The sequence below is a fragment of the Labrus mixtus genome, chromosome 13 (assembly GCF_963584025.1).
Source record: "Labrus mixtus chromosome 13, fLabMix1.1, whole genome shotgun sequence".
In the NCBI taxonomy this organism is placed as follows: Eukaryota; Metazoa; Chordata; class Actinopteri; order Labriformes; family Labridae; genus Labrus; species Labrus mixtus.
The window spans coordinates 26728817-26984210 of NC_083624.1; the positions used below are offsets into that span (position 1 = coordinate 26728817).

General features: G+C 39.6%; 12 protein-coding genes across 22 annotated transcripts; 5 read left to right on the top strand and 7 right to left on the bottom strand.

Annotated features, from left to right (window-relative positions):
• Positions 1 to 52740: 52740 nt before the first annotated feature.
• On the top strand, positions 52741 to 59228 carry hnrnpa3 (heterogeneous nuclear ribonucleoprotein A3). Of its 2 annotated transcripts, none has more exons than XM_061054502.1 (11): positions 52741 to 52888; positions 53910 to 54032; positions 54235 to 54381; positions 54463 to 54673; positions 54768 to 54857; positions 54977 to 55048; positions 55534 to 55581; positions 55777 to 55917; positions 56037 to 56153; positions 56266 to 56333; positions 57779 to 59228. In XM_061054502.1, exons 1-10 carry the CDS (start codon positions 52883 to 52885, stop codon positions 56316 to 56318), a joined length of 1008 nt encoding a protein of 335 aa, XP_060910485.1. In that variant the 5' UTR covers positions 52741 to 52882; the 3' UTR covers positions 56319 to 56333; positions 57779 to 59228. The 2 variants fall into 2 exon arrangements, with proteins under 2 accessions (XP_060910485.1, XP_060910484.1); XM_061054501.1 differs by lacking the exon at positions 57779 to 59228 and adding an exon at positions 56435 to 57110 and having other exon boundaries at positions 52742 to 52888.
• Positions 59229 to 60534: 1306 nt separating this feature from the next.
• Positions 60535 to 67500, bottom strand: nfe2l2a (nfe2 like bZIP transcription factor 2a). The gene is made up of 5 exons (XM_061054500.1): positions 67302 to 67500; positions 63907 to 64173; positions 63552 to 63644; positions 63276 to 63446; positions 60535 to 62200 (listed from the first exon to the last, which is right to left on the bottom strand). The coding sequence occupies exons 1-5, from the start codon at positions 67335 to 67337 to the stop codon at positions 60938 to 60940; spliced, it is 1830 nt and encodes a 609-aa protein (XP_060910483.1). The 5' UTR covers positions 67338 to 67500; the 3' UTR covers positions 60535 to 60937.
• Positions 67501 to 72402: 4902 nt separating this feature from the next.
• On the top strand, positions 72403 to 101506 carry agps (alkylglycerone phosphate synthase). Its single transcript, XM_061054503.1, has 20 exons — positions 72403 to 72632; positions 75866 to 75955; positions 77239 to 77329; positions 77432 to 77552; positions 77721 to 77795; positions 78829 to 78900; positions 79268 to 79347; positions 80652 to 80732; positions 81939 to 82064; positions 82313 to 82421; positions 86600 to 86727; positions 87540 to 87591; positions 89152 to 89228; positions 89318 to 89430; positions 91039 to 91108; positions 92280 to 92341; positions 93168 to 93257; positions 94506 to 94605; positions 96008 to 96065; positions 99955 to 101506. The coding sequence occupies exons 1-20, from the start codon at positions 72457 to 72459 to the stop codon at positions 100074 to 100076; spliced, it is 1893 nt and encodes a 630-aa protein (XP_060910486.1). The 5' UTR covers positions 72403 to 72456; the 3' UTR covers positions 100077 to 101506.
• Positions 101507 to 102371: 865 nt separating this feature from the next.
• On the bottom strand, positions 102372 to 152487 carry pde11a (phosphodiesterase 11a). Its single transcript, XM_061054505.1, has 20 exons — positions 151353 to 152487; positions 150517 to 150675; positions 141340 to 141429; positions 140560 to 140700; positions 140324 to 140388; positions 138598 to 138730; positions 137380 to 137455; positions 124114 to 124181; positions 123862 to 123954; positions 122858 to 122908; positions 120506 to 120652; positions 120250 to 120357; positions 118274 to 118383; positions 115306 to 115396; positions 112538 to 112638; positions 112253 to 112330; positions 111997 to 112060; positions 111575 to 111649; positions 109281 to 109364; positions 102372 to 104563 (listed from the first exon to the last, which is right to left on the bottom strand). Exons 1-20 carry the CDS (start codon positions 152139 to 152141, stop codon positions 104351 to 104353), a joined length of 2736 nt encoding a protein of 911 aa, XP_060910488.1. The 5' UTR covers positions 152142 to 152487; the 3' UTR covers positions 102372 to 104350.
• A 1140-nt stretch (positions 152488 to 153627) lies between these two features.
• On the bottom strand, positions 153628 to 155234 carry LOC132987440 (cytochrome c-b). Its single transcript, XM_061054506.1, has 3 exons — positions 155109 to 155234; positions 154289 to 154464; positions 153628 to 154195 (listed from the first exon to the last, which is right to left on the bottom strand). The coding sequence occupies exons 2-3, from the start codon at positions 154458 to 154460 to the stop codon at positions 154050 to 154052; spliced, it is 318 nt and encodes a 105-aa protein (XP_060910489.1). The 5' UTR covers positions 154461 to 154464; positions 155109 to 155234; the 3' UTR covers positions 153628 to 154049.
• Positions 155235 to 157655: 2421 nt separating this feature from the next.
• Positions 157656 to 199741, top strand: osbpl6 (oxysterol binding protein-like 6). Of its 2 annotated transcripts, XM_061054507.1 has the most exons (23): positions 157656 to 157939; positions 166107 to 166342; positions 176945 to 177067; positions 177442 to 177495; positions 179163 to 179276; positions 179372 to 179539; positions 181588 to 181738; positions 181886 to 181989; positions 182833 to 182925; positions 183829 to 183997; positions 185262 to 185392; positions 187389 to 187496; positions 187900 to 188031; positions 188884 to 188971; positions 192250 to 192503; positions 193035 to 193172; positions 194112 to 194175; positions 194366 to 194444; positions 194769 to 194913; positions 195022 to 195166; positions 196157 to 196283; positions 196454 to 196576; positions 196827 to 199741. In XM_061054507.1, exons 2-23 carry the CDS (start codon positions 166196 to 166198, stop codon positions 196936 to 196938), a joined length of 2769 nt encoding a protein of 922 aa, XP_060910490.1. In that variant the 5' UTR covers positions 157656 to 157939; positions 166107 to 166195; the 3' UTR covers positions 196939 to 199741. The 2 variants fall into 2 exon arrangements, with proteins under 2 accessions (XP_060910490.1, XP_060910491.1); XM_061054508.1 differs by lacking the exon at positions 182833 to 182925.
• A 1096-nt stretch (positions 199742 to 200837) lies between these two features.
• Positions 200838 to 205786, bottom strand: prkra (protein kinase, interferon-inducible double stranded RNA dependent activator). The gene is made up of 8 exons (XM_061054509.1): positions 205555 to 205786; positions 205072 to 205247; positions 204050 to 204131; positions 203623 to 203701; positions 203306 to 203423; positions 203123 to 203217; positions 202856 to 203018; positions 200838 to 201931 (listed from the first exon to the last, which is right to left on the bottom strand). Exons 1-8 carry the CDS (start codon positions 205605 to 205607, stop codon positions 201774 to 201776), a joined length of 924 nt encoding a protein of 307 aa, XP_060910492.1. The 5' UTR covers positions 205608 to 205786; the 3' UTR covers positions 200838 to 201773.
• Positions 205787 to 206302: 516 nt separating this feature from the next.
• Positions 206303 to 211831, bottom strand: casp10 (caspase 10, apoptosis-related cysteine peptidase). Its single transcript, XM_061054510.1, has 13 exons — positions 211625 to 211831; positions 210856 to 211150; positions 210282 to 210387; positions 209917 to 210052; positions 209462 to 209544; positions 209303 to 209351; positions 208763 to 208782; positions 208636 to 208666; positions 208457 to 208543; positions 208247 to 208338; positions 207968 to 208088; positions 207399 to 207864; positions 206303 to 206964 (listed from the first exon to the last, which is right to left on the bottom strand). The coding sequence occupies exons 2-13, from the start codon at positions 211128 to 211130 to the stop codon at positions 206781 to 206783; spliced, it is 1650 nt and encodes a 549-aa protein (XP_060910493.1). The 5' UTR covers positions 211131 to 211150; positions 211625 to 211831; the 3' UTR covers positions 206303 to 206780.
• Positions 211832 to 213030: 1199 nt separating this feature from the next.
• LOC132986551 (protein FAM237A-like) lies at positions 213031 to 215321 on the bottom strand. The gene is made up of 2 exons (XM_061053000.1): positions 214458 to 215321; positions 213031 to 213316 (listed from the first exon to the last, which is right to left on the bottom strand). The coding sequence occupies exons 1-2, from the start codon at positions 214831 to 214833 to the stop codon at positions 213192 to 213194; spliced, it is 501 nt and encodes a 166-aa protein (XP_060908983.1). The 5' UTR covers positions 214834 to 215321; the 3' UTR covers positions 213031 to 213191.
• A 2811-nt stretch (positions 215322 to 218132) lies between these two features.
• Positions 218133 to 242821, bottom strand: LOC132987444 (disintegrin and metalloproteinase domain-containing protein 23). Of its 5 annotated transcripts, XR_009675615.1 has the most exons (27): positions 242582 to 242821; positions 241751 to 241968; positions 241115 to 241191; positions 235496 to 235559; positions 234362 to 234444; positions 234124 to 234187; positions 232277 to 232349; positions 231394 to 231461; positions 231179 to 231244; positions 230903 to 230971; positions 229989 to 230155; positions 229362 to 229446; positions 229184 to 229271; positions 227996 to 228047; positions 226857 to 226956; positions 226682 to 226753; positions 226512 to 226598; positions 226008 to 226088; positions 225843 to 225893; positions 225692 to 225755; positions 225463 to 225568; positions 224920 to 225039; positions 224634 to 224802; positions 223189 to 223300; positions 222696 to 222786; positions 221835 to 221925; positions 219864 to 219923 (listed from the first exon to the last, which is right to left on the bottom strand). XR_009675615.1 is itself a non-coding variant. In XM_061054512.1 (26 exons), exons 1-26 carry the CDS (start codon positions 242655 to 242657, stop codon positions 219878 to 219880), a joined length of 2349 nt encoding a protein of 782 aa, XP_060910495.1. In that variant the 5' UTR covers positions 242658 to 242821; the 3' UTR covers positions 218133 to 219877. The 5 variants fall into 5 exon arrangements, 4 of the variants coding, with proteins under 4 accessions (XP_060910495.1, XP_060910494.1, XP_060910497.1 ...); XM_061054512.1 differs by lacking the exon at positions 221835 to 221925 and having other exon boundaries at positions 218133 to 219923; XM_061054511.1 differs by lacking the exon at positions 222696 to 222786 and having other exon boundaries at positions 218133 to 219923; positions 242582 to 242819.
• Positions 242822 to 245856: 3035 nt separating this feature from the next.
• On the top strand, positions 245857 to 249159 carry cmklr2 (chemerin chemokine-like receptor 2). 4 transcript variants are annotated; one of them, XM_061054520.1, is made up of 3 exons: positions 245857 to 246192; positions 247093 to 247244; positions 247309 to 249159. In XM_061054520.1, the coding sequence occupies exon 3, from the start codon at positions 247337 to 247339 to the stop codon at positions 248414 to 248416; it is 1080 nt and encodes a 359-aa protein (XP_060910503.1). In that variant the 5' UTR covers positions 245857 to 246192; positions 247093 to 247244; positions 247309 to 247336; the 3' UTR covers positions 248417 to 249159. The 4 variants fall into 4 exon arrangements, with proteins under 4 accessions (XP_060910503.1, XP_060910504.1, XP_060910501.1 ...); XM_061054521.1 differs by having other exon boundaries at positions 247323 to 249159; XM_061054518.1 differs by having other exon boundaries at positions 247146 to 247244.
• Positions 249160 to 249618: 459 nt separating this feature from the next.
• On the top strand, positions 249619 to 254813 carry LOC132987446 (NADH-ubiquinone oxidoreductase 75 kDa subunit, mitochondrial-like). 2 transcript variants are annotated; one of them, XM_061054515.1, is made up of 18 exons: positions 249619 to 249896; positions 250493 to 250572; positions 250942 to 251042; positions 251143 to 251250; positions 251384 to 251460; positions 251604 to 251685; positions 251773 to 251903; positions 252019 to 252204; positions 252293 to 252427; positions 252523 to 252637; positions 252724 to 252869; positions 252957 to 253085; positions 253178 to 253307; positions 253397 to 253557; positions 253655 to 253809; positions 254091 to 254266; positions 254339 to 254473; positions 254607 to 254813. In XM_061054515.1, exons 2-18 carry the CDS (start codon positions 250494 to 250496, stop codon positions 254796 to 254798), a joined length of 2238 nt encoding a protein of 745 aa, XP_060910498.1. In that variant the 5' UTR covers positions 249619 to 249896; position 250493; the 3' UTR covers positions 254799 to 254813. The 2 variants fall into 2 exon arrangements, with proteins under 2 accessions (XP_060910498.1, XP_060910500.1); XM_061054517.1 differs by lacking the exon at positions 249619 to 249896 and adding an exon at positions 249918 to 250013.
• Positions 254814 to 255394: the final 581 nt, after the last annotated feature.

Genomic DNA, 255394 nt, shown 5'->3' on the forward strand with positions numbered 1-255394 from the left:
TCATTGTTTCATTGTTCCACCTTGCAGCTTTCAGAAAGTGCTAGTGGCTCAAGTGTAAACTACAGTACATCACAGGAAGGAAGAGGGACCTGGTGGTGGTGCTGGTGGGGGTTGGTAGCAGGATCCCAGACCATAAAACCTGGCAGCCGCCCTCTTGCATTGTTCACCCACCACCACCCTAGCCCCGTTTCTGTGTTTTCTCCCTCTGCTCTGGGTATCCTGTGCTTTCAGAGGCAGTAAATGTTGTTGTTGTTCAACAGACAAACATGGATCCTGAGTCCCAGGCTGCTCGTCTACCTTTGTTCTTAACGTGAAGGCTCTCGACGGCAGGAAGGAATGTTGTACTCGGAAAGCAAATAAATAACCTGCTTATAAAGTTTAAGTGTTTTAGCATCATAAGGGTCCAATCAGACGCATATCAGGTCACATGTGGCATCCATTACTGTAAAAAGAGCACAATAAATACATGAATATAATTCCAGCCTTTCAGCAGGATCCTAACACATCCAAATCTCCTCTTATAGCACCACCCTGTGGCCAGATTGAGCTGCCTTATTTGAAGTCTTGACCTGGTGCAGCAGCAACTGTTAATGAGTAATATAGCATGTTAAAATTCACACAGCATATATAAGATAATCTTCTCGTGTAATTTTTAATTAAACATTTTATAAAAATAAATGAAATCTCATGCAGCTGCAGGCTTCTTTTGCACATTCAAAATCACAACCTACTTTTTAAAAAACCTTTAATTCTCTATCAAATGATTTCCCTGTTCTCATGCGTGCTGTAAAATGTTCAACATGAACACAGCAGGAGAGTACAACTTCTCTGGAATGCAGATGCTTCTCTCTCTCTCAGTCTATGTCTGTGATTTAAGGCTGTCAGAGAAGCTGAGCAGCAGGGAGGGAGGGCCCAGACAGGAGGCTGGACATGACAATGAAGCTGAGGTCCTGCAGAAAACTGCTCCCCCTGCTGGCTGGGCAGCTGACAACACTGCTAAACATTTTTCTTGTAGTCTTTTTGCAGGAAGGAGTGTGGTCACTGAAACTCTAAATCTGTCTTTTTAAAGTGTGTTTCTATTCTGATACTATTTGAAGATGGTATTAACATTATAAGTCGGACCTATTGGGATAGGAGGAAGATAGAATAATAAATGATGTAACATTTTGTTTTACCTCAAATGGTAAGTTGTTTTTTTAGCATCAGTTGTCACATTTTTCTTTAAGAAATCAATCATACGAGCAAAAGTTACTCCTGTCCTTCCAACAAAAACACATGTGTATTCAGTTCATCTGATAACCACACTACTTTCTCATCAATACCTCTGCCTGTCTGTCTCTTGGCTTAACCAGAACTGTAAATACTTGGCAGAAAAACATCTGTGTGATCCTAGCAGCAAATAGAAAACTGCAGGCACGGGAACACTTTTTTTTTTTTAGAAAACCACTGTGCACTGCGCTCTAAATGCAGCCTTTCTGTGAGATCAGAAGGACTGATGAAGCCTGTCATAATCATTTCTATGCTACATTAACACAGGCAACAGTGTAGTTTGACTTGGCGCGGGCGAGTGTTGTCGCACAGCCTCAAGCATTTACAAACTGCAACATACTCTCCCGCTGAAGTGAAGGGTCGATGTCTGTCTGAGTTTGAGAAGTTTTAAATCAGGAGCACTTAGGGATGCTTTAAAAAAAAAAAGCTTTTCCTGTTTTTCCTCAGTGAGAAAAGCAAATATTGATGTTTTAATTTTAAAGTCCAGTGTTTTTTCCCATGGGTTTGCAAAGAAATATCACAAACAACTGCAAGACTTACAAAATCTCATGATATTTATTGAGTCTAAAAATCAAAGATATTTTGTTATAACTACATGTTGTCCTCCTTTATCAGATCAGAGAGCTCCTGGGAAACATCTTTGTGTTTTTATCAAAATCAATTTTTGTCTCACACATGGTTGCAGTGCCACTGAAGTCATCAGGGTCACACACCTCCTTCCACTATAGTTTGCCAGCCCGCCTGCAGCTGAAAAATTGAGCTTTCCGGATTGGAAGGGTATATGAACAGAGATAGCTTGACACAACCATTTGTTTGGCTCAGGTGAATACAGGCAGACAGCAACAAGAGTCCCTGCTCTGCAGCAGGGCTCGCACTCGCACAGGGCTCGCTCACTACTGGACACTCATTGCTCAGAGATGCTTTGAAGCTCTGCTTAGGTTCTGTGCTACTGTACTGGATTGTGTGTAAGAAGCACAGCTGGTATTTGCTCTCCATATTTTACAGACAGTCAAGAGTTTAACAGAAAGTCTTTGCAAGGAGGGAATACAAAGCACAGCAAAGCAAAGCAAAGTGCTTTATATATATATATATATATATACATATACTTACTATATTTTGCTTTTGTTTCTGCAAAGTACCTACTAGGGTCAAAATAAAATAGAGTAAAAGTGCAACATTTGACTACTTTTAAAGCTCCTGTGAGGAACTTAGAGTTTGCATCAAAACTGGCATCAGGTTTCATCACAAGCAATAACTCCTCACTGCAGCTTTAAGTAAAGTACAGGTACCTTAAAATGCTTCTTAAAATTCTTAAACATTTTCCAACATGGTAAAAGTACTGTAATTCTGAATGCTAACAAGCTACGACCCATTGGAGCCATTAATGCATGGAAAAAAAAAACAGTGAAGAAACTTTCTGGGATGACATTAATCTTGTCTTCTTGTATTTTGAGTCCAGTCTGTACCTCTATCATTCAAATCACCTCATCATAAAGGTTACACTTTTGACTAACATTGAGCAGGTGTATGAAGTAAGGAGACACAAATATTGCAGTCATAAAAACAATCAGTTATAAATAATGTCACCAAAGCCAGACTGTTGACAGTGATTTTATCACACTCTTTCCTCCGCTCTTTATTGACTGTGCCTCATACCCTCATAAAATGCTGGGACTCTTGTGTTGACTGTCTCACCTTCTCAAAAATATTCACGGCTGCATGAATATGGGTATGAACAGAAAACAGCCCGGCACCTTGACTGTAATGAATTTGAATGTGTGGCTGATGCAGTATTAGTCTGGGTTAGTGCTCAGCCCTGCAGGAAATGAATTGCCCTTTATTTAACATTACAAATTACAGGTGACCCACAGTGAGGAGAGCTGTGAATTTGAAAGGTGCGACAAATAGATTTAGAGGGGCAATGATTCTCTGCTTGATTCCTGTTGTGCAAATGCAAGAGATTAAATGACAGAGGACATTAGGAAATAATTTGTGATTCCCACTGTGATAAACGTAATGTGGTTAGGAGGCAATGAATATGTCTGTTTTCCTCACCATTAAATTAAATTAGGTATTAGATTGCATTACATTGATTTGTTGTATTGCAAACTATCATGTTGACGGCGCTAGCAGAAGGCAAATGAGCATATAAGGTTAGCATTGCTGCAGGGGTGGATGTGTTTAAGGGTATGATGTGCTGGTGGAAGGGTTTCAGTTCTTCTTAGACATCCTGGATCCTTTTCTGAGGACAAAATCCTCACACTTTAATCCGTCTTTTCCACCGCTGATGCTAGCTCGTAATAAGAGCTAAGAGCTGTACATTGAAATCCTGTTGTCAGCATTGCGGCTGAGTCATGCAGGGGCCCCTTTTAACTTTGTTCTCTCTTTCAGAGCCAGAGTTAACCACATCTCTTGAATGTTAAGATCATATTCCGTCTGAGATAAATCCATCAGTTCCCTCACCGACGTATCGAAACAAATGTGTACTAACCGCGCTTTACACCATTTCAGGCTCCCTCTCCAGCCAGTGACTCGGCCCGTTGAGTAATGAAGTGTTGGAGTTCAGTAATGAGACTGTTTACAGGGCGTGCTTGTTTCACATGAATCAAGCCCAGTGTGTGGTTAGATAAATACCAGCTTGGCCCTGCACGAAGCTAGTCAAACCTTCTCCTCCGCGCAGGAAATGGCAGCCAAATTCCTGTGGAATGAATGAAGAGGAAATCTGCGAGTGGCAGCCTGCACCACCAGATCGCTTGTGAAAGGAGAAGGATGGAAAAGCCGAGGCCCTTTTCCTCTGGCGTGGAGCCGGGCCAGGGCTCACTAGGTGAGACTGATGGAATAATAATACACATCCTGAGTGTTCTTTTCATTAGCAGCACGGTTTCATGTTTTTCATCATCCTGCTGAGAGAAATGGAGAGACCCTTATTTTTGAGCTGGACAAATTACCTTTTCCCCTCTGGGAGATGCAGCTGCATTCAATATCGTGTGTGTGTGTGTGTGTGTGTGTGTGTGTGTGTGTGTGTGTGTGTGTGTGTTTCTGTGTCTGTGTCTGTGTGTTCTGTGTCTGTGTCTGTGTGTTTAAGGTGGGGGTCGCGGCTGGATGCAGGGATTTCCTGTGGAAATAATAATTAACCACAACATGCACACAGGGCCTTGGCTCTCCCCCTAAATATTGTCTTTTACAAGCGAGCAGGTAAGTGGATTCTTCTCATTTCCTCAATGAGATTTAGATGTGAAGTAAATGTCCATTAGGATATAAAGAGTATTGGTTTAAAGGCACGACCTCAATCTGTCAGTTGTGTAAACCCATCAGTCCAAGCACTTTGAACTGAAGTGGCAGCATGGCCGCCTGTATTTAGCCCACATTATCAGTGATTCATATTAGCCCTTAGCATAAGCCTCTCCATTAACTCCACCTGCAAACACCTCATATCCCAGGTGACCTATTTTCCCCAATTACTAATGCCATCACTCTACACTCAGCTGCCACATCAGACATCAGCAGACCCAGATTAGAGCAGATTTCATACAAACTCCTCTCACTGCTACACAAGAGTACATTTTTCTGCACTCTTATTACAGAGCGCACAGAGGAAGAGTTACAGCACCTCTCAAATGAAACAGGCTTGAGTGATAAATCTCCGACGCTAATGCACACGCTTAAGAGTTTTTGACTGTAAATAAAGTCATGGGAGACATGCTGTACTTACATGGGAAAAGCCTGGAGGAAATAGCTCCCCCCCTTGAAAGAACACATGGGAGTGTAAGTCTGCAGCCAATCAGAATGCACGATGAAACATTTTTTTTTTCCATCTTTGAGTCCTGCTGAAGGCCTCAGCTTTTGTTGTGGTATTATATATATTTCACAAACAAAGTTGTCTCATATTGATTAAAAAAACAGCTCCGTCAAATGTTGTTTACTTCCATTTTCCCTCCAAAAAAACAAATTCAATCATCATCTTTTCAATCATTTAAACAGCAGAGCAATAGGCTTTGTCTATATTAGTAAGATAACTGGGATGACTTTATGTTGGGCTCAATATATTGCTTTTCACCATGATAATCAAAGTGTCATCCATCTCTCTGCACAAACACAAGGGACACTTTAATTGCCACTAATAATACATTCATCTTGTCAAAACCAGGTGATAATAACGTCATTTCTATAGCAGCCTTTGATATCTGCATCAAATTAGCGTTCATGCACCGTTAGAAGATGTGAAAGTTAGACACCTCTGAGGAAAACCAGATAAGGAAACAGTTAATTCATTGTTGCTGCTGGGTGTCTGATCACACTGCTGAGGTCTTGAACAACATCATACACTTTATGATTAAAAATGTTACATGTACAAAGATACTGATTCTCTGTGTTAGGTAAAAAGAAACAGATATGTTGTGTTTTCTGTAATGATGTGTTCACATTCTTTTATTCTCTCATTGAAAAATGAAATATCAAAGAATATGAAAACTGAAACAGGTTTTGTTTGTTTGTTTTATTTCATGTTTGATGGGTCATTTAGAGATATTTTTTCCCCTGATGTGAGAAGTAGGAATACACCTTTAATCTTTGTTCTGTGCTAAACTATATCTCTGAATTCTTTGTGTGAGAAAGAAGAAGTTTTATCTCTGTTAGTGTTGTAAATAATGGTTAGTAAGGCCAAATGAACAAAGAAAATCATGCCTGAGTACAGTACAACTGCAAACTAGATGAAGGCAAACTGTAAAAAAGAGAAAAAACAGTAAAAGCAGTTATGACTTATAGCTAAAGGTACAAATGATTTTGATAGTCTTAAAGTAAACACTTGAAATCATAAAAGGGGAGTTCATACTGGACTGGCTGTATCCTTTGAAGATATCCACCAGAGTTGATCGACACTGTGTAGGTTCTCAGACATCCAGGTTAAAGTCAGTTTGAAGCTTGATCCAAAAGCGACTGGTAACTTCAACCAAATCTAGTTGTCTTTGGATCAAGCTTTAAACTGACTTCTGAAGCGTTGTGTTACCTTTAGACTGGGAAAACAGTCGATTGGTATAAGCACAATATTTAAATTTATTTTTTCTAAAGTGATTTTGATGTGTTAATATTTGTTGTACATGATTTGCCCAATATATTCAGTAACTTAAATATTGCAAAGAAAGTAAGAAGAACAAATGTACATAGGGATCAAAATGGTCAATTATCGCTGGTTAATGGTTAATTTATGAAGATTACACAATCAACAACTCATATTACAACTGCTGCTTGTGTTGGAGTTTTACTGAACTTCTTGAACTTCAACACAAAGATGAGCTGGCTGGAAATATATTGGCTATTTAGATGAACTCTCACTGAAGTGGAAACCACCCTCATGCAGACCATCAAGTGCTAATTGGTTTGGAATGGAGCAAAGGTATCAAGGAACAGATTCCAGATGACACAGCGCTGATGGGAACGTCCTTTAAGTAAATGTAGCAGTCGGCTCCAGCGCACCACACCATGCTTCATCTGCTCGGGACGTCTGATTACACAAGCAGCATGTGCCAGCCGAAGCGCGGGGCTCCTCTGAAGTGTAATCTTTGCTTTAATGAAGTGCACTGCTGCAGTTTGCAGTTCTGCTCTGGATCTGTGTGAAACTTATCCGCCTGTATGTGGGAAAGTATCTGAGGCAGCAGAGCCCCGATGGGATGCAGTACAGATGGAGCAATTAAAAGCAAGCCAAAACAATTGTCTTTTTGGAGCCAGACATATTGGAGAGTGAGTTGGAACAATGCATCCCGTTTAGAATATTTTACAGAAGTTTAGAGAAAACAATATAACTAGCCACAGGAGAGTGGAGAATGTGATTCTGAAACTAATATAGCCGGCAAGTCTGTGTTGTTCAGGGAATCTATATTTGGCTGTTGAGTAGATTATGAAAGTGAGTGTGTGTTAGGAGCATTATGTGTGAACATTATATCAGACCTGTTCTGTCAAAACATACCATTATAATTACATTTCTTCTCTTATGCAGGGTTTTTATCTGTAGACCCTTCAGGTGGCAGTCAATTCCATTGCATGTTATGCTCAGGGTGGGAAGCTAATATACTGTAATTGCGTCATACTGCTGTGTTCCTTGTAAGACGTATGAAAACACGGTTTCTCTATTCAGCAAGAGAAAAGGAAATCAACAGTGGAACCTAAAGGAACATCGGGCCCAGTAAAAACATGTTTCATAATCTATTAGCTACAGTCAGACCACATAGAACATTAGCATTCAGTCACTTATTCAGTGTGCTAAATTAAGCTAGGAGGTGGCTCAATCCTTATTACCGCTTATTGGTGTTTAAAGAAGTAAGATTAATCCCGAGCTAATGTTATGTCAGCTAGAAATGTACCTCCTAGCAATGATAGAGAGGAACTAAGGTACACTTTCTAGCAAATATTTCGCTAGCTAGAAAGTGGTTGAACGTTAGCATTAACTGTTGTCAAATCAAAGCTAATAAAATATGTTGTTTCATGTTGAAATATTGCTCGCTTTCCCTCTCTCTTTTACCACCCATTGTCTGTTTAACAGGAAGCAGTTTAATGATAATCTTTGTAAGCATGGAAATTGGAACTTGTTGCTGGAGAGCTGCCGGTTAACTTCCAAAGCACGGCCGAGGTGCTCATTGGCAAGGGACTACACCACCAACTGCTTGGGCCCCTCGACGTTGGTGTGCAGCCCCCTCACTCTGACATTTCTCCATTAATGTATCTCCATAGGGTCCAGTTTGTGCATGTGAGTGTGTGTGTGTGTGTGTGTGTGTGTGTGTGTGTGTGTGTGTGTGTGTGTGTGTGTGTGTTTTGGGCCTTCGTGAGTGTGTGTAGCATGTTCAGTATTAGCAGTTTGAAAAAAATGTAAGTTCTCCTTGTGGATAAATAATATATATTAGATACCCTGAATTAGTTTGACCTACAATCAAGAACAATATGAGATTATATTAGCATGAGAGAATCGCACCCTGTGTGTGACATCAGAGGAAAATAGCCACCTTGTAAATATACTGAATGGTTCCCCCGTTAAAAACCACAACATCCCAAATCTAGTCCTGGTTGCAGCTGTTCAAGATGACTTTTGCGCTGCAAAAAAAGATCTCCTTGCGCCAACGTCTTTCAGAGAGGATTTTTTTACAGTCTGTCCTGGCACATCGACCTCTAATAGTCTGTCTCCTCCGCCCAGCGGGAGAAGGACAGCAGCAGGAGGGAGTAGTTGGGAATTGTATTTTCTTTCTCATCATGGGGTGGTCTCACAGCTCTGGAGGGGGGGCTAAGGTTGATGATATCAGGTTATAATTAATACAGAAATCTAATTACACCCACTTTTCATCCGCTCTGATGTGATTATTTTTGTGTGAAATAACATATTATAGCACCATCTTCTCCATATGTAATATAATAGACTGTTTACTGTCTGTGCTTCCCCTGCTAAAAGTATATATTTAGCTAAAGGATACAAAATTACATCCTTTATAAAATCATCGGTACAAGAGCTCACCTTTGATTTATAACACCATTTTCTTAAATGTGATATGTGAAAAGATATTGATAACTCTGTTTCTGTAACAAACATGATCTATGTTGGTTTATATTTGTTGATTTTTACAAAAGTGTTCGTTCCCTTGCAGATGTTTGTACTGAAGGTGTGTTGCTGCAGCAGGAACACAGATGGCTCAACCAAATACTCTCTGCACATCATTCTATGACAGCAGTTCAAAAGAGAGGACCTGGTGAGCAGAGATGAAAACTATCCTGCTTTTCCATACAGGGGCTGAAGGTCATTCAGAAATCAACTCCAGGTTGTAAGTGAACATTTCCTTCTGTTTTACCACTATACTACGAACAGCGTTCCCAAACCTAAGAATAAAACTGAATGGCAATTTCTAACCTGTTGTGCTGGAGAAGTGAATCTAAACTTCTTTTTTTTTTTTATGCTCTCACAGATGTACGTTTTTTTCTGCCAGAAAAGATCAAATACTTTTACAGAGAAGGCTTCGAGTAGTATTGCTTTGTTTTTAGGAAAATACGCTCTTTCTTAAAGAGACAATCATTGTTACGTCTGTATGAGAAATTAAAAGCTACAGTGGGCAAACAGTTAGCTTAGCATAGCATAAAGACTGGAAAAAGTAGGAAACAGCTAGCGTAGCTTTAAGTAATAATAAAAAAACATCCACGAAACAGCAACTCTAAATCTAATTAATAACCAACCTTTCAAGTAAAATAAAGAAAGGAAAACAACTCCAAAAAGAACACTTGTTGTAGAAGTTACTGTCCTAAGCTAACCACTGCTAGAAGCTTCATATTTAATCTACTGACTTGACAATCTTCTTCTAATTGTTCACAACAAAAGGGGATAGGTGCGTTTTCAAGTCTTACTGTCATCATTCAACAAAGCGGATGAGCATAACAGTGCAGAGAAGTCTATGGAAATGTTGGAATGAGTGGACACATTTAAAAACACAAAAATGTCAAAATGCCCCTTCAAAAAAAGTTTAGACTTTCCCTACTTTTGATTATGGTAGGCTATATGACGATCCAAGAGGTTGACATTATAGATGGGATGGATTTCAAACATACGGAAATCTCCTGAAAAACTCTGGAGATTTGGCTACCCGGAGGTTCTTTAGGCTATATGTGAACGCAAACAGACGCATTTTTCGCGCAGACTTTACCCGGAGTTTATCCGGCCAGACCCCTAGTATTTTATCCGCAGAATATGTATTATATATATAATACCTGATGTCTGAACGCGGCCGAATATACTCCGGAGATTTTCAATTCGAGCCAATGGGACCCGAGTTACGTTTATATACAGTGACCGGCTAAAGTGTCTGCACGCGACCACTACGATCTCCGTGGACGTAATTAAACGTCTGCATTCTGTTTTCTGTTCGTCAGTATGTTGTTCTCCTCTCTCTTGTGGATGTTGTCATTCCATTGGATTACATATAGCATTGATATAAAGACAAATATTCTCATTATAACGTCGTGTAGCGGACTCTGTTGCTACAGCCGCTACTTCCGCGTTGTTTATTTACGTCACGTCTTACGTCGGGAAATCCTCCGACCCCCCTCCCCCCTCTGACAGGGAAAGTCCCCCGCTGTGAGGAGCATATGTGAATGTCTAGGTCGGGAGAATCTCCGGAGAAGTCCTCCTGTAAATTATCTAGATATTATCCAGAGTGCATATGTGAATTCAGCTATAATGCAGGTTAACAGTTCTCATGAGTTGCATAATGTAACGTTATCTTAACTTAATTTTTGTTTGTCAATGCTGCGTACAGTTCCTGATTAAATCCTAAAAGAATGTTGACCGTTTCCTACAAAATGCAAACCACAACTGAACTATATTAAATATGCATTTCATGACCAGACAGATTCTGCTGCTGTTTATGGATGACAAAGTTGGAATTTCATAAAATGCAATGATCAAAGAGGGTATTAATAGTAAGGCAAAGTTAGTTATGTTTCTGCTTTGGTTGGACTGTAATAAGTGCAGTAGCAGAGACTCAATAAACAGAAGTCTTTAAGGAGACCCAGACAGAGAAAATAATCTAAAGTCCTGAAACAATGAGTCTTCATTGCAGCAGATATCTGAGTTGTAGGGACGATACAGATCAGGGTTTGACAAATGATTATGATGATTTTGATATTTCCTGCAGACAATTCAACTTTTTCATTTCCTGCTAAATTGTCTCTCGGCTTCAGTCCCGTCGTGGTGGGCTTCCCTCTTGGTTCCGTTGTTCCTCTGTGGTTTTATTAAAGCTAACATTTGTCAGCAGGAAGATGGTTGATATGCAAAACATGGAGCAGCTCACACCTCGGGCTTTAAGCTTAGTCCCACTGATTGAGAAATGCGATATGAGCAACGGCCTGCTACCACACAACAGATAAGAGACATGAGTAATGTTCAGAAGATTTTGGTGTTATTACTCTTTATAATATTTCTTTTATTTGTACCTGGCTGTAGTTTGAGGAATGAAGTCAGGGGAGAGAAAACATTGTGCTCTTTTTGTGAAAGTAATTCAAAGTGATTCTTTGATCTAAAGCGGATTTATATAAGATCTAACTTTTCTCAAGGAAAGCTTTGAGTAATCCTTTAGGTACTTGATAATACACTACATGGTTCTGCTTTATTTTGGTCATAGAAAAGCATAAATCCACAAACAGCCTGCAAAAGATCCCCAAAAAGTGATTCTATGGATCATATTTACTGCATTGCTTACCTGGTTGTGAATTCATTTGTAGCATTTGGCCCAAATATATATAAAAAAAAACAATCACCAATGTACACCATTCATACTTTTGTTGCCTCACACACAATGTCTATAACGTCCTCAACATCAATATTCTCTATTGCCACGATTACACAGAAATTAAATTGATCTAACGCACTCATGCCCAGGACAAGATGGATTCCAAACAGACCCTTTGTTTTCAAAGATTTAAATAGCTATTAGTTTCAACATTTGTTCAGATATATTATAATTAATACATTCAGGCTTTTGCAACTAAATGTGTAATACAATAAAGTACCAAAAAAGTATTATTTCAAAGCAAAGGCATTTTCTCTGAATATAATTTCTGCTATGGCAACATGAAGCAAAAGGAGCATGCTGTGTGGGGAAATTGTTCTGCTAAGTGACTCTTTGCCTCACATTGCCAGGCAGCATCTCCCCATATAAATGGCCGTCCGGGCTATTTGTCAGGAGCACACATCAATCTTGTTGCGTATCGCCACAGAGCCGGGAGGCGAGTCGTGTAGGCTGCTGTTACCCGTCAGAAATGTGTTGAGCTTGTCTCCTCGGGGCCGTCCTCGCTCTGTACAGGAGAGGAGCCGAGCTGCAGCCAGCGTTCTGAAGACTGCTCACTTTCATTAGAGAAGTCATTACAGGGATTACAGGAGCCTCGGCAATGATTTTTTTAAACTTGGATTATTGTATTTGGATTTAGTTCAATTCATCAAGCATGTAACTGAAACGCTGCAGTGACTGAAAAAGAGATTGTGTGAATGTGTCAAAAGAGGGAGAAAGAGAACTTAGTGTATGTAGGTCTGTTTCTTATAGTTTTTTTTTGCATCTCTTACTGCGTCTGACTTTCTGTTGCTACATAGCCTGCTTAATTTCACCAATCTAAACTCAGGGAAAAAAAGATCCCAGTGCCAATACAGCGAAGAGAAAACTGACAAATTAATTGTAACATCAGTCTGCATGTCATTCATTCGTGAACAACTTAATAACTCACAGAAAAGATCAAGAAGGTACTTCATACTGTTTTCAGAGATACTTCATATTCTCTCCATTCATTTTATTTCCAATCCTTGACAGAAGTGACATCAGCCTAACATGTTTCACATTTTCTTAGTGTTACAGGAACAAAACCAAAGAAAGCAACATGTAACTCTTTCTTTGGTTTTTGTAAAGGTTTAGTAGTCTGATAATAATTAGTTCTCATAGAAGAGCCATATCTTTCTGTGGATTACCACCAGTTTCCTCCCTCCACTCATTTCTCATGCTTACATTGTCATGACCTAGAAGAAAAGTGTGTGTTCAGGGGGATGTTTCTGATCTCGTGTCCTGAGCGCTGGAATAATGTAAAAGCGCTGGTGTGTTGCTGCTGCGGCTAGGGGAGCGTGTTGCCATAAAATATTAATGACTTGGAAGCCGGGCCACATGACAAGATGAATGTAATTGGCCCTCGCAGCTCTATCTGTGCATGTTAATGAGATGGGATGGTATTTAAATCAGATGCGCCCCAGACGCTGTGGCTGCAGCGTGGAAAAGCACAAACAAAGATGCAGTGAGAGAGCACAAATGCAGCCAGATAGATATATAGAAAATGTCACTTATTATTCTGTGTTGTCTTCATGCTGCTTGCATCTCTTTGTGATTGTTTTTTTGTTTGTTTGTTTGAGCAGAGAGTATTTGTAGTTCAGTTTTTTAGTGACTGTTGATCAAAATAATACAAACTAATGCTGAGATTTCCTTTTTTTTTTTTTTCTTCAGGAAACTTGAATCTCACAGCAAAGTGGAGACGCCCTTTGGATGAAATCCAGACGTAAAGCTGAGGAAAAGGTGTGCACCTGCACAACACCTGCCCTGGCAGAGTGCTGAGGTCAAGCCCTGTGTGTCACCAGCAGTCTGGAGCAAAGCTGTAGTCTCTGAAACCAAATGTGACCACCTCAGGAGAAAACACTGGGCTGTGGTAACTGCAGACAACAGCTTGAGTCTGCTCCCCCGGGGGGGGGGGGGGGGGGGGGGGGGGCACGGCTTGGGAAATTGTAGAAGGTAGCAATAAGACCTGAATCTTAAAGGGAAAGAAGGCCATTTTAAGTGTGTTTCAGATACTATGTAGGTGTGTGTTTATATGGGTGATGTGTCTTAGATCTTAGAGAAGTGGAAGAATAAAAAAGAGTCAGCAGATGGAGAAACTGTGTGACTTTACTTTCATTATCCAGACACCTTTGATGATGCTGTGGTCATCCTCTGCAGCACCTCATGAAAACACACACTCATCCTGATCTGCAGACATGTGACTCTGTCTGGACAAAGGTGTGATGTATCAAAGCCCTGGTGTCTCTGTGTGTGTGTGTGTGTGTGTGTGTGTGTGTGTGTGTGTGTGTGTGTGTGTGTGTGTGTGTGTGTGTGTGTGTGTGTGTGTGTGTGTGTGTGTGTGTGTGTGTGTGTGTGTGTGTGTGTGTCTGTGTGTGTGTGTTTTTTTCATGCAGACTGGGAGAGACCTGACGCCAAAGGGGTGGGGGAGGTGCAGGCAGGAGGACAGATGGTCTCCCTCATGGTGGCTGAAATAAAAGAGGGAATTAGAGGACTCCAAGGTGTACACTCTGACGGCAATTACAGCAAATAGATTGGAAGTGGACCTGCAGGCACCCGGGGAGGCAGCTCCGTGGGGGAGAGCTCCACCTCACTGCATCTGGTTCACACACACACACACACACCTAGTCTAGTCTGACCATTAACATACCAGAGAATAAGTGTCAAAACATAACATAAGTGAAAATAAACTTCATGTGCGCTGTAGAGTTTGAAATGGATTTCTACATTACCATTTTTCTCAGTTTGGATCCGTGTGTGTGAAGGATTTGCAAAACCAATTTCAGACATCCCTGCGAGCTGTTTTGGTTAGTTATTCCGCTGCCTGCAGGAGTTTGAAAACAGTCAATTATTTTTGTCTTGCTCGCTTCCGCACATTGATTCTCAAACGATTTTCACTGCCCCTCCAAGTAAGGATATGCAGCAATTGAATTAAATAAGCCCGCCCAATCAATATAAAACACGTAACACAGCCACGCTCCTCTCTCATCGCCTGTGGAAACAACAGGATTCATTGGAGATGAAAATGCAGACAAACTCAAAGATACTTTTATAGATCCGCGGAGGTGGTTATGAAGTTTATGGATAGTCATCAAATATTTTGAAGATAAAATATTTAGTGCATTACTTCTGGCAATATTTGTGCGAGGAATTTCTGAAATATTTTGGCATCTGTCGTTCTCTTTTTGAAGATATTCAGAGAAGTAAGGATCAGCAGATGCTATTAGCTTTTCCCCTGTGGCTGGATGAGTGAAATACCATTTAGAGAATGTGTCTCTAACCCCAAAACCTTTAGTTCCCATCAATGCGTAAATGATAAAGATGCAGACTAATGAAAAAGAAGGATCCCGGCCAAAGTCGCCCATAAAAACAACATTTGGATGAGAGAGACCTTAAGCTTATCCATTAACCTCTGAGAAATGTCTTTACTGCTACTCCCACACTGTAGAGTCTGTGTCGCCAAATACACACAAGACAACGTTGAGACAAACTAAAGAGATTCCTTTACTTTTTCCTGTACTTTGGAGAGTCATTTTGATAAGATAAGATAACCCTTCATTGATCCCACAATGGGGAAATTGGCTAAAAAGCAACAAAGAAACAAAAAAGTAACACACTATGCACACTGTACACAGAGAATCCAACAGTTAGAGAGAAGTAACATGATTCCAATTTAGAATTAAACATTCAAAGAAAAAACACTGTTGAACACAGTATTGTAGTATTGGAGTTTCTGATAATATTGCACATCAGTATCAAGAAGTGTTTTTAATATGTTTGCAAATGATTTTTTTTTTTTTTCATATGTAAAATAGAGATGCACCGATCCACTTTTTTCAGGTTTTTTTTCAGATGCCGATTCAGATTTTCGGATCATTTTTTAACCCAAGCAAATAGTGTTATTGTTGGTTTTATGTGTAAGGTTACACAAAGCTGTAGTAAACATTTCTTGCTCTTGCAGTTCAGTATTAATGTCTTCAAAGCAAAACTGAGCGAGCTGAGAATGTTTAAAATGCCCAACGATCGTTGTTGATCAGTGGTGTGGATCGGCGCCATAAGTCTGATATCCGATCCGTGAATTATGTCAATATCTGACCCGATACCCATATTGGATGACTGTCCCATCTCTAATGTAAAATATAAAGCAGATGCCTTGCATACAGGTTACTAGCTGTGGCTCATTTGCGACCGGTGTCCCTGGCGAGGCTTGCTGCCCATGCAGGGGGTGAGAACCGTCCTCCTTGTCTTCCACCACCACCACTGAGACTCTTAAGAGCGATACAGTGGTCAAACCTAACCAAAAGAACTAAGACTTGAGGTGATCTTGAAAATCACAAATAGATGTGGAAACATAATATATACAGTAGAGGTTCCCTGTTGGCTACTACAGAGTAAACTTGCGCACTGTTATCAGCCTCATATATTCCCATGAAGATTTACACACCAGGCTTAAAACTAAATGAGGACTCAGGTTTGTATTGTATACAATGTAAATAAGGCCGACTTTTGGCCTATGAGTTATGGCCTCCAGAACTGGCTGCTTTCCTTATGTTGCATATATTCATGAACAGTAAATCACTGGCTTCTGGAAAAACACAAAAAAAGGGGGAAAAAAAGGGAAACGAAGCCAATGCATAAAAGATAATTAGGCAGTGAACATGTGTAACCAATCAAAAAGTTTGTCTGAGTTTACTTATTTTTACCCACATTAGAAGAAGGAAAAAAACTCAGAGCAACAAATCAAACATGTTTGGTGCCTTTGCTCGCAAAAATAAATTATTTTATTGCTGCTCGGGTGAATAAAAAACACATGAATAACAATTAACAAATTAAAAGAATGTCTTTATTCTAACATGCAGAGTTGATGTTAAAATGTTTCAAGCTCTGACCCTGACAGAAAGTTTAGTGCTCACTGGAATAACAAAACAATATCTAACAGACTGAAGACCCAGAGAAAGCTTATCCTGAAGTACAGTTAGTGTTATGGAGAATAATCAAGGACTAAACTAAAGAAGAAAGCAGAATAACACAAACTCACATCAAGGTTACTGCACACAGAGTCCGGGTCATCTACAGGTCCAGGTCATGTTCTGCCATTTAAAGTCCCTTATGTTGATGCTGCTCTTCTGTTCAGAGATGTTGATCCTATGAACACCTCATGTTTGACTCGTATACTGTATGTATCATGTAGGACAGGGACACTGAAATCAAGTGGTAAGGAATTTCATTTTGTATATCTTTGGAGGTTTAGAAGTTGTCTAAACTTGAAGATGAGAATGCAGAGTCAGTGTGAGTCTGAGGTATCTGGTTAAACACATCCCTAAAAGGCCATGTAGCTGGTAGTCTTATTTTATCTTTATCTTTATCTTTATCTTTATCTTTATCTTTATCTTTATTTTATCTTTATCTTTATCTTTATCTTTATCTTTATTTTATTTTTATCTTAGTTTATATTGTTGAAGGATGAAAATGTCTCCCTGAAAGCTTTTCATCTGTCCTATATGATCTCACATCACTGGGTAGGTAGTCCTCATTTCTCTCTTTTTTTCACTTTCACCCTCAGTGCAAGCATTTGGAGAAGAAATCAGCTGAAAGTACTGCAGACCTGAACAGTATGTCATGACGTTATAGCCCCTCTTGTGTTTTGTGAAGCTCTTCCTTAATGCATAAAATATAAAGCCTTTCCAAAGCAAGCTAGCTAAGGTTGGATAAACGTAATCTGTCCTCTGTATTTACTATCTATCAATCTGAAGTTTCTAGTTTTAGTAGTCTTAAGAAAAAAAAATATTGCAGAAGCCTCTACTCAGAGAAACTGAAAACATCTGACCTTCATTGTGCTCGACATGTGTGTTTTTGTTGGATTGAAAAGTCTGAAATCCAAGTTTGTTGAACTCACATGCGATCATAAATCATGGCCAATATTCTCAAAACAAACAAATCCATCGACAATGAATGATAAAATCCATCACAATAGAGCATGAAAATCACAAAACTTTAACTTAACCCTCATTTTCAATCTTGCGTGGCTGTTTATTTTTTCTTTTGGCTTCTTATGTGGTATTCCAAAATAAACCTCACATTTTTTCAACAAGAGGTGCAAATACTTTTAAGGACGTGCCGAAAATAACCCTAGATTAAAGTTTAAAGCATTGATCTCGCTTCAAGAACAACATGAGATGTTGCACTTTTTTTTCTCCACACTGTCAGTGCTTTGATTTGTCGAGGTGTTTCAGACCTTTTCCCCACAGATTTGGATGTCTATAGTTTCTCCTTGTCAAATAGGATTCCTCTGCTGCTGGACAAACAGCAGCTGCAGGAAACTTGCAGCCTGACAGGGCAAACACGCTCTGCTCGTTAGGATACTGAAACAAAAACATCATGTAGCCATGAAGCACACAACCTCATTTATCTAACTTCATTGTATTTCTTAAATTAGCTTGTGCAAACTTATACGGCTGATTCTATTTTAGTTACCGATATATAAAGTAATACAAAGCTCATGAACCACCAACTTTTGAATTTGTACGACCAAGAGTGGCAGTAAATCTCATTGTACTGATAATGTGCCAAAAGTATCGACCAATGATGATATTTCTGTTTTAATTCCATGTGATCACAGAAAGAGATTTATGTTTGGCCACCAACAAACACACAAGACACAAGTTCATATTTAACCACAGCGTAGTCCGCTCCATCTGTCTTCAATGTAATCGTCATCATAAAAACAGGAAATGAAGTGAAAGTAAATCGTATCGGATATTTGAAGTCTTTAAAGAACTATTCAATATCCTCCGTGAATGATTTTAATAGAGTGAGTCATATTTCAGGTGGCCTGCTTTTTCAGATTGTATCACCGCTCAACATTTGTCACCTGTCAAATTATTTTCCCCCTGCATGTCATGTTCATTTGTCAAAAACAGCGGCGTTCAAAGTTGCCCACCGCTTCCCCGTCCAACTAAATCAGATTTGGGGGAAAGGGGGTTTATTTGGATGTCATATTCATGGTAATGTTGGAATAATAAAATCGTGCATGATTCTAAATGCCATTTATCTAAGTCTCTATGCATTTAAGTAAATATGAGGACTAATGGCTGGACTATGAAGAGAGCTCGGGCCATTGAATTGTTCAGAGAGAGCACGTTTTGCCAGTGTTCGGAGTAGATGCAAGAATTCTGCAGAAACAGATGATGCCCCTATCAGATAACAACGAGTCTGTCGCCCCAAAAAGAGACACAAAGCCCTCATTTACAATGACATCGAGAGTACAATTAAAACGAATAAGAGACAAAAAAGACGAAAAAACAACAAAGACAAAATACATAGATTATAAGACCTGAAGAATAAACAGTAAACAGTTAATAACATTTACACTCATGAGTACAGTGAACTGTGATCAGGTTTTTAAATTGACCCATGTTAACCATTGTATTGAGTTTGAATGTGTTTTGTACTGTGTTCCAGGTGTGTGCAGCACAATGGGTAAAATGTATCTTTTGTAAGATAAAAGCAAAACAAAACCATTTCTAATAATAATAATAATTATATTAAAACCTGCTTAAGCTGAAGTTCTTTTCTTGAATGAAATGAATCAGAGCAAGACTCGACCAAAGAAGAGACCACCAGAGGCAAAGGTGGAGACTTACTGCTGCCTCCTTTCAGGGTTTTAACACTTTAATATTTCTGCAGCTTCTGATCAATGCCAGAGAAAAACCATTTCTTATCATTCTTCCAGCTACTTAGAGCCACGTCTGAGTTACGGTCGGTGTATCCGATGCACATTCATTCTTCCCTCCTGACAGCTTTATGGAACTCATTATCCGCTTTGTGGCCATGGCTGTGAATGGAGAACCTGTGGGGGTTTTATGTGTAGCCAGTAGCTCCTCCACTGACCACATTTAATGTCCTCTCAGAAACAAAAAAACAGGCGGGTCAAGTTGGGGAGGGGGACGAGGCGAATCCAGGCTCTTCTCGCACACAGAGTGCCCAGTGTTGGATGTGTTGATGTGAGGGCGAGGGAGCACAGTTTTATTTACCTCAGGTGCAGCAGCTCATTATAATGGTGTTAATGAGGAGCAGATGTAGCTGAGTGATGAAGAAGGAGGAGGAGGGTGTCTGGAGGAGTGTGGTGTAGCCTGTCCAGGGCAAACCTACATGGAGGTCCTGTCCAGGGATTCCCAAATCCCCCCTTTCCCTACAACAAATACAGCCGCGCTTCATGTGTTAATATCTACTCAGCAAGTGCTATTAGCAAACAGTGAAAACTGCAGAGCACAGTGATTTAGTGAGCCCTGCTCGCTGTTGGCTGAGCTAAAAGGTTACTGGGATATTACTGTAGTCATGAATGATTTAGACCTGAGAGGAACCTTCTTGTTTAGGTTCTTTCAATTGGGTTTTTGAGGCAATTTTCTTCGTTTTTTAAGTCTGCCTATTCTTTATCAGGTTCTATTGAACAAATCTTAATCCTCATTTACAATAATTTCAGCATAGAAAATCATCTGTTTTAACGAACAAAAAAACTTCATGCTGAGCTAATGGATTAAAAAATAAATAGGTAAATATTTTGTAACATGAAGGGCTGAGAAAAGTTTGGGTTTAAGATTTCCATTTGGTTAAGGCAAGTATGCTCAAAGACAGCTCTGCATCTAGCGTTTAGGGAAAGTTAAGATAGGCTAACGTTACTTTCTGCATAACATTGAGTCCTGGTTAGCTAAGACTTAAGGTAAACATTTGTTTTAATGGTGACACACTGATTTAATAACCAGTTTCTGATGTTTAATAGTTTGACAGCAGGTCAGTTGATGTTGGTAATGCTATAGGACTGAAGGTTGTGTTTAAGTTTAACACAGGTGAGAAGTTTCAGTCCATCAAAGATGTTAGCAAACATAGTAGGATATAATGAATAAACACCGAGAGCAACAGAAACTAGTTATAATATTAGAATCATATCAAAGAGCCACATGATGCACTTAGAGACATGTTCCTTCATAACATTAAACCTGAGCTTTAGTTTTTTATAAAAAACAACACTTACATAATCTGCTGTATCTAATCACTAAAGCATCACATTTGTATGAATCCGCAACTGAAAATAGTCCCCAATAAATCAACTATTTATTATCTGCACATCTCATTTAAAGACAGAAACAAACACTGCACTTTGCTCCAATCCAAGTCATTGCTAAAAGATCTTTAAGGTTTAAATAAACATTCAGGTCTGTAAGTCAGTCCCACAAACAGCAAACTGTTGTTTTTCTCAAACTTCACTCAAACAGGAATAAATACTTAATTTATTGTAGACTTTTTTTCAGCTGCAGATTCATACACATTTGACCAAACCTTTCATTCAATGTATTTCTGCTCATGTTGGCCCTCAGCTTCACTTTATAGTTTGTGTTTAATCGTAAAGCTATTACATGAAAGGCATGGGCATGACTTGGTGTCGAATTTGGAAACTGTTAATGCCACCAATAAAAGAAGAATGTGAACATAGACAAAAAATACAAAACTTGAAAGTCTATTTTAGCACCAGAAAAACTTGTTTCATAAATCTGTGATATTGCTGTTCACTCGCTGTTTATTTGTCCCTGAACGCCTCGTCTGAATCCTCCTGCAAAGAGAAACACATCCCTCTGTTGGAGACCAGCCCCTTTCTGCTGCTGACAATGGAATGGCTTCAGCTTTGAGTTTGCCATTGTGACTTTCTCCTCTGACTGAGCCGTGGCAGTAATGATCTCTGTGAGCCCTCTGTGCATGCCAATGGTGGGCCATAACAGTCTTTATTCACCATGAAACCTCCACTGGGAGCATCTTGCTGTCCCCGGGACAACAATGCTGGAAGCCGAGCCCTCAGTCTGCCGGCTCGTCTTTTTACGTTTTTATGGGCTTGGCCTTCCCCCTGCTATTGAGGAAAATGTAGACCATCAAACAAAACAATTTATGACCCAGTCTAGATTTGACCTTGGGCCTCCTGAAATGCCATTGCCCTCAGAAAATACAGACACCTATATGAGGGGAAATATGTTGTTTTCCTGCTGTTTTTGTTTGTGTTGGTTTATTTTTCAGTGTGATTGAAATTGAAAACATTTCAGTCAGAAAACATTCACTTTTGGATATTTGTTCCAAGTTGCTGCACATGAAGGATCCTGCACGACATGCTGATGTCAAATAGAGAATTTTATGATCAACACACATTTCAGATAATAGTGTTGTCCTTCATGCCTGGAGCAGAGAAAGACTGTCTTTTTACTGCCTGACCTCAAATATTTCTCAGCTCTTCCTTTTATTAGTTACTGATGCAACACAGTGACCTGGTCGACTTTTTGCCTTCTGGTTTGTGAGCAGAGCCGCGGGAAATTCCTTATTTACTGCAGGGGTGTGCCTCGCCTTGTCTTCATTCACTAGCACATGTTAGATATCTGTCTCTCGGCCAAGCGCAAAGCTTCTGTTGTTTATGGCTTCGGTTGTTTATGGCTCATCCTTTCTAGGAAAATCCCGAGCTGCTGATTGTGTTGCTCTGAATTTTCCACATTTCTGTCCCTCTACAAGCTTCCACAGACATAAAACATCCCATACATTACAACAATGTCAACATTACAAATATGTTTTAAAAAAAAACACAACATGGACACATTCAGACACATTGGAAGGAACATATATTCATGTAAAAAATGTACATTGGAAAACATTTGATTTTGGGATTTTTATTTTTTATTTTTTTTATGGTGACAAAATATGTTACCAACAATAATAATAAAAATTGCACCTTCAAGCCACAACAAGAAAAAAACAACCAAACAGTAGGTGCTAGACAATGAGAAAAATACAAAACATGGGGTTTGAAGGATCTTAAATCAAACAAGAAAACAAGCCAACACGAGAAAAAAATAAGAGAAAGAAAAGAAGTTGAGTTCAATAACTGCCGTTTTAAATGCGACCAATTGTCCTCGCTGTGTGTACACATGTTTGCCTTTCTTTACATTTGCTGTAGAGGGTGAAGAAGCATGACTGATACTAGATGAAAGAAGGGCTCTCCATCTCTGTATGTTATATGGATTCTTCTCACGCATTTCCCTCTGAGACAAGGGCTTCAGTAATCTGTATCCTTTAGTGAGAGAACCCCATGGAGATGCATTAAAGAGATAAATTGGTATCATCCCCAGTGTGACAGACTCCTCATCTGTCTCTGCTCGCCTCCATTGATCACAATTTATTTTATTTGTGTTGTTTCATTATTAGGCGGAAGAAAAGCATTACATTAATAAAGGCCTGATTATAAAGTTAAACAGAAAGGCTATACTGTTACACAGGAAGCTGAGGTTAAAGCACGAGGCTGCGGCATGCTGCCCTTGCATCTTCTTACACAATAAACTGAGATCACAGGCAGCACTGATCAGTCACTGTAAGTCTAAGTCATTTCCTAACGATTATTGGCTCTCTTGAACTGGCCACACTTTTCTAAATAGATCTCTGGATTCCTGCATTTCCCAGAAGTCCTGCCATATCTCAGACAAAGTATTGACACTAACTCCTGACCAATGATTTTACTGAGAGACATGACAAGAAGGACTTGATTGGATTTGATGTAGTGATATTTGTATTGTCAGGTGTGTGAGGGATGGTGTCCTGGCAGTGCGGATTGTATAACAAAATTGATGAGTAACTGGGATTTTATTGTGCTAATTATTAAGTAAGATTTAGAAATAAACTCTTTAATATGAGGAACTGTGGGTTTGTTTCAGATTTGGCGCCCCCTGTGGTCAAAGTGTTACATCTTATGTCTTACTGATCTCATCCATCGTCATGGGCAAGTAGTATGCCTTCATTATTGTAAAGACAGGACAGTGGACAGAGTCGGAAATGAGGGACAGAGATTGGGGAATGACATTAGAGAATCAACCACAGGTCAGATTCCCTGAGGACTACTTGGGGCCCGCGCTATAAACACTAGGTCACTGGTGCCCTAACTTAATTTTTTAACTGAATGATCAGTTCAGATGAAATACAATGTTTCACTTCAAATGTAACTCATTTGATAAAAAAAACGAATTTAAGGATAATTCATCTTTCTTATTGTCTTAAAGTCTTAATATGTGATTTTTCACACTTAAATGTAATAGAAATCAAGTATATCCTCTGAAAATAACTCTGTGAGTCATGACTGTCTACAATGGGTGTAACACCCGAGTCGAACTGTCTGTGATGTTTTCAGAGTCCTATCTTCACTTTGTTTACATCGCCGGGACGGCCGGCTGACTCCTCCCCTCGTGTATAAAAGTTGTTTAATTGAGGGACTAGAGGAAAGAAGAATAACATACTGTACTCACTGCTTAACTGTGTTTCTAGATCACGCTCATTTCAGGTAAATCTACATGCAGTGTGAAGATACGAGCATAATAAAGATCACTAGCATTAGCATGCTAACACAACAATGCACCGCGAGTTGTTTTGGTTTCATGCTGGTGCTCAAGGGCGACATCTGCTGGATCAAAAAAATCACATATAAAGCTGTTACAAATGTAACAGTTACTAAGCACAGCTGTTTTTGTACAAAATAAAACAATCTACAATCTAGTCATGAGTAAGGACTAGATCAAGTGGTTTAAAAAAAACATACACCTATTTCATATTACTTAGATTTACTTAGTTGTCATGTTCACAAAGCAGTTGAGACTTGTGTTTATCCATTCTGTGAAACATAGAAAATTATAATTTAATATTTGATCACTCAATCAATCAATCACGTCCTCCTCTGTGACAGAAATGTAAATGTCAAAGGTGGGAAAGGCTTAACAGTGAGGGAAGGTGCACTTTAAAAATACTCAACTACAAGTGGAGTTGAGTGGAATCCAGGGGTCATAACTAAGCTGGTGGCTGTTTCCTTATGACTGATTTGTCAAATAGATAGATGAATGTATGATGGATTGATTGATCAACACTAATAAAGCATGTCTTTAGTAGTCATCTTGCATAATAACTGCAGTTAATAATAATAGTAATTGCATTAAGGTTGGACCCTCACACGTCTGGCTCAGGTCACAGGGAGGGGAGCAGCCAGTACAAACACTGTGGTGGAGGGCGGGGCCTTGAGCTCTGTGCCCTGACTGTATGTCATGAGGTGATGTGGTAATGTGCTGACAGCACAATATTTCAACACCATTTAAGAGTGACCTAACTTAATAATATGCCTTATGAGCCCATACGATTCACCATAAACACACTCAGGCACAGAAACTCAGATGTGTATTAATTTCTGCTCGGTTTGACTGCTGCTCTGGGATCAGATGTCAGGTTGCAATGACCTTCATTTATAAAATATTCTGTGAATTAAAGTCAAACAACCACATGCTGTATTTTAAATCATGTTAAACTAAATAAACAATAATACATTACTGTAAAATAAATTAAAAACCATTTAGGCTATAAAACCAATAGTTCAGGTTTACACAGTAACAGTCACTTAGTGTGCAGGAGATACCAGATATTACTCTAGGTAATCAGCAGTTTAGAAAAATAGTGTGGATTAATACACATCCAAAAAAAGCCTTGACCTTCATTCACAAAATAGTTTTGGGTGTGAAAATTATTTCTAAAACAACCTCATCCATGTTTAATGATCATGTCCGCAGAGGTTTTCAGTTACCACTTTTCTCGCATAGAAACACTTGAAATCTTACTTGTGTAGTGGCTCACTTTAATTATTAAAAATATAAAGATGAAAAAGTTAAGAGGGGAAAAGACAATAATGTCACACTTTACAGGTATTAGTCCTTAATATGTATTAACAACCCAGATTGAGTGTTCTTTCTTTCTTTCCTCTCACTGTGAGTCAAAGAGCTGGTTTAAAAAAAATCCACATTCTCAGATCTCAAGGCACAAGCTAGTCAGAGTCATTTGAACCAAATAGGATAAGCAATGGGACATGAAATAATGGTAACATGCCCTGTGAGGTTTAGCCATGACTGTGTGACAGAACTAGACTGAGCTGCTCTGGTGACCCACACGTGATGTTCGGGGCTACACGCCCTCTTTACAGCAGCAGCTCCTGTTGGGGTTATTTTTATTTGGGCACCTGGAGGTGTTTCAGAACCTGCTCCGGCCTGCACATTTCTTCTCCCTCAGCACAATCAGGTGTGAGAGCGAGTGATCTTCATTCCCTCCAATTAAGATTCTGCCTTCATCTTCTCCTGGTACACAATTACTGCTCGGCTGCTGTTTGCTCTAATTGCTCTTTCTGCAGGGATTGGTGGGGAGCCAGTGATGGTGATGGGTAGGGGATTATCTCCTTTCCTTTACTCCTGCCCCTTAAAAAAATCATTTGTAAACTCCCCGGTGTAATTACCGAGCCTCATGATTAATTGTCTATTGAAATTAGTGCAGGCCTTGCTTTCATTTTTACTGCAACGAATATTAATTAATGTTAACTCCCCTTTTCTTTCTTCGCCCCTTTTTCTACAACACATCTTTCGAATATTCATCGTGGTCTTGAAAAATGTACCTCCAAGTCAAAGAACAGACACTTAGCTATCACAACAAAAAAAAACATATCTGGAATTAAAAGATGTGTTTGAGGCCATAAATAATCTTCACAGAAGGTGGACAGGTGAAGAAAGCGAGCTCTTATTTAAATCACGTCTCATCTGTTAGTCCAGAGGTGTCAGGGAATATGCAAAGCAGTGTCTCTGCTTTTGTTTTCCTTCTGAGCACACAGAATAGTCACATTTAATTCAGTTTGTATTTGTTTAACCCTTGTGAAGAAATGACAAGTTGAATAAGTGCCATGTAATCACATTCAGCATATTGTCATACAATAATGTATAGAAGGCAATGTCACCTTGAATAAAGCATTCAGCAGGAGAATACATTTGGGTAATAATATGGAAATTCACTATAAGGCCAGAATCAGATTCACATTAGAATATCTCCATATTCTATCAGGAAGAAAGGCTCTCATTGGCTGAAACTGACAGCTGAACATTCACAAACCACCAGTTCACATGTGTGAAATAAATATATATGACATTATGGTAGATCTACAGTTATAGGTATGGTTAAACTCACGTCATTAAAATGTAATGTAATATCACATATTTTGCAGAGTTTAAATGTTCTGATATATTTTTCTTTGAACCAAAACCCAATTTCAATAATTATTTTATTTGTACAGCTTTTTCCTGAACTAGTAACTTCTCAAGTTAGAAAAAGTGTTTTGCACTCAAACATATGAATGAACAAGTTTCAAAGTGATGATTTTGATTATCTTGAATGACCTTAAGTTGAAACAGTAGCTTATTCCTCACAAAGTTAGCTGATAAATTCACAATTTAACTAATTTTAACAAACCCAATATTGTTTGGAAAAGTCACTTGAGGGATGAATGTGGAAGCTTTGGGATTTAGCTCGAAGAAATTAACACAGTCCATTGATGATGTGATTTGGATATTTCAATCCATTTATTTTTAAATACTTCTAATCAAAATAAGGAAAATATGACAAACCACTGTCTATAAATAAAACAAACATATGTTTGTTGTTGGATGCGTTTAACTCCATTCAATCACCTGTCCCACTTCACCTGGAGCCTTGCTTTAACCACAGCATCCGCCCAGGCTACACATAGTGCCCAGTAGAGGGCCAACACACACAACCATAAGGAAAATAGAAAAGAAAATAGCATGACACAAAACAAACACATCATTTGGCTCCAACTGACATCATCAAAGACTCAGGAGGCCATCAGTCTAGAGTGAATGTTATCACATATCCAACAAAGATGTGGTCAACAGACCCATTTGAAAGAGCCAAACCAATTTATCCTACAGCAAGTGTTCCTCTGTGCTCAATAAGTCTGATATAGATTCAATAACACACATCACACATTCTTACATACAATCAACATGACTTTTGTTTTATAACCCTAGTGGTGTATAAACTGACCAAATGTAAGTCCCCAGTTGAGAATCGTACCCAACATCTCTTGTGTTTGTTTCCTCCATATAGTACAGTTAGTCAAAAACGTCCTTTTTCGGGTTACTTCCGATCCCAAGGATTGCCATGTGTGAGCTTTCTCATTCTTCACCTGCTGACTTTTAGAGCGGGACACAAACAAAAAGGGTTGAGTTGTTTCCCAGATTTCTTGTTAACTGTCGCATTGTTCTCTGTCATCGTAAAAGTGTGTAAGTTTAGTAAACAGTTTAAAATGCATCTGGATTTCTGTTATGTGTTTGGGAACCACAGCTGCCTTTTCATTCACAGGAGGAGCAACAATTCATTTTGAGTAACATTTCTCTGACGGTGTTATGCGGAGGTTGAGTGTTTACTCGAATTTGGGCAGATTCGAATATATCCAGAGTCAATTGGATAAAACACAGAAACTCAGAGGTGGCTACCATAGAACAACATAGCAGTGTCGGGGGAAAAAGTAAATAAGCTGCGCAACCAATGTCTGCAAGTACTGGACGCACTACAAAAACCAGACTCCTCGAGTGAGGAAAAGGAGAAATTGTGGTACAACACAGTCCACAACATCATCGACCGCCTTAAACCTAACACAGAGCCAACGGTTCAGCTTCTCTGTTGGACAGTGGACCAGGACCTCTACTGAGTGGTGAGTAACATTACTAGCCTATGCTAGCTTCTGCTCATGTAGAATTGTAGAATTGTAGCTGTGCCGCAGGGCTGCAAACAGGTCACCTTTCGGGGAAAATTGTTGTTTTCACTGCAGAATTGGCCATTTGTGTGGTTCATGTTTTGCATTTGTATTATTTTTGACAAGTCTTGTCGGAAGCAGCATTCTAGCTTAACAGCTACTGTACTACTATTTTCAGGAGTGTGCCTATGTTCACACAGCCCTATATTCCCACATTTCTATGTTCCCACATTTCTACGATTTTTTTCCAAAATTAGGCACATTTCCTTTTTCATAAATTTGTATCAGATTTTATCCCCCTTTCTTCCAATTTGGTAGCCAATAACACCCAACCTATTATCCAGTAGCAATGGACTACAGATGGAATGTAGCTTTTAGCTAAATCTGGTACGCCCAAACATTTAATGTAAGTGCACATTGTCCTTTTAAATAAACTAACTAAACTAAGTAGCACAGAGGCCTCGCATTAACTAGCTTCAGGTCAGATCAGTCGAATGAAGCGCAGCAACTGGACGCAAACCATAGTTTGCAGTGCATCAATACCTCTGGAAAGCCGGGTTGGCATAGAGAAGGGGAGCTCCTGGGATGCTTGGAGTCACTTTCCAGAAAAAACTTAGAAATGTGGGAACATAGGGCTGACCCCTACTTTCTATATGCCTCATTAGCCTGTGTAGAAAATGTGAACAAAGTTAATATAAATGAACTTTAAACTACAGAGACCAGCTGAAGGCATTTGTAAAAAGAGATAAATGATTTGTTCTTTTAACTTGGAGCTCTATAGGAAGGTTTAGTCTCATGATTTGTCGAGAAATAAGTATGTGAAATAACTCCCACCTTCTTGGTTAATTTGGAGGAGGTTGCAGAATTTTGAAGAGCATTTTATCAATTCAATTCAAACAACTTTATTAATCCCTCTTGGGGCAATTGATTTGAAGCAGCTTGTACAGAAAAACACAAATAAAGACACAGTGACATACAGACAACAAACTGTACGGCAGTAGGGCGGCAGTAGCTCAATCTGTAGGGACTTGGGTTGGGAATTGGAGGGCCGCCGGTTCAAGTCCGGAAATTGGCCTGGTAGCTCAGTCCACTTCCTGAGAACTGCTGAGGTGCCCTTGAGCAAGGCACCCAACCCCCCCACCAGCCCAGGAGCGCCCACCGTGGGTAGCCCCCTCACTCTGAGACCTCTCTATTAGTGCATGTCCATAGGATCCTGTTTGTGCATGTGTGTGTATTTCAGCCTATGTGTGTGTAGCATGTTCATTAAACAGAGTGTAAAAAACGAATTTCCCCTCGCGGGATTAATAAAGTATAAATTATTATTATTATAATACAAAAGAGCTCAAATATAGAACAGGACCTAAAAGGAGATACCATCATCATGTTAAATATATCATCAACTTAGTTCCTATGTCTCTATTCTTTCTAATTACTTTCCCTCCTGTCCTCTTTTTCTATATGCAGTCGACCTTCCTCTAGCTTTACTGAGTCCACATTCAGATAAAGGGCTCAAACCCAGTCGATGTCTTCACCCCTCAGCGTCTCTGAACGGACACTGAATAAAAACTGCAGTTGCTGCGAAACGCCTGTGACATAACCTGATCCACGCAGTGACGGCGCACACCACCGCCTGCGCCCTGTAATACATCAGTGCCAGGAAACAGTGGACGTGGAGACACACTGATTGAATCAGGGGCCAGGGAGCCTCGTGGGAGAGTTCATCTATAGCAAACACAAGAATCACTCCAACTGTGTGTGCTGTAACTGTGTTTCAAGACTTAGAGGTCATTCATTCAACTTCATCCTGACTTAGCACACAAAAGTGAGTAAAAGCTTTTTATAAAACATTAAACTGCTTTAAAAAGCGTTTCCAGGAGAGCCTAGCAGTTATGTCTTATACACAGTTCGAGACCACTTTAACTGAGGGGGCCAAACTGGGGCCAGTTGTTTTGTCAGAGGGGAACATTAAACCCAGGTGAAAAATAGACAAAGATGATCGCTTTAAAATATATATATTATGCCAAATAATAGCACACATCATAAAATACCATGATTTATATTTGTTTCAGTATTTAATACTAGATTGTGAGTCAAATACTGTGTATGTGTTATGAGGGGGGGGCCACAGAGGGGACCAAGCTCAATGTTACAGGGGCACTGGCCCCTGTTGGCCCCTGCCTAGAACCCCCATGCTTGTACAGAGGCTATAGTCCACTAGCTATGGGTTCAAATCCGACCTCAGCCCTTTGAGGCATGTCACCCCCCCCCCCCCCTTTCCTGTCACTCCTCCGCTGTCCTATCCAATGAAGGCAAAAATGGCCCTAAAAACTTAACTTGGGAACCAAATCACAGTCATGTTTTGGTCAATTTTAGCAACTGATCTTGTGTAAATAATTCTTACAGTATACAATAAGTATTCAATCTTTATGCTGAATTGGTTTGCATGTCTTTAAATTTTTAAATGAAGCACATAAAACTCAGTAAATGTGTAACTTTGGCCATGGCTGAAGCAGTGCAGATATTACTGCCCACCTTATTGTTTTAAAATGCTCATTTGAATTACGGCTAAAAGACCCACAATTTATGTTAGAAGCATAAACAGTAAAGCATTTATGACCATCACTCTGTGCTTCCTTCTTTATGTCTTTACGACTTACCAACTATTATACATCTCACTGCACTGAGACATATTATGGTTCTTCCCTTACAAATGACCAATAACTTTGACGAATGACAATCAAATTAGATCTGAGTGAGATAACAGAAATGTGAATTTCATATATGACACTTTATGTGATGAGCTTTGGCATCGTCAACATGAAGATTACATTCATCTGCAATAAAAGTGTGTGACTGTAAGGTTGACAAAAGATCATTTATAAAACTATTCAGAGTCAAATTTTATTGAAAAGGCAGTTATTAAAGGCAGAAAGTTTCACCAGGGAACTTATAGAGGATATACGATCATTGTGTTCCCATAGAAAACACAAAACATACACAGGATCTATATATCATTGTTAAAAGTTGAGTATATGACTGCAGAGAAGTCTCGTTCTAAAGGAAACATTTACTTATTTATTCAGTGAGACAAAGGACAGAAAATTGTGTGTTTTTGTTCAGCATAGAAAGAATTCAAACATATTAAGGATAATATGAAACAGAGAATCCTTCCATATGAGTAATTTATTCTTTTTGCCTAGAAAAGACGATGGGCTTTAAAAATATAATGTTTAGGAAAACTTGATATTGATGCTCTCATAGGATTGATCCTCTTGTATCTGTGATTTGTGATTGATGTAGAAGAGAGAGAGAGAGGAATGAATGCCTAAGGGATTTATATTTGTTTGGACAATAATCCTGACAGCTACTTAAAGAAATGAAAGATGCTATGGAAGGTTTTACACCACATTTTATATTAGCTGTAATTGCTGCATACGTGTGCTCCAATAATATGTGTCTCAATCCTTGTTACCACCAAAACCCCCTCCTATCCTATCTGGATAGCTTCTGAAAGAAAGCATGCACATGTATTAAATCATTTCATATATCGTATGATTTTGAATAATGCAATCCTCTTAAATAAGTTGTAGAAATTCTGTTTTATTGTCCAGGTGGATGTGACATCCTTTGTGCTGTAATGCATTTCGTCTCCCCTGAAATTATGATTAGTAATTAAACTGTTCCCTGATATGCTAATTTGTTAAATTAATCTGTCTTGGCTCGGCAGAAATAATAAAGCAAACTGATTTAAAAGAAGTCCGTTCCTGGAGATATTGCAGTTTGATAGTGAGTGAACATCCGTCATGTTTCTGTACCTGTGTGAACGAGCACTAGTGACTCATTTTCCTCACAAGTGTTAGACTTCACCCCCTACCCAAAATGAAATAGGGCTTCATCCCCTCTCCAGCACCGCCATGACCCTGATCCTCTCCAGAGTTGCACTGCTTTCAAGTAACCTGAGTTGCCATAGTAACCTCCTCCCGGCTACTTTGTAAGGTCACCTGCTCCGCTGAGCTCTTCCCTCAGAGAACAGGCATAACTAATGTCCTGCAGGTTCAGGCTTGATGTAAATAGTCTCAGCTGACAGCCTACTGTACAAATACTCAATTACGTCTTCTTAAAGGAAATGATTTGTTGCAACAGAGAGCACTCAACTTGTGTGACATCAGCGTTGCCTGGGTAACGGAGGCTGATTGCACAGGCTGGAATTAGGTATTGATCAGAGGAGTCGGGGGGGGGGGGGGGGGTCTCTGGCGCCAGAGAGGGACTGGAAGCGATTCACTGCTACGATTTACAGAGGATGGGGGTTGGGGGTGAACCTGCACACTTCGCCCCGGCTCAGAGAGCTGAAAAGCCCTCAGGAACCAATTTACACACAGCTACAGTGCAATATCTGCAGCAGTCAATAATGGAAATCTGATGCCCCCTCTGCCATCAATGTGACCGCTCCTCTGCCTCTCGTTAGAGCACCTTGAAAGTTCTAGGCCAATCCATAGACGCCATGGATTTCCAATGGTGCGGGGATATTCTGACTTTGGTATTCTCCGTGTAATTACACCTCTGAGTAAGGATGCTGCCTCAAACAGGATCTGTCCTTTGTACTTCTATTAACACAAATCATTATTTCATTTAATAATCATCTCATCACATTCATCCTGCACTTATATTATTTCAATGTGTTCACTCCCATTTACTAGTCCACAGTCGATGCTTATCCTCCTGCTGACACGTGATTTAAAATGACACTCAAACAGCATCTTCACTTACTGAAACAAAGGCCTTCAGCGTACATCCTTTCAGGTCTTAAATCACTGCATCCCTCTGCTTTGTGCACAGTGTCCATGCTTGCACTGGTTGGGTGTCAGCTTTCACTTGCAGGGACTGGTTTTGGAAATACATATTTTTAAGCCTTGTGTTGTTGTGTGCCTGAACAATCAATCAATCAATCATTATTTGTATAGCACTTTTCATACACAAATGTATCACAAAGTGCTTTACATCAACATTTAATCAAACAGCACCAACATGACTCCCTCCCCCACCCCTATCCCACAATCCAAAAACTAAGGTAAAAATAACTAGATAAGAACAGGTACTGAGGAAACGCTATCATTTATTCTAAATGAGGAAACACAGGAGGTTCAAAATGTAATAAAACTAGATGAAATGAGATTCAGTTAAAAGCTTTACTAAAAAGGTAGGTCTTGAGTTTGCTTTTAAAAATATTTACATTGTGTTCTGCCCTCAGGTCTCCTGTAAACTGTTCCACAGACAGGGGCCATTGTAATAAAAAGATGCCTCACCGTCATCTGTAACAAAGATATTCACATATAGTAAAAAGATGTGAAAGAAAAGAGAAACATGCAGCCAAAACAAATGACTACATGCTTACATGCAATATTTCATAATATATAATATATATACTTCCTTTATTTCCTCAATTTTTAATGCTTTCATTTTCTTTATGTCCTTTGTGTTTTGTTTTTTATTGCCTTTTTTCCCTTTTCTCTCTTGTATTTCTTTTGATTGCTCCGATTGCTTTTCCTCCTTTTTCTCTCGATCTTGCTTCTGCGTCTGACCCATGTTTTTTTTTTTATATCTATACGTTGTTTTGGTTCTTCGTTGCCAACTGAGTTTTGTCATTTACTTCTTTGTCAAAGCATTTCGTAAACTTGTATTTGTTAGGTGCTATAAAAAGAAAGTTATTATTAAAATACAAAGAGTGAGAGAAATTCAACAGATTTGCTATGAAAGTGGTAAACAAAAGTGTTAAGTAATGTAAAAGTCAAAGAATTAGAGCACTTGTATTGGAATGTGAAATTCTGAATTTCGCTTGGCATAATATATCCTCGTATTAGCATTAGCACAATCATTATTATTTCATTATTCCTGGTTAGTTTTGGAAGTAGTGTTTCAGTAAAGTCAAATTCATTTTAAATATCTGATGTAACATATGGTGCAGGTTTGAAACATGTAGAAAAATATCAAGCAAGAAATACAATTCTTTTACAATCTCTACCATTACATAAAATGAAATGGAAGTGGCTCTGTGGTAAGAACTGGGTTTAAATGTTTTCACATTCTTCTCATGTTCATGGGGTTTTCTCTGCGGTTTCCTCTCACAGAAAAAGACATGCATGTCAAGTATCCAAGGGCAAGACACTGACCTCAAAACACAGCAGAACTGCACGGAGGTGGCTTTGTTACTTTTCAACAGATGATGTGTGAAAGCGTTGGATATCACTCATGTGACAGTAAGGCATTTATATCTGTAACAACAGAAATCAGTCACGCACAACATACATCTCCCACACACAGTATTGTGTAACAGATTGTGGTGAAACAGAATGTTTCTTTTTTGCTGAGCTGAATCCGAGGCCAGCTGTTGAACCCTGAATGTTGAAGCCTCTTTCTGCCTCAGATGCTTCATGCAAATGCTGTCTGAATATTTCCTGCATAGACATGAAGTCACTGAAAGGCGATGCGGTGGTTGCCTTAATCAAGCCAATCAAATTCCTGACAAGAAACACTCCCTCTCCTGGCAGCGCTCCTGCAGTGCACCGCAGCGTGTAAAAGAAAGCGCCTGGTGACATCTGAGGATGTTTAACCCTGCGGGGCTCATCGTTGCCAAATTTGCTTCATCTTTATAGGGCTCCAAAAAGATAGAGCTGTCTCTTTCACATTACGCAGACCTCGCAGATGTCAGTCGCTTGTCTCATCACAGGAATCGATTATAGAATACGTTTGCCATAATGTGATATATGCATATTAAAGTACAGCCTCAAAGGCAATAGAGGGGCTGGCTCTTTAATAGAAACCAGCTATCATCAAGAGTGAATTCCAGGACCTGGATGTAATGGAAAACTGCTTGTGTGATGTTCACAAACCCCTCTCATGTGGAGTCTGAAAGGCTGCTGTAGGCTGCATTCACAGGGGTGTTATGGGTAGTCAACCTCAACACCCTTACCCCCTCTCTCTGCCGGGTTGGTGTCACCAAATACACATATCGCTCCAAAGTTATGGCACCCATCATCAGGAAAGCAATGACAGCTTCATAAAGTTTGATTTAATCAGACAGGAGAAATTGAACCATTATATGACATAATCTACAACTCTGTGATGATATATCTGGAATGGGATGTGCAACGACGCTGATTAGAATTCACCCCTTTGCGTGCAATCCTCCAGAATCTAATTTAGAAAGCAGCTTGAAACGGAAAAATCTTTATACCACAACCACCTGCCTGTGTGTGTGTGTGTGTGTGTGTGTGTGTGTGTGTGTGTGTGTGTGTGTGTGTGTGTGTGTGTGTTCATGTGCTGTGCATGTGAGTCTGTCTGCCTGTTGAGGTATCTATTAATTTTCTTCTGTTTTCTCTGTTTCTATTACACATTGGCTGGCGCTGCAAGTTTAATATGTTGTACATCTTTTTGTATCATTCCCTGCAGTAGGTTCAATGTCATCTCTTTGTTGTCTCAAAATGCAATCAATGAAGGTCTTCCTACCCCATCCACTGAAAGTCAAACCCAACCTATCTGGAGCCACTCTGAGCCGTTCTGTCAAATCCAAGAATCAAGCCCATATTTCTTGGAGTCATGTTGTGCTAGTCCTCACTCCAGTTTGTGTGTGCCCTCGCACCTAATATACAAAATATCTATTGAAATATGCATGAGGCCCATGATGCCTGCACTAAAAATACACTCAAATAGGGAATACATTGACAGCTCTGTTATTGAGCTCTCCTTGAGATTCCTCTGTCACGGCAGCCACGGATCGCTCTCAAGACTCATGTATTATCAAAAGCACGCAACAGCTCTCTCTATCTCTATCTATCTCTCTCTCTTTCTTTCTCTCTCTCTCTCTCTCTATCTCTATCTATCTCTCTCTTTCTTTCTCTATCTCTCTCTTTCTTTCTCTCTCTCTCTCTCTCTCTCTCTCTCTCTTTCTCTCTCTCTCTCTCTCTCTCTCTGACAAACACACAATCTTTGTTTGCCTCTCACACTCAGTACAAGTCTGTCCTCTTTTCTTTTTTTCACTCTCTGCACACTCCAAAAATGTGTCTTATTCTGTGACAGCAGATATCAAAAACAGGTTGCAAAAGCTGTTCTTAAGCTAAGACGTGGCCTTGTTATAAATGTTAGCTTAAAAAAATCAAATCATTTCAAACTGGGATGCACAACATTTAATAGTTTGTGCATAGATGATAGTAATAAGTCTAGTGTTAGCTTGCTAATATGTAATCATTTTAGATATGAGAGTAAGAATGTAAGCTAACACTTTTAGCTCTCAGTAAATACTCACAAGGTAAGCTAGCTAATGCTAAAGTTTACTGACACACTCTTAGCCAGATATCTAAAAAAGCTATGGAGCACCGTCATTTACCAAAAAATGTCTGCTTTAATCCTTTTTATTTTTTGGCTGAATGAAACTGCAAAAGATTCCCGATACAAATCATTCGCTGAGCCTGAGGTCGGGCCAAGCAATGCAACAAAAGAAACTTCTGAAATCTGAAAAAATATGTCAAACATTGTATTAACCAAAAAGATGATCATCTCTTCATAACTTGCACAAACACATTGTCAAGTGACTTTAGTAGTCTTTGTACAGTGGCACAACTCACCCTCTGTCTTTCCCACTGATCACAAAAAGTGCAACTTCCCCGTCAATATACAGTACCTATATTTGACCCACTACCTCCTCCATCAACATGACTACGAATAAATGATATTATAAACAAAACCAACACCATTTAAACATATTAACCATCACACAATTGTATCTTAAAAATAATCACAAAATACCTTTTCAATACACTTGTGCCTCCTACAGAAAGGTCACAGTTAAATGTTTGACAATGTCCCTGTTGTCATATTTGTTACTGAATGGACGACACAAAAGATGTTTTTTTGTAGCAACTGAGTCATACATTATAAAAGCTTTACTATCCTAAAATGTATAATGTGTTAATGAGATAGAACTTTACATGCAAACTTAACAATCCATTAAGCAAATGAAAGCCAATCCTGAGGTGTGTCTTTGAGACACACCACAAGGCACTGTGTGTATAAATGTAAAGAGCAGTTAAACCATCCACCTTCAAAGTCATTTCAACAATTATTCCTATAACACAGCCAAGGCCCCTTTTTTTACTCTCATGATCTAGAGGGCAGAGTTTTATGCCACATTAGCTGCTCCTGTACCATAAAGAACAAGGGGGGATATTGGTCTTGAGCATACATGTAGACCCTTTTTATTTGACTTAGTCTGATTTATATTCTGTGAACCCCATAGTGTTACTAGTTCTGTAAAAGCATTTTTATTCCAACAGTATCGCTGTAAACTGCTATTGTTCTGTCCATTATGATAAAAGTGGAGGTGCTTTACAGTTTAGACTTAAGGACTGAATTGGAGGGTATCAGTACCAGCTACACCTCTGTAATTGGGCACATTTTACAGAGGTGCTATGAAATACTGCCCTGCAACTTTAATAAGTTCCAGAGTCCAGGGCTCCAGGTTGCTGCTCCCAAGGTGCTGGTCTGAGTTAGCTAACATTTATCACATAAACATCTAACACCACTCCTGCTAAAGCAGACAAATGCCTTCCTGCTCTGTAAGCCTTTCCATAGCCATCAGAATCAGGGCAACCAATCCCGCTTTAATAGTTATCTATGGAGTCCCTCGCATGCAATGAACACCCACATTTATTTCTCTGCTTTCTCCCAATGATGGTAAGTGGATCAATTAGTGAAGACTACGAGTTCAGCATCTTTACACATAGTATCAATTGTTAAGTTGAGCAACAGCAGGTCCCCAGATTATCTCAGATCTGTACCTCCCCTTGCTTCTTCTCTCCCTTCCTCTAGATCCAAAGCTAGCCTCATTACAAATGATTCTCTGATACACACAACCTTGGCACACACCTTCGCGCTAATGGCCCACAGATTGATTTTTAATTAGCAACACTTTTGGATGGTGGCCAACTCAAATGGACTTTTATGAAAAAGTAATCACCTTTTAGCTTAAGTGTTAAAAGGAGTAAGTGGATAGTTAAAAAGCCTTAACTCTGTCTGAATATTCACAATAAACCAAACATACTTAAACCTTCAGATTATTCTGACATTTGAAGACTAACCCTAGTCGGACATATTCAAGAGGAAAAACTGAATTCACACAGCACAAAGATGGCCGTACAGTTCCTAAAGTTCTGTGCTGAGAGACCCGCAGAGGACTCCATGAAAAGTGGGTCAGGTCAGATTTAGTCTCAGGGTTGCTGAAAATTTTGGGGCCAATGAAATGTCAGTTCACATTAAACAAGCAGGTCAGCTGAGACCAAAACTGTGGACCCCGTGAGCGCATCTGGCACAAGTTCACTATCAAAGTGTACCCAGCTTTGATAAACTAGGCCAGTATTTATGATGGCAGAAAAGAGACACGAACATCTGCAACCTTTGAGGCCCAGATGTGCACGCTTCGATTCATCTGGTACATGAAGTACTGCAAAGGAATATGGAGTGTTTGTGTTATTTTCAACCGCCAAGTGTCATCTTATTGATATGTTACTACTGCTACAAATTCAGTTCATTTTGGGTTGAAAATTCCCCAAAGGTTTTTGACTAAATGCAAGCATGTTTGTAAAATATTTTTGGGAATCCTGAATGCAACAAGATTATCTACAGACACTCTGAATGTACAGGGATGTAGCTCAATATCATATCAGGTCCACATTCTTTATCTGTGTAAGCACTTTTTTGTTACTGACTTTCTATTTCTCTATTTTGTAATTTTAATATTTTAGTTTTAGTCTAGTGTACATATAAAAACTGCTCATGCCTGTCAGTTGTGTAACAGTGATCCTTTCTCTGTATCTCCTGGTTTTCTTCCAAGTTAAAAAAAAGAGTATTCCCCTTATATTCACCCAAGTATTCCTTATTCCAATTTAGGACCTAAAGATCGAGGGATATCAGAATGTGTGGCTTGATATGTTTTTTTAACGGTCAGCGTTTAGCGTGTTAAAACATTTTTTGAGGAAAAATACTGCAGAGTGTGATACTGTTATATTTATTATTTATTGAACCTTCACCTTTAAACACTCTTTTTTATGTGAAAAAACCCATAACAGACTAAAGAACAGACTATCAGCACATTCATCAAACTATAGATTAGCAGCAACCAGACATCTGCATTCACTTTTCAACTACTTGATAAATTGTTTTTATCATACATGTTGTGTGCAACATTTAGAGTTACACTTTTGGTTTTACTATTAAGATATTTGCCATTGTTGGCATCTTGACATAACAACAAATAAGTCACCAAACTGGAACATATTTTTGTTCAAATGATAAGGACAGCTTGGTTGCATGGACATTACATGTTTATGTCTGCTTAAATGAATATAAAAGCCTAACTCTGACAATAAATACATAATGACTTTAAGATTTAAGTGCTTATTCTAGTATAAAAAAGTGAATTTCCCCTCGCAGGATTAATAAAGGATAAATTATTATTATTATTATTATTATTCAACTGAAGTTTGCTGTGTCTAAAGTCCCTGTTAAAACTGCTTATTTCAAAGCATGCATGCAATATGTTTGTATTTGTGTGCTTCATTTGCCTACATGTGTGTTTACCTTGCTCCGGGGGGTAGTCATACTTTCCTGGGTGTTCAGGGCTATCACACATTTGCTGCAACTCCCACACACACTCACACATCTGACCTAACAATCCACTCAACAGTAATTTATCGGTGTGATCCATCATTATCATGTTTTATTATGGCCACCATTGGAGATATAATTCACAAACAGGCACGCTCTGTAGAGATGACAGTGAGGGAGAGGGATGTCCTTTACCCTCGTCCTCTGCTAGGAGCCTTCAGGATTCTCTGCAGCCAGGCCTGCAGGAGACTGGACCCTGAATGGTTTGGGAGGCTGGGGGTCTCTGGAGCAGGAGCCTATACCCTGTAAGCCTGCTGCATTGTGGGCCAGCAGGACTCCCATTAAGTGCCAAAGAGAGAGAGAGAGAGAGAGAGAGAGAGAGAGAGAGAGAGAGAGAGAGAGAGAGAGAAAGAGAGAGAGAGAGAGAGTAAACCACAGCAGAGCGGTGTAGGTGCCATATCACATGACTGCGTTTGTATTCAGCAGCCATAACTCACTGCCCGTGCGTGGGGATTGATCCCAGGCTGGACACTCCCCGGAGGAGCCCTGGCACTCAGCGGAGTTTGATCCCGTAGATTAATGCAATAGGGATTCCCGGTCCAGGCCTTTGTCTCCAGCCAAACACTTCCAACCCCAGAATTTGTATCCAGCAAAGGTTGAGTCCCATGTTTATTTGGGTAATGAATTGCTGTAATTAATGCACCTATTGATTCCCCCTCAGTGTCTCCTACAAAGGCCAGTCCGATTTCTAATTTAAAGGGAGTGGGAGTGTTAGCAAGAGGATGAGGGGGGAAAAGGGGAGGAGAGCCTGGTATAGGCAAAACAATTGCACTTTGTGCCGGCAGAATGAGGGTGTAATTGTTCAATGAATCACATTTGAATACATTCAATTAAATCTTTCAAGTGTAGGCAATCGTTCTGTGCATGTGCTTTTATATCACTTTGGTTTTCTCCCCTCTCTCATGTTGTAATAAAAATGTAAATCCTTGGAGGGCATCTCGGAGCCGCTGAGGACGTTTGCCAGGTAGCATCTCGGAGCTGTGGTGTCACACTAATAACCACAATGCAATTTTCTCACACAAACAGGCAAGAGTGCATTAGCATATAATCCTCGAATTATGACTATTCTAATTTCCTTCACTTTGCACAAAAATGCAAAGAAAATACTGCATGTAGAGCAATTTTAGGTTTGGAGGTTTGTGCTATGAATAAAATGTAATGTTAGTTTCGGTAAGGGATAAAAGGTGTGTGTGGTATGGCTTTTGTGTCTTCTTATCTGATCTGTGACCTTTGCAGGGCTTCTTTAAATGCTGTTTACATCCTTCCCTCTGCTGTGATGCCCTGTGTAAACACCTGGTCACCTCTGCTGTGCTCTGTCTGACCGCAGAACAATGAACAGCCAGCTGCTCCATCTATTATTGTTTATCCAGGGTTCACCTCAAGAATTGCATCCCCCCCCGCCCCCTCCCATGTGAGTAATTACAAGAAAAGGAGCCTTTGACCTTTGATGTATATCGGAAAAAACTTTAAGTGTAATATTGTGGACGTGTGCGTATTGATCACCACTGTAATGACTTCTAAATACCTCCAGAGGTGGGGTGCTTTTACTGTTTTAAAGATGTCTGCTGCTATCTAATAAATTACAACGCCGAGCACAGATAACTCTTGTCATGAAGTAGTCCATTAGATTTGTTCTTTCTTAACACTAAGTGTGATATTTAACTTGGTTTGATATTCAAAGAGAGCCCCGGTTGTGTGAGCAACAACAGTGAAACAGGGTTAGTTAGCTAACTCATTAATAATACACTTAAACTAAATCATAGCCAGCCAGTTGATTCTATTCCTCGGGTTTTCACCACTCTAACAACAGTGATGATGAATAATGATTCCTTTCAGCCGCTTAGATTTTCTAAGAACCTATGGCATGCCTTATTAAAGACAAAATAGGTGGAAGACTAATTAAGCCGACCAAATAGGAATGACGGCATGCACCAACTGCCAGAGCCAAGTAAGGGCTTGAAAAATGGCTCCTCTGCTATTTCAATTAATCAGTTGTATTTTGCTTAATTTTGTTTGACGTTGGCACAGGAAATGTCCTCTGGGAGTATCTGTCCTTTGACCACTAACGCTTTAGTAATTCTTCCATCAGTAGGACCTGTGATTGAAACAATCAAGTGTGTGTCTGGGTGTGTGTGTGTGTGTGTGCATTCATTTGGATCCATTTCTTGTGTGTACATGTGCATTCCACTACATGCAGTGAATATATGCACATGTACAGTAGGTGAAGAGAAGAGAAGTGAGCGTCAGTATTTCAGTTCACTTGTTGTACATTCCTCTTTTTTTCCCTCTCTGGAGGTTGATTGCAAAGCCCACACAGCCAAGAGTGGAACCTGATTAACCTTACAGTGACTCCAGAAGCATGTGACCACCACTGCTTCCCCCAACACCCAGGAAGGAGATGTTGAACTTAACCTGTGCTACAGTGATGAATTAACAATAGAACAATTCAATGGCCCAGTAATTACCAAACACTTTGGACACAGGAACATTTTTCAGTTCTGCCACACAGGTTTTTTTTTTGTCAGTATTGGTGGCTTTCACCTGGAATCCTGGGGCTCTTTGCTCTTCCTAACTTTGTTTGCTGTGACACAGATTAGATCTGCCACCCCATTACAGATTCATTTTCCTAATTTTTCATGTCTGCGCCGCACCCCATCTGCACAGGCCTGATAATTGTGGGGACCAGCCCTGGTGATTAACATCAGCAGAATTAATTACGCCCGCCATTAAGGCTCCAGGTTGCACACAATGATCAAGAGAAATTAACTTTCTCCCAGGCCCCTAAATCATCTCACCTTCAAGTGGAGTGATGGCAAAGAGACAGGCCGGGGAGTCCTGGACCCTGCTCGGCACCTTTCTAAACCAAACACGAGGTGCACTCCTCACACCTGCACTGGTTCCCACAGAGAAGATTAGAACCGGGGCTGATGGGTATCAATTACGCTACCTTATGTGGTGGGATGAGCGAGAGGTGTCCGGGGTCTGGTGACTAATGGAGCTGGGTCTGAGCCACCCTGCAGCAGGAGACCCGAGGAGTTGACTGTTTCTCTGGCCAGGGAGCAGCCGCCAGATGCTGAGGGGGGCTCGGTTCAGCGGCCTGACACACACAGGTAGATATCTGCACAGCACATTTGACGGTGCACTCTCAGGTGGGGTGGTCAAGTGATTGGGCCAGTAACTAATGCAGAAAAGACTAAGTCATGAAAAGTGTTTGCTCTCTTGTCAGGTTTTAAACTCTTTTCAGAAAACATGAAGCTGAAATAAAAGGTGAAGAATTTAAATTAATGCCACATTTTTACATTTTAAGATTTTATATTGTATTTTTTTTTTTTTTACATTTTTCAGCTTAGACGGTAGCATGCATGGATGATTGTGGCCCCTCAGAGAGAGAGCGATGTGTTTGAGATCTATGCTAATGGAGCAGGCCCCATGCCCCCGCAGCAGGGAGAACAGTGGTAATGTCAGGAGGAGATAAGCAAATTGCATCTGCATCATATTGACTCGTCAAGGTTAAGCAGCGAGAGCAGGGGGAGGAGGAAGAGCTCTAAAAACTCTCCATCCTTCCCTCTCCTTCTTTCTTTTACTTCTCAAAAGATGTGTAAGACGCCAGGAGAGGGACTGAAAAAGTGGAGAAGAGGTTGCTTATTTAACCTCCAAAGACAGTCACTTTTGAGATAGTGATCACACAGAGCAAACAGCAGACACGGGCTAGTGCAGGGGAGGGTTTGGCTCTCTGCTCTCGTTCACACTGATTTGATTTAGCTCCACAGGATCTAATTAAGCTCAGAGTCAAACCTCTTTGGAGTTTCAGCCGCCATATTGTGAATGCCAGGCTTTGAGAAATAGCCAAGAGCGATCAAAACCTGTGTATGAGTGTTTTTATGAAGACACATCATAGAAGTAGAATAATGGCTGTCAACGGAAAATGGTCATAAAAGTGTGACAACTGTTAGGCACGGGAGGTCGTAAAAAAATAATAATAAGACGGCAAATACAATAAACAAAAATAACTATAAGGGCTGTTCCAAGTTAACTTGCACAAAAAAGGTTAAAAAAAAAAAAAAGCTGTGGAAAAAAAAAAATCCACCAGCACTACCTGAAGTTCATCCCATGGTGATTGTCACAGAGCTCTAATTAGCTGGAGCAGTTTTGCTTGAATTCGTTGTATAATCCCCTGGATGAAGTGCAGTCAGCATCTTTTCTCTTTTCCTAAAAGCACAAGAGGTGCAGTATCATCAACTCCGTCTTCACTCCAACACTGCCTCTGGATGATTTAATAAGGTTAAAAGACTAGTCAGCAATTACCCCCTGCTCAGAGGAGGAAAACTCTGAAACACAATCGCATTACAGCTGTAGACAAATGCCAGACAGTACAAACACAAAGAGGGTTGCCAACTTTCCCATTACTTTTTTTTTGTTACAAATTTTACTGATGCTTTTTCTGAAAAAAAGTGTTTTTATTTGTATTTCTTTGTTTGTATATTTTCTATTCCAGAGCCTTGCAGAGGTCGGGTTGAGACAGTCCAGAGAGTGTCATAGAGTGACATTTACTGCCTCTACTGTTGGGAAACAGGTAAGCAGAGCACACCATCTACAAAGTAGTCCCCTTTGACACCAGCACACTACAAATCAGGGCTGAAGGGCAGGCCAGGACGGAGAGGGGAGGGGGGCACTGACACAGAGGTTCTTTAGAGTTCCAGTGTGGCCCAGGAATGTGGCAGAACAAGCAGACTTCTGGGATTTGTCGGACACCATGTTTGATTTTTTTTTACAAACCTCAACATGAGACAAAACAAGGGGAAAGAAGTGTATGGTCATGGCCTATCCCATTAAACTTACCCCATTACACTTACCCCATACTTGCTTAAAAAAAAAAGTCTAACTGTGTTATGGAGTAATCTGCTGGTGGGTGGTATCAGGTCTATTGAAATTAGTCGTCCTATTGCACTTATTAGATAATACTTCCTGTATTAGTGATAGGCAGCAGATTTACAGCTCTCTGTGGTGGGCAGCTCACTCTAACATGTGCCGTGTTAACTCTGCTCATTAAACAGAGGATGTCATCACTCCACGCCACCGCTGAATGTTACATGTCACACATATCCTCCATAGGCCAGCCTCTGTCCACCCTCCATCCACAACATCCTCTAAATCTGTCAATGCGGCTTGAACCAGAGTCCCACAGTTTGACCACACCGCCCATGCACGCAGCTTCATACTGGTGTGCATGTGGTGGGCACATGTACAGGGAGACACACAGGTGTTTGTGTGGACGGACATGTGGGACAGCAGTCGGCCCGTCAACATGGGGAGAGGTGTAGGCGTGACGCTCATTACAGACCCCGGCTCTCTGTGTGTACAACAGGCCAGATAAGCAGAACAGGACAAGATAAGAGAGCGAGGCCGGCTGCAGCGAAGTGCAGCCTGATATTCTGATTCTACTCCCAGATGAAACGCCATGCAGCCTCTCTCTCATCTTCTACTCTAATATTCCCTCTAATATTACTTTTTAAATAAATAGTTCGATTTAAATCAATCTGTGCAAAAACGTTGATGTTTGCTGGATCGGTATGCATTATTTGAAATTAATCACCGTGAGAAAGGAATGGAAATAGAACTCAAGAATTTCTAAATCAACACAGAAATTATTATTATTCAGTGCTTTATCTGTAATATCCCATTAAATGCTAAATATTTCTATTGTAGAAAATACAGTGCAATATATAAAATATTGTGCACATCAAAGTTATAATGAGGAGAAGCTCTACAGTTTCTTGGGTCTTAGTCTTATAGTTGCCTATTAAGAAAGAAGGGGGCTTTCAGTTCGGGTTCAACCTTATGCTCAAGGCTCCCTCCAAAGTCGTGTCTGAGCATTGCATGCATTACATTTTCTATTAAGTGTCCATAAACCTTTTAATGAAAAGCACTCAACGGACAGGACTGTGCAATATAAAGGGTTTAGATTTGTGAAAATAAATTGCTGTAATAATATTCTCACTTGATACTACAAGAATCTTTAACTTAACAATGAATGTCAAGATCACTTAAATCAAGTGTTACTTCACAATTTACTAAAAGTGATCACAATATTTGTGATTGTTTATTCATTTCCTAATTAGCCTTCTGGAGGTATTTCTGAAATACTTAAAGCACCTTTTTATACATTTATATACCTTGATTTAATCTTTTTTCAGATCTGTGTTTATTGTGGGTATTGTGTATTGAAAATAGATCTCTACAAAGTCTTACATTAGTGTTGAAATGCACATATAGTGATCATTTCTCTAACAGTATAAAAGGCCATTTAGGATTTGTTTTGGTTTTGTTGCAAAATGACCCATGCCAGCACCGCCTATTATAACACATTAGTCATTGGCTCTTGGGACCTTGCAGGCCTTGTGCTTATTCTTCTTTAAATGGAGTATCATCTAATTAAAAACATAACAGAGATGTCTTTATCTGACTGCTCGTGCACAAATTCTGTATAGGTTTTGTAACTATTTGAGGTTTTATGGAAGTGTGCTTATGTGTTTATTCGTCCATGCGTGGGTTTTGAGTGTGTGTTTTGTGTCTGTGTGTCTTTAAACCAATATTGGATCACCAGGTGGGAAGGTCATAATTCAGCCGCCTCATAGTGATGCAGATAGTGTTTACAGTATCCAAGCGGTGCCATTAGACATCATGTCTGCAGTAATTTAGCTGTTGCCTCACCTCCCATAGATTGCTCCTCTCATCATCAACAGTGGAATCGTTCTCAGTGAACGTAACGCACAGGGGAGAGCAGAGGAGCCGGCCTGCCAAGATGGATGTGTGTTATTGTTTGTGGGATGACAGTGTGTTTCAATCAGGTCCTCTGTGCTCTAATCCCAGGTAGAGCTCTTGAAGTGCTGAGTCAGTTACTGCCTCATCGATCCATCACAGTGGGTTAGTAGTGGGCAGGTGTACTCCCCGGCTCCCAGGAGAGCGAGGAAACACCTGCCCCGCACTGCTCGGGACTTCATCATCCCGCCATTCCCTTTGTCTTGTTCTGCCGGGAGCTCAACGTCGGGGCCACAGAAAAACTGTGAAAGCAGCACTTTTGTGGTCGTTTGTTGCCCGTACACAAAAATTAGAGGAAGGGGAGAGATGGTTTCCCCCTCCCCTCGCACACCTGCCCCCTCCCTCCTTTGGTTTTCTCACCCAGGAAGAGGGGACATACTCTGAATGGACCGCACACAATACAACAGCCACCACAAGGCTCGCAGCACTTAAACAGAGGGAAGGCCAAAGCACCAAAATGCAGTCCCCAAATCTTCATTTTATTAGACAATACAAAATGAATACTGCTTCACATTAGCTGCAGAGGAGGGTGACTTTGTTAGTGCGTTGAGGGAAAGCATAGTGTTTGTTATTACATTTGAGAGCGAGGGGTGAGAGTCTATGTTTCTCCTGCTGCAGGCAGTCAATTAGTGCCAGAGGGAAACACAGCACTCCTCTGTTGCTCTCTGCTGAGGAGCTGTAAATAAAGGTTTTTATTACACCACACTATCTGCGGCTCTTCTCTGGACATCAATAGGCCAATGCATTAAACTGTTTCCCAGCATAATCGCCCCTCCTTTTTCTATTTCACCAAAAAAAAGCAAGAAGGCTGGCAGTGATTGGCTTAAAAATAGAAAAAATACGCTTTTTGGATTGATATGTGTTCCTGTACTGACATTAGCACCTGTTTTTACATTCATGCATTGAATCCTATCAATGCATTTTTCATCTGGAAAAAGATTGATACAATTGGTTTATTTAACCAGAACATAAGCAAAACACCTTTAACTCTGTATCCATGTATACAACAAGAAGACAAATACTAAGAGACCAGCCTGACCTGTGGCTTATTTCAAAGATTTTACCTTTTTCTTTTTTTTTGTGTCTGATTATAATAATTACACTGATTATACAGACAGTCAAGTATTAGAAATATTTTACTTTTCATCACAAATACCACAGGATATTTGATTAATTTGAACTCTCACACACACACACACACACACACACACACACACACACACACACACACACACACACACACACACACTTTAATGTATGCTTTCCTTAGTGAATAGAAAACTAACTTATTATTAAGTGGATTTTTAATTCAGTCTTTATTTTACCCCCTTATCCTAACCAATCTTAGAACCATTTAAATCAACCAATTAAAATCTTTGTTCACTAAAATAATTCAAATACCACTGAACTGTACTTAACTGATAGATTGTTTTATTTCAGAGGCATAAAGGCTAACTATAATGGACTCTTTAACTCTCTCTTTAATCTTTGTAATATGAACTATTTAGTTATATTCTGTAGTTCTACTTCTATATGACATACAGTACTAAATATGACATATAGTACTAGTACTGTATGTCATATAGTTCTTGACTTTATGTCATATTGTACTAGTTCATAGTACTATTCTTTTCTGCAGTTTACAGACAGCATATGTTATTCTTGAACTCTTCCTGCAGATTCAGATACATTTTAGTGAGCAACAAAACTCAAGGACACTGTACCCAACTTTAGCTCCTGTAAATTGAATGCTGATTCTATTTATATTTGGTGTGATTTACACCCAATTTCCTCCATGCAAGTGAACAGGAAACAGATGTGGGGAATTGTTCTTACCCTTAACTCCTCTGAGAGAGATTCTCGTCAACACCAACGTGTGAGATTGGCTTTGTACTTGCATGCGAAAAGGTAGTAGACAGTGACTAAATTGACTCCCTGGTTTCCCTGCTCTGAATCTCCATTTCCTCCTCACAGTTTCCACTTGCGTATGTCCGTCTGCACAAAAAAAAAACAGGTTAATGCAGGGAGGCTTCCCTAATGGAGGCAGGGAGCCAAGTCTATACTTTCTCAGGACAAGGTTAACCTTAACGGCACAAAAGCACAGTCAGGGTTATGAGAGTTCATGGAAATATCAAATTGAGAAATGATAAGACAAGGAAATAAAAGAGGGCATAAAACCAGTCACAATATATACAAATATCTCTTCAAGTAATCTTAAGGTAGTCCACAGTAATACCTTCCAGCAGGTGATACTCTAAATAAATCAACCACTTTGCATCACTCCTCCTAATAAAGTTTCCCTTTGCTTTGCCAAATCTAATAGCCAAATAATAAAAATGTGTTCCACATAATTGCATTAATTAAGCAAAACAAATATGATTACTGTTTCGAGATGATTGCAGATAATCAAGTAGTGAGACATGTGACACAAGGGGAAATAATAATTTAGTGCTGAGGAATATTGTTTGACATTTGCAAGGTGATGAGATTTAAAAAAAACAAAATGTCCATCTTTTCATGGACCATGGTGCCATCTAGAGGAGGGTTAAAAACTCAGGAAGAATCAGCAACAACTTTCACAGATGATTCTGTGTTGCTATTGGCCATATGCAAACAAGTCTTATGTTTGGTTGTGTGTCTAAGGTCGTTGTACGGTCATCTTTATATCAGGAAAGGTGGATTAAGTGGAGAATAAACCATGCAGGTTAAGGAGTGTGTAGTGTGGTTTGTTACCACCGGCTTCTCTCTGTGTAGCATTATTATACAGTGCCACCTACTGTTGGATTTCCTCCTCTGTAGCTGTGCTGAAAAACACAACCAGAACCACAATTCCACTGATAAAATCAAATTAAAGTGATTCAAAGGTCAAAAGACTTCAGTGTGAAGCGAGTGTATATGTATGTGCATGTGCTTCCACACCGCCTGATAAGAATAAAAAAGGGGGGAAAGGTTACATTCATGTCATCCCTCACCTCACACATGATTTGCAGCCTCCCGGCTCCACCCTTACAAAGATTTACTGTACATGAAATTTTTGCTGACATGGTCTTCTCTGGCTGCTGCGTCTCAAATATATGGCCAACCATAATTTGGAGGTGTTAAAATGGGTATAAAAGCTGTATTAATTATTTAATCATGGTTTTAAGTGCTGCCTCTTAGTCCACACTAGGATGTCATCCCCCTCTATTTCAGGGGGTCGTTAGATCACTCATTTGTCAATGAAAAATTACAATCAAGAACAGGCTTGTATAGTTGAATGGTAAATCAGAGCAAACTGAGACTTTTTTTATGGGCGCCAATTATTTATATTTTACCTCATTTGATGTGTATGAGCTGCTAATTGCGTAAAAATTTCAGTTCTCTAAAGCTGGACCTAGTTGAAGGCACACATAGCAGCAAGGATTAAAACAGAAGCTGATACTTTATTTAGATAAGCAGACACACGCAGGTGCACAGAATAGAAATGTTGGCAGCGGGCAGCAGTGTGTGGGACCTGTGATATATCTCTGTGTCAGGGGGCAGTTAGGTACAAAGACTGAGGGGTGTGATCAACAAGCAAACAAACATGTTGTCCTAGTGCCTGGGTGAGGAGGTGTACACAGAGCATCCATCAAAGCGCAGCTGTGAGAGGCTGATACTGTATGCTTCACACTCCCTGCAAATCTCAGATGTAGACTTCAATTATGAGATTATTTATCAGGCCTGCAGCACTGATTGCTGGGTATTTGTTCATTGTGGGCAAAGGTCAGTGTGGGATATGATAATGCCCAACATGGAACACAAAACTAGGTACAGCCTCAGTATCTGCTTAATTCAGTTATTTCTTGATTCAAATCAATGCCCCGATACAAAATGTAGATGGATAACTTAAAAGTGGTTCCCAATATTACACATGCTTTAAAGGGGTTTCATATACAACCATGCATTTCTGCTAATAACAGTGATTCTTAAGCTCTACCTGTGACACACAAACTGTGATTTTTATGATACCTACCATCATGACAAAGCCAGCTTCAAGTAGTTTATGGATAAGGGGGGAAAGCTTAACATGGTTGTTCTTGTTCTCAGCATATGAAATGTAAAGCATTTAGTGTTGAGAAATGACAAGTACTGAGACTACGTCAGCGCATTCAAACTGATGAGAAGAAAAAAAATTTCAATATTGTGTTTCAGAGCTTTTCATTAAAGGGGAACTGCAGCTAGTGTTTCAATGTGTGCAACATTGTGACAATAAAGAAAGTGAACTTCAGACGTGATATTAAGTTCATTTTAACAAACTAGTAATTAAAAGAACAATTAGAAGGATGTTTTTCAAATAAAGATAATCCCATAATCTCGTTAACAAATTTATGATCATCATCATCAGCATCTTGTTGACAGACTCAGGAGTCCATTAAAAAAAAGATAGAAAGAAAAACAAACAAAAAACCCACCAATATTAGATCAGTTTCACAACGCACAAATGTTCAGAAACTGAAGATGTATGTTGATATAATTGCTTTTTAGTGAATTCCATTCCTTGCTTGGATTATAACTTCTGCTTGTTTCAGTACAGATATGTTAAATTCAAAAATCTGTATCATGCAAACTGCACATTTTCCCCACACCATGTAACAACAGAGGCTCACATGTAGCTTTAGCTGCTGTGCATTGTCTTGGTGAACAAGCATCCACTACTAAGCCAAAGGAAATGTATCAGCCTTTATTGTTAGCAACTATATAACCATCATCATGGATAAATGAGCACATTTTAAAGAGAAGATAGTTTTCATATAATTCATCAGAAATCACCTTACTTATCTAATGTTTTTTTAAGAAAAGATTTCTGTATATGTAAAGGTATATGATCTAAAGTAGAAATATGATCAATTCCTAGCACTCATTAGCAGTCTGATAAAGGAAATGAAGAGTAAAAACATCCTTATGGCCGTGACATCCTCGTTTTGTACAACTTTTAAACATTAAAGAAACAAGCAGTTCAGACCAAATACAGTAACTGCAGCGGCAGAATAAAAAAGCCAAACACTGACTGTCAGAGGAATTTGAACTATGGACTAATCATAAATACTCATCATTAATAGTGCCAGAAAAACATTACCCTTTTTATTGGGGCTGTATTTTCCTCACACACTACTATAAAGTTAATGACAGACATTGTCTGAACCATAAAACAGTCATATATTTGGAGATGCTGGTCAGATTCAACAAGGCTCAGTAGCATCTGGCTCATAGATCATTCTCCCCCAATCAAGTATTCCTGTCAACAGATCTGTCTTGTTACATTTTTATTCATACTTTGAAGCCCTATCCACTGAAAAACTGCTGCTTCATCAGTAACATTATATCAGTAAATACTGTTCAGAATGGGTATGTTGAATTACATTTTAAAAATATGAAAGTGCAGCTTTGGATGCTGCTTTGACATAAGTAAACAAAGAGTGCCTTACAGTAACATGTAATGACACTTCGTTTAATATTACGTTCTGTGGATTTTGATTCAAACGATCTGAGAGGGTCATTCCACTCCATGGTCACTTTAAGGCCTCAATGTTGTTTTCTTCTTTCTTCTTCTTCTGTAAAAACTCTACCTCATGTAAATTAATCATTTGTTACATAATTACATATTTATTATCATGTTCAGCTCAGCATTTTTAAACTACTTCCCACTGCACTATTATCTTATTAAGGCTTGTATTAGTGTTTTTGCTTATATTATGTTTATATTAAATGCTATGCTTTTTGTACATTGAGAGCACAGTTACTAAAGACAAATTCCTTGTGTGTGTAACACAGACTGTAAGCATACATGGTCAATAAAGCTGATTCTGATTGTTCTATCCGGATGATTTCCTGTTCTACCAGCAGGTGGCGCAAACTGCCTAATGCGAAAAAAACACTACGTGCTCTAACAAAACTCAACGTTTGGATAAATAAAAAATATTTTGTAGTATCATTTCAGGGACCCCAGTGGCACTTACTTATAGCCTAACAATAACAATGATATGTTGATGGACTGAAGCACACAGGGACACACAGGGACACCCCCAAACCGGCGATATCCTGGTCACATGACTCACCCACTTCTACGCCCGTGGACATCTGCAAAATGGAGGTGAGGTCTCTCAAATGTAGCAAATTTAATACGGTTATTATCAAAGTACACCATAGTTACGGTCGCTCTTTAACAATGATGTAGCATCGGTGAGGGAATGCACGGTGTTGTGTTGTAATGTGTTGTTTATATGCAGATAGATGTCCAGCGCTGTTTGCTATGTGCTAATGCTGCAGCCTGGTTAATGATAGTCCATATAAAAAATAGGCTAACTAGGTGTTGTTACAATTAGAGAGCTCATTTTAAGGGCTTTCTCTTTCGAATTAATAATATTTACTTTACTCACCATGAAAGCACACATATAAATAGAGGCTTTACTTTTGTTACGCTGGAAAAAAAGTCTTCAACCTGCGACATTTCTTCTTCATGTTAAAGCTAGCTGCTGACGTTAGCATTAGGCCGCTCTACAAGGACTGCAGGCCTCAGCCTTCAATATATCAATTACGATTTATTATGTAAAATCAAGCTGTCTTTTTTGTGATGTGTAGACTCTGTACATCAGTCTAATAATGCACAGTTGTGCAGTTAACTGTCTGCTTGTTTATTTTTATTGCCACAACAGAGCTTACGTTTAGTCCTATTCAAAAGTACACTCAGTTTACTGCACATTGCACATTTCAAGTTTACTTTTTCTTTAAATTTAATTGTATTTACCATTTTGTTTTGTACCTTTTGCACTATTTAGAATGTATTACTGTAAATATTATTCATCTTATTTTACCTTATTTTATTTTATCTATTTTACCTTATTTTGGTTGTATTGCACCGTGGGACGGAGACAAACGCAATTTCGATTCCACTGTATGTCTGGCATATTTTGAAATTGACAATAAAGTTGACTTTGACACAAAGCCTGTCAATACGGGTTGGTTGCAGATAATGGTGTTTGTGTGTGTACACATTTTATTTCATGCAGGAGCACAGCAGCGTTATGTAACAATGCGGAGTCTTTCTACTAACTTACTCTCAGGTAATTCTTTCACAGCTGTAGTGATGTTTGGTTTTCTGCTGTGCTTCACAGGACCATGATGCTAAAGAGCCCGAGCAGCTCAGAAAGCTGTTCATTGGAGGTCTTAGCTTTGAAACTACGGAGGAGAGTTTACGGGCCCACTTTGAACAGTGGGGTTCCCTCACGGATTGTGTGGTACGTGTTTTTCTTGTAGTCCCTGGCAAGATTGCCTCAGACAATAATGATACTGAAAGTTTTAGAATCAGTATTTTCTAGTACTAAATAAATCCATCATACACATTTATCCATGTTTAAAAAAGTATATTTGAAAACTGGCTAACCTAACAGTCCAATTAAAACTTTCTCATTACCATTATGTTTCATTTTGTGTTTCTAGGTGATGAGGGACCCCAACAGCAAGCGATCAAGAGGGTTTGGCTTTGTAACGTATTCCTCTACAGAGGAAGTAGACGATGCCATGAAAGCGAGGCCCCACAAAGTAGACGGGCGAGTTGTTGAGCCCAAGAGGGCGGTGTCCAGAGAGGTAAACTAATCCCAGACCAGAATGCTGATTCTTCAGAAGGGTTCATGTTCAGAGTAAGCACATTGATATACTCTGTTTCAGGACTCCAATAAACCAGGGGCCCACCTGACAGTGAAGAAGATCTTTGTTGGTGGAATCAAGGAGGACACTGAGGAGTACCACATCAGGGAGTATTTTGAAAAATATGGAAAGATTGAATGCATCGACATCATGGAGGAGCGCTCCACGGGAAAGAAGAGAGGATTCTGCTTTGTGTCCTTTGATGACCATGACACTGTAGACAAAATTGTTGGTATGTGGTATCTTTAACATAGAGTCAAACAGATTGTAATTAAACATCAGACAGTGGTATATTAAATCTGAGTTTCTGTCCTGTTTCTTTCTAGCCCAGAAATACCATACAATCAACTTCCATAATTGCGAGGTCAGGAAAGCTCTCTCAAAACAGGAAATGAGTTCCATGTCCACCAGCAGGGGTAAGCACTATCCAATGTAAAATAAAACATTACTAACTGACCATAGTTGTTTACTGTTTGCAATTACAGTTGTTTTTTTGTCCTTGCCATTTGTGTAATGGCATGTCTTTTCACATCAGGCAGGAGTGGAGGATCTGGAAACTTCATGGGGAGAGGTAGTAATTTTGGAGGTGGTGGCAACTACAGCCGAGGTGAGTAGTTTTGCATTGCAAATGAATGTGCCTCTGGCCTCAACCACACAAATGTAGGCTCATTCAGTTTATAAGACAATATTTCACATCCACTTGAAACACCAGAATAAAACGGTATTCTTCTAAAGATTAACAACAATATGATGCATGATTCTAATGATTTAGTGTAGGCATGTTGAGTTCAATCAGATTCTTAAGTTACTTGATTCAAGAGGTTCCTAAGGTAACTTCTGGATCTCAAATTTGACTCTTGGGCTTTTGTAAGACAACAGGCATATTCACATCTCAGTAACTGAACCTGTGAGGGGATCCAAAGTTGTGAAAATAAGTACAGTAGCTACAGAAAGTCAGAGGCAACAAAAATGTCATTAGCTTGTTTGAAAAATCCAGATGTATCTTGATCTGTCTGGACATGACCCTGTTTGTTTTAGGTTCCAATGAATCAGTCAGTTTGAATGCTTAATACATGTGACTTTTGTTTTCAGGTGGCTATGGTGGAGGACGAGGAGGTTACGGCGATGATTTTGACAATGGTGAGCTGTTCTGAAATATCTTTAAAAAAAAACAAATTGCTACAATAAGTCACATGTACTAGTCCTGAGGTCATTATCTGGATCTCTGCTGGCTCAGACAACAACTGTGTTGTGTCTTAGAAAAGTGCTTTACAACAGTGTTATTTAGTTACAAATAAGGTTATGTAAGTTTGCCCCATTTTTCCCCTTTTACAGGTCCTGGAGGTAATTATGGTGGAGGACCAGGTTATGGAGGAGGCAGAGGGGGCTATGGAGGTGGTGGTGGTCCAGGGTATGGTAACCAGGGTGGTGGATTTGGTGGTAGCTGCGATGGAGGATACGGGGGTAATGAAGGAGGTAAAAAATTTAAATGACTGCAGAAATAAAAACTCAAGTGCAATATATCGATGATTGTACAGTGAGTACCAGACACCTTAAATCAAGGCTTGGCTTAAAACAGACTGCTTTATCTTCAGGATATGGAGGGGGAGGAAATTATAACGACTTTGGAAATTATGGTGGACAGCAGTCCAACTACGGGCCCATGAAGGGAAACAACTATGGTGGCAGAAACTCAGGGGGACCCTATGGTGGTGAGTCGTAGCCTCAACCAGACTTTAAAAAGCCAAATCCAGTGACATATGATCATCGCTCCTCCTGAAAAGTATCTAACATGTTTTCATCATGGCACATCTTTAACCACAGGTGGCTACAACTCTGGGGGCGGCGGAGGTGGCTACGGCTCCCGGCGATATTAATAACGTCTTGTTTTGGTAAGTAGCTTTCCGTTTCACACCACCCTCGGAGCACAGTACAGAGTGAGCCTATGCAAGTGCAGAATAACTATTTGTTCTATCCTGTATCCATTCAACAGGCTTCAGTTCTTAGCAGCAGAGGCGAGGAGGTGAGCAAAAGGAGTTGTCAGGAAAGCTGCAGGTTACTTTGAGGCAGTCATCTGAAAGCATTAGAGGAACACACAAGTCAGACTTTTACTGCAGCTAAATGGAAGAAGGACTGTATACACAAGACATGAGTGCAGATGAATCCCTTCCCTAATTGTGATAGATGTTTTCCCTATTAAGCATTTTTTCCTTTTGTGCGTCTGAAGTGTATGTATTGTGCCTATGGTATCAGGGGTAAAGAGTAAATTGTTTTGTTTTTTAAAATCTAAAGTCAGCTCTTAATATTGTTTTTCTTTTTTTTATATGGGTTAGTTTTCTTCTGGTCAACTAATATTTTGTCTTTTAACCTGGTTGTGTCATAAAGTAAAGTAATATCAGGACATCGGATGAACTAGAATTACACAATCTTTTCTTTCTGACCTTTATTATGATTGCTCAATTTGCAAGTGTGAAGTGTACTATGATTTTGTATGTGAAGCACAGTATGTAAATCCTTCATAGTACCAGTGTGAACAGCTACAAGCAGCCTGGATTAGAGATAAGGGAATCCCCTCACTTTTCTTGTTCCCAGAAAAACCGAATCCTAGATTCTGTTCCGAATATTTTGAGTGGTAGAAAAAGACCGAATAAAATTGTGTAGTAAAGTGACATGAAGTTCAGTGCATCATTGGTTCAGAAAGAGATCAAATGAGTTATTTATGTATTTGTTGCCTGCTCAGTGTGACTGTGAAGTGGAGCAAATCACCCTGTCAAGACCTTTTTACTCATTTTGAAGTATTAAATAAGACTTCTGTGGGTGAAAATAGTGTAAATATGTTTCTATTTGTACAAGGGAGTTTGATGTAGTCCTAGGGCAGGGGCCCATACACCACATATGCCAGTGTTGAGCCATTAGGATTATTTCAGCCACAACCTCCTGCAGTTGGGCCCTCAGCAACACTAGTGTGGAGGATTGCAGATGACTGTCAGACAGGACGTCTTCAGCCCCAGCACAGTGGACCAGTCAGCATTTTGAGAGAGAAGGGAGAAGGCAGCATCGAGCACAACCGGCCATGGAAGGAAGCTTGCAGTGTCGGTCCTGATAGTGAGCATCTATCTCTCATGTTCAAGGCTAGCTAAACCCTCCAGCAGCTGGTGCTAGCGAAGAAAGACTAGTTCCTGGACACAATGGGAAATCCTGTTGAGTCAGAGATACTGCAGTTTTACCCGCAGATGCTAGATTTCAGACATTAACGAGGAAAGGGAGTGAGTATTTCACAAAAAGCTGACTTAAGAAGATGGAGCAGGTAAGAGTAACCACTTTGCTTGATTTGCAGATGTGGAAAGAGGAATTCTCTTCTTGCTGAAAATCTGTAAAGACCTGATAACATGGAGGGTTCTGGATGGGTAAGACTTTTTTCAAAATATTATACAAGGCTGCTCTTATTGTAAATCTAAAAGTACACATCACGATGACAAAAGATGGAGGGGTTGTTTTGAAGGTAAATCCAGCAGGATGACGTCAAGTATTACTCCCCTTTGACCAGAACCTCTTGAGACCACCTGAGTTGTTTGGTATGTGTTGAGGTAAAATAAATCTCTTACTAAGTATTATAAAGGCAAGGAATCCAAACGATGTGTTTAAATTCACTGACATGTTGATCACTGAGGTCAAAGTGAGGATGTTGTTCTGAACTGTATTTTGAAGGCGTGTATATTTCGCCTTCGTTTTGACAAGTGAGTAATAATTTAGAATATTTTAAATATAATGCAGACCACTATGATAATATCCAACTCTTATTATGACAGCAACATAGAGACATAGTTATGAGCGTAAACCTCTAAAACTGTCAAAAAAGAAGCAACATTGAAGGCATCATGAAAGTACATTTTACAGCAGGACGGCTTCATCTACAACTGCCACTAAGAAAGTGACATATGCTTATGCTAAGCTAATCTCTTAACCAAAGTAGGCCCAAAATGTATTTAATTTGATTATTGTAAGACATCCCTACCAGTCCTTATTAATAAGCAACTTAATTACACTACAGAATTCATTTAAATAATTTGATTATGACTGGAAATCGTGGTCATTGTAAGTTCATGCAATACATTGTGTAATTTATTGAAAGAACCTGTAATCTTCACTTTTGATAAGCCGTAATAGGCTTATACCCTGCATTTATTATAAGGACTCATCATCACCACCACCCCAAATTAAAAATATTTTTAAATCATTCCATGACAGTCAGCCAAATGGACATATGGAATATGTGTGTACTGTAATAAAGAGAGGTCACAAGTTGAGACTAACTGACCCGCAGCATAGGCAGTGTGTCATACAGTATTTACAAGTACCAGCACTATATTTGGCTTGCAATGCCTTCAAGGGATTGTACGCATGGATTGTTTTTCACAGGAAACCCAAAAGCTGTCTAAAAAAAACGAGATCACTGTTCCTCTTTTAGTGAACTTGAAACTTTTAAATACTGTTCTTGTGAACGTGTGATAACCGACTAAACCTGGTAAGTTTAAAAAATGCATTTTAATGACACATCTTCACTAAGTGTAATGAGTCAAAGGAGCGAGGCCTACTGTTATTCTTCCCTGAATCAGTTGCAGGATAGTGTTTCTTCACAGGAATGTAGACCAACCAACGGCAGCACTAAGAGAAAAAAGAAAGTGCTTGGTGAAAGCACTGCAGTATTACTGAAATATGTTTGGAGGTACATTAACGTGTAAATGTAAAGTGTAACTTGTGCTCTTCAATAAAAACATTTTCCATGACTTCAGTGGTCTATTTCTGAAAAGCTCTTGAGAGAGACATCCTTTGTAAACAGAGCTTGTTGTGAAAAAGGTTTCATAAGTCTGTCATGAGAGTAGAAACAGGGCTTGGTGATCAAAGGTGGTGTTTGTGTGTGAAAGTGCGTAGGGCCTTACCTTTTTGTATGTGCTTGCTGGGTGGATCATTGTGGAGTCGACATGCATGGTTTATACTGAGCATACTCCACAATTGTGTTCTTTGTTGTGTAACATAATGAACACAGTGGGTGGGGTTTCTTTTTTTTGCGACAGGAGGTTTACAGCATTAAAAGATTTAGGTTACAATACAAACAAGCGTGGTCCAATAAAAGGCAAGCAGATTATAAAATGGTTTAAGCCAATAACACTCTTGTTTGGGTACAGTATTCCTTTCATTTGCTGCTTTCTAAGCCTGTCGGTAGAGCTCTCACATCAAAAACTGACTTGAGCATGTGGTAAGTTACGTAACCGCTCCTCGGACTATACATCCATCTGGCATCAATCTGCTGCAGACCATAATACACCACACAATGTTCTGTTCCCAGAAAACTGGAGGCAATGTGTCTATAGACTAAATACATTGAAATAAGTCTGCCTTGTACTATTCCATACCTGAAAAAGATGCATGCTTTATCTTTTAGTTAGCAATACCTGTGGCATTTGGCTACCAAAGTTGTTCCACCTCAAATGTATTCACAGATTAAAAAAAAAAAAAAAGTTATAATCTTTATGGATAAGTGATTGAGATACATTTAAACCTACAGTTGCATCTAAAGCCTGATCTGTGGCAAACTTTGATGGTGACAAATGATACCCATATAGCACACTTTTAAAAGGCTCTTTATCCTGATTACAGAACCTGAATATTAAAATCTGGTGCAAATAGACTGAAACAAGTCTGCCTTGTACTATTCCATACCTGAAAAAGATGCATGCTTTATCTTAGCAAATTCTTTTAGTTAGCAATACCTATGGCATTTGGCTACCAAAGTTGTTCCACCTGTATTCACAGATTTAAAAAAAAGTTAAATATGCGGACAAAGAAGCCTCCTGTTTCTTTAAATAAATAGATTTCCAATTGTTGAAAAAGCTCAAAAGTCATGAATGCCAAACTCTTAGCTAATGCTAAAGCTTGCTAATGCTGTAAACGTAATCATCACTTTGCATCTTACAAGAACACAGTTCCACACTATCCCGGTCCTCTACGATGTTAACTTGTTTGAAGTTATGCAGCGCTGCTGAATGGTAACCTGTACAGTTATGTTCTGTTCCCAGTAAACAGGAGGCCGTGTGTCTATACTATGAATATTTTATTTAAAAGCAGTGAAGTCGAGATTTAAAAAAAAAAGATCTTGGGCAGCAAATCATACAGGGACAGTTAAAAAATACAAGTAATGATTGAAACGATCAGAATACAGAAATATGATATATACAATTTATATATATATATATATATATTTACACACAGTAACAGTTTTATCAATCTCAATAGCAAGTGATGTTTATATTTACAAACAATATTTGTTAAAGAATCTTTGACGATATCAGAGTACAAAAGTAAAATATCAAAAATATTACATTCAAGAGAAGTGCGCAAAAACTATACAATAGTTCTGCTAAGCAAGTAATGCTTCAAAGCTGAGCGACTACAAAGTTATTGCATAGTATTACTAGAATAATGCAGTACCATACTATTAAGGAGATGAGTGTTTGTCTTCACTCTTTATAAAAGTCTTTTTCACACGAGGAACCAGGAAGATGCTGCCGTTGGTGGACTGCTGGAGGGAGTATTCAGACGGCGAGTATGAATGTCCCTTCTCGTCTCTCAGCTGGCTGAAGACCTCCAGGTACAAGCTGTTGAGTTGCTGCTTCATTTCCTTCAGGTCTGCGGCATTCTGGCTCTTCTCGTCTAGCAGACGCTCCTTCTCTTCCTTCAGTGAGTCCAGGTCGCTCTCCAGACCCACTATGCTCTCCATCTTGCGTTTGCGGCAGTTCTGGGCAGCCACTTTGTTCTTGCCGCGGCGCCGTATGTCTCGGACCAGGGCCAGCTGAGCCTCGTTCAGTTGGTGCTTTGACATCAGCTCGTTGAAATCGTCAACGGGCAGGTTGATAATCATCGATACAGTGAAGGGGATTTTGAGGGCCTTAGCCCTCTGCTCGTCTCTGGAGAGACGCACATCAGAGCGTTTCTTCAGCTTGTCTTTGGTGAAGGGAGCATTGTTGTGACCGCTCTCCTCTGCTGGGTCGGTCTTAAGGTGTTTGGGTTTCTTTTCCAGCTGATCAGACTGCCCTGTTATAGAATAAACAGAAAGTGCAGGCAGAAGATCATCAGGTTGGAAATTAATGGAGAACATCTCAGAGTAATCAGATTCTGCACTGCCAGGGTTCTGGTCCATCTCCTCCATGTCTGAATCACTGTAAATAAAGGAGCCATCTCCATACACAGACTTCCCGGGGGAACTCGAATTCGGACTTGTGTTTGAAGAGATTCCTGAATCTGAGTCCGGCAATTCTGCTATCACATTTGGTTTGCCTTTTTCAAATGCGTCACCAGGCGAGAGGCTGTAAAGGTCCAGTGGAGTGAAAGAAGGCTTGTTTTGGGTGTCGGAGATGGTTTTCATTTCATTTCCTTCAAGGCCATGCTGCCCACTGTTCTCTTCCACAATAGCATTGGGGTAAAAAATGTCACAGAAATGTTCTGCACTGAAGTTAGTATTTAACACTGGATCCTTTGCTGCTTTCATCTGGGAGATGGTGTCTGCTGGAGCCACACTGGTAACAGAGCCATTAAGAGTATTCATAAACTCTGCCGGACAAACGTTGACATTGTTTGTTTCCCCCTCTGTGAGGTCGGCCATGGGGTAAAAAGTGTAGTTTGGATTCTGGATGTCCGAGCTGTTTGGAAGAGGATAAGTCGTGGTCTCCAGTGTATCCTCCATTTGCATGCTCAGGCATTGCTAGAAGAAAAGGAAAAAAAAAACATTAGATAACATTGAATACACAGCTTTGCTTTGATGTATCAGAAGTCTAAGAAGAGATTAAAACAAAAAAGTTATAATCTTTATGGATAAGTGATTGAGATACAATTAAACCTACAGCTGCATCTAAAGCCTGATCTGTGGCAAACTTTGATGGTGACAAATGATAAAAGGCTCTTTATCCTGATTACAGAACCTGAATATTGAAATCTGGTGCAAATAGATTGAAATAAGTCTTCCTTGTACTATTCCATACCTGAAAGAGATGCATGCTTTATCTTTGCAAATTTTTGTAGTTAGCAATACCTATGGCATTTGGCTACCAAAGTTGTTCCACCTCAAATGTATTCACAGATAAAAAAAAAGAAGTGTTAAATATGCGGACAAAGAAGCCTCCTGTTTCTTTAAAAAAATAGATTTCCAATTGTTGAAAAAGCTCAAAAGTCATAAATGCCAAACTCTTAGCTAATGCTAAAGCTTGCTAATGCTGTAAACGTAATCATCACTTTGCATCTTACAAGAACACAGTTCCACACTATCCCGGTCCTCTACGATGTTAACTTGTTTGAAGTTATGCAGCACTGCTGAATGGTAACCAGTCCAGTCACCCCTAATACATCCCATCAAAGAATGCAAATACGAGCTGCCTTGACACAAAACTGATAAGGAAAAAACAACAACACTGAGTACATATGCTGATATTGCTGCCATAAGCAAAGGATTTTCGATAGCCACTCCCTCGCTAAACAAGGTTTCTTCTTAATCTCTCGGATTAAGCTGGAGACTACTATTCATAAAAAAAAAAACGGCATCACATCTTGAATAACAAGCTCCTTGACTCTGAAAAAGTCTCGTCAATGAAACCTAATCTTGGAGGAATGAGACCGGTAAACCGGCCTTGCATGTAGGAGACCCCGTTCTCATAAATCAAACAAAAAGGTGTTTGTCTTCTAATGCAGGGCTCCTGACGTTGATGCATTCTTTGGGTATTTGTTCCAACAAATACCAGCGCAGACCACTGTGCCACTGAGGCATTACAATCCATGTATTATACCTGCAGCTCAGGGAGGGACAAAAGCTCCATCCAGGCCTGCTCCAGATCCGGGACCATCCTCTGTTGGTGTGGTGGTGGCGGTGGGGAGAGGGCAGCTGGCGTCGCGGCTGGCTGCTCCGGGGGCATCATGGGTGCTGAAACAGCAGGTGTGTCCAAGCAAACTGAGGAGTTCTGCGAGGTAAAGACGAGAATATGGCTTTTTTCAGTACAGCTAAAAGTTGCGTTTAAATGGCGAGCTGTGTTGTCACATGTGTGGTAATGATTTAATGTTCTTACCTCAGCTTCCTCTACAGGAAACGTCTCTGCCAGCAGCTGCAAGCACTCAGCAAAAGACATGGTCTCACCGTTCCCCTCTGTGAAGCCGACATTCTGCCAGAACAGGTTCAAAGATTTCTATTAAAGCCACCAGCTAGCATCTTTTTTAGCATAGCATCTTTTAAGTATTTCATATTTATAACACTCAGCCCTCTGAGAAGCACATTCAAAGCACCAATGCAAAACTACAGACCCACCTGTGTGTCTGTAATTACACAAGGAGGTGGTTACCTAGCTACGACACGGCCGCAGCCTATCAAAATGAGATGGGAGTGGTCCTCCTCTGACATGAGTAATGACGGCCAGGTGCGTTTACCTGTGTAACCTCGAGAGGCGTGACGGCCGTCTGCAGCGGGGCGCTGGTCGGCGGGCATGGTATGTACTCCCCCGTCTCCTCGTCGAGCTGTAGCTGTGCCAGCAGCGCCTTCTCCTGCTCCCGCAGCAGATCCTGCCTCTTCTCCTCCTCCAGCTCGCGCTGCCGCTGCAGCTCATGTTCCTTCTGACGGTGATTGTAGTCGAACACCTCGCGCCTGGCACCCAGATCAATATCCTGCTTCCACAGGATGTCAATCAGGTTCATGTCCTGAAAAGACAACAGCACATCAGGTTAGGGGAGTGTGTACATACTCGTCCATGTAGTGAGAGAGAGTGAGCGCTAATAAAAAGCAAAGGAAGAGCGTCGCCTGCTGTGAAGCGTGGCTGCTGCACCCGCCACACCCTGCTGTCCCTCTGTATCTGTTCACTCTCTGACAACACTGGCACCAATGTCAAGAGGGAGAAGCCATGTGAATAATACATGTACTTCTCTCTTTCCCCGGCTGCCACCACGCTCCAGTAACAGACACGTATCATCAGTTGATACCCTTTCCACAGGAAGCTTTCATCACTCATACAATTACTCAACAGATCTCAGTTTGTTTTACATCAGAACTCACAAATAGGTCTGCACTCTAAGATAAGTTTTTGTATAAGGAACCCCATGTGATGGCTTAGTTCTCACAATGAAGTCAACTTAAATCCCAACATATATATTGTTTACCTAATCAGTACACAATAGCACAATAATAACTGTATATATTTTTCCAGTCACCACAACTGTCTATTTATTATTATTATTATTATTATTATTCATTCACTGAACAGTAATTGCTCTGGCCACTTCATATAACCACAAATATATTTTTATATAGGTGAACTGTTTTTGTAAACCCTACCTATCTACCTACCTATCTAATTTTATAACAGAAAGTTACATGTATGTTTAGAGATGGTTTAATAACAGGTGTTACTACAAGGCTTAAAGAAAAGATCATATTTATTAGTGATATAACATATCACATAAAGGGTTGAACGATATAATCAAATAAAAGTAAAGTAAAACAGCAGATATGTCTAAGGGGAATAACAGGCCTTGTTTCCATGATGTCTTTCTGTTCTTTGTCTTCAAGCAAATCACTGCAACTAATAATAACCAGCTTCAAGATATTATATCACAACCCTGCACAGATAAGTGTAAGACAACTATTTGCACATTAAAGCTGGGTGTTGCCAACAATACAGCCGGCGCAGAGTACTAACAAGTACGATGGTATTTTAATGGACTTTCCTGTTGATTTCCTCTCACAGGCTGAATGCTATTTGCTCTTATAAACAAAAATGTCTGAAGATAAACTGCTCTCTTCCTTGGCTCTTTCACCAGAAACTTATTTACAGAAGGAAACCATTTCACAAGGCCCGGGGAAGTTACATCAACCAAAGACACTGGCTCACAGGAACATGTCCGAGCATGTGACTTGTTTGTTCCTCAGATTTGGGTACAAACATGACTTATGGTCTAGGCTTTCTAATGCTTGCAAATCGGTCATATGGCCTGAGCAGACACAGCCAGGAGGAAGCAGAAAGTAAGCTGAAGGGAAATAAAGAACAAAGCAGAAGAATACACAAGAAAAAATGAGGATGTAAAACTCAGAAAAAAAATGAGCCTTCTTCTCTGACTTGTAAGAATCTTTCCAAATGTGGGGAAATGACAGTAAACAACACCTTTATGTATTTAAAGACATTGTTGACACAGTTTTTCTGACTCCAGCAATGGCAGAGAAAATAAGCAACCCACTAACCCTCTTTGCCTCAGTGTTGCATCAGAGGCATGACCACTGACGGATTACACATTACCAAGGCCGCCTACTATAACTGAGATGAGTGCACACAAGCAGGCATTATGGCTCCTGTAGGAACGAGGAAGTGTCCTAAAATATCCAAGTGGGACAACTTCACACACTTCTTGAGGTCATACATGTTTTCCAAAGAAATAAATCCCACACTCTTACCAGTTGGTCACACCTTATAAGCCCATCAGACAGGTCATACTAGTCCCTTAAAAAAAACATGCCCATGTCTAAATAAGGTCTGTCTTCCTATGAAGGGAAAGTTCAATCAGCCAGTTCACTCCCACTGATTAAAATTGCAGTTATATAACTTCAGAACCACAGTAACTTATTAAATGATAATGTTCTGTATCAGCGACAAATAGGTGCCGTAAATGTGGGTGTGTGAGATCAGGTTATCGCAATGGTCTGTCACCTGACCTGTACTGGCACTAGAACAAGGAAACTAGCACATCAAATATCTCCCAGATCTCTCCGTCACACAAAAAGCTACATGGATATACAAGTAAAACAACATGCCTTTAGTATGAAATAAGAGACTAAATATGCAGCATAGACACATGAACTCGATTACATGTGATATTAAAAACACCCACAACAAGCCAAGTGAAAAGCCAAAAGTTCATAATGCTGCCAAACTGCGTGATAAAAGAGTGATACTAGTGTGAGCCTTAAGTTTGAGTTGTTCATTTACTTCCTTTCAGCTCAACACAAGGGCCTCAAAGGGCAGCTGACTCCTGTGGTTTATTGTAGCCTCCTTTAGTGGACATGCCCCCTTGACCATGGATGATGAAACACAGCCGCACATGCTCAAAAGCAGCCCTGTTTGTAGGCCCTCATCATCAGTCAACTGTGTACTCCCACTGACCCTGACTTATGGCAAGTTTACCATAACACTGAAGATGTAAGGCCTTGTAACATGAAACACAAGCAACATTAAAGCTGTGTGTGAACATATCATGTCCACATTAAGATTTACACATCAGGAGAAACAGCATTGTCTTTAAAAATTGAGGTTTTTTTTATGGTTACAAGCTTGTCTACATCAGATATGGTATCACATGCTCTGAGGAAAAGCAAAGGGGGCGGGGCGAGGAAAGGAAACAGTTACCGGAATAAAGGCTCCAGAAGCTTCCTTTTTTTGTTTACCAAACCAGACAGTGTTAGAAAACTTGTAATTTTTACAGAGTCACAATGAAAATAAACTTTAATTCCAATAAAAGTTGATTTTGTTTCCTGTCGAGGAAAAACGTCACACGTGAATGACTTGCAGAACTGAAAGCGGTTTAGAAAGCAGACTCAATATTCAGAGAGAGAAGCTCTCCTGTGTTTTGTACTTTCACTCTAAAACTGAAACTGTTATTCCTTCATTATAACCTCTTAACTATGACATAACATAGGCTATAGCTGACACTTTATATTGACAATTTAATCTACTATACTAAACACTAAAAAGTTACAGTACGTTTCTGTCTCAACTATAAAGGAAGTTCAAATCAAATGTTAGCCAGTTTGTGGTCACTTTGAAGAAATAACTCGTATTTACCTGTTGACTGGAATGCATCACCTCCATGTCCATCATCGTGGAGATCTGTGTCACCGTATAGAAACGCCGTATGATGGATATATAAACGTGTAATTCCTCAAATAACAGATTAAAATGGCGAGCGGTCCGTCCGGAGCCGATAAGGTCCGTCACAGCAGCTGAACTGAGGCAAACATTGCTTCCTTGACATATGATGATCATTACGGAAATGCTGGCCCTGCCTACCGTGTTGCAGCGCCGGGATCGTCCCCCTCTCAGCGGCCTATGAGACGTGGAGGGGCTGTGTGCGCATGCGTGAGGGGGACGACTGGGCTGAACATTAACACTTTATCTAAATCAAACACCCTGGAATCAAATAAAAATAAAATCATAGCGTTTGAGGGTATATTGCGCCTTTGATGAAAGCTTGAAGGTCATTATAATCCAAAAGATGGCGGCACACGTGATCTAAAAAAATAAACGTGGACTAAATACAAATTTTAAAAAAACATCCCGAGGATAACGGCAGAGCTCTTAGGAGCATTTCCCCCCAAATATATCTCCAAATACGCGATCTCATGTGTTATTATAATCTTTTGTGTAACTTTATCGTTTCTTTTCTAACTACGTCACCCACGTCACCAGAAGAGTTTTGGTTTTGATTGGTGCACAGCGCCCCCTGCTGGTTATGAAGCCCGATGTGGAGCTGGAGGCCCGGGGGCCCTAATGTCCCCCTATAAAAACTCAAGACATCTACTGAATGTCTCTGAGATCAACAAACTTTGTGCTTTGCTCAGTGGCGGGAAAAACATGAAGCTGTCTATTAAAGAAAAGTATGGCTACCAATATCTCAGAGTCCTGCATTTCAAATGTAACTTTAACAAAGGGACATAAATATTCACAAAATATTGTACAAAATAAAGAATAGGCTATTCATTGTTGTTCTAAGTCTCTGTTACTGTGTATTAATTTATTTTGGGATTCTGCTCATGCATGGACAAGTCATTTTAGTTTGTTGATGTGGAGCTCACTTTAACTGCTTCTGAATGTTTTTGTTCAATGTATGATCATTATGATCATGTGTTTTAGCTCTAAAGTTTTAATCAGCAAATACAGCTCAAGCTGTTTCATTAATGTGGTAAGCACAGCGTTCACGATGGAAAGGTAAAGATGAAGTAGCCTAATGGACTCCACAACAGCATGAGGTACAATAGTTGTGTAAATGTAATTTCATTTCATCACTGTCTTTGTTGCATGCTTAGTCATATGGGCTTGTGTTGCCAATATCAGTAAATATGATTGTAATATCGAATAAAGAACAGCCCTGTGAAGCCTTAGCAAAGATAGCATTACATCAAATGTTTGTACCAACATATCCTCAGCCTCCAGGACACTTGTGTGATTGTTTTTAGGAAAAACACATGCCACATGTATAGGGCTGTGACGTATGAATACAACAAACCAATAGTGTTTATTGAAGTAAAGTTATATGTTTACAATAAAGAGACCTATTGTATTGTTATACGTTGTAATACCCAGAAGTAAAAATAGCACAACTTTGTGAATAAACAGTGAATATATAATTGATAACAAGACAAAAATATGTTTCCTGAATAACTTTCAATTCGATCATTCTCGTGCATATTGCATGATTTCAGATTCTGACAAACATTTCAACACAAAGTAAGGTTTTAAACGATTGCTAGATTTTGCATTGTTAAAAAGATTTTCCAAAGTTTTTGTCTGAATTCTTCTAGAATCTCTTGTAGCTTAAAAAATAAATATAGGTTTTAAATGTTAACTAATTTTAACATGCACACATCAGAATCACTAATGATAAGTATAGCCTATGATAAAGTCTTTCTATAATGAGTGGCCTACTTAATGATTTAAATATATTTAATAATTATACTTCGCTCTGATCCAGTCCAAAGATTTAGTTAGGGCTTATAAAATCCACACAGTTAATTAATTTTGACTCATTCTGACACCTCAACGTAAATTAGAAGTGGGATTGAGATGTAATTAAGGGTCTTCGAAATATGTCAAGGTAATAAGAGGGACTGGGTCCTGGCTCTGACACCTATCTGTGAAGAAGCTCACACTAAAGTGCAGCTCACTGTGCTACTGCGTGAAATTACACTAAAAAGCCTCTTTTCCCCCCTCTCATGCGCGCTCATGAGCACGCGTTCACGTTTGGCAGCTCCACGTCGACATTCTTCCAGCTGCATATAGTGAAGTGCACACAGGACTGGGGGAAGAAAAGGTAAAAGCGGCGACAGACACCTTAAGACCGGAGCGCTGCAAGTCCGCAGACGGACACCGATCACAGTGAAAACCGGCGTTTGCAGTGTGAATCTAGTTATGGCCTGCAATGTCCTCACGTCGCTTTCTGCTTTTGCATTTTGTGATCCAGACTACTTGCCCCCTCGTGTTGGATTGCAGCTGGTTTCTTTGCGTCTACCTACATCAGGTACTGTATGGCTCGCATGTGCTTTTAAACAAGACTTCCCGTGGTAATCATTTCCAACAGCAAGATCCATAAAAACATGTATTTTATGATGTTATTTTGCACTTTTAAAATTGTTATCTCTTGTTTGCTGTTGAAGTGGCAAGTGTCACAAGTAGCTTCAAACTGACAGAACTTAACACTCCTCTAGCCTTCTGCACTTTTCTCATTTCTATTAGGCTATATCTTTCTGTCTTGTGCTGTGAACAGCGTTTATTCTGTTCAGTTCACAAAGTTGTAAAAGCTCAACAGGTAGAATCAATGACACATGGGCACAGGAGTGAAGTAATCCAACTGTAGTGAAAGATATCACCACAACTGGACATTTCAAAGATGTCAGCTGATCTGGAGACTGGTTAATAAATTTGTAACTAACAGATGGTCAAACTTAAGGGGTAAGTAAATACATTCAGGGTCATTTTTTGGTAGAAAATATGACAGGAATTAACTGTTGCATATGCTCAAATGATATTCAGGCTGACAAAATGTACAAAGACTCTATTTGGCCTGCTTTACCTGTGATATCTCTTCTTTCTGGAGGACCCGCCACCACATAGCAAGCCTTTTAGTAGGCCCAATCCTCAGAGCATTCTCAACTTAGCTTACTTTTTCTATATATTAAAAAAAAAGTACAACAGCTGTTTTCTCTTTTTATGTTTTGTGTTTAAGTCAATACAGTACAAAGAGAGATAATCAAAGTGTACACCATGTTTATCCTACTTTTGATGCAGGTTAAAGGAGCACCCAGTCATGAGGAGGATAAGGTCCTGCACAAGGACAAACCTATGAGGTGGCACTATGGCTTTCCAAATAAAGTTCTGTGATACACTTAGACTCTAAGTGCTGGCAGTCAGTGCATTACAGAACTTTGTTTTGGGAGTTAATACTTTAACATTTGGGAGATAAATCCTCAAACATCTGGACATTGACGTTTACTGCAGTGTAGTAATCCTTGGTACAAATGAACTGTTTTCTAAAATAAAGTTTCTCTCTTCAGCATTTTCACTGTGTCTGTCATTTTTCATATGTAACCAAGGTGAACAAGTATTCTGAAGTTGTATTTTGTAGTTTTACCTTTGTGTTAAAGCATTACTTAAAGGGCACTGCAATGTGCCATATGGAAACAGAAGTCACACTGGTCATGTGACTGAGTACAGGAGAGATAGACAGGAACACATAGTCACATCGTTTCAAGTTACTCTCAGGTTGTAAAACATCACTCACACATGAGGACGTCTGACACTCAATAAGTGCATTTTTTTGAAAAAATATTTTTAAATGATAATGCGAGAGATTCATCTGAAACTATAAGCTATTTTCTCAAGTTTTAACTGCTAGTTTTGCAATGGAGAGTACATAGAAGTAAACCGTGCAAGTTTTATTCTATTGCTCTCTGGTTTGATTAATGGTATTTTTATAATTTAAACTCACCTGCGTTAAATGAACTTGTGTAGCCTAATTGTCAATGCCTACTTTTACAAATTAACACATGTAGCCTATATCCCACTACAAGCTGATGAGGCAAGCGTTTTAAAAAATATATCTTTAACCTCCAATTATGGTGTAGAATAGGCCGGTATAGCTTGTAATTTTAATAGCACATATCTTTTCCTCTTACTAATTTTATCAATATCATTATTGTTGTAAATTTCCCCCAATGAGGGATCAATAAAGATGATCCTTTTTTAAAGGTATCAAACATGTCTAAGTTGTTTTGAACTGCCTTTCTGTCCTCTCGAATACTTTTAGTAACAAGAAGAAAAAGGCTGACTTCATGTTGTTATCTCCTAACTACTACGGTATGTAAATTAATAACTGTACAGTCTCAGTCAATGGAGCGTATGTAACCGGTCGTATACCGCGAGGCTTGCTGGGAAATACGTTAAATGGTGCTTTCAAGTGCTCTTTAAAGCTCCTAACCAATATTTACAGTCTATATGCTCCTAACTCACAACCATAGACTGTAGTCTATATAACAGTTTATTATATAGGCCACAGTCTATGTTCAACAAAGACAGAACACGTAAATTGTTCTGAGCCAACTTCCATAATTACTGACAAAATGAAAATCCTCTATATTGTTTTATTTATTTTCGTCTGTCCTAGAGTCCAATTATCCCTGATCCGTTTTTTGTGTCCTGTAATTTAAAGTCCAAAAATACAGGTTAAACTATCATGTAGGGTAATTAAAATAAATCAGCAGATTCCCAAATATAAGATGCCAGGTTGGTAGATGATTGGTGTGTCTTATGCTAGAGGGACTCAAAAAAATAGGTTAATCTGATTAGACAAATAATTTAGTTAGAAGGTTAATTGTCTGTTGACCACGTTACATTTTAAATGCCTTATCGGTTCATCCTCATTCTGAGCCAATGCACTTCACATAGCCTAGCACCACACCAATCGTCTGTAAGATTTATGAACACTTGAAAAGCCTAGGATAACGCCTTAGAGTTCACAAGTTCTCTCCCTTACTTATAAACGTGGCAAGAGAGAAAACTGACACTTCCCCTAGTTTCCAGGCATTTGCCACTATTCGGGTTATTTCTGTGCCTGCTCAAGATATTTCCGACAGGCTCTGAACGCACCACACTTTCCCTGTGCTGACCTCTGACAGCCGGCCCCGCTCATGGATCCGCTCCCTCCCTTCACAAACACGGAAGCAGCATGGCGTCCAACAGCAGCGGCAGCAGCTCCGACAGGCAGAGGATTGCACAGCAAAGACTGAGGATAATAGCTGGACATCTACAGAGGCCAGAGGACGGTGACTCGGCCGTCCTCTCCGCGGAGTGTAAAGGCCAAGTTAGCAAGACAGATGAGGAGAAGACGGTGCCGAAGAGGAGGTACGAGGCTGTGATGGAGCGGGGCACACGGGTCCATCATCTTTGGCTTTTGCTAGTTTTAAGTCAATCATCCGTGGACTAATTTGTATACAAGAACTAATAGGATGATATGCACTGGCAGACAGTCTCCCCTCTCTTATCCGAGCTTAGCAACGGAGGGAGAGACGGCTAAAGCTGCTTTTAATTAGCCTGCTAGCTAACGTTACTTGGCTACAAAGTAGACATTCATTTGCTAAGGAGTGGGTGCGGCTAGGTCCAATCTTAAGAGTTTAACGTTATTGTGTGCGACTTTCTCAAAGTTGTTCAGTGCAGGCGTATTCCCTGGCTTGTATTAGTTGATTTAATTCGTCATATGGGGATTCCCCCCCCCCCCCCCCCCATGCCAGCAATGTCATAAAAGATGTAGATTGTTAAGTTTTGGCGAAGCTTCTGGCACTTTCCTGATGATTCACTAAAAAGAGTCACTGAATTGAATCGTCGACATTTATTAGTATAACACATTATTCCTGCTGTGACAGTAACTTTACCTGTCATTTTTATAGTTTGATTCATAAATGTTGTTCTTCATAACTACACATCTGCTAACATTATTGATTGATCTAAATGTGAAGTGGTTGATAAAGTAACTAACAGGTTGTGATCCATGTCTTAAACAGTATTATTAGATATTAAAGAACAACGGGGGGAAAATCATCTAATTTGTGACAGCAATCTCTGTTGAAGTTCTGGTGATCTGATTGGTTAAGACAAGTAGTGGTCTGACTTTCAACCTATTGGCAGCTCATTTCCTTCTGAGAAAACAACACACTGTGCTGACATCTAGTGTCAGTCTGAGAAAAAACAGCCCAAGCTCAAAATAAAGTCCACCACTGAAAAAGTATCAGTAGGCCTATTTGGCCTTGTGAAACTCATCATGTCATGTTCCAGGTCAATATGACACTGAGGTGATTTGATCAAATGTCACGGCTCACAGCCTTGTCTGTTCTGAATTAACAGAGAGAGTGTACGTTTAAAAAGTGACACAGAATTGGAAAACATTCAAACAGTCATATTTGGGTTTGTGCAGGTAAGCCAGGAAGGCTTTATGTTCAGGCCATTTGTTTAACTGAACATGAAGATAACCATAGTTACTTTGGAGAAGTAATGGCCTCCCTCTGTTCAGCCTTTGAACTATTTTTTTGCAGAAATTCTTACTGCTACCTTTCTGGTATGGTTGGTTTCAGGCAATAATCCGGACTTGCAGGTTGTCTGGAGGAGTTTCAGCTCATGTGCAAATATTTTAGCTAAAAGTGTTCTTCAGCACAGACAGACATTGATAAATGGACATCCACTATTGCTTCCGTTAGGTTGATTATTTTTTAAGTACACCAAACTGAAAATAATACACTGTAATACAACAGACATGCAATAAGTCAATTAGAAAAAAACAACATAACAGTCACATGCATCCCCTTATCTCATCTAAGCTGAAAGTCAAAGATTCAAACACAACTTAAATATGTTGTCGTCTCTCAGTCTGTCCAAAAAAGCATTACTTATGCTGAATTCTATGAGCAAACAATTTACAAAACAAAACGCCAACACAGCTGTTGATATTGACAAAGGAATTTCACTGAATTAATCCAAGCTGCAAAAAACGTCATTCACATCGAGTATTTTATTGCAAAATGTACGAGATCATTTTTTTGCTCTTGTCCTTTGGTGTGTTTAGTATCAGAATCAAAATCAGAAATACTTTATTAATCCCAGAGGGAAATTTGATCGTTACAGTTGCTCCAAAATATACAGTATAGCAGTAGAAATATAGTAATTCAAATAGAGTATAGTGTGGGTCTAAGTTAGTCATGTTGGTAGGATTTAGTTTGTGTAGCTCAAAATGACACATCAGAAGTTTGCCTTCAAGGGCCACACTATCAGGAAAGCCTTCTACATCACCAACCATACACCCTGTATCTAGACAAAAAGAACTCTTGGGGGAGAGTTTTGTTGTTTTGTTTATTTGTTCAATTTTTACACCAACCAGGACAGCATTGTAGTTTAAGCAAGGATTTATCAAAACATAACTGTGTGTCGCTCTCATTTCTGCACCCACTTTTCGAATTCATAGGAAACTCCATTTTGGTAGCTATTAATCTTAGTTATAGCTTCAATGCTACTTTTGTCAGCATCCCATCCCAAGTGACCTGTGACTTATGGTGTGCTGCTGAGGTGTAAGTACAGAACAAATGTTCTACATGTTGAGCATGGACAATATGGCAGAATCTCTTCTTGTGAAGCTGGTGATTATAATAAAATACCCTTAAATATTTAAATGATTGTGAAATTTGACAAATTCCACATTACATGGGTGTGGCGTGTGCTTGTGTGCTTTTTAATTGGATACATGCGCTAAATAATTAGCTTGAGCTTATGACTACAGCACGCACAAAATAATTGCCTTTATCACCGACCAAACCTGAGCAGTATTGAAATCAGCTTTTGATAAAAGAGCCAGCAGGGTGTCATAAATGTAAATTTAAAAAAAAAGTGTTAGAGGGGAAATGGCCCACAGCACAGGGAGTGTCTGTGTTTGCTAGCTTCTTCTGTGCATGTAAACTTTGAATATGTCGCCTCTGCTCCTGCATTAAAGCAGTGGTTCCCAAAGTCGGGGTCTGGCCTTCCAAAAGAAATAATACACATTTAAAATAATTCAAAATTGTATATTTGACCCATTCTTGTAAAAAAAGTAAACATATATATATATATATATATATGTGACTGTGGGGGGGGGGGGGGGTCCACAGTCTCTGGCACCCTTATATTGGGGGTCATGAGCATAAACGTTGGGGACCCCCTGCATTAAAGTGTGCTCTATGTTTTTTGTGAGCCTGTGTGCAGAGCAGTGTGTGAAGTGGTAAACAGGCAGCAACGGAGTACTGTAGGTGTGACTGTCTGTATCCTGCCATGTTCATTTGCCAACAACGATAGACAGCTCCCCCCGGGATGAACACAAAGGTCGTGAAAACTGAATAGAAGAAGAAAACGTCATTATTTATTTTTATATCATTAGAAATATTATATCAACATGGTGTTTCTTAAATATGAAAGCCAACACTAAATGGGTCATTACCAAAGGAATCACTTTCACACCTCTTTTTTTTTATCTTCCTTTGATAGTGTGTCGGTCTTGACTCCATTGTAATAAGGTGTGTGAGATGAATACTTAACCACTGATACTGTTTGTTTCCCCACAGGCAGGAGATTATGAAATGGAACGGCTGGGGATACAGTGACACCAAATTCCTCTTTAACAAGAAAGGGCAGGCAGAATTTACTGGCAAAAGGTACTGTGTAATATCACCTCCCCTCTGTTAACCACACTGCACCAGTCTACCTGTTGATGATTTAGAAGAATCAGTCAGCACTGTGTCTCAATCACAGCCTCTTTTCTTTCTACTACACCCAGTATGTCTTCACCATTCATGTGTGTGGGTGTATTTAGGATAGAGTCATACATTGATCATTCTCACAACACTCTCTGAGTCTGAACCCAGCTCTTTAATTCAGTTGCTGCCTCCTTCCTACACTCACAGCAATGTGATGCTACTGCCACCTAGTGGCTGGCATTTGAACTGTTCTTTGTTATATGAGAAGGTTACTGTTTGTGATTTGAGCACTCCCAAAGTCTGGAGCCCATGAACAGAAACCACTTTGCAACCTGTTTAAAATGGAACACATCATGTTTGTAATTATTGATTGGTATCAGGGGAGTTGTAGGAACACAGTTAATCGATCATTTTCGAGACAAAAACATTTAATTTCAATGTTTGAGAGGGTGAAAAAATTAAGCCAATTGTCTGCAATATAATTGAAAATGGCTTCTGTTTGGAACAGAGAGAATCACTCTCTCTGCTCCTTTATCCCTGTCTCCCATAACAAAGCAAGATGTATGGATGAGCCTTTTTATTGTAATCATGACGTATGCCTCTGGAAGAGACGGCCCTGCTTGTCCCATTGTAAACGCAGAGGAATGGCACGCTGCATATGAGGATGTATTTTGAGTAATGAGTCGAGCTGAACAGGATGTTGCACAGCAAATGGCTTCCTCCTGTGCGAGCTGTTTCTACAAACCGCTCTGTGCCCGCTCGACTGAAAAGCAACCTGGGCAGTGTAGAGTAACCAAGGCTGGGGCACAGCTGAGTGAATGTCTGAGATGTTGTTCTCCTCCTCCTCCATGCTCACTGTGACAGAGGCTTTTTTTCATTATAGGGTGTGTTTCATGCTCTCTTGGACAAAGGAACAGCACAATGCCCTGATGGCTTGGCCCAGGCTGTGCCAGCAGCTCAATTATGCAAGGGATGGCGAGGGCGGTCACACAGACAGCACAGACACTGTCACTGCTGCTCTGCTCGGCTTAATAACCTCTTTGGACTCAAACCTCACACTCTATTCTTATTAGGCACAGATGTGCATTTCAAAATGAAAAAGGCCTAGTCGAGCATTTAGATGTTTTCAATTGAGGGTTCTGACTTCCAGTACTAAAAATCACTCATACATGCCATTTTCAATTGTTCCTTTTGTTTTGTTTTTTTAATACAAAATCTGTCTTCCTCTACATGTGACCCAGGTATAGACTGAGTGGTATGATCATCCCCGGTCTGAAAGATTGGATGGAAGGCACATTCGGAGCCAATTTGCAGCATAAAAGTCCAGCAACAGTGAGTCTCACTCATGTGTATTTTTCTGTTTTCTGCAGGAAGCGCTAAAGAAGAGCTCTTACTCACGATTACCAAAATTAAAGTCGATTATTTCTGTTTTAGCCCGTTCTGACGAGCAGTGCAGTGCAGCCTCCCACTATTAACGAGGCCTTTGTGGAGGAAGTGAAATCCACAGGTATCCCCTTCTCCCATGATGCAGAGGACCGGGTGTTTCGCGCCCATGGTAAGGCATGCCTGGGGGGGGGGGGCACTTCAGCTGTTTCATTAATCCGGTTTGTTGGATTGTTAGGAATGTTTTTTTTTTTTTAAAAACAGTCTTTTTATTTTTGATAGTTGCATCAAAAACTCTCTTGACGTGTGTCATCTCATTTCAGTGTTTTTTGTCTTCCAGGCCACTGCTTACACGAGGTCTTTGCCCTGCGAGAAGGAAAGATTGGCCGCGTTCCAGATATGGTGATATGGCCAAGTGAGTTCATATCTGTGTGTGTTTTATCTGCCTGTTTTTCCTCCTCCCACGTAGCATCCCTCATCCTTCCACTGGCTTAGGTGATTTAAAGGGTTAATCTCTGCAGAGGCAGGGATATTAATATGTATGAGTGGAGGCTTAAGAAGCATCAGGGGGAGGACGGTTGACATTCGATACTCCACGGCCTGGCCATGCACGGCACACTCCTGAATTATGATTCTGAGATTGGTTTTCTCTTGTTATGACTGGGACTATTTTATCATGCAGATGAGTGTTGACTGAGAGCTGAAACTTGATTAGCAGCCTCCCAAATGGGCAGCAAATCTCCAAGCAACTGTAGGTATCGTTTCATTCAAACAAGCCCGGAAATAAAAATGTTCCAACCCCACAAATACTCTCTCATTTGCCATGCATAATAGATTTTTTGACCTGTAATTTGAATTCCTCAGTAGTCCCCTCAAAGTCATGCTGTGTTTTTTAAATGGATGTTTAGTTTTTTTTTAAAGTTTGAACTGTAATCTGCAGGCAGAAGCAGTGTGTTTAATTGGATGGCAAAACGTACTCATATGCAGGCATTCCTCACCCGCCTCTGAAGGCACTTGAGGCCAGTCAAGCATATCCATGTGGGTGGGTATTACTTCTCTTCCCACTCGCTCACATGTGAATGGATGTGGGCTCCATGATTGGCTAAAGCATGGTTGTATTGATCCGACACATCCCGCCCCCCCCAGAGAGCATATCTTCATGCAGTCTGACTCTGCCTGAGGAAAGCCCTCGGCAGATCACAACCCGTCAGGCAAATCAAAAACCTGCGTCTCTGATGGTTCGCCGGCTCTTATGGCACAGGCTGTATACATTTATTTATTGTCCTACGTATACAAGCAGTGTTATGTGCCATGTTTATCTCGTGTGCAAAGTGTCCCTGGTTATTATCTGTGTTCTTAATTTATGAATGCAATAGAGGCCTGTAAATGAAAACATGTCCTTCATGATGGCCACTCATTTCTAAAATGATATCCTTCATCCTTTACAGACTGCCACAACGATGTGGTGAAAATTGTGGAACTGGCGTGCAAACATAATGTTTGTTTGATGCCTTTTGGAGGTGAGTCATGGAATCAGTGTATTGTGTTAATGTATTATGTTTAATACATTGTTTATTTCCAATTTATAGTGCAAAAAGACTATAAAGCTACACCATTCATAAAAGAATAGAAGTAATGCTAACAGTGCAGCAGACTCTGCAGAATGTATGTCTTGTTGTATTTTGTTTTACTGGAGTGACAGAAATATTTGCAGGTATTCAAAGTGGATATAAAATGAAAGCATATGTTTTTAAAAAAAGTCTCCCACTCTCTTCATGTATTGTGACGTCTATCATATATGATACCGGGCCATTTCTTTGCCTGAAAAAACAACTCGTTACCATAAAGATTGTAACTCTTGTTTTCCCCTCTCTCTCTCTCTCTTAGGAGGGACTAGTGTCTCAAGCGCACTCGAGTGCCCCCCAGAGGAAACTCGCTCCATTGTTTCTCTGGATACCTCACAGATGGTAAGTAATCCCACTCCGTGTCTCTCAAGTGCCGAAGCAGTGGATCTGCACTCGAAACTGACACAGAAACCAATTCTGTGTGAATCAGCTCATTTCATACTTTTCAACATGAACCTTTTTATCTGATGGACTGTTTGATGATCAGGCTTCAGTTTCAAAGTGCTCTCCTTCATTTCTGTGATTATTTTGAATGTTTTTATGATCCATTTAGGAAAATATGTTCAGTTATAAACTTCCTTTTACTTTTGATCATCTCAGAAATTGCAGTGGCAACCAAATTAAGTGGTGTTGCATTATGGGAAAGAAACAGTGTTCATCAAACACACTCAGGATTACCTGTAGGGAATGTAATAAATATTCAGAATATTGTTTCATAAATAATGAACCTCAACATTTTTATACATGTAAGTTGAAATATGGATTTTAGACCACGTGTAGGATAATGCAAGTAATTTGAATATTTTGAACTAGTCATCTAAAATCAGCATAAATAACAGTAGTTACATGCAGTTAAATTGGTTTCATTAAAAATGCTAAATGTGACACTCTGGCATCAATCCTTAATTTTTAAATAATATGTAGCATCTCCACAACATGAGGATGTTTTTTGGATATACTGTAATATAACATTAGGGTATCATATAAAATGCTCAGCAGTACAGTACAGCCCTTTGATCGCGGCCCACATACAGGTGATATATAAGCTGTCCGGATGCTGCTAGCACACCACTCATGGAGTTTTGGTGCCTGAGACACCAGTGACCAGTGCTCCGTGTCAAGGGTCAGAGGTGCATTTAGCTCCAATGGAAGCACATGAAAGGAGCAGTGTGGTGGTACCATAAAGTTTACTACCTCTGGAGAATAATTGATGGCATGTCTGAAATGACCTCCTGCAGGTAGGGGTAGGCCAAGTGCCCAGCGGGCCCAAATAAGAGGCATATATTTGGAATTGGATGTTAAATTGAGTTTAACCTTGAGGAAAATGTGTCCGTCCCTTAGCCCCTCTGCCCACATTTATCCTCCGACATGTGACTGTCAGGCTAGAAGGACACACTGGTGTAAAAGTAGGAGTAACGTCAGTTAAACAAAGTCAGTATGACAAAGGTTGGCAGGTTTAGAATTCAGATGACAGACGTTGTGATGCACAGTTTTTTAAATAACAATTATAACCTGTATCATGTTTTTGTGTAAGTCAACTGAAACAAAGTGCTTAAGAGGTTATTACTGTCACGCTGATCTTCATGAAGCATTTATAAACGATGTTATATGAACTCCTCAGCTATGTTTTTTTTTTTAATTCTCAGAATCGCATTCTGTGGATTGATGAGAAGAATTTAACAGCCCATGTGGAAGCTGGCATCGTCGGTCAGGATTTGGAGAGATTGGTAAGTGCTCCCCATCCATCCATATTCATCCAATGGAAGAGCTTACATTGCTGTAAAAATGTGATGCCAACAATCCAGCCGTGTGACCGCTCACAGGTTGCACCATGCTCAGTCACCTTGGTGCTTTCTGCTCAGTGGATCTAAAAGGGTTTAGGAGGGAGAGTGAGACAGGAACAGAGTGCTGAAGGGGAGAGATTAGAGAGTGAGGCGGCGGTCATGAGCAGATGGCACCATCAAGCTAATTCAGAAAAATGGAGAAGGAGCAGGCTTTTGGTGTAGAGGAATGCGTGAGCTGCATGTAAAGCAGATGCCAGCTCTGCATTTAGACTGCTCCATTTTGATGGAGCAGATGGGTATACATTATAAACTGCCTTCAAGGGGAGTGTGGTGATAAAACAAGGCCTGACTTAACCTCCATCTTGTACTTCTGGTGGGGGGTGTTTGTACTTTAAGGTCTTTATTGTTATTATTACTATGAAATGTTCTGCCTAAAGATGCAATCGTTCAGGGGTTGGGCTGCCTTGAGGAGAATGTGTGGGTTCCTGATGACCATCACATTCTCCTCAAAGCTGTAGGGAATGGGTATCTGATGAGGTGGCTTAAAGGTTTTCTATATGTACATCCCACTCTAAAAGTACCCCCTAGTATTTAGTCACTTTTCTATGGCCACATGAGCCGTAAGTAAGACGCCACTCACAGTATTCAGTGAACTGCTGGGGCTGTTGAAGCCTTAGGTTTTCATGAGTACTGACTGAGACTTAACATAACTCACAGAATAACATGAGCATGTAGAGTGTCTGATATTTTAGTTAATAAAAAAGACCTCAACATGTCACCTGGCAACATGCAGCTCTTACATTACAAATCAATTCAGTGATCTAATAGAGCAGCCACATGTAGCGCTGCACAAATACTACTCTGATCGCTCTTTTGACTCGTTTTTTCTCTTTCCACTTGGTTTATTTTAAGCTGCAGTAAAAATCTATGATGCCATAAAACCCGAGTTTGTGCATTGCAGCAAAACGAGTGCAGTGAAATGCAGCAGCAGAGCTGCAATTATCTGTTTTCCCTTTGCTTGCTCATTCTTTTTTTTGCTTGTTATTAAAACATTCTTGTGGCTTTACATCACTGTGTTCCAAACATTTTTGTAGAGTAGAGACTTTATCTGCAGCAACAAATGTGTGCTCTCTTTGTTTCTTGTCACAGCTTAATGAGAGTGGCTACTGTACAGGGCACGAGCCGGACTCCATGGAGTTCAGCTCCCTGGGGGGCTGGGTAGCAACCAGAGCATCAGGCATGAAGAAGAACATCTATGGCAACATTGAGGACCTGGTGAGATGCACACACTCACCTTACCTTAATGCCGCTTGTTTGTTTCTAGTCAGGACTCTGCAGTCCCTGCACAGTAATGAGGAAGGACATTATTAGCAGAGTTTCTGGACTTTACCCTTTCCTTTAAAAAGTCCATGTATCAGTTATGTGCATGTGGCACATCATATCTGAATTATATTTAGTTTACAACAATCAAAAGAATGTCTGCAAATGAGCATTTCTGATGTTGCTGTTTTCTGACTTACTAGGTCATCCACATAAAGATGGTGACTCCCCAAGGGGTGATCGAGAAGAGCTGTCAGGGCCCACGCATGTCCACGGGGCCAGACATTCACCACTTCATCCTGGGCTCAGAAGGTGTGGTTTGAGTGACACACAGCACGTGGTCATGAGTGTGAATGTTCTTGGATAAAACTGTAACATCAGGCTGGTTCTCATGCTCCGGGCCTCTTAAACATTAACCAGCACTGGTGGTGAAAGTGAACTGGGGGGGTGTAAGTTAGGAACCAGCAAGTGTCCTCCCCACCCCATCTGCCGTGCCCTGTCCTTGTGACTGCCCACAGAGAATACTGCCATATGCCAGGTTCCCCCCTACATAATGAGCAGGTTCAGAGTCTTGGCATGGCTATGTTAAACAGCTGTGGATGCAAACTTTATATTCACCCTACAAAGCTCAGCAATCTGCTCCCTGACTGGGCTGGGACCACTGCCCAAATCTCCATTTGTTCTCATTAGAAGTGATTTCAATTTACTAAGACTACCAGCAGTATATTAGATCATAATCATACCTGCTTTAGAAGATAAAGTCACTATTAAAGCATGTAGAATTAATGAATCTTCAATATTACAACACTGTGTAAGGTGCATCTACACTGTCCAGTTCAACAAAGTAACATGTTTGTTACTACAAGTCAAGCTAACCCTTTGTAAAGAAGTCACAATCCGGCTTCATGTTTTGGGAGACTCTTTATCTTTGAAATGTGTGAAACAGCCACACTGCAGTGATGGTAGTGAGCAATCCACTCACACCAGCACTCTTTTCAGAACTTCCCTCGTTGTTGCATTTATGGACCACTAAAGTTTTCTTCTTTTTTTTTAAGGAAATGACAAAAAAAAACAGAAATACAAAATACATGTTCATACAGAAAACAGAAAACAACCCCCAGAGACAAACAAGAAGAAGCTCCACCCAGTCCAGCAGCTTACATTGACACATACTAACATAGAGACATCACGCTTTTGTCAGTACAATAGAAAATAAATCAGACAGATCATACATCTATACTACACACTCATATACAAAACAATGTAGACATTATAACCATTACACACATACATCAGGATACAGACGGGTTCCAATTGCTTTGAAACTGAAACTGGTTAAGGAGAAAAAGGAAAACATTTTAAGAGATTTTTCAGAGTCAGCTGCAGAGTCATCTGTGTAGATATGTCTCACCATCTCCCAACTAATCCACTGTGTTCTTTCAAATAATTTTAAACACACTAATAAGGTCATCAAAAGTACATTTTAGTTGATATGGATGTGGTTCACTAGTGTTCTTATTTGTTGTCACAGATCAGAAAATGTTGTGGTCTGTTCGACAGATGGTTGACATATCGAAGCAAAAAAGGGTCATTGTCCCCATGAAAATATAATAATAGTGAACATGTGATTCTTAAAAAAAGGTCAGGAGTACTCATTTGGCTTTCAATTGTTCATTCTTATATCAGGAAACTCAAGTAAAAAAAACAGCATTCCATATCTCCAAAATGCCGAGCTTTGAGAGCAAAATAAGAAGTGACAAAAATCATTCCTCCTTGTGGGAAAATGTTTTAAAAAGCCCCGTGTATAAAATTAAACTAATAATACTAATGTGTCAGGATGTGAAATTGGGCTTTCCGTTCAGCTTAGGTGGTGGAACATAGATAGGACAGGACCGCACATCTCTGATAGAACATGTTCTACTGGGAGGCCTAACGCTGGAACCAAGAGGTCAAACCACCACAGAGTCTCATTAAAATTATCTACCTCATCACCACAGCATCCTGCATCCTGCAAGCCTGACAGCAGGCCGCAACAACCAGCGCCACCTTACACCCTCCACTGTGCTCTGCATGCTAAATGGAACGCATCCATTCGATCAGAAATTACTGCTGAAACCTCAGGCTCCTCATTCACTCCACAACAAGCAGGTCTCTCTATCTCTGTGACCTTGAAGTGGAATGAATGCTAAGTGTTTTTCTCCTCTCGCTTAGCTTCAGCCCGAGTGATTGGAATAATCGATGATAATACTGCTCTTTCCTTTTAATCTCAGCTCAACCGTAGAGGATGTCATGAAGGTGTGTGGAACCAACTGGTGTTCATTTAATGTTCTTGGTCAATTATATGATTGTAAAACAGTCGCCTGGCCCCACAATGGTTAGCATTGTTCACACAGCTATTTTTTCCCCAGAAATATTTTATACTGAAAGCAGAGGGACCCTTCACCTCAAGTCGTGCCTCTCCCAAACACAGACCTTGTAAAGAGCTCTTTTTATATATATATAGAGTGTCACCGTTTAAATGTCTTAAGCTGCTCTCCAGCATTTCATTGCATGGCTTTCTTCCCATGAGAGCATTTCTCTGACCTTGCTTTTCTTATTACCTCCCTTTATTCCTCCCTCCCTCACCCACCCTCCTCCCTAGCTCCTCCCTAACACTCTCTCTCTCCCTCTCTCTCGCCCTGCCTCCATGGTTCTCTGACTCCTCCTCCTCGCTTCCCTGCTTGCCGTCAGGAGTTAGGGGTGTGTCCTGCTCAGGTCCAATGGAGTCACATGTTTTTCCACTGGGCCACTAGGGAGCAGCGTGCCACATGTAGTGTCACTGTTAGAGGGCTCATTAACAGCCATAACAGGCTGAGGGAGCCCCCTAACGGAACAGGCTATATTCAGGAGAGAGATATAAGTGCACACCGTCTGTAATGAAGAACATGAAAGCCCTGGAGAGAGAGATACGTGTTGTTCCTTTGTCAGTTTTATATGGTTTTATATATGGTTTTATATTTTGTCAAAGCGTCTTTGGGTTCCTAGAAAAGCGCTATAAAAAAACAATATATTATTATTATTATTATTAGACAAGTTATCCACACTCATTACAAGTCACATGTTTGACCAAGAGTCCTTAGACTAAATCTATTTGATCTAAATGATTATCACATTAAACAGTGTCATGTCATACCACAGGGTTTTGTCCTTTAAATGCTGTGCACTACCTGATAATAGCTCAGCAGCAGGCAGACATGGGGAGAGTGAACACACATGAATTGGCAAAAAAACAATGATAAAACAGTTCAGATAAGTTCAAATGGAAACATTTTTATACATGCACATTAATATGAGAGTAGATGTAATGGGTAAAGGAAAGTTACATTCCAAAAGAAGGGTCAACATTAATAAGCCAACAGTGTCATGGTGCTGTACAGAAAAACATAATCCTCACAAAACGATTCAACAACAAAACTGATGAGTTTAAAAAATGGTGTCTGTAGATAATGCTCTGAAAACACAGCATTCATATTACTGGGTTCACAGATTAAGTGGTGGTTGTGTCCGTTAAAGTTCTGTTGATTGGTGCATAAGAACATTTAACACAAACTACCTGCACATGGCAGACTACAGAGTGACACACTAGAAATGTGTCTAATAATTCTCTGTGATTGAATATTCTAGAGCAGTGCTTCCCAAAGTGTGGGCCGCGGCCCCCTGGTGGGCCTTGTGGGTACTGCAGGTGGGCCGCAAAAAGCCCTCCAACAATTTTAAAAATAAAATAAATATCACAATAATGATGATTTAACATGAGTCAACCCTTTGAGTGATTAGTAAGGTGGGTCATGACTATTCATGGACATAATGTTTAGTAAACCTTTGTGTCTATCTTGCCATAATATCATTTTGTAATGTCCAATAATTTACCCTAACTGAAAGTTATAGCTGTAGTCATAACATTTTTTTTATAATGGGCCCCGGAGTCATTTTGTATTTCAAAGCGGGCCGCGGCAGTCTGAAGTTTGGGAAAGGCTGGCCTAGAGTGACCTTTGTTTTTTCTTGATTTAGGTTAAAAGTCTCAGGCAAAGTAAAAGGTTGTGTCTGTGTGTACGGTGGAGTATTTGTGTTTTTTTAAAAACATGCAATCTGACTCCTGCAGCAGCAGCAGCTAAAGTTTGACAGTTTCCCGGCTCAAAAGGTCAGTGTGAGGTTTTGGTCCTCCTGTATATGTGTTGCTGCTGTTGGCCTCATTGGCTTTGATAGAGCCCGGCTGCTTTATTTCCTCACACTCTCCACCTGATAAATCTCAGTCATCCCCTGGTGTGTGGTAGAAAACCAGATCTACCAGATGAAATGTGAGACAAAGGTCCCCCAAAGGACCCTGGGGACATGTACCAGAGCCTTGTAAAGCGGTCTGGAGTTCTGCCCTAAGAGGGGGTTAGGTCATATCAATTGTGGGAACCAGTTTTTACCTTTTTTAACTCAGAATGTTTCTCTGTGATTTTCCACAGGGACCCTGGGTGTGGTCACTGAGGTAACGATGAAGATTCGACCCATGCCTGAGTATCAGAAATACGGCTCAGTGGTGTTCCCTAATTTTGAGCAGGGAGTTGCCTGTCTCCGAGAAGTTGCCAAACAGGTAACGTAATAAACACATGTAACTTCATATACTGCTGTCTCAATATGAGTATAAGGCCAGTATGAGTTTGTCCACACTTTGATAAGCCCAGTTTTCATTTCACCTCTTATAAAATCTGACCTGCCAACAAAAAGCACAAATTTCAATATGTTACTTTAGACCAACTTGCATCCTCTGCATTTACATCTGCTGCAGAGTAAAACTTTAATGTTGAGACTCTTAACTACTAAGACGACAAAATATGTTGCACTTGAATCCAAAGCATCCTAAAAATTCAAATTCTACTGTTCTCTAAAGTGTGACTCTGTGTACACTGGTTTAAGCATGGGCGGTTCTAGGCAGGGGCCAACAGGGGCCAGTGCCCCTATAACACTAATCTTGGTCCCCCCTGTAGCCACCCCTCCAAAAGGAAGAACCCCCCTAATAAAACATACACAGTATTTGACTTAACAACCAGACTCACAATCTAGATATAAATACTGTTACTGAAACATATAAATCATGGTATTTTATGATGTGTGCTATTATTTGGCATAATATATATTTTATAAGCAATCATCTTTGTCTATTTTTCACCTGGGTTTAATGTTCCCCTCTGACAAAACAACTGGCCCCAGTTTGGCCCCCTCAGTAAAAGTGGTCTAGAACTGCCACTGGGTTTAAGAAAAATTCATTTTATGTTTAATCCTATTTGGTGATAATCCTTATCCTTATGAAGCTTTATTTTTCCACAAGAATTTGACTTTTGTTTGTTATTTAGTGTTTTATAGCCTTTCCAAATAAACTAACACAGACCAACTTTTGTTTTTCAGAGGTGTGCCCCAGCATCCATACGACTCATGGATAATGAGCAATTTAAATTTGGTAAGTCATTTTTCTTTTTCTTTTTTAAATGTTCCCACTATAAAGCAGCCTTATAAAAAAGCATTGAATATCACCATTAACTGTTGTATGCAAAGCCTCCCTTTAGGACCTCTGAACACTTCACTGTACACGTCAGGCTGACTCAGGGTTTTCTTTTCTTTAAGGAAATTTAATTTTTTTTGTTCATACAGTCCTCAGTACAACCTCAGGCTTGAAGAACAGAGCTTTGCAATAAAACACAATTTTAGGTTTTACCTGACAGCGCAAGAGTTCTAATATTCATTTAAAGTTAGATTTTGTTTCCCACACTGTATATTTGATCAATATGTTGGTTCATCGATGTGCTGTTTACCTCTGAGAAAAAGAACAATGAATGATACAGCATCCAATGATTTTACGTTCCTCAGCCTCAGTATTGTTACATTGATTATCATTTCTGCAGCAGAGTAGCTACACACACACACACACACACACACACACACACACACACACACACACACACACACACAAAAAGAATTGAAGCCAAATGAAAAATGAGCCTGGCTAAAAATGAAGTAGCTGGTACATTGAAATAGTATAATGTTGTTTCTTCAGGTTGAGTGGAATGTGCATGTGGCATTGCCAGAGATCTGTGTAAAGTTCTCCAGTCCCCGGGGATCTCATTATCTCCCCTATATTTCTACTTTTCACAGAGTAGGCACTTCTTAGCATTAAGGAGGGAAGATGAAGTGACCAGGTTTCCGCTAATAACTGAAACTCATGGCTCCATGATACCTTCTTGGGCTTATTAGTGGCTTGTCCTCACTTTTAATCATGTCGGCTGTAAGTAAGGAGAGCTGATGTATTCACAGGTCTGTCTCAGATTGAGACTACAAGTACGATTTAGCACCGCCTGTCCTGATGCACGAGATGAAAAATGTGAATGTTGCAGCATGTATTTAAGTGCAAAGAAACAAAGAATTAGGATTATGCACAGTGTAGGTGTAATTTTCGCTCTGTGGATGTTGAGTATTTAATTAACAAGTATGATGGCTGCGAGAGACCTAAAGACCTGCAATCAAATTTTGGAATGGAAACAATTAGGACACTAAGTGATGAAGAGACTCGAGCATGGGGGGAAATAAATGAACTGTTAAGTCTCTGCGACATCACCCGTGACTTCCCCCGCTGTGATTGATAACCATCCCATTGGCCCCAGCCCCTCGTTTTCGCTTGTCCACGGGCGCTTTTTGTGCGTCCGATCAGGAATAAATCAAAAAATGTGTGTGAGGAAGACGGATATCACTGCGTCAGCCCCACTTCCCTTCGGAAACCCTCTGATTTATAGTCGCTGTCGCTAGCAGCCACTGGCCAGTTGTAAAAGTTATTCAAATGTTACCATTTATTTTTCCTGCTTTTGTTTGAAACGGCAAATAAATCTGACTGCCGTGCCCTCTCAGAACGCTAAAGGATGCGAGCAGAACGCAGGGCTATGACTAATGTGTGAACAAACATGATCTGTTTTTCAGGTTCACATCTTTGTGAATGGGTGCAGCTGACTCTTATCTGATATTCTCACAGGTCATGCCCTCAAGCCTCAAGTATCCTCCATTTTCACATCTTTTCTGGACGGATTGAAGAAGTTGTATATCACCAAGGTAAAGGAATATTAAGAAGTGAAGACCCATTATTTGATTCTCCTGAATGTTTCCTATGAGAAATTAAAAACAAATTATTTAATCACCAGTTCAAAGGGTTTGACCAGGACCGCTTGTGTGTGGCCACCCTGCTGTTTGAGGGAAACCGTGAGAAGGTCCTGCAGCACGAGAAGCAGGTTTATGACATTGCTGCTAAATTCGGGTGAGTAAGTCGCTCAAGACGAGATGCCACAGGACCAGCTGCACATCCAGGGCCAAGTGGAGCACAGAAATGACAAATGACCATTAGCTGCAACTCTAAATGTGATGTGATGTCCAGGCTGTGATGTCACTTTATTTAACCAGCTGTTATGTAGTAGGTGTGAAAAACAAAGATGGAGGAGCACACTTCCACACTTCAGACTTGGCCTTCTGCTCACTACTTTGTCTCTGTGTGGATTGATGGATCACCTGTGGATGTCCTCCTGTCAGGCTGGCCTTTATGTTAGAGTAGGTGTGGTGTGGGCGGTGAGAGTAGGGCACAGCTCCCCTCAGGGCCAGAGGACACAGTGCTCGTGTGATTGATCACTAAACGGATCAATGAGGAGTTTGGTGGGAATCAGTTACCTGTCAGCTCGAGAGGGATGCTCTCTCTATCCTGAGCCACTTCTAAACCTCCAACAATACTTTTCAGAAGAGTTATTTTCATCATTAATTCAACTTTGTGCTGCAGGATGGGTCATTGTGATCAAGAATTATTCTTTGTTGGTGATTTTAGCTTGAGAAATAAATTATTTTGAAAGGAAGGGTTAGGGTGATTCATTTAAAAGATATGCAACTCAATCATTCTGCATTATTTCTTTAACAACTTAAAGGGACTCCTTCACTAAATTAGGATATTGTTTTAATTTTCTTCTCTTCTTTTTTCATCCTTTATTTGTTATCACCAGAACTTTCATGATATGTTCTTATTAAGTCAGGCCTTTAATTTATTGTACATTCTTGGAATATCAACATTTGGCTGCAAAAAAACAACAATACAAAAAGGCTTGCAGGATACCTGGAGATAAAAGACAAAACAGGAAGACTTATCAAATACTGTTGGTTATGAATCAAATCTGTCAATGTTTTATTTGTTTGGGAGAAAAGAGCAAAACTGTGAAGCTCATACATTCTGTGAATTCAAATAAAAATGAAACTGTGACAATCGCTGAGGAAATTTTTCCGACATTATATGTCATGAATTTAAATAAAAGTTGATATGAATGAGTCCCAGACCATCTTTAAATGTATGCTGCTAGAGAAAGCTCATTGCAACACAATATTACACTGAGCAGTTCCTATTGGTTCTATTTGTTGTTGGTGTTTGGCCCTGTGCCCAGACCAGCAGGTATCTGGAGCACTGCCCTGGTAATAGCCAGCAATTAAATCATGAGAAAGTTGTCAGTTACATGCAGCATCCTCTGCTTTATTGCATTATTTCTAATAAATCGCCATCATCCATCAGATCAAGTGCGGGTGATGGATTGGATCGGTTCTGTGAGGAATATTTTCTTGCAGTGTAGAGAAACAGGGAGAAGGGTGAAAAAATCCATATAGTGATTTTGTAATGAGCTTGGCCTGATTAGTTTGGGTGCTGGATGAAAATTTGATTACCCACTGCAGGTGATGGATGTGTGGCTGACCTGTGGCGATGCACGGAGCATGGCTTCATTGATCTGTACATTGTTGGATTGACAGGCTCCCAGGCTGCTGTTGTGAGCGCCACGGTCTGAGCAACAAAGCTAAAAGAAAAGAGCTGTTAAATATTAACCCTGTTATCTGCTTCCAGGGGCCTGGCAGCTGGAGAGGACAATGGGCAGAGGGGCTACATGTTGACCTTCGTCATCGCTTACCTCCGGGTGGGTCACTCCTCCTCTGGCTTTTTTTTCTGCCTGAGCTGATGGGCAGGTGGGGCGGGCGGGGAGGATTCAGTCTGACAGCAGAGACGAGAGTGAGCGCTGCAGAATGTGACCCTAGGAGGTCTCTGATTTGATCTGGTCACAGTTTGTGTCAGGGTGTAAAACACCGAGGTATCTTCATCAGGAGGAGGGCACAGCGGCTGCAGTGAAAATGACAATAGAGAGTTGTCTTGGGTCAGTCCGGTCAGAGAGCCTTTGATCATACAGACACACAAACTTGCAGGGAGTTTAAACACAACGAATCCTACTGGGAGGAGTTTTTAACTGGTTAGGGTTTGATCTGCTTTATGACCTATGAATGCAAAATAGACCATCCACTACCAGATAAGCTTTTTCAAGTGCGCTCTATGTAGTGTTACTGCAGGACTGTCACTCTTATATGATTTCTTAAACATGGATATGAAAAACATCCTTCCTGTTATTGAGGCACTGTAAACGTTAGCAAATAACAGTATACAGCTGTTTTTGGACCAAACAGTTCTGTGGACTTTTTGAAGAGGACAGAGATACAAAGATCTCTTAAAACATTTCTATTGTATTAATGTTTGAAAGTTCCTTCCACACTTACTCATTAGAGCTACTAAGTTTGAAAATGTCTTAACAAGGCGCCTGATGGGCTTGCGGTTATGTCGCGTGTGAAATGTCCAGAGACTGTAGTCCTTGCTGCAACCGCCCTGGGTTCGAATCTAGCCTTGGCATTTTGCTGAATTGTCATCCCCCGCTCCCTCCAACATGTCCTGTCTCTCTTCAGCTGTCCTACCAATTAAAAGCAAAAATTGCCCCCCCCCCCAAAAAAAAAAATATATATATTTTTTTTTTTTTCAAAAGACTTAACTAGCTAAAAATGAAGATTCATGCTTTTAGGGGGGAAAAGAGCTATCACAACACAACGTGTCGTCGACCCGTTGCACCTTCTTCTATTTTGAGGACAGGTAGAAACAATCTAATGATTACAGCTTTACACTTTCTTTGGATTTTACAGGAACCACTGTGCATGTAAATGTTACGTTAGATTACATTAATATCTCCAAGTATCCTGGTTTCTTGTTTGCATTTAAATGAATAGAATTCAGGGTTTTTTTCACTAATACTGATGTTGTAACCTACACAGGATTTGGGGATGGACTACTATGTGATCGGGGAGTCCTTTGAAACCTCTGTGCCTTGGGACAGGTAAATGCACAGCTATAAGCTGTAGGCTTCTTTCTCTGTTTGATTTAAATGGCTGTAAACATTTCTCTTCCCACACTCCTCTCCTCCCACACAGTCAGGCCTCATAGAGTCCTATGTCTCCCTCCTGCTCCTCTTTCCCTCTTTTCAGCTCTGTCTTTGATATTCACCTTCATGCCCCCCCATTATCCTGCTCTGCGTTGGTGGAAGCTTTTCCTCCTCTCCTTACAAAAAAAAACATTAATGACACACCAACATAGTATGAGAGACCTGTATCTGTGTGTGGCTAAAAGTGAACATACTCTTCTCACATCCTCATATAGTGTCTTGTGCATTTTCTACATGGGTTTATCATCATTTTCACACAGCTACATGCCCTCACACTAACACATACACAAACATGCACACACACAAACAAACACACACACACAGCTCTGTGTTGTGTAACATGCCTGTCGGGAGAGACCAAGAGATCAGGCACTGAGGCAAGCATATGTGCCTGGCTCATTACCTGCCCTCCTCGCCATCCTCCCCCCTCCACACATGGCTGCACATGCTCAGGACTGGCGGCCATTTCCACAGCAGTGGGAACCTCTCCCACTGTGGTCGTCATATTAGCCAGTCTCCTCCTCCTCCTCTTTCATGGTCTTTTTCTGTCTTTGATTAATTTTGCATTTTGTATTACTTCCTTGTACATACTGTTATACTTTTTAAATATACACAAAGATCACAGTTAGGAGTATTGCCATGAAGTTTCAGAATCATTTTGTAAATCTGTTTCATGTTTAATTTAAAAAAGAAATCTCAAATTCTCTCATTTTTTCTCCAGGGTGTTGGACATTTGCCGGAATGTGAAGGCGCGCATTACTCGAGAGTGTAAAGACAGAGGAGTACAGTTTCCACCGTTATCCACATGCAGGTATGCAAGTGATCCTTTCAATATATGTTTTCAAAATAACCTTTTCCACTTACTCATCAGGCCTTGATATCCCAAAAAAAGTCACTCCATTTCATCCTACCACCCCACTAAAGTGAAAACATTTATCACTTAACAGTAGGACACACAAAATGATGAGGCTCCCATTATTTTAGGTTTTCTCAAAAACAAAGAGCCTTTTTGAGTTGTTTTAAACTGTGGCTTTCTGCTCATAGACAATTAGCTGATGTTTGATGCTGTTTTCACACAAACAGAAAACTCCTGAAAATATACCGAAAATTTCAGGTGGAGCTGCATGTGTCAATGCAAGAGGGCAAATCTGTGATTCAGACTTTTATCAACCTGCCAGGGTTCCTGCCAACCCCAAGTAAAAAAAAAAAAATGTATATATTCCAAAAGATTTATTTATAGCCCATGGCCTCTGCAAAAAAAAAAAAAAAATCCACAAATACTCAACATTTTGCCTAAAAACCACAGAAAGGTTGCAAACCCGGTCCTAACCTGACCCCCTGTTAGTCTAGCAAAGGCCAGTCACACAGACAGACAATCTAAGGAGCAGGCGGCGAGCCCGTTGAGGAGCACCAGGCTCCTGCTCTCCGTTTGCCGACAGATTAGGCTTCAGCCTGATTATGCTCCAGCCATTCATTTCCCGGCCACAGTCTGTCACATGATTGATTTGTCCATTTAACCTTTAGAGGAGTCAGCGTGCCAGGTGATGGGCCATGTCAAATTAACCGGGGCTCTGCAAGCCCGCTCCTCTAAAGGGAACGAGGCCACATAGTAAACATGCAAACTAGAGAATCTTTTAAAAAAAATGTATAACAGCATCTTTATTATCAGTATAGTTAAACTGTTCTGTGTCTGAGAACAAATGGACACACTCTCTGCTCCACATTAAAGTTGAGTCATCCCGTTTACTGCAGTACACATGTGGCTCAGATGATTCAGTAAAAGCATCTGATGTCTGACAATGATGTTATAAAAGCCAAGAGTGCTTCAGTGCTCCGCCTGCTTCTGCAAAGCACGAGTGGATTTGAGGTCAGGGTTCACTGAGAAGAAGACAAACCTCCCACTTTACTTTGTCTTCTTATTACTGAGGGGAATGCATCGACTGTACCAAAATAAAACATCCTGACTAAAGACTGCTTCCTCGATAATTACAGTCAATATTCAGAGCACATGTAGAAACATTAAGAGCTCGTTCTAACGTACTTCCTGTTTGTCTCACAGGGTGACTCAGACGTACGACGCCGGTGCCTGCGTCTACTTTTACTTCGCCTTTAACTACAGAGGACTCAGTGAACCAGTGCACGTGTATGAACAAGTGGAGGTACGACCCGTTTCTTAGCTTTCATGCACCGTCCTGTCTTTACATTATAACTACTAGGGGTGGGAATTTCAGGGTAACTCACAATATGATATGACACAGTATGATATGACCCACAATACAGGAGCATGGTAACAATAATATCATGATACAGCCAGTCTGCAACAATCGATATATTGCAAGACAATAATATAATGTTAGATCACGATATCTGATTAACTGAAGAATAAAAAATGTCCCCCCTTTCGCGTGGTTGCATTGTAACCACGCAGTTGACCTTTTTTTCCGCCGCCATATTGCTGTATTTAAATCTCTGAAAACCTATCTTTGGCTGTTTATCCTCTTTTACCTTAGTGAATAGTGTATGTAACTCTGATTATGTCCAATGGTGGCGCTGCTGTACATAATTATCATTGTCTTAAAACTGTGGAAAATACCGGGAGTGACTCGGTGCTGAACAGCTCCTCAAAAATCTCACAGAACAAGAGCAAACATCCAGGTAAAAAAAACAAATATTTTCACATATCATTTGTAGACCCTCTAACAATCATATTTTAGTTGAAGGAAATAAATTTGACAATAAAATATATATCTACGATTCCTCAGAAAACATGGTTGACCGCTCGGTTGAGTTGCCAGTCTACACAAACGGCCTGGCTCAAGTCACTCATTTCTTATTTTGTTCACCTTTTCTAACCATTGCTACTCATTCAGTTTGTTAAATAAATTATAGGTTATTTTAACAAGTTCTTCTCTCTGTGATGTTTATATATGAAAAAACTAAACATTTTGTTGCAGAAATGAAAGAAATCCATTCATGCCCAAAGTAACCCTAAACAGGCATACCTGCATATCTGCTTCCTGATTGGGTAATCTGAAAAATATAACCTGAAATGTTGCTTAATGAAGAGGCAGGAACACAATTTTACAACAAATGATTTTTTGCAAATGGATTTGTTAGTGTGGAGGTCAAAGGATTAAAAGGGAAAGTGATTTTGAAATGTCATTTGATGTATTCACTTGTTTTCGGTTTCAGTTTCACCTCTTATCACGTTTCAATCTTTGACTTCTTTCACTGCTGTTCAGTATCATCCCGCAGTCTTCTTCTTCTTTTATTGCATTGTCAACTTCTCCATCACCCAATCCACTTCTTTTCACGTTCATGTCAGTGTAGAGTCATGACGCTGTGGCGGGGGGAAATGTGTTTAGTAGCTAAATGTATTTTTATTGAAATGTCGATATTTAGCACCAGTTATTTAATCATTTTTACCATAGAGTCAGAATAATGATATATGTTGCTGTATCTATATATTTTGTTCCACCCCTGTTAACTACATCTTGTGTTAAATCAAACAAAGCAGAGTCATTGTCAGAATATGATTGAGTTTTTTTCTTTTCCTCCCAGCATGCAGCCAGAGAAGAGATTCTTGCCAACGGAGGGAGTTTGTCACATCACCATGGAGGTACTACAGCTGAAAATGTTCTGTTAATTTCATGAGTAGAACATTGAATTGGGACATGATTATTGCAACATTCTCACCTGAAAAAGGTTTCATAGAGTGACAGATTTCCCACAATGCTCTTCCATGCCAGCGAGCGAGGCGACCAGTCGGACGACAAATGTTCATGTGGTCAGAAAATGTTTCATTGCTTCCTTCACATGTCCAAGAATCTGTTCCCCTGCTCAGATGAATCGCTCTGACTCGGCTGTTTGTTCATTTCAGCAGTGACCAAATGAAACGTGAGCGGGGGGGGTAACAACTCTGGGCCCCATCAGGGCTAACCGAAATGGCTGCCTTATCTATATTGCCATCCGCCTCGCTGTTTTCATACATCACTTCAGGCTATTCATCACTCCTGTCAAAAACAGTATGCAGTGAATCAGCTGCGATATTAAATCACAATTTTTCCTGAAGGCGGGGGACGGCTTCAAAATTAAAAGATTGCTAATAAAAAGGAGGCGTGTGGAGGCCGGGGTAAATGATGCCGCCGTTATCGGAGGCTGTACGCTGACCTCCAAACGGTGGCCCGGGCCACCCCGAGCAGCATGGGGAGGTGACAGAGGGGAGGGGATGAGGGGATATTGATGCAGCCACAGCGTGCGAGGCCCACTCTGTAATTGTGATTAATAACAGCGAGGCTCTGCTATCTGGGCGCAGACAGGCTGGTTTGTCTGCCCACAATCAGCGCTTGACAAATGGAGCTAGTTTCTCTGGGTTTTGTGTATCAAACAAAACAGATGCAGTCAAGGATTGGAGGTGGGAGGGCGACAGAGGGAAATATACATTTTTGTGGCCTTGTGTTTACAGCGGGTCAGTGTTGTTGCTGCGTGGGCGTAGGTAAGGGAATCTGGGCGTGTAGAGGTGGCTACCTGTTTGTGTTTGAGATGTAATACTCAAGCTAACGCTATCATGGCGTCTGACACAGAAATTTAGATCATTTTGACAACAAAAGATTGATCACTTTTTAAGGGTAAACGTGCAGATATTTGTTGATTATCCAGTGGTTCTTGAAGTCAGACCTTCAGAAGAAATGTCCTCTTCAACTAGGTCAAACAGTGGTGAAGAGTTGTTGAACATCCATCACCCACAGAGTCATCCATCTATCAGCCCTGCACCAAAGTGTTCAGCCAATACTCAGCCATATCACATGAACACAGGGGCCGCTGGCTCACTGCGTCTTTCATGTGCTGACCCCCCATTTGTCAGAGAAGAACCAAGGAGAGCGGGGAGCTGCATGTCGAGGCGTTGAGACTTGGCCTGGTCTCTATTGTCTCTGTTGTGTGAGGGGAACCCAGTCTGTCTAGCATTTTTACACACAAACTTTGTGGCCTCACACAGCTCAAGATTAGCTAACTACCAATCATAACACCACACAAACTCGTACCCTTTGGAGATAGATAAAAAAAAAATGACCTAATGTGGTGAAGTTCCCAACTTGTGTTTCACCCCAGAGTCTCCCCACTCAGGAAAAAAAAAAAGATGCTGTTTTCTAGAGAAAAAAATCTGTCATAGCTGAAATAACTACCTGCACTTCTTTGCATGTCTCAGCTGCGCAGAGCGAGTCTGTTGAGATTGATTGCAATAGCAAGCGAAAAAGAGAGCATATGACAAGATAGATGTGTAAATTATCACAGTGATGGAGGCAATGATGCAGTCCCAGCACCTTCTGTTTTCTCTCCATTTCCTGAGAGGAGGGAGGGACGGAGGTGTGACGAGGAGGGAGGCCTGCAGAGGAGGAGGAGGAGGAGGTTGAAGGGAGCAGGGTACTCTCTTAGTTATTGGGCAGCAGCTGATTGGTCCCTCTGTCACCATCTGGAGGTGTGTGTGTGCTATCAGGAGTCCCCTGTGACCCCGCTTGTCTGCCCTGTTCTGTCAGGAGACGGGGCCTCACCAGCCTCTTTGCAGATCCCCCATCTGGGTTTCCTGGCTGATAACACGGCAACACGCTGCCTTCCCAACATGCCCTATTAGCATCCAAGCCCCCTTTGCAAGCGATGTAGGAGAGGCGTGTGAAAACTCCCAGCATACACCTTTGTGTTTTCAGGCCTCTGTCTCTAATCTTGTGTGGTTACAGGTCGGCTTTTATGAGTTCACTCAGCGAGCAGCACCTGTTCTGAGCTGCTCCGTTCTCAGGTTTATCTTTTTAAACTTTAGGAGGATAGATATGGAGTGTTTCCTCAAAGTGTACATGACCTCCAAAAGTTAACATTTACCTCACTCTGACACGTTTTATCACCTCACACTGACTTCTTGTGTCAGCCGTTGTGTTTTCTTTAACAGTTCTTGTTTCATTCTTAGTTTAGCTAACTTTAAGTTCTTTGATAAGAAGGTCTTTGCTTCATTTAATAAGTGACTTATAACTGGTTCCCACATTTAGACTGAAAACTCCTTCTGTTGATGCATGCTTTAGAATGCAACATCACATACAGGTTGCAACTATTACTCATTATTTTAATGATCAATTTATATTTCTGTTAAAGACATTTTTAAAATGAAAAAAATTCACATCACTGAACCGTTCCATTTCACAGATCAAAACAAGAGCAAAGCAGCAAATCCCTCATTTAAGAAACCTCACCAGCTTTTTGGATTTTTTTTTCTCTCAGTTGACTGTTGATTGATTATTTTTGGATTTTTAAAGGCTAATCATTTGGACTGTGATACCTAGTGAAGGATTCACCCTTTAGGAAAGACATTTTTTAAAATCCCTTCAAAAGTAATTAGCTGTAAATAAAAAATTAATAAAACCATGATCAAGGTTATTTTATCAACAACAAAAAATTTTACAATTCGAGATTAAAAACAAGCTAATACCACCGTCCGCCTGATATTGTACCTCTTAACTCAGTCTATATTTCTATATAGGTCTATAGGTTTTTATTCACTGAACACTCAACATTTATTTGTCCGTCTTTACTGTCTAGACTTTAATAAATGGAAATAAAATTAAAATTAAAATCATCCGCTAAACTGCTGTGATCTAGATTACGTAAAAATTCTGAGATGAGCCTTAGTGTAAAGATTGCGGCTGTTAACATTTGGTGTAAAAGTTTCCATCTTATTATTTTACATTGAGGTTCTGAAACATGAGTCAGGCTCATCCCTGTGGTTTCCTCAGTCCTTCACAGTCTCCAGAGCTCTCACTGGCTCTAGACTCTCCACTAAGAACCTGTCGGCTACAGACGCCTTGGAGTATGTTGGACGGGACAGCTGGTAAAGCAATAGCCCCCCCCCCCCCCCTCGCTAGGCTTGATGCCACAGTCCCTCTCGCTCCTCAGGTTGAGGATCTGGAGGAGGAGGAGCATCTTGGAGCCAAAGTCCCGCTGACAGAGAACCATTGTGTGTCGCTCCATGGTTTGCTTTGGCACCCTGTCGGTGATCAGGCCGGTGTCGGGGGGCACAGATCTTGGTTGGGGGGACGGGCTGGCACACAGCAGCCTTGTGGGTCAGCTGGAGGAGTGCGTTCGTGTGCACAATAAGACACAAAACACAGAAAGAAAAAAACGCCGCTCCGGTGACTCTGGAGGGAGAGAGGGAGGGGAGCAGTGGCTCAAAGAGCAGAGGGAGCCGGGGATGGAGCGCTACAGCCGCCAGCCGGCCCCTCCTCTGGGAACACACAGAGCCTAATGAGTTTGATAGTCTGCTGAGCTCCATAAATCATGCCATGCAAAACATTTCTCCTCTCTGAATAAAAGCATTTATCACCCTCTGTTTATTCACTCACTCTCACAAGATTGATTGGCTCCCAGCAGCCTGCTGAGCAATCAGCCGTGCCGATTCCTCCGTTTCTCCCCCCTCGGTCCTCTTCCTTCGTCTTGACTTATTTATTTTTCTCTCCTCTGTCATTCAGTGGGCAAACTTCGGAAGGAGTGGATGAGAGACACCGTCTCCAGCGTCGGCATGGGGATGCTCAAGTCCGTGAAGGACTATGTGGACCCCCAAAACATCTTCGGCAACAGGAACCTCCTCTAACTCCACCTTTAGCTCACCTTTTCTAAAAGCATTGTGTGCATTTTGGGTTAATAGATACTAAAATGTGAATTTAAAATGTTGTCTTTTTTCATCATAAAGTGTCACTCGGTGCCATTTATCGATTCACCCAAACCTTTTTTTTCTTTGACATTATATTGCACTTAACATGCTGTAACAATCATTCACAGTGAGGCTCCTTCGAGCTCATGACCGCAGCTTGTTTGGAGCTACAGCCACAATGCAATTTAACTTTTTGATTTTCTCACATTTACATTACATTGAAACTTTTCCTTGATATCCTTGTCAACAAATGAATCAGTTTGTTTTTACTTTCCTCTCGTGTGTATGTGAGTGTGTGTGCGCGTGTGGCACTTCTTTAGCGGTAAGCTCGAGGTGAATGCGCTTTGTGCCTTTCTAAAGCTTCTGTCTGCCTTCCCCTTCTCCTTCGACTCACTTTGTAGAGCAAAATGAACCCGGACATGAGCTTCTCTGTGTTTTTCATTTTCTTGCCCTCTTTCCTTTTTTGTACTGACCTTTTGCCATAAGAGACTCTTTTTGAACGACTAAAGCTTCCCTCCACCCCACCAGATTTTAACAAGACACCGGTGTGATTACACAGAGAGATCATCCCTAGTGTGTGTGTAGAGTTTTTCTACTTACCTTTTCATTGTTTGTTACTAAGAAAGCAAAGTAGGAAAAAATGTTGCGTTTTCTTTTTCTGTTTTTTGTCACAACTGTTCTTTATTCATGGCTGCAGTTTAAGGCCTCTGGATCCCGGTGCTCATATTGTACCAAAGACTCACAACACATCAGATCATGCAAACACATTTGACTGTGTGCACTCATTTTGTAACGTCATCTGAAATGTATTTTATTATATGCAAACCCTCGTGAGCGATGTAAGAAATGTAAAAGTTAGCCTTTTGTGACTGTTACATGTGCTATACTTTCTGTTGAACATCAGACTTTCAGGACACTGTATTGACTTATTTCTGCTCCACATGGTTAGATTTCCCAGAAACCCCTGCTGGAAAGGCTTCTCTTTTTTGTGCATTTGTACTGAATGGAGGTGTTTTTGAAGAAGATACTGTATTGTACTCAAATTTGATACCAGACTTGTATCATTTGTCATCGTTCTACTGTTCATTTTGAGGCTAAGTGAAGCTTTAAGAGAGCAGTTGTGCTTAGGAATTTCCCCTCTTTTGAGCCAAGCTTTTTGGGACCATCATGTCATTCTAATTCATCAATTCCCCCAAAATCAAAAATGACTTATTTAGGGACCCATCATCTCACATTTTACCACCGTGTCTAAAGAAGTTCCTAATGTTATGATGTTCCCTTTTTTGTTATTTTCCACTTCTCTTAACAATGTAGTAACATCAAGTACATTTTGTCAATGCTGTTTGTGCAATAAATTGAACTAAAACATCCCAGTTGTTGATTTCCTTGTTCAGAGAGCAGAAACCTCCTGACCTCTCTCATACATCATTTCCAATTCCGCTCCTTCCTCGCAGCCTTTTATTTATGTTGTCAGACACAGCTCGGGGGGTCAGCAGGAGCAGCCTTTTGTTTTCCTCTTACCTGTGACCACAATGAGCTCAAGGTGATCCAGCACAGAGGATGTTAACTGAGTTGGTGTTTTGCTTCCTGACAGGAAGGATTTTCTTTCTTTTTGCTACACACAGGCTCATTTGGGAGTCATGTTCACCCACACAGCCGCCTACACACTGCCTGCTGACGTCACCGCCACCTATCAGCAGCAGCACAGCTCAGCCTTGGATGCTGAAATGCACTGCAGATATCCCACTCCTCACAGTTTAATACAGAGGATTATGAATAAAATACATCAGAGAGAAATATGACAAAAAGACTTTTAGGCTTTAACACTAATCCTCATCAATTGCTGTAGAGTATTGGTTACAGATTTATATGCTTGCATTTAATTCCTTTTTTCATTATGTCATCTTTCTAACCTGACCATATCCATATTTCTTTAAATGGCTTCAAATGTTTCTCAATGAAATGTGCAAACACCTGCTACATTTCATCCAGATACATTTTATATGTAATTCTACATTTGTCCACATGAGGTCAGCACTGCACCGAGAAACAATGTGGAAACGACTTCACATGACAATATCTCGGCATGAATAAATAATATTACATCCACTATAAAACGGGTTGCCCTCTGTATGATAGTGTATACGTAAGCCTTAATAATAAGTCCTAGAATAAAGAACAAGACTGACAGTGCTTAAGTAAATGTACCTTTAAGTATCAGAACAAACCAGAAGACAGATAGCAGCATATTTTATTCAAACTCGGAACAGAAATATCGCACATTAGCCTTTTCATGCCGTAGCTTTCCTTCAGTTTAGCCTGCCATAAATAAATGTAAGAGTCCATCATGGAAGAGGGAAGAAGTAGCCTACAAGGAGCATGTTACATAGCAAAAAAGACAAGTAGAAGTTGGAGACCAAATAGAAAAATAGAACAGCGATATTCATAATTCACCTAACATGATGCAATAGAGTTTAAATCATGCATTTCAGATGACGACGTCACGTGTTTACTGAGGAAGTTCAAAAATATGAGGTATTTGTTGGCCCACATGTTTGCTACATCCTTAGCAAGTGTTTGGATCTAATACTGCATAAAACATGCAAAATTCATAATGTCTCTGGTCGACTTCAATTCAGCTCTGAAACTAAAAGACAGCGGAGCACACCATGCCACACAATGTGCAGTCACATTTTAAACTGAACAAAGCTTCAACACAACTCAAGGCATACCCCACCCAATCAAATAATACTTCTAGAATAATAACAGAATAACAGCATGTGACAACATGGGCACTTCAGTAGAACAAGTTTGAGGGTTTCTGTCTTGTTTTGGAGATTTTCAAAGCTGTTAGCGTGGCATTTGTGAGCTTTGAGAAAAGCCCCAGGCTACGTCTAAAATAAAAGTCTGACATTTTAGGAAAGAGTTTTGTGTACTTTTTCTTCCATAAGAATTATTCAGTTCGTCTAGGTAGTTGTCCTTCAATGAAACTCCAGTTTAGCTTCACAAAAGACTAGAAACAGGTGGAAAGGGCGAGCCAATCAGGTTCATTTATTAATAGTCTGGCTAGCTGTTTCTCCCTATTTTTACACTATGTGATGAGCTAGGCTAACTGTTAGCTTGCTTTATACTTTAGAAAGATAAGGTACAAAAATGAACTCACTTTGACCAGAAAGCAAGTACATTGTATTTCTTTAAATGTCAAACTTTTATTTTTTAAATGTAGTTTAGTGAGGAGTTTATGTGAGGCTTAGAAATGATGTGGTATCAGAATTACTTCAAGGCACATTGTGTGTGTGTGTGCGTGTGTGTGTGTGTGTGTGCGCGTGTGTGTGTGTGTGTGTGCGTGTGTGCGTGTGCGTGTGCATGCGTGTGTGTGTGTGTGTGAGCGGTGAGACCCTGCATTTATAAAATTGGGCAAAATAGATTTCTTTCAGTATTTAATGATAATGCTTTGTGTCTTTCATGGGGTCAAGACCTAACTGCAGTCATTAGTTTAACAAATATGGCAAAAATATGTCATGGTTCAACATGGATTTATACTTCCTAAGAATCTTGGTGAGGTGTTCATGCATTTTTCATCAGGATCTCGAAACAAGGCACAGGAAGGGAGGGAAAGGAGCGCTCAATTTGCATCGCAAGCACTGTCACAGGTCCTGATGTTCCTGCACCTCTTTATCCTTCAGAAACTGTACAGCCACAGAACACATCAGAGCTCACATAGTTTTCAAACAGCACTTTGAAATAACTCAAAAGCTTTGTACAGATTTACAAAAAATATTTCTGTTACCCAGGACAAAATGCAGGCAACAAGGAGGTACCAGAGCAAAAACAGACCACAAAAGAGACAAACATTCCTCTCCAATATACTCCATGCCTTTGTGCTGAAAATGTGTGCAATGCCCAGAACAGTTTGTGTTAGCTCACTGGTTGACTTGTTGACACAGTGGTTTGAGTTTCCTTTCTGACATAGTGTCATCAGCTGATGTGTCACTGCTCCGCCAAGTTTGCCTAACCCAGCTCTGTCAGTCTTCAGCATGGGAAGACTGAAGGAAGCAGGAAAACCTTGACAACACTCAAGTCTAAAGCTCAGCTCTCGTAGCAAAAGCAAAGAGAAGCAGAGCCCAAGTGCCTCTGCATGCACCGTGCGGCCTCTGTTGCAGGCCTGCAGAATAAATAAGCTAATGAGATCAGCTTGCAGATTGCATCAGAAGCTAGCCAACAGGTTTGGATGGTTTGCTATTAGCATCACTGCTACAACACGGCGTGCAGCCGCTTGAATCTGTGCTGTCACCACTGCAGGGGCTCGGTGGTGCAGAGGCGCTCTGGCCATGTTGTCTCTTCTTGTTGAGTTCCTCCCAATTGGCCCTGTTAGCTTGGATCATGTCAAGCATCGGCTGAAGTTTGGGATTCAATTTGACGAGGGTCTGGAGAGAGAGAGAGAGATGAAAGAAGACAGCAATGAGAGAGGAAAAATATACAAGAAATATTTTCAAAAAAAAATAACCAACGGCAAAACAGGCCACAGTTTGTAAAACCTTAATATTTGACTGACGAGGTTTAGCACACTATCAGGTTTGGCTCGTGCACAAGAATGCTTTGGGCTAACCATCCTTACCACTTTAGGATGATAATTCTAAACTATATTTGTCAAACTAGGACCGGGCGATACTAACATAATCTTTGAAGGGAAATTCAGTTTGATTTTGTTGAATTGTATTTATAAAATAAAAGCAAAACTTGTTTTTAGTCATTTCTTTGACATATGTCTATCATTCAAATTGGAAGTCAAGTTCTGTCAAGGAAGTCAAGATCTGAAAATATCAGAGATTTTATTTTAAGGCCATATCGCCCAGCCCTATCAAGTCTTAGATTTCATCAGATTTGAAAGTGAGAAAGTCAAACACAAAAGACAGTGATAAAACTTCTTTTTTTTCCACTGTTCCTAAGGTTTTTCCAGAATCCTAAAAGATTCCATAAACCATCTTGAAAACCTTTGCACTAGTTTTAGATTTATTAAAAAAGGCTACAAAAATCTTCAGGATGCTCCTCTTTATCTGAAGATAAACTCGATGGTAGCCAGATATGAAAACCACCAAATTTCTACAACTGAAACCAAATATGAATGAATATTGATGTATTGAATGTACAGTAAGGCACATTGCTTTTTTATTTTAGTCCCCAATCATCTTTTATCTTAAAGCTCCTTTGAGGAGCTTTGGCGGTGTGTTGATGTTGCTGCCCCTTGTGGTCAAAGTGGGCAGATTTCTCTCTTTTCCTATCTTGTCCTGTACATGTGTACTGTAAGTAGTATTTCCTGACAAAAATATCTCACCCTTACTCATTTTAAATTTGTAAAATGGAAATCACAATAAATATTTGGGGTGGAAATTTTTTTTAAAAAAGGGCTGGTTCTTCAGCATGCTGTTTGTCTGACTCCTACACCGCGCCAACAGTTTCAGGCATTAAAATTAACAAAATATTATGAATCAATCTTCTCATTGATAATCTTGCTTGCTTTTGTAAGTCATATAGAGGTGTCAGTATTCATTTCAGACAGTTTCACAACCAGTTAAAAAAGTTCTCACAGGAGCTTTAATACAAAGGGGATGCAAGATGCAAAAAGGCAGAACTTGAGGTAGTCCACATAGAAAACAAAGACAATGGATGGTTTCTCTGTCGCTTATTTTTTACACATATGGTCCAGCTTCATGGATGAAAGAAACCTTTCTGCTCTCATGCAGCAAATAAAATATTTTTTACCAAGATAGTTACAGTATATGGCCATAGAGGAATCTAGTAATAACATCAGAACAATTACTTTAGTGTAAAGATATGTGACCTTATTTATCATACTTTTTGTTGTAGTTAATGTTATGCTAAGTTCTGTCACTTGATTGTAATAACACACAGGAGGCATATGGATCGTAATTCTACAATTCTACAATTTATTCTGCAGATGCTTTTGTCCAAAGCGACGTACATCTGAGTTATTACAACGTAAGCATCTACAGAGGAGGGAACAACGTCAGTAAGTGCTAATGAACAGCATGTAGTCCGATCCGACAAACATGCTGAAGAATCAGCACATTATTCTTTAAATACACCTTCTGGACAAAAAAAAACCAAAACATAAAACAATACAGAGAACCCCCTTCCTCAATAACAGCAACATACTGTCGCTTTATAGTTAAAGGCAATTATGTGGCTGCGCTGTAAAGATTAGAAGCACATGTATGACTGAGATAAGTCTCGTTTTGTCATTTCTCTGCAAGTGTTTGTGTAGTCAAAGCCGTCATCCAGCCTTTTCATAAATCACCTGAGAGAGGGGGAGATTGTGTTCCACGTCTGTTGGATATCCAGGGAAGACTGTAATTAGTTATTGTTTCATTAACCCTGTTTCATATGGAAATATAAGGTGTGGGCATGGGTCCCACATACAAAACAATGAAACATTCATACATTCACACTCACTATATACATATATATATATATATAGATAGATAGATATAAAATTATGTAATTAGGTATTGTTTCATTAATCCCGTTTCATATGGAAATATAAAATGTGGGCATGGGTCCCACACAAAGTAATATTAATTAATTCACACTCAGCTGTTATGAAACTGAATGAAATCAAAAGTTTGGAAAGTAAGTAATCACCTACACTCTGGATTGTGATTTGAATGTAAGAAAGGAAAATCAATTCTGTCAAATTAAATCACAGCTGCCCATTAACAGTGTTTTAAATGCAGATGTGCAAATTTGAGCTGCATTTGCTTCCAGAGGTTGCATTGACTTCCTCATGCCAACAACTCAAACACGTGTGTGGGTGGTCGCCCGGAACAAAGAGTTCATAATGTGGCCGAGTTCAGACACCAAGATGATTTTCTTTGTAAATACAAACAAACAAACAAAAACATCTGCCCACATTTGTTCATTAGAAATATATTATATGTCCTAAGAGGTGTTTTTAAAAGTTGTGCGTGAAGTCATAATCTTGTAATTATTGTGTGTGGCTGATTATGATGCTGTTTACCTGCAGTGCAGAGATGTGTTACAGTAAGACATGGGTCTCCATTTTATTTGATTTAGGATTGAGTCCATATTTGATTTAGAGTCTGAAAGGTTCACTTATTTTTCTAGCTTTGTCATTTGTGTTTATTTTGTGTATGAAGTAGTGCTGATTGAATTTGTTGACTTTTCTAGAATCATTGAAGACATTATTAGAGTAAAGTATTTTTTAATTTGAATTTGAATTTGAATTTGAATTTAAATTTGAATTTGAATTGAATTAATCATTGAAAGCATCACCACACTGTGATGGCATGTGACCCACAAAAATCTGCAGGTTAAAGGAGGAGAACGTTCCTCTTCCTCCACATGTGTACCCACTGTGGGTCACTGGAATGGGTTTTTTTTGCACAGCATCATTATTCCCTTCTAAGGTAAAAAAAACTCCGAAGCAGAGGAAAAGAGAGACACTGTCATGTGGTGGGGTGTAAAGATGAAAGGTTACATAATGGGGGATTAATATTCCACAAAGAAGCGAGCCACCAGGAGAAGGAGATCAGCGAGATCAAGAAGGAAAGATCTCCCCGCCCACTGACAAAAACATTGCCGCCTTTGAGCTCCCTCTGTTCTCCCCCCTTTGCAAATTTAATTGGCAGCATGATCGTGAGCTCCATATCTGCATTCTTCAAACATCAGCCTTTATATACGGCTGTGTGGAGACGAATCCCCCACGCAGTCTACACACACACACACACACACACACACACACACACACACACACACACACACACACAAACAGCACTTTGATGCTTTTTATCTCGACTACACAAACAGTAACAATGGTGAATACAGCGACGGGCAGAGATTAGTCTGCTCTGACTTCGGTCACTGATCCTGGGATAAGTCGATAGATGTTTTTTTATTCATGAAGACTCAGAGTTATGTGTTTAATATAACGTAAAAGGAGGGCAGGGTCTTGAATGAATTGCCTTTTTTTATCCTTGAATTCTTCTACAATTTGTTTGCTTTAGTGGATTCACCTCGGACACACCTCATCTCCTAACAGGTCTGATCTGCTCAGTGAGCCAGCCTGCGTCTTTCTCCCACACAGCTGCTGCTGCTGCTGCTGCTGCTGCAGGCGGTGACGGGTAGGGGGGCTTGTGAGTCTCTCTTGACGTCACACAGACACACGCATGCACATAATATTCTGTACCATGCATTACTCGGCCGGCTGTATAGGTTTCCATTAAAGTCCCTGAACGATAACCAATAGCTCTCTAATGGTGTACCTTACATTTGTGCAGCCGGAGTCAAGAAATAAAACAAGCTCTTTTTTTTTTAGCTTTTAGCCGAAGATTGTCAGAAGAAGAGTGCTACAGTCAAGAGTCAGACGTCGCTTATTTCATTACTGTGCTGCAAAGCTCAGAGTACACTGTCTGACTGAGGGGATTTAACCCGACTCACATCACAGCTCTGTGTACACACGCCACTTCCTCTGAGCTTTTTCGTGCCTTCAGAAAGAGCAAACTCATTCTGCTCCTCTCAAAAGAACAGGATGCAACCTTGAAGTTGTTTCAGAGAGCTTTCAGTGCAAAAGAAGAAGAAAAAAAGTCTCTTTTAGAGGGAAATCTGTAACTACAGGGACAACTTCATCTGCTGGCGTCAGTACAGGTAAACAATAGAAGAGAGGAAGGATAGCAACTACTGACGTCAGAGGTTGGATGTGTGACAAACAGGACACAAAGAATGTCAGAGAGCGAAGGAGCTCGCAGCTATACCTAGTTTAGTTTAGTTTAGTTTTTAGTTTATTTGCACATTTTTTGAAAGAAGAGTTAAACAGAATATTAAAACAAATAAAAAATAAAACACATGTGCAGGTGAGGGCTTATCTCAAAACCTCACCTTAAGAGATTAAACAAAGTTAAAATAAAATACAGTAAAAATAACAAAGTAAGAATATTTACTATCACTAATAAAATGTACCCAATTGAAAATTACAAACAAACATTGAAAACATAAAAATAGAGCAAAACAGGACATACAGTATGTAGACAATATAACAAAATCAGGACAATTCACTATTCACTACAAATCTTTCTGACATCAAAGCATTTCTGAGTCTCAATTTACCTCGTAGAGCGGCGCGCAAATTCCGTCAATCCACTCTAGTTGCAGCCCGGGCAATTCATCCTTCCTGTTTCGATCAAAGATGGCCTGAAACACAAAAAGTCAGATTTCATTTTCACCAACATTATGCTCACACCTGACAACTTAGTGAGTGTGACATCTTAATTGACCCATCTGTCACATAACTGCATTTTTCTTATTATCATCAACTTCAGCATCTTTTTCACTATTCACCACTGCACTGTTTCATATTTAGTCATGTAAATATTAGTCTTTTCTTATTATGTTTATTGTTGATATTTAATGTTGTACCTGTACATAAGAGAGCACAGTTCACCAAAGTTAAATTCCTTGTGTGTGTAAGCATACCTGACCAATAAATCTGATTCTGATTCTGATAAAGTGCAGAGTTTGAGTGTAAGTGATAACATTTACTTTACAAGTTTAAATAACTTTGAGGTTACGTACAAATGTGAGGTACTGTTTTTCTACTTTTACTCCACATGTCAGAGGAAGATATAAGATAGAAAAATACATCTCCCACTCCCCATTAGTGAATTCAAATCAGACATTTTCTGATCAAATGAAGAATTTATTGTTATGTTTTGAGAGAATTCTACCACTTCTGAAACTAAATGTACGATTTAAGCCCCTCCCCCTTGGATTTAATGGGAATAACATGATCACAAAGCTCACACAGAGCTGTTTTCTGAGCTCAAAGGTTAAATTCTCAGAAATATCTTCTTTTAAATAACTTGAATTCCAAGTGTCAATTCTGTGCTTTTATCCATGCTGTGTTTTATTGTTTCATTTATTCATGTTGTAAGATGTTCTTTGTACCTGTTTTTTATTGTTGGATTTTTTTTTTTAGGCACTTTGTAACGTTGGTTTTGATAAGTACTATACTATTGTCAGCTCTCTCAGCTCTCTATAGAATATGATGCTTGGTGTTTTCTGTTGACCCACATGTGTCCAAAAAAAGGTCAAATTAGTTTTAGATTGAACATCTACAGCAGTTATATGCTACGTATTAGAAGTGTGGGAAAATATCAATACAGCATAGTATCGCAATATTTTGTGTGGCGATATTATATCGTCTCATGGCCGCTAATTATCAATATTTTTATTATACTAATAGCAAATATGCTTTTTTAATGTCTAATTGCTGAAGGGGTTGCATAACTCATTTTGAACAGGTTGCATTGTTAAAAATTGATTAGACTGAAATAATAACAGTTCAGTTTGTGAGGTGATTGCAGGATTTGAAAGGGTTTTACTTTTATTACAATGTTGGTCAGCCTGTGAGCTTGATTTATTTTCCTTTCAATACCTCAAGTAATTATTGCTGACAATAAAAACCATGGCCTGGAGTATTTGAACATTATTGTTTGGACTCTTTCACTAAGGTAAGGGATCTGTATACTTCCTTCCTGTTAACTCTTTGATTAAAGACAAAAAAAAATCTCCCTCCGCTCTCAAAACAATTCACTTCATGTAGCTTACACTCTCTGTTCTGCCTCATTCTCCTGCAGCCTCAGTGAGGCTGTGCTTCAGAGATAGTTACTGGGCTACAACTTAGAAGTTAATATTTCATTTCCAAACACCCACACACACACACAGAGCGGTAAAGGTTTGACATAAGCTGCAACCCTAAGGCTTCTGCATTAGTTATATCAGAGGGGAAGGCAATGTGGCCTGGCTCGATTAGTCCACGGCCATTAATTGCACCCGGAAAGCTGCTGATTTGTCCCCCCCCTTTAAGAACTTGCAACACAGTTGAGCCTTCAAAGCTCCTCAATCAAACACACAGAGCTCCTCTGTTGTGCTGCTGTGGCTTTAAAAAGCTTATGAATTCAAACGTCCCTTTTAGGACCGTTTCTCTCCCTTCTTTTGTTTTGATGCTATTTTTACAACTATATGAAAAAATAAAAGTAATTAACAATCAAAGTGAGAATAAGTGAATGACGCCAACATTTATTGTGTGTTTGCAGTTGACTGAGTAGAGAGGTCAGTGTTTGCTTTGAATCCTGTGTAAGAGGATTCTGTTTTTTAAGAATGGTTGTTACACAGTCTACAATTTGCTCTTGGCACTGTGCAGCGAGGCAGCAGAGCGGTCACGCTGACAATTCACTTTTCTCGCACTACGAGACACAAGCGCTCATGTTTCCTACACAGTCAGTGTGTTTTTTCGGAGACTGCAGAGAAAATCTATCTTCAGCATCATCAGCTCACTCGTAGGTCAGGTGAAAACAAACTGCACAAAAGTAGAAAAAGCAGAGGTGCTTGGATATACTCACTGAGGGTGTGAGCTTCAGCTCCGATCTCTCTCTGTCGCCCTGCTCAAAGAACTCGCTGGTCACCAACTCAGCCACCTGAAATGAGGGAGAAGATTAACCTATAGGGCTGCAGCTAACGATCATTTTATTGATTGAAGACCTTTTATTTTTTTCCAAAGACTCAATCAATTGTTTGGTCTATATGATGTAAGGAAAGCTTGACACAGTACAGCCCAAGGTGAAGAAAATGGACTGATTTTCTGACCAACACCCAAAAATCTGAAGACATTCAGTTTCAGAAGACTAACAGAAAATGTTTGGTGTTTTTGATTGAGGAAGAAAGTCCCAATAATGGAAACAGTTGCTGTTATTTTTCTTTAACACCACTATTTTTTTATTATTAGCATTACTATATATCAGACAGTTAACCCTGTGTTTCTCACCTTGCGGGATATGTCCCAGGGTTTAGTGACAGCACCAAGATCACACGCTGTCATCATCATGGATCTGTAAGAGGTCATACAGACTTTTTTTCTGGGGGTGTCTTTTTAAATCTTCAGAATCAACTTTATTGGCCAGGTATGTTTACTCATAGAAGGAATTCCACTACAGTTTAACTTTGCTCTCTATGTACAAGCATTAAGACTTTTCACTAAATAATCTTCATCTAAAAGTAAACAAAAGATGCCATAGTTTAACCTGCACATGTCTCTATGACCCTTCACATTCCAGTTGTACTCTCCATTGCTGACCAGCTCAAAAAAGATGTTTCTGTTCCTGCAGGGAAACAAGACACAGTGCATGAAGGTGTAAGGCAAATGAAATCCACAAGGGGGCGGTGTTACATAAAAAGAAGCTTGCAAATCGATTGTAAGTGGTGCACAGAAACTGATTCATTGTAATGTAGTTACAATACTCTGTGGACATCTCCCTGTCAGGAGATTGAACAGTTTGATAAGCGGTGTGGTGTTGAGCAGAACATACTCAAAGTAAAGCGTGAGGTCTGTGGCCAGAATGGACTGTTTCAACAGCTGCATGAGATCACTGTACTCTGTGGACGACAGGTTGGAGAAGATATTGTGACCCTGCGGAGACAAATACAGAGATGACCCTATGATCTGTCTGATCTGTGAACATGTCTTTTTTCAAACCACACACACACACACACACACACACACACACACACACACACACGCACACACACACACACACACACATACACACACACACACAAACACACACACACACACACACACACAAACACACACACACACACACACACACACACACACACACACACACACACACACACACACACACACACACACACACACACACACACACACACACATACACACATACACATATTGGTATTATATTTAGATTGTGAGAAAAAAAAAAAGTCAAAAGTAATTGACAAAAAAAACAAAGTTTAGTCACATTAGCAGGTAGACTCCCCCCACTCTTAAGAAGTAAATATCTATGTTTGTAATATGGTAATAATCCTTGTGATGGGAAATCCAAACTAGCCGATGAAACAAAGTAACTCAAAGACTTGAGCTTTCACACCATCAGAGAAGCTGCTTTGGTTTTGCTTAATGGACGTTTTATACACAAGACAGAGCAGGTGTTACTAATAGCATTAACCATTAAGCCCTGATAGTATAACAGTGAGTCAGCAGGAACATTACTGTGTCAGGAGGTACTCCTTTTTTACAAAAACAGTCAAGTGCACAATATTTTCCTTTTAATGTCCAAATTGTAGAAAAGTTTGACACAATGGAACTAAAGAGTAGCTGCTGCTTTTACACTACATTCTGATAACAATCCCAGAGTGCAATGCTTCACATCTAGCAGGCCCGATCAATGTGACAAAATATGCACTGTGTGTGGTTACAGTTCTTCAAAGCTGCGAAAAAAAAGTGCAATAAATAAATAAATAAATAAAGATTATAGGCTGCTTATTAGCTATAACTCACAATTTCTACAACAATCTGCTGTTTTTCATGTTTTTATACAATCTCTGTCTGCAACACGTATTGACTAAATCCAAAATAAATCCAAATGAACATGTCTTCCAAACACTGCATTGGCATGAATTAATCTGAGGGTAAGTGCTAGCTAGCTAAAGCTACATCTGAATGCATCAAAATGTTGTGAAAGTGTGGCCATTATACTCAGCCATCCATCCTATGGTTTAAAATCTAAACATGGTAAGTAAGAAAGCATTGCTCGTTTATTTAAGATATTTTTTCTTCTTTTACTGCTATACATTCAACTTTTCTGATGTATTTATTGTGAATGCTCATTTGGTGATGACATTGTGATTTATTGCATAGTGCAAACATCTCAGACGTGTGTTAATAACATGTATGTGACCTGTCAGTTACTTATTAGAATAATTCACAAGTGTATAAAACCATCCGTACCTTCTTTTGAGCAAACTATTTCTCCACCATAACATGCCAAAAAGTCTCAAATAAAAATGGTCTATAATTCCTCAGCTTAACCCTTACTGTAATAAACAGGCAATAATAAAACTGAATGGATGTGTGCAGGGGGAGGAGGGAACCCAGCAGCTGTTAATGAGGAAGCAACATCTCTCACTTGAGGCTCTATGTCATAAAAAAAAAAAAAAAAACCTCTCCCCATCATGTATTATACATCCATTCACCACTTAGACTCTGTCCTCTCAAGGAGGGTTTGAACAGATGGATGTGTCTGTCCGTGGAGAAAATAGACGATGTAGAGGTGATAACAGAAAAGGATGAAGATTGAGAGAGTGATAAAGACCTGCAGAAATGAGCAGAGAAGTCTAAATATTGTCTCAGATCACGAGCGACACGAGTGATAGAACAGAGAACCCAGAACCCATTATGATATTCTAAGCCAACATTTGTCAGCTCACTGTGTTGTCAGCACCTTGATAATGAAGCCACTGGAACACCCCCCCCCCCCCCCCCCCCCCCTTCAGCTTATCCTCCCCTTAGCTGTTCCCTCAAAATGTCTTTAATTACAACTTGATACAAACCCAGTCACCTGGTAAGATGTCTCCCTCAACCAATTACCAGAGAATCTATGGCCTCTGTGATTACATTGTGAGGCAGCATGAGCCGTTTCTTCATTAAAGTCGACATTAAAGCAACACATGGATACTGTAAGGTACGGTGGGGAAAAAACATTCTTTTTTTTTTTTTTTTTGGTTTATTTGTTTGTTTCTACGAGGGAAGGCTGGCTTTAGGACTTTTAGCTTCTGTAGCTAGATAGCTAGAAATATAGTAGGTTTGACTTCTGATTCCTCGACTCCAGCATGACTTTACAGCTGAGTATGTTTTCCATGTTTGCACTAAATGTTTTTTTATCATGTTAAATGTTGCTACATAAAAATCAATTGACATTTTGGGGAAGTATGCTTGCTTCTCATGTACAGTGTGATTAATAGCAGGTTCCTTCATCTCAGAATATTTTCTTTGAATAATATTCTTGTTGTATGCTGGACTAGTTTTGGCCAGGAGTTAGTAATAAATAAAAAAACTGAGCATTGCAGTCTATTGTCTTTGTTAGAGCATGAAACATGAGAGTAAACACCTAAAACCTTAGAAATAAGGGGTCTTGAAGGAGGAAGTGCTGTTGGTCTTTTTGTTTTTTTTAATTGCCTCTGTATATTTTCAATGTATTGCTCAAACACAACATGCGGTGGAAGTACAACTTCATGGTAACTGCATTGCAGCAGATATTGGAACATAGTGCACCTCGCTCTGCAGGATCATAACAGCGTGGTTGAAGTGGTGGTGCTCCAGCGTAGCAGAGGTCCCATAAAGCAGAGCAAGGGCTGAGCCCGTCCTGGCATACACACACACGCACATGCACACACACACACACACACATACAGGGATAGAGAAGAGAAATAACATAATCAGGATTTAACACATACTGAGAAACAAAGTGTTTAGTCTGTTGTGATTCCCTTACTGATCTTCTACACTTATGGCTCAATATTAAAGAAGCTAGAGAGCTATAACCTAAACTGCAGCAGAAATGCAACAGTTTCACACTGAAGATGATAATTTAATGTGGAGAGGAGACACTTTGGAGAATTCAGCCCGGTGTAGAAGAAGATTTTGAAGAAGAGACATATTTCAGCAGGTTTTGAATTGTTACAGCAGTTTGTAACTTTTTCCTTTATCATCATTGAACTAACCTATTTGTCTCTGAACAGACTAACGGCTGCGAATAACTTCTGTTAACTAACTTTAATCCACAAACACTGATGGAAATGTAATTTAGATGTGATAAAGCATCACGATAAGGTGCTGGTGGCGCAGTGGTTAGTTCGCGCGCCACATATATGGAGGCTATAGTCTTCCAGGCGGGCGGCCCAGGTTTGAATCCGACCTATTGCTCCTTTCTCGCATGTCATTCCCCACTCTCTGTCTCCCTGATTTCCAGCTCTATCCACTGTCCTATCTCTCCCATAAAGAAGCCCAAAAATAAATCTTTAGAAAAAGACACTCTTTGCCCTTTACAGAAGATGTGTGACAATAATCCTCAACTTACAGGTGGAACACAGGAAAACAAAGTAGTGGATCTAACTACACTACTTGTCTGAAGAGTTACATTTGAAAATACCATGTTCCTGCCTAAAACAAAAGGATGTAGACTTCAAACAGCCATCGATCACAAGTTATTGATCTCCCATTAAATATGACTAAATTAATTGAGTAACAGAAAAACTACTTTGACAGTATTTGTCTTTCTTTTTGCCTTTGTTTGTAAAATAACGTGAAAAACTATTGAACTAGTGACATTTGCGATAATAAGGACAGTTGGGAGATCAGTATCTAGCTTTAATCAAATAAACTTATAGTCTGAGGAACAGCTGAACTCTAAGGTTCACATGGTACAACATCAGGAGGATCGGACCCTTCCTGTCAGAGCACAATGCACAGCTCTTCAGCTCATGTTATATCACATACTGACTACTGCAACTTCTTACTGGCAGGTCTCACTGCACGCACATTCAAACCTCTGCAGATGAGCCAGAACACAGCAGCACACCTGGTCTTCAACCAACCATAAACAGTACATATCACAGCTGTTCATCTCCATCCTCTAGCTCCCAGTAGCTGCTCGCATCAAATTTGAAACCTTGTTGCTCCATTAAAAAAGCAACATAAACGGCTCCTCCCTTCTACACTACCTCCCGTCCACTACGCTCTGCCAATCAATCAATCAATTTTTATTTGTATAGCGTCAACTCATAAGTGTTATCTCGAGACACTTTACAAAAAGCAGGTAAAATACCTTACTCTTTGTTATGTTACAAAAAGCAGGTAAAATACCTTACTTATTGTTATGTTACAAAGACCCGGCCTATCCATCATGAGCACTTTAGCAAAGCAGCACCAATGAAAGACGCCTGGTCCAACCGTCACAACAGGGCCGTTAGTCACTAGCTAAACTATTCTCCTCTGTATCCCCCATTTGGTGGAATGTATTACCAAACTTTTGATCTGCAGAGTGCCTTTCTTTAAGAAAAAAGCTCAAGACCCAACTCTTTCATGAACATCTACACACAAAGAAAGAGTCAGCAGGTGTTTCCTAAACACATAAAATAAAAAAATAATACTACTCAATCATTACTAACGGGCCCGCCATTAGATGTGTGGTGGTGACTGTTTCTGCAGAGATCCTGTCCTCTGCCTGTAGTTTGATATTTTGTTTTGTTTTGGTTGACACAAGATGTTTCCGGGCGAGGAGCTGGTCTCTTTCCTCCAGCCAATGACAGCACGCAGCTGAGTTTAGGAGGGGATACAATTCAGGGATTGGACACACATCAAACCGGCCAACATAACGGACATGGACATAGCATGGATTGGTTTTAACCCGCGGGCGCGGAGTTGGTCTGCCTTCTGTGCAGGTGTCAAACTACGGCAGTTAGCTTGTGCTAGCGTGCTGGCAGTGTAGGTACAAGCAGAAATGTACACATTACATCCTGCAGTGAGTGTGCGCTTCAGGGAGCCATAAGACCAGAAGGAGGGGGTCCAGTTTGAAATGTTGTGTTTACAAGCTGAAACGAACAATGCTACTGACTCTACCTTTAATGATGATGACGATGGTTATATTGATGATGAAGCTGCTGATGTTGTTGTTAATGATTAAATTTTTTTTAATAATCATTCCTATACACCATGTGCATTGCGTCTCTTGGCTGCCTGTCAGCACCTGTGTCTCATCGAATTTGAAGATGTTTGTTGGCACTTACAGACGTTTTCTTCATCCTTTAGAGGTACTCGCTTTTGTTTTACTTAATCTGAGATGTTCGTCACTTTGGACAAAAGCATCTGCTAAATGAAATATGGTCACACTGTATTGTCGACAGGAGCCGTTTTTTCCTACCTACATTTCCTTTCCCTCCCATTACCATCTTGTTTCCTTAGATCCATTTCAGCTATAATAACCTTTGTGAGGATGGAGAACACTAGGTTTAGGGTTTTATTTGAATGGCAGTATTACCTGCTGATCTGAATGTGTACACACTCTTCATTATGCAGACCCTTATATAAGCCTTATACAACCTGCCGCTTGGCTCTGGCTGATCTGGGATGGGCTCCTGCAGCCTGATGCTGAAGGTGGGAAACACGCTGTAAACAGTGCGTTGGAGGGAGTGTGTTTATGTGTGTGTATGGCAGACACACACATTAAGCAGCTAACACTTACTTGGCCTGAAACGCGTTGTTGGTGCCCCGGTGGTCCAAGTCATGGCACACACAACCCACAATAAGCGCTAAGATCTCTACCTCAGTCAGAGTCTCCTGGAAACCCGCCGTCTGATTGGCAGAGAGGAGGGCAGGTCAATGAGAAAACAAACACACACACACACACACACACACACACACACACACACACACACACACTACTTGATCAAAGCAGCTCTTATTCTACGAAATAGCAGCATCGTCCTAAATAAAAACAGTTTCTCCCAGGTCAGCCAGTGGGGCTGCAGGAACACAGTCAAATGGATAAATGGGTTCTGGAGGCCATGAGCTGAGTGAGTCACTACAGGTCAACATGAGGATAGAGGAAAAGATAGCACGACCCTCAGTCCTCTCATTAGAGCACATGGCGAGAGAGTGGCGGGCCACAGAACAGCTTACACACTGCTATTTCCTTTCCCCCTGCCAATAATCAATTCAGATGGTGCTCTGCATTGATGCTGTGTTAAATGAACTACTCTGTGGTGTGTTTGAATAACAGCGCATGTTCGTGAGTGTGTGTTGTCCCAAAGGACTTGATAAAGTAGGCCTGATGAAGTAATTCAACAGAACACAAATGTCGCTGGTTTGACTCTGCACAGAATTGGCTGTGTGTTTAGTAAGTATCGCAGCGAGGCATTAAATGAATCTCAGCTGTTTGGACATAGCTTACAGAATCTTGTCATGTACAAACTTTCTAACCAAGGCAAGGCAAGTTTATTTATATAGCACATTTCAACAACAAGGCAATTCAAAGTGCTTCACACAAAACATCAGAAGCATCATGACAGAGGAAAGAAAAGAAACATTAAAATAGAACATTTAGAAATCACTGAAATTATTAAATCTGAAAATATGTTCAAATTAAAATAATTTAAATGGAATTAATTTTAAAAAATAAAATAAAAATAAAAATGTTAAAGAGTTAAAAAAAAAAAATAATAATTACAGTGCAGACTGCAGAGTAAAAGTTTAAAATCTTATTAAAGCTGTTTAATGAAAGGCAGCTGTAAACAGATGTGTCTTCAACCTGGATTTAAAAGAGCTAAGAGTTTCAGCAGACCTGCATTTTTTGGGAGTTTGTTCCAGATATAAGGAGCATAGAAACTGAACCAGTTGAAAAGATTTCAAGAAGTACAGCTGCTTTGTCATCAGCTGACTAGAAACAATAATGTTCATTGGTATCCATACAGGAGAACAACGTTGTCATCATAACCTAAAATGTGTCACTTTTTCTGATCTCATAATGCCGTAATAAAAAACCTTACAGTCCATCTCTTAAACTGGTTGTCTGTTACTTTTCTCTTCCCTGTGTGGCAGCGAGAACATAACTTGACCATGCCTGAAGAAGAACTGTGAGATCCCAAACGTTGCTTTTGAAATTAAAATTGCTGGGAGCTTTTAATACAGTGTGGGGATCTTTGTTTTAATTCTTAACTTTAGTGAGAACATTAACATACACATTGAATACAAGCTTAAGACAAATGTCCTCTACCAAACTGAGCACACAAATGGTTATCCTTGTTTGTCCCTGCTGCCAATCCCTGTTTTTTTTTATTCCTCACTCTATACTACTCCTGTTGCTCCCACCTTCAGCTCATGTAACCAATCAGTGCTGGGTGATAAGAATCATTACCGGTGTACCAGTGGTCAAATATTGCTGCAACAACAGAATCTAAAACTACACGACACTGTGAAATATGGAGAGATTTATCTGGACATTAAAGGCTTAACAAACACTCAGTGAACTTGTTCTTCAAGGTCTTGAACAAAACGGATTTTCATTTAAATGTAAAACTATGGAACCTAGTTGTTAAAGTATCTATACAACAAGTACCTTTACAGAAGTAAAGTAAGTTATCTGAGAGTATGAACGTTTTCTTATTCCACAGTGTCTCTGACTGAAATAAGATCTTTTAGTTACAGCAGCATGATACCTACCGTTAGCATGGCAAACATGCACTGGCAGACATTGAAGGCATGTCTCCAGTTGTGATAGAGAACCATTCTGTAGTTTTTCCTGACAGTCAGCAGCCATCTGCACAACGTCTGCAGGGGAAGACAGAGAGACGAATGAGCACACGGGTCAGCGGTCATCATGAGGATATGTCAGCACTGTGCTTCTAAAAGGAACAGGCTTCTGGGTAAATTCAGTCATATATTGAATGAAAATAGACGACGAAGTGAGAGCTCTCACCTCATAGTCAATCTTAAATTTCTGCACCATTCCCAACTCCATGAACATCCTCAGAGCGGCCGTTATCATGGCGTCGACGTCCAGAGAGAAATCGTCAAAGGAGAGCATGTCGATGCCCAGCTCGCAAACCAGAGGGATGTTAGCAGCCTGTTTCAGGGGTGTGGGAGGAAACATTCATTAGGAACGAGAATATGAGGTCAGAGAGCAGGGGAGGATTAAGAGGTCAGGGGACGCTGTGCCATTTTCAGATGATACATGGAAATATGGAGATATGCTAATGAAGACTCTGAGGACTAAGAGGGTTAAGATTAATGAGGGAGCTTAGCGTAGGATTGTTTACTTTCTGATCTCATTGATAAACCTATCTGTGCAGCAGTAATCATCCACTGCCCTTTTTTGTATTATTCAAACAAAACGTGGACGACATATGTGGTTCCAATTAACCAAATGCATCCTGAAGCTTCTGTGTCTTCTGTGTTCAAAGTGATCTAACGAGCACACGTCTCTTCTGCCTCTTCCTCTGCATTCATAACTCGACTATTTCACGCTTTCTAACCTGCATCTCATTCCAACAAGTTGAAGCTCTCTTACAGATCTGTGTCAGTGTTTCTCTCTCCCTTCTCTAACGGGCCATCAGAGCTCCACGTTGTCCCTGTCAGGTCAGCTGGTACTCTGCTCTCTCTTAATTCACAGCCGCAGGTTACTGAATGTCAGCCAGGTTTGTTTTGCACTCTGGTTGAATCCCAGTCAAGAGTCCTCCATTAGGCTTCATATGTGGAGCAGTTATGAAAGAAAGTGTGTGTGGGGGGGGGGGGTGTAAGGAAGGAGGCAGCTGGTGGATTGGGAGGCTGAAGGATCACACCAGAACGCTGGAAAGCCGGGATCCTACTCTGCAGTAATGGCCACAGGGGAAAACCCTCCACATGAAAGTGCAGGAAAATAGGTCATATCTATATTTCAGAAATGTCATGCCAATTAAAAATGTAGATATTTTGATTTTTCCGTCTTTATAAATAATGCATAGAGAATAATGGCCTATTGATTGGAATAATTTATTCCAAATATCACAATTAGTTTATTTTCATTGGGGAATTCTCAGCCTCGATGTATGCTACCCCACAGCTCTTTGCAAGAACTGGAGAATGAAATCTTGAAGTCAGAAAGCCAATAACTACTTTCTATTGCCATAGTCTTTTTTTCCCCATTTAAGATAGTGAGACATTGTTACTTCATTAGATGAGATTATATATCTCAATGATGTAGCTCATGGGCAAAACTAATTCATTTTAAGTCAAGATTTTTTCTTCCCATAACACCAATTACATTTTGGGTATCAAAGTCTATTTGACTTAGAATCATAACTCTTATTAAATGGTATCAGAATGAGCCTTTAATATCTTTGATTTTCTCTATTATGTCTTAATTGAACTCAGTATAAAGCCTATGCATTAAGGAATGCATCTAAAAAAGTGGAAAACAATAAAAAAAAAATATTCATGGCAATTACATGCACCACCAGAGCAAACCTGATGATCACAAATTGAGAATGTTTCCATGGTGGTATGAGGATTTGTTAAAGTAGGTAAGGTATGGTAAGAAATTACTTCATCCATTTACGCGATATCTTTTATATTTAGGCAAAAACAACCAAAACATGATGCTTACTTTAAGTTATTCGTCCTTTCTTATCATAAGAGGACATTTCACGCAGTGCAATACTGGGGTTTATTGATTACTTTTAGCCGTGCTTTAATAGGGGAGGTCTACGGCCCAAGAGAATACACTTGATCAGTTTTTGGTCACACAGGGAGAAATCTCTAGTCATTTGGAGCAGTTTGCTTGTCGAGGGTTCAAAATTCAGGAAATACAACTTTTGACGGGAAAGCTGCTGTTGCATATCGTTACAATATTTGTGAATGATTGTATGTTGTTTAAGAATTTTCACAATGTACCAATATGTTGGTTTGCTGTAATCTGATTGGACAAATAGAGCTCCGTGTTTTGTGTTATTTAAGGAAACTTAGGAAAAAAATGTATTTGATGGTATCAACTGTTTTGACAAAAGAATCCACGTTTCAGCCCCATAAAATACTTTTTTATCTCAGTCTGTAAAAGATGATTTTGATTGTCAAATGTCTACAGAAGTAAAGACACAACTGAACTCTACTGTTTAATTTATTTGGGTCACATATAAGTATGCCAGTCTCTGACTCAAATTGCAATGTTTTATGTGAGTTAACTTCAATGTCTCTGTTGAGCAAAGTATTTGAAAAAATGTAACCTCTGTTTTGTATTGACAGAAAAAAAAGAGATAATCGAAACTTTTAATAATGAAAACTGATTATGTGTTACCTTGAATTTATCAACTTCCGTCTTGGAACAAGTGGCATGGTAAGACAGCACCTGCAAAATAATGACATAAAGTCATGCAATGTGTATTTTAAACCATTAAAATAACCTCCAAGTCTCGAGCAGAAGAAAAACTTTGGCTGTGGCTGGAAAATAGTGCACACAACCTTTACAGGGGTACGCTGGATCATCTTCTTTATGAGCAAGTCGACCCTGGTCTCTAGAACAGTCTACAAGAGCAGCGATGTCAGCCCTGATTCCATCGCCATGTTCCCTTCATTTCCTGAGAGAAATACCTCGCACAGACCTGCAGCTGCTTATTTGATCATAAATGCTCATGTTTATTCAGTGCTGCCAGAAGCAATGCATCTACATATGAGTTCATTCTGTTCCTCTCCTTTAAACGCGCTCTCTCTCTATCTCTCTTCTCTGCTTCCCCTGTTGTGAAAAAGAGCCGTCCTAACTACTATAATGCACCTGAAAGATCCCCATTGTAATCTAAGGACAAACTGTAAAGGCTGACTTGTGCTGAATGGCTGCATACTGCAGGGCAGATGAGGGATTGCTTTTCACTGCCTCTCATTAATTCTCAATAAAACCTTTGTGAGAAGGTTATCTGCAAAGAGAGATCAGCATATTTTTTTTCATGCGTAGATTCTTGTGGAAATATGAGTTTAAAAAAATGAGAGGAAAAAACGGAGCCAAGCACACAGACCACTGAGAGAGAGGAAGTAAGAAGAGTTTGTATATTTGCCATGCAGCAGTGGTGAATTCCACTGACTTCTGGGTAAATGTTTCAGCACAGAACATATGTTGACTAAAAAAGAAAATGAAGACACAATTATAGCTAAGGGGATAGAAGAACGGAGAGGACGCAGAGGGGAAAACATATCTGAAGGAGGGAATGAGGAGAGGAGCATAAAGAAACTAAAGCAGAGCACAAATCAACGCTTTGAAAACATTTCCAAGTTGTAGCTAAAGCATGAAATCAAACGTTTTGTGCTTACATCTAAAGCTACAGACTGCTTGGCCCAAGACTTCTTCACCTGGTCGTACATGATGGTGTTGTTGATGCCGAGCCCACAGAAGATCACAAATGCCTAAAATAAGTAGAAAAAAACCAGACGTTCTCAATAACAACATTACACTTTAAGGCATCGTTTGAAAAAAAAGATTATTTAATTTTCTTTTTTAAAATGTTATACTTGATTAATCCCAGAGGGGAAATGCAGAAAGAGACAAAGAATGAAGTGTAGCACCTCAAAGAGACGCTGGTCTGCGTCATCGAATGGTTTCCCATCCAGCCTGTTCAGCACTTGGGCAACACCTGTTACACAAAGTCAGTTGATGCTCTCAATAAAGATGAATGTTTTTAAGCTTGATATTAGCGAGGCTCCACATAACCTGTAATTAAAAGAGGATCAAACCCACACATTCCCTGCCAACTGAAAAACATCCATTATTCATGTAAATTAGGCACAAGACACAAGAAATAGCAGTTCATCCAGCTATTATATTTAGTGATATCTGTTGGGTAAATTAAAAAAAACATGTGTATACATGCATGGTTACACAAAATAACCAAAAATGTAGCACTAAATGGTAAATGGACTTGAGCTTATATAGCACTTTTCTAGTCTTCCAACTACTCAAAGTGCTTTTACACCACATGTCACACCCACCCATTCACACACTGATGGTAGTGATCACTATGTAGTATCATCCATCAGAAGTAACTAATCCCATTCATACACCACCACTGAAGCAGAAGGAGCAATTCAGGGTTAAGTGTCTTGCCCAAGGACACATCGGACATTTGGCCAGCTGGGGACTAGTGAATGAGCTTTTAATTAACACTATCTTATCCGGTTGTTGTCCACACTGTTGCAGCAGGAGTGAAGCCTTTCTTTATCTGACAGCAGTGTTGCCTATTTAGATGACTTCACTCATCATGTAATTAAAAACAGAGCAAGACTACGTTGATAAAGCATAAACATTTAATTTAAAGAGACTGACCTTATTGTCCCTTAGAAATTATTTTTAAAAAGCAATTAAACAACACATTAGCAATTTGAATTATCTCCAAGAGGTCAATCAAACCTGCCAAAGTGTTTTAATTTAATGTATAGCAGGAAACCCATAGAGGCTAAACAGGTTGTAGTACTGAAGCTACGGTGGGGGGGGGGGGCAGCTTTCGTTATGGGGTTCGTTATGGGGTTATTCAATTTAAAAGACAGGGCTGATGGCTTCTTATATCAGTTATTGCTGCATGTGTAATTTGCATGTGAATTGTGATGAGTGGCAGCATAGATGGACCCAAACATGAACAAACTGAATCACTGTTTTGAGCCCTGTGTGGCCACATCATGAACTTTAAAGGAGCAGTATGTAACTCTGACACCTAGTGTTTAAAATGAATACTGCAGTTCAAATTCTAAACATTGTAGAGAGCTGTCTCCCCCCGCCCCCTCCTGTCTAGAGTCGAGCTGCATGCAGGTTGCCATGTCGCGGACACTGAAGCTTCAGTGTTTAGCCTGCTCTGCATCGGTCTTTAAACTTTTCTCAACTCTAACCTCTCTCCATTTTTTAAAAAGCATCTCCAAAATTTATCCTAGTTTTGCTACGTTTCTGGTCATGGTAGTTGTTAGAAAAATGACGAGGATTTTTAGAGTTAGATAGCAGTTAGATTGCCCGCTTTCAACGCTGTTGGTTTGTTGTGAGGGGCGCGGGCCAAAACGGCAGCATAGGGGTGCCTTAAAACCGCCTACTTCTCTGGTCAAAACAAAAACAAAACATTCAGGACCCGAATAGGCTTTGAAGGAGGACATACGGGCTGCTGCATTGTTCTCATATAAGCCAGTCCTTCAACATATCACAATGTTTGATGATACAGAAAGGTCATTTTATGATTTAATTCAGGAGACATATTGTTCCTTTAACTACCATATTCCAAATGTCAAAAAGCAAAAACTTGTTGTAAAAAGTGTTTTTGTTTACAATTCCCAGAAATATGAAAGAAAATATTACTTTAGTATACAGCTCCATTATTACTGTAGTTTCTTTAGGTAATCTGATTTGACTATTTTACTTAAAAAAGGTAAATTAAACATTTATTATAAATATATACACTGTTTATATCGATGCCCAGTTTATATAACTTTTATGACTAAATTACTATCCACTTTCACAAGAACCTCATATTAATGCCCTGTCAGTTTTAAGATACATGACCCCATTCGTAGATTACATTACATTTACTGTGATTCATTGTGAATTGTGAGGTGGTAGAACTTTAAGAGAAGTCAAATTTATTTGGCACTGTAGGTCAGAAACATATTGATGCCCCATTTACAAAGATTACAGTCAAAGCCAGCTGCATTCACATTTCCCCCTCCAACCCTCCCTCCATTTAAACATCAGGTACACCTCAGACAGCCAGCTACTCAATCACAGGGCTGTAAATAGTCAAGGATCACATTCACATTTTGTCAGGCTAACACTCGCAAAAATGAAATTTTTTGTTAAAGAGCAAAGAGGTCGCTCTGACAGCAAGCGATTGAGATATCTGGATTCTTTTTTTTTTTTTTAAGATTTCTTTTTTATGATTCAGAAATCGAGGAGAGAGAGAGAGAGAGAGAGAGAGAGAGAGAGAGTGGGGAATAACGTGCGGGAAAGGAGCCGCAGGCTGGATTCAAACACGGGCCGTCCGCTTGGAGGACTACCTAAGCCGGGGCCCACGCACCAAACACTACGCTACGGGCGAGCCAACACATGCTCAATTTTGAGTAATGATACTAAAGTTTGCTCAAGTTTAAGCCACCTTTCTCTGAATTAACACCCACATCATAAATTTCTAAAAATAGATTGCAAGCATGCAAGCAAAGCCAATATTGTATACAGCTAAATCAATTCATAAATAGTCATTCTTAAAACACGTTGTACACCGGTTATCATTAGCAAAGCAAGATTGATGGTGTATTGAAAGAGGATGTGCTAGCATTAAACCTCATAACCATTGTTGTCACAACATGATTTCTCAGGCTACATCTTGACAGAGATGTCTGTAACCTTGGAAAATGACAAAAGGACGTTCATGCTGACTTAATGCATCCTTGACTTGAGAATTTCATCTCCCGCTGCTTTGTTTGGATAATAGTTTTCCACTCCTGATCCTCAGGTGCCACCCACACACATTTCTGTCTCCCTTCACTCTCTGTTCTTCTTCCTCTTCCTTCCTACAGATACACACACACACACACACACACACACACACACACACACACACACACACACACACACACAGGTCTTAACCAACCATCTGCAATAGAAATGCTGATCACTTTGCACTCGAATAAAACTAATGACTTCCTGCGTCAGATCTCAATGGACCAAGTTGGGCTGCTATCATTGCTCCTCCCTGCAATATCCAGCACTAAAAACCAGAGGAGAGATCAATGATTTATCAGAGTGTCAGTGTGGTGTTGGGGCCCGGGGCTGATTCACAATCACGTAGCACACAGCCAGAAACAGGGAACTCCATCTCTAAGTGTGGAGTTATGATGCAGCACGCAGAAAAACACACAGATGCAGCCTCAGCTCTCCTCTGCATTATTGTCCATATGAAACTTACATGTGGGCTGCATGATGTTAGGACTTCTAATCTGCATATCCGATCCATAAACTAAATATATGTTGGAAAGTATGTGGACACATCAGTCTTCTAGTTTTGTCCTCCTTTGACATTGTTAAAGCTTAAGTCTTTTATTGCACTTGAAGATATCATTATTGCTTGATGATCGGAGATGTTAAGGTAGATGTGTTCTTTCAACTTTGTGCCAACTTATTTTAAAGGGAATTTCTTTCTTTCAACACAACAACCCCTGTGTTTACAAAGCACGATCCATAAAGAAATTGCTCTAGTGTTTTTGCTGTGTAAAAAAAAACAGACAAAACTGCAATCTCCAAGATATTTGGGATAAACGATAATGCTGACCAGAAACAAGGCCTTATCAAGCGACATCATTGCCTGACATCAACATTGACACATAATTCCACTTCTTTTCAGAAGGTTATCGCCCAATGTATTCAGAACGTTATCGCGGCACGTTTCCAGAACTTTATTGCAAAACGTCTTCAGAACGTTATCGCAAAAAACGTCTTCAGAACGTTATTGCAAAACATTTTCAGAATGTTATCGCGAAACGTTTTCAGAATGTTATCGCCAAACGTTTTCAGAATGTTATCGCCAAACGTTTTCAGAATGTTATCGCAAAACGTTGACAGAATGTTATCCCCAAACCTTTTCAGAAAGTTATCTGCAAAACTTTTTAGAACGTTTGTGACAAACGTCTTCAGAACGTTATCGGGAAACATTTTTAGAACTTTATCGCCAAACATTTCCAGAACGTTATCCCCAAACCTTTTCAGAACGTTATTCCCAAACGTTTCCAGAACGTTATCGCCAAACGTTATGAGAAAGTTATTGTAAAACGTCTTCAGAACTTTATCGCAGAACATTTTCAGAACGTTATCACCGAACATTTTCAGAACGTTATCACAAAACGTTTTCAGACGGTTATCGCAAAACGTTTAGAGAACGTTATCCCCAAACCTTTTCAGAACGTTATTCCCAAACCTTTTTAGAAGGTTATCCCTAAACATTTACAGAACGTTATCGCAAAATGTTTTCATTTTCAGAACTTTATCTCCAAACTTTATCGGAACGTTATCGCCAAATGTTTTCAGAATGTTTTCCCCAAACCTTTTCAGAACGTTATCCCGAAACGTTTTTAGAACCTTATCGCCAAACGTTTTCAGAACGTTTTCAAAACATTATCGACAAACGTCTTCAGAACGTTATCGAAAAACGTCTTCAGAACGTTATCGTAAAACATTTTCAGAATGTTATCGCAAAACGTTTTCAGAATGTTATCCCCGAACCTTTTCAGAACGTTATCCCCAAACCTTTTCAGAACATTATTTCCAAACGTTATCGCGAAACATTATCAGAACGTTATCGACAAACGTCTTCAGAACGTTATCGCCGAACATTTTCAAAACGTTATCGAAAAACGTTTTCAGAACGTTATCGCGAAAACGTTTCAGAACGTTATCCCCAAACATTTTCAGAACGTTATCACCAAACGGTTTCAGAACGTTTTCAAAACGTTATCCCCAAACGTTTACAGAACTTTATCGACAAACGTCTTCAGAACGTTATCGCAAAACGTTTTCAGAATGGTATAGGCAAACGTTTTTAGAACATTATCTATTTATTATTTAGAACGTTATCGCAAAACATTTACAGAACGTTATCAGAATGTTATCGACAAACGTCTTCAGAAAGTTATCACCAAACATTTTCAGAACGTTATCGTAAAATGTTTTCAGAATGTGATCACAAAACGTTTTCAGAACGTTATCAGAATGTTATTGCAAAACGTTTACAGAAGGTTATTCCCAAACCTTTTCAGAGCGTTATTCCCAAACGTTTTTAGAACGTTATCTGTAAACCCCTTTAGAAGGTTATCCCCAAACATTTAAAGAACGTTATCGACAAACGTCTTCAGAATGTTATCGCAAAACATTTTCAGAATATTATCGTAAAAAAAACTCTGAATGTTATCGCAAAAGGTTGTCAGAACCTTATTACCAAACGTTTTCAGAATATTATCGCAAAACGTTTTCAGAATGTTATCCCCAAACCTTTCCAGAACGTTATCCCCAAACCTTTTCAGAACATTATCGACAAACGTCTTCAGAACGTTATCGCCGAACATTTTCAAAACGTTTTCCGAACGTTATCGCGAAAAGGTTTCAGAACGTTATCCCCAAACATTTTTCAAAAGTTATCATCAAACGTTTTCAGAACGTTTTCAAAACGTTATCCCCAAACGTTTACAGAATGTTATCGACAAATGTCTTCAGAATGTTATCGCAAATTGTTTTCAGAATGTTATCGCAAAACATTTACAGAACGTTATCAGAACATTATCGACAAACGTCTTCAGAACGTTATCGTAAAACATTTTCAGAATGTTATCGCAAAACGTTTTCAGAATGTTATCCCCGAACCTTTTCAGAACGTTATCCCCAAACCTTTTCAGAACATTATTTCCAAACGTTATCGCGAAACATTATCAGAACGTTATCGACAAACGTCTTCAGAACGTTATCGCCGAACATTTTCAAAACGTTATCGAAAAACGTTTTCAGAACGTTATCGCGAAAACGTTTCAGAACGTTATCCCCAAACATTTTCAGAACGTTATCACCAAACGGTTTCAGAACGTTTTCAAAACGTTATCCCCAAACGTTTACAGAACTTTATCGACAAACGTCTTCAGAACGTTATCGCAAAACGTTTTCAGAATGGTATAGGCAAACGTTTTTAGAACATTATCTATTTATTATTTAGAACGTTATCGCAAAACATTTACAGAACGTTATCAGAATGTTATCGACAAACGTCTTCAGAAAGTTATCACCAAACATTTTCAGAACGTTATCGTAAAATGTTTTCAGAATGTGATCACAAAACGTTTTCAGAACGTTATCAGAATGTTATTGCAAAACGTTTACAGAAGGTTATTCCCAAACCTTTTCAGAGCGTTATTCCCAAACGTTTTTAGAACGTTATCTGTAAACCCCTTTAGAAGGTTATCCCCAAACGTTTAAAGAACGTTATCGACAAACGTCTTCAGAATGTTATCGCAAAACATTTTCAGAATATTATCGTAAAAAAAACTCTGAATGTTATCGCAAAAGGTTGTCAGAACCTTATTACCAAACGTTTTCAGAATATTATCGCAAAACGTTTTCAGAATGTTATCCCCAAACCTTTCCAGAACGTTATCCCCAAACCTTTTCAGAACATTATCGACAAACGTCTTCAGAACGTTATCGCCGAACATTTTCAAAACGTTTTCCGAACGTTATCGCGAAAAGGTTTCAGAACGTTATCCCCAAACATTTTTCAAAAGTTATCATCAAACGTTTTCAGAACGTTTTCAAAACGTTATCCCCAAACGTTTACAGAATGTTATCGACAAATGTCTTCAGAATGTTATCGCAAATTGTTTTCAGAATGTTATCGCAAAACATTTACAGAACGTTATCAGAACGTTATCGACAAACATCTTCAGAAAGTTATCACAAAACGTTTTCAGAACGTTATCAGAATGTTATTGCAAAACGTTTACAGAAGGTTATTCCCAAACCTTTTCAGAGCGTTATTCCCAAACGTTTTTAGAACGTTATCTGCAAACCCCTTTAGAACGTTATCCCCAAACGTTTAAAGAACGTTATCGACAAACGTCTTCAGAATGTTATCGCAAAACATTTTCAAAACGTTTTCCGAACGTTATCGCGAAAAGGTTTCAGAACGTTATCCCCAAACATTTTTCAAAAGTTATCATCAAACGTTTTCAGAACGTTTTCAAAACGTTATCCCCAAACGTTTACAGAACGTTATCGACAAATGTCTTCAGAAGGTTATCGCAAAACATTTTCAGAATATTAACGCAAAACGTTTTTCGAACGTTATGGCCAAACCTTTTCAGAACGTTATCGCAAAACGTCTTCAAAACGTTATCGCAATACATTTTCAGAATATTAACGCAAAACATTTTCAGAACGTTATCGCAAAACGTTTACTGAACGTTATCCCCAAACGTTATCAGAACGTTATCGACAAACGTCTTCAGAAAGTTATCGCCAAACATTTTCAGAACGTTATCGTAAAACGTTTTCAGAATGTTATCGCAAAACGTTTTCAGAACGTTATCAGAACGTTATCGCAAAACGTTTACAGAACGTTATTCCCAAACGTTTTTAGAACGTTATCTGCAAACCTTTATAGAACGTTATCGGGAAACATTTTTAGAACTTTATCGCCAAACGTTTCCAGAACGTTATCCCCAAACCTTTTCAGAACGTTATTACCAAACATTTTTAAAACGTTATGTGCAAACCTTTTTAGAACGTTATCCCCAAACGTTTCCAGAAAAAAGCCAAAAGTTTTCAGAATGTTATCGTAAAACGTCTTCAGAACGTTATCGCAAAACATTTTCAGAATGTTATCGCAAATTGTTTTCAGAATGTTATCGCAAAACGTTATCTGAACGTTAACGCCAAACGTTATCTGAATGTTATCGACAAACGTCTTCAGAACGTTAACGCTAAACATTTTCAAAACGTTTTCAGAACATTATCGCAAAAAGGTTTCAGAACGTTATCCCCAAAAATCTTTAGAACGTTATCGTCAAACGTTTTCAGAACGTTTTCAAAACGTTTTCAAAACGTTATCCCCAAACGTTTACAGAACGTTATCGACAAACGTCTTCAGAAGGTTATCGCAAAACATTATCAGAATATTATCGCAAAACGTCTTCAAAACGTTATCGCAAAACATTTTCAGAATGTTATCACAAATTGTTTTCAGAACGTTATCGCAAAGCGTTTACAGAACGTTATCCCCAAACGTTTTCAGAACGTTATCGATAAACGTCTTCAGAAAGTTATCGCCGAACATTTTCGGAACGTTATCGTAAAACGTTTTCAGAATGTTATCGCAAAACGTTTACAGAACGTTATCAGAACGTTATCTGCAAACCTTTTTAGAACGTTATCGGGAAACATTTTTAAAACTTTATCGCCAAACGTTTCCAGAACGTTATCCCCAAACCTTTTCAGAACGTTATTACCAAACATTTTTAAAACGTTATGTGCAAACCTTTTTAGAACGTTATCCCCAAACGTTTCCAGAACGTTATCGCCAAAACGTTTACAGAACGTTATCCCCAAATGTTATCAGAACGTTATCGACAAACGTCTTCAGAAAGTTATCGCCGAACATTTTCAGAACGTTATCATAAAACGTTTTCAGAATGTTATCGCAAAACGTTTTCAGAACGTTATCAGAACGTTATCGCAAAACGTTTACAGAACGTTATCCCGAAACGTTTAAAGAACGTTATTCCCAAACGTTTCCAGAACGTTATCGCCAAACGTTATCTGAACGTTATCGACAAACGTCTTCAGAACGTTATCACCAAACATTTTCAAAACGTTTTCAGAACGTTATCGCGAAAAGATTTCAGAACGTTATCCCCAAAAATCTTTAGAATGTTATCGTCAAACGTTTTCAGAACGTTTTCAAAACGTTATCCTCAAACGTTTACAGAACGTTATCGACAAACGTCTTCAGAAGGTTATCGCAAAACATTATCAGAATATTATTGCAAAACGTCTTCAAAGCGTTATCGCAAAACATTTTCAGAATGTTATCACAAATTGTTTTCAGAACGTTATCACAAAACGTTTACAGAACGTTATCGCAAAACGTTTACAGAACGTTATCGCAAAACGTTTACAGAACGTTATCCCCAAACGTTATCAGAACGTTATCGACAAACGTCTTCAGAATGTTATCGCAAAACATTTTCAGAACGTTATCAGAACGTTATCTGCAAACCTTTTTAGATCGTTATCGGGAAACATTTTTAGAACTTTATCGCCAAACGTTTCCAGAACGTTATCCCAAACCTTTTCAGAACGTTATTACCAAACATTTTTAAAACGTTATGTGCAAACCTTTTTAGAACGTTATCCCCAAACGTTTCCAGAACGTTATCGCCAAAACGTTTACAGAACGTTATCACCAAACGTTATCAGAACGTTATCGACAAACGTCTTCAGAAAGTTATCGCCGAACATTTTCAGAACGTTATCGTAAAACGTTTTCAGAATGTTATCGCAAAACGTTTTCAGAACGTTATCAGAACGTTATCGCAAAACGTTTACAGAACGTTATCCCGAAACGTTTAAAGAACGTTATTCCCAAACGTTTCCAGAACATTATCACCAAACGTTATCTGAACATTATCAGGAAACATTTTTAGAACTTTATTGCCAAACGTTTCCAGAACGTTATCCCCAAACCTTTTCAGAACGTTATTACCAAACATTTTTAGAATGTTATGTGCAAACCGTTTTAGAACATTATCCCCAAACGTTTATAGAACATTATTGCCAAACGTTTTCAGAACGTTATCGTAAAACGTCTTCAGAACGTTATCACAAAACATTTTCAGAATGTTATCGCAAATTGTTTTTAGAATGTTATCCCCAAACGTTTACAGAACGTTATCGCCAAACCTTTTCAGAACGTTATCGCAAAACGTCTTCAGAACGTTATCGCAAAACATTTTCAGAATGTTAGCGCAAATTGTTTTCAGAATGTTATCGCAAAACGTTTACAGAACGTTATCCCCAAACGTTATCAGAACGTTATCGACAAACGTCTTCAGAAAGTTATCGCCGAACATTTTCAGAACGTTATTGTAAAACGTTTTCAGAATGTTATCACAAAATGTTTTCAGAATGTTATCGCAAAACGTTTTCAGAACGTTATCGCAAAACGTTTACAGAACGTTATTCCCAAACGTTTACAGAACGTTATTCTCAAACGTTTTTAGAACGTTATCTGCAAACCTTTTTAGAACGTTATCGGGAAACGTCTTCAGAATGTTATCGCAAAACATTTTCAGAACGTTATCAGAACGTTATCTGCAAACCTTTTTAGATCGTTATCGGGAAACATTTTTAGAACTTTATCGCCAAACGTTTCCAGAACGTTATCCCAAACCTTTTCAGAACGTTATTACCAAACATTTTTAAAACGTTATGTGCAAACCTTTTTAGAACGTTATCCCCAAACGTTTCCAGAACGTTATCGCCAAAACGTTTACAGAACGTTATCACCAAACGTTATCAGAACGTTATCGACAAACGTCTTCAGAAAGTTATCGCCGAACATTTTCAGAACGTTATCGTAAAACGTTTTCAGAATGTTATCGCAAAACGTTTTCAGAACGTTATCAGAACGTTATCGCAAAACGTTTACAGAACGTTATCCCGAAACGTTTAAAGAACGTTATTCCCAAACGTTTCCAGAACATTATCACCAAACGTTATCTGAACATTATCAGGAAACATTTTTAGAACTTTATTGCCAAACGTTTCCAGAACGTTATCCCCAAACCTTTTCAGAACGTTATTACCAAACATTTTTAGAATGTTATGTGCAAACCGTTTTAGAACATTATCCCCAAACGTTTATAGAACATTATTGCCAAACGTTTTCAGAACGTTATCGTAAAACGTCTTCAGAACGTTATCACAAAACATTTTCAGAATGTTATCGCAAATTGTTTTTAGAATGTTATCCCCAAACGTTTACAGAACGTTATCGCCAAACCTTTTCAGAACGTTATCGCAAAACGTCTTCAGAACGTTATCGCAAAACATTTTCAGAATGTTAGCGCAAATTGTTTTCAGAATGTTATCGCAAAACGTTTACAGAACGTTATCCCCAAACGTTATCAGAACGTTATCGACAAACGTCTTCAGAAAGTTATCGCCGAACATTTTCAGAACGTTATTGTAAAACGTTTTCAGAATGTTATCACAAAATGTTTTCAGAATGTTATCGCAAAACGTTTTCAGAACGTTATCGCAAAACGTTTACAGAACGTTATTCCCAAACGTTTACAGAACGTTATTCTCAAACGTTTTTAGAACGTTATCTGCAAACCTTTTTAGAACGTTATCGGGAAACATTTTAAGAACTTTATCGCCAAACGTTTCCAGAACATTATCCCCAAACCTTTTCAGAACGTTATTACCAAACATTTTTAGAACGTTATCTGCAAACCTTTTTAGAACGTTATCCCCAAACGTTTACAGAACGTTATCACAAAACATTTTCAGAATATTATCGTAAATTTTTTTTACGAATGTTATCGCAAAAGGTTGTCAGAACGTTATTACCAAACTTTTTCAGAACGTTATCGGGAAACATTTTTAGAACTTTATCGCCAAACATTTCCAGAACATTATCGACAAACGTTATCAGAACATTATCGCAAAACGTTTACAGAACGTTATCCCCAAACCTTTTCAGAATGTTACTCCCAAACCTTTTTAGAACGTTATCTGCAAACCTTTTTAGAACGTTATCCCCAAACGTTTACAGAACATTAGACAAACGTCTTCAGAACGTTATCGCCGAACATTTTCAGAATGTTATCGGCAAATGTTTTCAGAATGTTATTGCAAAACGTTTTCAGAATGTTATCGCCAAACATTTTCAGAACATTATCGCCAAACATTTTCAGAACGTTATCTCGGAACATTTTCAGAACGTTTTTCCCAAACTTTTCTAAACGTTATCAGCAAACGTTTTTAGAACGTTTTCAGAATGTTTTCAGAACCACCTTCATTTTTCTTTGTTGACTTTCATTGACAAACTTTGGTTTTCAAGGCAATAATGCATGCAACGTGTAGCATGGCAACAAGAGTGAGTGCTGTCAGATGGGGCCCCCTTAGGGAGGTTTCCTACTGCCATTTAAAACTTTGCACATTTTGGACCACTGCTTTGGTTTAAGTTTGTGAGCCCTCAGACTAGTATGGGGCCCCAAGCAGTTGCTTGCCTTGCCTGTTTACAAGCGGCGCCTCTGCTTGTGACTGAGGTGGAGGCCACGAAACACATTTTATTAGGTGTTCTTTTCTCGGGAATTAGACGCTAGATCTGAGGCCAGTGTCTCCAAAGCTGCTGACCGTGCACTTCCAGAGGCGCACGAATCCACTGCACCCTGGGCTTCAACTGCCAAGGGGCGCCAGTCAGGTGGCGTCCTCACTAATGATGTGCTGGAATCACAGAGACTGATTGTAAATACGATGAAAGATATATGCAGCGAATATATCCTTGAGGAATAAGTCACACATTAAATGACCTTGTTAAATAATGAGGAGAAATGTTTGCCTCAACTTCCTGCATTGTTTCACATTCTCTGTATTCTAATGGTGCTATAAAGCTGCGTTTGGCTCTGTGTTAGGTGCCAGTTCCGGCGCAGCGCACTACATGCTTGCACAGGAGGTGGGAGTGCGCCTCGTTTCCTTTGTGTCATGAATATCTGTGCACCTCAGCAACTGTACAGTCCCTGATGTGTGTTAACATCTCCATGTCACAAAAATAGAGATTTTGGTTTTGCACAGAGGTTAAGACATCTGTTCGTTTAGATGTGTTTTTGTTGCTCAAACTATGAAAATATGTTTGAATTTACCCCACTTGTTCAGTTAATTGAGTGGCAAATGTATTATGGCTCATCTGGTGAGTTAAACAATTGGAACTAAGAATTTGCAGCAGGGTACGCACATTCTCACATCACGCTGATTTTTATACATCCCGACGCGTGCGTGGCACACAGCGTACTCAACATTTTAGTGCGCACACACCGTTTATACATGAGGCCCCTGGACTTGTTTTTTTGATGCATGTCTACCCCCACTCTCTCCTCCCCACATTTCCTGTCTTTCTTTAGCTGTCCTGTCCAACAAAGATAAATGCCAGAAAAAACATTTACATATATTTATATTTGTCTAACTGTAATAACATTTTATAAACACATGCACTGGTATATCACATACTATCAGAGAAAATGAAGCTCTGTTTGTGAACTTACCAATGATTTGGTGGTTGCTGTTCCATATGGGCACACAAAGTACAGAGCGGATGTGGAAGTCCGAGAACTGGTCTGCCTGAAACAAGTGAGAGTTTAAGTATGGTATGAAGAGAGGATAGGCATATTAACAAGAATCATGTCTTATAAAACTTAAACCTCAAATGTTTACATCAACAAAATTGTTGTCATATCACAAACAAGAAAACACCTTATGCTTCAGAATATTACAATGGACTTAAACAATTTTTTCTGACATATTACTGAGTGAACAAATAATTCAATAATAAAGAACATATCTGCACAATTAGTCAAAAAATAACATAATGTTTTGGTCTCTCCTCACTTATTTTTTCTCTTCTGCCAATTCAATACTCAAATCAAAGTTGTGCTCATTCTAAACCACCTGTATTTTATTTAGAGAAGAATAGATAAGTACATGCTTCACCTCTAATAAAGAGGCTGCACAAGATGTAAGAACCAAACGCAGCTTAAAGTAAGTACCCTTAACTTCAGTGAGAGCCTTTAAAAGCTCTCCAAACAGAACTTTCACAGCGTGCAGATCGATGCAGTTGACTGCCACGTTAGCTGCTGAGGGATTCTGTTTGGATCTAAGCAGCATCAGCACCTCCTGCTGCTGCTGCTGCAGGTGTCACTTCATGGGCCTTTTATCCAACAGAACAATTGACAGATAGAAAAATATGGTTGAAAACAAAGTGACGTTGGATGTTTAAAAAGGAACCAGGCTCTATGTGTGTTCCTAAAGACAATCTCAATTTGAATCCTTGTGCAATCATCAGACGACCAGTCCTTATGGTCATTAGAGCTTAAGATCCAATTAATTAGTGCTACTGTCATGAGACCACCTAGAATGTAATGTACACACAGCAACATAAACTGATAAATATCTCAGGAGGAGAAACGGCTAAAGACTGACATCCAGAGTCTCCTCTAGATTTGTCTGAAACCATGTCTCCTCATCAAAAAAACGTCCTTATTAAATAACATGCTGGCATCGCTCCCCTGGTGCTTTCACAGTCCTTAATGAATCCCATGTGACTTCATTGACTCGCAAGTGACATTAACATGTGAACTTCCAGCAGAGGGTTTAAATGCCCACGACTACATACTAAACAGTAGATATACTGCTGTCATACCGGTTTTCTTAATCAGAGATCCTTTCACATGGAGAAGTTGAAGGGTTATTTACTGTGTGTTTACCTCAGCATCAAAGCGAGGATCCTGATAGGCATCACTGATGTTCACGGGGAGTCCTGTGGATGCAACCAGCTCTGCAATGCTGTTGTTGATGAGCCAGTCTGAGTAGGAGGATTTCTCCATACTGTCTTTGAAACTAGGGTTAGAAAAGAAAAGAAGATAAAAGTAACGGAGCAGGAGAAACAGCACTGGGCCTAATTTGTCCACTCTTGTTTTTTGGGGTTTTTTTGGGGGGGGGGGGGGGGTTGAACCTTAAAGAAATCAAACACTCCTTTAGTCGATTATTTTGTCATCATGAGCATGTATTCGTTATTGGATTAAATTTAAAGATGTTTTATCGTCTTAGCGTGAAGCTTGTATTTCTCCAGGTGGACACTCTTATACATGGACTTAAACTGAATGAACTTCTTGTACAGTTTGTATCAGTGAGCTTCTCCTGCAGTTTATGGAACCATGAAAAGTTAATTGTGCGATTGTCTTCCTCATTGCCAAACGCCCCCACACTGAGCCACAGAAACACCTGCATGGCTGCACAGACTTCCCATTCATATTTATTGCGGGGAGCTGCTGCTGCAAGGTAAATGTTCACTGTGGCTCACTTCTGTCTTTCAGGATTAGAAATAAAGACGGAGAGACACAGATGTCAGAACTTTTGAATGCCTTTGATCTATGGATACAGCTGTGTGAGGCTGTGAAAAAAATCCACTGCCCAGTCGGGAATAAACCTTATCTGTGTGATGGCAAGACGTATTACTCCCTTTTTTCTTTCCTGCTCCCTCTCACCTCCCTCGTCTCATGTCAGTCATTTAGCTGCCACAGACACACTAACAGCACTGTACACTCGCTCAGCATCATCCTCCCCATGGGGACGGCTGGAGATTGTGAGGCACATAAGAAATCCTAGTTAGCTTGCCTTTTGACACCAAATTTATTCACTTAATTACACACATAAATCCTCACAGCAGCAGCCCTTGTTATTCATACGACGTGAAGCCTTTGTTAGACCAGTGTGATCACATAGATACTGTACTTTGTCTTTTCAGCTTTGACTGAATTGTGTCATTTTATTCTAACAATCAACAGCTGGAATTTTATTGAATATGTGACGCTGAAGATATGAAGAGGCTCTTTTGGCCACAGTCAAGACCAGCATTTCTTTGTTTGCTACTTATTTCTTATTATCTGTATTTCTTATTATCTGTATTTCTTATCTTACAATAATTTTTTTTAAATTACTGTTGCTGTTTTTTTTGTTCAACTGCCTTGAAGTGACCATATCAGTTATGGCAAGTGCAGGACTCAGGGGATAATTTCCTTTCCTTTCAGTGTTGGTTTTCATCCATAAACATCCCACACAATATTAAGCCTCTGTTTCTCCACTCAGCCGTGCCTAGCAGTGGAGAGAAGCAGCAAAACCCAATTAAGCGGGGCTCCTACAGTATGCCTTCTATTCACAATCCGCATATTACTCCCACAGCACTACAGAATATTCAATTTTACACTCCCCTTATTTTTAGTTCTTGATGGAAGCTTTACAAATTCAAACAAGACTTGGCACAGAATATAAAGGTGCTGTGGAGCCGAGGGCAGATGGTGCAAATATGACTATTTAGTGAAAAGGTTGCTGGTATGAGAAGTTGAAAAAAAGGAAAGAAAAGCTACGTCTTTCATCAGGCCAGATGTTATCGAAGAGCTACACAGATTACTATCACAGAAACACTTTACATACCTGCTTTCTGTGTCCGCACTACACTTAGGGGACAGGAGCTCAAACGACTTGGTGAACTTCACAACCTGACACATTTGAAAAGGTAAAGGAGAAATCATTAAAGCTTTTGGATAAAATTGCATGAAGTTGCACAGCATTCATGGATAATAAATTGAGGCGGGTAGAAAGAACGAAATGCACACGGACACACAAATGTTCAGACAGATAGCAGAGGGAGAAAAAGACAAAAACAGTACCGGTGATTCAATGTCCTCCAGCAACTGAACAGAGCAGCGCTCACACTTTAGCAATGTCTGGGCACGGTGCATGATTTTCCTGACAATCTTCTCCAGGTCAGTCTGCTCCTCAAACAGGTCATTGACTACCTCCAAGAGTGCCTGAACAGCAGTGAGGGAAAAAGATGCCACTTATTCTGTACAACCTGAACTGAAATCTGTCAGCAGGTAACACAGAGAACCTTTCAATAAAGATGTTTTGCCTCGCTCAGTTGTTAGAGCTTGATTCTTTTTTTTTTACTATAATCCTTAACCCATATACCACCAGGATGAAATAACATGATGAGTTTCTCCAATAAAAGTTAATTAGGCCCTTTATCTTAGACGGTGCCAATCCAATTTAATACACAAACACATAAAAATCATACGGTGTAAAGGGAGCTCTCCTCGTTTCTCTCATCTATCCACTCAGCTGTGTTCTCATTATGTTCTCTTCCATCACAGATCAATGTGTGACATGAATTAGTGCATCTCTTAACACTCCCTGGGAGATTTAGATCCTGGGCCGGGCCCTGCTCTGGAAACAGGCCCATCCCCCACTACACATCCAGAGAAAGTGTCCATGCAGGGCTGCATGCTGCTCTGTGATCCCCACTGCAGTGGCAGCAAGTGGGCTGATACTGATCAATACTCAGCCTCCATGTCAGCATCGGGGGGGGGGGGGGGGGGGGGGGGGGGGGGGTAATGCTGATCCTAGGTATGGGTGGGGGATATTCTCCTAGTCGACCCTGCTGGCCTTACCCGACTCCTGTCATACTCCTTCCTTGAGGCGGCGAAGAGTTGGGCGTTGGAGATCGCGATACCGCAGAATGGCAGGTACATCTGCAGCACCTGTGGACATATGACCGACTATCAACAGACCCACATCCATGAAAAGCATGGACATTTATCAAAGATGTGATATCATTACTGTTTTTTATTTACATTTATTTCTAGCTAATCTGTATGGCTAGCACTATTAGCACAAACAATATGGTTTTAGGAGAGGGTTTCTTAAGTTTACATTTAGCACAACATCTAACACAGCCCTGTCGATGGTTTCACATTATAATCCTGTGCACAGAGAGCAGAAACATGAACAAGAGGATGGTAATAAGAAGGAAGTAGAAGACTTGTAAGTTGGTTAAAAAAAGATTTGCAAACATTCCATTAAGACATTTTGTTGGACTCCAGGGGTACAAATGTTTTTTTAAGAAACACTGATTGGTTGGACTCTGTATGGCACCTACAACAAAAACAAGCATTCGAGCAACATTTTCAGCCGAGAAAAACATGTGTTTTGAATTACAATAAAAGAGAAAGAAACAGCCCTATATTGGCTTCATTACTTGCTAGGACAAATAAATCAATTCAACTGACACATTAGCAGTTGACTGATTAGTCTGCCATACGAGGCCTTGGGCTGATAACATAAAGTTTCTTATTTCATTCATACTTTCTTCACATTAATAATGTGATCACTTGATGTGGGAAAATGGCTGTAGTTAATGTGTGTCCTGAAATTGAATCAACGCCTTACTAGTTTGTAATCGAACTACATTTTTCTTTCTTCCTCACCCTTGTTGATTCATAATGAACATCAATATGCAGGAACGTGCAGAGAGGCGGCTGCTGTTCAGACAGCTTGGATTTGAACACACAGGGTGAATTCTATATGACTACAATCACCCGACAGTGCAGCCTTATCTGAGCCCCGTTAACATAGAATCAACACAGTTTGGGTTGTGCGCTTCCTCACTCCGCCTGTTTGTTTGGTTATCTAACTAGAGCATCTGGCCGCTGTGTAAACAACACAATCACTACGACACACCCACTGATATTTACCAGCCTCCAGTGTGACCTGAGGGCAGGGACACAACTACAATACATGAATGGGAAGTCACTCAGCTGCGGACACTGATACAGGGATATCTGTTTTACCTTTCAGAGACATAGTGTATCAGTTACGCCTCAAGAACAGATTCCTGTAGTGCTGTAAGGGTAATTAGGAAGGTTGTCACAACTACAACAATATTTGGGATGTAGTTCACAGATTTGAAAGAATGAATGACCCCATGTTTGGTGATTTCTTCAGTTTGATAAGCAGCAAAGTCATTTAACTAATCTTGACTATTCACGTGTTTTTTGTTTTTTTATAAACATATTTTATTGCCATTTTATAAGGTTTCAGAACACATAACAATACAATAACATCCTACAAGTTTCCTATTAAGCCACCCATCCAACCCCTCCCCCTCCCCCTGCCACTCCACCCCCACAATGACAATTTCATCAATAAGACACAACAATTAAAAACAGTACTAATAAAGTAAATTAAATAATAAGAGGTACATTGGTGCAAAATCAATAATACTACAAGAAATAATAACATAAATAATAATAGAGTAAAAATAATACTAACACTTATAAAAATAAAATAAATAAAATAATAATAATAATAAGATTAGTCCAATTATTTTCTCCTCTTTACATATGTTTTATATGTTTAAGAAAACATACTCTATGTTTGTTAATTAAACAAATATTCAGTACATTGAGAGCTTCTCCCAGGCTCGATACGATTGATTCATAAATTCAGAGCAAAAACTTGACTCCAATTAAAGCGAGTTGTGTTACTGTAGACCTAAAAATGGCATCAGAGAGAGGAAAATGTTGAGCAACGTGCTCTAATTGCTTCAGTTTCTCTTCACAGTCAAACTGGTTGACAGGTTTGGTCACATAGCTTTAATTTTGCAGACTATAAATCAAGGATGGTACGGCTATCTTAATCTGAAGAGCATGTTGACAAAGCAACAAATTAAAGGTTATACTTCAGTGACAAAGGAGCAAAAGAACGAGGAAAAAATACACACACAATGGCAGCGGGGAAGGAATGTTTATGAGAATAAAGAGGGAAACAAATTGTCTATAACTTATAGACCAGATCTTATATAAAACAGATAGAAACAATAATTGAAATGTCTTTCATTGTATGTTGTGTTTTAGAGGACCACAGCTAAATATAGCATGATGCTTTATTGTGTGAAGCAAAAACATCACACAGCTTCATTCTTGTGCTCTGCCACACCGCACATGATACTTTAAGCATCATGCTGAAAGGATTTTTAATCATGATGTGATATGAAATGTGACTCTGTCATGCTAATGAGTAAATTAACTTCATGCACTTCATTCAGTCATTATACATAATCAAGCACCTCACGCCTCTGTTTTCAAAGACTGCAAACAGATGACGCTGGCTCATGCATGATGCAATTTCAGCTGTCCTCTGGTATTTTCTTATAATTGTCCTCCAGAAAGACAGTGGCCATCAATAGCCCAGCAGGAGCGGATTCATTAGCGAGCAGGACTTCAGGGATCTAGCTATGGATCCGCCTGTGGAACCCAAGGAAAGCACTGCTCTCTCTAATTACATTCTGTCAGGCAGGCCATTATACAAGGTTGCATTACAAACAAGACGTTTTTGCCTAGAGACCTGTGGACTGACCAGTAAAGAGTGGTTTAATAATGAAACTAAGTGGCCCAGGCCTCAGGGACAGTCCCTTTCTCTAACCCCAATGACTCCCATTTTCACAACTGGATTGTCATAAGAGGCAAGTGCAGAGAAACTACAGCTCCAATCTTTCCTTTCCTCATTTATCACAGGAATATGGTAAATGAACTTGAGCTTGTATAGATCTTTTCTAGTCCTCAGACTACTTAAAGCTTTTACAACACATTTCACTGTCACACACTGATGGCAGAGCCTGCTTTGTGAGGTGTCCATCATACACATTCACACCCCGTTGACGCAGCAGCTTAAGCAACTCAGGGTTCAGAGCCTTGCCCAAAGCATTTCCAACATGTGGCTAAAGCGCTAGGGATGAAACTCCTGTTTGAGAGACGCCTGACTTTTACACTGTACCCCCGTAACAGCGAGTGTGGTATGGTGACACCAATGTTGTGATCAAAGATATGTTCTTATGAAGAAATGGAAGCACACTACATTTTCTAATCTCTTATGTGACTCCCTTGCTTCTGTCAACAGAGAAGTTTTAGAAATACACAATTAGCAATCCAAAGTGTATGAAACTAGAATCTACACTAAGAAATTCTTCAAAGTAAACCATTGTTTTATTATTATTATCAACATAAATATTCAAATGAAAAGAAAGTAGTAAATACATTTTATAGATAAAGAAAACATCAATTATGTAGGTATGTGTGTCACCACAAGATTATTAAAGTTAAAATGTCATACCACCCAACCAAGCATTGACTTGACTGCCTGTAATCTATGGTTACAAATATAACTCAGCCAACAAACACATGAGCACACCAGGAGTGCTGCTCAATAGCCATTATCCATAAATAATTAAACTGTTCTACATTTACATCACAGGTACCTGGAACAAAGCCAAGAGCAGAGGGAGGTCACAAAAACTAAACGGTGCATTAACAACAAGACAGATTGTGTCCATCTTAGCATTTACTGTTCCTCTGACGAATATAAGGGTTAAGCATGAGAAATGCTTGTAGCTTTAATATGTGTTCACACCACATCCAAAGAGACACGTTTCCTTTCTTTAAAATATGAAATGGATTTGATGATGCAGCAAAAGTCTTAACAAAGAAGACTAAAGTTTATTGTTTTGTGTAAAAAACTTAGAGTAATAAAATTCATTAAAGTTTCGTTTGGTGTGACATTGACGGACATTTAAAGACTTTTATGAGGTTTTATTAAGATTTTATTCACATTCAGATAATGAAATCAGTCAATTCTAGATTTTTGCAGCCACTTTCAACAGTTAAAAAACAATGTGTGACTTCTTGATCCAGTAGATGTCGCCTCCTTGAGCACCAGCATGAAACCAAAACAAACTGCTGTTTGGCCACACCTCCACTATTCTGAAGTCTCCTCTCTCCTCCAGCAGTACACCTCCTCTCCACTCGCGTTTACACAAAGGAGTTATCAATTAGAACGACCATAATTAAACACCATTAAGTGCAAGCAGCGGACAAAATTGTCCTTTGCTCGAGCTGCAATTGCCGGTGTCCTGCATTGTTGTGTTACGTGACATCCGAATAAGCAGTGAGTATGTTTTTTTATTCTTCTTTTCTCTAGTCCTTGACTAAAACTAAGGCATGTAAACATGATGTAAACACGACCTGACAACAACACCGCCAGCGGGACTCGAGCTTCTCGCTCATTGTAGAGAGTCATGACTCAGAGACACAATTACACAGGATAAACTTGATTTCTGCTGTATTTATGTGTAAAATGTTGCACATTCTTCATTTAAAGTAAAAAACAATGAATGATATCTCACATAGTATTATACTGTATGCATCAATAAGGCTTTCATTCAGAGATAAAGGCAGGAACAAATCTAAGTGCTTTCTCCACAAACATTTCCACTAATACATTACTTACTTCGCTTTTTGGTTGAATTTACATTGACACTTGTTGTTAAATCATTTATTTTCTAACTACGTAGTTAAAATAAGTAGTATACGTTTTAGTAATAGTTTGTGTAAAAATCAGTGTTCAGAGAAGAAGTTTTGTCGAGGTTCAGCCTTCACTCTTAACATTCACGCTCTGTTTGTCCTGAAAACCTTTTAGTGCAGTTTCACTGTTTTTACAAATTTCAAACTGTAAATTTCCCCGTTGTGGGATAAATAAAGGATTAGCTTATCTTATCTTATCTTTACAAATGGACAGATCATATATGCAGAGCTGTGGCTCTAAGGAGGTCAACAAATAAGAATATGATACTAATGATCTAGCTCCGTCTGTTCTTCTTCCACGTGGATTCATGTTCACTGGTTTTCCTCTGAGGTGTCCTCTCAGATTCCACAATTTGGTGCAGCAGCCTAGAATCTCAAACTTTGGAATCCCCCATGGTACAGTTTTAGGTCCTCTTCTTTTTTAACTTATGACCCCAGATAATCCTTGCAGTTTTAATGCTTACTGGTTGCATACTTACTCTCAACCAAATGGTCAAATTTACCGTGATGTTTCTTACAACAAATGGACTTAATTATGGCTAACAATATAAGTGCTTGATATTAGACTTATGGAATCAATACCACTTAACGGTAAGTCATCGTTCCATGTCTCTGTTTCTTTGGGTGGCACAGCAGCTAAGAGCACCTTTATTTTGTGACCCCACTGTAGAGGTATGTAAATGACATGCATGATTTGGGACATTTTTCTGTTACATGAAGACCATTGTAAGGAGTTTAATTTGCAAATTTCCGGCGAGTTTAATTTGATACACTTTCTAAATTGGATTCGATCTACTATCCTGCAGGAATGAATGAAAACATGTATCTTAATGCAGAATTTGTAGCTTCTCTTCTTTATTTGTAAATTCATAATGTGAAATTGTGTGAAAAAGGTTAATACAGTATTGCTTGAGACAATTTTACAATAAGTTTGGCAGCTGGAGGGAGCACAGCAGTGGGAAAGGAATGTTATGTGACTGTAGACTCACAGAGGTGTTACACTACATTGGCAAGGAAACCCACATAGAGGAAGTTACTGATCTGACAAAGAATTTCATGAAAAGGTCTACCTGAATAGAAGATTCATGTGAAATGTATTTAAATGCAAGTGAGAGAAAAAAGTGAGAGAAAGACAAATCAAGACAATCAAACCGGATAAAGAGTTAAAACAATGCTGTCGGCTTATACATTTAAATTAAGTCTATAGCAATATTCCTTCATAGAATATAATTAGACAATGCAATTATATATGAGGTGAACCATTATCCAAGCTTCCCAAAGGACTCCAAACTTGCAGGGTAGACACACAGCACAATTAAGGCTGCGTGGGATTTAAAGCCAGGCATATAATGTCTTTAAATATCCTATGAGGCTCAACACATAGAGAACAACATGTGTTTTAATAAGTCTGTAATGACTGCTATTGGAGTATCATTTAATACTTTGAAAAGGATGATCACTTCCTTATTACAAGGTCTTCCATGAAAGCAGAGCTGCAGCTGTGCTGTGCAGAGAGCTTACTGTGTTCTCTCTGATGCTAGCATTGCATTTCATTACTAATTCAGCTGTAGCCTTCCCAGGCATTAGTGTGATGGTAATGCAATGTGAAAAGTACTCAAAACATGGGAAAGACTCAAAAGAATGCCTGATATGCATTTATCATGAACAATGGATGGAGTCTACAGATATATCTTCAACAGCAGTGCCTTGAATAGAGAAAATCCGACTTTAGATATCATAATCGAACATTTTTTTGCGACTATGAAATTTAACTCTCCAATAAAAGCCAGCTAGCTTTTGTGCTTTCATGTTTCATCTCCCCTTGAGGGGCTCATAGCTACGATAGGAGAACAAGTCAGTGTACGGGCTTGTCACTGCCTTACTGCTCCACTCAGTCAAGTGTGCCAAAGGACTGAACACGCACACGCTCCTCTTGCTTCTCTATGATGGTAATAATTCAAATAAACATTCAGTCTCAAACAGAGGACTCTCTGAATCTGTGCAAGATGTAACACCCCCACCTACTGTTTTGACATATTATAATAGTATATCATTTTTATTCACAAAGTTCTCTGTCATTTGTTGTAACTGCCAACTTGACTGATGTGTTTAGACACTGAGCTGATGTAGAAATGGGTAAAAATCTAAACAGCTGTCATCAAAGAGCTGGCTTCAGTCCTCTTGGGACGTACGTCCAGACAATAAGAAAAGTTCTCTGGATAAATCATATTAAAATGATCTGTGTGTTTGTCCTGTACACAAGTACAAAATAAATTCTGAAAATTCCAATTATTTTTCAGAACTCTTTGATAAAAAATATTGTTACTGCAGTGACACAACAAAACTCTTTAGAGTGTAAAAAGAAACAAAAATGAAAGGCTGAAGCAGATGTTATCTTAGGAAACTGTTTTGAGATTTCTACACTTCTTTTGAAAAATGTCACAAAGGATCATTAACATGGTAATCAGGACATTTTTCAATTTTAAGACATAAACTTGCTTTCTAAACTTTATAGTGAGTATATGATGCACTCTGATAATTGAACTAAAACGTAGTACTTCTGAATTTAACTGCTGGTTTTCTCTGAACTTCCTATTTCATCAATAATAGTCATCCATTAATCATTCAACATTTAAATCAATAAGAATAATTAGTGACATTAAAGATTCCAAATTCTTCTCTGTGAAAATATCCTGAATGATAACAGCAGTCATCATGATAATCTCTGGATAATCTGAATCTTAAAACCTAGAGAGAACAGTTAGCTGGCTTCACTGAACCACAACCATATCTGTAAATGGCATCACACCGTGTGTTCAGGGATTCAAATATCACAGTGAGAATGAAATCAGAATGTTAGTCTACAATATGAACAACAATAAAATAAATATTCCAAATGTGTTTTATTCTGAAGGTCAAACTAAAAACCAGACCGTACATAAGAGACAAAATAAAAATAAATCCCATTTTTGCATCACTCTAATTGGCTTTTGCAAAGTCCAAACTGTGGCTCAGTTGGTAGAGTCGTCGCCTCTCAACCGGAAGGTCAAGGGTTTGATCCCCAGCTAGGGTGTCCTTGGGCAAGACACTTAACCCTGAATTGCTCCATCTGCTTCGGTGGTGGTGTATGAATGGGATTAGTTACTTCTGATGGATGATACTACATAGCGACCACTACCATCAGTCATCATGTCAGACTAGTCAACATGCTTATGTAATGGTGACAAAGTTATCACACTGATCGTTGTAATGTTTACCATGTTCACAATATTATCACAATACTAGCCTGCTGTGTTATCATTAGAGATGCACAGACCACTATTTTTCAGTTCCGATCCGATTCCGATACATATGACAAGATACTGAATCAGATTTTTTTTAATATAATTAATAGTGTTATTGTTGTTGTTGGTATTATGTGTAAGGATACACAAAGCTGTAGTAAACATTATGCTGGCTTCAAATACAAACAGGAAGCATCAACAACTGTAAAGTTTTCAAACTCAAAATTTTAAACTGAAGTGTAAGAATTGTACTTTTGATCACATAGAAGCAGCTGAACGTCTGAACATCTTGCTGTTGACGATTTGTGGACACTTCTCACAGTTCAGTCTGAATGTCTTTAAAACGAGACTGTGTGAGTTAAGACTGTTTAAAGTGCCAAACCATCTTTCTTTATCAGTGACGTAGATCGACTCCAATATCCGATACGGAAATTACGCTAAAATAAGACCCGATTCCGATATAAGATTGGATCGGTCCCATCTCTGGTTATCACTATTATTTGCCAGTTACATAATAGACTTGACAAAACCAGAACAAAGAACATTTTTGCCGGTTCCATGAGTTTTCGTGGATAACTGAAAACTTCACATAAACCCAAAAATCTCAACCTAGTGGTGGCACCAAAGAAGAAGTAACAGGACCATTCATCATTATGCTTGTCTGTACATTGCCTTACTACTTTCTTTTCTATTAACTCATTAAACATTAAAGTCTGAGTTAATAGGAAAAAAAGTAGTTTTTGTGATTGATCGCTGTTTTTTTTTTTTGGGGGGGGGGGGGGGGCTTTTTGGGCCTTTAATGGAGAGATAGGACGGTGGATATAGTTGGAAACCAGGGAGAGAGAGTGGGGAATAACATGCGAGAAAGAAGCCACAGGTTGGATTTGATTGGAGCCGCCTCCATACACTAACCACTGCGCCACCAGTGACCCGATTGATCTCTGTTTTATTTAGACATTAAAACAACGCTGGAAGTCTGCCTATTACACGTCCAACAAACACAAGTGTTATAAACAAGCACTGAGGTGATAATGACTAAGTCAAAACACCACATTGACATCGCACAAACAAAAACAAGCGGTCAGCTCGATATATTCTCCACACACAGAATTATTGTTGCATGAGATCTTGACTTAGATGAGGTTACCTTTTCATCATCTTCAGAGAAGAGTCGTCCACTTGAAGACTTGTTGATGGCCTGAGCAACTCCAATGATCTCGCCATCACTGTTGCGAATGGGCATGCAGAGGAGGGACTTGGTTTTGTACCCTGTCAGCTTGTCGATTTCATCACTGAACCGGCGATCCTACAGGCCCCAGGGACAGCACATAAAGGAGAGTGAATGTAAGCACTTGTTGCAAGAAGAAATGTAACTTTATTTCACTGTCAAATTAAAGTGCAGTGAAATGTATTTGAAATGTAAAGAGTTAACAAGCAAACATCAAACGAGTCTTAAATGCAGGTGGTGCTATAGACCAGGGGTTCGCAAAGTAGGGGTCGGGATCCCCTGGGGGTCGCAAGACCATGAGAGGTGGGTCGCGACTCAACACATGTATATGAAAAATTACTTAAAATTGCATATTTTACCCATTATTGTGAACATATATACAAATTTTTTTTTTATTTCTATAGACAACTGCAAAAAACTGAAATGGTCTGCTTACACCTTTTGTGGCATCTTAAAGCAATTTGATATCTATATTTATTCATTTATTGCTGTCTCAAAATAAAGGTAAACAAAGTAAACCAGCAAAAACAACCAATAAGTGTTTTGACACGAGCTCTGTCCAGCACACTGTCACTGCTGCTGTCCATGCTCTAGGCTCTGTTCCACAGTTTGATTGATGATCAATCACCTGTGACAGATTGAATGACACACTGAAAGAAAACGACCTGTCTCCCTGCGTGTCTGGCTCTCTTTTCTCTCTTCCTGTGACTCATGCAAATGCACACCAACATGCATACACAAAGAAGAGCAGGCACCTGATATGCGTCAGGAATGTTCACTGTCTCTCCGTGTTCAGCCACATATCCTATGATGCCTTTACCCCATGGCACTTGCACTTCATCTGAATTCATGGAGGGTAAAACTGTGGTGCCCGCGTGCACATCAAAGAATTTGGACACAAGTGTCTGCTTGTTTCCGGTTCCCTCCACTAAAAACAAGGAGCACCGGTCTGCATCCACCATAATACAAACAAACACAAGGATTTTGTAACTAAGACTCGTTAGATCCAAGTCGTTCGATATGTCTTTCACAAGCTCCAGGAAAAAGGCTCTCTCGTTGTGTTCTTTGAGGTAATATTTAAAATCCACGGCTGTGGACGGGTACTGGGGGATGTTGACTCTGGACTCCAGCAGTGCGCTCAGTATGTGCGCAGTGGTCGGGGGCAGAGAGCTCGCTTTCCTCAGCAGGGCTCTCCTCCTCATGCTGGTCAGGGGCTCCTGTGCCCTGGAGTTCACATGTTCATCGTATGTCCTGTTCACATTAATGGCCTTTGATCTGGCGAAAGTTTTGCGCAGCTCCCTCTGCGAGGCTCTCCTCTGCAGACCGTCACATTTGCTCGCCCAGCTGTCCTTGTGCGCACTGTTCTTCTCCTCTCTCGGCTCGGTGGGAGCTGCAGCCGCCGGACTTTTGCACGCCTGGTGATTCTTGAGCCATTTCTCCACCATGCTATATTTCCCCTTTCTGTTCAGGTAGTCCTCGAATAACTCGGGATGAGAGTCCAGAAAAGTTTCCACGTCAGAAAACACCATATTTGGCACTGCCATGTCTGTTCTTTATATGGTCCTCAGCGAACCAAATCCATGAAGTCGCGCAGAGAAATGTCATCTATGAGGTTTTACTTTGTTTTAAATTAGAGAATAATTGAATAACTTCCAAATTACATGAAAATGGAAACACCCCTGGAGCCCTGGCTTCATATCCAGTTTACGCTCTGTGAGGAGCGCGATGGAGACTCCCCTTTGCGCACCAGGATAATCCTCCACAGCATCTCCTCACCGCTCACTTCATGTAAGAACATTATACATCAAATCAATTTAATAAAGAAAATTAGTCCTCACGAAGACTATCACGGGCTATGGAAATCTCACCGAGAACCGCTACCGAGCACCGCCGTCGTTTGGGTCTTCTTGTGTGCAAATGATGCTGGCTGTGGTTGGCTCGGAACCTCTGACGCTCGCATCGTCACACAGACAGGAGCTCCGGGTTGTTCAGCAGTCAGCCCTCTGGACGTTTGAACCGTTTGCCCTCCTTACAGAGGCTCCAAGCATTATGATAATGATGATGCTGAAGAAGAGGGTAACTTAGATACAATCAATCATCTGATCTTGAAAAATATAAACTAATAAAAACATAAATGGCATATAAATATGTTGAAAAGGGGGATTACAGAGGTGATAGTTGAATGTTGATCATCACTCTCAGCAATAATTTAGTGCTTCCCTAGATTTATAAGGGTAAAGAAAACAACATGCGTATGAATTATAATAAAACGAGATGATGCCTTATAATGAATTCCAGTGCATCCCTGATACAGCTTTGGTGGTGGTGCTCGCTGACAAGAGTAATCAAGGTGAGTGTCGCCTAAAGAAAACGTGTGTCAAAGCATATTTGACAGATTCTGCAACTCGACAATTCATCTGTTTCACAGCCCCCTCCTCCTTAAACTTTGGCTTCTGCAGCGGTTGGTCTGTATCATTTAATTACGCAACAGCGACTTTTATTGGCAGAGAGATGTCAGAAAATCAAATTCCTTTATACAATAGTATTAGTGACTAACTGCAGGTGAGACATTTGAACGCTAGATGGAGTCATACACCACAAATTGCAAACTGGTGAATCACACAGATAGTGTATCTTACCTTCAGTCTCTTATCATGAACAACCTTTGTCCAATGGTCTCTTATAATCAAACCAGCACTTCATGATTTGGAAAAAGTGAGTAGCCTATGTCACAAGCACTGAGTTAAAAGTCCTTTAGGTTACAGAGCAATGCTATTCAATTGAAAAACACCAGAAAACCAATGCCATATGGTCGTATAATATTCTGTTGCATTCACTTAACTGTCAACAACTGCACTTCATCTCTCCTGCTTTGAGGCCAAGAAACATGAGTTTAACAATAATAACAAAAACATTATAAAATCATAGCTCTGATAGGATGGTCCAGACCATCTGCGGTCATAACCAATAAAAAAAAGCCTACAGAACATTTTCCCTGCTTGGAAAACAAGACACTGGAGAAAAAAAATAGACATTTAGTGTCCGATTTATTAAAATCGCATAATAAAAGACTGTTGAGGTAACATCAAAATTTGATGCAGAAAAGGCATATTCATTTATAGAACAATTATTAAGACATCTTGAGCATTAGCCAAAAAAACATCTGAGAAAAATACTGGATGACAGTTTATCAACAAAAATACAAACAGCTTTCAGTCTCTACATTCTGAATACACAGTATATTGTTTAATAATTTATTTTAGAAAAGTAACCTGACAAAACCAGGGGATATCATGTATTCCACCACACAAGGAGGATCAAATCAGAAACAGAGATACAGCTGTGACAAACATATCATACCAACACCACTCAGATTTGTTGCCCTTCTGCCTGATTTGGAATCGAGGATGAGCAGATGACCTCTTGAGCAGTTTGATGGACACAAAGTTTTTTTATGAAGTTGCAGATTTAAGGTAAGCTATGAGGTCAGTCCGTTCATTCTTCTTCTTGATGCCAGCAAAGATCATCTTTGTTCCTGGAATGTATTTCTTTGGGTTCTCCAGATAGACCATTAGGGTGTCCTCATTCCAAGTAATACCTAGAAAATAAGTGAGCAGAAACAGTTGGGTACAATGTTTATTCCTTACAGCATAATGTTCACATACTGTAGAATAAGGTTTTAAGTATTCACCTTTGCTTTTGTTGGCATCAGTGTAGGAGAAACCCTCTGCCTGGCCAGTTTTGCGTCCAAATAGACCCCAAAGGTTCGGCCCAACCTTGTGCTTTCCGCCGTTCTCCACAGTATGGCACTGGGCACACTTCTGGACGAACGCCTTCTTACCCTTGGCAATGTCTCCAGGCATGGTTTCTACTGAGAAAAGATACACACACAAGAAATTAAAACAAGATTATCACAGTTTAGTGCGTTATTAGCTCAAAAGTATTTTAAATTGTAAAAAGATTACCTTAATAATTTTGGTTAAAATTGCACTTTGTTGGTAACTTTTTTTTTTTACTGCTTTCGATTAAAAGAAAGGTGGTGCTATACCCTCATTTAGCCACAAGGGGGATTCACTTTTATGTTGCGCAACCAATATGGCGACAGGGGCATTGTTACAAAACTGACTCACGGATACTTTTATCATCAGAATTTATGACATTAAAAGGCCATTAAAGCCTTTAAACGTTAATTACGTAAAGACATATTTGACAGGCCTAATGCCAAAAAAATCTAACATGCCGCCACATGACACAAGAACGATGTGTGATATAGAAAAGTCTAAAAAAAGAAGTTAGATCTTAGCTTTGAAAACATTTCTGAAACCTCTAAATCCAGTCAGTTGGATCAACATGACTGAAGCATATTATCAGGAAACAGTGAGACACAAGCAGTAGGGCTAGACCACGTTGCTCAGAGGGAACCGGCAAAGACAGGCTCAAGTAATGTGGAAATATCCTACACTACAACCAACGATTGGAAAAGATTCATATATGACTGATAGACGTCTTACCTCTTCTTGGTTTGTGTTTAACCGACTTCTAGATACTTTATTCCTCTGCTTTCGTCCTCTTGCCGGCTCAGTCACGACAGATGCTTCCTCCTCGTAAAGTTAGGCTACTCCCGCTGAAACGTCATCAGTCAGCTGATCTGTTTCATCACCCTCGTAACGACCTTAGGTTACGACCATAGACTGTATGTTACGACAGACACTTATTCAGTGACTTCTGTTACCATATTTGATGCAGGCTCATGACTGTGTGTTTCTGGTGGTACCAATACCATTGACAAATACGATTAGTCACATACAACGTAAACAGGGCATAATAAGTCATACTTCCCCTGTTATCAGACAACAGAAGATTATGTTAATGCCTTTCGTAAATTGTGATTCTATTAATGATTAACCAGTGAAGGGGTTTACACACTCCAGACTTCTCTCTGATCTTAACTTGAGATAGTCTGGATTGTCACATAGGCCTAGATATTACTGGAAACCCAAAGAAAATGGCCGTAGCCAGGTTAATGTAGGCTACACTATGGGGACTATGTGGGTTAAATCCAAATTTAGCAACTAGTTTACGGGCCCTATCTAGACTGAAATTCCTTCCATATGTGCCTCTGTCTCTGCCATTTTACCCAATCTCTGATTGATTTCCTCTCTGTTTTGTGAGAGCCAACCACACCCTCTCCTTTAAACACCTATGCCCATTATTATTTATATTATTATATTATTATTATTATTATTATGAATTATTATAAAACTCCATGGTTAATGTATGCTATCTACTTCCATGCAGTATTGTTAAATAAGTACTCCACATGGTTGTAATGATGACATTAACAACGACCGCTAGCCCTTGCTTAGTAGTTGAGTTTTATCAGTGATCAAAGCTAAATTGTCCTGAAGGCCACCTGGACACTTAGATTTTGTTTTATTATTCAAACTAAGATGAAACACAACGTTTAAGCTTTATTAAGGCCCATGGTATCAGCTGGGGAACAAATTTCAACCACACCCACATGCACACTCCTGCACGGTCTGATGGAGGACTCATCAAAGGCTTGAACAACTGACAGACAGACAGACAGACAGACAGACAGACAGACAGACAGACATACATACATACAGACAGACAGACACACAGACAGACAGACTGACAGACAGACACACAGACACAAAGACAGACAGACAGACAGACAGACACACAGACAGACAGACATACAGACAGACTGACAGACACACAGACAGACAGACAGACAGACAGACAGACAGACAGACAGACAGACAGACATACAGACAGACAGACAGACAGACAGACAGACAGACAGACAGACAGACAGACAGACAGACAGACAGACAGACAGACTGACAGACACACAGACACACAGACAGACAGACAGACACACAGACACACAGACAGACAGACAGACACACAGACAGACAGACATACAGACAGACAGACAGACAGACACACAGACAGACAGACTGACAGACAGACAGACAGACAGACAGACACACAGACAGACAGACTGACAGACAGACACACAGACACAAAGACAGACAGACAGACAGACAGACACACAGACAGACAGACATACAGACAGACTGACAGACACACAGACAGACAGACAGACAGACAGACAGACAGACAGACAGACAGACAGACATACATACAGACAGACTGACAGACACACAGACAGACAGACAGACACACAGACACACAGACAGACAGACAGACACACAGACAGACAGACATACAGACAGACTGACAGACACACAGACACACAGACAGACAGACAGACAGACACACAGACACACAGACACACAGACAGAGGGCATTATGGGAATCTTATGAGTATATTATGTCCACCAGTTGAAAGCTTGATTTTAGTTTTGAGGTAAAAAATTAAGATATATAAAGCTGGATAGAACTCTACATGTTATATTTAAATATTAGCTTTTGATTTGTAACTTTTACCTCTAATTTCACTGAGGCTACATATCGTTTAATGGTTATAATCATGCCTAAAAGAGATCTACTGGCTGAAGGGCTGAAGTCCAACCTTTAGGAAAAGGTAGCCTATGCCTTTTTTTTTTTTTTAACTTTTCTAATAAGGCTACTACCTCTTTAAGTAATTTTATTTAATTAGGTTTTTCTTTGTATATTGTCCACAAACATTATTTTGTTGGGATGATTTTTTTTTTCTGAGCCTGACATGCGCAGTAAATTGAGTAACCTAATCCTATTTTTTGGTGTAACATGCCACTATGCACTGCACTACCTATATAAACTGCATGCTGTACCGTAAATATAGATGAATGCTTGTCAACAAATTATTGTTTTGTCTTTCTGCCTATTCTATAGCATACACTGCATATAAATATGCGTTATAATGTTATTTTAGATGTGTTATTACATTTTAAGTACATGACTTTATCAAAATGATTAGCCACTCCGAGTCCGTTTTTCCAGTACCATATTTCCGTGTTTTGTGAGCAGCCGCGGACCGGCACCGTTTGATCCATCCCTGAGATTTCTTCCCGCTCAAAGCCGATCTTGCTGCAGGGAGGAGCGACCGGAGTGCAGTTGAGCTGAGCATCACAGCCTGCATTCAAGGAAACGGGCAAGCACAGCACTTTTTTTTTTACTTTACACAGTGTTCTTGCCTCCTAAAAGCAACAATTTTTAATAAGGAGAAGTACATACATTCATCGTGGACCATTTAATGGAGGCAGTTTATCTTTGAGCAGCTGGGAATCTCTGCCCAGTCAAGGGAGACCCCCCTCAATTGTTTCTGCGCCAAGAACTGTAAAGACATGGTCATTACATCGCATATGTGGTAAGTCAATGCGCCTTTCTCTGTTTTTTAATCCAACCTTAGTGTCACGATAATAGAGAAAACCTCCATGTCATTGTAATGTTATGTTGAGGTTAGCTGCACTACTCTGTGTTCACACGGAGTCCCCAGCATCCTTTTGTATTTGCATCCTGAGTGAATCACCGAGGACCAGTCAGACATTTCCACCTCCTAGCCACCGCTGCTTTAGCTAGCTGCTGCTAATCTGACTAACAGGGATAAGATGTCCATGTCACTATTCATCAAAACATACATGTTCCGACATCACTGAGGGCATTGTAATGACACGGGACACCTAAAACATGGATGCTGTGGTGGAGAGGCAGCTAACTCTTTAACTGACTTTGATGATGTAAACGTAATGCGTCACTGACATTTTCACCTTTCTAACTGAGCTCCATGTCTTCTTCTACGGTCCCATTAGACAGCTGTCCTTTGATTTATTACAATATTATTGATGATTATGGTATCGATTTATTATCGTCTATATCGCTCTTATTATGCTTCCAGTGTTGAGATGCTAACTAATTGAAAGTTAGCCAACTTCTCTCACTCAGCCGAATTGCTCCACAATAACACTCAGCCTCTTTAACTGAAGGTCAGCCCGTGACTTTGCAGTTGTTTAAAATATACCAGAATTTCATAAATTAAAGTACAGGAGAGGGGATTGTGCATTTATTGGTCTCAATGCTTTCTAGATGCAGGTGATCCCCGGTGATGATTTATCTTCTGATTTAGTTCTGGGGTGGCCTGAAGATGCAGAAGGTGTCCCAGACAGTCCCCATTAGATGACGTCTTTCAGAGCTTATTGTGCCTTTAAACTTTGATAAAGACATAATGGTAAACTTTACTGAGATGCACACACTATTTGATTCAGACTGTCTTCATTTGAGGAGTGAAGCAGATTATTGTTGTGGTTTATTTTTGTTGTTTCCCCTTTTCTTTATTAGCTTATGTTACCATACAAAGTTAAGAAAATATATCTAATTCCAGGCAATAGATGACCGGAACAGAGCAAATATTCAGTGCCAACTTTCAGCTCTTGACAGTGCCCAATATGGGCACAAGACAGTGAGTACTGAAAAAGTATTGCAGTGTGAAACCCAGCTCTACCTAGATGATGTAATATGTGTGGCGTAGGATAAACTGGCTCTGTCCAGTTCATGTTGTTGTAGTAAAAAAAGAGAAACAGTCCTGCTTTTAAGAGATGTGCTGCTTTCTGCTCTCAGATGTCACACACATGCATTCAGCTTGCTGTCGTACACCCAGGTATATGGTCAAAACAGCGCAGTGCTGATCGATATGCATTATCAGTCAGTTGTAAATTCAGACAGTTGTTGTCCTTGAAGAGCCTGTAATACAATCTTGGGATAACATGAGTCTGCTTTTGTTGGGCCCCCTTTAATTATGCAACAGAGAGGGGAGAACAGCAAACCTGGTTCCCTGTAGAGTGCTGGTCGATAATGTGATGTTGTGGGGGACTTGGATGTGAAGACAACATAAACATAAATGTCTTTCCTCTTCTATTAAGGCCCAGTAACCACCACGCTTCATCGTATTACAAGATTGTGATGAGTGAAGCCAATTATGTTGTAGCTCTGTGGTTAATGTGCACTAGCATCAGATAATATCACAATAGAATTGAATTGATTCATGATTGTTTCTTTGTGTTTGTTTGGCTCTGGGTCTCGCACTACGGCTTGACATATTGGGTGTCTAAATCTCAAGTTTATTTCCCTCATCCCTCAGATCTCTCAGAGCAGCGCGCACAGATAGAGGGATTACTGCGGTCCTCTAGACAGCTCTGCACTGCTCTTCCTCGTCCCAGGTCTGGACAGATGATAGTCACTGCTGCATTCGTGATACTGTTGATTCCCTGTGGGACTAATTTGACTTTTCACTCGCCATTGGCCGCTAAGGTCAAAGCACATGTTCGGCAACAAAAAGCCCCAAAGCCTGTTGGAATTCGCATCTTGTTCAAAGGCATTTCAGCAGAGCAGATTGTTGTTATTACAGGTGACTGCACCTGAAGCATGTGGCTGGTACTGTGCCAACCTGCTTAAACTTCACTAAGGTCCTCACAACTTTATCCTTTTAGTAGCAAGGAGTCATGAAAGTTTAATAACTCACTTGATCTCAGGGACTAAAACAAAATGTTGGACGATAAGTGCTGAAATATGAACTTAAAGATCAGAAATATATCTCAGTATCTTATTTGTTAAGTTCTCTAAAGGCACACAATTTATTAAATATTTAAACACATTTAACTCACGGTTTATGAAGGTGTTTAAATGTACTGCCAGTGCTTTGTTTACAACATTATGATTACAGTCAACAGTATGCAATAACACCCATAATGCTAAAGCTTTTCATGTGCTCAGTTGATGCTCTGAAACAGAGCAAAACTTTGACATTTTATTACATTTACTTAACTGCCGAATCAGTCAACCGCAGCCGCCATATCAAAGACTGGTTGTCATTTCAGACTAAAGCTACAACTCAGGATTATTTCTTACAACAAATTTATCAAAGTGAAAAATGCCATTTGCAATGTTTTATTTGACCATCAGTCGACGCTCCAAATATAATATATATATATAGATATATATATCTATATATATATAGATATATATATATAACGCCGTCAAATCAGTCTTAAAGATAAAGATAAACTTTATTGATCCCCCATGGGGGAAATTTTTGCGTTACAACAGCTCAAGAAAACAGGAAACAGGAATATAATTATTGAAAATAACAAGAAGTTAAAAATCAAACATATGTACATCAGTTAAATAAAGGGAGAAAAAATACAACAATAGATTATTACAAGGTATGTACACTTCCACTTGTGGAAAGAGTTATTGTTATTAAAATTAAACTGGAACCAGCAAATTTTGGGAGGAGAAATAGTGAAAGGAAGTGGAAGTGTTTACCTTCTAATGTAGAACTTTCATTGACAATCAAGGCTCCACCCAACTGAAAGCTAAACAGCTATGAGGAAATAAGGCAGCAGTTAAACTTATTTACATTTTATGGCTTGTTAGTTTATCGAGTAATTGGTCCTAATAAACTCTTTTAGGCTAAGTGACAGCGGCTGCAGCCACAAGATCTTCAGTGATGTAAACAAATAGCAGAATAAAGCATTTATGCCATTAAGTTATCACTGCAAGATTCTTTTTAGTTTCTTAGTAATAAAGGTCTCTGAACTGAGTTAAGCTAACCGATTAGCTACATTGATTCCTGTTTACCTAATCACAAATAATTTACTTAGTACGTTTTAGTTTGAATGAACATGTGGCCCTGGATCTTAAATATTTGTCAAGAAATTCATTCTAAGATTATACTCAGTTGGCACAGTTTAGAGTCCTCCCCCCCTAAAATGTGTCTTTGGTGTTTTTTTTAATCATAGCTCAGGTTCAGTTAAAACCTTTTCCCCAACTCCTGTTGCTTTTCTGGAGCATGAAGTGATTCAGACTGATCTCATGTTGTGTGTGTGATTGAGCTGAGGGAGCATTTTGGTGTGAGCGTGAGAGATTGGAAAGGGAAGTGAAACTGTTTTCTTGCTTATGCAGACCTTTCATGAACATGGAATTGTTATGAGGAAATTAAGCAGAGGGGTTGGCTCATTTCCATTAAAGATTCTTTGTAATTTGTAATGCCTCAGCAAAAACACACAAACGCATGTTGCCAAAATGCTGTTTAGATAGTTAATTCACATTGTGTAGTGAGGAGCATTTTACAACCCTTCCATTATCATAGAGCAGAAGATACTCAGGTGTGTAATGATGAGGCCAGTATGTGTCAAATGCAACAGTGTTGTGCAATAATCCCAGAGTGGTTTGTTGCAGTACCACTACCACGGTTACGTACCACACTTCCCCAAATATTCTCATACAATATTTAACACTTAACTCACTGCTAGAGAAGCGTTCACAACAATAGAAGCTGCATTATAAAGTTGATATTCCTGCTATCTCCTGCTCATCTTTTTGATGTATTAGCAGTTTGAATTAGAGTTCAATCATATTAGATCAAGTCTTAGCTGGTGGTTCATTACAGGTGTCAGATATAAATGCAAAAAGATATTTAACGTTTCTGTTCTTTGGCTGAGTAACTCAGTTTGATGGTAACAGCAGCTTTAAGCATAATTGAAGTAGTGACTGTTCGAGTAGTTAAAGTTTTTTACATTTTTCTCCAACTTGTGGCATTAAAAGAATGTCTGCAGAACAGGCACTTCCTGTGACTTTCACAAACCACTGCGATTGTGCCTTCATGTAACTGAAGGCTGCTCTTTGTTCAGCTGCATTTTCTAACAGCCCACCCTATTTTAAATATCTGAACCCCAGACAAAATAAAGTTGTTTCAATAGAAAATACTGTTAATTATGTTCTTGATTTCATGCATAATGGCTGTGTTTATGTTTGTAAGTCTGATGAAGTTAAATCTACTGGTTATATTGTTGAATTCATTGTACATCATGTTTAGAGTAATCTGCTGACTGGAGTAGAAGGTGAATGCTCAGATTTGTTTTCTATTGCTTTTGCATGAATCGTCTCACTAAACTTTCTTTGAGATCCAAACTGTCTTTTAAAAAAGCTCCTCATCGAGGCCTTTTCAGTCTTCATGGGACATGTCCTTGAAGATCACACAAATAGAATAAAAACAGCACTTAGAAGAGTAATCATGAAATAGCAGTAAAACAATATGCGATAGCAATACAAGGGGAAAAAACAAAACAAGCAAAGCCAATAAATAGCAGCATTTTTTATTGCTGTTTTCTGTATCTTAGCTCCGTCCATCACCCTTGTTTATTGAAAAGTGTATGATCTTAAACTTATTGTTACAGGATAGAATCACAGACCTTACTGCTTAGATACTGTATGTTATTTTACATTGTGTAGCAAACACACATCACAGTCTAGTAAACTTGAGATGTTGACCAGGTGTTTAAGAAGTACAGTCGTGCATACATGGCAGCACCTGCCAGGTCTCCCTGCTTAAAGGACTATAATCACGGTGACAGGATTTAGAAGATTAAGCGCATGACTAATCAGATCCTGATCAGACGTTCCCCAACAAGGTAACAAGCTCTTACAACGCTTCTGTCTTTCTAAATGGGTCTTCAACAGACACTCAGGCACTTTGATGCATTTTCTATCAGAAGTTCGGTGTAGCTGGAATATGCTCAGCATCACTGTTTATGCTAGAAAACCTTTGCATTGTGTATGTCAGTGAGCTCTTACATCAAGAGTTATATTGGGAAAAAAGAAAGCACCAATTTGGTCAGTAAATGATTACTGTAGTTACTAGAAGTTAGAAATGACTGGGTACTGGTTACTGGGTTTTAATCTGTTGGATGGACCAAATAAGACACTTTATGAAGTCACTTTTGTGGGTCGCAAACACCAACGTGATTATTCTTGGTGGTTGAATCATTTTTTTTGATAAACTGAGAAAATATCATCAGATTAATCTGCAGTTCCAGTCGTAAAAAATGTTTCAATTGAGTTTTAAAGCATGTACATTTGGGTGGTTGTGGATCAGTGGTAGAGATGGTCGTCTCTCAACTGGAAGCCTGGGGGTTTGATCTCCAGCTCCTGCATTGCACTTACTTGTCAAAGTGTCCTTGGGCAAGACACTGAACCCCGAAATACTTCCACTGCATTACCCATAGCGTCCTCAACCATCAGTGTGTGAATGTGATGTGAATGAGTGAATCTGACCTGTAGTGTAAGAGCAGCTTTGAGAAGTGTAGAAGACTAGAAAAGCGGCATACAAGTCCATGTCCGCTTATCATTTACATGGATTCAGCATTTTATTTGCAGCAGCTTTGAATCTGTTTAAGCCTCCTCTTCATGTTCTGATTCATGTCTTGTTATATCTTGAATTTACAGTTAATATGCCTGAAGGACAACAACGTCTGTCTTACTAACTAGCTCCAACAGTATTATTAAAACAGTCAATTTTGCACTCAAGCACTCCCTCTCTTCTGCTTCCTTATTAGGTCAAGGAGAGCAGATCTATTAGATAGGCTAAGTGGAATACTCTATCTGAATGGACTTAGTGCCTTGTTTTACAGAAGCTTAGACTGTGGTTGCCTTAAAACAGGGCAGGGATGATGACATTGTAAAAAGATCTGAATTATAGATTATAGTGTGTTAGTGTACTGAACAGTTGCATGTGAGAGTGCACACTGCTGAAGCGTGCAGAGGTGCACAGGGGACGGGGAGTTCCCCTGACACACATCCTGAAAACCATAGGAGGCTCCAGAGCTGTTTACAATGCTAAATCATACAGGCGGACTACAGTCTGTGACCATCATGTGTCTGGATAATCCTGCACTGCCTACTGAGATTTGTCTTGGCTTCATTATGGTGCCACAATTGTACTACTGCTACTACTACTACTACTACTACAATTACTACTACTTCTACTACTGCTTAAATTTATGATGACAAAAATAATAATATGCCAGAGATTATGTGGAATTTAGATTTCACAATACTGTGTCAGGGTTTGGGAATTGATATTCTCTGTGAATTTAGTAACAACAACTAAATGCAACTAACAGTTAATAATATTCTCTTTTAATTCAGGTGATGATAAATCAATTCAGAATGTCAGAGTAAGTGTCCACTTTGATAATGCTTTCCTAGAGCCTGAGATAACGTCTTTAAAGCTCTGTTTTTTCTTCTGAAAAACAGTCAAACATCAAAAGATAATTTTGACATCACAAAAGACCTAAAAATGCCACAAATCCTAAAATCTATGAAACTATAACCAGGATGTGTTCACCATTTTTGACAAAGTGTAAACAATGTATTGATAGTACAAAAAGTAGATTGGCATACATTTTATATTTATTGCTTATTTGAAGAAATATTTTTATGATGTATTTTTATATCAAAAATATTTTTTTTTAAATGAACTAAATGGAGCGGCTGGAGCTGCTGGAAATAGTTGGGCTACTGCAGTATCATGTGCGGCACAATAATCTTTTGTGGTGGAGTTTAATAATCCACACCAGGCCAACAATGTTTTCTTCCATCTATGATTTGTTTTGGAGCTGCTGTTAATATATTTCTCTGGTTCTGTCACATTTTTGAGATAGTTGAAAGTGTTCTTGTCCTCTGTTTGAATCCATATTCACATCATTGTTTCTCAGTAAATATAAAATAATGTTATATTTGGTACTGTAAATGAACTTTAATATCTTGAGTATCTCTCCACATGTCTCTTTTTCTGAGCTGAACAGGGCTTGTTTATCTATTTATTTTATGCTATCTTGCAATCGATGTATGTTTTTTCAGGGCTTAGACCTCTTGAGAGCTCAGGCGATTACACAGCAACACTGCAGGCAATCTTATTTGAGTCAGCACGATGCTCCACTCTGTCATGACTAATGATAGAAACCAGAGCTCCCCGTCGCTATCTCCCCATAAGGTTAACAAGATTTTTTGAATTGAGTCTGTTTATTCAAGATATGGCCTTCACTGATATTTCATAGTTCAGACAAGTTGATATTGTGATATCTGGGAGCTTTAGCTGGTGTGTGTATAAGCTGGTGTGTTAGCATACAATAGAGCTGTAGATGCTGCTCATATTGATTTGGCATGCTTGCCTAATTGCCATCATTATCATGGAGCTAATGAGATGTTTAAAGGTTTATGTACAACAGTCCTGTGGGATGATCTCAATCTTCCTCAGAGTAAGCAGTGACTGCATTCAGATGTCTGTCTACCACATGTTCTAATTGTTAACAGTCAAGATCCTTTGCAAAGAGGTAGCTTGTAACTCATATTGGTTTTCATTATTCATGAGTCTAACCGGTTATTTTATGATAAATTGATGATGGGTCTGTAAAGAATAAAAAGCTGAAAATTGGGGAAAATGGTATTTAATAATTTTCTAGAGCAAAAGTTGACATTATATCAACAAATGTCTTGTTTACCCAAGCAACAGTTTGATATACAAAGTTTTATTTTTATTTTTTAAAGCTGCTTATTAATTTGCTTTCAATAAAATCATAACCAGAGCTTTACCAATAAGTGGAATCCATGCTTTAACTGTAAGTGGAAGACTCAAAATTAGAGGCCAGCGTTAATGTACGCTAAATAATGTATAATGTTAAAATGTTTGTTTTTTTCAGACGAGCATCAAGAAGTGAGTGTGAGAGAGTGTCAGAGGATGCACCTGATCTGTAGGGCCCAGCGCTGAGGGAGGTCCACACAGCCCACCATGTCTCACCACCAACACTACCATCGTGGCACCCACGGCCGCACCATGAGCTCCGAGGAGAGGAACTCCATATCGAGCAACAAGACCTCTACACCGGTTCACAAGAGCGCCTCCTCCTCTTCCTCTTCCCAGCGAGACAGCCGACAGGTAATGGAACGGCCTCTGGATAAAAAAACATGTAGGAATGATTTCTGGGGATAGGCTGGCTGTGAATTAAAGTTACTTGAGCAGAGGTTATATTGCAGTGAGTGAATATTATTTGGGGTCACTGCAGTCTTCTGTCAGTAGCATCACCTGTGAGACATTTTATATGAGGAAAGAAGTTGGCGATAGCAGAGGAAAAGGCCTGCCAGGAAAAATTAAATCATGAAAGATTTATTAAGCAGCTTTAGTTTGTTCAACAAGAAACTGTCGAAACAATGATGTGATGACCTTGTCAGTTTTTATAAAATCAGCAGCCAGACATCATTCTGCATTACCATTTGATGTAAAACAAATGGAGCAGTCACAAATTTCCTCTACAAGCCCTGCACATGTTTTATGTCTGTATTCTGCATGGCTGTCCTCAACCAAGGACTACAAAAAGGTTTTACAAATCCACAATGGTGGACAGGCACAGAATCGGTTTCTCTTTGTCTTGTAGTTTGCACCAACAACACTTAGCCCAAAGCTTGATTCTCGTGCAATACAGATTGATCTATTATATGGTAACTACATAGCTACGTCCATGTTTTATACAGTCCATGGTATCAAGCCTGTTTTCTAAATATGATCCCTTGTGGTTCCATGGGTTCTAGGGGTGTAAAGGTACACGTACGCGGACCGGACTGTTTCGGTACAGGGCCTTCAGTCCGGTCCGCACACGGACTGTTTCGGTACACGCGGAACAGAAGTGCTTTCATCTGTGTTCCCACACGGACCGTAAAGCGGAAGCACACCTCAGTGTGAAGGAAGGCTGCGGCCGCGGATATGGGACACAACTTTTAGTTAGTAACTTGTAAAAAAGTTCAAACATAAACTGTGCAGATTACTAGTTCCTCGAGCCCTGTCGGTTTGGACAGTTGCATATAACCGGGATGGAGTTCTTTTGACGGACTGACTCTTAAGTTTCGTTTTCATTTTCAGCGATGATCCCGCTCCAGCAGCGCTGCTGCATGAAAGGGGAGGGGGAGACACTTCTGTGTGGGAGCATAACCTGCAGCTTGATAGAATGAACACCCTCCCTCCCCAACAGACAGCCTTTTGCTAGTAATTCTGAACGGGCCAAAGCCACAACAAATGCCATTAAAGTTCTTATATCGACAGAGGGAAATATTAATAGTTCTGCGATGAAACTATACTGTCCCAGATGTGATTAAGTTTATTATGTGCTCAAAGGGCATTCAAAAAACTGTTGCCTTCATAAACTAAAAGGTGTCACTGTAATTAAAAATTAAAAATGTTACATATATAGGCTATATTAATTCATTCATTTCATTCTAAAATACTTTATTTCATTCATATCTTTTATTTATTGGAGACTCTTTTGGTTGAAGGATGCAGCATGAGTTTATTTTTTATTTTTTTTACAATGTTTAATTTAAAATGTTATTAAAAAGTAACCTGAGCAGGTGTACAAGTCTGAACTGTCGATGCTGCACTTAGCCCAATGTGTAAAAGGGAAATTCTAAATGTTCCTAATAAAGAAAAAAAAGTGTTGCATCAGGTCCCTTTACTGTACCGAAAATGTACCGAACCGAAGCTTCAAAACTTGGACCCGTACCGAACCAAAATTTTTGTGTACCGTTACACCCCTAATGGGTTCCAATCAAAATACCAAACTGGAGGCTTAAAATCATGAGTCCACAAAACAGTAGGTGATGTCATGCTATAGTGCTCACACTGACTGTAAAAATACTCTTGTCCATTAAAAGTTTATTTAATAAAGATGATAGCTTACTCTAAAATAACTGACGGAGGTAAGAAAAAAGGTAGCTAAGAAGATAAAGACAATATGTTGTTAGGCGTCTAATATCTTTTTTTCTGTCAGCACACTCTGAAAGTCGACAAAATGACAACATACCTGGCTGATAACTAACCAAATTCTAATTCCTAGCAACTACTTTAGGGTTACGATCCAGTGTGAATCATACGGTTTCTTTACAGTTTCAATGACTCTTTTTTCCCTCTGCTAATTTCCTCGGGCACACTGACCCATCTCCTCTGATAATGACTAATTATAAATAGTTCATTAACTGTTAAAGTTCAATAAAAAAGCCCAATAGATATTGAGCCCTGCAAGGCATTATCAATCGATAAGATGACTAATCAGCCAAGACAGTGAATACCTAATCCCCCGGTTAGTAAATAAAAACCTTGCAGAAGTTTTGTTATGAGATAGGCTCCTATTTCACAGTTCACACCAGAAGTGCTTAAAGTTAACCCTGGTACTGAGCCACCCGAAGCCCCCCGACCCTCTTTACCTCACTCTGTGCTGTGTCACTGTGGCGGCACAGAAACAGTACACCGAAATTGGAATCTCTGACATCACGGCTTTCCGTTGGCACAGGCTGATGAATATTTCACGAGGGACAGAACGAGGCTTGGTGCTCCACTGAACATGTGGCATGCTCTGGTTTGCTGAGTGGGAGCGCAGCCTGTGATGGCGCTCTGAAGAGTCAGAGGGAGTGTGTTTGAAAAATGAGGCCTGTTTGAAAGCGCACAATTGAGACAGTTAACCCTCTCAGCAATTTTGTTCACAGTTCCGCTTTTTAATGTCGGCGACTGGCCTCTGATAAGAACTCCGTCATGGGTGAAAGGTTACGGTTTTCAATTTCCGAGAAGCCCCACAGTCTTAAAGCAGGCTTAATCTGTGGGTGAGGTTATCTATAAGCACTTCTTTTTGTTATTGATGTCTTTGAATGTGTTTAATGAAGTCAGGTACACGTCCAAGAGGCAGCCAATAAGATAGCAGCAAATGTCTTTGTTCTGTAGACTTCTTTTATTTTGTTCACCTGCTTTATCAAAACCTCATTACTGAAGTAATTAGCAAACTAAATAGGAATTAGTTCCTGATTTTTGCAGCTGTTTTGTGTTGTGTTCTCTTCTGTCCAATTCAAAACAAACTCACAACCATTATAAAAAGGGAAAAAATGCATCCTGGTTACCTATAAGTACATTAAAGTTGGGTTGCAGTTACATTGACTGAATTTGATTTGTGGCTCCCATATTAACAGATATAACTTAGAACAACTAGGTTTTTGTGTTAAGGAAAGCTTCTTCAGATTTTTTTCCCAAAGATAAAAATCTGGGGATGTTTGGCCCTCATTTGACAGGACAGGTAGGAGATACAGGAAATGTGGGGAGAGGGAGTGGTGGTGACATGCACCAAAACAACATCAGGATCAGGAGTGGAACTTGTGACCAATGTGACAAGGACTGCAGCCTCTCTACATGGGACGCCTGCTCTGCCAGCTGAGCTATACCGGCACCCCACTTCAATTTGTTTTTGATGGTCCATAAGTAAGCGTAGTTTAAGAGTTTCTGATCAACCTGTTATGTTGATGACTGTTGCCCTCCAGCCACCCCTCACTTGCCTTTTTGTTCGATCAGGACATCAGAGAAATCAACAAATAAATGCATCAACTAGATTGTAGGAAATGAAAACAAGAGGGTTTGTTCGGTCCAGATCCACACCACTGATTATTGCTGAATATTACTTTGATAGCTGCCTGTCAAGTGGGGTCTTATTGGGTTGGGGGATTAGCTTGATTTAAGGTCCTGAGGTTAACAATGAGTCAGCTTTAAAATGTTAGGAAAGAGTGATTTTGATATGGATTTTTTTTATATATATAATTAGAATGTACAAAGAAACAACTGATCAATTATCATAGGATGTCATAATATCCTTAAAGCTCAAATGTCCTTTTTTGTCCATGATGTCTTAAAATGGAGTTCACGTGCATCCTGACTCAATTTTTTCTTATTGATGTGAAACAGGAACTTTCACTCATATAACACCATCTAAGCAGGTGTTACTGAAACAAGGTTCCACAGACTTATTATTATCATTGTTCGATAGATTATTATATAAATGGCTCTGGAAACATTGCTGAGTGATTTGACAGGATGTCACCAGCATAGGTTGTTGATTATTAACTTAAACGATATTATGAAAGGTTATACCTGCTGCACTTTTGTTGTCTATAAACATTGATGTTTACCTGCATTACTAGTCTACTAAACATGTAGTGAGCAGAGAGTCAAGAGTAAACCTGTGTGAAAGACAGTAGTACTGTATCTATTTCACAAAGACGTCATAAGGAGGCAGAGTAGAGGCTGAGAAAAGGCCTTAGGCAGCTTGACTCAGTTTTCATGGAAAAATCAGTGCGGGGTATTTTGATGAATGAAATCCTTAATGAGATCCAGCCCCCCCCCCCCCCTTCAAATCAATACTTATCACTTTCCCCTCCGCTGACAACTACAGTACTGTTCACTACAGAGATCCTCATGAGAGCAATTAGACGCTCCACCTGCTGTAAGCGTGGACCCTCTCTCTCTCTCTCTCTCTCTCTCTCTCTCTCACACACACACACACACACACCCAGTTACATGTTTATTCAGGAGGTCACTACAAATATCAGTTTTTCTTATTGTTTGTTATTTCCTGTTCAGAAAAGACATTTTCAGCTCAGAGATGGAAGGAGGAATAGATAGAATTACAATCTCTGTACATGGAAAATAATAATAAAGAAATCTCTCTTTGATCTCTGTGAGTAGAGGAAGGTCTGATAGCTACAATTGTCATGGTAATGACCAGAAAATACAGATGTAACTCAAATGAGTTGCATAAATCAGTGTCTCCTTTCTCCTGTACAGAAGTCTTTTAAAAACGTTTTTTAATAAATGTTAATGAATTAATAAAGGTTATTATATTATCTGATAACCTAATTTTCTCCTGCACTAAACAGACCCTTTCAAAACCAAAAACATTTGTAGAGAGCTGAAATAAGGAGGAAACTTAAAAAATCAAGGAAACTTTTTTTAAGATGCCATAAAAAAGTTACATTTAGGTTAAAAAATCCTTGAATGATTTTTTAAAGTTAAACTTTCATTTTTAGGATCATCAATGACTTTCTCATGAGGTCAAGATTCCCCCTCATCTCCCCTCAGTTATCCAAAGAGGTTTTCAATAAATCAGCAGTACAATCCTTTAGGCCTGTAACTGACTCCGTGTTGTTTACTCAGAGCACAAGACTGTGCTTGAGGTGTAAACTTCTCATCCATGTGGCAGCCCAGCTCTAAGGTTTACAGCTGAGCCAGACAGACGCTGCAGAGAAATCCATCCTAACAACACAACACTTCCTCTCATTAGCGGCTGAAATATCAGCGTCAGTTGGGGTTGTAGGAGACTAGATAAGAACATTTTACAGTTTCTCCATGTTCATAGTGACATTTCTTTACATATCTTACACAGTATAATTGCCTACAAGTTCCACAGGAGACACACTGTTGGCTGTGTTTTATAATAGTTAGCATTTAGCATTTTGTGGCTACATAGAGAAAAAACTAGTTTTATAACAGCTTTAAACTTTTGTAACTTTTAAACTGATTGTACACATTTAGCAATACAACTTTTAAATATCTTAACTCTTTAGATTGAATACAGTTTATATAAAGTATTAAGAGGTTATAAAGAGATACATCAAGCTATAAACACAAGTTAGTATAGATAACTACCACCTCCACCTCTACCTCCTCACTACCCTAAACCCCTGCCCCTCCCCAGACCTGCACACCATGCACCCCCTTATGTAATCATAATTCAATCAGGTAACCTCAGTGAGCTCAAGGTCTCTTTTGCAAGATAGTTCTGGGCTCAGCAGAGAGAAAGAATAGATAACACAATATATATTCTATATATCTATACACAATTACAAAGTACAAATCCATAACGAGACATCATTATGTCAATGTAGATTTTAAATAAAAGATTTACAATCCACCAGTGGAACTGTAGCTTCTTTCTTCTTTCTTTTGAGGACCAGTCCCCATATTCAAATGGTGCAGTAATGAGTATGATAATGACTCTCAGTATGAAGCATAAAGCACAATGCTTAACTGCACCAGGTTGATTTAAGGGAAAGTGAACAGCATGAGAAAAAGGATTAATACAAAGTCACACACAGGGAGGCTGACTGTTCAATCAATTTCCAATCTCAAAGAAACATTTTGCTCGAATAAAAATGTTAATTTGTCCCTCATATGGTTCCATAACCCAACTCAGTTTATTTTGTACGTCGTGTGCTTAAAGGACTGTAGACTGGTGAGTCTCTGACAGCCATGGAAGACAAGAATAGTCGTTGTTGCAATACTTTTAAATTATAAAATGACAGGGTTGTTTTCTTTCCACTGGGCCTGCAGTGAGACGTTATTTTTACTACCAGTCAATCCGCTGCTTTTATCTTCATTTACCATTCATTGATTTAAAAAGAATGAAAAACTACCATTATATATTCCTCGCTTCCTCTTCAGATGTCAAATGTTTCCAGTGATTTGCTGGACCAACAAATACAAACTGTGAAGGTGTAAAGTTTGTAATAACAGAAATTAGGGGTGTAACGGTACACAAAAATTTTGGTTCGGTACGGGTCCAAGTTTTGAAGCTTCGGTTCGGTACATTTTCGGTACAGTAAAGGGACCTGATGCAACACTTTTTTTTCTTTATTAGGAACATTTAGAATTTCCCTTTTACACATTGGGCTAAGTGCAGCATCGACAGTTCAGACTTGTACACCTGCTCAGGTTACTTTTTAATAACATTTTAAATTAAACATTGTAAAAAAAAAAATAAATAAACTCATGCTGCATCCTTCAACCAAAAGAGTCTCCAATAAATAAAAGATATGAATGAAATAAAGTATTTTAGAATGAAATGAATGAATTAATATAGCCTATATATGTAACATTTTTAATTTTTAATTACAGTGACACCTTTTAGTTTATGAAGGCAACAGTTTTTTGAATGCCCTTTGAGCACATAATAAACCTAATCACATCTGGGACAGTATAGTTTCATCGCAGAACTATTAATATTTCCCTCTGTCGATATAAGAACTTTAATGGCATTTGTTGTGGCTTTGGCCCGTTCAGAATTACTAGCAAAAGGCTGTCTGTTGGGGAGGGAGGGTGTTCATTCTATCAAGCTGCAGGTTATGCTCCCACACAGAAGTGTCTCCCCCTCCCCTTTCATGCAGCAGCGCTGCTGGAGCGGGATCATCGCTGAAAATGAAAACGAAACTTAAGAGTCAGTCCGTAAAAAGAACTCCATCCCGGTTAAAAGCAACTGTCCAAACCGACAGGGCTCGAGGAACTAGTAATCTGCACAGTTTATGTTTGAACTTTTTTTACAAGTTACTAACTAAAAGTTGTGTCCCATATCCGCGGCCGCAGCCTTCCTTCACACTGAGGTGTGCTTCCGCTTTACGGTCCGTGTGGGAACACAGATGAAAGCACTTCTGTTCTGCGTGTACCGAAACGGTCTGGTCCGCGTACGTGTACCTTTACACCCCTAACAGAAATTGAAATAAAGAACAATTCCTTAAATTAAAGTTGTTGAAACAAACAAATGTTCAGCATATAGTCTGAAAAACTCTACTAATTCAGTTGCAGGCTTAGCTAAGTGGTTAGAGCCTGTACTCCATACACAGAGGCTACAGTCCTCTACAAAGCAACACCCAGGCTGGACTCCGACCCTTGACCCTTGACCCTTGTATCATCCTTCACTCTCTCTCCCAATATATCCTTTCTCTCTTCAGCTGTCGTCATCAATGAAACTACCAAAGAAAAACCTAAAAACTGATTTATGGACCTTTAATAAAAAAAACCATTGTTCTCAGTTTTGTTAGAATTAGACCATGAGCTTCCTAAATAATGAGAGTATTAACCTTTTATCTTGAATAAAATAAAATAGTTGCAGTAATAAATTGGTCTTTCCTTCCATTAAAGTCAAACGTATGTTGCTCTATAGTCACTCTGCACTTTTGATCAATGATCATGGAAGCATCTTAGATTTTAAAGTTAAATGTTAGATTAAAAGGATTTGAACTCTAAGTCAGGAATACAGACTGATACTCTTTAGTTGGATTGTCAGTGCCTGTTGGAGCAGCAGCAATGAGAAAGTTGTCATCAGAAGTGGGCTGTCGCTCTGATATTTATAGAGCTGATTTAGCCGAAGACGTCTACAAGGAGTGTTTGTCCTCTCCGCTGCTCAGGGAGACCTTAACTGTAATACTTTGATTCATTGCTGCTTTACAAGCTCTACTGGGCTACAGTGTCACCATACAGGCTGACTATGGCTGCTCCAGTATTGCAAAAATCATAATCATAAAAGATTATGTTAATAGATATAGGTAGAGGTTATTAAACATGATAGTCATTGATTTTACAACATCTGGATCACATGCTTCAAGGTTTCCCCTAGGTTTACAGTTTTTGTTGGGGGGGGGCACACGCCGATACAAACACTTGAAGGAATCTTGGTGTTCATGGGTTTCTTTTAAAAGTTTTTAAAACTTTTGAAACCTTTACCACACATGACAAAACGAGGGCAACACAGTATGTGGCACAGTAATGTTTGATCTCGATTATCTTTTTTTCATGTTCGTGGGAAAGTCAAAATCGAACATGAAATTGAAACTGGATAAGTGCCCAGCTCTAGTGCGGACACAGGAAGACTGTTAGATTTGCTCTCTGATTGGGAGTTTTTTTTATTTACTGTAATTTTTTGCATATAATTAATATCATTTATTCAACAATGTGAAATGAGTCTAAAACCAAAATTTCTAATACAAACAAAATGTATTAAATTAAATGAAGTAAAGTTTATATAGTAACAAGGCATTAGTTTTTTTTTCAGATTTTGTAGAGAAATAGAACAAGCTCATGGAATAAACTTACTCTCTTGACATAGGGAAGCAGGCCGCCCCTCCCTGAATCTTCCACATGCTCCTTCATTAAAGCCGAAAGCTTACGCAGAGTCCAGCTCATTCAGCTTGAAATGATTCTGCAGTGAGATCAATGAACGGGAGCAGAGTGCAGGAAATCACTTTAACTTAACTCAGTTCTGCTTCCGGGGTCAAATAACAAAAGCCTCTCCTGTGACCGTCGCTATCATTTCTACATAAACTGAAAGTTGGCATATTGGAATAAGGATTTATTCCAGCATGTGTGGACTGTTTCTCATGAGGATTTTGATGATGGTTCAGATTCTTAAACGATTGCCCAGGAAAGTGCATTGAATTGCGATATTTGCAGGGGGAGCCATTCCTTCTTTAGTGCTGTATTGATTTTGCCATTTGAAAGTCTGTTTGTAATCCTGCAGAGAACACAGGAAGTTTGTTTGAAGGGCTCTCACTGCTGCTTGTTAATGCCTGTCAGCGAAGACACTCATCATTTTTAATGCTGTTTGTTTCTAAATACAGAAGCTGTTGAAGTTTGTTTTGATCATTTTACATGCATCATAATACAGATGAGTTGTTTGAATTTTAATGACCTGTAAGCTCTGGACATTATGAGCGGATCACTACCTCTTAAGACAGAACTGCTTTGAGTAGTGGGCTACGTTTTCATGGTAAATTGGAGCAATGAACAGAACTGTAGGCTGTTATTTGGTTTTACCTTAAAGGGAATACAACTACTGATTCAAGTGTGAAATTAGAAATCTGACCTGCTTCACCAACTTAACATATTCTAACTTGATTGAACAGATAACAGCCCAACATGACATGAGATAGCCGATGATGATATGAGTGTGTCTTCACAATTAACCAGCAAAATGTTCAACAAGTAAAAAAAAACCATTTAAAAAAAACTGTTCTAACCATGGCAGAAAATACATTTTTGTATACACCGCAGGTCACACACTGATGGCAGAGACTGCTATGCAAAGTGTCAGACTCAGTGTTAACTAATCCCATTCATACACATTCACACACCGCTGAGGCAGCAGCGTTTTGGGGTTCAGTGTCTCGCCCAAGAACACTTCAGAGCTGGGGATGGAAACACCACTGAGCCACAGCCACCCCCCAGCTTTGTACAACTTCATTACAGTGCAATAAGGAACATTGAACATTTTTATAAACCCAGACCATAACACATCTTTTAATCAATATTAAACAATTTCTGATAACCATAAAGACTCAATTTTGTTAAATAATTACCCTAGCCAAGACCACAAATGTTAAGGTTAATCAAGATTATAATAGCTGACAAGGAAAGTATTCATGTCTGGGGAAAAATGTCCAACTTGTAGAAAAGTAATTTGATGCCAGTGTATTAGGAGGTCGATCATCCTTTTCTATCCCTTAACATTTTTCTGCTGTCAATATGATCCCATGATTCCCAGCATAGTCCCCCAATGTTTACAACGATGTGATGTCTCACCTGTCCCTGCATGACCCTGCTAGCCCTTTACTCCAGAGGCGTCACTTTGATTTACAGACCCACCAGCTGCAGGATGAGCACAGTCAGTAGAAGCTAATGGAGTGGAAATGCTGAGAGAGCAGTGGGAATCTGAATGAGGCAGTATTTCTTTAAATGTGCAGTCTGTCGAAAAAGAATAAAACAAGTGTGTTCCTTTTGCTCTGTCTGTCAGGCTGTGGGCATGACGGGAGAATCTTTTCTTTTTTATTACAGCAAACGTATGTCCTGTTTTCTCCTGTGGATTAGCTCTGACACAGCAGTGCTATATGTGTTTTATTTTCTCTCTAGGAGGCAGACAGCTGGGAAATCATTGAGGGGCTGAAAATCGGTCAAAGCAACGTCCAAAGGCCTGATAAGCACGAGGGGTTTATGTTGAAGAAGCGGAAATGGCCCCTGAAAGGCTGGCACAAGGTATGATACACGGGCTAAGTGATTCACATAAGCTTTTGTTGCTGTAAAGACATTTCAAACACACCTGCACCCTGAATGTTAAACAGTTTTCTGTCTAGTAAAGTGCTGTTAGTTGAAAGAAATACTCTTTTTTATACACTTTGCTTTACCCTCTTTTGGCCTCTTTACAAGCATACCAGATATTTCCTTTGAAGTCTACATTTCCACTTTAGTTCCAGTGGAAACCAGTTGTTAGCATAAAACCACTGATCAGACAGAACAAATGCCCTACAGCTTTACTGATACATTAAAGTGCAAAACAGAAACAATATAGAATGTCTACTCGCTCCTGTTATTTAACAAAGATGTGATTTTTCTGTCTGTTCTCTCTTCAGCGTTTTTTCGTTCTGGACAATGGTATCCTGAAGTACTCAAAGTCTCCCATTGATGTAAGTAACTCTGACTGTATCCACAGGCACAAACAGGGCAGCCAGGCCTGACATCTGCTCGGCTCGGCAATGAGTCAGCAGAAACATCTGCAACACTGGTCAGGATGCTCTGTGTTTTCTTTTCAGCACGCCATGTCACTTTGCAGCAGAGCCGACATTTTTACACACAAAACAGAAAAATGTAACATGTGACTGTGAAGACAGTAAAGACAAACTGTGGGCTCAAAGATTCTGTCCTTAGACCCCCATCAAGCTCGTCTGCAGTACCAAATGTGAAGTGCTGGAAATAATCTCCAGCTCTCAGTGATTTTATTCATTTTCTAATTTTCATTGTTTGAAAAGTGAAATTCTGATTTGGAAAAAAGTAAACATGTACAATCCAGTGAAGGGGAAATGCCAGAAAAATCCTTAAAAAAAAAATCACAAAGCCATAAGCCATGTTTCTGTCGTCAAATAAAAGACAGCAGAGACCCTGAAGCGAGGCTGCTCGAATCAGAGAATGATTTTCATTTCCACTTGAATACACAACTTTAAACCATGCTTTCCAATAGTTTTCTAACCTGACATACATTCCTATCAGATGAGCTGAAGCATTGTTTTCAACACTATCAGCCATCTCCAAATGTGTTCCTTTTAAACTCCATGATAGTCCTTAATTTCAATCATATACAAGTGGATAATGTAACAATACTTTATTATGTTTATTTTTCATTCCTTATACGCTTGTGTTTTTAACTGTAGCTACCTTTACAATTGTGTTCTGATGGAATCATCTGAACGTGTTATAACTTACTGGTTGTCAACATTACAGTGACTATACTTCAGTCAGGATCACTTTGTCAAGACAAAATACTTTGGTGCAATTTCTTTTACATGGCTCTGTTCTGGGATCTCCCTGCCCTTCCCGTGCATACAAGGAAAGCTTAAGGCAGGGAGAGAAGCAGCAAACCCAAACAGAGCAGGCATCAATGACAACAGCATCAAATTGATTAAGTCAGAACAGCATAAAAGGAGGAGCTGGGCTGGAGGAGGGTTGCAAACGCGGCCTGCAGAGGGAGCAGCGAAAGAGTAGGCAGGCTAAAGCAGTTTAAATAAGGCGGCATAAGTTCTATTTGGCCAATAGGATGCTTTGAAGCAAATCAAATGGCCATCAGCTGATGAGGCTTGTGTGAGATCAGCTGTTACCAAAAACTCTGGCATGATAGTAGAGCGTGAACCCGTGGCCTGCCTGAACTAACGCTGCGCTCAATTTGTGATCACACTGTTTTTTTATCTTAACGTTGTATTAATTTTTCATCAATTTATAAATATGTTGTAAATTAATCGAGAAACTCAACAATATTTACAAGTACACACTGATAACTGCAGAAGTGGCCTGTAGCATACTAGCTCTGGTTGGGAAGACATGACCTGAACAATTTATGGATTATCATTACAGTTTTTGTTCAAATGTAGGGGGACCGAAACTCCATCAGTCAGTCATTTTTTTAGCTGTTTGGGTAAACGTGTTTTACTTGACAAAGGTCTAAAGACCACAACATGGTTTGGTCAGTATTTTAAAGGAAAGAGAAGTCTATTGTAAATGTCATTTTGGATACAAATGATATCCTATGATTTATGAAAGACTCAGCTGACTATAAACTGTGATTGTCTATGAATTGCATCAGATCCAAAAAGGCAAGCTACACGGTAGCATCGACGTCGGCCTCTCAGTCATGTCGATCAAGAAGAAGGCGCGTCGCATCGACCTCGACACTGAGGAGCACATCTATCACCTAAAGGTAACACAGAGGGGGAAAAAGGCAATGTGGTCTTCAAATCAACACTAAACAGCAGAGACAAGGTGATACATTTTGAATCTGTATGTCCTCTTCAGGTCAAATCTCAAGATATCTTTGATGCCTGGGTGTGCAAGTTGCGTCATCACCGGCTCTACCGACAGAACGAGATTGTGCGATCTCCTCGGGAGGCCACCATGCGAACGTTTCCTCCCCCGGCTGTGGAGTCCCCCCAACCTGCCCCGAGTGTTGCACGTGAAACAAAGGTGAGCCCTCCCATTCTCCCCCTCCCTTTAAAACAACTGCACTCTATACTACAACTTACCATACATCTATCTGAAGTATGGTCTCTATTTAGCAATTTGGTTAAAGTAATGCATGCAAGTAGTAAAAAATAGTCTAAGCCACTGGTGCTCAACTGGTTTAGCCTCAGGACCCACCACCAACTCCTTAAAGAGAAATCCAAATTTCTGTTTTCTTTTCCCCATCAAATGTATTGAATGAAAGATTGTGCAGTGTGGAACTCAGATGGTAAAAAACATGTGACAGAACAAAGAGATGGATCAAAACAAACAGGTTTATAAAGCACTTAATAGATTTTTTGGCACAATTATTTTTCCAGGCACACATTTGGGACCCACTGAAAACGGCTCTGCGACCCACTTTTGCGTCCCGACCCACTAAGCCATGTACCCAGAGCTTTAAGTAATTACTACTGGAGTCTTGTTTTGTCCAACCTACGGTTCAAAGTCTAAAGATATTTCATTTTTAATTTTACATAATAGAGGACAGCAGCAAAAACAAATCAATGTGCTGGAAAAAGACACTATTTGACATCTCTTCTGGTATTATGTACATTTTTAATTTTTTGAACTTATTAATAGTTAATGATCTTATCAGAGATCCACAGACCTTTGAGGTCACATCACAGATTTGATCGTCTTTTGGACTTTGCTTACCAGAGCAGTCATTTGACATGTTTCTTACTTCTAGTGTTAGTCAGGCTTTAGAGTATTCTCTGTGTGATCCCAGCAGAGTGCACTTACTTATTCAACGAGAGATTTACTCATTCTGTTTGTGGAGGAAACTGGGATGGATTTAAACATTATCTGCCAGAAGAGAGGAAGTAAAACTCATTCAGCTTCCACTGTAACATCAGGAAATCGTTTCATATAGAAAAGATTGTGCCCGTCATTGTGCTGCTGTGATCACGTCTTACTCTGTGTAATGTTCAATGTCCGCTTTGACAGTTTAATTTTTCTACAAAAAAAGCTATAGACAGCTTGTGTTAAAATCCCAGTTCACATGTATGTAAGCCACTTATTTAATAAATCTGCTTCAAACACTTCTTAGATTTTGTCACTTTTGCCCTGATGGGTTACCTGTATTATCAATGGTTGAATTAGTGGCAGTGAATGTGAACTTCCCAATGCAGTTACACTGATAGGATCTGTAATTGTATTCAGCTAATTGAGATACCTAGAGGTTTGATTATCAGGACTGTTACTAGTTTAGTTCAAGTCTCAATGCTCACAAGGACTGTGTGTAAATGTGAGGATGCAGCCGCTGCAGGCTCTCCTGACCTTCATGCACACTATTAAAGGTGATCAGTGGGATCTGGATTCAGAGCAGCTGGCTGTAGTCTGATGAGCTCTCCCAGAAGAAAAGCTTAAATGAGGGAGTCCAATCCCAGAGTCAGAATGAACCGTTGTTTCAGAGACTGAAGACTGTCAAGGTGTTTTTCAAATACCTAAAAAAGCTTTGGCATGGCAGGGGTTGTACTGTGCAAGATTGTTAAAGCAGACAAAAACATATTATTCTTAAAATGATGTTCTTCAACCTGCTGAATTTAAAAGGCAAGTTATTGAACTTCAGATACTTGCAGCTGTCAAGATGTAAGATGATTCATACTAAATGGAATCCATTTAAATACCAGGATGTCTTTGTTGCACAAGAGTCCTAAAATGTTCAGTCAGTTGATGGATTTTTTCTTTATAACGTTAACATTTTAGATTTTATAAACTGAAAGAAAAATTCCAAGTCTGGTGTATTCTACATATTTTCCTCGGAGTCCTTTTTGTCTGCAACCACTTTTGTAGACATAACATTTTCTCTAATGATCAAGACGCATCATCCATACATCATTTAGTTCTTACGTTTCTGCCCAAATCAAGAATATTCCATCTTTCATTAAGTGACTCAAAGAGCTATACTATGAACTGAAGCTCACAGGGGTGTGTCATACTACGGTAAACTCTTACTTTTGAATGTGTGGCCACAATAACCAATTCTCTGCGTTTGTTTGACCCTACAGCAAGCCAAGCCGAGCAGTTTGCCGTGCTGGGGGCAGCCGGCGGACCCCAGCAGCAGCAGCAACAACAGCCTTCCTGCCTCTTACAGTAACGGACAAAGCAAGGTGGCCGCCTGGCTGCAGGAGTCAGAGGAGATGGACAAGTGTGCAGAGGGTAAGTTCTGATATCAAATCTGATGAATCATGTTGCGTGCCTTTTGCTTAGTCCTCTGAACTGTTGGGGGGAACATTTTATGATCAACGTGTTGCAGATTAAACTAAATGTATTTGTGCTTGTGTGGGTTGTGAATTTAAATTTCAGAGCTTGCACGATGCCAGTCCAACCTGACCGAGCTGAGCCAGTTACTGCAGAATCTGGAGATTCTACAAAGGACACAGTCTGCGCCTAACTTCACAGAAATGCAGGTAGAAAAAAAAAACACAAACATACACACACAGGTACAGAGAGCAGCGGTAGCAGTTTAACTAGTGTTTTATTTCCAGGTTTGTGTGCGAGGAGCCTCAGGTAATGATGTAGGTGTGTGAATCTATGAAAAGGAACAGTCCATTATCATCCATCTCTCCCCCTATCCCTTTCCAAGTCCGGCACAGTCTATGCCAGTGAAGACTGTTTCGTCATGAGCCGGGGATCCGGCCGAAGATTTCTGCCTTTTAATAAGGCAGTTTTTTCTTACCACTGTAACTTTTGCTGCTTTGCTAAAGTGCTCATGATGGATAGGCCGGATCTTTGTAACATAGCAATAAGTAAGGTCTTTTACCTGCTTTTTGTAACATAACAATGAGTAAGGTCTTTTACCTGCTTTTTGTAATGTTAACAGACAAAGAGTAAGGTATTTTACCTGCTTCTTGTGAAGTGTCTCGCGATAACACTTGTTATGAGTTGACGCTATACAAATAAAAATTGATTGATTGATTGATTGATAAAGCCAGGAGGCACCATCATTATCTCTCTAGGCACACAGGATTCAGTCGGACACACAGAGCACCTGCAAGCTCTTTAAACTGATCTTTATCTTTTACATTTAAACTTGTTTTTTCGTCTAAGAGTCTTTGATAATAATGTTTCTCAAACCACAAACATTCTGTTGGCTCCAGTATTTTTTTTTGTTTGCGACTCATTCGTTAGGATGTCGTCCTTTTTTTTCCATTTCACTGTGATCAATCTGTGTGTTAACTTTTGCTTTAAATGCCATGTGCTCTGTCCTATTAACCATGCTTTGCATATTTGGATCCATGTATGCTGCAAAGACCAATTGTGTAGAATTGTCAAAGAAAGAAAAGCGCTTGAACAGAAGATGGAGAACAAAAAGTGTCGGCAAAGATGCAAAATTCCAGCTTCAGGTATCTCTGCCCTCCAGCACTAACAAACACACACACTCATGATTTTTGGGATTTCGTATTAGTGGATCGTGGTCACTCATAGACATATTCTGGTATCTATTCTTAAAGCGTTGAGCTACAAAGTGCGATAATGATAGCCAAACATTCAATAAATTAAACATAGAGCTAAATATTTTTTTTTTTACCTTTTTTATTAAAGTCCACTAAGGACATATCTATATCAATGTGTAGTGTATTTAACATTGTCTTTGACACTGATTTTAATCGAAAAAGTGTAGTTTTAATTCCACACTGGTAACTTTAACTTTATGTAAAATGGTCAGAGACCTTGATGTACGGTAACTAAGAAGTCACATGTTTGATTCCTGCATTAAGAATAAAGTCACCCTCACTGCTCTCTTTACTGGTTTTAATTGGGGATGTTGTTGTCGCACACATACATAGTAATTCAACATCGTTTTATGTTTTTGTCTGTCCCTGTCTTTTTCACTTCTGTGTGTGCTGTGTCATGGCATTAAGTTCCATCTCTTCTGATTTTACTTTACTTTGCAAATATGTCTGTGCGTCTTGCAAAAAGACTTAATGCGCTTTCATTCCATTTTCTTCTCCTCTTTTGAACAAACCCTTACTGTATGCTTAAAGGGAGTTTTAGCAAATGTTTCTTATTCCACAGAGTTAAACTAGTTTTCTGTAGTCTACCTTTGCGTTTCTAGATGTCAAACTAATGAAGCTTGGAAATCTCTTCAACAAAAACACGACATAGTAAGAGAAGATTAGAGTAAACTAGGCTTTACTAAAAGTTCTTGTTTTTCAAACCTGGTTGAGGTTGTCTGTCCCACTACACGTTATCATGTCTCTCAGCTGATCGACACTCTGTCCTCTGTGGTCACTGTCACTCTCTAGGTCCCTCAGTCTGCCAGCATGTCCCCTGTCCGCCTCCACTCATCCAACCCAAACCTCTGTGCCGAGCTGGTGGACTTCCAGCCCCCCGTCTCCCGACTGACAGACAGCGTAGAGTGCGCCAGTGATTACATTAAGCTTCAGGAGGAATTCTGCACCATTTCTCAGAAAGGTAGGCAGGCTGCATGCATGGCTGCATTAACATGGGATCATAAGTGGATATGTCATAGTGTTTATCATTTCATATGTATTTATGGTTTGTTTCACTGTCAATGCATAGCCTTTAAGATAAGATAATACTCTATTGATCCCCAGAGGGGAAATTCGGGTTATGAGTTATGATATCATTGCACTCAAAGTATGTGTAGAGATTGCTGATGTAAAGGAGAGAAATAAAACTGACTAAACAAACTGTCTCTGGTGATAAAATATCACACTTTAAAGACAGATGTTACCTGCCAGACTTGATCAAGTCCTTGATCAACAGTTATTAGCAACATTACGACCTTTTAGAGTGGTGTAGAAAATCTAAAATAAAAAAAACACCAGTTATTAAGTTACTCAGTTAGTTAGTTAGTTATTTTATCAGTGCAAAAAAACAATATTATGTATTAAATATAAACTTAAAATAATCTGGGATTTAAAAAAAGCCCTGAGGGCTGGTGAAAGAATCCACTTGACATTGAAATGAAAACGTCTTCAACTTTTGTCAAGCAATTCAAACTTGTTCGATCATCTTACAGCTTGAGAAATGATAAGCTGCTGTAACTGAGTGAAGCAATGCCCGTCATTTTCTTCTCTTTTCCTTTTTTCTCAATCGCTACAGTACATCTTTTATAAACTGACAGTATTTATTTATTTTTTTAAGTCAATTATTTAATTAATTTGAATAAGCTTATTTCCTGGGGTGCCAGCTAGCCTAGCGTATACGTTATGTGTATGAACAGAGGCTATAGTCCTCGTCCCAGCAGTCGTGGGTTTTGTATTGTAGTACCTTTTTAATGGAGTAGGTAGAGGTTTGACTTTCTGTTAAACAAAACCAACATCCTCAGAATTAAAGAAGGTTAAAGTACTTTTCCTGTTTTTAAGACACTCTTATATTTGCTGTTTAAATGCAATGAGCAGGTTTAAAGCTCCTGTGGGTTGTGTCCATTTAATGAATCATCTCTCAGATATTGTTGTTTGCTTTTGTAGTTCATAAAAGGCATTGGTATTGATTTTCATTATGTTTCATAACAACCTAAAAAACACAACTCATAGGAGCTTTAAAATATTCCCTCTGAAAATACTAATGTGCATTAGTTGAAGCAGTTTTCTGCAATCTGTATTCCAAGAGTGGAATGCAGATTTTGAATTCATGGTTTGCAGCAAAGTATCCAATAAAACCTTCAATGTGTGGTGTAAAGCAAACTGTCTCTGTTTCTGTTTCTGTGCAGTCCACTCCCTGCTGAAGTCGGCCTTCAACACAGTGGCCATAGAGAAAGAAAAGATCAAACAGATTCTGTCGGACCAGGAGCATACAGACCCGTCAGCCCAGATCAACTCTCTCAGGAAGTCTCTGTCACAGGTAATGAGCAGCCCTCACCTTTTACCCATGATGCATCATTCCTGCTGCTGGGGATGGTCAATCTGAGCTGTTTGTCAGATATATTGGGCTACATTGGATTTGAGATGATAAATATGGTGTTTTATTAGGATGTAATTACCAGTAATGATGTGGACATTAGTTTGATAATTAGTTCAGTATATTTGGGTGTGTTTAAAGTCAAAGTGATGTTTTAGTTGTCATGTTGTAAGATCTGCTCATGATGACGGGCTGTCAGATAAACCACACAGGCTGTCTTTAATGCCAAGCAGTCATACTAATCCCAATGAAAACATGATGTGTGGAGACGAGAGCGCAGGCAAGTGAGGACTCAAAGTTCAATCATCGTTTCCTGTATTAATTGGTTTAGAGTGAAATGTGCTGTGCTGTTCATTAACTCTGCTCCTTAGGGCTGTCTCTCTCCTCCAGTGATTTAATTGGACGGTTCCTCTGCTAACAGTTGACATAATTTCAGTCAGATGTTTCTGCTGCTTTATCTCTGCTTTGTTCCTAATTGGCGGCTTGTGTGACAATGTTGTGGTAGGCTTGCGGTCAGGCTTCTATGGCGGGGCTCATGAGGGACGCTGATAGGCTGGAGTAATTGTTGTTGAAGCAACAGCTGCTCATGTCGACTATTTTAATCTACATTGTGATAACAGTCTTTGTTTCTGTCTTTTTTCCTTTTTATGTTGTTTTTAATGTATGCATTAAATTAACCTAGGTATAATATACATTTTATATAAACAACAGATCTCCTGACTTCCTGATGTTGTTGGAGTTCATAATGACAAACTAACACAGAATCATCAAGTCTGAAGACCGTCTTGAGTCTTAAAGCTCATTGATTGTTTCGGTTATAATTTGTTTTGGCAGCAGCAGGCAGCTGCATCCCAAATTACTCAATAATGCTGTTTTACCTTTTTGATATTCTACAATTCATTTAGCAGATGCTTTTATCCAAAGCGACGTACATCAGAGAGTAAGTACAACACAAGCAAGGATTTAGAAAAAAGGGAACAATGTCAGTAAGAGCAAACGATCAGCTTTGAGTCTGATTGGACACACAGGTGCTGACAGGAAGTGACCAGAGGCAAAGCACAACATTGAGGGCAGTTCTTGAGAGCTCTAATCAGTATAGAAAAAAAACTTATAAGTCGTCATTATCAAACAAAAACCATCGTCATTACCATCATCATCATCAATAATATGGAGACCATCATCATTAAGTTAGTAGGTATTCATGAAAGAGCTGGGTCTTTAGCTTTTTCTTAAAGGTGCAGAGGGACTCTGCAGATCCAATGGAGTTTGGAAGTTCATTCCACCACCGGGGGGCGACAGAGGAGAAGAGTCTAGTCAGAGACTTAGGACCGTGTTGTGAAGGTTGGATCAGACGCCTTTCATTGGCAGAGCGTAGTGGGCGGGAGGGAGTGTAGACCTGGATGAAAGAGTTAAAGTAAGGAGGAGCTGTTTTTGTCGCTGTTTTGTAAACGAGCAGCAGAGTTTTAAATTTGATGCGAGCAGTAACTGGGAGCCAGTGTAAGGAGATGAACAGCGGAGTGACATGTGCTCTTTTAGGAAGGTTGAAGACCAGTCGTGCTGCTGCATTTTGTATCATTTGCAGAGGTTTGATAGTGCATGTAGGAAGACCTGCCAGTAGAGAGTAGCAATAGTCAATGCGTGATATCACAAGAACCTGTACCAGGAGCTATGTAGCATAACAAAGAGGCCAAAAACAGTTAAAACTGTGGTTATCAAACTTTTTCTGGTAGGATTTTGGCTTGGTACCTGTTTGGCCAATCAGATTTCAAGGGGGCCCAGGCCACTCATTTCGCCTAGTCACCATGGTAATACTGTCATGACCCCACGCCCCTCGCTGTGGGGACACACCCCACAGTTTGAGAAGCACAAACCTCTTAAACACTGAGCTGTTGAACCTACTAAGATATGAAAAAATAAAAAAACATATTTTATTATTTAGGCCCTGTCCCAAAACGCTGAACTTCGAACTCGACTGAACCGCATCCACTCTGAATCTGTCCTGACTGAACAAGTCGTCAGTGTGAACATCATCTCCACGCCTGATGAGGTAGGTCACTATGTGGTCAATGTTCTTACTGGCAAAACTCATTCTTGAATCTTATATTGATAAAACATCAAGGCTTCAGAGGCTGGCCAGTTTAAGTGTTTGTCAACTGTGTTATTGATTCCTGTCCTTAAATATTCATGATCTTAGCAGTACGCTGTGACAGGTAGGTTTAAAGAATCATTATTCTATGCAGAACCTGTCATCAAGGTTAATGGAAAAAGGAACTAATCAGAAATGGATGGGAGCCTGCCCTCTGGCAAGGATTCACATGCTGCTTAATCGTCTCTGTGTTGTCTTCTGTTGCTGTTTGTGTTTGTTCAGGGCTGTTTTGGTTCTTAAACCTGTCATCATAGAAGTGAAGGAGCCGTGAACATCTCGTGTGTTTTCATGTGTTTGCCTGCAGGAAGGGGAACAGATGGGGATCCCTCTGACTCAGCAGGCCTCTAATGAGAGCCGACTCTCCATGTCGGAGTCTGTCTCTGAGTTCTTTGATGCCCAGGAAGTGCTTCTGTCAGCCAGCTCGTCAGAGAATGAGGTACAACAGAGGGCATTCGAGAAGCAGCATTTTAAAAGACATGACGGCAGTTTGGAGCCTGAGGAGGAGGGCCGTGGAGGAAGAGGATAAAGGATGGAGGGGGGTTAAACAAGCCCTGCTGCTGGGAAGCTAGATAAAACATCACTGTGATGGCTGTGTGTGGAGCTGCAGTCGGCAATTAATGAGGGTAGCATGACGAGCAGAGATAGCGTATAACGGAAACTCAAACACAGTCGAGCAAACAGGATGGTGTCTTTTCAAACTGCCCAAAGGCTCAAAAGTGCAAAACACTCTCCCTCTGCTCACATTTTTGATTTGTAGCTTGAAGCCTGGTTAATGTGGCACTTTGGTGCATCACTTGAAATAATCACTCCATCCTTCTTCATTTTTAGCTTCTGTGAACATCCAGATGCTCCTGAGAGAACACACATAGATGTGGTCTCTCAGGAGCCATCAAGCATTGTAGCTCCTCTGGCATGCATTCAGGCCTGTTGCAGGATTACTCACAGAGGAAATTCATCAAGCACCTGTGCTCTCGCTCCAACAGCAGGTCTATTCAGACCTGTGTCACACCGTATGCTCAACACTTCACCAGAAGCAGGCTACTGTAACAAAGCCAGTGCAGCGGGGTGCTACAATATGCTCCTCTTTGAAGGCGGCAATGGCCTAATTGTGTTTGCTAAATATAAAGTATGAAAATGCTGCAGTGTCTCGTCTTGTGATTACTGAAGTGGGACAGATAGCAGACCGATGCTGCAGTTTGTTAGCCACTGGCAAACTGCTGAGACTGTGTGTGTGTGTGTGTGTGAGATTCTGATCAGCATTTGTGTTCTGTACCTGTCCCCCTCACAGGGCTCAGACGATGAGTCATACGTCAGCGATGTGAGCGATAACATTTCCGAGGACAACGCCAGCGTGACCGATAACGTCTCCAGACAAAGTAGGTCCAATTCTGCACCATCGCGAATCAGGCATCCATAGTTCCCTTTTATGAAAGGAGGGGGAAATTAATAAAGCGGGGAGATCCCACTCAGTGGAGGCCTCTTCTATTTTTTATTTTTTTTTGATTCTCTTTTTATTGAATGTTTTTTTTTAAATTAAAACAGAAACAGGCAATGGGAAAAAAAGATACAAGGAAAAACTCTAAACATAAATTATTCAGAGGTTATATGTTCCCAAGCCTGCCTGCAAGTTACCACTCACCCACCCCCCCCCCCCCACCCCCACCCCACCCCACGCATGTTCCCAGTTACGTACATACATATATCCACACAAACCTATACATACATACATATCAATCAATAATAATTGATTAGTAAAAATAATAAATGAAATTAATTAAAAAATTTAAAAAAATGAAGAATACAATTCATGCATCCATGTTATCCTAAAATATTTTCATGTTGTCAGAAATAGACTAGGAACTGACAAGCCCCTTATTGGTGCCATAGATAACAGGACCACATCCAAAATATTCACAATTATTGAAAAGGGTTGGTCTGGTGTAAACCTCCTTGTGACTTGATATGTTGTCAATGTTCCACATTTTAAAGAGCGATTGATTTACCTGTATACATTTTTAGTAAGAGTATTTTATAAATTCCTGCCTGTTTATATATGTCTCTAAATACTTACACATACACATATATATATATACATGCACTTACTCACATACATATACCCATCCTCACACATACATGAATACACATACTCAAAGTGCACATATACAGTATATACATACATACGCAAGTGCCGACCATATACATACATTATTATTATAATATTCCCCTTTTCTTTTTTTTCTTCTTCTATTTTGCTTTTTCTTTCTTTCTTTCTTTCTTTCTATTTTATTTTATTTTTCCCATTTGTGACTCAAGAACAGTTGTTTAATCACAGATCAGAGTCATTACCGAGTCATATCATAAAAGAGAGAAAAGGGCCCCAGATTATGTCATATTTGTGCACAGTGTCTATGTTGCTGTATATGACTTTTTCCAGTTTGGCTATTTTTCCAAGTGCATGACACCAGTCTAGGGTGGTGGGAGCTGAAACGTCTTTCCATCTACAGTATATTAGCTTTTTAGCGACTGCAAAAGCTGTAGCCAGCCACTTGCTGTTAGTTTGAGATTCAAGTCTGGAAATTACACCAAGCAGGCAAACTGCAGGGACTGGGTCTATTTGCTTACTTATTAGTTCACTTACTTTTTGACATACCTCCACCCAGAAGCTCTTAATTTTTATACAATCCCAGACCATGTGTAGGTAGGTCCCTGTCTCAGATGAACATTTCCAGCAGGTGCCTGTCTGTCTGAGGCCTACTCTATGTAACTTACTAGGGGTCCAGTGGTATCGGTGCACGGTTTTGAGTTGTGTTAATTTCAGTGAAACGGAGGCCTCTTCTAAAACATCCACACAGACACAAACACACACACACAGAGACACAGACACACACACACACACACACACACACACACACACACACACACACACACACACACACACACACACACACACACCAGTATGGTCCTAGCAGGCTCATTTATCAGAGTGGCAGAGGCAGTTGACTTTGCAGGGTCACTCTGTGCCAAGGGCTTCACTTAAACTTTATGAAAGCTATCTGTGGAAAGAGGGATGGGATCTCCCTCCTCCATCTTTGTCACACACCAAACAGAAGTACCTCATAGTAACAAAACAATAATCCTACAGTCTGAAATCTGCAGTTCTAAACAGAACTGAGATTGATGTTATTTTAAGGTGTTTGAAATAAGCACTTTTAACATGAAATGGGCATACTCATACAGTTTTTTTATAAAGATTTCAAGATTTTGTGTCATGTTCAACTACAGGCGTTCATATTTTAATGGTCTACAGCATGAAAAAGTCCTCGGATGAGCTGCTGTTGCAACCTTCTGTATGTTAATTTGTAAATTATAATTTCTAAATTGACACAATATTTTCTATAGGTTTGAAATGCTGGATGTCAATTCAAATCTAAACAATAACATCATGCATAAAGTTATGTATTATTTGCAGGAGCATATAAAGGTAGAAAATGTAAATGAAAGAAAGTACAAATATAGTAAATACACTACATTTTTTATGTTCCTTCGTCATTTCAGCAAATTTGACAAAGTGAACCGTAAAGCCTCTGAGTGATGGGTCATTAGATGGTTGAGGCTGATCTTTCCAGGCAGCATCTGCATACATTATACATTAAAAAATATAAAATTTAATCAAGAAACCCTGAATAATCAGGGCCATGAGCATGTTACAACTTTCAGCCTCCACTCACAGTATGACTCAGGGTTAAAATTAAAGACTTATTCTTTTAAGACTCTTTGTGGAGAGATATTTGAATGCCTCGGGCTTATAGCTGGAGAGGACAGATCCTCTGTAGTGATTGTCTCAAGGCTCTGAAATGACAAAATAAGCTTTTTCATCTCTTAAGAGTTTTATTGGAGAGGTCATCCTAATTAGACATTGTCTTTTTTGACAACTTGTATTGGCTTCTATTGTTTGTTTGTTTTTAATTCTTGCTCTGTTATTGTCTGTTAAAGGCAGAAACTAAAGAGTTGTTGGCGTTTTTTTCTCAATTAGATGTTTAAAAAGGTTGTCCTTAAAATATCAGAAGTCTGTACTAAGGTAGCAGCGTTGAACGTTTGTTTTTGTACAATCCACAGTGTGTTTGATTCAGTTTGATTGAATTTGCTGTCTCTCTAGAAAAATGAACAGTTTTTGTTTGAAGATCAGAATCAGAATCGGGGTTTATTGTACATTTACATTTACACATACAAGGAATTTGACTTGGTGTATTGGTGCTAAACAATTAACAAGGAAATAAAGCAGAACTAGCAACAACTTAAATAATACAATACATACATAAAACATAAAAAACACAAAAAGTACAAAAGGTGCAATGTAGGAGCTGTGCAGTGGACTATGAGAAAAAAAAGATTGGTAATGAGTAAAGATAACATTTGTGTCGCTCATTATTTCTGTAAAAAAATGTCTTGTTTGATTTAATGTCAGACACAAAATAAGTGATTTGTTGATTAACTGTTGAAACATCTTGTTACCTGGATTTTTTAAGAGCTCTAAAAGTAAAGGAAATCCACATTACTGTATTATGAAGGGCATTATTCTCACTTGGTCTGTGTCAGTCACAGATAGTGTTGTACCATAAATAGATGACTAATGAGGAGCTGTTTCTCTTCCCAGTGGCAAACGGAGACTTTGCTGGCAGTGCCTTCCGTAATGGGCGGCGCACCTGCCTGCCGGCTCCGTGTCCCGACATCACCAACATCAACCTCTGGAACATCCTCAGAAACAACATCGGCAAGGACCTGTCCAAAGTGTCCATGCCTGTGGAGCTCAACGAGCCCCTGAACACCCTGCAACGCATGTGTGAAGAGCTGGAGTACAGCGAGCTGCTGGACAAGGCCGCCGAGACCGAGGACCCGTTTGAACGCATGGTAATGACGTCACTAACGAGCTGTCACATCTCATGCTGATCAGCTGAGGTGTTGCATGTAGGCAGTGTTTGACCCTCTGTTGATCAAAACAATCTGATGTTTTGAAGGTAAGTTGCAGACTCTCAAGTGAGTCAACTTTCAGACACATTTTTTTTAGTTTATTTTAGTCAGTGACTAATTGACTAAATTAAATCAATAACAAATGAATAATATCTGACTCAATATAAAGGAGATTTTCGTCAGGAGACTATGACTATGACTAAATTAGAAAATGGTGTGCAGATTAACACTGGATGAGGTATATTAACAGACAGGATAGACATTAATAGTCTCACTCAGAGGCCGTGTCTGTGATGCTCCAGTGCAGCTGTCGACCTTGGATCCTCCTATTTTAATCCGTCTCTCCTCCTTTTGATGATGTCCAATGCATGCTAATGTTTGGCTTATTTGTGACAAAGCCGCCTACTAATATAAACCCCTTTAATCCTCTCTCTTTATGACTGCTGCTGCATGTTTTTGACTCTCTGGCAGGTTCTCGTCGCTGCTTTTGCCGTCTCAGGCTACTCCTCCACGTACTACAGAGCAGGAAGTAAGCCATTCAACCCGCTCCTCGGAGAGACTTATGAATGTATTCGGCAGGATAAGGGCTTCTGTTATTTCTCGGAACAGGTAAGTGAGCGCAGGCAGTATGTAAAGCACTCTAATCAGAAGTATTATCTTGGATATATATAATTATAAAATATGTGTGTGAGGTGCTTTGAAGGCTTTCTGCAGCTTATCTGTCAGACTGGACGGTGATGGATGTGTAAAACAGAGGGATTCAGACGGCTTGACTTGTGACTGCTCAGAAACGATCTCTACATGTAAACCCTCAAAGACTATATGTTCTTATCTTAGCTGTAGGCTGATTTTATTTTTTACAGTATTAGAGTCAAAGGTCACAAAAAAGTTCTGAGTTATTCACAATAAAAGCAAAGAAAAAGGTGACTTTATAAAAACGTTTGTGCAGCATAAAGCAACTGAACTTGGATTGTATTTTTTTTTTTCCACCAATAAGTAAAACTGCAGTATTGTATTTAGTTGGACTTTTCTATAACTGCCATAGGATCCAGTGCACCAGTGCGCTCCAGCATTTGATTTAGCCAAACAAATCCTGGCACAAAGAGTCTCATTTGCATTGAATTTGCACAGCTTCTCCTCCAGATTTAACTAAACCTTTCAAGGGTGCAGTCTTGAGTACTTTATAGTATACTAAAGTAAAGTTAGGACAATAACCTACCTTTAATAATTGATTATGCTGATTATTGTCTTTACAAACTGATTCATTGTTTGGTTATAATAAATCAAAAGATGGCGGAAAATAATCCCTACTGCCTTCTTGGGCCCAGAGATTTAAATAAAAGTCTGTTTTCTCTGAAAAAATATTCTATAAACTAGCCTATTAAAGAAAAGGGAAGATATTTATTTATTGTAAGAAAAGATGAATAAAATTGTGTGCCTGTTCACTAATCAGTGTTTAAACCACGGTGCGGCCTGTGTGTGAGACTGCATGGATGTAAATGATGTAGAAGTGTCAGCTGACTGAGGTTATTTGATCTGGTCTCAAAGGTGAGCCACCACCCGCCCGTCTCCGCCTGCCACTGTGAGTCAAAGAACTTCATCTTCTGGCAAGGTGGGTAACAAACCTCATCAGTGAGAGCTTTTGAAACAGAACCTTCCAGCCTCATTGAGCCTATTTCATTCAGTTTGACTGATTCTTGATATCTTTTTAAATCTTTGTTTTTTTTAGGAGAAATGCAAAGCGGTCACTTTCTGTACTTTGTCGTTCACTTTCAGTTCTTTTACTCTGATTTGCTTCACAGATATGAGATGGAAAAACAAGTTTTGGGGGAAATCGATGGAGATTTTGCCAATTGGGACCGTTAATCTCATGATTCCGAGGTAACTTTGATGCTTTCAGTTATTAAACCTAAAGCCAGGCATTCAATCACATGTTAGCAACTGGCCCTAATGCCTAATGCACGTCATATCACAGTTAATGTAATCATCTGGTTTGGCTTTGAAATAGCATTCTTTAGAAGTTGCAGGTCAAAAATACAGACATTTTTATAATGAAGCAAACTTTTTGTACAAGTTTGTAGACAATTTAAATTGATACCACACACCCACTCAACAGACAAATAAAACAGTAAATAAATCTACTCAGATGTCTTTGGTGATGCAGAAAGAAGACCTCTCAGATCAGTGGTTATTGTGTATTTCCAGGTTTGGAGATCACTATGAATGGAACAAAGTCACCACATGTGTCCACAACATCCTCAGTGGGCGACGGTGGATCGAACACTACGGGGAGATCACCATCAGAAACACCAAGAGCAGCGCCTGTCTATGCAAACTCACCTTCGTCAAGGTGGAACATTGACACCGCAATCGTTCTACCGTCATCACCTTGCTATGATTTCATGTGAAGTGTGCCTCTTTAGCAGGGGGGGGTAACCAGGATGCATTTGTCTTTCAGGGGAACTACTGGAGTTCTAATGTGAATGAGGTTCAAGGGTTTGTGATGGACCAAGAAGGGAAAGTGATCAACAGGCTCTTTGGGAAATGGCACGAGGGTCTTTACTGTGGGGTCCCCCCTTCTGCCAAATGCGTCTGGAGGCCGGGTAGGTCCTGGTTCTTCATCCACTGGAGGTTTGAGGGGACGTTTTTGGATAGTTCCCAGTAGTGGTACAACAGATTACGTTTGATGCCCCCTGGCCAAAGGGATCCACAAATCGATAGAAAATATATCAACACTGTGTGGTGCTAAACTGTACTACTGCCAAATCCCTGCTAAAGATTATACTTTAAAATATATTTTTTATTATACTTTTTTTGTGGACTTTCACATGAATACAGGTAGTAAAGTGTTGATTTTGATTTGTGTATAGTTTCTTTGTATCAAACGGTCTTTGACTTTTCTCTCTCTGTGTCTGTTTATCAAGCAGGTATCAACTGTCATCTGTAGTTGTAAACTCAGCTGAACAAACTCTGTTACAGAGCACTCTGTTCGCTCCAATAACTAAGATACAATCCTTTAACGCGTGTTACCTGGTTGTTGTTTTGTGTGACTCTCACGGGCTGCAGGTGCAGCCGGTGTGGAGCTACTCACATCTGCTTAATGAATGATGTGTGCATTATCAGAATCGGGGTTTATTGCCAAGTACATTTACACATACAAGGAATTTGACTTGGTGTATTGGTGCTAAACAATTAACAAGGAAATAAAGCAGAACTAGAAACAACTTAAATAATACAGTATAAGAAGATATTACAATATATAAAATAGAATTTAAAAATGTAAAATATAAAATAAAAAACAAAAAAATAAAAACATAAAATGTACAAAAGGTGTAATGTAGGAGCTGTGCAGTGGACTATGAGACAACATTATACATGTTGTCGTGGCTAGCTGAGGAGTAGAAGTGATATTGTAAAAATCATGTTCTTTTTGGCAGATCTAATCAATGTTGGCAGTGACAAAAATCAGATCATTTTCACTCAATATGTTGTCCTGACCCATGTCAGTGGATATGAAAGGAAGCCCAGTTAGAAATGTTGATGAATTGATTGTGAGATTTTCAGCTTTCTGTTCATGTGTCTTTCCTCTTCAGGCTCCATGCCCACAGACTACGAGCTGTACTACGGCTTCACCAGGTTTGCCATTGAACTGAATGAGCTCTGCCCCGATTTGAAAGATGTCCTGCCTCGTACAGATGCTCGATTCAGGCCCGATCAAAGGTACGGCATCACTAGCATGATGTGTGACCGATTTCTCACAAACAGGAGAGAAAATAAATGCAATAGTATTTCTGTCTCATTAATGTGGACTGATGTGTCCTGCTACTGATCTGGTGTTATCTGTGCTCTCTGTATGTTTTACAATCTAAAGTGATGTTTGGGTCACACAGGCACCTGGAGGAGGGGAACTTGGAGATAGCTTCATCAGAGAAGCAGCGTATTGAGGATCTGCAGAGAACCAGGAGGAAGTGGAAAGAGGAGAACGAGATCAAACAGGAGCCCCGCTTCTTCAAGTAAACAAGCCGACCAGTAGCTCAATGTGTAAAACTGTGACAGACAGACAGGAGCTGTATATTCATTCTTTAGATCCAATATGTGAAACAATGCTGACATTGGTCATTGCTGGTTTACATTATGGATTTCATGAAAACAAGTTTGGGATTACATTTTTAGGCATTACCAGCCCAAAGACATCTGCCTAATTATGACTTTGCTTTTCAGTGTATCAGTCACAAACTGTCTCTTCTGTGTCTTCTCCTCCAGGAAAGTTGTTGATTCCAATCACAGAGAGAGATGGGTCTCCAACAACACATACTGGGAGCTCCGCAAAAACCCTGGCTTCATCAATATGGAGCCTACAGCCAACCTGTGGTAACACACGGGGAACGCTGTGTCCGATATAACCGAAAAGAAAGCTGTTACCTATGCACAACAAGGTGTTTGGAGAAACATGTTAACGATCAAAGACGTCTGTGTGCATGGACCGCAGAGCTGACAGACGCTCTGACAGCCAGCAACACTTAGAGGTTTTGCGGCACTGCCACAAGGTCATCCATCCATGGAAACATCCTGAAGGGTCGCCTTCATTGTGCTTGTGGAAGCTGGGTTGTCAGGACAACAGTGGTACCACTCCTATGTAGATCTTCCTCAGCTCCTTTGACCTTTGATTATTTCCTTGCCTTAAAAAGACGCCGGAACAAGTCACACGATTTAGAGCTTTTTAGTTGAAGCCATTTGATTTCTGACAGCAGTTTGTGTTAGATTAGTCTCTAATGTAGACGTTTTGATTACCTACGATACAGTGCATGTTTAGAGAGCAGCTTTCACCGGCATTAAGCCACATTTACATTTATGTCATCAATTACTATAGAAGAAAAAAAAGAGATATTTTTTATAAAATATCCTCGACTCAGAATTGAGTGAAATAGCATCATGTGTATTAGCAGATTTTATTTATTTTTTGCCTTTTAATAATGTTGGATCTGAGATAGCAGTGCTCTCTCGGGGAAACCGCTCATTTCAAATTAATCTGGGCTGCAGTAGAGGAAGTGTCCAAACTGTCCACAGATTTAATTTTTTAAAGGGTTCTTTCAAAACGGAGCGCTCAGAGTCGATCGTGTGCTGGAAGGAGAACATGAAAATCCTATTCCAGTGGTTTGGACATGTGATGCAGGACACACCTACAACTGTTCAGATGTTTTTGTTTTTATTTTTAGACCATCAACACAGATCTGTCTCAGTGTCCAGCTTCTCCTCACCATGGAATGATGTGTAAATAGAGGAAGACCCTCAGCAGCCCTGCCGTACTGTCTAATTTTAAACATTGTTACATGAAACCCGCTCCTCTGACTCACATGGTTACATAAATACACACATGACTCTCTCCATATATAGTGGGCACACATCGAGTCTGAATGAATGTGGAGCAGAAAACTACTTTAGTGTCAGTGAAGAAGAGAAGTCTCTCAAACACTGGATGTAGTTGGGGGTCTAAGAAAAGATTGTGTAGTAAATTGTACAGCTTCAAAGTCCTGCTGAGACTCTGTCATGATTTTTCTTGACTTAACAGTAAAGCATGAGATAAACAGTCACATCCCATAAGTACAAGGCTGAACACATCATTATTTTAGGAATACCAGGAACTGAATCAATGGTTTTTACTTTGTCCAAATAATAATTTATTCCCCTCAGTGTCCAAAAGAGTTAAATTGTTTCTTTGCTCTGACAAATAACCAAAAATTGGACCATAAATTAAAGTGTAATAAAGAAAAGTAACATTTCTCACAGCTGTATAGAACTTTGGGTTATTAATGAGCTAAATTATTCCTTATAATCTTAACTGGAATACACTTCTTTTGATTGATAAATAACTGTTTAGTATGCCTGCACTCCCATGAGTCACTCAGCCATGATTATGCTGAGATTCCATTTTGAAACATGAGAGCCACCTACAGGTTGTAACCTGTAAATGCAGCTTCAGGACGCTGAAGGTTGTGCGTCATAAGAAATGTGAAAACCAAACCAGTTAGTGCAGTAAAAAACGAAACTGTACTGAAATGAAAATGAGTTTGATTCCTCAGAGACTTTACTGCTATAATCAGTTACATTTATGCATTTTGTGTATTTATTGCAAAGCTAATTAGCTTTAATGTTTTTTAACATCATGTGTCCCCACTTTATGTTACAGACTAACAAAACATAACCCCTAAAAACAACAACATGGTATCCTCCTCATTCAGTCAGGACTGCGGGGCGAGGACACCAGGGGAGAAAAACAGTGAATATAAATATTCATCTTGTGTGCACTGTTCATATGGTACTGTAGATTACAAACCAAAAAGATAGTAGTGCTTTGCATCCATACCCTTTTGTTTGTAATGTACTCTTGTTATTTTAACCCCACTCAATGCTACAAATCAGCATCCGTATCACTTGCTGTGCCTTAATGCATTTACTAATGCCTCACCAACACACACTGATAAGAACTCGTACACCACACATCATCAAGTCTCCACACGCCTACAGATGATAACTAGATCTAAAAAAATAAAAATAAAAAAAAAGAGTTCAGGATTTAACTGAGGATTTAATGTCTTGGCTTAACATTTTGAGGGAGACGTCTTTGACTTGAGAAGATAAAAAAAAAAGAGGTTTATTTGACAGTAAAATGCTTGCAGTGTGAAAGATGTTGTGCACTGCTCTGCTTCTCCAACATCACTGTAAATACAGCACACTTAGAAGATGGGCCACTACTACAAAATCTGGCTCCGATTCTCCCTCCTACATGAGTTTAACAAGAATCACAACAACTGCGTGTGGAGGTCGAGGCCAGGTTTTGTCAGTCAGTCTGTAGTAGTAGTAAAACACCTCCTCATGCTTTCTTCATCCATTGTTCTGCCTGCATGTCTAGACAACTTAGCCTGCCAATGAATGTTGCAGATGCCTTACAAAGAAAAAAAAAAGTTTTTGGTTTTCTCAATTGGACTCTCGTGTAGTTTTTTTTTGGTTTTGTTTCTCGGACTGACATGCATCACTAAGCACCGTGTCAGCTCAATTATTTCAGATCTTTTCCAAATGGAGACCTTCTAAAGTGCAATTTTAACAAAGTACATATCTTTCCATGAACACTGTACACTGCTGCTATATAGTGCTTGTTCTAATAAAACTGTAAAACTCTACTAATGACGAGTGTGTGGTTATTATGGAGAAGACGAGGCTCATAAATCAACAGCATGACATTTCCCTGTAAACAAGACTATCAAGAAAACTTTGTTATTTAATATCATTAAATTGGAAAGAGTCTTTATCTATCTCTGTCTGAAATCAAACTAAACATAGAAATCACACTTTTTCATCAAAGGGGGTTTAAGGGACTTTTGCAGACATAATTACAAATAACTAATAATTTACTGATATAAAGAATATTAATTTTTTTGTCCATCAAACATCTGATCAATGAACTCTATTATTGCTTTTTCACATCTTATTACTAGAAGATGCTTTAAAGAGGGAATGTTAGTTTAAATTAACGTGGTTTATTCCTCTGGCCGCACTAATAATGGACATTATACAACAGTCAGTTCCAAACAAGCAATCTGATTGGTCTAGAGGCATTCCATAAAGGTTGTTCGTAGATGACATCACGTCGTTATCATCAATAAAACCTGTACATTATTTTAACTCTAAACAGTTACAGCCGAACGTGTTTTTCTTTATCCGTCTTTTATTTTTCCCCTCTACTGTCTGCTTGTATAACTGAAATCAATATCACACGAGAGGGGGACATCAGCACTATCTGTGATTATCTTCACCCAATCACAGCAGAGCTGATATTCAGTTAAACATCACTCCCTCTCTTGTGATGCATTGCTTAAACATTGACGATGCTTAGAACAAACATGTGCTTCATTTATAGAAAAATATTCTAATTGAAATCACAATGAAAGGCAGAAAATAACTTTTAAATAAACATTTAAATAGAATTAAAAAGCGGTTCAAATTAATGTGTTTTTCTTTGAATATATTTCTTACATCCTATTGTGCGTATCGGCATGTGTTTCTCGTGTCTCATTTAGCCACATTAATCAAGAGTGAATGAACCAGTACACAGTCCCTGATGTAATTACCTTTCTACTAATACAGCGGGATGAATTGATGGCTGTCAGGTGGTCAGCTCCCACGACGTTTCATTCAATAACACTGCAAAGAGCTCCTGAAGGCAACGCTGCAATCTGTTCTCTCCACACTATGATCATTAACAGAGACATACACTCGTTGACATTTAGTGTTATTGTTTATTTTCCTGCTTCTTTCTCAAGCTCTTTGCTGCTTTCCATCGGGGTTCAGTTCATACAGCAGACAGTTCCTTTATTAAATTCAACACAAGCTACTATGAGGCACACTGCAAAACATGGCAACAGAGCGGAGGAATGTGGATATGAAGTGAGCAGGGTGGATCTCTTTGGAGAGTCCAGCAGATAAAGACAGAAGGAGTTGAACTGGAGATTTGCATAATGGAAGAGGGAAGAGTGGATGTAGAAAAAATAAATATTAAGTTAAAAATAATGTCACTGTTTCAAATCCATTTCAGGCGACTTTTGTTTACTTCAAAGATGGAAAGTAAGGAAGATATCCATGAAGTTGATTAAAAGTTTAGGATCTTCTATTTCCTCTCAAAGACAGTTTGCTGCTGCATGGATTAAGTGGAATAAAAAAATAAATTAAATCGACTGGAATCTAAAACAAACAACACCCTTATTTATTTAAAAAAAAAGAGGCATACAATCCCAAAAAGCAAACAAACAAACAAACATTTAAAGAGCTGAGCTCAAACTATGCATATCAAAGGTTCAGGAGGAGATGCTTCATGATGCGTACTGATGGGTTCCTACTTCAAAGACACTCTCTAGTTTGCTTAAATATTTCATCATTTGTATTAATACATGATGGTATGACCTGGAAACAAAGACTTGATGTATTTGCTTCATAGTGAATGTTTGTCTCTTCACATCCACTGCTCTAAAGCTGCCTGATTCAAGTAAATATACTGCTGTGGAGCATGATCCGCTTTGTGATACACATTATTATAAAAAATATACCTTAACCTCTTATCATCCACGGGACAGGAAGACGAGTGTGAAGATCACCTTGACGTCAGCTGTTGTATGTGACGGTTTAGGTGAAGCAGATGTGGACTGCGGTGATTACTCTTTACTTGATGGAGGCCATGATCTTGATGTACTGGAGCGCGCTGTGTGCCGCGTCATTGTGGGCGTTGCTACAGGAAATGCCTGTGCCGTGACAAACAGTGAGCGGGGAGGTGGACAGCTCTGCCAGGCACTGATACTGTCCGTTCACCGTCAGCTCATCTAATTAAAACAAAACAACAACAACGTTTAGTTTAAAACCTGACACGACCATCAAATACATAAGTTTGTTCTTTGCGTCCTCTAGTCTGTTGAGATCTGTCATTACTGAGGATGATCATGTACCTTTAAACTTTTGGTTTGTTGACTTTGGCGACCCCTGTGGACAAAGCACTGCATCTCTCCTCGTTGCTGATTTTGTTGTGTACACATGAAACCAGCTTTTTTAATTTTTTAAATTTTTTTTACAATTATCTCATCTTACCCTTTTTCACAGCCAAATGTTTCCCTCTTTAAGAATATTTTGCGCGGTGGAAATTAAAAACAATTTGCAGCAAATCATAGAAACACATTTAATAACTGTCATCTTTATTTATTCTTAGTTCTGCTTAAAGTACATCTTAAAATATCAGAGGAAAGACTAACTGAGCCTCCTGTCATTAAAAGAATCATTATGTGCCTAATGATTAGTCTGCACCACACGGACGGAGGCTGGAGTCCACCAAGCGGACGGATTAGGTTCAAATCCCACCTGTGGAGGGGCGCTCATGGCCCAATGGTTAGAGCGCACGCCCCATGTATGGAGGCTGTAGTCCTCTAAGCGGGCAGCTCAGGTTCAAATCCCACCTACTCATCCCAACTCTATCCACTGTCCTATCTCTACAATAAAGGCACAAAAAGCCCAAAATTAAATCAAATCATCGTTCCCACTTCCTCTCTCTCATGAGGCACATTTACGCTTTTTGGGTTTTTTGTAGTAAATAAAGATTTGTGTATTCTCTTTTCCATCACACTGGGATAGATCTATAATCATTTTTAAAACACAGTCATGAGACATCAGACGTTTTCCCTTGGAACAAACGAGGGATGCGAGCAACCATAAGCTGAATGGAATGCAGCCTGTGATGATGAGTGTGTTTTGCTCACCGATGTCAAAGTATGTGACCTCGAAGCCCTGCTCCTTGGCTAACTCCAACATCATCTGAATGTAGTCAGTGTTAGGAATGCTCAGCGGGTTTCTCCTCAGCAGAGTTATCTTCTCTGCTTGGGAATTTCTTAAGTTCTCAAATCGAACGCTGGGCTGAGGACTCTAAAAAATTAAAAAAAGGAAATAGAACACAAAATCTTTTACATGTTTCAAAGACTTTGAAAATCAGAAATGTTGCAGCTGCCTGTGAGAACTATGTGACATACCCATGTGATTTCAGAACAGCCTGACAGACTCTGAAGCTTTTCCACCATTTTCTCTGCAGCTGCCTTCTTTGCGACCTTTTTGGAATTTCCAACAGCTGTCAAATCAGAGGACGGAGATTAAGAGCAGGATGAATAACGGAGGGCTGATACACTTTACAAGACATTTTAGAAACACGCTCACACCTTTCTCTGTCAGTGACTCCATTCGACAGGTTACAGTGAATTCTCTCTTGTGTGGAGGACCAGCCTCCTTTAGAACCGTGTATTCAGGAAGACGCCATCCTCTCTGCAAAGCTAACTCCTGAAAAATAACAGACCATGTATGAAGACAAAAGGAAGAGGACAGGGGAAATAGATTATAGAATACTAACTGTGAATATAAAAAGCCAAATATTTCACTACAGCTGAGTGAGTCTATAAAATGGAAATAAGCCTTTTCTATAGAGGCAGAAAATCTTCAATGAAAGGAAACACATGAGAACACACAGAGGTGTACACACCTGCAGCACCCCCACAGAGTTAGGATGGTTGTTTGTTTCTACTGCCACACCGTTACTCTCAGACTTCACGGGAACGTTCCTGTTGGGATTTAGAGGAATGACTTTAAAGCTGTTTGACACTCACTAACAGACCATCAAGTAACATGTTGATTGTATTTTTGTAGGACTGCATTTGTAAAACCTTCAATACCAGATCAGGTTTTTAAAAAAAAGATGGAGGACATTGCCAATCTGCAAACTATTTTCTTAGTGATCTCAGACGTCAAAAATACTGATCACAACTTTTCAAAGAACGTGTTTTTTTAAATGTCAGTTCGACCTCACAAAAAGTCTTCTTAAATAAAATGTATTTTAAAATGTTTTATTGTGAAATAAATTCAAATGATTGAAAGTCCTGTTTAATCAACATTATGTCAGCTCTACTCACACTTCTCCAGCATCTATGTTCAGAATCTTCAGGGCAGCCTCTGCAGCCTGGTGTTTAGCAGCCTTTTTACTGGGACCCTGACCTGGAACAATATACAGTTTGGTTTATTACATTACAGATGATATAAAACATTACCTCCAGCACTGTAATCAAAAGTCCCTTCACCTCATAGAATAGCCAAAGAATGCTTGTACTACAATGACATTTCACAAGGAGTTTGGTTCAAGAAAGTTAAGGTTCATCCAGGATATTACTAAAATGGAAATACAGAAAATGATAGGGGATATTCTTGCTGTAAGACATTTAAATGTGTTTAATACTTGATTACTTCTGATCACCTCAACACTGAAGGTGTCTCATCCTCTTCTCAGGACCTGAACTGCTCTATCCCTGAGATGCCTTGGCTACAAAGAAACCATATACTGAATATAAATATATTCAAGAGTATCTTGCTGTTGTGCAACTCAAACAACTGATAACATATCTACACTCCTGCACTTTAACATATATATATTTGATTGCACAGCCACAAATTTGCACAGCTCTGGATAACCCTCTATATTGTTATTACATACGTACCACTGTCATCACTGTTTTTGTAAACTTACTTCTCTTACCTCCAGCAAGTATTTTTACATTCAGTTGACAAGCCTGAATAAATGTTGTATTTCATTTTTCATTTTTTTAACCAGTAAGAATGTTAAGTTAAATCCTTAATGTATAAATCTCTTCTTATTCTTATTTTTTTTATATTTTAAGTGCTTATTTTTTATTTATTTATGTATCTATTCTTGTATTGTTTTATTTGCTTTGATAACCTGCTGCTGTAACACCACAATTTCCCAGTTTGGGATCAATAAAGTCATTCTATTCTATTCTGACAACAATTGGAGGGTGATGAATGTTAGGATGCAGGCTGAAGTGGTCTTTCTGGATTATCAGCATGTTATGTTTAGCTCAAATACAAGTCTTTCTCCAGGGACAGGCCGCTCTCAACACAGCAGGATGGGGCAGTAACTTACCTGTGCAGGTGACGTCTGCCATTTTCACACTGAAGACGAAGCTGGGCTGGTGAGCCTCTCCTTCAGCCTTCTCCATCACATACACAGGAAGGTTCCCACTTTTGGTGCCATATTCATGCAGGATCTGTATTGGTGTCTTTGCAGGGTTTGTCCTCTGCGCTGGATTTGTATCCAGACTGTGTTTATTGAACATACAGGAAATCATCACCATGTTAACTGTTGTGTTATATGCTGCAAAACAATTATCCTTTCTTACTCACAATGATCATTTTCTGGAGACATACACATACAATATAACGCTTTATACACTCGTTAGCTTATTATTGCATCTCTTAAGTGTCATCTAACTTGATAAACTTTTAAGACTTTCATATTTCCCTTTCTTTCAGTATTTCAACACAAATCGTAGCACAAACACGTTACATTCTTTAACATGTCATTGTCAAAGGTAATCAAAGGTAAAGAAGAGATGTAACCTCTAACCTGGTGTCAGAGGAGGATTGTAGTGCAGGTGATGGAGAAACCTCTTCAGACATGTTTACAATGTTTCTGTCCTTTACGAGACGACACTGCTGCTAACTGAAAGACCTCAGACACCACTCTGACTCGATAGATTTAGTTTTTATCATGAAGAATATGAACGGCCTAGAAATGCGAAATATTCTTCATTGTAGCCAGGTCGGGGAAATTACCGAATTTACATCATATCAACATCCGGGTTACCAGCGGGTCAAGTAATGGCAATGTGTTGGCACCAAAATGTGTTGCGCCACCTCGTGGTGATTTCAACAAACTGTCGACCTCATGAATTAAATCTCCGCTTTCCAATAATTAAATCATCTGTTGTTTTTTGGAAACTATAATGACTATAATTGATAATAATCTGCAATTTAACATGTGGTGTATTAGTTCAAAGACTAAGTATTGTAAATAGTTGTTTTTAAATTGTGATGAAGAGGCAAAACATGTGTTAACTATATTACATATTTTTCAAGTCGAACACAATCAGATTGCTTGTTATGTTTAAGCAACAGTTCAAAACATGAATTTCAATGTCTTTTTGTCTAATTGGTGGAGATTAAATTTAATTTTGATGCCAATCAGTGGTCATCTCAAGGTGTGGAACAGCTGCATTAAAGACTTAGCAACTATGAATGTGATAAAAGGTGCATATATATATATATATAACACACAGAATGAATCGAGTTACAAAACACAAACACATTATGAGTACTTTTAAAATGGCAGGCCTTACATTTATTGTTTGTTATTGTCTTGTATACATTATATATATATAATGTAATATACATTCACATGTGTTACAGTAAACCTGCTTGGTAGTGGTAACATGAAAATGTGGCTTATATGTACAACATAACATTTAAAAAAGTACATCTAATTTGATAGACATCTTATATAATATAGTTCATTAAAAATCGTGTAAAATCAATAATATTGTTCAGGCTTTAAATGGAGAGATATATGGACCTTTGGTGAACATTTTGTGTACATCATTTAATGTAAATTGTAAACAAAATTGTGACGTAATAACCTTAATTTTAGAGTCCAGTTTAAAATGTTTTCCAAGATTTAAGAATATCATAGTTCTTTATGAACACATGAGCAGGCTGATTTATTGCTATGAATATTGTTAAAGATAATAGCCAGAAGACTTAAAGCTGAGAATATAATACAAAAACATGAAAGAATCATTTGTTGTGTGAGTTGATCAAACTGGTAAGGCTGGGAGGAGGGGCTTTGGGGACTGGAAAGACCACTTTCTTCCGAAGTGTAAAGGCAGGTTGAGGCATCTGCTTTTTCTGGCCAGTGTTGTCAGTCTTTCTGCTCACATCTGCATTCACCTTTGTCAGGATAGACATGAGGTCGAGTCCCCTGGAACAAACAACAACACAGTGAGATACAATCTAGAGTTTGAAGTATCACAGCACCTAGAGAAGAAGCAGTGACACAAAAAAACTGTCCATTTCAAGTAAAAGTCCTGCATGTAAAACATTAACCTGAGCCTGGTATTGAGGTATAAGTAACATAATGTACCTGATTAAAATAAAATCGTTATGCACAGTGGACTGTGTAAGTGTATAATATATTATGTATTATATAATTACATTTTTAAAGTGAGGTATTGGTTTTATAATCCTTCATTTTTTAATTTCCCCACATATAGTTGGATGTTTAAAACCATAAAAATAAAATAGGACATTTCACTGATACTCAGTACCCTCATGGTATCAAATGAGTAAATAAATAATGTGACTTTCTGACACTCAAAGAGATCACATTATTATTGGATATTTAGTGTCACTTACTTTGGCACCATCTGGATGAGGTTTTGGCACAAAGCCTGAATGAACCATGTGCCATTTGACCTCTCTCTGAAAGACACATAAGAAGGCACGGTGGCCATGGCCAGCAGGAAGTCTGCTTCTGATGGGATGGAGCTGCTCTCAAGACCATCAGACTGGATGTAGACGGGCTCCTGCCGGCTCACACCCTGACAGGCCTGGATGAAGAACAGCTTGGGTTTTTCTGTCAAAGAGGGGCACTTTAACCCATTGAAAGGTTCCTTCAACTCGTTCAGAGCTACGGTGAGTCCATCCACACCGTACACGCCATCCTGCTCGCCGTGGCTCAGCACGCAGCACACCAGACAGTCCACATCACAGTGGTCTTCTTCGCCATGGTTCTTAACCACACGCAGCATCCTCTTTCGATCACAGTCCCTCTCTATCACCACGTGGAAGCCGAGCCACTCGAACACTTTGTTTAAGCGCTCTGGAAGCACACAGATGAATATTACATCTTGCACCAGTTCAGACACAGCAAGATAAGAAGCCATGCAGCAGTTTTAATCTGACTTGATCAAACAAAAGTGAACCTTCATCCACCATGGTCCCCTCTCGCGTCTGGAGGCGTTGTTTGGATTCAGAGAAGTTGTTGTTGTTTATTATCAAACAGAGTCCTCTCTTCGCTGCAGTCATGGGATATGATCCCAAGTCCTTCAGAGATAAACCAAAGTTAAATTCCTTGTGTGTGTAAGCATACCTGGCCAATAAATCTGATTCTGATTCTAATTAGTACAGATATATGTGTAAACCAGATTTTATTATTAAAGGTAATTACATTCTTGCACTTGTAATTCAAAAATGTCACACACCTCTGTGTTTGTATTTGTAGTTTGAGCAGTCTGTTGTTGAGAGGAGTTCTCGTTTAGTTGAGATGGCGATATTACAGAAGCATCACTTCCCACTGTAGGACAGAAGAAAAAAGAATATTATTTAAGGTGAAGAGAAAGGGACAAAAGTTATACTGAATGGTTAAAAGATGTGACATGTTGTGTCAATAACAGGATAACACAGGAAGTCACCATTGGAGGAGGGGGAGCTGCTTCTTGTAGTGCTTAATCTGCTCAGTGACAGGGACAGATCTACAACATCAGGCCTGTTCTGGAAATCTAGAAATGTTGAGAGAAGAAAGTTCAGTTTGAATCCAGGACACTGCCTTTAAACAGGTTTAGAAGGTTACAGTTAAGGCGTAGAGACTCACCCACAGAGGTGTTGGAAGGACTCATGGTAGACTGGGTGACACAAATAAAGAAATTACAATTTAAGACTCCAACACTTCAAGGTTTTTGTCACATTCTTTGTTTTATAATGGTGGACTGGACTCTCACCTCTGGTAGTGGTGGTGGATCTTCAGGGTACACAAATGATGTTTTCAATAAAGATGCTCATCAGAATTGAAAAAAAAAATACACACATTTAATATGAATGCCTTGTGCGTGTATGTGGGTGGATAACTGAACTGTTGTGCATTGGAAAAAGACATGTTGGCCGTTTGGATGGTATAAAATGATGGTATCTCTATTAGGGGGAAAAAATCATTTGATTAAGTTTTTTAACTGAGTATCCCTTAATTATAAGACTTGACATCATTGCTATGAAGGAAAAATATCTTAAGTTAAGACCTTGACTTTTACAAATATTTCACAGTAACTCCTCCCATTTTAACTTTAAAAAATGATATGTCAAAAACTGTAATTTGTCCATCTATTTGCCTATTTGAGAAAGAGATTTATTAAAACATTACCATACAACACGACAACACTGATGTGTAAAATATTTCAACATTTCAAATCTCAAATTTACCAAGGTGTCGACGTGAATGCGACAACATGTTTATGTTGCATGTTAAATGATGTGCGTCTGCTTACCTGAAAAGTCAGTTGACCTGCACCTCTCAGGATGGGAAAATGGAAGGCACTGATTTAAAAACATTCACAAAAAATACTTTTTAACAACAACAAAAACACACAGGTGGAGAATTGGTGGACATCTTTTAGAGGCATTTCAAGCAACATGAAAGAACGAACCTGGTTCTGGTTTGGCTCAGGAGGGCAAGAAATAGATCTGGGTCGGCCTGTTTCTTGAGCGATATGGCTGCTGTGAGGTGATGCTGTTAAAAAAAAACAAGCAATATTAACAAGATGTACACACAGAGATATGTATAAAAATGAGGTAAGAGTGAAATCTCAATTAAACTTAACAAGAGAGATAAACTGTCACATCTCCTTTACCCAGTGCTTCCTGCCTACTTGTTAAATACAATCCCCACAATGCAACAGTAACATTTGACTTTTCACACTTTCTTTAAGCTAGAAGATATTGTAAATGTTGGGTTAGTGATGTGTTAGGAAGGACCTGGTGAAGACAAGTCTCCATTGTCTATGTCAACCCTAGCTGTCCTGTTGATTTGTTACTTTTGTGTCACTTTGTTATAATTATAATGAAATGTTTTTATTTGCTGTGAGAAGTTCCAGTAGCTTACCCTGCTGTTCTTTGTACCTGTTGATCTCTTCATTCAATACGGGACAGCATGACTGAAGCAACTCCTCCAGTAAGTTTAGATTGGTGTCGTTTATGAGATCCTTGTGCTCCATCTCCAGGAAAACCTCCAGAGTAGTCTGACAAGTTCAGCAAATGTACTGTTAGGTGATGTGATGCATTACAGCAGAAGAATAAAAGCACATGTAGGTTTACATTGAACTTAACAACAATTTGATTTCTATTTCTGATGAACAAAGCATGGTATGACAATGTGGTATTTTGTATAACAAAACCATCTAACTCGTACCGTTAAAGAAATGTTTTTAAAACATTATAACAGTGACTGATTACAGCGACTGCACTCACCACGTTGTCCTCTAGTTGTCTACGAGGCAGTTGTCCTTTCAACAAGAACTTTATGTCTTTCAAGTTAGCATCAGTTATATCTTCAGACAGGTTGTAGAGCAGCTTCCTGGTGATACAGAAAGAGAGTCACAACTATATAATGATCTTTTAGTAGAATGTCTTTTTGTTTATAGAAAGACCCTACACACATTCAACACTGCACCGACCCTCCTACTTTCAAATCACTGATCAACACTCACCTCTTCAAACAAGCTTTCAATGTATGATTGTGATGTATTTCCTGTTTTCTGTTGTTTTACCTTTATTGTTGTTATCTTTATGATTTGTGTGTAATGTTGCAGTGTCTGTTAGTCTGTCCTTACTGTGCTGTTCTTTCTGTTTTTAACTATTTGTCTTGTCTTTAAGTCTTTGAAAAGCGCTTATAAATAAAATGTATTATTATTATTATTATAACATAAGTTATGAATTGGTGCTATACAAATAAAGATTGATTGATTGATTGATTGATTGATTGATTGATTGATTGATTGATTGATTGATTGACTATAACAACAATCAAACGTGGGCGCTCCACCTGTATGAAGAGATGAGGTTCCTGGTTGTAGATTCGGTGAGCCTGAGGTCTCGGATCAGACGTGTGCGTTGGATGATGAGGAGAAGCTCAGTCAGCAGGTGTGGTTGCTCAACAGAGAGGAGGTCTTGTTCCACCATGCGAGAGAAGAGGTCACTGGCCAACCCCACTGAGGTCAGCTTTAGGCCCAGGAGGTCAGTGCAAAGAAATGCTAAAGCTTTCACCTCTTCCTGACTCAGGGCCTTCCCTACATCCAACAGCAGCTTCTGGAAGTCCATTTCTTTTCTCTTTTTTTGCACTAATAATGAGAAACAAGACACAATCAGATATCTGGCTTCTCTATTTCAGACCTGTCTGCTGTCTTGTTGTGTTTTGGTACATCAAACCAACAACTACTATGTCTGTGATAACCTTACATAACATTTTCAAGGAGGGTTTATCACTTTCTTCTTTCTTCTTGCAAATGTTTTTTGTACATGTAGAGCCAAAGTTACAAAATACAATTGTTATAACATATGTAGGCTTATATAATATGTTATAAAAGCCTACAGGCCAACGAAGCTAATAACACAGACGGTGTCTGAATGTAAGCAGTAGAATATTCTCAACAGCCTGACATAAAGCACCACATGATCAATAAACCGTAAGCCTACCACTAACTAACTATTTAATACCAAAATACTTAACATTTCTGCTTCATTCAAACCGGTTGACCTACTTTTAAGGTGTGTCGTGTATTCTTACCATAGACTGTAAATATTAAGACTGTTACCTGAGACGAGCTTTCAGCTGGTGTACCCACACAGGATATAGGCTATGTTGTCCACTTCAGCATACTCGAGTTGTTTCAGATGATTTTAGACTACTTTACCATCCGATCAAATGTTTTTTTTCATAGCTCCAACTTAGCAGATACTTCGCACTTACTTTCAAATGACGTGCTCAAAGGAGGAAGTGTAAATCGAAAGTAAGAGAGGGCCTGCGCGCGGCCTGGGAAAACAACTACTATTAGAGCACGTTACGTGATGGGAGACTCCTACCTGTGTGACGTACATGACCTTATGTGGACAAACCGCATAAAGGGCTGTCACTGGCTGTGAAAACAGGAACAGCTTGTGAATAACCTTTGAGTAAATTTCCCGTCGACATAAAGTCAACGACATCATTAAAATCATATAAGCAGCTTACTTATTAAACCAGGCTCAATACTTTTGATTCTGGATTACAAAATAAAGCAGAAGCTACTAAGTTTTACCAGGGGAGGACTCGGCTGTTTGAGGACAGTGAAACATAGGATTGTCCTTAAGTATCAATATGTAACTGACACTTAGAGTTAAAAATGTCCAAATTCAACACATTTGGAGAGAGCTGTCTCCCCCCACCCAAGAATCAGTGCACACAAGGGTTGCCATGCCACAGCCATGGAAGCTTCAGTGTTTAGCCAGTTCTGCATCAGTTTTTAAACCTTTCTACGCTCTAACATCTCTCTACTTTAATGTGTTATATTTAATATGTATACTAGTCTTACAACGTTTCTGGTTGTGAAGCTTATTTAAAAAACCCAAATCAGATTAAAACTTAAAAGGAGGACAACTGGCTGCTGCATCTTTGTCAGAGAAGCCAGCACTTTTACAAAGCATGTTTCCTTAATGTCTGATGATATAGTAAGGTCCTTTTATAATGAAATTCAGAAGATATCTTACAACAAACAGCGGGAGCTTTTTGTACACACACACCCAGACATGCACACACACATTACTGTTCCGTCTTACCAGCTCTGATGTTAGTATACATTGCTATTGCTCCGCCCCTGTTACAATTCTGTTACTATGTCCAATAGTGGATCAGGAGCAGAACGACTTCACCCCATCATTATGCCTCCAAGTTATAGTTTTGTCTTACAGCAGTAGCATCTATAAATACATGAGGCTATATGTTAATGGTCTTTTTTTTTACACACATTGTTTATATTATTGTGTTAACATAATGTGTATATGTGCTTGCTATCAGGTTTGCATTAATTGAAGATGCTGCATGACCTGGAAAATATTTTTGATCACACTGGAAAAAAACTGGGCACAAATGTATTGTATGTGTTCAAACGGTTATGACCAAAAACCTGATTCTGAAAAAGTTGATTTATATATAAAACAAATTGCAAAGAATTTAAATCCATGATACATTAATTTATTACAGTTATACACAAAGAAACATACAAACAAAAACAGGTAATCTTTCCATTATTTCTCCAACAGTTACATATAGTAAAAAAAAATAAAGTAAAAAAATTCCAGTTTCTCAGTTGGAAAAAATGATATACAAGATGATCATATTCAGTATTATTTGTGAAAGTGTGTGTTTGATTTGGGTTTGGTCTTCAGGGTCTTGATGTGTCCTCTACACCTCACTCTGACACTGAGCCACGCCCACGAGTTTGCTCCGAACCTGTTGAATCTGAAGGACTCTGAAAAGGACGTGCACACACACACACACACACACACACACACACACACACAAACAAGAGTAAAAGTCATGCACTCAAATATTTACTTCAGTAAATTGTTGGCACCAATTTACAGGTAAAGCTTCTAAAGGGAAGGATTTCCTGTTGTGCAGAATGACTTATTAAGAATATCGTTTTGAATTATAGAATCATAACAGATGAAAAAAGGTACAGTGTCTTTTTACATTTTACATTTTACAACTGCTGGAGATTGTGAATTTTACCCCAAGGGATTAATAGAATTTAGTATAAAGACATAATGATATCAGAGATTAAGTGTGGATTATATGTTTTATTATCTCCAAAATCTGTAAAGGACCTCAGTGATAAAAATAAAATAAAGTCAAAGAGTGCAAAGTGAAACATTTGACTGATATGAAGTGGAGAACATGAAAGTAGCCTACAAAGTGACAGAAAATCAAAATATTTCAATAAAGTACCATACATGTACCATTTGTACATAATTACAGTACCTGGGCAATTGTACTTTGTTAGGCTTCAGCATATACATTCATTAAATTACTTTTAAATTCGTTTTTCTCAAGTTAAAATGCAGTGTGTGTGTGTGTGTGTGTATGTGTGTGTGTGTGTGTGTGTGTGTGTGTGTGTGTGTGTGTTAGATATTTATACAAAGATATTTTGTGGCAAATTCAGTTTAGCATGTAAAAATGTCAATGTGTTTTTTATTCTTATAGCCTATAATAAGGTTTTGAAGGCTACAGGTAAGGATAAGAGGATTTACACAAGTTCAATAAAAGTTTTTAAAATTCACATATCATTTATAGGTAGGCTTTAAAAAGACAACCAGCTGTGCTGTCTATAAAAAATAAAACACTAAACACAGTTGTATTGGACATGTGGATCATGAAAAGGTGTGAATATTGGGTTAAAAATAAGCCTATTAAAAATAGATTGATAGATTCTGTAAAATCAGGAGTATTATAATAAAGTAATAACACATGTCACAATATATTATTATGCATAACATTGATCTAATGTAGCATTTAACTAGCCTGTTTCTGATCATGATATATAAAAAATGATCCAGCAGTGATATTAGTTAAACATAATATGATTGTGTTTATGTGTATTGGTCACTTACTGTCAGTTATAAGAGAGTGTACCACGGTCACGTGTCTCCGCCCCAGGCCGTGACTCCTGGACAACACGCAGTCCAGATAAAGGTCCCAGAAAACCCGAGTTAGGTCCCAGAACAGAGCCGTGTGTCTGCTGTTGTCTGACGTCCTGAGGGTCACCATCAGGTCCCAGAAGGCGGGCACCGTGTCAGCGATCCTCGGGGAGCGCATCTCCAGCAGCAGAGCCGAGGAAGAGTCCCAGCACTGCGGGTTCGCCCGGGGGACCGTCAAGGGGTCCACCTGAGCCACCTGAGCCCCTTTCTGACCATGCAGCGGGTCGGCACTTGTGCAACTCAGCACAAACACTATAAGCACGTGTATGTTGAGGAGTACCGGGGCCATCTGCAGAGGACACAACACAGGCCAGCTGTTTCTGCTATTGAGCAAGAAATCAAGTCATTTGGTAGTTCAATTAACATTTAAAGTAAATGCATCCGGATGTAAAAAAAATCCACCCAGCTCCATTATTAAGGCAAAAAACAACAACAATGAATATAGTTATCCCTACAATCAATACGTTTTGCACACCAAAAGAAGCATAAAACCCTTAAAACTGGAAAAAAAAAAAAAAAAGCATAAAATATGAAGAATAGTCTATTTAAAGAAAAAGCATTATTAAAGAGCAAGGAGACGACTTCGATGAGAAATTGTACTTACCACTAAAGCTTGGACTTACAAGACTATGTTGAATGAAGTTTGGTAAGATGTGTTGGGTCCTAAGTGACGTCAGTGCCTCCCTCCTTTGCGAGCAGCTTTAGTCTACATCTTCTCACGTTAATAATGCATTAGTAGCCTTTCATTCCTTCCAATAGCCTTCTTTAAAACACTTGTGAACATATGCAGGTGATTGCCTTAGTTACAGGATATATAACTGTAATGTCCATGTTGTCCTGTATTATTGTCTCATTACTTAAAACACTTAAAACACATTTTTAATAACTCAAAGGTGCAACATTTGAATGTGCAAATGATCTACTGAATTTCCCCTTTAAATTGTGCAGATGTTTTATCACTGTATGGCTCATAAGAGATCTGTATAGTTTAAAGTAACTCTTGCAGGGGTTTATTATCATATTTAATACTTTATGAAAATGTGATTGAATTAGAGTTAGTTATAGCTACAAAAAAAAGGATACTGTCCAACTAAAGACACATAACCTTACTTCATAACCAGCCTTTACAGCTGCTACAATAATGTCTGACCATGCTTTTGGTTAACTTGACCTAAGGAAACGCTCCAGTTTTTTACCCCATAGTTACTAAATAAAATGTACATATGGTTCTGCAGAGTATGTTTTTTATTCATTTTAGCATTTTGAAAAATCAAATAATTAATGTGTTGATTATTTTCTCTCTAAATTAGTTGATCAATTTCTTCAAGGAAACATAAAATAGTCAAGGAAACATAAGCAATGTGAGAAACTTGAGTGGTTTGGCTGCCTGTAAAAACAAGCTCATTCTTGAACTGGTGTTTAAGGGAGTGCTTACGTTTATGTGCTTTTACTGAAATGTCACACGCATACCTCAAACGTAATTACTTGCGCAGTGAGGGGCCAACACTAAATGTACTGGGTGAGTTTCTTACTTAGTCATTCATCCTTCTGATAATGCAAAGACGCAGACTTTAAGACAATTTCCGCTGCTAGGCCTAAATTATAACTTTAAATGAATACCACTTTCATATTTCACATTTCAACACAAAATGTGATGTTAAGTTGCTCCTAGACAGGAAGAGAGGACATCATTTATTACAATTAAATGGGAATCATTGTGTTATGAGCATGTGTGTCATGAAAGAAAAACAGCTCCACAAAGATTTATTTTTCCCCATTCAATCCTCATCCTGTCTCACAGTTGAGCGATTCCTAGCCTAGCTTGGTAGACTTTTGCTCCAGGGGTACTTCAGGTGGCAGAACTCAGCTAAGCTAGCCATCACTTGTAACTCTCGACAAAAAGACAAATTGGCATTTTTTTACTCAATCTGTTTTCTCTGTGTTTCATTTCAATATGCCTCTTGATATCCATCAGTCAAATCATTAATCACAGCAACCAGCCAACGGGCTAACAGTAAGATCAGCATCAAACATGGAAGCAGGGTTAAAAAGCTAGCCGAGCTCTTAAAGGTAGAGTCCGGAGGTTTTTCCTTAAAAAAAAAAAAAAAACTTGTGCAAAAGTTCAATCATCACTTATGGGTCTCCATGTGATGGCGCCTGCAGAGACCATGTCCTCTGCCTATATTTGAATCTTTTGTTTCCGTTAACTTGGGACGTTTCTTGTGGAGAGCTGGTGTGTTTCCCCCAGCCAATGACAACGTGCAGACTGGATACAATTCAGGGATTGGATGCGATTCAAATTGGTGAATATGACTGAAATAGATGTAGCAGCAAATAGAGAAAATATAATCATAGTGAGGTGAAACACCAAAAGGATAAATCTTTTTCTAAAACAAGGGTGTCTTTCAGCTGTGGACATGGAGTTGGTGCTGCTTTCTGTTGGACAGGCAGGGGCCAAACACAGACTGTTAGCTTGTGCTAGCTTGCTTATGTGATAGCATAAGATAGGTTATGTTAGTCTACCATATTGTTTTCATGTGGTTTGTGTTAATTTCCTGTTTTGTTTTGTAGTCTGGTGCTTTTGTATCATATTACTTCCTGCCATTGTTCTGTTTCCCGCCTTCCGTCCCAACACCTGTGTGCCATCTGCATAATATACGGCTGTGTTTCCACCAGCTCTCTGCTGTCATTGTCTCCTTTGTGTGTTCATGCTTTCCAGCCTTATTTTCCTTGTGTTTGCTTGCCAGGTTTTGAACCTTGTGTGGGTCTTTGGATTTTGTGGAATTGCCCTTATTTGGATTTTTCCGTATTGTTTTTCTCTCTCTGTGTATGACCTACAAACACTTAAGTAAAGAGCTTTTTCTCACAAACTGTTTTTTGTGTCCTGGACAATCCCCTGTGTCTGAGTCTGGTTTTGAATTGTTACAGCTAAATTATCCATTAGAACAAATGTAAAATTCTCAGGTAGCTTGCAGTGTACAAGCAGTAAATGTACATTAAGTCCTACAGTGGGTGTGTGCTTCTGGCGGCCCAGATTGAATTTTGTGTTAACATGCTGCAACCAACATTTCTACTGACTCTAAAGTCTTAAAAATGTTAAGAAATCCACCTACCTGCCCATCTCGAAACTGAAAAAATAAAATAAAATATAATATACTGTGTATATATATATATATATATATATATACCTTGTTCAAACTAACTGTAATTTGTGGTAAACAAGGGGTTATGTGCTTGACGGTTATGTATCAATCATATGACTTAGTGCTAACTATAAAAAACTGTACTTTCTCTCAGTAAAGTGACCAGGAAGAGACCATCAAACACATTGAATTAAGTTAACTACATTTTTTGTACTTGATAAAGTAATTTGTGAATGAAATGTTAATGTTAGTATAAACCCAAAAGGATTAAAGGCTCAAGAAAATAAATTGACCTCACCATTGATATGTGATGAAGCACTATAGAGTGGTCTATAACATTATTAATAGTTGACTACATTCATAATTTGTTTGTTTTCAGATAGAAAAAAGCAGAGATGACCTCTTCAGTAATGTTTTGTCAAGGAAAATCACAAAGACGCTAAGATAAAATTTGTCAGTAGTTTATTCATCGGTCCGACTGTACATGATGCAGTGAGAGGGACACCAGACAATGAGTTACATGGAGGATTACAACGATGCCAGTGCTATGGCAGCACCTGGAACACACCAACTATCAGCTGGACTGGGAATAAAAACCCTGCACAAGGAAACATTTCAGTCCTCGATATGCAGAGGCGCCATACAGTGTGTTAGTGTACGTGTTTGTGCATGTGTGTGATTAAAAATATCAGATCAGATGAAAAACACACAAAAAAGATTTTCAGTTCCACAGATGTAAAAGGGTGCTCTCTCGCTTTTTCATTGGAAATATTATTCAGTTCTTTTTTTTATTTGTCCATTGATAGTTTGAGTATGTTGAAGCGAAGTGAAACAAGACGTGGGAGTGGCCAAATACAAAAGATCAGCTGATTAGCAGAGGTTTCTGTAATTCCATGTCTACATTATTACCCATACGTTTGTGCAATATCTCTCTTTGCATAGTAAATAAAAGTTAATGTTTTTGTAGTTGACATGCACCTATCTTATGTAGCATATTTTTCTTGCGGATTTAGGGACTCCCATATAGAATTATAAGCCCACTATAGTGATTGCATGCAACGTTCCCAGAAGAGCTGAACTTGGTTTTGGCTAAGAGTTTATGAGAGCAGAAAGGTAAAGCCAGTATAGTGGGTGTTGATGAGGACTGTTATGTGAGACCTGGTTTAGACAGGTGAGCGCCTGCATAGACAGACTTCATGCCCTCAGCAGTAGGAGAGGCACCACTGGCTGCAGACAGAGGGGGGGAAAGTGCTCTGTGTGCAACAACATCCATATGTTCAGGTGATTGGTTCTTTGGCTTTTGAGTCACTGTTGAAGATACTTCAGGAAGTGGGGACATCTTTACTCTGATATCAGTCAGAATCTTCTAGACCTGACATGCTTCTCCTTGACACCATAGCCGCCTTGTCTGCTGTGGGGGAATTGAACCATTGGCCTCAACCCAGACAATAACAAGAGTGCAGCGTGCGGCTCCAATTTTTGGCCCAAATCCTAATTGTGTGTTTTTCAATAACATTGCCAAAAACACCCGCTATACAACATGCTGAGATAAAAGAAACAAAAGCTTTAGATGTCCTCGTAAAATATGCAGTTAATTCCAAACCTGATCTCCTTATGTATGTACATTTTGTGTGTGAGTGCGTTCACTTTGTGAAATGCACCGCCCTTATGGGTCATCACATGCAGCCCCCTTAATCATCTACAGCACCTTAAGGACCTATAGGAGCTTGAACCTGCTTTCCATTGGGTTTGGTTTTAACAAGGCTATCTCCTGCATTAGATTATTCCGTTTTTTTTCTCTTTGTATGTTTTTTTTTCCTGTATATTCATAGCTTTCGTAGCCATGCAGAGCCCTGCTGATGGAGCTCTTCATGCTAGGGGCCAGCAAGCAGCACGCTGTGTGCGGATAATCATGCCAGGTGAGAGAGAGTGGTGTGAATTCCGCCTGAACGCCTGTGCACTGGCACTAAAGGATGGAAGAGGAGCTCTGTCACTCTAGAGATCGGGGGGGGGGGGGGGAAAGGCTGCATTTCTAATGTAACTACGATGAAATTTATTAAAATGTCCACTATGTCATTTTCAAGTAAATCTAATGCCAAAGATCAGCAGCAGTAAGTGCAGTCCAGCTGTCAGGTAGCCAACTAAGGAAGCCTCGGAGGAGTCCGTCTGTGATTTCCATCTCTCCTCGGGTTAAATGGCTGAGGCGTTGGGGTCGTATCGCCGTTTCTTCACATTTCTTATGAGGAGAAAGGAAACATGATTCAGTGACGTTACAACCACATGAGTACCACAGCTAGTGCAACCCGGACAAGCAACCACACTAATCTCTTCAGTCTACAGCGAGTACAAAACCTTAATCACATTTTTATTTGTATTTATGTCCATGAGCCAAATTTAAAACTTTTTTTTTTGAAGACCTCAAGGTCAAAATGCTGAAGACATTAAAGCGAGGAAAGGCTGGTCCATATTAGTCGTGTTTGGCAGCAACTGGAAGAGGCAGTATGAGATATTGACATGCAAACACCTTTACAGGCCCCATACATTATTAATGACAGTGTGGTAAATATTTTAAAGACCAAAAATCAAGAGATCATTTGACACTGAGCGTGAAAAAGAAGTCGCCTAAAACTAAGTTTTCACATAGATAATTAAGCAAGCATCTTCTTACGGTGAAAGTTTAAAGTCAAATTGAAGGTCTCTGAATATGAATATCCCATATTGTCTTTAGACAACTGCCAAAAGGGTTGTGCGTGCAACATCAGTTTACAAGGTGAGGAAGTGTAGAAGTCACGTCTCGTTACCAGTTTTGATGGGAAAGAAATTAGTTCCACTCAAAACATAACCATCTGGGAGGAGAGAGCTAACATGAAATACAGTCTAAAGAGGAAGTAAAGAGAAGACAACCACAGAAACAACAACCACAGCAGCAGCAGCAGCAGGAGCAACAATAACTACTACCACAACAGTGGGACAACAACAAATACAACAACAGGAGTGATGCATAACCTCCCCGTACTGTGGCTTGTTGTGGGGCTTCTATCGCTCTGTCATGCACCTGTTCCAATAGTAGGCCAGTTGAAGGTGGCACTATTGTTGTGCGTGGGTCATGCAGTGCAATGCGCCGTGTCTGTACCAGGTCTGTGAAGCGGGCAGCAATGGCAGCTGGTGTGGGGCGATGATTCCAAGAGTCTGCTCTAGGGCGGAGTCTCGCCGTCGAGGTGGGTGTGGCCAGCCATGGCACAAAGGCTGCGGGCCAACAATAAGGTCCTCACTTCTGTGGCTCTCACTACTCCATTTAAAGTCTCACCCTCAAACAGTAACGGATTGAGAGAAAAAAAGATCATGGAGGTGATGAGAGCTGGACAACCCCGGAGCAGATCACTCAGGGTGTGGCTCAGCCTTTGTGCAATGAACTGACCTCCTCCCAATCAACAAGTCAACATGCAGAAATGTTTTTTGTTTCTTATTCTATTTTTATTTCTTTTTTTTCATAATGCTTTGCTTCCTGGCATGCTTTGGTGGCTGTAGAGTTGTATTTTTTTTTAGTTACTCTTGAGGGCTTATTTAGATTATGATGCCTAACACCCCTGATGATCAAGACAGCAGGCTAATCAGCAGTAGAAAGGAATTTAGTCAATTTAGTCAGAAAAAAAAAGGTAAATCTGTTGGCTACACGGATATACAGGATGTTAGAGGTCTATCTCTGGATTCCAGAGGGCAAATAGCATTTAAACTTATCCACAGAAAAATACACAAGATGTTTTTTTAAATGACTTAGCTGCTAAAATAATTCTTCGCCCTCTGTTAACAGGCCTTAATTTAACATGCATGTCAAATACTGAGCTCTGCCCCTCCAATCAGTTTGAGGTCCTGCTACAGATCCAAAGAAAACCCAGCACATGAAGCCTGGTCTCTCTCTCCCGAATCACCCTTTACATATCTGCATTCACATCTTTTTTTCTATAGAACAACCGGGGGGGGGGGGGGGGGGGGGGGCAGTTCAGACACATGACAAACATGTGTTTTCCATGTGCTTTGTGTGAAATGCTGGCACACTGTTTTATGTAGCAGGAGCTCAAACCCTGGTGTCTAGAAGCAGCAGGGATGCTAGAGTAAGAGCAGGAGAGGCATGCGACGTGTTGCTTACTTAAAGCCCCATCCAGTCCCCCCCAGCACTATGGCAGCCACAAGGATGGCTCCGGCGATGGAGCCTATTATTAGATTGGTGGCACTAGGACCTGTAAAGGGTTATGGGGAAAAAGACATGAGTTTCTATGCTCACTTACTGAATTAATAACATGTATCTAAACAATGACTATTCCACATAGAACAGAAATATAACCATAAGTATACTGCTACAATAAAATGACTGAGTCTGTGAGTCTGCATGCTTTCAGTCCCTTTTAATGTGTAAGATGAAGATAGTGAAGTATAGGCTCTGGATTACTTGAGTCTGGTGTCAGTAGAGGTTTATCAATGGGTTGAGTGTTGAGGTTGTGCAGAGGACTAGACCCTGGCTATTCATCACTATAAATGAATTAAACACAGAGGTTATGTATATGTGGCCTGAAAGTGTTTTTGGAGAGTCCAAGTCACCACACAGCCCATCACTGACTGACAAGACCAGGTCACTAAGTGGACTCTTCTCAGGACTGTTTATCGTCTAAATGCCCCACATGCCCCAGAAAGGAGAGGATCACAGGAGCAACCACATAACAACTAAGAGTCCAAGAAAGGAAAGGGACAAGAAGAGGAAGAGGGGGATGAAGAGAGAGGAACAACGGGAAGTGGCAGGAGAGGAGGAGGAGGAGGAAGGAGGAGTCCATCAATCAATCACACAACACTGAAAACATCCAATCACGTGACAGTTATATGGTTCATTACCAACACACAAGAAAACACAAAGCCACCGGGACGCACACACGGGCTCAGGCCGGCTCACGAGACCGCCCGCACACTGAGGCACCACTATGAGAGGAAGAGCTGTGAAAGGGTTAAAGATGCTTACTCTATTCCCCACCCTGTGCCTCCAAAAATCACCCCCAGGGCCAGAATGGTCCCTGCTACTGCCCCTATCAGCCTGTTAGTGGCCACGCTCACTGTGCAGAGGGAAAAGGAGCATTATTACCACCCTGTCAAAAACAGCAGGCGTCTGCTTCAGAGTCACACGGGTGGAGTGACACGGTTTCTTCTGTGACGCTTCCTGCCCCCTTAACCACCTCCCTGCCCCCCTGTGGACAAAGTATCAGGTGTACAGCTGAACTGTGTGTTTAATTTCTAGCTCGGAATCAAACTTCACAAATTTTAACACTGCTTTTATTGTCTATGTCAAACGGTCTTTTTGAAAACACATCTTAGAATCTTTGCTGAGTCAGATCTAACAGAGTATCACATTTATTTTTAGAACAACCCACTATGCAGTATTCAATTGAAAAAGCGGACATAAAAGTGTGTTATATTTTTATATCTGATGCCAGAGGTGGTACAAGAAGGAAACCGACCCTTGACTCCTTCATCCTGAGCGGCCTCAGGCTCTTTAGGCGGGTCAGGCATGCTACAGTCTGTCCCTGCCCAGGTGGCGTCACAGGTGCATGTGGCTTCATTGTTGCACACCTGTACAGATCAGACAGAAATAGATGAGATGAGGAGGGGGACATATGAGCTGTAAGTAGAGATGCAGACACACTGGGGTACTTGTTCTTCACAATACCCATTCAACATATCACAGGATCACTTTCCTATGATGTCATACTTTGGAGGGAAGCTGTAAGAGGTTTTGTAAAGCAAGCAGGTATCTGGAAGTCAACACCCCCACTCCCCCCCAAAAAATGGATGGGAAACACAATCAGTACTCAAACTCAACCCTAACCCATACAAAGATAATATACACCTATAAAGAGTCAAAATACGCTTACAGCCAAAAGCTATCAACGCGCTCAATAAATTTCACTACACGTTTTGATAAAGAATACGATTTGAAAATAAGTGTACATTGTGTGGCGTGTTGGGGGCTTTTTCTATAATAAATCTACTGTCTAAGCTATTTCATGATCTGTTGTTTCTAAATCCTGCTGTCCCTTCACTGTTTCCCAGGAGACCCCAATCACCATAGCAATTACTTCCACAAACACACATAAGTGCATGTGTGTGTATGTCTTCAGCCAAATTCTGTTTAGCCTGATTGAGGAACTGTTCATTCAAGTTTAACAGCTAAATGTAGCATTCAACCAATTCTTAGCTAACATCACCATTAGCTATAATTGTTTGCTTTTAATTACATATCCTACAACAGTAGGCTGTCAAATGACTCTTTTAGCTAGGAAGTAATCATTAATGCTAACGTTAGCTGTAATCTTATAGTAGCTAATTAATATGTAGCTTTATCATGAAGTATGGCCCACTATTCAGACTATCAGTATCCAATGTCTTCTTGGTTACTGATCAATTTAGAAGTGTCTAAACTATAGTGATAAGTTAGATTTATACAACATTTATACGATTAGCAACCTGTTAGCTGTACGAAATGTAAACAGCATGTGAGTTTCCAACCTTGACCGTGACGTCAGAGGAACAAAACCTTGTGTTAATATGGTGCATTGACATTTCTTAACTATTGTCCAAGAAGCCCAGTTGTGTGCCAACATTTTGAGAATTAAAATAAAAAGTAAAAGTTTCAACCCTATCTAATCAACTGGACATTTTATGTATTGAGTCCTTTGGCACTGAAGAAGTGACAATAGCTTCAGCACCTCACCAGTCTTTAGTCAGTGTGCTAAGACTTGAAAAAAAAGTGTGTTTATTTTTTGGTACAACTTTTACCAATGGAATAACGGAAATAAAAATGAAGATACTCATGTGGATCCTCTTAAAGTTGACTGGACAGCTCGTTGAAAACACTGCTAATGAGCAAAGCAAAAGCATTGGATTAATCCACGTCAGGACTCACCCCATGGGCAGAGCAAACCTGTCCATTAGGTCCAGTGGGGCAGGTGCTCAGGTTGAGTGACTGGATGGGCAGACACTTGTGGTCAAGGCACATCATTGACGGCCCACAGGGAGTTCCATCCTCCACGTAGCCTAAATCAGTCTCATCGTCCAAAAGCACATGGCCCCCACTGTGAGGAAAGACAGGATAGGAAGAGGGAATTAAACCCATTGACAAGAACAGACCTACTGTCGCATTTCTGTAAGTCAACTAGGAAGTCTTTTTTATATGGTACTCTTTTGTTTACCTGCAGTCTACCAGCCTGCCTTGGTGGTTGAAGGAGGCCGGGGTAATATCTCCTTTCATCATACCTATGCGTGGGTTGCGGCCGATGTTTGTACACAAAAGGTAACCACAGAACACATCACTGCAAAATACAAGAGAGAAAAAACTGTACATATGCCGGTCTTAAATTATCTATTCACTTTTATCCCTTCGGGTCTTGATTTTTAATATACCTTGTAAATGAAACAACTCAACTTGACTGGAAATTCTCTTCCGAGTTCACCAATTTTCTCTTCTTCTTTTGTTTTTTTTTGTTCAATATAAGCCAGGTGTATGACTTTGATTAGAACAGAAGATGTGTTCACAGGTTTTAAGTATGATCTGCCCTCTATAGCCCTCTATGGGTTGGCTTTAAAACCACCTGAATTTCCTCCATTGTCACTAAAAGAAGATGAAAAGACTGGAGTAGAGCTCAGACTCTATGTAGACATTTAGTGTTGTGTCATGCTGACATGCACAGAAGAAGTGCTGGAGCTCGTTACATGAATCTTCATTTGACACTCACTGTTTGCTACACTGGATCCATTTGTCTCCATCCTTCCCACAGTTGCCCTTCTCTGTCCCCTCCGTGTTTAGTTTCTCATAGCAGAACTTCTCTGAGCCTCCAGACTCTGGGGGATGAATAAAATAAAAGAGGGCTGAACTGCACAAATCTATTTCCATACAGTATTTCTATACGCTGATGACACTCTACTAATGCCGGCAAATATGAACCAAATAATGGACATTCTTACTTGACCCCCAAATGTATCTACACTGGTTCTCTCTGGTCTTGCACTCTCCATTGTAGCAGCGGCCCTGCAGACAGAGAGGAAAAGATAGTAAATATATTCTTAAACTTCTGCTCCCAAATGGTTTCTGCTCTGGTTTGGATGGTCTGGCTACCTGGTTGACCTGGCAGAGGTAACCATCTTGCTTATGAAGGTTGGGAGGGCACTGAAAACAGTCACAAACACAACTTATTAACCATCCACATGTATCCTTAAAATGCCAAAGAACTAACACATTGAAACCAAAAGCAGTGAGTGTAACAGTGCAACATAAGAATACCTGTCCTGAGTCCCCAGAGCAAGTCTCTGTGATGTCACAGTCGTTCACAGAGTTACGACAAGTGTAACCTCGGGGATAAAACTGGAAAGAAAAGGAGAGGAGACAAGATTTAAAAAATAATAATTACAATTTGGAATTGTAAAACTTTAAAGGTGCACTATGTAGATTTGGTGGTGAAATTTGAAAGTTGGAGAAGTGAAACAATTCTATGCTATATTTTCTGAACTGAATACACAAACTTTACTCAAAGAAAAAATGGATCCATGGAACACTGTTTAGAGCTAAAAAGCTAGCAGGAGAGTTACAGTTTCACTGTTGCGGACCCCCCACCATAACTTCTTGCATATCATTTTATCTTCAGACAATGTTATAGGGACCAAATTTCCTATTAGAACAGTTTCTGTCTAGAGTTATGAACAATTACCACAGAATCTGTACACTTCTCCAACTTTAAAATTGTTCCACCAAAACTACATAGTGCACCTTTAAGGACAAAGAACATACCAGACATGTGTTATTGCAGCATGGGCCGTCACTACAGTGTGCCCCGCTTGAGAGGGAACACTTCTTGCAACATTTCTTGTAGCAGTCCTGAAAATGAGGAAGAGAGGAGCTTCATACATCTGAACACGCAGACAACAACAAACCAGGCTGAAGGAAGAAGAAACACTCACTGATCTCGCTCCACAGTCACACTCCTCTCCCACTTCTACAAATCCATTACCACATTCTGTTGGCTCGAACAGCTGCCGGATAGAGAGAGGAGGAGCATGTGAAGTACAGAGCTGACATCTATGATTCATGATAGTAGTGACATATAACAGAGAGCAGCCGGTGTGATCATGTAACCTTGGTTGGCCTGTTGAACAGACACGAGCCTCCACCTCTCAGGAGAAACTCCTTGTAGTCTGTGATGCTGCATTTGGAGAATCTCCTTGGATGTTGGACCCTGAACGAAGAGAAAGGTGTTCTTTAAGCCCTAAAGAGCTGCAAATGATGCTTCTCATGCATGCTCATACTCTTCTCAACCTCAAAGTAGAGTGACGACTGAATGCCCCACTCTCTTTTTTTTAACATCTGTGTCATTTTATAACACTTTCTGCATGTGCCAAGATATTTATACTGACTATTATCACTGCTAGTGTTCACTGGATATGTTCACAAATTATAAAAATGATTTCTGCAGGGCTCAATTTAAGACATGTTTCTTAATCTGACTATCAAAAGTCTGAAAGTTGATAGAAAACAGTGATATCACATAATGTTTCTTTACAGCAGCATAAAACAATACTTCAAAGTTATATCACTGGTGTCATTTAAGAACCTTCCATTTGGTAAGGAAATAGAAAATTGATAGATTAATTAATCAGTTACTCTAAGAGTCTTCTGAAATCTTTCCAACTGTAAGGCTAGTTTTTTTTTTTTGATAACCAAACTGCCAGAGTTTGATACAGGTCTGTTCTTTCCGACTAAATCTCCTTGAAACTGAATTTAACAACTTCCTGCACAATCCAATGCAAAAAAACTGTTACTTTATTTGTGCATATCTCCTTATAGCCTGCAATCAGACACAAAACATGTTATCACTACAACTGCTTTATGCCCTGCCACAGCTTCTGATGATGAAATTCAGGATGTTTTGAATCCTTGAAGACCGACTAATGGAGATGAAATGAAACACAACATGGTATGTGTGACATGAAGCATCAAGTACTTAATATTAAGTTAATGTTATTTAATGAGAGGCAGAAATGACCTCGTGTTGAAGGATAGTTTTAGAGTTGCTGGTTCTGTAAGGATGACACAATGTTGTTGTGAAACAGAAACAGTGGTCAATTGTACCACATAACAGTAGTTGATAAAAACACTGTGAAGCACACTTCCTGTCTGTTTCACTGATAACTGATTGTTTCACTCCCCGGTTCTTGTGTGTGTGTGTGTGTGTGTGTGTGTGTGTGTCTTTGTGTGTGTGTGTGCATGTAAATTACCCGGTGTCCTCCATTATGCAGCCAGTCCACGAGTCAGCACAACCACATTCCTCTGCAGACAGAAGAAAACGCACAAAGAGACAAAGGCAGAGAGGAGGGAGACAGAGAAGTGAAATAATGCAGTGGGGGAAAAAAAGACATTGAATGAAAACATGCTAACATGAGTGTTTTTAACGCAGATAATCCGCTTCATTCAGTGGATTTAGAAGCTGAAGTTTCAGGTGAATCATTAAGAATTTCTTCTTTTTTTTCCCTCCACTGACTTCCTCACAGCCTCTCATCAAGATCAGCACATTTTGGCTCAGGAAGAGAAGACCTCGGTTGGTGTTTCTCACTTTGATCATGTAACTAAAGGCACAAGTGTTTCTCTTGCTTGACAAACTAAATCATTTTTGGACCACTTATTCCAAGTCAACCAGAGCATCTCTCCATCTGTCACTCCTGGCACAAGAGTTTACAGACAAACAAGAGGCACCTTGTGTTTTTATAGGCACCATCTGTTGTTTTAAATGGAAAAGGATCCACTGAAGTGACTAAAAGTTCAATGGGAGACAACCCCACTGTTGCAAATGTAAATAACAAAAAGATCATCAGAGTTCTTACAGTAGGTTGTTTTGATGAACCTCAGACTACCCGATGTACACAAAGGGTATCCAACCTTACATACAGTTTTAGCTCATGTGCCAAAATCTGCTTTTTTGGGGGGTTAGGGTATCTTCTAATAAGCATGAGGAATAAGGGGAAAACTGTCATTAATGCATCATTTATCAGAACCTCAGGATAATAAATTAAACTCATTTGGAGGTCAAGTGTGTCTATAGTAGCTTACAATAAGTGCTTCCAGTAATAAGTGTTTTTTTCTTTAAGGAGTTTTTATTTCATTTATTGAGAGTGCTTTGTAAGTCTTTTTGAGATTTTGTTTGAAAAAATGGATTTTGCCTTAGTAGTGTCTCCTATGTCCTCACTTAGAGGGGAGTTCATTAAATCACTATGGGCAAGAAGAGAGAAGAGTGTGTATCAAACAAGTGACCATAAGGTCCTGATTAAAGTCAAACTGTTCTCTATGGAATAATACAACCAAAATGTTATTCTGTGGTTTGTGTGATTTGAACGTTGTGCTTTTTTGCCCTGATTAGCTTCCCTTCCTGTTTCACTTATACTGTAAGATAACATGCTTTTTAAGTATACTTCTTTTGGATGCCGGGTCCCACTGGATGCCCAGGTTCTGAGCCAGGCTCTGCGATAGAGACCCCGCCATGGACAAGCTGGTGCCATACTGTGGACACAGCAGAGATCGGGGATTATTCACCTGTAAGTCCCACACACTGTCATTCAGAGTGATACTCTGCTAGACAGAAAACCTCACCTCGTTGACCCCGACGCCACGGCTCAATGAACACATGCCTCCAAAGTATGCCGAGCTGCTCCTGCGGTAGTGGAAGGTCACATTCCTGCAAGGAAGATGCAAGAAAACAAAAAGGTAGAAGTAACACAGATTTAAAAATTGGCTCCCAGCAGGTATAAAGAGAAACAAAAATATTTCCAGAGGATGTTTGGAATATGGAAATGTAATAACTGTGTTATAAACACAGATTGATGGTTTCATTTCCACTTTGAAAAGGACTTTCTGTATTTATTTATTAGATATAAACCTTTATTTTAACAGAAAACATTCAGTTGAGATATAAAATCTCTTTTACGAGGGAGACCTTCCCAAGACAGTAATCCAACAGTCCAACAAACAAACAGACATTAAATCAGACAATACATTTACAATACATTTACAATACATTTGTTATCATTTAGTACATTCCATTTCTATATTCTAACAAAGAGGATAAACACCAGGGAAAATAAATACAATAGACATTATAAATAAAGAATCATCAGACATTCAAAGAAAACCAGGGCTAAGAATAAATCATTTCCCACTATAATAAAGAATTTAAAAAAAGGGTTAAGTAAAAACATGTTGTTTGAATGAATAACTTACGAGATAAGGTGCACAGCATCCGCATGGTGCTTGATGCTTTGTTGTCGGTACTTGGAGAAATCCCGTAGCATTTCCAGCGGCCTCACACTGATAGGGATCTGATCCTTGTCGGTCCAGATCTCCACAGCAACGAGCACCACGCGTGTATTAAGTTGCTCTTTGAAGATCTGCCATTGATGCGTGCAGTGAATGGGAGGAATAAAGAAAGAGAGAGAGAGAGAGAGAGAGAGAAAGAGAGAGAAGCAACAACACAGAGAGAGGAGAGCAACAACAGGTGTGCATTTAAAGTCTGAGGGCAACATATATTTGTGGGAAAAACTTTAATACACATGATGTGAACACAATACAAGTAATAGATTTACTGAATTATAACTTTAAGAGAAGTCTTCAGCCATGCCATAATGACTAATGTATAAATGTGCAGATACATTGTCACAGAGCTGTGTTGTAATGTAGGATCTTATCCAATACATGAGCAACCTTATAGGAGAGGACATTTTATACTGGGCCACTTAGCATGCAGCCATGCTCTGTGCTCTCTGAGAGATTTGTAAACATCAGATCACTTATATTCTCTGTTAAGTTTAAAAGAAAATACAACCCTGCTGAGGTTTAGTAGGAATAAGCGTTAGAATTCACATTTTTAAGTAGGTATTTGAATGTAGAAGTGGACATTTTGACATGCGGGATGAGCTAAATGTAAAGTCAGGGGACAGCCAATTGAATTGGCCGGTGCCTCCTAATAGGACTCTCTGATGCATGTACAACTTGTCTTGTCAATCTCTATCCTATAGTTCAAAGAGCTTCAAAGTTACAGAGGCTGAAAAACGATTGTCTGTAAGTTAATACAGAAGCAGATCTGTGTAAAGCATTCAGTACACGTGTGTAAAAAAGAAACGAAAGATTCCACTCACGGCATCCACAAGATTCACCACTGATTTAGCAAAGTTCCTCGTGTGCTGCTTGGTCTTGTGTCGTTTAAACTGCAAGCACAAATAAAAAAGAACAAAGGCAAACGTATACATGTGTAAGCTGCAGTGACAGTCGGGTGCTACTTTCAATGATACAGCTCCCTCTTGTGGTTAAAAGTGATATAAAGAGGTTTTTTTTCTGACACAGCACATGTTGAGAAAAACAGTTTTACAGAGAGCAGCAGTTTCTTTTTTCTTGTTCTCAATGAGGACACGTACCATACTGTGGTCACTGACAATCATAACCTCCAAATACTTCATCTCGTCAAATGTAGTGCGAGGCATCTGCAAAGTAAAACCATCAGTAAGTCTCACCATCTCCACAAGGTAGACTTTGACTTTATGCACAACAGAAAACTCATTCCATTGACCTTGATTTACAACAAAACAAGGGCGGGTAGAAGTTTCAGTCAGAGGTGAGGTCAGACACTTACTGCTCGCTTTTTCCTGCGTTTTAGCCAGGACAAGTCATCGAGCTCGGAGAAGAGCTGCTCCCCCTCAACTGCCAACACACAGAATGAACGGGTGACATCGTAATACACATAAAAGATTAATGTCGGCGTGTTTCCACAGGGTTTGGTTTTTGTTATTTTCGTCTCCCAGAATATCAAAATTGTTTCCCTGAATTTCCAATGAAGTGCTGCTGAGCACGCTGAGGTACAGTAGAGTCATTCAACTTGGCAGAAATTAATTCATTAGGAGCACAAAATCAACTGCCTGATTAAAAAATCAAGTCTGACTCATAATGTGTGTGATAACACCAGGGTTTTTATATCTTTTTATTTTATCTATAACATTTTATTTATTTACTCTTGCTGAATGCTGTGGTAGTGATATGTGTACATCCCTCTTTTATGTGTATGTCTCAGCATATTCATGTATGTGTGTGCACGTTACATGTACGCATACTTGATTGTTTTTTCCTTCTTTTGTCTTCTATAGCCCTTCTGTATAATGTGCCATAGTTACCTCAAATACATACTGTGTTTATTTATTTTTGTAACTCGTTGAACGGCCAAGCTTAGTTTGTATTGTGTTCAAGTTGTCTCAAAACTCAATAAAAAAAGTTATGAAAAAAAAGTCTGTTTGACAGCACATGTGTTAACATTAACGTGTTTGAGTTTTTTCTTCAGAAGTGTTTTCACCTTGACTCGTAACAGGTTAGAGCTCCGTTGCTACAACCACAGGAATAACTACTCGTAAACAATACTTGCATGCTTTGTGGTGGACATAAGTTCAGGGTGCAGAGAGGTGTTTGGATGACTGGTGGAGGAGGTTATGTAACATGCTGAATTACGGCGAAAACCAAACCCTTACCCTGTTCCTCTGAATCATCGTTCCAGTTTAGGGAGGCTGCTCTTCTTAGTCTGTGAGGCCTTGCAGCTGTATCCTGCAGGATGATGAGGCAACAAGTGTTAAGAAACTGAGGAGGAGCTGCTACAGGCAGGAGGAGTGTACCTCCATTGAACTCTAACTCAAAATATAATGTTGTGGAGTAAACTTAGAGCAAATAAAGAAATAGAGCTGTGTGCCATACTTGGTGTCTGAAAATGTAAACATTACTGTTTACAGGAATAACCCAGACTCTCATCAGGCCCACAGTCAGTAAAACATCAAAGTAATGTGAATGCTGAACTGTTCTTTATGCGTTACATTAACGCCCACTGGACTTTAAAAATGTTTCTTCCTTACATGCACTCTGTGAGTAGTTACACACATTAAGATTTTTTTCTCATAGTCCACTGCACAGCTCCTACATTGCACATTTTTGTTTTTTTATTTTTTATATTGTATATTTTACATTTTTTAATTCTATTTTATATATTGTAATATCTTCTTATACTGTATTATTTAAGTTGTTGCTAGTTCTGCTTTATTTCCTTGTTAATTGTTTAGCACCAATACACCAAGTCAAATGTCTTGTATGTGTAAATGTACTTGGCAATAAACCCCGATTCTGATTCTGATTCTGAATAGTCAACATTATAAGAAATACACTGGTACTTGTCCTGTAGAGTGTTAGATAAGATGATTAAAACCACTTTCATGTCTGTTAGATAATAAACCCCTGCCAGCAGCAAGTGAACGTCAGTGAACACAAAGACTTTAAAAAGGAGCACGTCTCAGGCAGAAGATAACATCCACCTTTCAATTACACTTCTGAGGCGCACTAATGAACATGTTCTCTCAATAATTTAATCAACAGAAAGTGTTAAAAAATATTTTTATTTTATTTAAGAGGGGATATAGACCATTGTTTTTTTTGTTTTTCTGGCATGGCACAGGGACTTCCTTAAGTTGCATGGGGGGCTGCCAGGCAAACTCAAAAAGAAAACAGAACTCCAGGAAGCCTCTGCCTCCAGCCAAGACGATACAGTCCCACATGACCCAACAACACTCCCACACAGCCCTGTGAAACGCCAGTTTGTAGATGTAACACTTTCATTAATGAGATCAAGTTAAACGAATGTGATGTCTCCGGTTAATGTGTGTGCTTTAGCTGTGCTGATCTGCAAAGTCTGCAAAAATATGTGGATCCTGCTTCCAGTCCTTAAACAAACATACACAAACCACATGCCAGCTGTAGCTTCATAATTATCTTAAAACCTTTAGAATGGAGACAAACTAAACAAACAACCTAGAAGTGACACAAGAGTATTTTTCTAAATGTCTATGAGTAGTGTTGTAACTACATGGTTATATCATCGTGTATAACTTTCTGTGGTTCAAATAATTGTTTTGTGAAAGTTGAAATGCATTACAGCACATGTCTCTGCATAAGACTGATGTGATTTTACTTGAATGTTTTACATCTGTTCATTTGTCAAATATAGTGTCATTACTTAGATCCATATTACCCAGCCCTGCTACCAATACTGTGAATATAATAGTAGATGAGTACACATGTTATGTACTACTGAACAAGCTAATGCACCCAACTATATTGAATTTGTACTGGGATTAGTTTTGTCCAGACATGCATCATGTTCTTATCTTTTCCCTTAAAACAAGGTTACACTCTGATTATCATCAGCTGAAAATGTAGAAAACCAGAAGAGCAGAGGATGTTGTGTATGTGTGCTGGAGGTGACGCTACACAGGTTGCAAGATAGAACCTGTCTCACACATATTTTTGCATTTTTTAAGCAACAAGAACAACTTACGATTGAATGAGTCTGTTGTAAAGGCTCGATAAGGTACATATAGACTCCATCATCAAACATTCCGCTGCCCGGCAGAGAGAGAGAGAGAGAGAGAGAGAGAGAGAGAGAGAGAGAGAGAGAGAGAGAGAGAGAGAGAGAGAGGCAGTCAATATGGAGTCAATAGGAGCAGAGACGAGTGTTTCCAGAGATATTCTGAACACGACGAGGATTATGACACACGACTCTGCTGTGCACTTACTGCAGCCCGTTGCAGGTAGATAAGGCCACATGGGAGTCTTCGTTCCCTCTCACCTGGCCGTGGTAGTAGCAGTGCTCACCGCCCTGAAAGAAGAAGAAAGCAGAAGTGCTAATGCAGCATCACAGATCGACCCGGCAGATCGGCTGAAGACTGATTAGTGGCAACACAAAACATAAAAACTGTGTATACATGGATGGATCGCTAAGCAAATCGTGTCATATATTTTCGACTTAATTATCGAGAGTTTTCAAACATCTCAGAGGAGGTGAACAGCTTGTCTCACAGATGCCCGTTTGGTGTATTTGCAGTGCATTTTTGCAGGCGGTCTGTACTTGTTAAAGATGTGAAATGAATACACTGCACGGCGGGTACTGGAACTATCTGTGACTCAGCTGTCAGATCCAGGGTGAGCAGAGGACATCCAACCCCCCTCACTCTATCTCTCTCTCTTTCTCCACCTCGCTTCACCCAGCCCACGCTGCACTGCTACTGCAGAGGGCTTTCTCTCCCTCGTCATGTGACCACAGCTCCAGCAGGAGGCTGCAGGGGAGCGAAACCCTGCTGATTCAGCTACAGTGTGCCCAGCCCAGCCCTCTGCCTGAATCAGCAGCAGCAGCAGCAGCAGAAACCATCCCTCATTCCCAAACTGATTTCTTCTCCTCCTTTTTTTCACCTCTATCTGTCTGTTCTGTAGATCACATACGTTTCCACTGGTGAAGAAGTATTTATCTATCTATGTTTTCATCTCTCTATCATCTATGTATCTCTGTGGTCACGCCTCTTTAAGTACATTTTGTTCTTTTTCTTCCTCTGCAGAAACCATCTCATATCTGGATGAGAACTTTAAGTGACAGCAGACATGTTAAATTCAATAAAACCAGTTGCAGTGACAATAAAAGACAAGATGCAGGCTGGTTTACAGGAAAGGAACTCTTAAGAGCAGTTCTTGTCTTATTTAAAAGCCTACTTCCTAAAGATAACACAGAGTATATCTGTGCCTTTCACTTCACTGCCAGTGTGCATGACTGTACAAAATACAAACAGCAGGACACATTGTACCAGCTGAAGGAAACACAGAACCAGATGCAACCAAAACAAGTAACATATATAAGAAATAACTACAGAAGACTTTACCTTTGACGTAACAGGCTTGCCCCCCTCAAAGTGGATTTCGACATAATCTGAAGACAGCAAGTCACTGTGAACACAGAGATTACAGCTGGTCAGAGTGGAAGAATGGGATGTGGTGACAATAAAAAAACACACAAGAGTGGGTCTTGACTTTGCTTCATGTGACTCTGACATTGTATTTTGAAGCTAGCGGTGAGCGCTGCTTTATGTAAACAACAACGCTCATCACCACTAGGCCCCGGATGTGCCAGCACAAACACTCCCATGGCATCTCAAAAGAGCAGCGCGGATGTTAAATGTTGCCTGCCCGCAGGAAGAATAATGATGCATTTACTCCTCATGATTAACTAACACAGGAAGAGGCTGCACAAACAAAAGTGCATGGGTAAAATAAAGGATCCTTTTTTTTATGAATAATGTAATAACACAGTGCAAGAGATGAAGAATTCCAGAATCAGGAACTACATTTTTTTTTCTTCCTCCAAAGAATTAGATGAGAGTTGGAGAATCAGCACACATAACAGGAACAGAAACAAATCACTGCATCAGAAAGCTGCCAATGAAGTGATAAACGTGATAAATGATTGCAATTGTGAGGCCTCGGCTTAACCTTGAACACAACGTTCCTCTCGGCAGTTCCTGCTAACTGAGTCAGCGTCCCTCACTGTTACCCACACCCACACCCACACACACACACACACACACACTCAATCTGTTAGCTGACAGCTGACGTCAAGAGGCTATCATTTCTGCAACAACTGTGCTTTTTTTTCCTGAGTAACCTTGCAAATCAAAAACATCCTCTTTCTTCTCCATGGACGTGTGGCGGTGTCCCGACACACAAAAAGAAAACGGGATGGAAGAGATGGATTGGGTTGTTTGACTGAGTCATGAGTGGGACATGTTGGAGTGATGCTCAGCAGCACGTGAGCAGGAAGTGCACCATTAAGAAAGGAGAATCGAGCCACGAGCGGTGTCTGTGAGAGGTTCCTGCGCGAGGGGCTATTTTTAACCTTCATGGATGAGAGAGGGCGAATAGAGTGGACCATGCTCGAGTGTACTGGTGTTTGTATGGGTATTTGTGTGTGTGTGTGTGTGTGTGTGTGTGTGTGTGTGTGTGTGTGTGTGTGTGTGTGTGTGTGTGTGTGTGTGTGTGTGTGTGTGTGTGTGTGTGTGTGTGAGAGAGAGCGGTAGACAGTGTTGCAGGGCATGGTGGTTTAAGGTAATGGATGTTAGTGTATCCAGGTGTGTTCAGATGTCTTAGAGGTGTTAAAGTGTGTAAAGAGCAGATGAAGGGATGCAATGTGCAATATATGATAAATGGTAAATGGACCTGAGCTTGTAAAGCGCTTTTCTGGTCTTCTGACTACTCAAAGCGCTTTTACACCTCAGGTCACACCTACACATTCACACACTGATGGCTGAGGTTGATAAGAAGTAGCGGGAGCCCAAGGACACAGCGGACATGTTGCTGCAGAAGTTTGGGTTCGAACCCCCAATCTTCTAGGTTGAGAGACAACCGACTCGACCAACTGAGCCACAGCCATATGGTCTGTAATGACCATACAGGGATTCAGATGATACTATAATGATACCGTACAATATCTGAAGAATATAACATTAAAAGGTTGAGTAATGTATTCATTCACTAGATTTTGGTGTCACCTCTTATCACGCTTCATCTCTTAACTTCTTATCTCCACTGTCAACGACTTTATCCCGCTACCATCTTCTTTTATCCCGCTGTCTTCTTCTTCTTTTCCTGATTATTTTGCATCCACTTTACCCTCATCCATGTCATGAGCAACACACCGTAAGGAGCCATGCAGTAGTGACGCTGTGAGATAAATCTCATAAAAAGAGTGACATTCTATTTTTATTCAAATATTGCTATTTAGAACCAGTGTTTGAATAAAATTTGGACAGTTTTCTTTGCATTCTCAGGACCTCTTTATGCTCTCTGTCACCAAAGGCTCGGACAGAAATTGGGAAAAGGGCTTTTGGGTACTCTGCACCCTCAGCATGGAATCTGTTGCAAACTGACTTGAAGCTCAAGAGCTGGTGTCCTTAAATGTTTTTAAATCTAAAATGAAAGACATGGAAGCCGATTCTATAGGATGTCGATGTTTTAGCTTGGCTGTTTGAACGACTGATTCCCAGATATGACTCATAGATTTTTCTATTTTAATCCAAAATGTTGTGTTTTGTAAATTGTACTGTGTCTCTCTTTGTGTGTCCGTCTGTAACTTTGTGTTTTTGCTGCTGCCTGTCTTGGCCAGGTCTACCTTGAAAAATAAGTTTTTAATCTCAAGTGGATCAACCTGGTTAAATAAAGGTTAAATAAAAAAATAATAATGGTATCACACAAGTTAAAATGAGGATAAGTTACCATATCGATATGTTTTCCCAACCCTAGAGGAGACTGAGTGCTACAGGAGAAGAAGAGGAAAGAGAGACCAGAAAGGAGGTTCTGTACAGAGCCTGATCAAACCCAGCTCTGAATCCTCTAGCGACACATTACGTTCATCTGAATTCCCCGATCAGTCAGTATGTAAGTAATCTTACATACTGACTGTTTTGTCTCACAAAATGTATTCTGGATATAAGAATCATGTCAAATGTATTTTCAAAAGTAATAAGCTCCTTCCTTGGTTTACAGTCAGAGTTACAGTAAGGTAAGCCGACAGAGCAGAACCTTTCAGCAGGTTGCACACACATATCTATATTTAGATCAGTACTGTTCTGTCGCAGCTACAACACCATGCAGAATCCAAACCCTTGTTCTCACAGAAAAGTTAGCTCATGTATCTCACCTACGATACAAGCAGCCAGCTGGGAATCAAGGTCACACTTTCAGGCCGCTCTGCCGCTCTATAAAGAGTAACTGTTGTATTCTGTGGCCACTCCGGAGTGTTTGACAATGTACGGGGACGACATCTGTTAAACATGATGACTGCGAGTGTGTTCTGTGAGATGGAACTGAGAGATGCGTGTTTGATTCCCCGCTGCGTCCATGTTTGTGCTATCTTATGCTACGAACAACGCACGCAGAAACACAAGAAGTGTGATACATGAGAGTATTTCACCTCGATCATACAATAGTAGCATAGACATAAGAGGTAGATATCACTTTGCCTCTACATTATGTGACCTTGTGTACTGCACTAAAAGATAATATTTACTGTAGATGGATGCTTACAGCTGCAGACCTCTGAAGAGTCCTTAAATAACACTTATACTTCAACAAGGAAACATAATTTGTTTTTTTCTCTAATTATGACTTTTGCCTTTAAAGTACTTGGCATCGGATGGTGGAGTGTGTGCGGTACAAAAGAAGTAGACAATAATTGTGATTTATGACACTTCCTCTATGGAGGCTCTGTTTGCATTGTTAAAGGCTTTATATGTGATTTTTTGATCCAGCAGATGTCGCCCTTGAGCACCGGCATGAAACCAAAACAACTCGCGCTGCATTGTTGTGTTAGCTTGCTAATGCTAGCGATCTTTATTATGCTCGTATCTTCACACTGCATGTAAATTTACCTGAAATGAGCGTGATCTAGAAACACAGTTAAGCAGTGAGTACAGTATGTTATTCTTCTTTTCTCTAGTCCCTCAATTAAACAACTTTTATACACGAGGGGAGGAGTCAGCCGGCCGTCCGGGCGATGTAAACAAAGTGAAGATAGGACTCTGAAAACTCTGAAAACATCACAGACAGTAGGACTCGGGTGTTACACCCATTGTAGACAGTCATGACTCACAGAGTTATTTTCAGAGGATATACTTGATTTATATTACATTTAAGTGTGAAAAATCACATATTAAGCCTTTAAAAGAAAAAAGCTGCTAACTATAGACTGAATAGCAGCGCGTATAGACTGTAAGTCCAACAGCACTTAGCTGTGTAGACAATATAAAAGTACAATATTTCATAACAGATTCCAGCTCCAAATCACATTAAGGGACATGAAATTCAATTAGCATTTGAAAGTCCTTGTTCACATGCACATTAAGCCTTCACATATGTACAGCAGCTACTTTGTGAAGAGAAATCAATATCATTGAGTGTCCGGAGCCTTATGTCTCCATATGGGACAGTGATCAGACAGACCAAAGCCCAACCGTCTCGCTTGACTTCTTCTGGTTTGATTCAAACCAACAACTCAACCTCACTGAAATGGTGACTTTGGGTTTTTGCAGATCATTTTCTTAAACAGTTTTGTCTTCATTTGTTGTCCGGCAGCTGAAGTAAAACGGCTCTTAGCACTTCTGTTATCAGGGCGCTGACATATTCAGTTACAGTTCCGCTGATGACATTATCTTTCGACCGGTGCAGCCGTTAATCAAATATATCAGTATGGATCATTTACAAACAGCAGTCATCTACATAAAGCACGGGTGATTCACGAGTGCTATCTGTTCTCGTTTTAGCTCACACAGTCTTGCACAAATAGATCCTCTGAGAATGTCTACACGGGTATAACACTATGGAGTCTCACACTGATAAAGTTTAGGAGATGTCATTCACTGGACACATACAGACATCTTGTTATTTAGTGAGTTTCCCTGGGTGATGTGTGTGAGGTGTGATGTGGATCTCTCCAACTCAACATTTATTCTAATTCTAATCGTGTTCTCCATAATATAGCTTACAGTGTTCATTTACTAACAGCCAGCCATTGCAAAACTAAACCCTAAAAAAACAGCTTTCATTTCCCTTTAATGTCTTTGTAGAGTTTGCTGCAGCATTTTCTAAAACATCCCCTGAGAGAGTGTCAGTGTGGATCTGTCTGCATGACCGTTTGGTCACTTTGACATGGTTTCTCTATAACCCGAGGGTGATACAGATGTCTTACAACCATCTGCAACATCACTGTAACCATGACAACAGATGTTGTTATGAGAAAAACACTTTAACACAGAACTTTCTGTGATCAACTTAAAAAGATACAAAATATAATCAAGTCGATAGTTACAGGAGGAAGAAGAGGAGGAGGAAGAGGAGGAGGAGGAGGGGGAGGAAGAGGGGAGGAGGAGGAAGAAGAGGAGGAGGAGGAGGAGGGGGAGGAAGAGGGGAGGAGGAGGGGAGGAGGAGGAGGGGGAGGAAGAGGGGAGGAGGAGGAGGAGGAAGAAGAGGAGGAGGAGGAGGAGGAAGAGGAGGAAGAAGAGGAGGAGGAGGAGGAGAAGGAGGGGGAGGGGAAGAAGAGGAGGAGGAAGAGGAGGGAGAGGAGGAGGAGGAAGAGGGGAGGAGGAGGAGGAGGAGGAAGAAGAGGAGGAGGAAGAGGAAGAGGAGGAGGAGGAGGGGGAGGAGGAGGAGGAAGAGGAGGAGGAGGAACAGGAGGAGGAGGAACAGGAGGAAGAAGAGGATCACGCAGACTTGAAGTTCAACAACAACTAGAAATGTGTTAAGATGAAAAGAGATTTCTGGTTTCAATATTGTGTACTTCCCTCACTTCCGACTATTGTGTCTCCATGAACTTTGCTAACCAATCAGCTGTCATTTTAAATAGTAGAAACTATTGTAGCGAGCTGAGGAGGGTTTTTGACAGCAGAACTTGGAGCCATAACTTCAGTCCTTATAGCTAAAATGAAGAGCATAGAAACAAAAGCAGAACTTACTTGTTCAATGCTAGATCCAGAACAAATCGTGTGCCAAACGCCTTCAACTGGAAGCTAGCCTGGGCAAGATGCACTGCCTGTAAGAGGGGGGGGGGGGGAGGGGGGGAAGAGTAGTCACTGCAGATTGTGGCAAGTGCAAGCTAGCTAATGGCCTTCTTCAGGCAACAAAATCCTCTGGAGTCCACTTCCAGCATCATCTTCAGCACAGTTAACAGATGTGGTGGATGGATGGCAGATGGTCATTTGCAGTGGGCAAGCTGGAAGAACGGCTTCTTCAGCATGGTCGCTCTGGCACCCGTCCAGTTCTTGCACACATAATGAAACGTATCGGCTAATGTGTTGTGTCTGATTGTGATTGGTGTCTTAGCTTCGTCTGACATTTTGCAGTGAAATGACATTGAAAATGGAGTTGAGGTTTATGTCATGATATCATATGGACTTCACTTAGAGGCCATGACTACACAGCAGTAACCAAACACTCCACCTACTCATCACAATTTTAATTTTCATTAACTCCGTATTCTTTTTCTTTACTGTGTTTCATGAAATACAAATTCCTTAAACCTACTCAGCTATAAGTCCATTCCATGATTTAACTTATTTCCACATCCCATCCTATTGTCAGTGCCGGCCTACCTGGCCCTCTGTGCCTTGTGTCTTGGTCCTGGTGTCCAGGTCATGGTAGGTACTCTCCGACTCCTCGTCCAGGTAGTAGATCAACCGCGATGGGTAGGTGATCACATGCTCTACCGCACGGTGTGTCCTGTTGTCTGGAGCAGGTGCTGCAGTCGCCTGTTGCTTTAGCAGAGCCGACACTGCGTCCCTCTCAACCTTGTCTTCGACTCCTTGAGAAACTGCCAGAGAATTGGAGGCACACAGACATGAAAAACCTGAGCCGTCCAAACACACAGAGCCAGCTGTCATCCTTTATACCCGGACACATTGATGATACTGAGACAAGTGGCCAAGGTGTCATTGCTGTTCTTCTAGTCACATTACGGTATGATTGGTGACATGATGTAGTAAACCACTTATGTTAAGATGACATGAATTACAGAACTGTTTCATTTCATTGAGAGGTACTTTTATCTGCTTTGTGCCAAATTGAAAAACTCTGCAGGAGACAGAGTGCATTATGCAATGCAGACAACAACAGAACATAATAAACTGCACTGGAGTTAAAGACTTTAACTGAATGTCAATTCAATTGTGCAAATCTTACATGATAAGAGTTGAATTTTTTAATGCTGAACAAAAGGTGCTGAGATGGTTTAGTCTGCCTCATGCACCATCAGACGCCGCATAACAAATCAAATAACTCCCAATCTATTTTTTGGGAGGGGGACGCAATGCTGAGCACCTGCAGTACATCGTGCTATCTAATTTTAGCGCAAGACACAAAGTAAAAAGGTCTATTTTGAAACATGAAAGCGATCAAAGAAGCCAGCAGGCTATTGCAATACATACCGGATGACGCTAGTGATGGATGAAGCCAAGGCGAGAGGATGCTGACGAGCAAAGTGGCCAGAAATATCAAATGCATGATTCATATTTGATAACTGAAATATCTCAGTATCAACACAACAATGCAGTAAATAGCTTGGGTCCCATCGTGCCGGAGGCGGTGCCGTGCTGAGGGGCTTTCTTCATGGATCCAGGAGGCACCGGATGCTATGCTGCTGCTGCAGTAGCTGCTGAGGAGGAGGAGGATGGGAGGGTGAGGGGGAGAGGAGGAGAGGAGGGGGAGAGGAGGAGAGGAGAGGAAGAGAGGGAGGGAGGAGGGGGGGAGTAGAAAGAAGGCGGTGGCCAGGCAGCAGCAACTGGAAGTCAAGCGGCAGACTCCTCCCTGTGTGAGGACAAACATGTCCTCCCTCCCTCCCTCCTGGACCACAGGAAGCCCGTACCGGTTAACTCAAAGGCATATTCTAACAGACGGACTGAACCAGGAAGTGTACCCGTGACATTGATGAGAGTAAAATAACATTAAACAAAAACACGATAAGGTTATTAAACATTGAAATAATTTAACCAAATGGTATGCGTTTAGCTTTTGTTGTTGAATTAAGGAAAAACTGGTAGGCCTATATGCTTTTCTCAAAATATGTATTCAGCTTCTTCTTAAAATTTGACATTTTTTTATTAAAATGTTTTTTATTACTGCTCCTTAGCAGGGAAAACCCCTAAAAACTGTCGGAAAGCAATTCCATATAGGCTATTGCAAAAAAAAAAATCATACCACAAGTAAGGTATTGCATTCATAATAAAACCAAAGCACAAATTTGGAGGTACTTGTATAAAATGCAGGCTTTATAAACCATAAAGACTCATTTATTAGAAATAATTCTTGAGTAGTAAATGTGTATGTGTGTATGTATTTATTTATCTGGTTTAAATAAAGTTAACCAGCCTATTCTCCCCTGTTGCAGAAGTTTAAGTAGCCTATTTTTTAATTTTGACATTCAAAGTACCAACAACTACATAGAATCAGAACATTTAATTACAATACATTTTATTTTATAATGAAGTAAGATTTGGTTCTTCAACATTCTTTTTTCAATTTGCACATTTTATTGTAACAGCACCAACCACCAGTCAAATTCTCAGAAATTCCATCTCTATGCAGATTATTCCATATCAAATTTAAAGTTAAGCTACCTTGCCTTATGTGCATTCAAATGGGCTCATCTGCATTGAAAAGTAAACATTTTGAACAGAAAACAGTGAAGGAGCTTTCCAAAACTGGAAACTGGTCACAAGCAGATGTATTAACAATGCATTAATTATAGCTGAGTTACATTTCTGTGCAATTTTGAATGTAAATGTCAAACATAAAGCTCTTTATTTCACCTGGCCCCTCTCTTCTTTTACAGTTCAAATTGGCTGCTCTTTAGAAGCTCTCTCAAAGTAACTTGGGAATCAAATTAGGTTGGTCAGTGTGTAGTGTTTTAGCCCCAGATGAGATCTGAACCCTGTACAGATACACGAGGAAAGGCATGAATGCTTTGTGTTCTAGTGATGATAACTACTCTGTTAAGTTTCCCTAAAAGTTCCAACAGAGACCCCCATGTACACCACCCAGTTAGTCTTTATCTAAGATAAGATAATATCTTCAAAGAGGACTATGAAGGCCATAATCAGTGCATGGCATTACTTAGGTTGGATTGTAAGGGTACTGAACAACAGACACACACAGAGACACACACACACACACACACACACACACACACACACACACACACACACACACACACACACACACACACACACACACACACACACACACAGAGAGACACACACACACGGATAGCCAAGGAAGTGACAGCTCCCCCTCAGGGCTGAACAGTCCGCAGAGGGATGAGATGGTCATCTTGGGTCGCTGGAGATCGAGACAACAGAGAAAAGGCTGCCTGGCTTCCTTATGAAACAAAAAGGGACGAGTAAGCAGCAAGACAACTCCACGTTAGCCTACTTCAGTCTGCATCAGTTTGGGTAAAACTTCCGTTCATTTTTCATTTGCAAATAATATCACTAATTATAATAAAATGCTTTATTGTCCCCCAGGGGGAAATGTGTTTGTCAAAGCTTTGCACAGTTGATACACAGGTATACATGATGACACGGCACATGAAGAAAACATACAAACAACAGGAAGAAACAATATGGCCAGTCAGCGTGGAAGATATATTAAATTAATACAGTATATTATATTAAAATAAATGTTGGAATTATAAAATTACTTAACATGCTGTCCTTCTTGTTAAAAATATGAATAATACTACATACTGTACAACATATTTCATGCATAAAATGTTCGCCATAGAAAACTTTTTGATTAAATAGTTTAACATGAATGATACATCTGGAGATAGTGTTGAAATAATAAGTTTTACCAAGTTCCTTTATCATTTTACAGGACCTGCCTACACATCCAAATACAAACCATGAAGGTCTACCAAGTGTATCATGGACCTACATGACTACTAAGATTAAACAGATTTACTAAAACTAGTTGAATTAAACTGCTTTAACAGTTATTCAATAGCCTAAGTTAATGTCTTCATGATACTATTACCCTAGTATTTTTGTTAATGTATGTCTTAAACTTGTATTTGTATGGTGTGGTATTTGTACTAAAGTCACTTTTCCGATGAAGGACATTTCCCTTAATAATAAGGCCTATACTTTTACATAGCCAAAGTATTTTTTATGTATAAGAATTTTACCAGATTTTTTTTGCAGTGCACTGTTGCATGAGGCTACTTTTACTCCTTAATACAATTTTCAATTCAGCACATTTACTTTTAATGGTGTATTTTAGTGTTACTGCTTTTACTACATTACATACTACATGTTTCCATGTAGGAGTTTAAACAAAAATGCAGTATTTTTCACACAACTTGAGAAATGTATTTAAATCTATAGACTCTCACTAGTAATCTTGTCATTTTACAAAATGGTACCAGAATAACTACATAGATTTTTTTTTGTCAATGCAGCACTTCTTTTATTGACGTGTTTAACTGTGTAGTAGGCCTACTTTAAAAGTACAAGGTGTAAATACGACAATTTCCTTCATCTTGACTGAAGCCAAGAAAGGAATTGGTCAATACACTGGCTTGACTGAAGCTGTTTCATGAATTTCAGAGGTAAAAACTGATAGTCAACAAAAAAAGGGGGCTAGATTGAAACTTTTCCGTTTATCCACTGAGGGGGGAGCAGGCGCTGAGGGTTTCCCCTGCTGTTATGAGAAGCAGCCGCAGCCCCTGTGAATGAAAGCATTCTTCATTCCATGCGGCTGACCAATAACTTTTCTTCAGTCCGGGTGTTTGACGCGTCAGCGCGGCGCGCCCACCGCACAGCTCCGCCGCCCCTTCACAAACACCAACACAGTTTGACTTGGATGGACTCGCGGAAAGACTACACACATGCTGCAGCGACACTTCAGTGAAAAGGAGTTGGGAGTCAAGGCCCGGCAAAAAAACAACGGAGGTACAAATGCTAAGTTAGCAGCATCTTTCATCCGGGAGCTGTCGGGGTTTTCATCCAAAAACTTCTAAAAGGGAGTGCTGCACTTTTGGGTAAGCGATGCACTCTGGTCTACAAAGCCTAACAAACGTCCTGAATAGTTCATACATTACGTAGCCTACGAGGCACTTGTAATCCTGTGAACAGTTATTTCCTAATTGACAGGCTTTTTTGGTTATATGAATGCATGTTACGTGCATGTTAACAGATGTGGTAAGACTATCGGCTTGTCGATTGAACTGATTCTTCATTCCGCATTTTGTCCATGTTAGTCTGGTTATATTTGTGGTCCAGGTTGCCTTTTGTCCTATCTAATGATAGCCTATATGTCCCGTAATTGTAGCCTCCAGTGTCTATCTTTTTCTCTTTAGACTCTAAAGCTTATCTGTAAGTTAGTTTTGCTGTTATTTAGGCAACTATTGTTGTCTTTGAATTATGGTCTTTTTATTGGCTGCACTGATTCTGTATGTATCACCTCGTCTGTGTTGTCTTTCACAGTTTGTCTGATCAGAATGCACAGGCTTCAACACACTTTTAAGGCACTTATTATTGAACGATGTTCTAACCTCCAGATGTGATTTGATGTTGAACAGATATTTAAAGTTAATAACAGACTGTAGAGAATGAGCTGGTATGTAATATCATATGAATGAAGGAAAACATGCAGGTAATGTGATGTAAATGTGATTTCAGTAAAATCTGTAAAACCTTTTGGCCTTGACAATCATACAAATAGAGGTTATGTGTATTTAAATATAACATTTCACCCACTTGAGCAGTCTGTAATAACCTTGAAAAAGGCAGACAGTGACATGCCACAGTGCGTTTCATCACCCACACATCAACACATTTGCGTTCACATTTTAACTGTGCAATAACAATACAGTTCTTCCATGTTTAAAAAAACCACTATGAATCATCTTTTGATGGATCTTTTCTGCCTCCTCTGTTAGGCATCTCACTGTCCACACTGTTGATTTGAATGGATGTTGACACTATGTTCCAGACACACCCAGTCATAACAAGCACTGAATGATCGGAGAGAAGGGCAAGACAGGCGACTGGATCCTTCTGGAGAACAGCCTGGCATCAAAAACAAACTGAGGTGAGAAGACATGATTAGAATTCATGCTGATTTTTAAAAAAAAGTTTACAAACCATTGTCACAGATCTTTCACCACAGAGCCACTTGAAACAATGGGTGACCTTGGCGAGGAGTATGGAAACTACACCTACGACTATGACCTGGAGTACGGCGACTTGGAGGATCTTAAAGTGGAGCACAGGCAGAAGGAAACAATGCACATTATCTCAGTAGTCGTCTACATTATCTCCTTTGTGCTCGGACTGATTGGGAATGGGACTGTCATTTGGGTGACGGCGTTTAAAAGCAAAAAGACCGTCAACAGTGTGTGGCTGCTCAACCTGGCCATAGCAGACTTTGTTTTTGTGCTTTTTCTCCCGTTCTACATCGATTACATCCTGCGAGACTTCCACTGGGACTTTGGTGTAGCCATGTGTAAGATTAACTCGTTTGTGTCTGTGATGAACATGTATGCTAGTGTGCTCTTCCTCACTGTGCTCAGCGTAGACAGATATGTTTCTCTCGTGCACCTCGACTGGTCCCAGAGGCGCCGCACCATGGGGAGCGCCTGGGTTGTATGTGGCTGCATATGGATGCTAGCTGCAGCCTTGAGCTGCCCTGCGTTGATTTTCCGCGACACAATGCGCTTACATGACAAGGTGGTGTGCTTCAACAACTTCCATGAAAAGGATGGACACACGGCGGCCATGAGGCACATTATAATCGTGATCATCCGCACCACTGTTGGCTTCCTTTTGCCTTTTACTGCAATATGTGTGACAAGCATACTTCTGACTGTCAAAGTGAATCAGTCCAGGGGCTCGGTTCGCGTTTCCAGTTTCTCCAAAACCGTGTCAGCTGTAATCCTGGCCTTCTTTTTATGCTGGGCACCTTTTCATACTTTCAGCTTGATGGAGTTGTCCATGCATTCCTCATTTTACTTACACAACATACTAAAAGCCGGCTTTCCTCTCGCCACCAGCTTAGGCTTTTTCAACAGCTGTATTAACCCCCTGCTGTACATGCTCATTGGAAAAAAGGTGCGTCATATCCTTAAGCGTGCATGCCTGGACATTACTAAGAGTTCACTCAGAGAACTCAGCCAATCAGTCTCCGCCACTGAGATGGAGTCTGTGCCAGAAGTTCACCAGAACTGGGTGCCAGAGGAGTCTGTGGAGTCATCAGCTCTATGATTACAGCCATTATCAGACTGAAGAACATAAGGCTAAGAGCGGCTGTTACTTAAATAAATAAATGTGGAATATTATCATAGCTGTTCTTTCCATCTTAACTGTCAAGGTTTTCCAATTCTGTGTCCTTTTGACAGACTTAAAACTCTATTTGGAAAATCTATGTTGAACTGTGTACAATGTACATACTGAGTTTGTATCGTCTGTTTTTCCCATTTCATAATCCAGTGACTCTCAGAAAAAGGGCAAGATACACTTAAAAAATACTTTCAAGAGAAAAATATTTGATTCTAAGTCTCTGCTCCAGCTTCTCAGCTGTGATTAATGCTTACATTAAGATTTTACATTTTCTTTCTTTGGGTGGGCAATATTTACTGGACAGAAAAAGGATTTTGACAAGGTCACCTTGGGCTCTAGAAATTGTGATGAGCTTCTTACAATTTCTGTAATTTCCTGACCAAGAGAAGTATCGTTATCTTAAGCAATCATAAAAGCAATAAACGGTTACAGTTTTGTGACAAATATATTTTAACAAAAGTATTGTTGTATTCTTAAGAAATGGCATCTTTGGTTCTTGGAGATGTACTATGTTGAATATATCTCTTTTAAGTCTAACATTGTGTTTATTTTTATAGACTTGCTGCTAGTCACCTTTGTATGTATTGTATAAGATTTTAAAACTAGTTGAGAGTTGTATAATTTTTTTATTCTAATATATTCCAAATAAATACATTCTTCTGAACATCTATTGTACTTTTGTTTTGGCATCATCATTTTATGAACTTGTTGTGAAGGGTCTGTCATTGTAACCTCTTAAAAATAATAAGCTTTGAGTTTTATGTAGACAGAATAGATTTCCAGGTGGATTTCCGGAGGCCTTGTTAGTAGGCGTCTGACACAAACCCAGATGGGCACTTACTTCCATTTCCTAAGGGTGTGTTTTGCAAAGCCATTTCCTGTTATTTCTAACTTTGACTTGAACAGATGACTGTGAGGTTAAGAGATATAGTACCATCCTGTGTCAGGGAGGTTGCTTGGCTGTGGACAAAGAAAAAACAATTTGACCCTCATCAAAAGAAAAACGGACTACAAACCCACTAACCTGTGATCCTCCATCTTTTGAATCCTGTGCTCTTTTAATAAGTGGTTACTTAAGCCTCATAAACTAATATTATGACCTGATTAAACTGATAGTGAGGGGGAAGACCTGCTCTTACTGCCACACTGCCAGAAGCTGTCACCACAGCCTGTGACACACATTAGTGTAAATGAGATGAATAGCTGTTAAGAAGAGGTTTACATTAACACTGTAATGGCTGGTGTTAAATAACTGGACGAGTAGATAAGTATTTAAAGAGGGGAAGCCTACCTATTTGGATTATTGTATAGCCTACAGGATTACTTAATCCGTGACGCAGCACAATAACAAGACAGAGGCGCAAACTGCGTAGCAGGCAGTCTGACGAGGACACACACTGACAAGGTAAGTGAACAGTCAACAGTGTTCACTAAGTATTATTGTTAAACCTACTTAATGTTTTAATGTACGGACACATTTGATGAGTTAGATATGCACGTCTGCGGTGAAATAAACGTAAAGGTAACCGGCTTTAATTCAGATGTTACGTTAGCTTGTTTGTAGCTGGGTAAAGTAACTTAGTGGGGTTAATACTTAATTTAACATCGTAATTACAGTTTAACGCGGTGGCAGCTGATAGTTTATAATACGTCATTACCGCAAGCTAACGGGTTGCTAACGCTATATTGAAGTATTTAAATGTACTTTGCTAACCCTCCTTTATCCAGCTGTTTGACATGTCGTCAACATTACCTGTCATGTTCATTTAGTAGCAAAGTATTGCTTTTTATAGAGCTCACTGAATACTTCAATACTGAAGACGTGATTTTTAAATTCGTCACAACAGAGTTTCGCTGCCCCTGTTATAACATGTTAGCCAGATAATTTACATAGTTCATATGAATTACTGTCGTCCAGCACCAACTTTGAAGCCTTGTTGACACTTAATGAATATGTGGGGAAAGGTCTAATGTTAGCCCTTACCCTGCTTCTCTTCTTAGCATGCTGCGTTTGCCTGCTGTGAGCCGGACTCTCTTTCCAGCAGCTATTACCAAAGGAGGTGCAGCTACAGCTAACACTGGTAACAATATGCCACTATATCATCATCAGCAGATTAAATGATCATGCCCTCATTGGGAACAATGTGTGCCCTGTATATCTGCAGAACACACATTTGTTAATTGTGTGTTTTGTGTTAGGAGACTTGTCAGTTTCTCCCACTGATGGATTAAAGGCAGGATTACAGCTTTGCCTGCTACCAAATTTGGTGCCAGGCTGCTGCTGCTGGCTCAATTGAGCCAAGAGTTGTCAATATAATTAGTCATCATTACTTTGAATAAAAGACGACTTAATTGTAGCATGGTGTGATAAAAATCATGTGAATTGTTTAACTGTTCAATTGTTTTTTGGATGAAAATAAATCAAGTATTATTTTCTGTCTTTCTTGAAGCTCGCAATGTAGCTACTGCAGCAGCACCTGCCAGTAACCTGCTGGAGGTGTTTGTGGATGGGGCGCCTGTCATGGTGGAGCCAGGAACCACAGTGTTGCAAGTAATGTGGTTAATTCATGCACACAGTTGCACAAGACAGCTAATAAATTGTCATCCTAAGTCACAATATTATATTTAATACTGACTCAATATTGTCACAGGCATGTGAGAAGGTAGGAATGCAGATTCCTCGTTTCTGCTACCATGAGCGCCTGTCAGTTGCTGGAAACTGTCGCATGTGTCTTGTGGAAATAGAGAAAGTTCCAAAGGTATGTTTATAGGCTGTATTTGTGTGTTTTTGTTTATGTTTTGGTGCAATGCATGTCTTTCACTATGTATTTTCCTATTATGACAGAGATAAATCTGTGACTATGTAAATAATAATTTACATTCATCTTATAGCCAGTGGCTGCCTGTGCTATGCCAGTCATGAAGGGTTGGAACATTTTAACCAACTCTGACAAAACAAGAAAGGCCAGGTAGGAAAAAAAACCTCCCAAATAAGACATTGTAAAATTGTGGTTCTTAGCTAATCTTAAAAATATATTTTGTAATATTAATACTGGTCTGTAATGATACCCAATTCTCTGTGGATCATTTTTGATTGATTGATTTTACACAGAGAGGGTGTGATGGAGTTTCTTCTGGCTAACCATCCATTAGACTGTCCAATTTGTGATCAAGGGGGAGAATGTGATCTGCAGGTAAAATGTATCATTTTTCTTTCACACTTGTTGTTCTGAAATATTTATCAGCTTGCCTAACAGACTGGAGTGTTACTTTGTTTTAAGGACCAGTCCATGCAGTTTGGCAGTGACAGGAGCCGCTTCACTGAGGGCAAAAGAGCTGTAGAAGACAAGAACATTGGCCCTCTCATCAAAACCATTATGACTCGCTGTATCCAGTGCACTCGCTGCGTGCGGTAAGCCACACATCAATTATATCTAGATTAAGTTGAGATGCTGTGCAAATTTAGAATAAGAAAATAAGTATTACATTTTTTTTGCTTGGCTTCCTCCTTTTTTTTCCTTCTACAGCTTTGCCAGTGAGATTGCAGGGGTGGAAGATCTGGGTACCACTGGCAGAGGTAATGACCTGCAGATTGGGACCTATGTGGAGAAGATGTTCATGTCCGAGTTATCTGGGAACGTCATTGATATATGCCCAGTGGGAGCCCTGACTTCTAAACCATACGCGTTCACTGCTCGCCCTTGGGAGACCAGGTTCTTGGATTTTGCTTGACGTATTATTTACTTCTCAGGGTGACAGGTATGTTTTTAAGCTCATGTACTCTATTTGTTTTTTCCGCAGGAAGACTGAATCCATTGATGTTCTGGATGCTGTGGGTAGCAACATTGTTGTGAGCACTCGTGGGGGTGAGGTGATGAGAATTTTGCCTCGTCTTAATGAAGATATTAATGAGGAGTGGATTTCAGACAAAACCAGGTTACCCAATTATCACACAAAGTCCCACACAGACGTAAGCTTTTGGTATGATGTTTGCATCTTTGCTGAACTCCTCCTTGTTTCCATCCTGACAGGTTTGCTTATGATGGTCTCAAGAGACAGAGGCTTACTCAGCCAATGGTGAAAAATGAATCTGAGCAGCTGGTCCCTACAACCTGGGAGGATGTGCTGACTCGAGTAGCTGGAGCAGTATGTTATTTATGACAAAATGACCCGTAACATTGTATGATAATTTTCAACTCAGATTTCAACCTAGCATGTGTTTTATTTAACAGTTGCAAGGAGTTGAGGGAAACGAAGTTGCTGCAGTTGTCGGAGGTTTGGTAGATGCAGAGGCTCTTATTTCCCTGAAAGACTTGCTGAATCGTTTGAACAGTGACAACCTGTGCACAGAGGAGGTGTTTCCAATGGCTGGAGCTGGGTAAAGACCATAGAAAGAATATTTTGAAGATGGGAAAAATCAGTTGAACGAGAGCTGAATTTAGGTCTGTGTTTTGACCCTGTTTAGATGTGACCTGCGTTCAAACTATCTACTTAACACCGGGATAACTGGCATTGAAGAAGCTGACGTGCTGCTTCTGGTTGGGACAAACCCACGCTATGAGGCTCCTCTGTTCAATGCCCGAATCAGAAAAAGGTAGTCCTGTAAATACAGCATCTATAAACGAAGTTGGTGTCAGGGCAAAAATCTTAATGTGCTTTAATGTGATCTTGGTACCTCTGATTCAGCTGGCTTCACAACGAGCTACAAGTGGCTCTTTTGGGGAAGAAAGTGGACCTAAGTTACACATACGACCATCTGGGGGAGTCCGGCATGGTTCTTCAAGAAATTGCGTCAGGAGCTCATCCGTTTTCCCAAGTAACACTCTGAGATCTATCAGTATTGCAATCAGTGTTATCAGGTACTTTGAGTGTCTCTTCCTTATATTGAAATGTTTGCTCATAAAGGTCCTGTCTAAGGCCAAGCATCCTGTTGTTGTGGTTGGAAGCAGTTGCCTGCAGAGAGAGGATGGGGCTGCTATAATGGCTGCTGTCTCAACCATTGCTCAGAACACTCGCGTCAGCAGTGGTGTGGAGGAAACCTGGAAGGTTCTCAATGTGCTTCACAGGTCATTGTCTTGAAAATGTAGCCAGTAAGCTTATGGTGACAGAACAGTGTTCAAGTGGGATATTTACTGTAATTTACTCTGATAACTGTGTCCTCAGGGTTGCCAGTCAAGTCGCTGCCCTTGATCTTGGGTACAAGCCAGGAGTGGAGGCTATCAGAAAGAACCCACCCAAAGTTCTCTTCCTGCTAGGAGCTGATGCCGGCTGCATTACTCGCCAAGATCTCCCGAAGGACAGCTTCATAATTTATCAAGGTCAGCTGGTTTTACTGCACAGCAGCAGAAGCTGTTTCATTTACATTAATTTGCATGTGTCAGCTAAGAGTGGCAGTTTAATTTCATTGTATATGTGCAAAAGGAGAAATCCTTAGTAAATGAGTAAAGTAAATAAATGAATGCAGGTTCTTTATGCTTCACAGTAACATCACTTAAGCAATATAAACACCAACAGAGATTTTATCACCACAGTGTCTGAGCTCCCATCACAAATCACAAAAACATCAAATAAGGGAATATCTTATGCCCAAACTCCCCAGGTCACCATGGCGACGTTGGCGCTACAATGGCTGACATCATACTTCCTGGAGCTGCATATACTGAGAAATGTAGCACCTATGTGAACACTGAAGGCCGTGCCCAGCAGACAAAGGTTGCTGTGACTCCACCGGGCATGGCAAGGGAGGACTGGAAGATTATCAGAGGCATATCTGAGGTAAACTACAATAATATATAATCATGACACTACATGGCGTTGAAGAAAACTAAATGTTGTGCCTTTTTTTAGCTTGCTGGAGTGAAACTGCCATACGACAGCCTTGAAGAAGTGCGGGATCGACTGGCAGAAGTTTCCCCAAATCTGGTTCGATATGATGAAGTTGAGGAGGCCAACTACTTTAAACAGGCTAATGAACTGTCAAAGGTAAGCTGTTCTCTTCCTCCAGCATGTGTCCAGATACTTTCAGAGAAGGTACATTTATTTTAATATTAACTCCTTAAATTATTTTTCCTCATGTTGTTTTCTTTGATGGTGATACCTGGTTATTGTCTCCTAGGCTGTGAACCAGGCTGTCCTTTCTGAACCTTTAGTGCCTCCACAGCTTACTGTGAAGGACTTCTACATGACAGGTGGGTCGCTGGTATTATATTCATTACCTAAATATTATTTTCATTTTTTAAACTTCCAGGGAACAACTCAGTGTATCAGTTTCTTTATTTCAATGAAACCACGTTTACTTCATGATTAACTTGCAAAGTCATACTAGATTTTATAGCTTTTATTGCTGAAGCTGATCGCTGTAATTATCAGAGAGAATGGTCTAGACCTGCTCTTTTTGTAAAGTGTCTTGAGATTCCATTTGTTGTGAATTGGCGCAATACAAATAAAGATTGATTAGTTGATCAAGGGGTGTGTGTATGGCAAGCCCTTTTAACATTAAATCATTAGCAGTAATAGCAATTGTAGATATCAATAATTGCTTTTTGACATATAAGAATTCCAAGCCGACATATCCACAATGTAAATTTCACGAGTAACAATTCTAATGACAGATATCTACAATTCATTTTTCACTAGTGGAAATGTTAATTGTAGATATCTGTAACTTAATTACAACCAGTCAGCTTGTGCCATTGACTTCTATTCAAATCAAATTACAGAAATCTGTAATCCATTTTTTACATGTTGTAATTCAATGTCGACATATCCATAATGTCATTCTAATTCATGATATCTACAACTCAGTTCTCACAAGTTAAAATGTTAATTCTTGATATCAACAATTTTACACGAAAAAAATTAATTTGCGCAGTGGTTAGTGCATGTGCCCCATGTGTGGCGCCT

Coding starts and splice junctions, on each gene's coding strand:
- hnrnpa3 (XM_061054502.1), top strand. Junction 54,033..54,234: donor GTTCCCTCACGGATTGTGTG/GTACGTGTTTTT, acceptor TTGTGTTTCTAG/GTGATGAGGGACCCCAACAG. Junction 54,858..54,976: donor TTCCATGTCCACCAGCAGGG/GTAAGCACTATC, acceptor TTTTCACATCAG/GCAGGAGTGGAGGATCTGGA.
- nfe2l2a (XM_061054500.1), bottom strand. CDS start 67,337: ATGATGGACATGGAGGTGATGCATTCCAGTCAACAG. Junction 64,174..67,301: donor TGATGCATTCCAGTCAACAG/GTAAATACGAGT, acceptor TTGTCTTTTCAG/GACATGAACCTGATTGACAT. Junction 63,645..63,906: donor CGCCTCTCGAGGTTACACAG/GTAAACGCACCT, acceptor CTGTTCTGGCAG/AATGTCGGCTTCACAGAGGG.
- agps (XM_061054503.1), top strand. CDS start 72,457: ATGGCGTCCAACAGCAGCGGCAGCAGCTCCGACAGGCAGAGGATTGCA. Junction 79,348..80,651: donor CTCTGGATACCTCACAGATG/GTAAGTAATCCC, acceptor TTTAATTCTCAG/AATCGCATTCTGTGGATTGA. Junction 89,229..89,317: donor AGAAGTTGTATATCACCAAG/GTAAAGGAATAT, acceptor TTTAATCACCAG/TTCAAAGGGTTTGACCAGGA.
- pde11a (XM_061054505.1), bottom strand. CDS start 152,141: ATGGCAGTGCCAAATATGGTGTTTTCTGACGTGGAAACTTTTCTGGAC. Junction 124,182..137,379: donor CAGCAACCACCAAATCATTG/GTAAGTTCACAA, acceptor TTTGTGTAACAG/GTGTTGCCCAAGTGCTGAAC. Junction 120,653..122,857: donor CGGAAGTTGATAAATTCAAG/GTAACACATAAT, acceptor CCCCTGAAACAG/GCTGCTAACATCCCTCTGGT.
- LOC132987440 (XM_061054506.1), bottom strand. CDS start 154,460: ATGCCTGGAGACATTGCCAAGGGTAAGAAGGCGTTCGTCCAGAAGTGT. Junction 154,196..154,288: donor TGATGCCAACAAAAGCAAAG/GTGAATACTTAA, acceptor CTTATTTTCTAG/GTATTACTTGGAATGAGGAC.
- osbpl6 (XM_061054507.1), top strand. CDS start 166,196: ATGTCTCACCACCAACACTACCATCGTGGCACCCACGGCCGCACCATG. Junction 194,176..194,365: donor GAACTTCATCTTCTGGCAAG/GTGGGTAACAAA, acceptor TTTGCTTCACAG/ATATGAGATGGAAAAACAAG. Junction 194,914..195,021: donor GCAAACTCACCTTCGTCAAG/GTGGAACATTGA, acceptor TTTGTCTTTCAG/GGGAACTACTGGAGTTCTAA.
- prkra (XM_061054509.1), bottom strand. CDS start 205,607: ATGTCTGAAGAGGTTTCTCCATCACCTGCACTACAATCCTCCTCTGAC. Junction 205,248..205,554: donor CAATCCTCCTCTGACACCAG/GTTAGAGGTTAC, acceptor CAATAAACACAG/TCTGGATACAAATCCAGCGC. Junction 203,218..203,305: donor GGAGTCACTGACAGAGAAAG/GTGTGAGCGTGT, acceptor CTGATTTGACAG/CTGTTGGAAATTCCAAAAAG.
- casp10 (XM_061054510.1), bottom strand. CDS start 211,130: ATGGACTTCCAGAAGCTGCTGTTGGATGTAGGGAAGGCCCTGAGTCAG. Junction 209,545..209,916: donor CAGGTACAAAGAACAGCAGG/GTAAGCTACTGG, acceptor TTTTTTTAACAG/CATCACCTCACAGCAGCCAT. Junction 208,783..209,302: donor CAGGTCAACTGACTTTTCAG/GTAAGCAGACGC, acceptor TGTACCCTGAAG/ATCCACCACCACTACCAGAG.
- LOC132986551 (XM_061053000.1), bottom strand. CDS start 214,833: ATGGCCCCGGTACTCCTCAACATACACGTGCTTATAGTGTTTGTGCTG. Junction 213,317..214,457: donor ACACTCTCTTATAACTGACA/GTAAGTGACCAA, acceptor CGTCCTTTTCAG/AGTCCTTCAGATTCAACAGG.
- LOC132987444 (XM_061054512.1), bottom strand. CDS start 242,657: ATGCATTTGATATTTCTGGCCACTTTGCTCGTCAGCATCCTCTCGCCT. Junction 226,754..226,856: donor TGTTCAACAGGCCAACCAAG/GTTACATGATCA, acceptor TCTATCCGGCAG/CTGTTCGAGCCAACAGAATG. Junction 223,301..224,633: donor AGGTTTGCTCTGCCCATGGG/GTGAGTCCTGAC, acceptor TGATCTGTACAG/GTGTGCAACAATGAAGCCAC.
- cmklr2 (XM_061054520.1), top strand. CDS start 247,337: ATGGGTGACCTTGGCGAGGAGTATGGAAACTACACCTACGACTATGAC.
- LOC132987446 (XM_061054515.1), top strand. CDS start 250,494: ATGCTGCGTTTGCCTGCTGTGAGCCGGACTCTCTTTCCAGCAGCTATT. Junction 251,251..251,383: donor AAATAGAGAAAGTTCCAAAG/GTATGTTTATAG, acceptor TTCATCTTATAG/CCAGTGGCTGCCTGTGCTAT. Junction 253,086..253,177: donor AATGCCCGAATCAGAAAAAG/GTAGTCCTGTAA, acceptor CCTCTGATTCAG/CTGGCTTCACAACGAGCTAC.